Source organism: Bos taurus, chromosome 5, assembly GCF_002263795.3.
Source record: "Bos taurus isolate L1 Dominette 01449 registration number 42190680 breed Hereford chromosome 5, ARS-UCD2.0, whole genome shotgun sequence".
NCBI lineage: Eukaryota > Metazoa > Chordata > Mammalia > Artiodactyla > Bovidae > Bos > Bos taurus.
Window position 1 is genome coordinate 101,730,578 of NC_037332.1, and position 243,793 is coordinate 101,974,370.

A 243,793-nucleotide genomic window follows, 5' to 3' on the forward strand; every position below is an offset into this window, starting at 1 on the left:
TTGTTTTTGCTTTGGCTCCGTCTCTTCATACTTTCTGGAGTTATTTCTCCAGTGATCTCCAATAGCATATTGGGCAACTACCGACCTATGGAGTTCATGGTTCAGTGTCCTATCTTTTTGCCTTTTCATATTGTTCATGGGGTTCTCAAGGCAATACTACTGAAGTGGATTGCATTCCCATCTCAGTGGACCACATTTTGTCAGAACTCTCCACCATGACCCATCTGTCTTGGGTGGCCCTACAGGGCATGGCTCATAGTTTCATTTAATTAGACAAGGCTGTGGTCCATGTGATTAGATTAGTTAGTTTTCTGTGATTGTGGTTTTCAGTCTGTCTGCCCTTTGTTTTCAGTCTGCCTGCTGTGACATTAGGGGACAGGTCAGATTCAGAGTCAATCCCATTTTACTTAAAATGTATCAGATTTTGAGCAAAGATTGCCACCATATCCTGCTTGCCATGTCTGCCATACGCCATAAGGTGTCGCTCCAGGACCTTGCTTCAGACTCGTAAGTGCCACTCCCATCCTGCTGCTGCTACTGCTGCTAAATCGCTTCAGTTGTGTCTGACTCTGTGTGACCCCAGAGACGGCAGCCCACCAGGCTCCCCCGTCCCTGGGATTCTCCAGGCAAGAACATTGGAGCAGGTTGCCATTTCCTTCTCCAATGCATGAAAGTGAAAAGTGAAAATGAAGTCGCTCAGTCGTGTCTGACTCCTAGCGACTCCATGGACTGCAGCCTACCAGGCTCCTCCATCCATGGGATTTTCCAGGCAAGAGTACTGGAGTGGGGTGCCATTGCCACTCCCATCCACTAAACCGCTAATGTCTCTGTTGTTGACTCTGGGCTCTTTCATTGGTCTTAATACTGGGAAAGTGTAGGCCTTGTAGCCTCTGGGGTGCAGGCTGACAACTGGCAGGGCAGCTAGGAGACCCAGAAAACTCTGTGAGCGCAGAGATGTAGGGAAATATAGGACAGGGATGTAATGTTGTGGGAGCCGTCCTCTAGTATGTGGTGCCCAAAAGTTTTGAATATAATTGCCTTCCCAGGACAGGCCTTCCCCCGCATCCTCAGCTTTCACTCCTCTCTGAAGTACCTGGATTATAGTATTTGATGCAAATTTCCTGAGTTGTATTGTCAATGTGGAATCACCACCCCACCTCATCCGCCAAACGGAGGATGTTAACTACCTGATGGTCATAAGCACAACGCCCCAGGCCTCCTGGAGCCTGAGGACTGGTCAAGTTCACCCCTGTGACACCACCTGCTGTCTCACCATCAGCCCATTAGAGAACTGTGCACGAGCTCATCACCGACCCTGCAACCCCGCTCCCTCACCACCCTTTTAAAAATGCTTTGCCAAAAATCATTGAGAAGCTTGAGACCTTTTAGGGCATGAGGCCACCTGGTTTCCTTGCACACCCCTGCAATAAACCTATCTCGGCTCCAAACTCCCACGTTTCAGCTTATCTGGCCTCACTGTGTGTTGGGCACATGAACTTGTGTAAACATAATCCTGGGGTGACTGTCCATTAATACATGGGGCCCAAATGTTCCAGGAGTGATCCTAAAGGTTGTGGGGGAAATCCTGGGGTGGAGGTTGCTGGTAGCAGGGAGGGGGACATGCATCCGCCATTGTGTGTGTTGTGTGGCTGTCTTTGATTAATGGGGGCTTCCCAGAGATTTGGATAACAATGGCTTTTAATGGCTCTGCTGTTGTATCTCAGTGAGACTTTTGTCATTACTTAAGCTAAATTCCCAGAAGGAATCGGTGTTTCTCTTGTGCCTTTGAAATGTAAATGATCTACCTGAGCTCTCTGGAACTCACATGATCTCTAAGAGTCAAGGAGGAAAAAGAACTTTGAGGCAAATGCTACATAAATAACTGTTTCGGGAATGTCTCAAAAATCGTCTCCAGATTTTGGTAGCTTGAAAGTAAGTTAAACAGAGAGAATTCACTATCTGTGTCATTTCAAATAGGATAAAATATTGGAGCATTAATTGCTGGGTGGGTCTAAGTTTACCTACCCTAGCCTTCTTAGAAGAGGAAGACTAAGGCATACACTTTCATATCAGGAAATGTCTGTTTTGTGGTCTTTCAGACCTGCATTGTACATCTGTATTGTCCACTGAGGAAGTGAATGGATTTGAAAGTGAAAATGGAGTAGCTGTGTCTCAGACATCAAAGGTAAAATTAGGTGGCTGTTGCATATGTGATTTAAAAAAAAATTTTTTTTTTCTTTTTTGTCCCATGGGAATCTTACTTCCCACACCAAGGATTGAAGTCACACTCTAGGCAGTGAAAGAGTGCAGTCTTAGCCACTGGACCACCAGGAAATTTCCTATCTATATGATTTTAGACACGTTTCTTGTATTTTTCAGAAGTTGAGTTTTCTGAACTGCAGGCTAGGACGAAAACCACACGCAAGTATGGTATTTTCTCAGATGTGGTTACTGCTTGTATTTTGCTCAGTTGTTTCCATCTCTTGTGTTGTGCTTGTTAGATGTTTCACATTCCAGGACCTTGCCTCAGACGTGTAAGATCCCTCTCCCTATTAAACCCTTTGAAAGAGTCTTTTGGGCCTAGAAAAGAAAACAAAGTCTCAAAGGCCCTTGCTGAATCATCTAACTTCAGAGAAAACAAAGCTGAACTTTAGGTCCCGCCCTGATGCTTCAGGCTGGTTGCATCTATCTGGGACTTATCACCCCCTGTGCAGAAACCTTCCACCCCCTACACCTGCCCAGAAGACTTATCACCCCCTGCCCAACTACAAATGCCATCTCAACTAAAGACTATCCAAAACATCCCACCTGATTAATGTTTCCCTTATCGCTTCCACAAACCTCCCTATAAATATGGAGCCTCCCTGATCCCTCTCGGCGCTCAGCCCGGTCGTTAGGCCTACTGTCGCCCCTCCTTGCCTGAATAAAGGTAACATACTTCCGTTGAGGTCGTCTTTCCTGTTTCTGCCTTGGTCTAAACTATACCTCACACCACTGACGTCTCAAAAACTAACTAAATAAAATTTATCAGTTTTTGATTAAGGGTAAAAATATCTAAATATCCAAAATGTCCATTTATGAGCTAATATTGGGTCAATCTGCCCTAACCCAATATACTACAGTGCAATGAAATATGTTCTCCCTGAAAGAACTAAGAAGGGATTTAGTAATGAGAATAAATGCTACAAAGATAAACATAGATACAGGAACTAATTAAGATAGAAGTTTTTTTTTCTTTTTTTAAAAATTGATTTTTTTGAGGCATAGTTGCTAAACTAACAATATTTTGTTAGTTTCTACTGTGCAGCAAAGTGAATTAACTCTACTGGACTCCTCCCTTTTAGACTTCCTTCCCATTCAGGTCACCACAGAGCATTAGGTAGAGTACCCTGTGCTAATCAGTATGTTCTCATTAGTTATCTATTTTATATTATTTCTCTTTATGATATCAATCTGGCATGTCTGGACTCTCTAGGTAATTTGAAGACTTAGGTTCTCTCCACCTTAGAATTCCACCATCTCCTCTCAATTTGTTCTGGGAGAGAATTAATGCTCATTGCATTCATTTTGGGTCATTAATTGTCTCCTTTGCAGCTAAAGTTGTCCTAGCTATGTACTCCTTGGGAGAACTGAGAAAATGGTCATTCACATAATTTTCTGGAGGAAATTCTCTGGGAACCATATTGAGAAAAGCTGTCCTAGTGCATTTCTGTTGATCAAAGCTGGCTCAAAGTGCAAAGGCAGGTCATTGCTGTGTTCATGGTCCAATGTATAGGAAGGGAAAATAACAAAGTACAGGGCATGTAATTTCCGATTAAGAAAACAAGGCTAAAATTGTATTTGCATTTTCACTCAGGCTTCCCTGGTGGCTCAGATGGTAAAGAAACTGCCTGTAATGTAGAAGATCCGGATTTGATCCCTGAAGATCCCCAGAGGAGGAAATGGCAACCCACTCCAGTATTCTTGCCTGGAGAATTCCATGGATGGGCCATGGGCTACAGTCCACGGGCTTGCAGAGTCTGACATGGGGTTGCAGAATCTGCAATGCTGTACTTAAGCATTCCCCAGGTGGTGCTAGTGGTAAAGAATCTCCCTGTCAGTGCAGGAGATGTGAGAGTCGTGGGTTTGATCCCTGGGTCAGGAAGATCCCCTGGAGTAGAAAATGGCAATCTACTCCAGTATTAATATTTTTGACTGGGAAATTTCATGAACAGAGGAGCCTGGAGGGCTACAGTCCATGTGGTCGCAAAAGAGTCAGACATGACTGAGCACAAGCATCAAGGGAATCAGGAAATGAGGCCTCTGCTTAGGTGGCTGAGTGTTAAGAAGGAAAGGAGAATGTATCTGAGGATGCAACCAGCAGGCACATTGGCTTTGACTCCTTCCCAATGGAGTATCATCCCATCTTAATGAGAAATCATCAGAAAAGCCCATATTGAGGCACAATCTACAAATTAATTAACAGTTCAGTTCAGTTCAGTCACTCAGTCATGTCTGACTCTTTGCGACCCCATGAATCACAGCACGCCAGGCCTCCCTGTCCATCACCAACTCCTGGAGTTCACTCAGACTCACATCCATTGAGTCAGTGATGCCATCCAGCCATCTCATCCTCTGTCATCCCCTTCTCCTCCTGCCCCCAGTATCAGAGTCTTTTCCAATGAGTCAACTCTTCACATGAGGTGGCCAAAGTACTGGAGTTTCAGCTTTAGAATCATTCCTTCCAAAGAAATCCCAGGGCTGATCTCCTTCAGAATGGACTGGTTGGATCTCCTTGCAGTCCAAGGGACTCTCAAGAGTCTTCTCCAACACCACAGTTCAAAAGCATCAATTCTTCGGCGCTCAGCTTTCTTCACAGTCCAACTCTCACATCTATACGTGACCACAGGAAAAACCATAGCCTTGACTAGATGAACCTTTGTTGGCAAAGTAATGTCTCTGCTTTTCAATATGCTATCTAGGTTGGTCATAACTTTCCTTCTAAGGAGTAAGCGTCTTTTAATTTCATGGCTGCAGTCACCATCTGCAGTGATTTTGGAGCCCAAAAAAATAAAGGCTGACACTGTTTCCACTGTTTCCCCATCTATTTCCCATGAAGTGATGGGACCGGATGCCATTATCTTCGTTTTCTGAATGTTGAGCTTTAAGCCAACCTTTTCACTGTCCACTTTCACTTTCATCAAGAAGCTTTTTAGTTCCTCTTCACTTTCTGCCATAAGGGTGGTGTCATCTGCATATCTGAGGTTATTGATGTTTCTCCCGGCAGTCTTGATTCCAGCTTGTGCTTCTTCCAGTCCAGCATTTCTCATGATGTACTCTGCATATAAATTAAATAAGCAGGGTGACAATAGACAGCCTTGATGTACTCCTTTTCCTATTTGGAACCAGTCTGTTGTTCCATGTCCAGTTCTAACTGTTGCTTCCTGACCTGCATATAGGTTTCTCAAGAGGCAGGTCAGGTGGTCTGGTGTTCCCATCTCTTGAAGCATTTTCCACAGTTTTCCACAGACTGTGATCCACACAGTCAAAGGCTTTGGCATAGTCAATAAAGCAGAAATAGATGTTTTTCTGGAACTCTCTTGTTTTTTCCATGATCTAGCAGATGTTGGCAATTTGATTTCTGGTTCCTCTGCTTTTTCTAACACCAGCTTGAACATCTGGAAGTTCACGGTTCACGTATTGCTGAAGCCTGGCTTGGAGAATTTTGAGGATTACTTTACTAGCGTGTGAGATGAGTGCAATTGTGCGGTAGTTTGAGCATTCTTTGGCCTTGCCTTTCTTTGGGACTGGAATGAAAACTGACCTTTTCCAGTCCTGTGGCCATTGCTGAGTTTTCCAAATTTGCTGGCATATTGAGTGCAGCACTTTCACAGCAACATCTTCCAGGATTTGAAATAGCTCAACTGGAATTCTATCACCTCCATAAGCTTTGTTCGTAATGATGCTTTCTAAGGCCCACTTGACTTCACATTCCAGGATGTCTGGCTCTAGGTGAGTGATCACACCATCGTGATTATCTGAGTCGTGAAGATCTTTTTTGTACAGTTCTTCTGTGTATTCTTGCCATCTCTTCTTAATATCTTCTGCTTCTTTTAGGTCCATACCATTTCTGTCCTTTATCGAGCCCATCTGTGCATGAAATGTTCCCTTGGTATCTCTAATTTTCTTGAAGAGATCTCTGGTCTTTCCCATTCTGTTGATTTCCTCTATCTCTTTGCATTGGTTGCTGAGGAAGGCATTCTTATCTCTTCTTGCTATTCTTTGGAACTCTGCATTCAGATGCTTATATCTTCCCTTTTCTCCTTTGCTTTTCACTTCTCTTCTTTTCACAGCTATTTGTAAGGCCTCCTCAGGCAGCCATTTTGGTTTTTTGCATTTCTTTTTCTTGGGGATGGTCTTGATCCCTGTCTCCTATACAATGTCATGAACCTCCGTCCATAGTTCATCAGGCACTCTATCTATCAGATCTAGTCCCTTAAATTTATTTCTCACTTTCACTGTATAATCATAAGAGATTTGATTTAGGTCATACCTGAATGGTCTAGTGGTTTTCCCTATTTTCTTCAATTTCAGTCTGAATTTGGCAATAAGGAGTTCATGGTCTGAGCCACAGTCAGCTCCTGGTCTTGTTTTTGCTGACTCTATAGAGCTTCTCCATCTTTGGCTGCAAAGAATATAATCAATCTGATTTTGGTGTTGACCATCTGATGATGTCCATGTGTAGTCTTCTCTTGTGTTGTTGGAAGAGGGTGTTTGCTATGACCAGTGTATTTTCTTGGCAAAACTCAAAAGTGTGAAGTCATAAAGACAAGTAGGAACAGGGGAACCGTTACAAATTGGAAGAAACTAAAGAGGCCAAAACTACATACAATATGCAGTCTTGCATTGGATCCTGAAGTCGAGAGATGATGGAAAATCTGGTGAAATTTGAATAAGTTCTGTATTTAGTAAATAGTATTGTACTAATACTATTAAGTACCATGTTATGTACCATAATTTCTTACCTTTGATGAATATTTTGTGATTATAAAAGATGTTAACATTAGGAGAAGCTGGGTAAAGGGCATATGAGAACTCTATTATTTTCACAATTTTTTATAAGTCTAAAGTTATCTTTTTAAAAGCCCATCGAAACACACATGCAGATATTTGAATCATATATATATATGTCTGAATATTTATATATATATCTGAGTCACTCTGCTATATAGCAGAAGTTAACACAACATTGTATTACACTTCAATAAGGTTTTTTTAAAAAAAGAAAGAAAAAGCCTATTATGAAGGCTTTTAAGAATAAAATATTCTGGTAAGTCTGTAGTTTGATTTTTATTTTTACTGCTCTTAACTGAGCTCAGTTTCTTACATCAGTGAGCCTGCAAGGCTATCTTGTTTGCCTTAATTTGCCTGAGTAACTTTTGAAAAACTTTCCTAACTTATTCAGCCTCTTGGGCCAGGCAATGATCTTAAGTTCCAGGAGACTTGGTTTTGTTGACAGTCCAAAGAAGAGAGTCCAGTTTCACAGCTCAGAACTTTCCGGAAGTCTTAGGCTTAATGAGTACATCAACCAGACTCTGGAGGTTTGCAAGATTCCAAACGTAATTTCACCTGTTGCTCCTGGACTAATTAGAAGCAGGTGGTGAACCAGAAGCTATTAACTTCTCAAGGACTGTAATTTCAGGCTGAGAGTGAAAGAGGGGAGAGGTGACAGCAATGTTAATGAATGGACTCGAAGTTTTCATCCTAACAAAACCCCCTTTAGGAGGTACAGCTTTGACATCTGGGCTCAGTTTGGCCTCAGGAGAGTTGTTGCTCAGTACAATCACAAAGTTGCTAAAGTTTGTTACAGCGATACTTGCTCCCGGTCATGGTTCTATTTCTCCGTATCATATGCTTCACCCAATACCCTCAACCTCACCCATACTTGGCCAGCCCACCCTCTAGTTCCTCTATTGATCACCACAGTGAAATGTCAGAGAAAGAAGAAGTAAGTACACTTCACATATATGTGGAATCTAAAATATAAAAAATGAATAAATAGAAACAGATGCACAAATACAGAGAACAAATAGTAGCTGTGAATGTGGGTAGGGAGGGATTAAGAGGTACAAACTACTATGGGTAAAATAAATACGGTACATTGCGGGCCTGTGTGCTAAGTTGCTTCAGCCATGTCTGACTCTTTGTAACGCTATGGACTGTAGCCCACCGGGCTCTTCTGTCCATAGAATTCTCCAGGCAAGAATACTAGAGTGAGTTGCCATGCCCTCCTCCAGGGGATCTTCCAACACAGGGATTGAACCCACATCTCCTTTGTCTCTTACATTGCAGGTGAATTTTTTACCCACTGAGCCACCAAGAAAGCCTTGTACATACAGCATAGGGCCATAGCAAATCTTTATAATAACTTTAAATGGAGTAAAATCTGTAGTCAATAAAAATATTCAATCTCCATGTTGTACACCTCAAGCATATAGTATTGTAAACCAACTATACTTCATTCCCTCACCCCCCCACCCCCCCAAATCAATCTGACGGTTGGGTTTGGTGGAGCATGAACTGTGGATGAATTGAGAGATTATGGTAAAAAATGAGACTGGATTGGTAAACAGGCACTTAGGAAAATAGGGCTTTATAAATAGTATTACAAGAGGTAAACGTTTTTAAAAAATATTTATTTGGCTGTTCAGGGTCTAAGTTGTGGCATGAAGGGATCTTTAGTTGGGGCATGTGGGATCCAGTTCCTTCACTGGGGATCAGACCAGGCCCCCTGCACTGGGTGTGCAGTGGAGTCTTAGCCACCGGACCACCAGGGAAGTCCTAAGAGTTTACATTTTTTTTTTTTTTTTTCAAATGAGGAACCAGAGCATGGAAGTGGGAAAACAAGGTTTGCCACAGGAAACCTGTGGCCACAGTGTGGAGAATTAGAGGAGCTCAATATAAAGTCATTATTATTGACACCTAATCAGATATAATCTTGTCATAGTGAAATAGAGCAGGACAGTATGGTCCTTGTTCCCTGCAACCAAGGACCTTTAGTTCTTTCTCAAGGGCTGTAGATAATATTCTGAGCCATATCCAGTGAGCTGTCTTAGAGATACTAAAACACATTATATTTCCAAGTTTTATTTTTCTAAGATGCAAATTATCTATGTTCCCATATTCTGGGAACGTGAAATAGGGATAAAAATGTATTGCTTCAATATAAGACAACCCTAGGCCTCTTTGGCATGCATTTCATAACCGGTGATGATCATCAGGGCTGCGGTCGAGATTTTAGAGGGACATTGATTTCCTTAGACAGAGTTAAGTATGCATTGATAGTGTACAGGAAGAACATAATACAGAAGGTCATGATAACCACTGAGACTGTAGCCACAAGTATGATGGACATTATCTTTTCTTATGGCCACATCACCACTCATGTATAAGGCCCATGACACATGTGGGTACTGCACCAAATGGATTTTTAAATCAGTGGTAGGTGATAGTGAATAAGAATGACCAAGATCACCTGTACAGAAAACTGTGCAAAAAAAATAGACAAGATACATTGCCAACAGGGGCTTTTCCCTGGATAAGTAAAAAATTTTGTCTTATTTTGTCTTAACATAGTCTGCTTTGTGGTCAGAGTTTGTGGAGTTCTCTTCTGAAGATTATTTCTCACACATTTTGGTTTGCTTATGCACAGTCTGCAGGACAAAACACTCAATCACAAAAAAGAGGGAGGAAAAGGCAAAGCCAGCCAAATATCAAACCCCTAGGACAGGTCTAGTGAAGTGATTCTCATAATACTCTGCTACACAGATTTTAGAGATATTCCTGGGGCACTGGAGGTCTTTGACCAGATCAAGCCAGGTCATTTATACTACAGACACGACCAACATATATACAAAGATAATACTAAACTATAGTGGTCGTCCTGCAGTAGCCGTCTTGGACTCTAGGGAAGACAAAAGCAAAGCGACATCGTGAGGAAAAGATAGACCGTATTTTATCCCCTTTATATAGTCTCTTGCTTGCTTGCTTGCTAAGTCGCTTCAGTCTCATCCGACTCTTTGCGATCCCATGGACTGTAGCCCACCAGGCTCCTCTGTCCATGGGGATTCTCCAGGCAAGAATACTGGAGTGGGTAGCTCTTCCCTTCTCCAAGGATCTTCCCTACCCAGGGATCGAACTGGGGTTTCCTGAATTACACGTGAATTCTTTACCGTGTGAGTCACCGGGGAAGTCTGTCCAAAAGAAATACACTCATTTGATGATCCTTGTTATTCTTCCATTTACTGACCCCTTCTAATTTTTCCCCCATTAGTCTCTCTTCCTCACCCATTTCATTCCCCAAACTCTCCCCACAGTTTATTTATTAATCCTTCTGCATAGCTATCTATTCGATTTGCTCTCATCACACAGTCTCAAGTGCCATTTACTTCTTTGGGCTTCCCTGGTGCTCAGATGGTAAAGACTCCGCCTGGAATGTGGGAGACCTAGGTTGGATCCCTAGGTAGGGAAGATGCCCTGGAGAAGGGAAGGTTACCCACTCCAGTGTTCTGGCCTGGAGAATCCCGTGGACTGTATATGGAGTCGCAAAGAGTCGGACACGACTGAGCGAGTTTCACTTTCATAATTTATATGCCAACCTGTGTCAGTCATCCTACTCCAGCCAGCAGTATGGTTTCAGCTGCCATAGAACTCCCATGGTAATCTGGATATAAGTGCTTAAAGTTCAGTCTTCATCACTTCTCTCTGAGATGAGTTAACTGAACTGACGAGTGTCATTTTAGGCCCTTCCTGAAGCCCACTTTTCCAAAGCCCATCACCCATTTCAAAATCCGTTTCTGGAAGACGTCAGGCTTCAGCGGCCGGAGCGGTGGCCCGGCGCGGCGCTGCACTGCGCAGTCGGTTTGAGCCCTCACCGCAGGGAGGAGGTTTCCTCGGCCGGCCTTTGCGCCTTCTGCCGCCGTCGCCGGGCTGCGTCCCTCCAGCCGGGACGAGCCTGCGCGTTCCTCGCCGCTCCCCTCGCAGTCTGCCACACACACCATGACGAAGAAAGATGAAGACTTCTGTCCTTCAGCCAGAGCCTGGCCGAGTGGAAGCTTTTCATCTACAGCCGGACCACCGGAGAGATCCTGGGGCGCACCGCCAAGAATTGGGGTTTGATCTTGCTCTTCAACCTTGTCTTTTATGGGTTCCTGGCTGCAGTCTTTTCATTCACACTGCAGGCCATGCTTCAGACTCTGAACCATGATGAGGTTCCAAAATACCGTCACCGGATTCCTAGTCCAGGACTTAGGTTTTTCCAAAACCAGTGTTGGGGTTGGATTTTTGATTCAGCCTGTCTGATTCGGAATCCTATCAAGGGAACATTGATGACTTTAAGAAATTTCTAAAACCATATGGCTTAGAAAAACAGAAGAATCTCACAGATTGTACCAATGGAAACTTTTTTGAGCAGAAGGGTCCAGAATACACAGCATGCCAGGCTTCCTCTTACTTTAACCCTGCAGTGGTGTGGATGATCCCACGTTTGGCTACCAAGCAGGAAACCCTTGTATTCTTGTGAAAACGAGCAAAATAATTGGATTAAAGCATCACAGAGAACCAAGGATAGACTTTATTGCAAAGAGTGAAAGCACAGCAGTTCTATCAACTTATCCTCCCAATGAAAAGATAGATTTAAAATATTTTCCATATTGTGGAAAGAAACTTCATGGGAGCAACCTGCAGCCACTAGTTGCTGTCCAGCTCAGTTTTGGTAGTGATGGTGACATAAAAGAAGCAATGGTTGAGTGCAAGATTGATGGATCATCCAACCTAAAAATCCAAAATGACCATGACAGGTTTTCAGGATGAGTTGCGTTTAAGACCACAATGCATGCATAGTAGGAGTTAGGATGTTTCCATAGAGTAAATGTTGTGTTGTCTGTCTTCATTTTGTATCAGCTGGACCTGCCATTCCAGAATTATGAGACCGCCTTGGAGAAGGGTGGAGTGATACATCACTGGGATAACATAGTGTGCTTCCAGATAATAGTGGTCCATACCCTTCAAAGTAACTACCTGTTGCCTCTGCTGCCTTTTGAACCATGTACAGTCACCAGATAGGGACTGTGAACACCTGATTATGAACATGTAAGTTGGGGGTCTTGTCCAGTTTTTACGTGGTTTAATTGCCAAGCATCTAAAGCTTAATGTGCTGTGCTATGTAAATATTTTATAGATTTAACACTGGTTAACTGCCATATTTTGATGCCAGCGAAGTTTTAAGGGATAAAATGGTACCGACCAACATCAAATGACTTTATAGCTGCAAGAAATTCAGGGTGTGGAAAAATGCTGTATGTGAGGAGGAAAAAAGAAAATAAAAGTGGATTTGAAAGGTTGAAAAAATCCATTTCTGATTAATCAGTCAAGATGGGTGGATCAATATATAATTCTCTCCTACTGGGAGACCAGCTGAAGTTTCTTACTTGCGTCACATTCAAATTTGAAGTATTAATTGATTCACAGATATTTTCAGCATCGACACCATTTTGGGTATAGAGAAATGAATGAGGTAGTTCTTGTCTTTAATTACAAATCTGATGGCGTGAAGAGTACTTTTTTTCTACCAGTAAATGTATTGTGATCTTGTGGTTTCTGTAATTCACTTTCCTTCCTATGAATTACAAAGCCATTGTCAGGATAATTCATTATTACGATACTCTGATGGTCAACATTTCCTCTAGCCTTAACTACCCAGATGGCTGAGACTTTGGAGGGGGAGGCTGCATCACAGTTCAACTTCTTCCTTTATTCCATCCTGTTCTCCCACACCCCTGCCCCTCTGTTTCTTTTCAAAGGTATTGCATGCATGTATGCTCGGTTGCTTCAGTCATGTCTGATTCTGTGTGACACTATGGACTGTAGCCCACCAGGCTCCTCTGTCCATGGGATTCTCTTGACAAGAATACTGGAGTGGGTTGCCATGCCCTCCTCCAGGGGATCTTCCTGACCCAGGGATTGAACCTGTGTCTCCTGCATTGCAGGCAGATTCTTTACTTCTGAACTACCAGGTATTAATCCCTAGTAAATCTTTTACACCTTCAACTTTGTCTCCACATCTGCTTCTGGAAAAGCCTACCAGCAACACTGCTCTTCAGATCTTTGGAAGCCTGAGAGACAAGCCATACAGAGAGAAGGGTTCTCTCTTCACCCCTGTTGTCACAGTTAACAGAAAGCCAAGCCTCTAGAATACATTAATACTTAATCTTTGCCTTGGAGTTCTCTGGGAAAAACAAAACCCAAAACTCTTCTTTGACACAGAGACGTGACAGACTTGCATGAATTTTCCTTATGAGGATTCCTACAGAGCCTGAAGCCTTACTTGTGAGTCACGTAGTGGTGATTCTAGGTGCTGCTCAACTTAAAGAGAGGAGAATGCAGTGAAATTAAAATTGTAGAGGAGAAAGGATGCTTTTAGAATGAAATAGTCCCAACATCCCCTCCTAAATTTTTAGGTCACTTAAAATTATTTCTCTAATTTCATTTAGTAGATTTCCTTAAGGCACTTGGAATTTTTTTTTTAATATTCAGTTAAGTTCAGTTGCTCAGTCGTGTCTGACTCTGCTACCCCATGAACTGCAGCACACCAGGCTTCTCTGTCCATCACCAACTCCCAGAGCTTGCTCAAACTCATGTTCATTGAGTCAGTGATGCCATCCAACCATCTCATCCTCTGTCATCCCCTTCTCCTCCTTCCTTTGATCTTTCCCAGCATCAGGGTCTTTTCAAATGAATCAGCTCTTCGCATCAGGTGGCCAAAGTATTGGAGTTTCAGCTTCAGCATCAGTCCTTCCAAAGAATATTCAGGACCGATTTCCTTTAGGATGGACTGGTTGGGTCTCCTGCAGTCCAAGGGACTCTCAAGAGTTTTCTCCAACACCACAGTTCAAATCATCAGTTCTTCAGTGCTCAGCTTTCTTATAGTCTAACTCTCACATCCATTATGACTACTGGAAAAACCATAGCTTTGACTAGACAGACCTTTGCTGGAAAAATAATGTCTCTGCTTTTATATATGCTGTCTAGATTGGTCATAGCATTTCTTCCAAGGAGCAAGCATCTTTTAATTTCATGGCTGCAGTCACCAACTGCAGTGATTTTGGAGCTCAAAAAAATAAAGTCTCTCACTGTTTCCATTGTTTCCCCATCTATTTGCCATGAAGGGATGGGACTGGATGCCAGGATCTTAGTTTTCTGAATGTTAAGTTTTAAGCCAACTTCTGAAGTATAAATGCATACAAAAAAGTACACACAATACCCACGTCTCATTGTTCAGTTCCATACATTTCATAGAATGAACACGTTCAAGTAATTGTCTTTCAGATCCAGAAAAGAATATTGCCAACATCCCAAAATTCACATGTGTACATTTATGCAGTTACATTCTTTTTTTAATCTTTAAATTAAAAAAAAAAGTTTAATTGGAAGATAATTACATTACAATGTTGTGTTGGTTTCTGCCATATGACAATGTGAATCAGCCAGAAGTATACATATGTCCCCTCCCTCTTGAACCTCCTTTCCACCCCCCATTCCCATCCCATTCCTCTAGGTTGAATTACAGAGCACTAGCTTGAGCTCCCTGTGTTATACAGCAACTTCCAGCCAGCTATGTATTTTACATGGTAATGTATATGTCTGAATGCTACTCTCTCAATTCATTCCACCCTTTCCTTCCCTTGCCATATCTCCAAGTTTGTTCTCTATGTCTGTGTCTCTGTTCCTACCCTGCAAATGGGTTCATCAGTATCATTTTTCTGGATTCCATTATTATGCAATATTTGTTTTTCTCTTTCTGACTTTCTTCACTCTGTATAACAGGCTCTAGATGCATCCACCTCATTACAACTGACTCAAACCCATCCCTTTTTATGGCTGAGTAATATCCCATTGTATACGTGTACCATAACTTCTTTATCCATTCATCTGTTGATGGACATCTAGGTTGCTTCCATGTCCTACCTATTGTAAATAGTGCCACAATGAACATTGGTGTACACAGTTATATTCTTTATCACATAACCAATATCTGGACATCTAATAATACAACCTTCTTGCTTTGGTAATGTATATAAGTCATAATGTATACAAAGTATCACCTCATACCAGTCAGAATGGCCATCATAAAAAAATCTCAAACAATAAATGCTGGAAAAGGTGTGGAGAAAGTGAAACCTTCTTACACCTACTGGTGGGAATGTAAATTGGTATATCTACTGTGAAGAACAGTATGGAGGTTCCTTAAAAAACTGAAAATAGAACTACCATATGACCCAAATTTCCACTCCTGGGCATATACCCAGAGAAAACCATAATTCAAAAGGACACATGCATCTCAGTGTTCATTGCAGCACTATTTACAGTAACCAGGACATGGAAACAACCTAAATGTCCAAAGACAAATGAATGGATAAAGAAGATGTGGTTCCATACACAAAAATAAACTCAAAATGGATTAAAGATCTAAATGTAAGACTGGAAACTATAAAATTCCTAGAGGAAAACATAGGCAAAACACTCTCTAACATAAATCACAGCAGGATCCTCTATGACCAACCTCCCAGAGTAATGGAAATAAAAGCAAAAATAAACAAATGGGACCTAATTAAACTTAAAAGCTTCTGCACAACAAAGGAAACTATAAGAAAGGTTAAAAGTCAGCCTTCAGAATGTGAGAAAATAATAGCAAACGAAGCAACTGACAAAGAATCTCAAAAATATACAAGCAGCTCATGCAGCTCAGTACCAGAAAAATAAACAACCAATCAAAAAATGGGCCAAAGAACTAAACAGACATTTCTCCAAAGAAGACCTACAGATGGCTAACAAACACATGAAAAGATGCTCAACATCACTCATTATCAGAGAAATGCAAATCAAAACCACAATGAGGTACCATCTCACACCAGTCAGAGCGGCTGCTATCCAAAAGTCTACAAACAATAAATGCTGGAGAGGATGAGGAAAAAAGGGAACCCTCTTACACTGTTGGTGGGAATGCAAACTAGTGCAGCCACTATGGAGAACAGTGTGGAGATTCCTTAAAAAACTGGAAATAGAACTGTCTTATGACCCAGCAATCCCACTGCTGGGCATACACACCAAGGAAACCAGAATTGAAAGAGATTCGTGTACCCCAATGTTCATCGCAGTATTGTTTACGATAGGCAGGACATGGAAGCAACCTAGATGCCCATTGGCAGATGAATGGATAAGAAAGCTGTGGTCCATATACACAATGGAATATTACTCAGCTATTAAAAAGATTGCATTTGAATCAGTTCTAATGAGGTGGATGAAACTGGAGCCTATCATGCAGAGTGAGGTAAGTCAGAAAGTAAAACCCCAATATAGTATATTATTGATATATATGGAATTTAGAAAGATAGTAATGATGACCCTATATGCAAGACAGCAAAAAAGACACTGATATAAAGAACAGATTTTGGACTCTGTGGGAGAAGGCAAGGGTGGGATGATTTGAGAGAATAGCATTGAAACATGTATATTACCATATGTGAAATAGATCACCAGTCCAAGTTCGATGCATGAAACAGGGAATTCAAAACTGGTGCACTGGGACAACCCTGAGGGATGGGATGGGGAGGGACGTGGGAGGGGGTTCAGGATGGGGGACACATGTACACTCATGGCTGATTCATGTCAGTATATGGCAAAACCCACTACAGTATTGTAAAGTAATTAGCCTCCAATTAAAATAAATAAATTAATTAAAATAAAATAAGGTAAAAAAAAAGCTATTTGTCTTAAAAAAAAAAAAGATATAGTTCATATATACATTGGATATTACTCAGCCACTAAAAGGAACAAAATAGGGTAGTTTATCAATATAAAGGGCATCCCAGGTGGCCCTAGTGGTAAAAGCCCCACCTGTCAATTCAGGAGACCCAAGAGACACGGATTTGATTCCTGAGTCAGGAAGATGCCCTGGAGGAGGGCATGACAACCCACTGCAGTATTCTTGCCTGGAGAATTCCATAGACGAGGAGCCTGGTGGGCTATAGTCCCTGTGGTCGTAAAGAGTTGGATATGACTGAAGGGACAGCACACACAGATTAATATAAAACCAGGGGGAAAACAAAATAGTCATCAGAAGCTTTGATTGGCAGTCTCAATTCTTTGAACAGTTTCCAGATGTAAATCAATCAACAGAAGTAGAGCCAATTGATTAAAGAGAGGCTAGGTACTTTGATGAAGGACAATGAGTGTGACCACACATATTTGTGGGATACACTTTCAATTCTTTTTCAAATGAACTATACTTAGCTACTTGTACTTTGGCCAGCTGATGCGAAGAGCCAACTCATTGGAAAAGACCCTGATGCTGGGAAAGGTTGAAGGCAAAAGGAGAAGGGGGCGACAGAGGATGGGACAGTTAGAAAGCATCACTGACTCAATGGACATGAATTTGAGCAAACTATGGGAGATAATGATGGACAGGGAAGCCTGGCATGCGGCAGTCAGTGGGGTGTCTTAACAGTCGGACACCAGTTAGTGACTGAACAACAACAAAATACTTAGCTGCAGGCAGAACTCTACATTGATTGACTGATCTGTGGAATAAGAGTAATTATGGAAGAAAAAGGCAAGTGAAAATCAATAAATCTGCACCTGAGTTTCTATATACATCATTAAGCAGTTGTTAATAAGAAGTAATCCCTTTGGAGGAAAATTGCAGATATTAATAGAACCACTGAAGGCTTAAAAAAATTAAAGATGATGGTACTTTCTGTAATCTCATCTTCCCTTCTTTTTGTTTTTTTTTTTAAAGTCTTATTGAGATTTAATTTATATAACTTAAAATTCACCCACTTTTACAATTCAATGGTTTTTAGTATATTCATAGAGTTGACCAAGCATATCACACCTTATCTTAGAACATTTGGTTGCTCCCCAAAGAAACTCCGTATCCATTAGCTGTCCTTCTGTCTTCCCTCTTCATACACACCCCACCTTCAGCCCCACAAAACCAATAATCTATTTACTGTATCTGTGGGTGTGCTGATTTTGGACATTTTATATAAATGTAATCACACAGTGCATCATCTTTCATGACTGGCTTTTTTCATTAGAATAACATTTTCAAGTTTTATTGGACTTCCCTGGTGGCTCAAATGGTAAAGTGTCTGCCTACAGTGTGGGAGACCTGGGTTCGATCCCTGGGTCAGGAAGATCCTTTGGAGAAGGGAATGGCAACCCACTCCAATACTCTTACCTGGAAAATCCCATGGATGGAGGAGCGTAGTATGCTACAGTCCATGGGGTCGCAAAGAGTTGGACATGAATGAGCAACTTCACTTTCAAGTTTTATCAATGTTGTACTTCATTCAGTACTTCATCTATTATCATTATTGCCAAATAATTTTCTATTGTATGTATATACTACATTTTGTGTAGCCAATTGGTAGACATTTAGGTTATTCACTTTTGGACTATTATCAACAAAAATCATGTTCCCTAGTAGCTCAGACCGTGAAACATCTGCCTGCAATGTAGGAGACCTGAGTTTTATCCCTGGGTTGGGAAGTTGGGAAGATCCCCTGGAGAAGGAAATGGCAAGCCACCCCAGTATTCTTGCCTGGAAAATCCCATGGACAGAGGGGCCTGTCGGGCTACAGTCCATGGGGTTGCAAAGAGTCCAACACGACTGCACAACTAACATACACCCATGAAACTTTGTGTACAAGATTTTGTGTGGACATATGTTTCCACATCTCAGGTAAAAAGCTGGGAGTTAGAATTGCTAGATCACATATGCTAGGTCACAGATAAAAGAGAATAAAACATTAAAAATAAATATAGCTACTTCAATTTAGTGACAATTTGACAACATAAAAAGGATAATTTGTGATAACAAAAACCTTAAAGGGGAAGAATAAAATGATGGAACCTGTATAGGAAAATGAAGATAAGATGCTTTAAGATGCTATCAGCAGAAAAAAAGGACTATTTTTTTTTTTTTTAATCTATGAGACATTTAAACAAACCACATGATAACCACATGCACACACAAAAGAAACCAAGAGCAGAACACAAAACATAAAAAAGCAGGAAGTGGAGAGATACATCACAGAAAACCACCAGGCTAAAATGGCAAATGGAAACAAGGAAAAAGAAACAATGGAGATACAGAGCAACCAGAAAACAAAAGATAAATGGCAGAACTAAATCTTCATTTATCAACAATCAGTCGAAATGTAAATGGATGGAGCTCACCAATGAAAAGACACACAGTGGTGAGGTAGATTAAAAAACAAGATACAAGTCTATGCTGCCCCCAGGAGACTCATCTCTGCCCTAAGGATGGACACAGGCTCAAAGTGAAGGGATGGAAGACAATACTCCAAATGACAGCCAAAAGAGGGTGGGTGTAACCATACTTTGTCGGACATGATAGTCTTCAAGCTAAAAAGACTGCCACTGCACAGTGATGGAGGGAAACTAGATTTCTGGTGATGAGCATGGAATTGTGTATATAGAAGTCAAACTATAGTGTTGTGCACATGAAACTTACACACTGTTATAAAAAAATGTTACCTCAATAAAAATAGAAATCAAGTAAATTTAAAACTTAAGAAAATAATACAGTCGAATACATATTTTGTTTGACCAAATACTAAAGTAAAACTACAATGGAATATGATTTAGCCGTAAAAATGAATAAAGTTGTGATACATTCTGTAACATGCATGCATGAACATTGAAAGCATCATGCTAAGTGGTGTAAACTAGACACGGTGTTGTTGTTTAGTTGCTAAGACATCTCCAACTCTTTGGGAACCCCCTGGACCGTGGCATGCCAGGGCCTTCTGTTCTCCACTGTCTCCCAGAGTTTGCTCAAATTCAAAGACATAAATGGACAATGTAGTCCACATCATATGAGGTACTTGTGTGTGCTTAGTTGTGTCTGATTTTTTGTGACCCCAAGAACTGTAGCCCATCAGATTTCTCTCCATGGGAATTTTCAGACAAGATTACTAGAGTGGGTTGCCATTTCCTCCTCCAGGGGATCTTTTGGACCCAGGAATAGAACCCACATCTCCTCGGTGTCTCGCATTGCAGACAAGATTCTTTACCGCTGAGACACTGGGGAAGGTATTTCGGTCAGTTCAGTCGCTCGGTTGTGTCTGACTCTTTGTGACCCCATGAATCGCAGCACGCCAGGCCTCACTAACTCCCAGAGTTCACCCAAACCCATGTCCATTGAGTCAGTGATGCCATCCAACCATCTCATCCTCTGTTGTCCCCTTCTCCTCTTGCCCTCAATCTTTCCCAGCATCAGGGTCTTTTCAAATGAGTCAGCTCCTCGCATCAGGTGGCCAAAGTACTAGAGTTTCAGCTTCAACATCAGTCCTTCCAATGAACACCCAGGACTGATTTCCCTTATGATGGACTGGTTGAATCTCTTTGCAGTCCAAGGGACTCTCAAGAGTCTTCTCCAACACCACAGTTCAAAAGCATCAATTCTTCGGTGCTCAGCTTTCTTCACAGTCCAATTCTCACATCCATACATGACCACTGGAAAAACCATAGCCTTGACTAGACGGACCTTTGTTGACAAAGTAATGTCTCTGCTTTTTAATATGCTGTCTAGGTTGGTCATAATTTTCCTTCCAAGGAGTAAGCGTCTTTTAATTTCATGGCTGCAATCACCATCTGCAGTGATTTTGGAGCCCAGAAAAATAAAGTCAGCCACTGTTTCCACGCTTTCCCCATCATTTTGCCATAAAGTGATGGGACCAGATGCCATGATCTTAGTTTTCGGAATGTTGAGCTTCAAGTCAACTTTTTCACTCTTCTCTTTCACTTTCATCAAGAGGCTCTTTAGTTCTTCCTCACTTTCTGCCATAAGGGTGGTGTCATCTGCATATCTGAGGTTATTGATATTTCTTCTGGCAATCTTGATTCCAATTGTGCTTCCTCCAGCCCAGCACTTCTCATTATGTACTCTGCATATAAGTTAAGTAAGTAGGGTGACAATATACAGCCTTGATGTACTCCTTTTCCTATTTGGAACCAATCTGTTGTTCCATGTCCAGTTCTAACTGTTGCTTCCTGACCTGCATATAGGTTTCTCAAGAGGCAGGTCAGGTGGTCTGGTATTCCCATCTCTTTCAGAATTTTCCAGTTTATTGTGATCCACACAGTCAAAGGCTTTGGCATAGTCAATAAAGCAGAAATAGATGTTTTTCTGGAACTCGCTTGCTTTTTCGATGATCCAGTGCGTGTTGGCAATTTGATCTCTGGTTCCTCTGCCTTTTCTAAAACCAGCTTGAACATCTGGAGGTTCATGGTTCATATATTGCTGAAGCCTGGCTTGGAGAATTTTAAGCAATCCTTTACTAGCATATGAGATGAGTGCAATTGTGCAGTAGTTTGAGCATTCTTTGGCATTGCCTATCTTTGGCACTGCCTATCTTTGGGATTGGAATGAAAACTGACTCTTTCCAGTCCTATGGCCACTGATGAGTTTTCCAAATTTGCTGACATTTTGGGTGCAGCACTTTCACAGCGTCATCTTCCAGAATTTGAAATAGCTCAACTGGAATTCCATCACCTCCACTAGTTTTATTCCATAGTGATGCTTCCTAAGGCCCACTTGACTTCACATTCCAGGATGTCTGGCTCTAGGTGAGTGATCACACCATCGTGATTATCTGGGTCATGAAGATCTTTTTTGTACAGTTCTTTTGTGTATTCTTACCACCTCTTCTTAATATCTTCTGCTTCTGTTAGATCCCTACCATTTCCATCCTTTATTGAGCCCATCTTTGCATGAAATGTTCCCTTGGTATCTCTAATTTTCTTGAGGAGATCTCTAGTCTTTCCCATTCTATTGTTTTCCTCTATTTCTTTGCACTGATCACTGAGGAAAGCTTCCTTATCTCTCTTTGCTATTATTTGGAACTCTGCATTCAAATATGTCTTTCCTTTTCTCCTTTGCTTTTCACTTCCCTTCTTTTCACAGCTATTTATAAGGCCTCCTCAGACAGTCATTTCACTTTTTTGCATTTCTTTTTCTTGGGGATGATCTTGATTCCTGTCTCCTGTACAATGTCCTGAACCTCCATCCATAATTCATCAGGCACTCTGTCTATGAGATCTAGTCCCTTAAATCTATTTCTCACTTCCACTGTATAGTCATAAGGGATTTGATTTAGGTTATACCTGAATGGTCTAGTGGTTTTCCCCACTTTCTTCAATTTCAGTCTGAATTTGGCAATAAGGAATTCAAGAATTCAAGATCTGAGCCACAGTCAGTCCCTGGTCTTGTTTTTGTTGATTATATAGAGCTTCTCCATCTTTGGCTGCAAAAAATATAATCAATCTGATTTCAGTGTTGACCATCTGGTGATGTCCATGTGTAGAGTCTTCTCTTGTGTTGTTGGAAGAGGGTGTTTGCTATGATCAGTGAGTTCTCTTGGAAGAACTATATTAACCTTTGCCCTTCTTCATTCTGTACTCCAAGACCAAATTTGCCTGATACTGCAGGTTTTTCTTGACTTCCTACTTTTGGATTCCAGTCCCCTATAATGCAAAAGACATCTGTTTTGGGTGTTACTTCTAGAAGGTCTTGTAGATTTTCATAGAACTGTTTGACTTCGGCTTCTTCAGTGTTACTGGTCGGGGCATAGGCTTGGATTACTGTGATATTGAATGGTTTGCTTTGGAAACTGGAAACGAACGGAGTACTCCAAGTACTGCATTTTGGACTCTTTTGTTGACTATGATGGCTACTCCATTTCTTCTAAGGGATTCCTGCCCACGGTAGTAGATATAATGGTCATCTGAGTTAAATTCACCCATTTAGACTAGGCAAATTGACACAGACAGTAGAATAGAAATTACAAGGAACTGAGATAGGGGGCGCTGGTGAGTCATTCCTTAAGGAGTAGACTTTATTGTTTGCAGTGATTTTTTAAAAGTTCTTGAAAAGATGCTCAACATCACTCATTATCAGAGAAATGCAAATCAAAACCACTATAAGGTACCGTTTCAAGCCAGTCAGAATGGCTGAGATCCAAAATTCTACAAGCAATAAATGCTGGAGAGGGTGTGGAGAAAAGGGAACCCTCTTACCCTGTTGGTGGGAATGCAAACTAGTACAGCCACTATGGAGAACAGTGTGGAGATTCCTTAAAAAACTGGAAATAGAACTGCCTTATGACCCAGCAATCCCACTGCTGGGCATACACATTGAGGAAACCATAATTGAAAGAGACACATGTACCCCAATGTTCATTGCAGCACTGTTTATAATAGCCAGGACATGGAAGCAGCCTAGATGTCTATCAGCGGATGAATGGATAAGAAACGAGATGCCAGTCCAGGTTCAATGCACGATACTGGATGCTTGGGGCTGGTGCACTGGGACGACCCAGAGGGATGGTATGGGGAGGGAGGAGGGAGGAGAGTTCAGGATGGGGAACACATGTATACCTGTGGTGGATTCATTTTGATATTTGGCAAAACTAATACAATTATGTAAAGTTTAAAAATAAAATAAAATTAATTAAAAAAAAAAAAAGAAAGCTGTGGTACATATACACAATGGAGTATTACTCAGCCATTAAAAAGAATGCATTTGAATTAGTTCTAATGAGGTGGATGAAACTGGAGCCTACTCTACAGAGTGAAGTAAGCCAGAAAGAAAAACACCAATACAGTGTACTAGTACATATATATGGAATTTAGAAAGATGGTAACAATAACCCTGTATACGAGACAGCAAAAGAGACACTGATGTATAGAACAGTCTTTTGGACTCTGTGGGAGAGGGAGAGGGTGGGAAGATTTGGGAGAATGGCATTGAAACATGTATAATATCATATATGAAACGAGTCGCTAGTCCAGGTTCGATGCACAATACTGGATGCTTGGGGCTGGTGCACTGGGACGACCCAGAGGGATGGTATGGGGAGGGAGGAGGGAGGAGAGTTCAGGATGGGGAACACGTGTATACCTGTGGTGGATTCATGTTGATATATGGCAAAACCAATACAATATTATAAAATTAAAAAATAAAATTAAAAAAAAAAGTTCTTGAAACAGTGGTGGTGGTTAAACTAACACTACAAGTATTCTTAACGCCACTGAGTTGCACACTTAAAGGTCATTAAAATGGCAAACTTTGTATTCTGCGTATCTTACTGCCTTAAAATGAAGGAAAAAATTGTAAGAATCTAAAAGAATTATTAAAGGGATGGTGAGCAATAAAACCAGTTAAATATGAGGATTAAGTCTAAATAATGACTTTATCTAGGGTAATAAAATTATGTGAGTATAGGGACTTCCCTGGAAGTCCAGTGTTGAGACTCTGTGCTCCCAACACAGGGGACACAGTTTCAATCTTTGATCTGGAAAGCAATATTTTACAATGCTTCAGGGCACTTCAAAAAAAAAATTATGTGAGTATGAAAAATAGTTCTTTAAAGAGAAATGGATAATCCTAAGAAAGATTAGTGATTATAATAACAATAATAATAATTCCATGATTCTAAATCTTTATTTAGAAATTATGTAACACAGTGAGGAGAAAAGAGAAGAAACAAATATTCAAATTGCTTAAATTTTCAGAGTGTATTTTTCATTATTGACATTGAAAAAGTTATATCTGAACACTTCCCTTAGGGAATGAACATTATTTTTTTAACCTGACTGTTGTCATTCAGTTGCCCAGTTATGTCTGACTCTTTGTTACCCCATGGACTGCAGCACACCAGGCCTCCCTGTCCCTCATCATCTCCTGAAGTTTGCCCAAGTTCATGACCATAGCATCAGCGATGCCATCCAGCCATCTCATCCTCTGCCCTCCATCTTTCCCAGCATCAGGGACTTTTCCAATGAGTCAGCTCTTTGCATTATGTGACCAAAATACTGGAGCTTCAGCATCAGTCCTTCTAATGAGTATTCAGGGTTGGTTTCCTCTAAGATTGACTAGTTTGATCTCCTTGCAGTCCAAAGGACTTTCAGGGGTCTTCTCCAGCACTACAGTTTGACGGCATCAATTCTTTGGTGTTCTGCCTTCTTTATGGTCCAGGTCTCACAGTCATCCTGGAGCAGGGAATGGCAAACCACCCCAGTATACTTGCCATGAGAACCTCATGCACTATATAGCTTGACTATAGGTACTTAAACCCAATGGAAAAAAAAAATTGGGGTGAGTATTAATAGCATAAAACTCACGTGCAGCTCTGTCTCTGCCTGTTAGCTCCATGTCAAACAACCAGAGGCACATTTTAATGCTTGTCTAATCTTTCTCAGACAGTATAGTAAGCACTTTATAATCATTGCCTCATTTAATATTAACAGTATTTGTAGATGGCACGGATAATTTGAAGGATCACAAAGGTAGGACAAGGCATATTCATTGTCACCTGTCTCATTGAGACACAGACCTGGAACAGTATAAGGTTAGAGCAAAAGGAGTCAGGAAAGGAGCTACCTTCATTGCTAAGTCAAGGCTTTGTAAGTCTAGGAGACTGAAGAAAGAGGTAAACAGGCTGTAAAGAATACATTCAAGATATGTTATTAACTGACAGGAGTATGACATTTGAGAGAGAACAGACAGAGATGGCTCAGATGGTAAAGAATCCACCTGCAATGTTGGAGATCTGGGTTCGATCCCTGGGTTGGGAAGATCCCCTGGAGAAGGGAATTACAACCCACTTCAGTATTCTTGCCTGGAGAATCCCGTGGACAGAGGAGCCCGGTGGGTTAGAGTCCATAGTTTCGTAAAGAGTTTGACATGACTGAGCGACTAACACTTTCACTTTCTAAGAGGAGAGGGTGAATCAAATAAGAATATAAAGGCATAACCTAAGGGAAAGGATGAGGAAATCCTGGAGCAAGGCAAGTTATGAAACAGCTGAGGCTGTGTGAGTTTCACTGATGGGAATCAAGAAGAAATATACAGATTTGTACACAGACACAGTTCAGTTCAGTCCAGTTCAGTCGCTCAGTCGTGTCCGACTCTTTGTGACCCCACGAATAGCAGCATGCCAGGCCTCCCTGCCATCACCATCTCCCGGAGTTCACTCAAACTCATATCCATCGAGTTGGTGATGCCATCCAGCCATCTCATCCTCTGTCGTCTCCTTTTCCTCCTGCCCCCAATCCCTCCCAGCATCAGAGTCTTTTCAAATGAGTCAACTCTTCACATGAGGTGGCCAAAGTACTGGAGTTTCAGCTTTAGCATCATTCCTTCCAAAGAACACCCAGGGCACAACACACATACAAATTTTTCCATACAATTCTAATGGAAGAAAACTTTTTCATGTTTTAAATGAAAACAAAACTTTGAAGGATTAATTGTTAGGCAATAATCCATATTTTTTTTTTGAAATTCCTTATTCGTGTTGGAGTGTTCAGTATATTTTTTGTTTTGAATTATGTGTATGAAAGAGCACCATAGTGTCTCCAGATCTTGGAACAATCTGAAAGTCTTAATTTGGTCCTGTGTTCAACTCTTGCTTCCATCCCTTTTCTATCTCCCATGTTGGGTAAGAACCAGTAATTTTTCAAAAATATTTACTTATTTGGCTGTGCCAGGTCCTATTTGTGGCATGAGGACTCTTGGTTGCAGCATGTGAACCCTTGGTTTTGGCATACAAACTCTTGGTTGTAGCAGGTGGGATCTAGTTCCCTGACCAGGGATTGAACTCAGACCCCCTGCACTGGGAGCTCAGAATTTTAACCACTGGGCCACCAGGGAGTCCCAAGAACCAGTCATTTTTAACTCAAGTTAACTAAACAGGCTTGGGGCTTCCCTGGTGGCTCATTGGTAAAGAATCCACCTGCAATGCAGGAAACACGGGTTCGATCCCTGGGTGGGGAAGGAAATGGCAACCCACTGCAGTATTCTTGCCTGAGAAATCCCATGGACAGATGAGACTGGCGGGCTACAATCTATGGGGTCACAAAAGAGTCAGACACAGCTTAGCAACTAAACAACAACAACTTATGCTTAAACTCAAAACTGGCATGGAAGATTAATCGTCTGTACACCCCAAATCACAGCCCTCTTTTTAATTGTTATAACTCAGAATTGCACGTTTTTACTTCCTTTCTCTGTTTAGGAAGAGATCATAGCCCTTGCATTGACTCCATTTCCTCATTGCTTTCATACTGACTTCCTCTTCACCCCAACTTTCTCCTTCCTGGCTAACCCTAGAGACAGTAGCCAGGGAAGCAGGGCTGGGGAAGGAAGAAAAGCATGGCAAGAGGTGAAAAATTCAACCACAAATTCTCCTGAATAATAAACTCAGCACTTCCTCCCAAGCTGTTTTGCTGATTCCAGAAGGGCTTAGCCACTAGTCCTGCTGACATACATTTTCTTCTGTCCCCTTATGCTTTCCCCTGTTCTGCTTCCCATATCTTTCTTAATCAGTCACTTATGTTTCTTCTTTATAAAATAATCTTGGGCATTGTAAGTAGATGACATATTCTAAAATGTTACATAACTAAAACATTCTGCTGTCTTCATATGTGACAAATGGCTTGCTTGAGTAGAATTAATGGGATAGAAACATTTTCTTTCAACAAGTCCTTACTCTGTAGCTATTGTCATCTGTTGCAGAAGGTAAATCTGAGTCCAGTGTTGCTTTACTCCTTTAGACGATAGGTTAGCTATTTTTCTCCTCAGAATTTACATAGAATGCTGTCCTATGCATTTGTCTGATTTTTGGTGTATTCAACTTATAGGATACTTAGAAAATTACAATACACTCCCATCATTCAAAGGGATGTGGCCATACCCCAATTAATTTTCTACTCCTGATTAGTAATTAGAAGCATCATGATGGCAACTAATATTATTTCAGCTGAAATTCATATCTGAACAGTGGATCTTGACAAATATTCATGTGAGTAAATTTCTTTGACCATTAGTTCACATGTTATTAAATCCTTCCTTTATTCCTAGTTCATTTCACTGGCTGTCACCAGACAAATAGCAGAAATGTTATTAGGAGAAAAGGGAGGAAGCTGACTATGTCACTCTTACATGGATTAAGATGTTTGATCTTAGACATATTGTTCATGACTGTTTTTTATTCTTATGGGCTCTTGATAGCTTATAGGACTGGAAATATACTTACTGGTTCTGGATAGATCTGGTCAGTCCTAACATGAGATCATAAATGTATGGTGCTTATACAATGTTTTTTCTAGTTCTTTCAGACACCATCAAAATTAAGTCATTGTTAATTAAATACAAAAACATAAAATATGGAGTCAAAACTATACTGTATTGAGTTTGGTTGGATGAAGGGAAAAGCAAATTGTGAACATAAACCACTTTCTCACAAAGAACTCCTGACAGGGAAAAGCTGGAATTGTGAGTCTTTGCTGAAGAACACTGAAAAACAAATATCAATGCAATAGATATCAAGTGCTAAAGTGAAGTCTTAACTACCAGGGATAAAATTGGAGTCCAGATTTAAAGCAAAGAGTTTATATTACAGAAAATGTGGAGAAAGAGCAACAAAAGATTGAGAATAAGGATAACGCTCAGTGTTGGCTTATCCGTAAAGTATTCAATAGTTGTCGTGTACACAGAGTGTAGTTGTGTTTGACTAGCTTAAAGAGTGAACGAAAGGTTGATCAAATGATATTATAATTTTCAGGGGGACCATATACACGTAGGGGCACCCATGTATACTGTTCTTAGTCTCTCAGTCATGTCCAACTCTGACAGTATTGACTGTAGCCCGCCAGGCTCCTCTGTCCACGCGATACTCCAGGCAAGGATACTGGAATGGGTTTCCATGCCCTCCACCAGGGGATTTTCCCAACTCAGGGATCAAACCCAGGTCTCCCACATTGCAGGCAGTTTCTTTACCATCTGAGCTACCAGGGAAGTTTAGGGGCATCCAGAGAGTTACCATAAAGAAGGTTGAGCAATGAATTGACGCTTTCTAATTGTGGAGCTGGAGAAGACTCTTGAGAGTCCCTTCGGCTTCAAGGAGATCAAACCAGTCAATCCTAAAGGAAATCAATCCTAAATTTTCATTGGAAGAATGGATGCTGAAGCTCCAATATTTTAGACACCTGATGCAAAGAGCTGACTCCTTGGAAAAGACACTAATGTTGGGAAAGATCGAAGGCAAAAGGAGAAGGGGGTGGAAGGGGATGATATGGTTGGATGGCATCACCGAATCAACGGACATGAGTTTGAGTGAACTCTGGGAGATAGTGAAGGACAAGAGGGACTGGTATGATGCAGTCCGTGGGGTCACAAAGAGTTGGACACAACTTATCAACTGAACAGCAATAACAAGAGTAAAACAATTTATATTCAACATGGCAGCAATCTAGGCCAGCTGTAAAGTATGAAATTGTGATATTATATAGGTTGCTCATATGCATGCCCTTTGTGACACTATCAACTGTATCCCACCAGGCCCCTCTGTCCATGGAATTTTCCAAGCAAGAATACTGGAGTGAGTTGCTATTTCCTACTCCAGGGAATGTTTCTGACCCAGGAATAGAACCTGTCTCTCCTACATTGGCAGATGGACTCTTTACCAATGTGTCACCAGGGATTATGTAAGTTAACCATAACAATTGTTGGATACAGTAGAGATAAAGATACCCAGTCTCTGGCTGGTAGTAAAATGGTGCAAAGACAACATCTTGATTCTGTCTAAGAAATATCTGTTGGAAGGCAAGACCCCCAGTCCTGAAGCACTTGGTGATTTGAAGAAGTCAAGATAGTAAGTGAAGCGTAAGTGGATTATCTGAAACAAATTACTGGAATTGGTGCATGACAAAAACTTTCACAAGACATGAACAAAAGCAGAAGTCCAATTACTAAAATTAGGGGAAAAAAATCAAAGTATGATGAAATAAAAGCCGACTGTTGATCAATAAGTAGTCTGCAATGAACTATTTGTACACAATAGGCATCACATTATGCCAAGATCCACACTTTATATGTCCAGTGTAAATGATAAGCTTGCTAGTGTGAAGCTTAAAATTTGTACTCAGTATGCTAGAACATTCAGTTCTATGCCGAGTCATCTGATGTGAACTGTCGGCTCATTGGAAAAGTCCCTGATGCTGGGAAAGATTGAAGGCAGGAAGAGGAGGGGAAAGAGAGGCTGTGAAAAGTTGTTGTTGAATCACACGAATACACCAGGATTCTTGGCCCCCGGAGGAGAAGAATTCAATCCGGGGCCAGAGACGAGGCTTGATTGCTCAGAGCTTTTGTGTAATAAAGTTTTATTGAAGTATAAAGGAGATAAAGAAAGCTTCTGACATAGGTATCAGAACAGGGCAGAAAGAGTACCCCACTGCTAGTCTTTAGCTGGATGTTATATAGTCACTAGCAGTCTGTTAAATGAAAGAAAGGAATGTCTTAAAATTCAGAATGGCACCAGGCCCCTCACCCATAAGATGTATTTTGGGATAATCTTGGCGCCAAATGGTTATCCTGGGCCATAAAATGATTAACTTGAATCTTGAAGAAGGGCAGACCACCATACAAATAGTTTCATTTACATAGATTAGGGGAGCAATATCCATACTGGTTTGTCAAGTAGGTTCTGGGCCAAGAGGCGGAACCGACTTGGAGACAGAGTTTGGGGTAAAGGCATAGTACATTAGCATAGCTTAAGACAAACATTTCCATAAGAAAAAGGCATTGGTTATCTCTAGACTCGAGAATAGCTAACTTCAGGCAAAGCCGGGTGTCATTATGGCAACACAATATTTTAAGAGAAATCTCCCTTTAAATTTGTATAGAGAAGGAAAAAATATTGCTAGTTTGTTTCCTCCTGCCACTTAAGAGAGATAAAAATGTCTGACACTTGCAGGCTATTTCCTCTATTTGGAGACCCCTGGCCTTCCTGCCTGTTACCCTCTCAGTTGGATGGCACCACCGATGCAATGGACATGAACTTGGGCCAACTTTGGGAGGTGGTGAGGGACAGGGAGGCCTGGCGTGCTGCTGTCCACAGGGGTCACAAAGAGTTGAACATGACGGGGCTACTGAACAGCAACAATGCTAAAACATTAGGCAAGATAATCTGAGAAAAAGGACAATATTGAGTTAATCAAGATGTAGAGCACAAAGAAACAGAAGACATTGCACTCTGGGGTTTTGAGGGAAAAAAAATCAGATTTTAGGGACAAAGAGCTTCACAGAAAAGCTAAAAAGTAATAGTTGAAGAATATGAAACCAAGGGAGTCCTGGCAGTCTTTCACAAATGATAGTTAGGTCTCCATGAACTGCAGCAGAAGATGAGACAATTGATGTGAGCTCAGGCTGATTCACTACTAATAAAACCTTATATAGCTAGCCCTCTTTAAATAAGTTCTGACAAAAATTATGTTTTCTTAGTAAAGTTGCTTCAGTCATGTCTGACTCTTTGCAGCCCCATAGACTATAGCCCACCAGGCTTCTGTACATGGGATTTTCCGAGCAAGAATACTGGAGTGGATTGCCATTTCCTTTTCCAGGGGATGTTCTTGATCCAGAGATTGCACCCTCATCTTTTGCATTCCCTGTATTAGAGGTGGATTCTTTACCACTGGGCCACCTGGGAAGCCTAACATATACATACCATTATATATAAAATATATAATCAGCAAGGACCTGCTGTATAGCACAGGGAACTCTACTCAATACCTTGTAATAACCTATATGTGAAAAGAATCTGAAAAAGAATAGGTGCATATAATATATATAACTGAATCACCTTGCTGTACATGTGAAACTGATACAAAGTTTTAAATTATTATTACTAATTGGATTATAGTAATATTATCTATATCTTTTTATTTAATATTAACAGATAACTATTATCTATTACTTATCTATTATAGTTAATTTACAATGTTGTAAATATTTTACAAAATGATTACAAATAACTGTTTTACAAAATAACTACAAAAATAGAATACTCAAATAAAAATAAAGATTGCAGAACTACTTCAGATTAAAGGAAACATTGCAACTAAATAAAATGACACTGCATAATAGGCTCAGTGGTAGTTGGGTTGGGAGAAGAGGATATCTACATATTCTCAAAGCATCTTTTCACAAATTACTGAAGTTCCCTCATAGCTCAGTTGGTAAAGAATTCGCCTGCAATGCAGGAGACCCCAGTTTAGTTCCTGGGTCAGGAAGATCCCCTGGAGAAGGGAAAGGCTACCCACTCCAGTACTCTGGCCTGGAGAACTCCAAGGACTGTATAGTCCATGAGATTATAAGAGTCGGACAAGACTGAGCAATGTTCACTTTCAAAGTATTTTTTCACAAGTTACTAAAGTACGTAGTGGAGAAAGCTGGTAGACGTCACTTAACCAAGTAATCAAAGCAACACATGATCTGGGATTTTCTTTGTCTACAGAAGATATTGTAGAGAAAACCAGCAAAATGTGATTAAGATCTGTACATCAAATAAGAGTCTTGTTATTTGTACCCATGTTAATCTCCTGATTTTTAAAATTTCTCCTGATTTTCATAAATGCAGTGTGGTTGTGAAAGAGAATGCCATTATTTTTAGAAAACACTAACAATCAAAAATGGGAAATACTTTTGTTTTATGTAGATATTTAGGAGAAAATGGACATCATGTTTCCAACTAAACTTTCAGATGACTGAGAAATTAAATGTGTGAGAACTTATATAACCAATTGAAACCTGTACATTGATTCTTCATTTTATTTTATTTTTTTTGATATAAGGACAAGGCTCTTCCTTTTTGATTGGTTTCACTGGCTATAGTTCTGCCAGTGATTCAGTTATAGAACTCAAGAATAAGTTTCTTGAGTAATCTTACATCTATAGAGCATTATTTAAGGTAACCAATTTTAGATTCCCTCAAGTAGAGTCAGAACTTAAACACAAATTTTTGAGCAATCTTTACATAGGGTCTGTGTAAATTTTTAGCTGTTTGGCTAATCTTTTTCAATTCCTATTCACATTAAATCCAATAACATCTTTTTTACCCCTCACTTTTATTGGATGCTTCATCCTCACAGAAATAATTTTTTTTATTTACTTTATACTTTGTCCATCAGTGAAATGTTTATTAACTATGGAGAGTACAATTCCTACAAAGGCACAGGATCTAAATGTCTCAATAGTGATGACATCTCTAGATAAATACTTTAGAATGTCCAAAGAATATTACTAATAATGAAATTTAATAATGTTTCAAAAGTGGAGTACAGTGTTACATGGATCTCCCCAGCATTCCCAACCCAGTGTTAATACCAAGTAATCAAAGCAACACAGAAATATTGAGAAAATTAGCAAAACATAGTTAAAGTTTTTAGATTAAATGAGACAGTTGTTCTGTATAATGGCCATTGGAAGTTCTGTATAATGGGCAGACTATTATGAATGATACTAATTGGAATATTTATCACTAACCAATTAAGAAAAAAGTTATAATTGAATTTCAGCTATGCTCCCATATAAGATTAAAAGTTTAAATAAAGAAAAAGCTGCAGGTGAATCTTGTTAGTCAACTCAGAAAATGTACCAAGTAGTTTTCTTGTTTCTTTGTTGAAGTATGGTTGATTTAAAATTCTGTGTTAGATTAAGGTATGCTGCTAAGTCACTTCAGTCGTGTCCGACTCTGTGTGACCCCATAGACGGCAGCCCACTAGGCTCCTCTGTCCCTCGGATTCTCCAGGCAAGAATACTGGAGTGGGTTGCCATTTCCTTCTCCAATGCATGAAAGTGAAAAGTGAAAGTGAAGTCGCTCAGTCGTGCCCGACTCTTAGTGACCCCATGGATTGGAGCCTACCAGGCTCCTCTGTCCATGGGATTTTCCAGGCAAGAGTACTGGAGTGGGGTGCCATTGCCTTCTCCAGATTAAGGTATACAGCATAGTAATTCAGTTATACATGTTCTTTTTCAGATTCTTTTTCATTTTAGGTTATTACAAGATATTGAATAGTTTCCTGTGCTATACAGTAGGTCCTTGTTAATCTACTTATTACATAGTAGTAGTTCAATTCAGTTCAGTTCAGTTGCTCGGTTGTGTCTGACTCTTTATGACCTCATGGACCACAGCACACCAGGCCTCCCTGTCCATCAACAACTCCCAGAGTTCACTCAAACTCATGTCCATTGAGTCGGTAATGCCATCCAACCATTTCAACTTCTGTCATCCCCTTCTCCTATTGCCTTCAATCTTTCCCAGCATCAGTGTCTTTTCAAATGAATCAGCTCTTCGCATCAGGTGGCCAAAATATTGGAGTTTCAGCTTCAACATCAGTCCCTCCAATGAAGACTCAGGACTGATCTCCTTTAGGATGGACTGGTTGGATCTCCTTGCAGTCCAAGGGACTCTCAAGAGTCTTCTCCAACACCACAGTTCAAAAGCATCAATTCTTTGGCGCTGAGTTTTCTTTATAGTCCAATTCTCACATCCATACATGACCACTGGAAAAACCATAGCTTTGACTAGATGGACCTTTGTTGGCAAAGTAACGTCTCTGCTTTTGAATATGGTATCTAGGTTGGTCATAACTTTTCTTCCAAGGAGCAAGTGTCCTTTAATTTCATGGCTGCAGTCACCATCTGCAGTGATTTTGGAGCCCCCCAAAATAAAGTCTGACACTGTTTCCACTGTTTTCCCATCTATTTCCCATGAAGTGATGGGACCAGCTGCCATGATTTTCATTTTCTGAATGTTGAGTTTTAAGCCAACTTTTTCATTCTCCACTTTCACTTCCATCAAGAGGCTTTTTAGTTCCTCTTCACTTTCTGCCATAAGGGTGGTGTCATCTGCATATCTGAGGTTATTGATATTTCTCCTGACAATCTTGATTTCAGCTTGTGCTTCTTCCAGCCCAGGGTTTCTCATGATGTACTCTGCATATAAGTTAAATAAGCAGGGTGACAATATACAGCCTTGAGGTACTCCTTTTCCTATTTGGAACCAGTCTGTTGTTCCATGTCCAGTTCTAACTGTTGCTTCCTGACCTGCATATAGGTTTCTCAAGAGGCAGGTCAGGTAGTCTGGTATTCCCATCTCTTTCAGAATTTTCCAGTTTATTGTGATCCACACAGTCAAAGGCTTTGGCATAGTCAATAAAGCAGAAATAGATGTTTTTCTGGAACTCTCTTGCTTTTTTGATGATCCAGCGGATGTTGGCAACTTGGTCTCTGGTTCCTTTGCCTTTTCTAACACCAGCTTGAACATCTGGAAGTTCACGGTTCACATATTGCTGAAGCCTGGCTTGGAGAATTTTGAGTATTACTTTACTAGCGTGTGAGATGAGTGCAATTGTGCGGTAGTTTGAGCATTCTTTGGCATTGCCTTTCTTTGGGATTGGAATGAAAACTGACCTTTTCCAGTCCTGTGGCCACTGCTGAGTTTTCCAACTTTGCTGGCATATTGAGTGCAGCACTTTCACAGCATCATCTTTCAGGATTTGGAATAGCTCAACTGAAATTCCATCCCCTTCACTAGCTTTGTTTTTAATGATGCTTTCTAAGGCCCACTTGACTTCACATTCCAGGATGTCTGGCTCTAGGTGAGTGATCACACCATCGTGATTATCTGAGTCGTGAAGATCTTTTTTGTACAGTTCTTCTGTGTATTCTTGCCACCTCTTCTTAATATCTTCTGCTTCTGTTAGGTCCATACCATTTCTGTCCTTTATTGAGCCCATCTTTGCATGAAATGTTCCCTTGGCATCTCTAATTTTCTTGAAGAGATCTCTGGTCTTTCCCATTCTGTTGTTTTCCTCTATTTCTTTGCATTAATCACTGAGGAAGTCTTTCTTATCTCTTCTTGCTATTCTTTGGAACTCTGCATTCAGATGCTTATATCTTTCCTTTTCTCCTTTTCTTTTTGCTTCTCTTCTTTTCACAGCTATTTGTAAAGCATACCCAGACAGCCATTTTGCTTTTTTGCATTTCTTTTCCATGGGGATGGTCTAGATCCCTATCTCCTGTACAATGTCTTGAACCTCAGTCCATAGTTCATCAGGCACTCTATCTATCAGATCTAGTCCCTTAAATCTATTTCTCACTTCCAGTGTATAGTCATAAGGGATTTGATTTAGGTTATACCTGAATGGTCTAGTGGTCTTCCCTACTTTCTTCAATTTCAGTCTGAATTTGGCAAAAAGGAGTTCATGATCTGAGCCACAGTCAGCTCTTGGTCTTGTTTTTGCTGACAGTACAGATTTTCTCCATCTTTGGCTGCAAAGAATATAATCAATCTGATTTTGGTGTTGACCATCTGGTGATGTCCATATGTAGAGTCTTCTACATCTGGTGAAGATTAATGAGTAGGAAAAGAATAGAAGTAGATTCAGAGAAGTAAGAAAGGGGTGATGGAGGTGATGGTGGGAGCTAGTTAGTCCCCTTAGATCCTTTTAAGTAGTTCAACTTTTACTCTGAGTGAGTTAGAGGGCTTTTTGAAATTTTTGAATAGGTGAAGGACACGATCTGGTTTGGAATTTAAAAGATTTGTTATAATTATCTTTTTGAGAATAGATACTAGGGAGTAGTAGAGAGAGTCAGGAGGCTGAGGCAGGATTCTATGGATCAGATGCAATGCCAGGGTCATTGCAATATATGGAGACATGTTTTTAAAGTAATGCAAGCAGGATTTCTGAAAGAATTGGATATAAGATATGGGAGAAAGGAATCAATGACGACTCCAAAAATTTTGGTCAGAAGGACTGAAAGTAGGTGAATGAAAGTGAAAGGAAGTCGCTCAGTTGTGTCTGACTCTTTGTGACTCCATGGACTGTAGCCTGCCAGGCTCCTCTGTCTATGGAATTTTCCACGCAAGAATACTTGAGTGGGTAGCCATTCCCTTTTCAGGATATATTCCCCATCTTCAGGAGTCAAACCAGGGTCTCCTGCATTGCAGGCAGTTTCCTTCCAAGAAGAAACCCTGAAAGTAGGTGATACTGCTATCAAATACCTTTAATGTGATAGTGAAAACATATGAGCCATATGGGTAACCTATGGATTCTCCCTGCTTACCTCCTGTAATATCTAGTAACACTTTTCATTAGAGAATTCCACTGAAAAATTTTAATGTCTTTTTCAGATCACCTTCTTTATCTTCTTTATGGAGTTGACTGTTCATTAAGAATTAGAGCTGAGTTTGAATCTGAATTAGAATCAGTTCCCAGAAATATCCCATTCAGACTTACATAGCAGTCTTTGTTGGCTCATTTCTTACTGGCTGTTGCTACTGGTTCTCTAACAAATTTTTCCTAGAAGTTAAGTTCTTGATTAACATAACAGATGTCATTTCTCTTGATCATAAAAGCAGTCACAGAATAATTACAGTAAATCATTTTTCATTTGTTCGTAAAGTATCTTTAAACTTACCCACCACATTTTAACTTTTTATCAATTGACTTTTGGTGGTTACTATTTCGGCACTCATTTCTGTGTCTATTAATAAATTGATTTGATTGATAGATTATGATCTACATGAACGACCCTCTCTTTTTATCCATTTGTTGTTGTTCAGTCGCTCAGTTGTATCAGACTCTTTGCGACCCCATGGGTTGCATAACACCAGGCTTCCCTGTCCCTCACCATCTCCTGGAGCTTGCTCAAACTCATATCCATTGAGTTGGTGATGCCATCCAACCAATTCATCCTCTGTTGTCCCCTTCTGCTCCTGCCTCTAATCTTTCCCAGCAAGAGGGTCTTTTCTAATGAGTGGGCTCTTCTCATCAGGTGGCCAAAGTATTGGAGCTTCAGCTTTAGCACCAGTCCTTCCAATAAATATTCAGGGTTGATTTCCTTTAGGACTGACTGGCTTAATCTCCTTTCAGTTCAAGGGACTGTTAAGAGTCTTCACCAACACCACAGTTTGAAAGCATCAGTTCTTCAGTGCTCAGCCTTCTTTATGGTCCAACTCACATTCATGCTTTTTACCCATACTCTGAAGATTTTCAGGTACCAATAACTGTAGTTAGGTCTACTATCTCAAACTTTCTTCCCCTTTGATCTAGCTGATCAAAGGTTGGCAGAAAACCTAGACATCACCTCAGTTCAGTTCAGTCCCTTAGTCGTGTCCGACTCTTTGTGACACCACGGACTGCAGCACTCCAGGCCTCCCTGTCCATCACCAACTCCTGGAGCTTGCTCAAATTCATGTCCATCCAGTCGGTGATGCCATCCAACCATCTCATCCTCTGTCATCCCCTTCTCCTCCTGCCTTCAATCTTTCCCAGCATCAGGGTCTTTTCAAATGAGTCAGTTCTTCACATTAGGTGGCCAAAGTATTGGAGTTTCAGTTTCAGTATCAGTCCTTCCAAAGAAAATTCAGGGTTGATTTCCCCTAGGATTCACTGGTTGGATCTCCTTGCAGTCCAGGGGACTCTCAAGAGTCTTCTCCAACACCACGGTTCAAAAGCATCAATTCTTTGGTGCTCAGCTTTCCTTGTAGTCCAACTCTCACATCCATACGTGACTACTGGAAAAACCATAGCTTTGGCTAGATGGACCTTTGTTGGCAAAGTAATGTCTCTGCTTTTTAGTATGCTGTCTAAGTTGGTCATAGCTTCTCTTCCAAGGAGCAAGTGTCTTTTAGCTTCATGGCTGCAGTCACCATCTGCAGTGATCTTGGAGCTCAAGAAAATAAAGTCTCTCACTGTTTCCATTGTTTCCCCATCTATTTGCCATGAAGTAATGAGACTAGATGCCATGATCTTAGTTTTTTGAATGTTGAGCTTTAAGCCAACTTTTTCACTCTCCACTTTCACTTTCGTCAAGAGGCTCTTTAGTTCTTCACTTTCTGCCATAAGGGTGATGTCATCTGCATATCTGAGGTTATTGATATTTCTTCCAGCAATCTTCATTCCAGCTTGTGCTTCATTCAGCCTGGCATTTCGCATGATGTACTCTGCATATAAGTTAAATAAGCAGGGTGACAATATACAACCTTGACGTACTCCTTTCCCTATTTGGAACCAGTCTGTTGTTCCATGTTCAGTTCTAACTATTGCTCCTTGACCTGCATACAGATTTCTCAGGAGGCAGGTCAGGTAGTCTGGTATTCCCATCTCTTGAAGAAATTTCCACTGCTTGTTGTGATCCACCCAGTCAAAGGCTTTGGCATAATCATAATCATAATAATCATAACCATAATCAATAAAGCAGAAGTAGGTGTTTTTCTGGAACTCTCTTGCTTTTTTGATGATCCAACGGATGTTGGCAATTTGATCGTTGGTTCCTCTGCCTTTTCTAAATCCAGCTTGAACATCTTGAAGTTCATGGAGTAGTAGTCATCTACACCACTCCATTAGCACCCTAGTGTGTGCATGCCTGGGTGCTAAATGACTTCAGTTGGATTCAACTCTTTGAGACACTATGGACTCTACCCCACCAGGCTCCTCTGTCCATGGGATTCTCCAGGCAAGAATACTGGAGTGGGTTGCCACACTCTCCTCCAAGGGGTGTTCCCTACCCAGGGATCAAACCTTAAGTCTCCTGTTTTGGCAGATGGGTTCTTTAACACTAGTTCCACCTGGGAAGTCTGTTAATACCCTCATCCATCACCAAATCTATTTTCTTCTTTGTTCTAATATATGTTAGCTACAGTGTCCTCTCATTGTGCACCACTTCTGCTTTAACTCTCTCTTAACATTTCTTTCTCAAATTACTTGTGCAGCAAATACAGCAAAATTTACTGATTTCAGAGATGTCTATATTTTCTTCAACATTCTAGGAATTGCAGAAGTCATCTGTAGGGCTTATTTGTTTGACAAAACCCATCAATGAACCTCTTGATTATAAAAGCTAAAGACATAGCTGAAACTAGTAGGAAAAGCTCTGCAAATAAAACAAAATAATTATCCTCAATATGTGTCAAGATTATTTTGGTTAAATAAAGATAGATTGTCACTATTTTAATTTTTCTTGCTCTTGGAAGCTCTGCTGCTGCTAAGTCACTTCAGTTGTGTCCGACTCTGTGCGATTCCATAGACGACAGCCTACCAGGCTCCCCTGTCCCTGGGATTCTCCAGGCAATAACATTGGAGTGGGTTGCCATTTCCTTCTCCAATGCATGAAAGTGAAAAGTGAAAGTGAAGTCGCTCGGTCATGTCCGACCCTCAGCGACCCCATGGACTGCAGCCTTCCAGGCTCCTCCATCCATGGGATTTTCCAGGCAAGAGTACTGGAGTGGGGTGCTGGGACCTGGTAAAGAAGTGGTATTGGATACACATCTCTCATTTGAGTAGAAACAAGTTGCAGGAACATGACAGGATGTTAGGACTCCCATGTAGCTCAAACGGTAAAGAATCTGCCTACAATGCAGGAGACCAGGGTTCGATCCCTGGGTCGAGAAGATCCTCTAGAGAAGGGCATGACAATCTACTCCAGTATACTTTCCTGGAGAATCCCATAGACAGAGAAGACTAGCAGGATGTTAGGAGAAGCCCTGGGACAGGACAAGCTTAACAGACACAAAGGAAAGCATCTGATACTCAATTTTAAGTTTTCAGTTTTGTTTTCCTAATGATTTCTTGAAATCTTTGTTAAGAACAATTAACAGTAATATTAGGAAAAAACATGTACAAGAGAACAGAGGTATAGAAGAAGGAGAGGTAGATTGAGAAGTAATCAAAACATGTAAACATCCATTGAAGAGTTTGAGAAATTCATAGACTGAATTCCTAGATGGATCACAGGGTAGAGGCTCAAATTATAGAAGCTTGAGTACAGTGAGTATGAAAGAGCGCTTCCCAGGTGGTGCTGGTGGTAAAGATGCCTGGAAAATCCTATGGACAGAGGAACTTTCAGGCTATAGTCCATGGGGTTGCAAAGAGTTGGACACGACTGAAGCAACTTAGTACATTGAGTATGGAAAGGAAAGCTGACTTTAGATGTGTGGGTATTTTGTGCCCACTTGGAATACACAGCCTGCTTTCAATATTGTTCTTCATTCTCTTTGTGTGTGATCATTCTATCTTTCATATAAAGCTGTATTTCCCTGACTAAACTCTTTCATTAAATCCCCACCTTCTTCCATGCAAAGTCAAAACTGCTTGCTTGTCCTTTTCTCCTTAGCTTCCAGATGTAACTCCTTCCACACCTTTAGATAACTTGCATTTTATTCATCCAACTTCCAGGTTCCTTAGTGTCATATTTGCACATGACTCAAAGCCTTTGCACTAATTATACCTATTATACAAGTATTTCCTCCCTTTTCTAAATGACGATTATTGATGCAGTTTCAGATTTAGCCCAAGAAAGAGCTTTCTTGATCCCCTTTATGTCAAGTTCAGTTCAGTTCAATTCAGTCGCTCAGTTGTGTCCGACTCTTTGTGACCCCATGAACTGCAGCACGCCAGGCCTCCCTGTCCATCACCAACTCCCGGAGTTCACCCAAACCCATGTCCATCGAGTTGGTGATGCCATCCAGCCATCTCGTCCTCTGTTGTCCCCTTCTCCTCCTGCCCCCAATCCCTCCCAGAGTCAAGTTAGAACATACTTATCCATGAGAGTTGGACCATAAAGAAGGCTGAGTGCCAAAGGATTGATGCTTTTGAATTTGGTGTTGGTGAAGACTCCTAAGAGTCCCTTGGACAGCAAGGAGATTAAAACCAGTCAATCCTAAAGGAAATCAATTCTTAATATTCATTGGAAGGACTGATGCTGAAGCTGAAGCCCCAACACTTTGGCCACCTGACGCAAAAAGCCAACTCACTGGAAAAGACCCTGATGCTGGGAAAGATAGAAGGCAGGAGAATAAGAGGATGACAGAGGATGAACTGGTTAGATTGTATCACTGACTCAATGGACATGACTTTGAGCAAGTGCTGGGAGATGGTGAAGGACAGGGAAGCCTGGTGTGCTGCAGTTCATGGGGTCACAAAAAGTCAGATATGACTGAGTGACGAAAAACACCTACCTATGGTCTCAAAGTGCTCCTGTACACTGCCAACAAAATCCATGCCAGACTGTTGTAGCTGTTGATCTTCTTATTTATGGTGTTCATCTATGAATGCATACCATCTGTCCCAGATTATAGCTTGTACTGTGTGTTCAGTAAATATTTCTTAAGTAATCAAAAAAATAAGCTATAATGGTTTGGATTCACATAACACTATAAAAATACTCCTTTACTTAAAGAATTTAAATTTATTTGGCTGTGCCAGGTCTTACTTGCAGCTTGTGAATCTTGTAGTTGCAGCATGTAGGATCTAGTTCCCTGACCGGGGATCGAACCTGGGTCCCTTGTGTTGGGACCACTGAGTTTCAGCCACTGGACCACCATGGAAGTCCATACTCTTTTCTTTTAATATAAAAAGAAAATATTTTGTGTCAATCAGTCATAAATTAAAGACAATTCAATTTTATTGATTCAGAATTTTAAGTATATGCATAGATATACATATACAAACACAAATATTTGCAGATATTTGTAAAATGTTATCATATTGTATTGTATGAAATATTCCTGCTTCTCACTTATAGCCTGGGTCTTTCTAGTCAGTACACAGAAAGTGACATTATTATTTTTGAACAGTTGAATACTATTCCATTGAATGGATGTTCTAAATTTTATTGACATTTGTCTCTTATTAGACATACATTTATTTAAAAACTTTCACCATTCTAAATAACTATGCATGTTTATATTTGCATCCTTGTCCATTTGTTTCTTCTGGTTCTATGCCTATGAGTGAATTCTCAGATATCATGGACTTAGGGGTTTAAAACTAAACAAAAGAGGAAAGTCTGTACTGTGTACACTTTGTACCCTTCTTATGATTATAAAAGACTGAGGTTTTCTGCAAGTAACTGGGTGTGATGTTCCTGGTTTTCACAAACAGCTGTGGTCAAAAAGGGAAGAACATAGCACTTTTCTGAGAAGAATCCTTTTATGAAAGCATTCATCTCTCTGCTGACAATATATAAAGTAATTTCACAAGAATGAACAAGCAGTTCACAAACCACTTTTGGAAGCCAATAGGAAGAATCTGTTTGGTAGTCACCTAATTCTTACTACTCTTCTTTTTCCTATAAAGAATAAGATAAATGATTCTTTTTTTACTGTAAATGACAAAATCCTTACACAGGGAGCATTAACAACAAGAAAATATACAAATATCTCAGAAGTTCACCAAATTGGATTTGCGCATTTGTATCAGCACTTTTCTAAGGATTTAAGCTTTGCTTAAATTTCAAATGTTCCTTTCTTTCCAATTTCTTCATCTGAAATGCATGTTTCTGGTGCCTGGGATTATGTTCTTCATGATAGAAAGGCATTGTGTAATTTGCTTTCCCTTAACTTCTGGAATCTCTTTCTAACTCTAGATATACTTAAATGGAAAGGAAAATGGGCATGCAGCCAGAATGTCACAGTGTTGATCTTTGTTCTTCTTCATAATAAATCATGTTGGGTAAACCATTTAACTTATTTAAGCCTCGGCATTCTCATCTGCAAAATAAAAAATTATTCATTATTTCACAAGGTAGCAGGCAAGAGAAAATTAAAAATACAGCACATTACCTGGGTAAAGAATGAATTTTTGACTGTGGCTTTATTGACTACACCAAAGCCTTTGACTGTGTGGATCACAACAAGTTGTGGAAAAGTCTTAAAGAGATGGGAATACTAGGCTACTTTACCTGCCTCCTGAGAAATCTGTATGCAGGTCAAGAAGCAATAGTTAGAACTGACATGGAACAACAGACTGGTTCCAAATAGGGAAAGGAGTACGTCAAGGCTGTATAGTGTCACCCTGCTTATTTAACTTATATGCAGAGTACATCATGCAAAATGCTGGGCTGGATGAAGCACAAGCTGGAATGAAGATTGCCAGAAGAAATATCAATAACCTCAGATATGCAGGTGACACCATCCTTATGGAAGAAAGAGAAAAGGAACTAAAGAGCCTCTTGATGAAAGTGAAAGAGGAGAGTGAAAAAGTTAGCTTAAAGCTCAACATTCAGGAAACTAAGATCATGGCATCTGGTCCCATCACTTCATGGCATAGATGGGGAAACAATGGAAACAGTGAGAGACTTTATTTTCTTGAGCTCAAAAATCACTGCAGATGGTGACTGCAGCCATGAAATTAACAGACGCTTGCTCCTTGGAAGAAAAGCTATAACCAACCTAAATAGCATATTAAAAAGCAGACATTACTTTGCCATCAAAGGTCTGTCTAGTCAAATCTATGGTTTTTCCAGTAGTCATGTATGGATGTGAGAGTTGGACCATAAAGAAAGCTGAGTGCCAAAGAACTGATGCTTTTGAACTGTGGTGTTGGAGAAGACTCTTGAGAGTCCCTTGGACTGCAAGGAGATCAAACCAGTCAATTCTAAAGGAAATCAACCCTGAATATTCATTGGAAGGACTGATGCTGAAGCTGAAGCTCCAATACTTTGGCCACTTGATGTGAAGAACTGACTCATTTGAAAAGACCCTGATGCTGGGAAAGATTGAAGGCAGGAGGAGAAGGGGGCGACAGAGGATAAGCTGGTTGAATGGCATCACTGACTCAATGAACATGAGTTTGAATAAGCTCCGGGAATTGGTGAAGGACAGGGAAGCCTGGCGTGTTGCAATCCATGGGGTTGCAGAGTTGGCTACGACTGAGCGACTGAACTGAACTGAACTGAAGGAATGAGTCATCCGCAGTTGTTAGGAGATGAGATTGGCTTGCCTTTCTCCAAAGTCTTGGTTTCCTTCTCTTTGTTCTTTCCATGTCAGAATTCAGTATTTACTATTCCACTTTATCCCTGGGAACACATTTTCCTTCCTCATGTTCAATATCTGATTTTTAGAGTAACTGTTCCTTAATTTTATTTATTTTTATTGGAGTATAATTGCTTTACAACCTTGTGTTGGTCTCTGCTGTACAATGAAGTGAATCAGCCATATGTGTTACATATATCCTCTCCCTCTTGAGCCTCCATCCCACCCCCGCCCCACCTCCAATCCCATCCTCTAGGTCATCACAGAGCACCCAGCTGAGCTCCCTGGGCTTTATAGCAGATTCCTACTAGCTGTCTATGTTACACATGTTAGTGTATATATGTCAGTCCTAATCTCCCAATTCATCTTACCAAAAACAAAGTTTAATTCTTTCCAATGTTAATACCCATTTTCCAGACCGTACGATTCTGTGGCAAGGAAATATATGTTTTCTCTTCTGAATGTCTTAGCCTGTAACCTTCTTACACTGGGAGTCCTGCTATTTTGTGCACCAGCAAATCTTGATAAACCGAAGTAAGTACCCTCCCTCCTGCATTCTTGCCTAATGGCTACAGTGGGCTCTACTCCAGCCCCATAGCCTATGTTTTTGTTTTTACTACTCACGGATCACTTGCTAGGTCATATGTCTGAATCCTCTCTTGTTTGGTCAGTCATTAGACAATGCTATTTTTTGAGCCTAGTTTTAAGATGATCTATTTTTATATCCTGCTTTTAAATTCTTTTAATTATAAATCATATAAAATGAATTGAAAATTGAATTTATTATCATGAACAACTTGGCCATGAAATAATTCAGCTGTGAAAGCCAAGGTATTTAGCTCAAAAGATACCTTTAGAAATGCAGTGAAATGCTACCCTCTGGTAGGGTCTCTGGGAACAACTTCTAACACAATAATGCTTGCGTGCATGCTAAGTCCCTTTGGTCATGTCTGACTCTTTTTGTGACTCTATGGACCGTAGCTCACCAGGCTCCTCTGTCCAAGGGATTCTCCAGGCAAGAATACTGGAGTGGGTTGTCATACACTCCTCCAGGGGATCTTCCCAACCCAGGAAATGAGCCCGCATCTCTTACAGTCTCCTGCAGTGGCAGGCAGGTTCTTTAATTCAGATATATTAATAATTTTTCCCTAGGTCAAGTTGCTTTCTCTGCATGTATATTTTACTCTTATGTATGAAGAAGTAAAGTTTGACATGAATTTCAATAATCATTTGATCCAGATGGTTAAATTTTGTAAATGTCTTCTCACCCAAAGGTGAAATTTTCAATGCCTGAAACTAATTCTAGGAAAACTGTTGAAATTTATTTTTACATAGTCATAATTTGCAGGAAAGGCTTTGGCAAAAGTGACTAGAAGGTAAAAGTTCATGTTTGATTTGAGCACTTGTGAAAGGAGCTGAAATAAAAGAAAAAGCAAATAAAAATCTGTGGAACCATTTTCCTAAATAAATGGTTTTAAAAATAAAAGTAAATAGTCAAAACTTTCTAAACTGTATTTCTCACATACTGAGAACTAAGATTTAGAGTGTTGTGGTGCCACGTATAAGCCTCAAATATGCATGAAGATTTTAAAAAGGTGTTTTTTTTAGGATGCAAGAAACTTGAATGAGCTTTCAAGTACTGTAGCAGAATAGCAAGGCTCACATTTCTCTTCCCTCCTTTTAGCAGTTTAACCAAGAAAGTCCAAAATTCAAACTCATGTTCATGGTGATTCCATTTACTTCTCAGAAAAGGACATTGGTTAAATCCATATATCCTTTCCTGTTTCTTGGAGATACATATATATATAATAATTATATTAATTATATATAATATATATATAATGTCAATAGAGTACTGACATTAACACTACCATGTAGGAGCTTCCATCTGTTCTATGTTGCTATTTTTATCTTCACTTGCCTGGTGTCAAGTGTCATCCTTGTTTAATTCTAAGACGACACAAGTTGAACTTTTTGATGTTCCTTTAAGACACATATACCTCTTTCTGAAACTACTCACCCTTAACTTACTTTTCAGTCAAATTTTTACTGTATCTTTTCCCATAAAGTGCAGTGGCTGGTTGAAGATTAAGTGAATTATCATCTGTCATGTTTCTTTAGAATGTTTTCAAGGGGATAGAAGAAATCATTTATACAATAATCTAGTTTTAAAAAAAAGTAGGATGGAAATAATGAAAAGTGGCCCCTTGCTTGGTAGGATTGCAGTGTAGTTGCTTCTGAAATTAGTAAGGATGATGAATTGTTACACAACAGGTAGGGAACTTCTGAGTGAGTGACCCAGAGAGACATTGTCTTTGGATTTTGTTCTGATCTAGTTTATCTCCCTGGGCTGTGATCTCTGATGAAAAAATGGCTGATATTAACTGTTTTAAACTCTCTCAGTCGTCACTTGGGTCCTCAGTTCTGTCATTCAGCTCATTCTACCACAGTCTGTGCTATGACGCTTTTTCATATTTCAGAGAAGAAAAAAATTACTTCACTGAAGCTTTTCTCACCGAACTCATTATTATTTTTATTGCTTTAAGCCACTAGCTATTAAAGTTATTTATTATTCAACAAAATAGGTGTATATGGTAAACACATGCAGTGTCCTGGTTAAGGATCTACAATTAAGAAGTGAGGGATAGAGAGTGTTTTCCCATATGAACTATTGTTGGGATGATCAGGTCAGGGAAGGAGGACCTGGTCTCGTCTCGCCTATGGTCACAGACCATAGTTACTTAGAAAAAGATTGTCTATAGGATACATATTGAGGCAGAGTTATTTATGTTTCTTCTGGGGCATTCAGCACCCTTTTCACAGGTAATCTGGCCCCTGAAATAAGACTCAGACAGGGAGGTTTCACCAAACTCATTATTAACCTGGATCTACATCACAAGTCAAAAAACTCTTGCCAGTCCTTATCTTATTTGATATGCCAACATTATTTGACACATGGATTATTATCTTTTTGTTTGTTCCTAATACTTTATTTTCTTGACTATAATGTTTCATTTTCTAGGACTTTCTCATGTATGTCTGAGCATTTCTCCTCTCTCTTTTTTGGAGAACATTTTCTGTTTTATTTATTTAACCACTTCATAGGGTTTCTCAGATGTGTGTCATTACCCATGGTAAGTGATCTCCTTGATTTTTGGGTCTTCAATTTCCACCTGCCTTCTCCCAAACTTACATCTCCAGTTAAGATTTCTCTTCCATGATTCTTCACTGCATATGCATTTTTTGCTCATTGCATCCTCTTGGATGTTTCAAAGAGATTTTAAATGTCATGTGGCCTATTTTGAACTTACTACCTTTTATTCCAAATCTGCCTTTTCTCCATCCAGTGTCTTTATCATAGCTAATGATAACATTATCAGTTGTTCAAACCTAATCTTGAATTTTTTTGTCCTCTCACCATCAGTCTTGAAGTTTATATTCTAGGCTACCAGAATGTATTTAGCCCATATCCATTTGTTTTTTTTTTTTTTTTTCTTCCTCTATTCTTGGATCTCAACAGACATAAAAGAATCAGTGTTATCCTTTTGCCATGGCACATTGGCATTATTGGTGCATGTGCGCATCTTATTTAGTCAGGTGTTTACTTCTGGAAATAAATAAACACTGTTGAACCCACCACTACATCCCAACATCCATACCATATGTCATATATTACTGAGCTCCAATAAAGTCTCCTATCTTGCATTATTACATCTACTTTTGGCCTTTTGCAAGCTCTTTTTTATAATGTAGCCAGAATAAGCTATGGTTTTTCCAGTAGTCATGTACTACTTTAGAGTGTTGGATATGAGAGTTGGACTATAAAGAAGGCTAAAAGGTGAGGAATTGATGCTTTCAAATTGTGGTACTGGTGATGATTCTTGAGAGTCCCTTGGACTGCAAAGAGATCAAGCCAGTCAATCCTAAAGGAAGTCAACCCTGAATACTCATTGGAAGGACTGATGCTGAAGCTGAAGCTCCAATACGTTGTCCACCTGACTGCTCATTGGAAAAGACCCTGATGCTGGGAAAGCTTTTGTAGGCAAAAGAAAAGCCAGTAGCAGAGAATGAGATGGTTAGATAGCATTACTGACTCAATGGACACGAGTTTGAGCAAACTCTAGGAGATAGTGAAGGGGCTTCCCAGGTGGTGCTAGTGGTAAAGAACTTGCTTGCCAATGCAGGAGACATAAGAGACGGGTTTGATCCTTGGGTCAGGAAGATCCCCTGGAAGAGGACATGGCAACCCACTCCAGTATTCTTGCCTGGAGAATCCCTTGGACAAAGGAGACTGTCGGGCTATGGTCCATGAGGTTGCAAAGTGTCAGACACAACTGAAGTGACTTAACACGTATCCATTGGGAGATAGTGAAGAACAGAGGAGGCTGGCGTGCTGCAGTCCAATGGGTGGCAAAGATTTGGACATGGCTTAGCGAATGAATAACAATAGAGTAACTGTTGAAAAGAGAAATTTTACCATTTTACTGTCTTGTTGGCTACCACTCAGGATCTTCTATATGCCCTTAAGAAAAATTTTTTATCATGGCTTTGAGTGTTCTATGAGATCTCTTCCTGCCCTGCCTCCAAGCTCATCAAATGCCAATTTCATCCTCAGTTTCTGTGTTGCAATCATACTGGATTTGTGACTCTTTCAGTGTCACACTCTATTTCTTACCTGATGAACTAGAAACACACTTTCCCTTCTGCCTGGGGAATCTTTGACTCTCTTACCATAGCCAGCTAACTTATCCTTCAGAGCTCAGTTCATAGGACAATTTTGCCTGGATGTAATACAAACTCTCTAGACTTGGTTGTAAGAGATTAAGTCCACTTGCTCTGTTCTTGCCCTCTATATCACATAGAACACTTAATTTGCTTATGTTTATGTCTATTATTCCTACTAGAATATATGCTCAATGAAATTAGATGCCTGGAATGAATTAACTCCTGATATATCCTAAGAAACTAACAGAATATTTAATATAAAAGCAAAGTGAAGTCTCTTAGTCGTGTCCGACTCTTTGCAACCATGTGGACTGTGTCCATGGGATTTTCCAGGCAAGAATACTGGAGTGGGTTGCCATTTCCTTCTCCAAGGGATCTTCCTGACCCAGGGATTGAACCTGGGTCTCCCACATTGGAGGCAGACACTTTACCATCTGAGCCACCAGGGAAGTCATTTAATACAAGTAGACATTTAAATATATTTACTTAGTAAGTGCAAAAATATAAAATATGGAGTGGAAACCATATTGTATTGAGTTTAGTTGAGTGAAAGGAAAAGCAAATTGTGAACAAAAATTACATTCTCACAAAAAACTCTTAACAGGAAAAAGTTGGAATTACAAGTCTTTGCTGAAAAATATTGGGAAACTCAAATATCAAATGTTGAGGATGTCAAACACTAATGTGAAATCTCAGCTACCAGGAATAGATCAGAGTCTAGAGTTAAAGCAAAGAGCTTATATTACAGGAAATTTGGAGAAACAGCAAGAAATGATTGAGAAAAAGAATAAAGATTAGTGTTGAATTATCCATATTGTATTCAATATCTGTGTACAAAGAGTGTAGTTGTGTTGACTAGGTTAAAAAGAGCAAATGAAAGGCTAAACAAATGATAATTTTCAGGGGGACCATAAAATGTAGGCATCCATAATGTTACTCAGTAAAGGAAAACAATTTATATTCAATACGGGAGTAATCTAGGCTAGTTGTAAACCGTAAAATTGTGATTTTTATGTAGGGTGTGGTGGTGGTTTAATCGCTAAGTCATGTCCGACTCTTGCGGCCCCATGGACTGTAGCCCACCAGGCTCCTCCATCCATGGGATTCTCCAGGCAAGAATACTGGAGTGGGTAGCCATTTCCTTCTCCACTTATGTAGGTTAGCCATAGCAATTGTTGGATGGAGTAAAGAGAAAGATATCCAGTCTCTGGCTGGTAATCAAATGGTACAAAAACAACATCTTGCTTCAATCTCAGAAATATCTGTTGAAAGACAGGACCCCCAGTCCTGAAGCACTTGGTGATTTGGAGAAGAAGCCAAGATAGAAAGTGAAGCATAAGTGGATCATCTGGTACAAATTACTGGAATTGGTGCAAGACAAAATCTTTCACAAGGCATGAACAAAAGCAGAAGTCCAATTACTAGAGTTAAGGAAAAAATATCAGAGTATGATGGAATCAAAGCTGACTGTTGGTCAATATGCAGCCTGTAATGAACTATTAGTATTTGTACACAGCAAGCATCACATTATGCCAACAGCCACATTTTATATGTTTAATGTAAATGATGAGTTTGCTAGCATAAAGCTTAAATTTGTGCTCAACATGTCAGAATATTAGGAAAGGCAATCTTTTGGACAATAAAGGACAATATTGAGTTAATTAAGATACAGAGCACAATGAAGTCAGAAGACATTACAGTCTGGGGTTTTGAGGAAAAAATCAGATATGTGGGACAAAGAACTTTTCAGAAAAACTGAAAAATAGCAATTGAAGAGTTCAAAACCAAGAGAGTCCTGGCACTCTATCACAAAGGATAATAAGGTCTGGGTAATCATTCACCATGAACTGCAAACAAAGACTAGATAATCAATGGACTGTTTATTCAGTGATTGGTAGAACATAAAAAAAGAAAAAGTTGACCTTGCTCAGCATTGCAAAGAAACTGTAACTTAGGCAAATTAGAAAGAGAACACAGATATTCTCAACAGTAGGGTGGTAAAGGCTGAGTAAAGCATGAGTTTGTTCCATGACTTATATAATAATACTCTCTGCAATTTATATGTAGAGATTTTTTAAAAGAACAATACAGAAGTTTATTTAGTTATAGAAACACTAGGTGGTTCTAACAAAGCTAATGACTTCATTTAGAGAAGGAATACAATGAGAATATGTATTTCTCAGATACACAAGGACTTTGCTAACAAGACCAAAATCTTTTCCAAAATCCAAAATGAGTTCCAAAATCTGGTACTACTTCTGTCTCTATTCCTCTTCCTTCTTCTGTTTGCCATGCAGAAGCTCATATAAAATATCAAAGTTTTCCTATGAAATTATCTTCTAACTTTCAGGTCCATTTAAAGTTTTTCACATCTTCAGTTTGCCTCTCCTGGTTCCTATCAAGGATTCGCCTTGCACCATGTATTGTTGTAAACCTGAAAGATGGGCTAATGTCAGAGTTTTTCCTTTTCTTTATCTTACAGCAAAAAGTGTTCATCAAGATTTTCTAAACAGCTTTATTGAGATATAATTGATAGATACTAAGCTCACATACTTAAAGTGATCAGTTTTTTAGTTTTGATAAACAGGTGTGTACCTGTGAAACCATCAAAGCAATCAAGACAATGAACATATCAATTATCCTTTGAAAGTTTCATCATTTTTACCCCCAGTATAAAAATGACTTAAGCAACCACTCCTTCCAGTCACAAGATTAGTTTGTATTTCCCAGAATTCTAAATGAGTTCACAAAGTAGAAGACTGATTCCTGTTGTCACATGTATCAACAGTTCATTCCTTTGTGATGTTGAGTATTAATTCCACTGCTCGTTTTCCCATTCACCAGTTGAAGGACATTTTTTCGTTTGTTTGTTTCTAGTTTTTGTCCATTACAAGTAAAACTCACGTAAACATTCATGTACAGGTCACTAAATGAACATGTGTTACCAGTTCTCCTAACTAAAACCTTTGAGATGTTTAATATTTAAAAAATTTTAGGTTTTGTATTTATGTCTATGATCCCTTTTTGTATATGGTGTAAGGATTGAAATTCATCTTGCTGCAATATGAATAACCAACTGTTCAGCACCATTTGTTGAAAATATTATACTTTGTCAAAAATCAATCATTTATATATGTGTTGATTATGTTAATACAACATTGTCTTCATTATGGCAGTTTTATAAAAAAAAAATCTCAAAATAGGCTAGTGTTAATCTTCCAACATGTTCATCACTTCGAAATTTGTTATGTCTGTTTTGCTGCTGCTGCTGCTAAGTCACTTCAGTTGTGTCCGACTCTGTGCGACCCCATAGACAGCAGCCCATCAGGCTCTGCCGTCCCTGCGATTCTCCAGGCAAGAACACTGGAGTGGGTTGCCATTTCCTTCTCCAATGCATGAAAGTGAAAAGTGAAAGTGAAGTCGCTCAGTCGTGTCCGACTTTTAGAGACCCCAGGCACTGCAGCCTACCAGGTTCCTCCGTCCATGGGATTTTCCGACCCCTTGCATTTCTAAATAAAATTTAAAATCAATTTGCCAGTTATTATGAAAAAATGCCCACTAAGATATTGATTTTGGTTATATTGAATTTAGAATTCAAATTGTGAAGCACTGAAATCTTAACAATAAAGTCTTCTAACCGAAGAATTATTTAAATTAACCCAATTATTTAAATCTTCTTTAATTTCTTTCAAGAATTTTAATTCTTTAATTTCTAATATTAGATACTAGAAATAATATTATTATTTTAATATTACTATAACTAATATTATTTCTAATTTTAATTCTTTAATTTCTAATATTCTTTCAAGAATATTGTGTAGTTTGGAGTATATAGGACTTTCACATTTTTGGTCAAGTTTACTCAATATTTTGTATAATTTTGATACTACTACAAATGGAATTTACTTTTAAATTTTAACTTCTGATTTTTTTTTTGTTATGTGATTTTTGTATATTGATCATGTATCCTCCAACCTTGCTTAACTCAATGATTAATTCTAGTAGTTTTTTGTAAATTTTGTTATACATTCTACACAGATGATCATATCATCTGCCAAGAAAAAGACTGTTTTACTTCCTTTTCAACATGAATGTTTTTTATTTCTTTATCTTGCCTGATTGTCCTAGATAGTATCTCCAGTGCCATGTCAAATAGAAATGATTAAAATTAACATTTTGGTCTTTTGATCTTAAGGAGAAAGCATTCAGTCTTTGAGCATTAAATATGATTTTAGCTGTAGGCTTTTCATGGATACCCTTTACACACCTAGTTCACTAAGTTTTTATTGGGAACTGATGTTACATTTTGTGAAAGGCTTTTTTACATCTATCAAGTTGATTGAATAATTTTTCTGTTAAGAGTCTTATATAATGAGTTATATACAATTTTAATTTTTGAATGTTAAACTAACATTATATTTTTGGGATGAATCCTGTTTGGTTATGATATATTATTATTTTATATATTTCTAGATATTATTTACTAATATTTTGTCCAGAGTTTTGCATATATGTCTGTGAGAGATATTCCTATGTAATTTTCCTTCCTTATAATGTCTTTTTCTGGTTTTGATATGAAGTTATATTGACCTCATAGAACATGTTGGAAAGTAGTCACTACTCTTTGTTTTCTAGAAATGTTTGTTTAGAATTGGTATTATTTTTTTCCCTTAAATATTTGTTAGAATTTACCAGTGAAGCCAAAGGGGCTTAGAATATTCATTGTGGAAAGATTTTTAGGAAGTTTAATGCATATATATATATTGCCATACTGAGTGAAGTTAAGTCAGACACAAAAAGACAAATACATGATATCACTTATATGTAAACTCTATAAAAAATGGTACAAATGAACTTCTTTACAAAACAGAAAGAGAGTCCCAGATGTAGAAAACTAACTTATGGTTAGCAGGGTAGAAAGAGGAGGTGTAGGGAGAGAGAAATTGGTAAATTTGTGTTGACATATACACATTACTATATATAGAACAGATAATAATTAGGACCTGCTGTATAGCACAGGGAACTCTTCTCAATACTCTCCAATGACTTTTATGAGAAAAGAATCTAAAAAAGAGTGGGCATATATATATGTGTGTGTGTATAACTTTGCTGTACAGAAGAACTTAACATTATAAATCTGTACTCCAATAAATTTTTTTAAACAAGAAAAGAAATTCAAGTGCTGTCTATGGATAATCTGCACAAAATTATTCATGAGACACTTTTGATTATGGAAATAATAATAAAAGTGGCTATACAATCAAGCTTTAGTGATTTAATTATGTTTTGCCCATTTTATTTTGGTTTTTTAAAAAAATTCATTGCTAAGTGCTTATTTATTTATTTATTTTTGGCTCCACTGGGTCTTCATTGCTCTGTGCGGGCTTTCTCTGGTTGCATCAAGAGGAGGCTACTCTGTTGTGATGCGCCGGCTTCTCATTATGGTGGCTTCTCTTGTGGAGCACAGGCTTCAGTAGGTATGGCTCATGGGCTCTAGAACTCTGGCTCAGTATTTGGGGTACATGGGTTTCATTGTTCCGAGGCATGTGGTATCTTCCGTGACCAGGGATTGAACCTATGACCCCTGCATTGGCAGGCAGACTCTTAACTACTGAACCACCAGGGAAGTACCTTACCTTAATTTTTTTTGACATAATTTCATCTCAAAACAATTATTATTTTTGTTTCAAATATATTCATCCAAAACACAGTGCAAAAATTTTATGTTCAATGACAACCATACTTGAGTTAGTATTTCCCCTTTAATTTTTGTAAATCTGTAGTGAATGTTTCTCAGTTTTCTTTGTTTCATGGCCTAAATGGAAGAAAACATGAGGACAAAAAGGAACCTCTCTCTTTTAATTACTTCCCTTTTCTGGTTGACTCCACCTCCATTATGAAGGCCTTCTTTTTTTGTGTGTGTGTGTGGAAGTGAAATGATTTTTAGAATTCCTAGTGGTCCTCTTCTTCAAGGGACTATTCCAAGACCAATTCTTCAAAAGACCAATACAAGAAGATTTAAGCATCATAAAACTTTGGAGTGGACAAACTCAGAATGGTGCTACATGACAACTCTGGATCTGCTGGTAAAGCTTATCATTTGTTCTGTCTACTCTTTAATGGCGTATAGTAATATTCTGAAAGTCAGTGGATCTGATTTAATAATGATGCGCATCAGGAGGGTAAGTTATGGGAAAGAGCAAGAAGCCTATTAAGAAGTACCTGTATCTTCCATAGGTTCAAAATTGAAGGTATGAAATAAGGATTAGATTTGGCATCAATTCTGTAAAATCATTGAGGAACAACTATGTAAGGAACTAAAATTAACTGAATTGTATTGAGTATAAAACAAATAGTTGTTAGAAAGGATAGAACAAGTAAGAATGCATATTGATGAAAAGTTGATTCCCTAGAGGGCATTTAGAATGACACCCCTGAGTGTTAAAAATCTACTTCATGATTTATGTGGATGCATTAAATTCATTTAGCATTCTTACTTTTTTTTCAAGCTTTTAAACTTGAAACCTTACCACATGAAAACATAGGTAGTAAGCGCACAGTTCTGTGTCATAGCATTTTTACTTTAAAATTACTGTAGGATGAGAGTAAGAAGGAGAAGTGAGAGTGATAGAGCATTTTAGGCTATTTTTGGAGATTAGATCCAGTGGAATGTGTGTGTGTGCATGCTTGGTCGCTCCGTGGTGTCTGACTCTTTGCGACCCCATGGACTGTAGCCCTCCAGGCTTCTCTGTCCATGGGATTTTCCAGGCAGGAATACTGGAGTGGGTTGCCATTTCCTCCTCCAGGGGATCTTCCTGACCCAGGGATCAAACCTGTGTCTTCTGCACTGGCAGGTGGATCCTTTATAACTGGGTCACCTGTGAAGCCCACAAGGTCCGATAATGGGGACTTTCAAATATAATCTTTGTCACTGTTTCCTCCAGTTGCAGTGTTCAATTAGAATTTAGCAGGCACTGTGCCAGGCACTGGTGAAGCTGGTGAACATTATAGGTATAATTTATTTCCTCATGGAACTTGCCGTTGAATAATGTGGATCAGGTAGGCTTGGAGATGAGAATATCACAGGTTGAATATTGTTCTGTGCCCAATGGGAGAAGTGACCACTTCTAAGTTTCATCAATGTCTTTTCAATTTTCCAGGCGCTAAGACTCACTCTTGCAATTCCTTTTGCATTTCCAACTCTCTTCTTATCCCTCACTTCTTGGTTGCCTGTAACCATGGACATTTTCAAAGCTACTTCACTGTTGCTGTATGATCCTGGATATAAAATTTTCCTGCCTGCTTGCCTTGCCATTTAGGAGGAGGGTGTTCTGCCTTGGTTTGACTTTCTTTGTTAATTTCAAACCTCTGAAAGCACCTGCCTGCTCTAAAGCCTCTTTGGTTGGAAAGACTATACTTTTACCTTCTTTTATTGCTTTCCACAGGTTTTAAAAGGTGTTCTGTCCACTTCGGTCCCTTCACTCTTGCTGTGGTCTCAGTTCTCTATGCCTGTTTGATCACCAGTGCTCTTGGTGAGTACTTTGTCAAATTTACTCACAATCTTTGCCCACTGTGATGAGAATCACTGACAAGCAAATCATTCTCCTGAAGGCTAAATAGCATCTAAAAGCAAGCTTCATGGTGTTTTGAAGGATCAGGATATTAAAAGCACAAAATGAGTACTTAATGATGTGACCCTGCTTGCCCAAAATGTTAGTACAGCTTTTTTTTTTTTAATAAATGCTCACTGGAAAAATGCATATTCCTTAAAGATCTGAAGTAATGTCTAACTAAAATATAGGGAACAATGCAGAGGAGGAGAAACGTCAGAACTGTTGGGATGAGGGAATTTTAGGAACACTTTGAAAACTCAAATGCCAAAATTTATCTTAAAATGTGTTCAGGGAAGCCAGATATAGATCAAGAACCACAGGTTTCTATGTTAGCTAAAATAATCACAAGGCGGTAGCTAAGACCCTTGGAAGGAGTAGGGGAGAGGGGATTTTTTATGGTAGAAGATAATAGGAAAATATCTCCATTTCAGTTTCCGTTTGGGTAGCTAAGTTCAGTAGATTTCAACTAGCATTTTAAGAATTTATGATATTTCCATATGTAAAATAGATGACCAGTGCAAGTTAGATGCGTGAAGCAGGGCACTCAAAGCCAGTGCTCAGGGACAACCCAGAGGGATGGGGTGGGGAGGGAGGTGGGAAGGGGTTTCAGGATGGGGGTACACAAGTACACCCGTGGCAGATTCATATCGATGTATGGCAAAATGACCACAATAGTGTAAAGTAATTAGCCTCCAATTAAAATTAAAAAATTAATTTAAAAAATTCATGGTATTTTGCATACATGTGTGAAATAGTTACTGAATTCCCAATAATCAGTCTTTCATTTTCACTATTAGCCTTCTTTCCACTAACTTACATAGCTTATCCCTATAAAATTTTGTAATATCTTATTTTTATGGTAAACTATCCATAGGATTATATACATTGATTTTATAAAGAATCTCAGCCATAAAATAAAGACACCATTGGAGAAACTTACATAGCTTATCCCTATAAAATTTTGTAATATCTTATTTTTATGGTAAACTATCCATAGGATAATATACATCGATTTTATAAAGAATCTCAGCCATAAAATAAAGACACCATATGGTATTGAATTACCCAGCTTTACTGCTTCTGTGTCATGGCTTCATTTGAAGCCTGTGACACTGATGTTTGGTTTTGAATTCCTATGAAATGACAGTCTCCTACTGTAACACAGATAGGTTCAGAAATGTTTCTCAAAACTGGCTTTGAAAAATAAGTAATCTAAGGAATAATCATTTTACTTGCTTTTGGATCTTGACCAATTGCTGCCTTTACCTGTTCCAGGGGGAACAGACAAGGAACTGAGGCTGGTAGCTGGTCAAACCAAGTGTTCTGGGAGAGTGGAGGTGAAAGTCCAGGAAGAGTGGGGAACTGTGTGCAACACCGGCTGGGACTTGGCTGCCGTCTCTGTCGTTTGTAAGCAGCTGGGATGTCCGTCTGTCATCAAAGCCACAGGATGGACCAATTCCAGTGCAGGCACTGGGCGCATTTGGATGGATCATGTGTCTTGTCGAGGCAATGAATCAGCTCTCTGGGACTGCAAACATGAGGGGTGGGGAAAGCATAACTGTACTCACCAACAGGATGTAGGAGTCACCTGCTCAGGTAAGACTTGTGTAAGTCAAACCTTGACATGAAATGCTTGGTGGGAAAAAACCTTATAGATGGGTTAAAAATGAAAAGGCCAGTTTTCTGTAAGTAATCTAGGTATAAAATGATCCAGGTATGAAGAGGGCCCAATTCATTGTTACAGACCAGAAAATGTATGACAAGACCCATATTAAAAAAAAAAAAAATCAAAAGAGATTCTGAATATTACAGTCAATGAGGAAGTGCTTAGCTTCAATTTTATATTAAGTAATCCTACTGTAACATTCTGTGCTCAGTTGCTTAATCATGTATGACTCTTTGTGACCCCAGGGACTGCAGCCTGTCAGGCTCCACTGTCCATGGAATTTTCTAGGAAAGAATACTGGAGTGGGTTGCCATTTCCTAAATCATATCTAACTTGATTCCTTGTCCCCTTTCCCCATAAAATGCTGCTTTCGTGTATTGGCTCATAAATCATGACAGTTTGCCCATTAACTGATAATCAATTTACCAAGTCAAGAAGTAAATACTCCTAGCACTAATCTGTTTTGTTGGAGGAAGGATATTTTGCAAGGTAGAATTGCTTTTTCCACTGTGCAATGCTATTCATTCCATTTACATGGTAGTTTTAATTTATAAAATATTTCATAAGTTTCGTCTCACTTGCTATTATGATAACCCAGACCTTTCTGCAGACAAAACCCAAGGTCATGTTTCTGATCCAGTTCAGATTCCTGAGCTTCCAATTTCTCTTTGCTCATGTCATTGAACTTTAGGCAATCCTCTCACCGCCCAGCCTTTCTGTTAGAGACCATCTCCTCCATAGGACTGATTTCAGAAAGGATTAATCTCTATCCAGGCTTCCCTGACGGCTTAGTGGTAAAGAAGCTGCCTGCCAATGCAAGAGACATGGATTTGATCCCTCGGGAAGTTCCCCTGGAGAAGGAAATGGCAACGCACTACAGTATTCTTGCCTGGGAAATCCCAGGGACAGAGAAGTCGAGCGGGCTACAGTCCATGGGGTCACAAAGAGTCGGACACAACGTAGTGATTAAACAACAACAGCAATCTTTACCCAGGCTCTGCGGTTTCATGGGAGTAACTAGTATCTAGACAACTCCTCAACTACTCCTTAATGCTATTATTTTGAGTAAGTTGTAAATCTTTCTAAACTTCAGCTTCTGAATAGTCAATAATATAACACATGTAAAGCTACCGGTACACTGACATGTAGGTCATAGGTGCTAAACATTAGCATTGGTTTCCTCATGGCTCACTGCTTCTCATTATCTAGACAACTCATTTCTCTTTCTTCTTCCTTCTCTTTCTCTGTTCTCCTCTTCCTTTCTCTTCTTTCTTTTCTTGTTGTCTTTCATTGTTAATCATTTTGCAGGGAAAGATAAGAAGTAATAATTGTAAGAGCTACATCAAGCATCTACAGTGAAGTTAAAAATCATAATAAATCTTGCCAGGCTCTTACTATTAATTATTGCTGTTGATGGTATTGACCATTTAAGCTAAGACCTCACTGTAGTACTTTTACCTCCTGTGTTCTGTTTTTCATAACTTTGCATAAGGATCCTTTATATAAGGACGATGTCAATCAAATTTAGTTTTTGAACATTATACACCTAAAGCTTCAACTTGTGCATAATAATAGAAAGGAATGAGTAGTCAGGGACTCACGAGTTTCATGAGGTTTCCAAGTTCATATTTCTAAGGTTTCAGAGTCCATATTTCTGAGATTCTCCACCCTGATCAATGCTCAATTCTCAGAGCATCTACTTCTTGGAAATTCTGTTATCATCACATGCATAACAGTAAAGAGGGTAGACTTTTTTCTACTATTTATTTCTACATAGACATGTTTACTATGTCTTAGTAATAGAGGGAAACAAAGCAAAAAGTAAATTTTAATCCATAAAAGATTTTTTTGGGGGGTCAGTTGATACAGATGAAAGTCCTAATCATTAGTTAATTTTCAAAGATCAAAATCTTTCAACATGTGAACTGGAGCAGCATCCACAACGAGGCATCATTTTTAAGGACAGCAGCAAGTCTCAAGAGACCAGAGGAATACTATTCTCTAAGATCACTTCAGAATAAATATCACTTCTGAATTCTTGCCTTTTCTCTGCTCTAGATGGATCTGATTTGGAGATGAGGCTGATGAATGGAGGAAACCGGTGCTCAGGAAGAATAGAGATCAAATTCCAGGGCCAGTGGGGAACAGTGTGTGACGATAACTTCAACTTGGATCACGCTTCTGTGGTTTGTAAACAGCTTGGATGTGGAAGTGCTGTCAGTTTCTCTGGCTCAGCTAATTTTGGAGAAGGGTCTGGGCCAATCTGGTTTGATGATCTGGTATGCCATGGAAATGAGTCAGCTCTCTGGAACTGCAGACACGAAGGATGGGGAAAGCACAACTGTGATCACGCTGAAGATGCCGGAGTGATTTGCTTAGGTAAGGACTGCTCTGGGTTTGTTCCGTTCTCTCTGAGAGGACAAAAATGGGGGTAAAAGTCTCAAAGGTTTGAACTCTTAAAAACATAATGAAATGTGCTTCTTTTTTTTTTCTCTTATTATTAAAAAGAATTTTTTTTAATTGGAGTATAGTTGCTTTACAATGTTGTGTTATTTTTTTCCTGTACAACATGCAGATGACCAAGAAGTACATGAAAAGATACTCAATGTCACTAATTAGTAGAGAAATGCAAATGAAAACTACAATGAGGAAAGTCTTCTTTTATTGCCTCATTATTAACAATTTCAGGATGCAGTTCTGATACTTGTGGGTTTTTGTTGTTGTTGTTGTTGTTGTTATTGTTCAGTCACTTAGTTGTGTCTGACTCTTTTGTACCTCCATGCACTGTAGCCCACCAGGCTCCTCTATCTATGGAATTCTTCAGGCAAGAATACTGGAGTGGGTTCCCATTTCCATCTCCAGGGGATCTTCAAGCCTAGAGATGGAACCTGAGTCTCCCGCAAATTCTTTACCACTGAGCCATGGGGAAGCCCGTGAGGAATTTTTTTCTTTTTTTTTTAACCATTCACTGAAATTAGGATAAATAGTTTAGGGAGGGAGGATGAGCCATGAAATTGAGATCCAAGTTATGAGGATAGAAGGGAGTATTCAGAGAACAGGCTACTCCCTCACCCCTCCAAAAAAAGAAAGGAAAAGAAACCAGGTTAACTAGAAAATGTTACTTTCTGGATGTTTTAGAAGAAAGTCACCCCTATTATTATCCTCTACCTATAAAATCCTCCTCTTTAGCCACATTGACCCACCCTTCATCAAACTATTAGTTTAAATTCACAGAATCAAATGATTTAAAAAACTGGGTATCTATTAAAATCTAATTTACGCTAATACTACACTGTGAGCAGGCATTGTGTCTTTCTAGGGACTTTCACGTTCCATCCTTTATTAAGGTCTGGGACATGGTTTTGTGTGTACAAAAATGTCACTCTCCTTTCTTCAATTGAATGCCTCATTTGAAGACCTAGTAAGCCTTGGACCCCAGGGGATATTTAGGAAATTATAACCAGGGTAAAAATGTTCTTGTATTCACCAGGTTTTATTTTTTTTTTCAAATGAAGGAAATTCAATTCAAACTAGCTTTAAAATAAGGGAATACTGACTCAGAAAACTGGGAAATACAGGAGGTACAGTTAGCTCCATCCATGAATGGATTCAGCACTTAAACAATATCATCAAGGTTCTGGCTCTTCTTTTATTTCTTGAATTGCCCCCCCCTTTTTTTTTGAAACCATGCTGTTTATCTTGTGGGGATCTTAGTTCTCTGACCAAGTATAAAACCTAGGCCCCATGCAGTGGAAGCTCACAGTCCTAACCACTGGACTACCAGGGAATTCCCAAGTTGGCTTTTTTCTTGTTGAACAGTGTGATCATGTACAGTCTGAACCACAAAGAATAGGATTCCTACAGAAAAGATTGGTTTTTTTAGCTGAAGAAAGTGAAAGGGATTTGGGGTAGAAAAAATACAGTATGTACCTTCCGGTTTCCTTTACTCAGGTCTCCAGTCAGCATGTTTCTTCTCAGTGTGTTTGATACATGCTGAGGAATCACAATAAACAGCACTGTGACCAAAAAAAAAAAAAAAAAAAGAAAGAAACTAAAAGTGCCAGAGGAAAAACCCAATTTATTTATTATAGGATATTACTCAGAATCAAGTGCTAGTCTTTGAGGAGTGTTGATTGGGGGAAAGTGAAAGGAGTAATGATGAAGTCCCTTCTCTCTTTCACTGCTTTTAAACTATGGACATGGTCAGAAAGGGGTCAGGCATGGTAATACAAGCCAAATAGTCTGGGTAGGTAATGCAGTCAGAGCCAAAAGTGAGTGTTAAGTATTGCAGCAAATATATATATATATATATATATATATATATTTATATTTATATAAGCACCTAGGCATCTGTAAGTATGTATTTAACAGGGAAAAAAAAAAACCCAACAAAAACATCTGTGGTATTTAAACAAGCAGATTCTAGATAAATTTCAGTTCCTTGGCCTCCTGTTAGAAACTCTTCCTGTAATGCATGCTCTCCACAGTGAAAAGTTCTGTCTTCTTTTTTCTTAATTGATTGATTGACCTTTTCCATTATGATTTATTATAGGATACTGAATATAGTTCTCTGTGCTATACAATAAGACCTTGCTATTTATCCATTTGATATAAAATGGTTTGCATCTGCTAGTCCCAAACTCCTAATTCATAAAAAATCCTGTCTTCTTGTTTTTAAATTGGAGTATGATTGTTTTACAATCTTGTGCTAGTTTCTGCTGCACAACAAAGTGAATCAGCTGTACGTATACATATATCCCCTCCCTCTTGAGCCTCCCTCCCACTCTCATCTTCATCCCAGCCCTCCAGGTCATCACAGAGCACTGATTTGAGCTCCTGTGCTATACCCCAGGTTCACACTAACACTTTTTTCTTGCCTGATCTGCTCCTACTTCCATCTTTAATGATTTTCAGTGGGAATATATCATTATTTTCTCTGTCTCTGCTTATGTCCCCCCACCCCACCCCGCCCCCTGCCTTTTTCTTATCTCATCTCAGGTGGAGCTGTTTAGAGCATCTTCATGCTTGTTTCTTTATCACTGACTGGCTTTGTTTCCCTCTTACAGAGGGAGCTGACCTGAGCCTGAGACTGGTAGATGGAGTCACCAAGTGTTCAGGAAGATTAGAAGTGAGATTCCAAGGAGAATGGGGGACAGTGTGTGATGATGGCTGGGACAGTGATGATGCTGCTGTAGCCTGTCAGCAATTGGGATGTCCGACTGCCATCACTGCCGTCGGTAGAGTCAATGCCAGTGAGGGAACTGGACACATTTGGCTTGACAGTGTTTCCTGCCAAGGACATGAATCTGCTGTCTGGCAGTGCAGACATCACGAATGGGGAAAGCATTACTGCAATCATAACGAAGATGCTGGTGTGACCTGTTCTGGTAAGTTAAAACAAGAAAAACAGAGAAGGAAGGGTTTGTGTTCTTTAGGAGTAGGAATAGGTGTAAGAGGTGAGAGAGAGAGAGAACTAGCTAATGATTTCCTTGTTAGGAATTCTTTTCAGGTATGAGGAATCTTTAACACATTCTTTATTTGACTAGTTTGGAGGGTTGTCTGTCTCTATTTTCTATAAAAATTGTTTCAACTGCTATTAGGGACGACACTTCAAATTCTAAATCTACGAGTTTTGAAACTATAGCCCCATTTCTAACCAAATTCATGGTCTATGCTGCTCTTCTAAAAGCCAGGAAGTAGGTAAGCCAGAATTTCTAGTGTCTCAGTATCTGAGAAGGAACAAGATTGAAAAAAGTACCCTATGGTAGTTAACCGCCATATGTATCTATGGCCTAAGTTTATGTTTCTTTTGCAGATGGATCAGATCTCGAACTGAGACTCAAAGGTGGAGGTAGCCGCTGTGCTGGGACAGTGGAGGTGGAAATTCAGAAACTGATAGGGAAAGTGTGTGACAGAAGCTGGGGACTGAAAGAAGCTGACGTGGTTTGCAAGCAGCTGGGATGTGGATCTGCGCTCAGAACATCCTATCAAGTTTATTCTAAAATTCAGGCAACGAACACATGGCTGTTTTTAAACAACTGCAATGGAAATGAGACTTCTATCTGGGACTGCAAGAACTGGCAATGGGGTGGGCTTAGTTGTGAACACTATCATGAAGCCAAAGTTACTTGCTCAGGTAAGACTTTCAATCAACCTGTAAAGAAGTTGCATTCCAATTTCATTCTTTTATGTGGAGCTGTCCAGTTTTCCCAGCACTATTATTTAAGAGACTATCTTTTCTCCATTGTATATTGTTGTCTCCTTTGTGATAGATTAATTGGCAATAAATGTGTGGATTTATTTCTGGGCTTTCTATCCAGTTCCATTAATCTCTGTGTCTGCTTTTGTCGCAGTACCATGCTGTTTTGATGACTGTAACTTTGTAGTATAGTCTGAAGTTAGACAGCCTGATTCTTCCAGCTTTATTCTTCTTTCTCAAGATTATTTTGGCTATTTGGGATCTGTTGTGCTTCCATACAAATTTAAAATTTATTACTTAATTCTGTAAAAAATGCCATCAGTAATTTGATAGGGATTGCATTGAATCTGTAGATTGCCTTGGGACTATGGTCATTTTAACCATATTTAACCAAACTTATTCTTCCAGTCTAAGAACAAAATATATCTTTCCATTTCTTTCATCAGTGTCTTGTAGTTTTCCGAGTGCAGGGCTCTTGCCTTCTTAGGTAGGTTTATTCCTAGGTATGCTATTCTTTTTTAATGTATGTATGTATGTATATGCTCAGTTGTTCAGTCATGTCTGATTCTTTGCAGGCCCATGGACTGTACCCTTCCATGCTCCTATGTCCATGGAATTTTCCAGGCAAGAATACTGGAGTGGGTTGTCATTTCCTACTCCAGGGGATCTTCTTGATCCAAGATCAAAACTGTGCCTCTTGTGTCTCCTGCATTGGCAGGTGGATTCTTTTTGACTAACATCATCTGGGAAGCCCTTTAGATGTGATAGTAAATGGAACTGTTTCTTTAATTTCCCTTTCTGATAGCTCATTGTTAGTATATAGAAAGGCAACAGATTTCTGTATTTTCATTCTGTATCCTGCAACTTCACCAAATTCACTGATGAACTCTAGTAGTTTTTTGGTAGTGACTTTAGGATTTTCTAAGCACAGTGTCATCTTGTCTGCAAACAGAGACAGCATTACTTCTTCCGTTCTAGTTTGGATTCCTTCTATTTCTTCTCCTTGTCTAAATTGCTGTGGATAGAACTTTAGATATTATGTCAAATAAAAATGGCAAGAGTGGGCATCCTTGCCTTGTTCCTGATCTTAGAGAAAATGCATTCAGCTTTTTCACCATTGCATATGATATTAGGTAAATTGCCTATATACTATATATATAAAGATATTATAAAATCTATATAAACAATAGAATGGAAAGGACTAGAGATTTCTTCAAGAAAACTAGAGATACCAATGGAACATTTCATGCAAAGATGGGCACAATAAAGACAGAAATGGTATGGACCTAATAGAAGCAGAAGATATTAAGAAGAGGTGGCAAGAATACACAGAAAAACTATACAAAAAAGATCTTCATGATCCAGTTAACCATGATGATGTGATTGCTCACCTAGAGCCAGACATCCTGGAATGTGAAGTCAAGTGGGCCTTAGGAAGCATCACTACAAACAAAGCTAGTGGAGGTGATGGAATTCCAGTTGAGCTATTTCAAATTCTGAAAGATGATGCTGTGAAAGTGCTGCCCTCAATATGCCAGCAAAGTTGGAAAACTCAGCAGTGGCCACAGGACTGGAAAAGGTCAGTTTTCATTCCAATGCCAAAGAAGGGCAATGCCAAAGAGTGTTCAAACCACCACACAGTTGCACTCCTCTCACACACTAGCAAAGTAATGCTCAAAATTTTCCAAGCCAGGCTTCAACAGTACATGAACCACGAACTTGCCGATGTTCAAGCTGGGTTTAGAAAAGGTAGAGGAACCAGAGATCAAATTGCCAACATCTGCTGGATCATAGAAAAAGCAAGAGAATTCCAGAAAAATGTCTACTTCTGCTTTATTGATTATGCCAAATCATAATCATAAAAACTGTGTGGATCACAACACACTGGAAAATTCTTCAAGATATGGCAATACCAGAGCATCGTACCTGCCTCCTGAGAAAAATCTGTATGCAGGTCAAGAAGCAACAAGTAGAGCTGGACATGGAACAACAGACTTGTTCCGAATTGGGAAAGGAGTACATCAAGGCTGTATATTGTCACCCTGCTTATTTAACTTATATGCAGAGTACATCATGCAAAATGCTGGGCTGGATGAAGCACAAGCTGGAATCAAGATTGCTGGGAGAAATATCAATATTCTCAGATATGCAGATGACACCACCCTTATGGCAGAAAGTGAAGAGGAACTAAGAGCCTCTTGATGAAAGAGGAGAGTGAAAAGGCTGGCTTAAAACTCAACATTAAAAAAACTAAGACCATGGCATCCAGTCCCATCACTTCATGGCAAATAGATGGGGAAACAATGGAAACAGTGAGAGACTTTCCTTTCTTGGGCTCTAAAATCATTGCACATGGTGACTGCAGCCATGAAACTCCTTGGAAGAAAAGCTATGACCAACCTAGATAGCATATTCAAAAGCAGAGACATTACTTTGCCAACAAAGGTCTGTCTAGTCAAGGCTATGGTTTTTCCAGTAGTCATGTATGGATGTGAGAGTTGGACTATAAAGAAAGATGAGTGCCAAAGAATTGATGCTTTTCAACTGTGGTGTTGGGAGAAGACTCTTGAGAGTCCCTTGGACTGCAAGGAGATCCAACCAGTTCATCCTAAAGCAAATCAGTCCTGAATATTCATTGGAAAGACTGATGCTGAAGCTGAAACTCCAATATCTTGGCCACCTGATGCAAAGAGCTGACTCATTTGAAAAGACCCTGATGTTGGGAAAGATTGAAGGCAGGAGAAGAAGAGGATGACAGAAGATGAGCTGGTTGGATGGCATTACCGACTGAATGGACATGAGTTTGAGCAAGCTCCAAGAGTTGGTGATTGTCAGGGAAGCTTGATGTGCTGTAGTCCATGGGTTTGCAAAGAGTCGGACATGACTTAGTGGCTGAACTGAACTGAACTGAGATTGCCTATCTGCACTTCACTGTTCTTATTTTGGGGTTTTGTCTTGTTCCTTGTTTGGAACATTTTCCTCTGTTGCCTCATTTTGCCTGATTTGCTATTTTCAGTTCTATGTAGGTGGTAGGTTGGTGACATTTCCCAACCTTGGAGAAATTACCTTCTATGGGAAATGTTCTATGCTCCCAGCAGCATACTCCCCTCTGGTTACCAGAGCTATGTGCTCTAGTTTGCCCCATACGTTAACAGCACAAGTCCTTCTATTGTGGTTGGCTGACTACTGTTAGTGGTCTGGTAGGCATGGCTGGGCCCTAGTCTGGTTGTTTGCTAGACTCGGCCTTGTGCAAAAGCTGCCAGTCACTGCTTGGTGGGACTGGGTCATGGGGTAGCTGGTTGCAGACACCAGGAGTATTTCAGAGCTAGTGCTGTTCTACTTGTGGTTTGAACCAAGTTTTACAGTGAGTGTGGGGGAGACAGTGTTCCCAGATCTAGTGAAAGCCTGCTGGTGAGTAGAGCTGGTTCCTGGGGCAGCTGGCTGAGAGGTCCAACCTGTCTCAGAGTTGGTGTCCATCTGCTTGTTGGTAGGGCCAATGCCCAAAGGATTTTAGGGTTGGAGTTCACCTACTGGTGCATGAAGCCATGTCCTGGGGCTAGTGCCAGTCCAGTGGTAGACAGAGTCAGCTCCTGGGGTCCCCTGCTGCAGGGCCCAGGAATCCCAGAGCTGGTGTTGGCCTGCTGGTGGACAGGGCCAGGGCCCAGGGAATGCTGGTTGTAGGGTTGCACTGGTCCTGGGGCTGGGATCTCTGGGAGATAAGACTTGTCCCAGGGTTAGCACTAGCCCTGTTGGGTAGAGCTGGGTCCTGGGATTTCTGGCTGCAGAGCCCAGGGTCCTGGAGCCTAAATTGGTCAGCTGGTGGGCAGGGCCAATGCCCAGGGTGTCCCTAGGCTAATGTCAGCTCACCGGAGTATGGGGGTGGTGAAACTGGGGCTCTGGCTTCAGGTCCCAGGGGGTCCCTGTGCTAGTGCCGGTTTCCTGGTATGTGGGGCTGAGTCCTGGCCCTCTAGTGGGCACTGCCATGTCCCAGGGTGTCTGTGGGCTCAGGGAGTCTCAAGGCAGCTAACAGAGGACAGTGGTAGGGGTGTGCATCCCTGCCTGTTTAGTTTCTTGGCTTCTGGTACTGACAGGCTGGTGACTGGGTCTGGGTCTTGGTGCTAATAAGCTAAAGGGAGGATTCCAAAATGACTTCTTCTAATACCAGTGTCCTCGTGGTAGAAGGAGCTCCCCAAAATGGCTGCTGTCAGTATCTGGGTCCCCAGGTCCCCACGTGATGAGTTCCATCACATCCCACCTCTCCAGAAGACTTTCCAAGATCAGCAGGTGGGTCTGGCCCAGGCTTCTTTCAAATTGACTGCTTCTGCCCTGGGTCCCAGAGTGGGTGGGATTTTGTGTGTGTCCCTTAAGAGAGGAGTCTCTATTTCCCACAGCCCTCTGGCTCTCCCAAAAGTAAGCCCTGCTGGCTTTCAAAGTCAAACGTCCTGGGAGCTTATCTTCCTGGTGCAGCACCACTGGTTGGGGAATTCCTTGATCCTTGGGGAGAACCTCTGCAACTGCAATTATCTTCTTATTTGGTGGTCGCGTACCTGGGTCTATGGGCCTTGACTATACTGTGCCCTGCCCCTCCTGCTTGTCTTGTTGTGATTCTTTCTTTATACCTTTAGTTGTAGAAGATCTTCTCTGCTAGACTTTGGTCTTTCTCGTAAGCAGTTGTTACTTTGGTGTGCTCGTGTGAAGAGATGACTCAGGATCCTCCTCCTCTGTCATCTTGGCTGTGCCTTCTGAACATTTTTATGTATTTCATGCAACTTCTTTAAAAAACTCAAAAGTGGTCTGTGATTGGCTAGTCTTGTGGACAATCCCTAGCATTTTATGTTAATCACTTGTTGATAAATGATGCCTTTTTAACAACAAGGTGTTCACCAAGACACACCTAGAGCTGTTCTTCCAAAGTAATTATCATATCCTACTGGACAAGAGGGCTTTCCTGGTGGCTCAGTGGTAGGTAAAGAATCTGCCTACCAATGCAGGACACAGAGGTTCAATCTCCGGGTTGGGACAATCCCCTGGAGAAGGAAATGGCAACCCACTCTACTATTCTTGCCAGGGAAATCTCATGGACAAAGGAGCCTGGTGGCTACAGTCCATGGGGTTGCAAAGAATTGGATATGATTTAACGACTAAACAACAACTGGACAAGAACAATGAGTTGCCCTGTAGGTGAGGGAGTGTGGTGAGCCAATCTGATGGACCAGGTTCTGCCCTCTGAGAAGCTGCTGTCTGTGCTCTGTCCTTCATGTGCCCAGGTGCTCTTCTCAGAGCAGTACTTCCTAGTGCGTTGTTCCCATCATCAGCTCTGTGTTCAGTTTCGAGAGTATATCCATCCAGAGGCTGCACACCTTTCACAACCCACTTCATGCTGATGCTGATTTAGGGACCCTTGGGTTGCTTTAGGGTTGAGTATTCATTAACTGATATCAGTCACCCTCAAATTCAGCAAAATATTCTCTTCAGACTTAGTAGATTTCTTGCCTATTTGCTTTAACCCAATGTCATGTGAAAATAACCACCATCAAAGAATAAATTACATATTTTGATCTATCCTGTGATCAGACCCTTCCTCTCAATTTATTGGCCACTGCCCTAAGGTCATTTGAAACCATGGGTCTGAGAGGGAAGGCAAGACGTAAATCCTATCTTTGCTGGTAGGCTCATTGTCTTTATATGCAGAGCATCAATTTTATTTTCTGCTAAATCTGAAGTTTTATCACCATCTTAATTTAGGGGACAGGATACTAAGGTTTTTTTTTTTTTTTTTTTTCAATTCTGTAAGTTTCAAATTATAGGACTCTCAATTAACTATATCTAATAGCTGCAGGCAGCTTTCCTGGTGGCTCAGCAGTAAATAATCAGCTTCCAATGCAGGAGATGCAAGAAACTCAGGTGCTATCCCTGGGTCGAGAAGAGCCCCTAGAGGAGGGCACGGCAACTGTCTCCAGTATTTTTGCCTGGAGAATCCCATGGACAGAGGAGCTGGAGGGGCTATGTCCATGGGGTCATGGAGTCAGACACAACTGAATGCAGTAGCTGCAGGTAGAGGATGTCTCCCTCACAAAATTAGTATTTTTCCTTCCACTTCTTCTTGTAATCTACTGGCTTCTAGTCTCAGCCCATCTCTCTCCTAAATGTTAAAAGTGGCAAGGAGGATTTTTTTTCTTTTTTTATATACTTTCCCTTTTTTACACTTTTCCCAATATGTTATCCATTTTTCATCTTTAGTGAATATATAATTTTCTTTTCAGTGTGATATCTGTCCAGATATTTTACCATGGATAACAATACTTATTAGCTTTCCAGCCTACAATATCTATGTCATCAGTATATTATAGCCATGAATTCCATCCAACAACATCCAAAATTTAGGTTTTATTACTAGAGTACCTTATTTGTGATAACCCATTCTAAATTATATAGGATTCTATTGGTGGTTTAGTTGCTAGGTCGTGTCTGACTCTTGCGACTCAATGGACTGTAGCTTGCCAGGCTCCTCTGTCCATGGGCTTTCCCAGACAAGAATATTGGAGTGGGTTGCCATTTCCTTCTCCAGCAGATCTTCTTGATCCAGGGATCGAACCTAGGTCTCCTGCATTACAGGTAGATTCTTTACTGTCTGAGCCACCAGGGAAGCCCAGGATTCTATTTAGCTGCATATAATAAAAATCCCAAATAGCATAAATTTGCAACTTAACATGGGTTCCCTCCCTTTACAAAACCATATTTTTGTTTGCTATCTGCCATATGTGCACTTTGCTTTCTTTTGTAAACTCTCTTGTTATATTTCTGTAGCATTTGAAACCCTTCTACTAATTTTTGGGCCAAGACTTTAGCTCTGTCCTTGTTTTTCTAAAAATAGAGTTTGTAATTTTATTTTTTGATTTACTTGATTCTTTCAGAAGATTTTCAGGAAAAAAATGATGGAAATACCATCTCTGTGTCTGTCAAGTTCAAACTACGAATTCCATAGTCTGTTTAAATTCTTAGACTTTTATAAAGCATACGGCATTGTGGTTGATAGGGGCCAGAAAAACTCAGTAAAGCAGGAAGACTAGAAATACAAAGCAACCGTTTACCCCTGAATTGTAGTTTAGACAAGATAGCTACAAAGATGTCTAAGAGTTTTGGGCACGAAATTGCTCTGAATCCCAGACATTTTGTTTGTGATGACTGTATAGGTGCTGTAGAGCACTTTTGAATGTAATAACTTGTTCATTTGAATTTGTTTTATTTTACTAAAACCTGAAAGATAATTTTGAGATTAGAATGAGCTATACTTTTTCGGAGTCTGGAAAGGAATAAATGATGAAAACGCATTAGTGCTTCTTTAAACTGTATTGTATCTATTACCAAACAAGATGAAATACCTCTAATTATTTCTTATATTTGTTCTTCATTTCTTCAGAAAGAAATAAATATAGATTTAGTTACTGATGTTAGGAAAAGTTTAATTTATTGATTAAAAGGGCTAAATCCAGGCACAAAAATTCAGTTAATGGCTTTTATGTTAAAATGCAGTCATAGCACAGATGTGGAGACTGGACTTGTGGACACAGGGTGTGAAGGAGAGGGTGGGATGAATTGAGAGAGTAGCATTAACATGTATACACTACCATGTATAAAATAGATAGCTGGTGGGAAGCTGCTGTACAGTGCAGGGAGCTCAGCCCAGTGCTCTGTGTTGACCTGGAGGGGTGGGATGGGGGTTGGGGTGGGAGGAAGGTTTAAGGGGGAGGGGATATGTATGTGTATATATGTATATATATATACACACACACACACACACTTATAGCTGATTTATGTTGTGTACAGCAGAAACTAATACAACATTGTAAAACAATTATACTCCAATTTAAAAATACATTTCAAAAAATGCAGTCATAGGATTAACAGGAAAAAAAAATCCCTTAAAGAAGTAAATTATCAATATTCTAACCATGTACTCAGAGTAAATGGTATAAGGAAGCCATTCTGTGGTATAGACTAATGTGTTACTAGCAGACTTAATGAAATAAAGCTGAGGATGGAGTCTCCAAGTAATTTCTAGAAGAAGGATTTTTCTTTTGCCTTGGACTCAAATATTTTAGGACTAAGGAAATAGGAGGATATCTATTTGTTTTGCTTTTTTGAGGGGGAAGTTGTTTTTCACTGGTTGTATTTTATTTGTTCAAGATCAGTCTAGAGAGAGCAAGAGGTTAAAAGAAAAAATCTAAGAAACTGTTTTTATCCAAAGACTTAGGTCTGTCCAAAAGTGGAATAGGATCATATGAATAAGAGTTAATGATATCTTAGAGTAATTTCATTCTCAAATAATGATTCAACAAGATTAAACTCAACTCCAGTCACTGTGTTGTAGAGGTATTATTTGCTGTAAAGTCTTAGCTCTGTTTAAAAAGCAACGTGTTATTCAACTCAAATTTGGATGGAACTTGCTTCAAACATATTGAATGGATAAGTGGTGAAATTTTTGCACAGCTGAGTTATTCTGTATTGCTATGATAGAGAATATCATCAGATCTAGAACATTTTAGGAAATTGGCAAGGGCTGATGGTATATCTGTGTCATGCTGATAGTAATGTCAAGGGATCTTAAGAATTAGTGATATTTAAAAAAAGGAGTAGTCATGTTTGACAGCAGGCATCTCTAAAAGACTTACGCCTTTTAGAAAGTCCAATTCCATATGCCTCTTCTTTCTTTCCTCTCTTTTAAGATGAATTAAAGAAAATACTTTGTATCTTCTGTGTAACTTGAATTACCTCCTAGTTGCTGAGAGTTGGACACAACTTCGAGACTGAACAACAAATGTTAAAAGAAGCTCTTAATTATCTTGATGAGTGGCTTCAACCTAGTGAAGCATGCCCTTAAAGCCTGAGCTCCATTTTTTCAGCTGTATAGCCTGTGTGTCTTTTCTTTACCTTTTAAAATCCAGCCATACTAAATTATTCATAATCCCTCAATTAGACCATCCTGTCTCATGATTGTATTCTTTAAATGCCATATCACATATCATTTACTTGGCAAACTTCTCATCTTTTTTCAAAGCTCAGTTCAGATTTATGGTACTCTTTATAGTTTTCTCCGGAGAAGGCAATGGCACCCCACTCCAGTACTCTTGCTTGGAAAATCCCATGGATGGAGGAGCCTGTTAGGCTGCAATCCATGCGGTCGCTAAGAGTCGGACATGACTGAGCGACATCACTTTCACTTTTCACTTTCATGCATTGGAGAAGGAAATGGCAGCCCACTCCAGTGTTCTTGCCTGGAGAATCCCAGGAACGGGGGAGCCTGGTGGCCTGCCGTCTATGGGGTTGCACAGAGTTGGAAACGACTGAAGTGACTTAGCATAGCATAGCATAGCATAGTTTTCTCCAGGCAAGAACACTGGAGTGGGTTGCCATTTCCTTCTCCAATGCATGAAAGTGAAAAGTGAAAGGGAAGTCACTCAGTCGTTTCCAACTCTTAGCAACCGCATGGACTACAGCCTACCAGGCTCCTCCATCCATGGGATTTTCCAGGCAAGAGTACTGGAGTGGGGTGCCATTGCCTTCTCTGATAGTTTTCTTACAAAGGCCCAAATATAACTGATAACTCCTTCCTTAGTTTTGTATCTAAAACATGTATCTCGTTTTGGACTCATTACATGAACATGTATATCTTCTACTAAATTATGTGTTCTTGAAGGAGAGAGAAATCAGTGAAAAATTGAGCATCCTTGAAAGAAGTAACTTTGTCCCCCAAACATAAGTTTGGGAAATATAAGTAGAGCAAAAAGTGTCTGCAGAGACACAGAAGCTTGAAAAAGCATCTTTAGGCTGGGGTAACAAGTATGTTTGGCAGAGTAATAGATGTTAAGGCTTTTAAAGTGACATCATAGAGTTTTTTCGAGTATGCTAAAATAATGCTTATTATGTCTCCTTAATTTGAATAAATGAGTGCTATTGGGGAAGCTGCCAAAGTTTTCTGCTACAATTTCCTCAAAAAAAAAAAAAAAATGGTGGTAATAATATCTACTCCTTCGTGGGAATTGCACAGCAAGTGATCAATGTATGTTAGCTACTATGGTTATGATTATTATTAGTAGTACTAGAATTATCTATCCTTACTGATAGACTGAACTCTGTGATAGATTTTTTAGCCCATCCAAATGCCTAAAACATTGTAAGTGCTTAATAATATTTGTTGAAAAGATGAATTATTGTATACACAGTAAAGAAACATTGACTTCTCTTAGACAGAAATTATGTGAAAATATTTGAAATTTAATATTTGTGGTCATGACATAAATTTATTGGAAAGAGGACTTAAAGGCAAGGAGACCACTTTGGAAGCTATTGCAAAAGTCTACATGACGTATGGTGACAAATTACATCAAAGTAGTAGCAGTAAGTATGGAGAAAAAATATGCTGGAGAGTCAGTCAGCTGGTGCAGGTGGCTTTCACATGTGCAGTGTGTTGTGAGGGTCAAGAGTCTAGGCTCTATAGTATACTGCCTGGCTTCAAACCCTGTCCCTTCATTAACCTGCTGCGTGACCTTAGCAAATTACTTCACTTCTGTGCATTTTAGTTTCCTTGTCTTAATAATTATACCCTAAGGCAACAATAAGGATGAAATAGTGATTGCTAAATAAATACTAAGATGCCATATTTGTTGTTGTTTAGTTGCTAAGTTGTGTCTAACTCTTTATGACCCTAGGGACTGTAGCCTGCTAGACTCCTCTGTCCATGGGATTTCTCAGGCAGAATACTGGAGTGGCTTGCCATTTCTTTCTCCAGGGAATCTTCCCGACCCAGGGATTGAACCTGGGTCTGCTGCTGGGTCTCCAGGCAGATTCTTTACCACTGAGCCTCCAGGGAAGCCCAAAATGCCACATACAAATATACATATATAGTAGGTGTTCACTTAATCTTCATTGCTATCATTATTATCATTATTTCTGAGGAGATAAACACAGGGGTTCAATTTCAGATGGTTCTAATTTGGTCCTGGATACCATTAATTGAATAAAGACCATGGTGGCCTTGTCAGTGCATAATTCATTCAATTTGGAACACCTTAAGTTCGAGATGTCCAAATAGATCTGCTTATGACTATACATTTAAAGAGAAATGTATAGATGAAAACGTATTTACTGGCAGTTGAGAGAAAATGCCCACTGAGGAGATGAGAAAGCTGAGGACTGAACTTTGATTGGGGAACACATGACAGGTTCTGATAAAGCACCGACAGGCAGGAAGGAGGAGAAAACAGGGGGAAAAGAGTGTCTCATGTATCAAGTATGAGAGATATCAAAGAATAAGTCTGTTTTTCATTTTGGAAATAGGAAGTAGATATATTAAAAGTCTTTACCTAGAACCACTTGAAACGGTTGGGGCAGACTCCAGATTGCGGTGGGTGCATATAGTGATAAAATGTAGAGAGAATGAACACACATTATCTGTGGGCTACAAAGTGATGGATAATACAGGCAAAATACTGAAAGGATAGAGTAATCATGCTCCAGAAATTATGGGTTCTATGAAGCAAAGTTCCAGAATTATCTGATAGGGTAGTCCGGTGAAGGATGGGGAGGTCTGGAAATTGTTAAGCCCAACTCCAGGCAGAAAATCCAAGAGCAATGAATGGCTTCCTTTTCTCACTTTTGACTCCCTGACTCACTCCCAGCAGGAGGGAAGATCTTGGAATCATGTTCTTTCTCACAAAATATTCTTTTTCAGCCCACAGGGAACCCAGACTAGTTGGAGGGGACATTCCTTGCTCCGGTCGTGTTGAAGTGAAACATGGCGACACTTGGGGCACCATCTGTGATTCTGACTTCTCTCTGGAATCGGCCAGCGTGCTATGCAGGGAATTAGAGTGCGGCAGCGTTGTCTCCATCCTGGGGGGAGCTCACTTTGGAGAAGGAAATGGACAGATCTGGGCTGAAGAATTCCAGTGTGAAGGCAACGAGTCCCATCTTTCACTCTGCCCCGTTGCACCCCGCCTGGATGGGACGTGTAGCCACAGCAAGGACATTGGAGTAGTCTGCTCAAGTGAGACCCAGACAACATGTTCATTTTGTCCCCATATTGTGAGGAGGGTAGGGTTAGGTAGTCACAGACATCTTATTAAAGCCCTGTCTCCTTCCAGGATACACAGAAGTTCGCTTGGTGGGTGGCAATACCCCATGTGAAGGAAGAGTGGAGGTCAAGATTCTTGGGACCTGGGGACCTCTCTGCAACTCTCACTGGGACATGGAAGATGCTCATGTTTTGTGCCAGCAGCTTAAATGTGGAGTTGCTGCTTCTATCCCAGGAAGAGCACCTTTTGGGAAAGGAAGTGGGCAGCCCTGGAGACACATGTTCCACTGCACTGGGACAGAACAGCACATGGGTGATTGTCCTGTAACTGCTCTGGGTGCATCGCTGTGTCCTGAAGGGCAAGTGGCCTCTGTAATCTGCTCAGGTAAGAGAATAAAGGGCAGTCAACAAGGAGCCTCTGCCATGGTGGTGTGCCTTAAGAGTGGGTATTAGTGGGGCAGGGGCGGGGGGCAGGGAAGGAGAGTGGGATGAACTGAGAGAGCAGCATTGATGTATATACACTACCATGTGTAAAAGACATAGCTAGTGGGAAGATACTGTTTAACACAGAGAGTTCGGTTCGTTGCTCTGTGATGACCTAGAGGGGTGGGATGGGGGTTGTGGGAGGGAGACTCAAGAGGGAGGGGATATATGTATACTTACAGCTGATTCATGTTGTTGTATAGCAGAAACTAACACAACATTAAAAAACCAATTATACTCCAATAAAAATTATCCTATGATAAACCAAAGAGTATTAAAAAAGAATATATATATATGTATGTATGTATATATGTATAACCGAATCACTTTGCTGAATTAACAGGAATTAACAACATTGTTAATCAACTATACTTCCAAAAAGGAGTGGGTGTACCTATAGCAAAGAATGGGAGTAAAAGCAAATGATCCTCTTTGAGACATTATGAGAGGTGTACCAGAATATTAACTTCATTTGTCTTTTTAGTGGAAAGTAAACTTGATTTTCATGGACCTCATAGTTACATAGAGCTTATGTGTGTGGGTCAGTCACTCAGTCATGTCTGACTCTTTGCATCTCCATGGACTCTGCCCACCAGGCTCCTTTGTCCATGAGAATCTCCAGACAAGAATACTGGAGTGGGTAGCCATTCCCTTCTCCAGAGGATTTTCCTGATCCAGGGATTGAACCCAGGTCTCCTGCCTTGCAGGCAGATTCATTACCATGTGAGCCATCAGGGAAGCCCATTTAGGACTTACCATGTAACTTCTCAGGCTTCCCAGGTGCTGCCAGTGGTGAAGAACCCAGCTGCCATTGCAGGAGACATAAGAGACACAGGTTTTCCCTGGGTCAGGGAGATCCCCTGGAGGGAGGCATGGCAATCCACTCCACTGTTCTTGCCTGGAGAACCCCATGGATGAGGAGCCTAGTGGGCACAGGCCATGGGGTCGCAGAGAGTCACTCATGACTAAAGTAACTTAGCACAGATACACAGGTGCCTTCTCAGAGGATCTGATTCATTCTTAGCCTGGTTGACCCAGACACCTTTCTCTAAAGCTATGTTTGTCCTGAGTTCATCTATCTAGTATACCAGTTGACCTCCTCTCTTCATTCCATCCTTTTGTATCTCTTGTGATGGATAATGTTTGGTGCTTGCAGGAAATCGGAGTCAGACACTATATCCATGCAATTCATCATCTTCAGATCCGGAAAGCTCCGTTGTTTTGGAAGAGAATGGTGTTCCTTGCATAGGTGAGAATCGGTGACCGAACCATGAGAATAACTTCCAAATCCTCAGAAATGCATTTATCACTGTTTCATTTGCTCTTTCAGGGAGTGGACAGCTCCGCCTGGTAAATGGAGGTGGGCGTTGTGCTGGGAGAATAGAGGTCTATCATGAGGGCTCCTGGGGCACCATCTGTGATGACAGCTGGGACCTGGATGATGCCCACGTGGTGTGCAGGCAGCTGGGCTGCGGTGTGGCCATTAATGCCACAGGTTCTGCTCATTTTGGGGAAGGATCAGGGCCCATCTGGCTGGATGAGGTGAACTGTAATGGAAAAGAACCTCGCATTTCTCAGTGCCGTTCCCATGGCTGGGGGCGGCAGAACTGCAGGCATAAGGAGGATGCAGGAGTTATCTGCTCAGGTGAGTTCTGCAAAATTACAACTGGTTACAGTTTTGGAAAAAATGGCTGAGGTAGGGTGGTGGGTAGGGAGGATATTAATCTGAGCAAACTCCTTGAACTACAGGTTCAGAGGGAACAGTTGTGAGATTCAGGCTGCCAGAAGTGTGGATCTGATGCATTAGTGCTACCTCATGTGCAAAGTGGGCTTCTCTGGTGGCTCAGTCAGTAAAGATGCAAGAAACCTGGGTTTGATCCCTGGGTGGGGAAGTTTCCCTGGAGAAGGGAATGTCTACCCATTCCAATATTCTTGCCTGAAGAATCTCATGGACAGAGGAGCCTGGTGGGCTATAGTCCATGATTGCAGAGTCAGACATGACCGAGTAACTAAGCACACAGACACACACGTGCAAGGTAGTATGTAGTATGATATCAGAAAGAGGAAAACTCAGAAATGAGTTTGCACGTCATGAAAATGACAGTAAAACTAATAATGAGAAATTCTTTTATAAACATATAGGGTGCTGGATGTTGGTTAAGGATTCAGTGTACCACTGAATGATTACTGTATTAATAAAGTAGATTAAAAATGACAAGAAGAGGACTTCCCTGGTGGTCCAGTGGTTGAAAATATGCCTGCCAGTGTAGGAGACATGGGTTTGATCTCTTATCTGAAAAGATTCCACATCTACAGGGCAACTAAGCCCATGCACCACAACTACTGAGCCCACCCTCTAAAGCCCTTGCCCCTCAACAAGAGAAGCCACCAAAATTAGAAGCCCACACACTGCAACTAGAGAGTAGCCCCAGCTCATTGCAACCACACAAAGCCCATGTGCAGCAATAAAGACTCAGGATAGCCAAAAATAAATAAAACTTTTCTTTTTTTTAAAGGAAAAAAAGAAATACATTTGGTACCACGTTCTACAGATAAAAAGACCGCCATGCCCAAGTAATTTTTGATGACAGACAAAGAATCACAATGAGATACCGCTCTTGTTTTGTATACACGATAAGATATTGGAAAGCACTGTGAACTAGAAAAATGTACTCAGTTGTAATGTATTGGGGGAAAAATGGTGCTATGACTTAGCAAAATGAAAAATTCTAAATGCCAGATGTGATTTTGCTCTCACATTTAATATGACATAAATATGGTAGAGGATATACAAAACAAAACTAGCTCAGCTGGTGAAGAATCCATTTGCAGTGCAGGAGACCCCGGTTTGATTCTTGGGTCAGGAAGATTCCCTGGAGAAGGGATAGGTTACCCACTTCAGTATTCTGGTCTGTATAGTCTCTAAGGTCACACAGAGTCCGACACAACTGAGCAACTTTCACTTTCACTTTTCAAAGTGTCAGAAAGGGAACTATTGTATTTTAAGGTAATGCATGCAAAACATTGGTTTGAGTGTCTGAGTATCTCACTAAATTTTAACTGTCAAGGACAATTGTCCAAAAATGAACAGATCAGGGTTACAAAGTCAAAATTACCATAATTTAGAGAGAAAAAACCCAAACTGTGTAATTCATAAAAGGCTCTGAGTAAACTTTTGATTGAGGTTTAGATGTCAACTTAGAGTCACTGTTGGCATTTTAAAGGTCCCTAATTACAAAATCCAAGATTAGAAAACCTGAAAGTATTTATAGAACAAATATTTTAAGAAAATCTACAAAATCATCAGTTCAGTCCAGTTCAGTTGCTCAGTCATGTCCGACTCTTTGCGACCCCATAAATCGCAGAACACCAGGCCTCCCAGTCCATCACCAACTCCTGGAGTTCACTCAGAATCGAGTCGGTGGTGCCATCCAGCCATCTCATCCTCTGTCGTCCCCTTCTCCTCCTGCCCCCAATCCCTCCCAGCATCAGGGTCTTTTCCAATGAGAAAATTCTTCGCATGAGGTGGCCAAAGTATTGGAATTTCAGCCTCAGCATCAGTCCTTCCAATGAACACCCAGGACTGGTCTCCTTTAGGATGGACTGGTTGGATCTCCTTGCAGTCCAAGGGACTCTCAAGAGTCTTGTCCAACACCATAGTTCAAAAGCATCAATTCTTCAGTGCTCAGCTTTCTTCACAGTCCAACTCTCACATCCATACATGACCACTGGAAAAACCATAGCCTTGACTAAACAGACCTTTGTTGGCAAAGTAATGTCTCTGCTTTTGAATATGCTATCTAGGTTGGTCATAACTTTCCTTCCAGGGAGTAAGTGTCTTTTAATTTCATGGCTGCAATCACCATCTGCAGTGATTTTGGAGCCCCAAAAAATAAAGTCTGACACAGTTTCCACTGTTTCCCCATCTATTTCCCATGAAGTGATGGGACCAGATGCCATGATCTTCGTTTTCTGAATGTTGAGTTTTAAGCCAACTTTTTCACTCTCCTCTTTCACTTTCATCAAGAGGCTTTTTAGTTCCTTTTCACTTTCTGCCATAAGGGTGATGTCATCTGCATATCTGAGGTTATTGATATTTCTCCTGGCAATCTTGATTCCAGCTTGTGCTTCTTCCAGCCCAGTGTTTCTCATGATGTACTCTGCATATAAGTTGAATAAGCAGGGTGACAATATACAGCCTTGAAGTACTCCTTTTCCTATTTGGAACCAGTCTGTTGTTCCATGTCCAGTTCTAACTGTTGCTTCCTGACCTGCATATAGGTTTCCCAAGAGGCAGGTCAGGTGGTCTGGTATTCCCATCTCTTTCAGAATTTTCCACAGTTTATTGTGATCCACACAGTCAAAGGCTTTGGCATAGTCAATAAAGCAGAAATAGATGTGTTTCTGGAACTCCCTTGCTTTTTCAATGATCCAGCGGATGTTGGCAATTTGATCTCTGGTTCCTCTGCCTTTTCTAAAACCAGCTTGAACATCTGGAAGTTCACGGTTCACATATTGCTGAAGCCTGGCTTGGAGAATTTTGAGGATTACTTTACTAGCGTGTGAGATGAGTGCAACTGTGCGGTAGTTTGAGCATTCTTTGGCATTGCCTTTTTTTGGGGATTGGAATGAAAACTGACCTTTTCCAGTCCTGTGGCCACTGGTGAGTTTTCCAACTTTGCTGGCATATTGAGTGCAGCACTTTCACAGCATCATCTTTCAGAATTTGAAATAGCTCAACTGTAATACCATCACCTCCACTAGCTTTGTTCGTAGTGATGCTTTCTAAGGCCCACTTGACTTCACATTCCAGGATGTCTGGCTCTAGGTGAGTGATCACACCATTGTGATTATCTTGGTCACGAAGATTTTTTTTGTACAGTTCTTCTGTGTATTCCTGCCACCTCTTCTTAATATCTTCTGCTTCTGTTAGGTCCATAGCATTTCTGTCCTTTATTGAGCCCATCTTTGCATGAAATGTTCCCTTGGTATCTCTAATTTTCTTGAAGAGATCTCTAGTCTTTCCTATTCTTGTTGTTTTCCTCTATTTCTTTGCATTAATCACTGAGGAAGGCTTTCTTATCTCTGCTTGCTATTCTTTGGAACTCTGTATTCAGATGCTTATATCTTTCCTTTTCTCCTTTGCTTTTCACTTCTCTTCTTTCCACAGCTATTTGTAAGGCCTCCTCAGACAGCTATTTTGCTTTTTTGCATTTCTTTTCCATGGGAATGGTCTTGATCCCTGTCTCCTGTACAAGGTCATGAACTTCTGTCCATAGTTCATCAGGCACTCTATCAGATCTAGTCCCTTAAATCTATTTCTTACTTCCACTGTATAATCATAAGGGATTTGATTTAGGTCATACCTGAATGGTCTAGTGGTTTTCCCTACTTTCTTCAATTTCAGTCTGAATTTGGCAATAAGAAGTTCATGATCTGAGCCACAGTTCAGCTCTTGGTCTTGTTTTTGCTGACTGTACCAAATCATTAAGAAGTTACCAAATAATTTCTAATGATGGCATATCCTGTTAGATCATGTTAGTGTTACTTGCTCAGTCATGCCCACCTCTTTGCAACTCTATGGACTGTACCCAGCCAGGATCCTTTGTCCATGGAATTCTCAGGCAAAAATATTGGAGTAGGTAGCCATTGCCTTCTCCAGGGGATCTTCCCAATCCAGGGATTGAACCCCAGTCTCCTGCACTACAGGCAGATTCTTACCGTCTGAGCCACCAGGGAAGCACACTGACCTATTTTTTAAAACATGCACACATCAGAGTAAATGAAGAGAGTCCTCTAGATCTTCAGGAAAGAGGCAAAACTGCTATTTATTTCACCCCAGAGTTCATGTCTCTCAGACTCATCAGTGACAGCAGCAGCGAGACCTGTGCAGGGCGCCTGGAAGTTTTTTACAACGGAGCTTGGGGCAGCGTGGGCAAGAGCGACATGTCTGCAACCACGGTGGGGGTGGTATGCAGGCAGCTCGGCTGTACTGACAAAGGGAGTATCAGACCAGCACCTTCAGACAAGGTGGAGAACAGGTACATGTGGGTGGACAATGTCCGGTGTCCTAAGGGACCTGAAACCTTATGGCAGTGCCCATCATCTCCGTGGAAGAGGAGACTGGCCAGCCCCTCAGAGGAGACCTGGATCACATGTGCTGGTGAGTATCTGTGCGCCTGTATGACAATCTCATTCTGTTGCTCCACTCTCATCTCCTGATCTAACTCAGTAAGAATGAGTAAGGTTTGGTTAACTCTTATTCTACCTGGATGACGTAACTGATTTTATTTAATTTGGCCTTTGGATATTCAGGATCAGTGACCATTTTCTCAAAGATGATCATACTCTGATGGCCTTCTCAAAAGTTTTATTCAGTTGTGCTTTCTCTGTGAACAAATTAGGATCAGAGAATATATAATTCAGTATTTGACTATTGAGTTGCTCCATTTTTCTTTCAAATAATATCTTGTTACACTCAATGTAAGGAAAGAAGCAGTCAGAAAGATCAATCCTGAATTATTTCCCTGTTCTACACCTTTTTAAACCAGAAGAAGATTTCTATTTATCTGGCAGTTTGAGAGGATTTATACTGAGTTGGCCAAAAAGTTCATTTGTGTATAATTATGGAACAAAAGTTTTGACCAACCTAATACATTTACAATGCTAACTTTATCTCATTGACATTTACTAAGTCACACTAACGTTCTAACGTCCAGGATGAAATATTTAATATACCTAGTTTGTTGGAAGGACATGGACTTCCATGAAAGATGAATGTTGTAAAATTCCAAATGCACATTCAATAAGCAAACAGATTTTTAAAAAATCTTTTAAAACAGATTTTTAAAAAGAGTTTCAAATTTTTCTTTTCTCCTGTGACCTCCTGGGAGCTTTTATCGTCTCAGAAATGATCAAGATGTCTCTGATTTTTCAGATAAAATAAGGCTTCAGGAAGGAACCACTAATTGTTCTGGACGCGTGGAGGTCTGGCACGGAGGTTCCTGGGGCACAGTGTGTGATGACTCCTGGGACCTTAACGATGCCCAGGTGGTGTGTCGCCAGCTGGGCTGTGGCTTAGCTCTGGAGGCAGGAAAAGAGGCAGCGTTCGGCCAGGGAACTGGGCCCATATGGCTCAATGAAGTGAAGTGCAAGGGCAATGAGTCCTCCTTGTGGGATTGTCCTGCCAGATCCTGGGGACACAGTGACTGCGGGCACAAGGAGGATGCCTCTGTGAAGTGCTCAGGTGAGCGCAAGGGGTCTGGAATCTCCGGCGGCCGCAATGAGGAGAGGGTGGGCGGGGAAGTGCATTGTGTAAGGACCGGAAGTACCAACACAGCGACCTGGTGGGGAGAGAATCCTTCGTGTTGTTATACATTGGTCTTCAGACGGTAAAGAATCCGCCTTCAATGTCGGACACCTGGATTCTATCCCCGGGTTGGGAAGGGCAACCCACTCCAGTATTCCTGCCTGGAGAATTCCTTGGACAGAGGAACCTGGCGGTCTACAGTCCGTGGGGTCGTAGAGAGTCAGACACGCCTGAGCGACTTTCACTGAGGAAAAGCATTTAGCTTACATGTGTCCGTGTGCAGAGGGAGGAAAAACTAGGGGTCTCTAATTTTGGGTGGGAAGAAGTAGTTTACTTGATTGAGAGGCTAAATCCCCAGACAGGAAACAGATGTAACTGTTCCGTATGTAACTGCCAGAATTGAGTCTCTCCTCTTTTCTCCTACAGAAATTGCAGAGAGCAAAGGATCAGTAAAGGCCGCAGGTATATCAAGGGGTTTCTGAGGATGGGACCGGTTGTCTGCATTATTTAGAATCCCTCTTATTAAGATGTTCTGGGTCAGAAGCTCTAAGAAGCTGAAATTCATTTCAGCAATCCTGTAGTTGACCTAGAAAAGGGATAGTAACTGGGGACCCAGGTCTTTTAACTAAGGTGTTATTACCTCTTGTGGTGTTTCCCTGTGCTCAGGTCACTCATCCACTGTTGCACTTGGAATCCTTGGGGTCATTCTGTTGGCCTTTCTCATCGCAACCCTCTTGTGGATTCAGAGGCGAAGACAGAGACAGCGGCTTGCAGGTCTGAGCCAAATTATCGTGTCTCTAACATTTCTATGGCATAAAAAATTTCTTGGAATAATACAACAACAACAAAAATTAGATTCAAGTATCAAATGGCCACAAAGAGGAAACCTAGAAGAGATTTAAGCAGTTTCCCCAAAAGAAGAAACAAAAATTCAGAGAAGAAAAGGGGTACTGCTTGTATTGATGATTATTATAATGTAGCTATGGGCTTCCCTGGTGGCTCAGTGGTAAAGAATCCACCTGCCAATGCAGGAGATGAGGGTTCAGGCCCTGGGTCAGGAAGATCCCCTGGAGAGGGAAACGCAATCCACTCCAATATTCTTGCCTGGAAAATTCAATGGACAGAGGAGCCTAGCAGGCTATAGTCCGTGGAGTTGCAAGAGTCAGGTACAACCTAGCAACTAAAAACAACAGCAAATAGTCTATCTACATCTTTAATTGAATGTTACAGAATCGATCATTTAGAATGAGTATGCTTTTGTGATGCATGATGAATCCTTTATTGTCCAAACATTTGTTTGCTCTTACTCTATGCTGCTAAGTCACTTTAGTCCTGTCCGACTCTGTTCGACCCCATAGACGGCAGCCCAACAGGCTTCCCCGTCCCTGGGATTCTCCAGACAAGATCACTGGAGTGGGTTGCCATTTCCTTCCCCAATGCATGAAAGTGAAAAGTGAAAAGTGAAGTCACTCAGTCGTGTCCGACCCTCAGCGACCCCATGGACTGAAGCCCTCCAGGCTCCTCCATCCATGGGATTTTCCAGGCAAGAGTACTGGAGTGGGGCGCCATTGCCTTCTCCGATACTTATTACTAAATTTACTGTTCTGTTAAGCAACACGCTAAGTTCTGAAGATGACTCAGACATGGATATTCCAATGTTCTTGTCTTTGTGTAATTTCCAGTCTAGCGAAAGAGAAATATATGTAAACAAATAAGTTGCAATGTATTATTATATAGTAACATGAATAAAGAACAAAGGGGGCCCAGAAAATACATTAATTAACTGAAAAAGGAGTATTGGAGGCTTCTAGAAGATTTTGAGACAAATTTTGAAGATATAGAGCAAAGAACTTAGTGAGTGCATTTCAGGGAGAGAAAAAAATATTTATGAGTGTAGAGAAGCTTAAAGATGGCACATTTGGTGTTTTTGTCGGGGTAAGTAAAACGTGAGTTCAAAGACAGAAGTTCCTGATGAGGCTGAAGAAAGGGGAAGAAACAAGTAGTGAAGTTCTGTATTTTCCAGTAAGAAGATTAATAGTCATTAAAGAGTATGGTATAGTGGACAGAGTAGTCAGGCAGGCTCTTAGAAAGTTCTGTTTGGACATCTGAGGGGCTGAAAGAGAACTACATTATTGACAAAGATAGGATTTTGAAATAGTTGAGATGAAAGATGAAAAAGACTTTATAGTGAGAATGAGCAGGAAAGGATAAGTTTTATAAAGATTTTAGATGAATCTCCAGTGAATTATGGAAGAATGCTGGCTGCCTTGGGAGAAGAAACTGGGTAGTAATAAGATGGCAGTGGGATACCTGGTTTAGTTTCATTGCTATTGCATTTGTGTTTGTGGCTTCACAAGGGTGAAGCTTGGTAGTAGAATAGAATGGAAACAGGACAAGGGCTTAGGTGATGATTGGGTGTGCTTGCACTGCTGAGAAAAAGCACACAGAGGGAGGGAAAGTTTTATTATGCCCCCCTGACTCCTAACCTATGACCTCTTTTGTCAGTTTCCTCAAGAGGAGAGAACTCTGTCCACGAAATTCAATACCGGGAGATGAATTCTTGCCTAAAAGCAGATGATCTGGACCTATATAATTCCTCAGGTCTGTGGGTTCTTAGAGGGTCCATAGCCCTGGGGTTCAGACTGGTAACTGCAGCTGAGGCTGAGAGGCATTCTACTTGACATAGTAGTGAAAAGAAACCTCAAACATAATAAGAAGCCTGTGATGCACAAAAGGAAGAAAAGCAGGAAAGAACTAAGCATTATTCTTAGAAATATTCATTATTGAATATTTAATAATGACTAGGTATTCATTATTCCTAGAAATTGCAATCATGAAGACCTCTGGCTAAGAGGTCCATGATGATTTCTGACAGAGGAACTACATTGTAGGATATTATGACTTGCACATCTTTATATTAAAACAGAAACTAATCTTCGAAAGATTAAACATTCCATATCTCTTTCATAATTTCTTCCATTTCCACTTTCTGCTACGATCCTTTTTCTAACTTACATTTTTCTGAAAGTTTAAGCTTTCTGTGTCTTTGTCCCATCAGAAGCCATTCCTATTCATGGGACTAGCCTTATTTCCCATTACATTAAGCTTCTTTCTTTATTCTCTGATTTCTGTTTAGCACCAGAGCACCAATTCTGCCTCTAGGAGGCATAACTCTGCTGGGTTGTAAAAAATATCCCAAGGACTTCCCTGGTGGTCCAGTGGTTAAAACTGTATTTCCACAGCAGGGGGCATGTGTTCGATCCCAGAACTAATATCTTGCATGCCCTGTGGCTAAAAACTACAATGCAATACAATACAGTACAATAATAATAAACATCTTAAAAAAACCCAGTATCCACTTTATGAAGACTCAATGCCTTCTCAATATTCCTTACCATCTGAGAGGGATCTGCCTCACTTCTTCAGTGCAAAGGAATTGGTATTTGCCAAAACTCAAAGAAATATATATAAGACATGGGAAAGACTTTCTGTGCCTCTTAATTGACACTGTTTGCCTTCCTAATGGTGAACAGTGTTTTAAAATGTTCAAAGAGCTTCTGAGGCACATGAGGGGAGGTCTGATTTATTTCCCAGTAATTATTTTCTTCCTTTCAGAAAATTCCAATGGGTAAGATGGTTTTAATGATGCTGGACTAATTTCTGTATCTAAATCTCTTCCTATTTTTGGATGAAAAAGGAGATCACGTTGACGTACAATGAAAAAGAGAAAGGGAATTGTAACCTGGTGAGGTAAGAAGAATTTATTCATTGTTGTTCAAAGCAGTTACATTCCTTTTGAGAATGCCTCTGGTATTAAGAAGAAAGAAAGAATGTGTATACATATGCATGCCATATATGTTTATGTTAGTATGTATATCCATATTCAGAATATGCAACAGTTTTATAAGAAATTAATTTTATTTATTCATGTATTTTTGCTGTGCCGAGTCTTCAGTGCTTTGCGCGGGCTGTCTCTAGTTGCCGGAAGTGGGGGCTACTCTTCACTGCAGTACACAGCTTCTCACTGCGGCTTCTCTTGTTGCAGAGCTCAGGCTTTAGGATGGGCTTCAGTAGTTGCAGCATGCGGGCTCAGTGTTTGTGGCATGTGGGCTTAGCTGCTCCATGGCATGTGGGATCTTCCCAGATTAGGGATGGAACCCATGTCCCCTGCATGGACAGGTGGATTCTTATCCACTATGCCACCATGGAAGTCCCTGCAACAAATTTTTATAAATGACCCTTGTCCATCCCTTAGTTACATATATCTTAAGCAATAACAGTGGTTTATTATGTTGCTAAGGAGAAGCTGGGGAAGTAAATATGAATAACTCTTCTAAAGATATTATGAGTCATTTCAGAAAAGAGACAAGACGTGTCTGCAGGTGTATAATGCATGCTAGGATAAAGATAGTAAAAGATACTACAGGCGTATGGAAAGCTTGCCTAAGAGTTTGGAGAGATTGTGAAGATGTGATGATCAAGTTTAATATCGTGACTGAAAGATGGGCCATTCTAGGGAAAGAACATGGCATGTACAAAGTGTGGCATGGGGTGGGGAGCAGGGAAAGGAGGGTGGGATGAATTGGGAAATTGGAATTAACCTATATACACTATTGTTACCATGTATTAAGTGGATAATGAGAACTGACTGTATAGCACAGGGAACTCTGCTCAGTGCTCTGTGGTGACCTAAATGGGAAGGAAATCCCCCCCCAAAAAAGGGGGGGTGATATGTGTATACGTAAAGCTGATTCACTGTACAATAGAAACAAACACAACATTGTAAAACAACTATACTCCAATAAAAATAAATTTTAAAATGTGGCATAAAAGAGAATCACACCTTTGGGGAGTGGTAAGCTTTCATTCAAAAACATATTGAAAGTATGTTTGGTGTCAAGTGGTGTCCTGAGCACTGAAGATGCAGAGATAAAATATGCTATTGACAAAGACATGGCTATTTGATGAAAGAACTCACAGTTTCTGTGTGGGTGTACAGAGAGGCCATGTCAGGGGAGGGATGTGATGAGTGTCTAGACAGGAAAGGCTTCATAGAGCCCAATAACAAATGGTCTTATCTGTTGTATTTCCTGTTCATATTTTATTTCAGGGACTGTTGGGGAGGTGGTAGGCTTTGGAAGATTAAGTTCAGGCAAGATATAATCAGATTTGCTTTTATAATTTGTTTTCATAAGAAAAATGGAACAAAAGAAAAAAGTGAATAAGGCAAGAAATTTGTTGTTATAGATAAAAAAGAAAAGATGGTGAAATGAATTAGTGGGTACATTTTCTATTTTGTTAAACAATTTTGGGAGGACTATTCCTCTGGAATGATATATAGCAGAAGTATGGGTTTTTGTAGAGATATTTTATATGGCATATGAGAAATACAGAGACAAAGAATAAAAGTTAGACTTCTTAAAAGTATGTAAATGTAAAATGTTAATATCATGCTTATAGACACATAAACATAGAGTTGTCACAAACTGTATACAGGATGAAGTGTTAATATATGTATACTATATATATAGTATCATACTTTATATATAAAAGGCTTCTCAGGTGGCTCAGTAGTAGAGAATCCACCTGCTAAGCAGGAGACTTGAGTTAATCCCTGGGTCGGGAAGATCCCCTGGAGAAAGAAATGGCAACCCACTCCAGTATTCTTGCCTGGGAAATCCCATGGACAGAGGAGCATGGCAGGCTACAGTCCATGTGGTTGTGAAGAGTCGGACACGACCTAGCAACTAAGCAGCAGCATATATAAAAAGCAATTGTTAAGACAAAGCATGTAATAAATCATTTGGCAAAGATATGAAAAAAGTGGTTCTCACAAAGTGAATTATAAATCGCTTATTAAATAATTTTAAAATGCTCACAATATGGGTAATTCAAAGTATGATTAACAATGAGCTATTCTTTATATAAATCAGACCAACAAAAACTTAAAGCAGCGCCAGCATTTCTTGTTGGTGGGAATACAGAGGAAAATGTAACTTCAAATGTTGCTGTTGGAAACAAGACGTGTAGTAGCCTTATGAGAGAGAAACTTAGAAACTTTTATTAATTTGAAAAAAAAAAATGCTTCTAAGATCTTTTGACCCAACAATCTACCCCTAAAAATTTCTTTCATACAGATAAAGCTATTAATATATAAGAACAAATATACAAGAATTCCTTTTAGCAGTCTTTTTAGTACCGCCCCAAAGCTAGAAACAAAGTGAATGCCAATCAGTGGGGTAGTAGTGGCTGGAAAAATTGTGGTGCAGCCAGCTAAAAAAGAAAAAATCATGCTCAAAATTTAATAACATCATTCCATTTTTGTGTTCATGTTACTGAACATTTGTAAAACTGTCATGTGTGTACAAGTAAAAAAACAATTAAAAATTCTAACAGATTGTAAACTGAGGACTATGAATGACTTTTGGTTAGTAATGTCAAACATATGAGTATTATTCTGATAAATGATATTTATCTCATAGATAAATAATAACAAATAATAAATAAATAATAGATAACAAGCTACTTTTTCCTTAAAGAGTAATCACTACTAAGTCACTGCTTCAGAATCACACTAGGGTGCATTTCAAAATAGCCTTTCTGTACTGTAGTTCTCTGGAGTAGAAATAATTTTTAAGCACACTGAAGTTTGAAGATCATTGCATTTAAGTTTTCTGTTTAGGAAAGTAGTATGGTTTTTAATATATGTGAGTAAGTGAGCAAATGAGTGTGTGTATGTGAGAGAGAGACAGAGGTAATATAATACATTATATTAAATTATAATGTAATTCTTCTACATGTGTGCATGTGCATATGAAGAGAAAAGTAACATTATTCTATTTGTGTCTTTAGTTCAGCCAGCTTGAAGAAGACCTGGACTACTGAGTGAGCAAGGATCAACACTGAAGATCACAATACAGTCCTTTGTCTCCTGGTATTCAAAAGACTGCTGCTGAATTAAAAAAAAATTAATTTGGTGAATGTGATGACTAAAAAGTTGTAGATAAGATTTTCAAGGGTATTAAGTAAAAAAGAATATTGCTGATTTGAATTTGTCTTAACTCCTTATTTTTGATTCTAAGAATTTCTGAATGAGCTTTCTCACTTTTAGAGTTTCATAAATATAATATGATGTTTTTTCATCTGACAGTGTTCTTATTTCCATATATCTTTTTCTAGTTTGGTTTAAAAAGTAATTTTCTTCTTACTGTGCTGTGCGCTAAATCATTTCAGTTGTGTCCGACTCTTTGTGACCCTATGACTGTAAGCCCACCAGGCTCTCTGTCTGTGGGATTCTCCAGGCAAGAATACTGGAGTGGGTTGCCATTTCCTTCTCCAGGGGATCTTCCGGGCCCAGGGATTGAACCCGTCTCCTGTGTCTCCTGCACTGCAGGCAGATTCTTTACCACTGAGCCACCTGGGAAACTTTTCAGGGAAAGGAAAGAGAATGATTATTGAAGGGTTTGTTAATAACATATGGCTCTGTTTACAACACATGACTCTCATGAGTTCTTTCATTGCTTTCTGTGACTGTAATTCTGGTCACAAAAATTGCACAGGAAATCCTGGTAGGGGTACAAAAATCTCATGTTTTAGGGCAGCATAACTAAGCTGAAATGAATGCATCAATTATGTCATATATATATATATATATATATATATATATATATATATATATACACACCTTATAATGAAAGTTTGTATTTTACTAAAAATCACTTACAGATGTAACATATTAACATAAGGAAAGGATAACATGTAAAGAAAGACTTAGAGTGAATTGATGCTTTTGAACTGTTGTTTTGGAAAAGACACTTGAGAGTCCCTTGGACTGCAAGGAGATCCAACCAGTCAATCCTAAAGGAAATCAGTCCTGAATATTCATTGGAAGGGCTGATGCTGAAACTGAAACTCCAATACTTTGGTCACCTGATGTGAAGAACTGACTTATTGGAAAAGACCCTGATGCTGGGAAAGATTGAAGGCAGGAAGAGAAGGGGACGACAGAGGATAAGATGGTTGGATGGCATCACTGACTCGATGGACGTGAGTTGACAGGGAAGCCTGGCATGCTGCAGTCCATGGGGTCACAAAGAGTTGGACATGACTGAGTGAACTGAACTGAACTGATAGTGATTGAAGGCTGTTTAGAGTCTATTAACTTGTTGAATATCCAAGCGTTAGATGCAATATGATTTTGAGTACTGCATGCACCCTTTTCTAGCACTTAGGGCTTCAAAGCAACTATCTTGTAGAATCATGACATTTGGCTCATTTTCAATTTCTTTTGTATCTCTTGTCAATTTCAAAGGCAGATCTTCCTCAGCTTTCAATGGCCTTGAGTGTGTGTGTGTGTGTGTGTGTGCACGTGTGCTCAGTTGATCAGTAGTGTCTGACTCTATGAACCCACGGACTGAAGCTCACCAGGCTCCCCTGTACATGGAATTTTCCAGGCAATAATACTTGAGTGGGTGCCATTTCCTTATCCAGGGGATCTTCCAGACTCAGGGATCGAGCCCTTGTCTCCTGCATCTCCTGCACTGGCAGGTGGATTCTGTACCACTGAGCCACCTGGGAAGCCCTTCAATGTATTAACCTCCTGATAAACCCATTGGTAAATTGAAATTGTCCTGAATAGAAATGCATTTAATACTCCTAAACCTCTGAACATGGTGGTTTAGCCTAGCTTTCTTTAAATGTTCTCAGAACACTTACATGAGCCTACAGTTAGGTCAAATCATCTAACACAAAGTCTATTTTATAGTGTTGAAATTGGAGTGGTTGGCTGGGTGCAGAATGGTTGTCCACCTTTGTGGTGGTGTGACTGGCTGGAGGATGTGTTTCATTCCTGCCACTGCCCAGCACAATGAGAGTAACTGACAGCGTATCACCAGCCCAGGAAAAAATCAAAATCCCAAATTGGAAGTACAGTTTCTACTAAACGTGTATTGCTTATCTCATCTCTACAAATGCTTGGGTCCTTTCATCCATATTCCTATTTCAAAATCAAATTCATAACCACTGACCGGAAAAGATTCATGGTCCCTTTCCTTTTACTGTTTAGCATGTAATATGAAGATTTTATCAGAGTCAGTTGAAAGGCACTTTTAATAGAAAGAGGAACATCACAGAAACAGCAAAAAGGAGACACATTTCCATTTACAGGAACTCATGAGAGCTCAGAATGAACCATAAGCTTGATAAATGTTCTTCCCAAAGAGAAGGCTCAGGCTTAGCTGAGAGGAAGGGGAAGTCCCATGCATAACATGAGATAGTGGTCCCACTGGGGTTACCTTTGTGCATGATGTTTGATATTTTTAACTATCTAGGGCAGGGATTGTGGACCCGAAATTTAGGTCCCAGAGACTGGGTAAAAATGTGTATTTTTAAATAAATATATCAGGCATATTCCTTGCCAGGGAGCATCTTTGAAAAGCAATAACTTCCTGGGAATAAAATTAAGTCTAGAATGTTGGTGCCCCACACATGAAGATATGGAATTTTCAGTAACCAAAATTTGGAGAAAACAAATGGAAAACTATTGCAATTGTAGTATGTTTTAGAAAGATAAGATAAGAGGCTGGTTTCCATTGGAATTGTCTTCTAAAAGGATGAACTCTCAGCATAGTATGTGATGTGTTTAGCCCTCTTGCCCCAGCACTCTGAAGAATCCCTGTGAAGAAAAGAGATAGAAGTAGCTAGAGGAATCCTGTGCTGTGACTAGATTTTCTGCCAAAGGTAAGCAGAGAGCTCCCCTTTGCACTATATAGGCATCAGAGCTGCATTTCCTTTTATCAATTGCTTACTGTTTCTGGCTCTTTAGATGCTCTAAATGGCCAGGGCTGGAAAACTGAGAACTACATTTCCCATAAACCCTTACAGGAGGAAGCTGAGCTAAATTCCAATGATAGATTCTCCCATTTAGGGGAGATTTAGTTTTGCAGGAGTGTTTGCATTTGCCTGAAAATTGCTAGCCTTGGTGTTGCAGCATTCTTTAGAAGTGGTTTCCTGGGGTTTTTTTGAAGCTTCCTGATGAGGATTTTGTAAGCACATGATTTCCTGTAGTAGACCACTTCCTGCACTAAATACTTACAGGGCTATCTGATTTTAGAACCCTAGGTCTCTGGGAATTCACTTAACTCTTAGAAGAATTACATTTCAGGAGCAGGCAACCAGGTTTTAGAGTTGTATCCTCTCATTCCAAAATATTGAAACATGAATATTAAAACAAGGAATAAAATAAAACATTTGGAAGGAATTTGTTGGGCATATAGATCAACGAGAAAGAGAGAGAGAAAGAAATTAACCTAATGTTTAGTTGATATGTCAGGTATGACTCTTTTGTGACTTCACGAACTGTAGCCCTCCAGGCTCTTCTGTCCATGGGATTTCCCAGGCAAGAATACTAGAGTGGGTTGCCATTTCCTACTCCAGGGGATCTTCCCAACCCAGGGACCAAACCCTCGTTTCCTGAATTGGCAGATGGGTTCTTTACCACTGACCCATGAGGAAAGCCCAAAAGAAATTATACTAAAAAATTATCAGAAACTTTGGAAACAGAACTAGAAAAGACATGCACAGGCCTAGAGATAAAGAAAAAAAAAATTATTTAAAACTTTAAAAAACAAGCTATTAAAAAAATCAATCAAATTTAATAAATAACTTATTAAAAAGAAAATAAAAATAAAATAGAAAATAAAAAAAGAAGAAATGTGTTCCCAGAAACTGCAGAAGCACCTATGAAGAGAAAGAATATTCAGACATAGGAAGTGATACATACCCTCCAAAATACAGATGCAGACAGAAAAGACCAACATCCCACGGACATTTTGAATATCATCTTAATAGACATCCATACAGTTTTACAAACACCAAAGTGAATAGTGATTTCAGCAACTCCTTATCACAAATTATTGTAATTATTAGATAATAAAGGTACTTTTCCAGACTGTTTTAACTTTCCATTCAATGTAGAAATTTCTCACCTAACTGTTCTGAAAGGCAGCACCAGATTTTTCTTTAACATTTTTACTTATTTCATCTCATGAACAACATCTCATGCTTCTTTCATCTCAAAACAACTTTTTCCATATCTTCAGTTCAGATATCTCTCTCCTCTTCTCCCTTCCACTCCTCTATTCTTCCCTCCTTCAACTCCTCCCTCTTTCTCTGTTTCCTTCCTCCATCTCTTCCTCCTCCTCTTTCTTTTGTCCACCTCTCCCTCATCCTTTCCCTCCTTCCATGTCTCTCTGTCTCTGTCTCTCTCCACCCTTCTTGTCCCCACCCTCCTCCAGATCCTTATATGCTTTTCCAACTAGAGATTCCTAGTAGATGCCTTAATGACTCATTAGAACGAACATATTGCATTTGGTTAAGAACAGAGGGGTAAACATGATATGTAAAGATGAGGAAAATTATGTATAGGAACTTACATGAATACCTGATGTGGGAGAGGAGAGATAAAAATTAGTTTCACTTGATAATAATGAAGAAATGTTTGGGGGTCATAAAGCTTCTGGTAGAAAAAAGATCTATAGAAATTCCTTCTCTGCATCTCAGTGAAACTGTGTTCCACGCTCAGATGGGTGAGGAGCATACCAGTGATAAAAGAAAAAAATGCAACATGGACAGAACATTTCAGAAAGTTCAGATAAGTTTGCAGTGTGATCATCTTAGACGGAGAGAGAAAAGCCTCAGCTGTGCTCCTGAATTAAGTGACTGCTGAGTCTCACAGGGACCATGAGCTTTTCTGCCCTGTAAGAATTACTGTATATGTTGCTTTAGGAGAATAAGATAGTGTAAGTAATCTACCTAGGATTTTTGCCTGGAAACAGAAAATTTGCTTGAGATTTAAGTTGAATAAAAAGTGGTTGAGTACAAGAAGGAATAAGTTCAACAAGAAATTCCTGGTAGCACAGAACTTTTCTGAGAGTCTCACAATATTTATTATCTTTTTTCCCCAGTATAAACAGAGGCAATGAAGGTCTCTGAAGACTTCTCCCATCCAGGATATGATGTCATAGGACTCCTTACAGCCTTAGCCACTTTCATCAAACGGATGGTCCAGGGGAACAGATCTCAGTCTCGGAATCCCTGGGCTCTCTTGCTATCCTCACAAACAGTGGGGGATCTCCTCTCATCTCATTTTCCTTCCCTCCAAGAACTTCTGTCCTTGGTGACTCCAGGGGACAGCCTGAAACAATAAGAAAATTACTTGATGATGCCTGTGACCCAGAAGAATGATAACATCCATTTTAGACAGCAGGAACAATGGAAGAGATGCAGAATGTAAAAATTGCTGTACATCGTCAAACACTCAGAACCATTATGTCAGGACATAACTTTAGGTAGATAAATAAAGATTTTTTAGTTGGAGTTTCAATATCAAACTCTCAAAAGCTAATAGAATGAATATGCAGAGAAATAGAAAGATATAGTAGACCTGAAAAGCACTATGAACAATTCAGCATAATTAAGATTTATACAATTTTCACACAACAGAAGGATATAAATTCTATCCAAGTTCCCATAGACTATAAACTAAGAGACACTGGAAACATTTCCAGGGACAGAAAACAAGATGTAAAAATTTTATAGTCTAAAGGTATTGAAATCATATAGAATCTGTTCTCTTATCACTGTGGAATTATGTTAGAAATCAGTTATCAAAAGATATTTGAAAGTAGCCCACATATTTTTAAGTGCAATGTGACATTTACCAAGAGACATTTAGCCACTGAAACCCTCAGTAAAGTTAGAAGACTGAAAAAACACAGAGGGTGACTGTAGATAAGAAAGCATTTAACTGAGAAATTGATATCAGGACAGGACTTTATGACTCGACCCAGAGTCTGAGGAAAAGGTGTCACAAGAAAGGACTATTTCCCAAGGTGAATATACCAGAAATGGGAGAGAGGAAAGCATAGCTCTAAAACTGTCATTGTCATTCCAAAGTGACAGACTGACCATTTTCTTGTGACTTGTCCCAATTCCTAAAATATCTGTGCAGATAATCCCAAACTTTATAATAATTGTTATATAATAGGAGTTGCCACGTGAGCTATAAAACAGTCTTCACCAGAAGGCTCGCAACTCTTCACCTTACACAGCAAAAGCAATGACTTTCTAATCTGTTAATTAAAGATATTATAGGTGATATTTGCTACCTCAGTTCTCATAAGGTTCTATGAGCCTTCTAAAGAAATCTGCATTAATTTCTGCCCCATATAATCCAAGAAACTATATATTTGTAAGGGAGGTCAAACTAGTATATTAGGGGCAATGGTTATCATAAGGTAAGAAATGTCACAAAAATGTTCATATTGTGGCATCTCACTGATTTTCCATGCAGAAATAATGCAAAGATCCATAGATAGTCCACGAAACTAATATTCAAGTCTGAGAAATATGGTCATAAAAGCACATAAAAGCACAGCGTGCATGCATCAGTTACTGAGTATGGAGGTGGAAGGCGGGTATAACCACAGAACACAGGATCTACCCAGCCTTTATGAGGACACAGAAATAACAGAAATGTCTTGAAAAGGGCAGACTTGATGTATGAGAGAGATAGAAGCCCACTCAGATTTTCTAACATCAGAAAAGATAGCTGTACTTTCCTCAGGCCCTTAGAGAGCCTTAGCTGATAAACCTGTACCCCTCTATGAGAGAGACACTTCTTCACTCAGCAATGGAAAAGGAACCATGTCAGACAAAGCTGCTCATTCGACATCACTTAGGGAATTTTGTGTGCTGACTTTGGACTCTAAGGGCAGACAAGGGTTTCAAGGACAGTGGCAGTAGTGAAGTGGATCATGGATGAGGGAAGTGGAGACATTTGTACAGATGACTGTGTTACAGTGACTTAATGTGAAGTTTGGGGCAATTCATTTTAATTTTTCCAATTGTGTGTGTGCTCAGTATGGCTCAGTCATGTCTAACTCTTTGGGACCTCATGGACTGTAGCCTGCCAGGCTCATCTGTCTATGGAATTTTCGAGGGAAGAGTACTAGAGTGAGTTGCCATTTCCTCCTTCAGGGGAGCTTCCCAACCCAAGGATCAAACCCACTTCTCCTGTGTCTCCTGCATTGGCAGGTGGATTCTTTACCACTGAACCACCTGGGAAGCCCAAACATGTCCAACTACAATAATTAATTATATATTCTCGTTACATAATGGCAGTGTTGGGCTAGACATTCTGGTTGCTGACAATTAAAAACTATGATCTACTTTATTTTACCTCAAAGCAACTCAATAGCTTTTTACAGACTAGGCATTTAAATATTGTGTGAGGGAAACCTGGTCAGAGTATCTGTAGGACATGGGACATTAATATTGAGGGAGTGACATGGTGGATTCAGGGAACCCAAGAATCCAGGATGTCATCTCTCAATGATGTCACAAGGGAGCCATAAAACAGAAACCACCCTTTCCTGGAGAGGCAGGTCATTTGACATACACAAGCTGCAGGATTTATGGTCTATAGGTGGTCAGAATGTCTCCTAGAAAAATGGACTTTCAGTCTCCGCAGTGTGTTTGTATTATGATCTGTCTTATCACTTATCCTTACCACAAAGACAACTTTATAAGAAGTGCCTGGAGATGAGGCACTTTGTTTTTCATTGTATAGCATAAAAAACAAACAAACAAACAAATGCAGCTTAGTCACTGAGTCACTTGAGAGGGAACCTTGATAAGATGAGGAACATCCCAAATGTAGATGAGAAAAGAAATCTTTTCACCTACAGGAGCTCCTAAATAACAAGCCTATTTTGAACATGAGGTGACTGTCTCACTGAGGCCAGATTTGAGTTTGGTGTTCTCAGCTGTCTAGCACATGGACCATGGGAGTAACTAGACTGCCAGCCTATGGCCATATGAACCCAAAGGTGAAGGGCAAAGGTTCTCACCTGGACTTCCTAGATGGTCTATCTTCATGTCATCATTTTCTTTATCCTTATGGACAATATTGTGCAGAGTAAACCTGCATTTGAGCAAGACTAAGACAAAGCATGCTGGGTCAGACAACATCATCTGGAAATTCCATCATATATTCCCAGTTCCCCAGGGTTCCTTGTATCCTTAAACCTGGGCATTATGTAAGCTCAGGCACGGCCCCAGATACTTCCTAATCTTTCACAGGTATATCAGGAATGGACTGCTTAGCCTGGTCCTGACCCATGTTCTGCAAGTACTTCTATCACATAGAAGATTGTAATCCTAAGATCTTTAGCCCAGGGTCATTGAGGCCTTGGAGATTACAGAAGAGTAAATATTTCCCCTCATGTTCCCCACATTATAATATATAACTTCTCCTCTCTTCATACACACATTCTCTCACTATGATTTTCCTGTGCCCTAAAGCCCACTGTGACACTTACATTTCTTTACATGTTGGTCTATCTCAAGTAAAAAAGGAGAAAACATGACAAAGAGAAAAAAGACAAAAAGCATAGAAAACAGGGCATAGAGCCAAGGAACACCATTTGGGGATAAACTGGCCTCTGGTACAACTTCCTCCATCGAGGTCTGAGGACACGGAATCCTGTGCCTCAGTTCTCTCGCCTCCTAGGTGATGAAGGTGATGACGTCACAGCTTCAGGCACAATGGGAGATGAAAACATGGATGGGGATTGGCCAAGCCTCATCCCATAGCTGCTAGAAAGAAGCAGGCAACCTTAGGGAGCTTCACTTCCATCACAACTCCAGTGAATCAAAAATACTAGATGATCAGGTTAGACCAGTGAGGAGGTAGATTTTCATCACTCATATTCAGAATGTGCCTCTCACAGCATTGGCGACATATCCAATCACAAAATGAAGAAACTAATTTCTTTAGACTTTGCAGCTCTAGAGCCAGTCTTATTCAGCAGAATAATGTCTAACTTAAAAGACCAAATAAAAGACAGGTTTTCCCTGCCACAGGGAACATTGTCCCACCACTGCTCCCTCCCACTGCTCCCCCATACACACAATGATCTCAATTCCTGGTCTGAACTCAGACTTCTCTAGGGTGACCAATCAGTGCAGACCCCCTGGCAAGATGTTAATGTGGTTCAGTCTTTGCCAGCTCCCAAGACTGTAACATACCACCTCCAGGAGTCTTCACGCCTCACCTCCATCTGCCATGAATGTATGCTTTCTCTCAAGGGCCACAAACCCTTTATTTCTCAACCAGAACAGAAAAGACATCAACCACCTAAGAATACAAAAACAAAATATGTGGCCAGTGTTGGATTTGACAAGAAAAATGAGTTCTAAAATCAGCTGCTCATCCAACTGAGGAAATGAAACCCAGACAGAAAAGGCAAGGGTCATTATGGACTATGATAGTCAGGGAGTACTTTATGAACCATTAGAGAGAAAAAATAACAAGCAAATACAGTTGAAAGGAAATTATCTATTGAAAGTCATATTGACTTCCTGATTCTGAGGCATGTAAACAGGAAACCAAAATGCCTTTGTGCCTTTATTGGCTTAATTTTTGGCTGAGTATCAGATATTAAAATTCTCCAGCCTAAGTTTTTTAAAAAACTTATCAAGATAAGAATTTATGTTTAAAATCTGAAACAATGTTTGTTCATGTTTTTTCACTCTCATAATTCCTAAGACCTGGACTAGGATAAAGTCTACATGGTTGTGTTGTGTTGACATCTTCACACAGAAAGATTGATGATTTAGGCTAAAATAACATTTATCGACTCAAGCACAGATTTCTCTTCCTAATAAAGCTCTTTCCTCCTTATGCACAACTCTGCAGTTTTTCATTATTTTTCATATAAAGTCTGTTTAAAGCCCCTTGTGTAGGAAAAAATCAGGAAAAAGACAAGTTAAATTGTCATAAATGAGGAGGCTTTTTAAAAAACAGTATAGCATTTGCCTTATCCTTTTTACAAAGAGGGGTTTTTAAATCTGATGTTTTATTTAATGATTCAAAATATAAATATAAGTAATTAAAGGAGAACAATATAGGAACAAAGATGTTGAAATTGTATAGGAAAATAGTCTAGTACCAAAAATTGGCTCACTAAAATATCTTCATGTTTTATTTTCTTCAGAAATTTCCCCCCCAGATTTGTTGAGATACAATTAACATATGGCATTGTGTGAATTTAAGATATACAACATGATACTTTGGTACATATATATATATATATATATATATATATATTTTATTTACATACATTTATTTATTGCATCAGGTCAAGGCCAAAGTCAATGATCATTTTATATATGTTCTCCTCAAGAATTTTTACAATTTCAGGTCATACATTTGAGCCTTTAAACCATTTTTAGTTAATTTTAGTATAGGTGTATAGTAAAGGAATCTTGTTCTATTCATTTGCTTATGAATATCAAGTTTTACCAACACCATTTTTTAAAAGATTTTTTTGATGTGGACCATTTAAAAAATATTTATTGAATTTATTGCAATGCTGCTTCTGCTTTTTGTTTTGTTTTGTTTTTTGGCCTTGAGGCATGTGAGATCTTAGCTCCATGACCAGGGATTGAACCTGCACCCCTGCATTAACCACTGGACCACCGGAGAAGTCCCACCCACACCATTTATTGAACAGACAATTGCTTCCTAATTGAGTGTTCATAGTACCCTTGTCGAAGATTAGCTGAACACTTATAAGAAAACATATTTCTAATAGAATGAACATAAATGGCCCAACAATAGCATGCCAGTAGGTGTAGAAATTTGTAAGCCACTTAAAAAAATCACTTGCTGAGATTTGCAAACTATATACCTACTGTACCCTATAACCCAGAAGTTTCTGAGTATATTCCTAAACAAAGCTTTCATCAATTTTGAGTAATAGTGGCTGACAGTTTCACTGTTTCTTCTTGTGTTAATGGCAGAATTATATACATGTATGTATTTGATATAATTGTGGACTTACATATTTCTCTCTCACTTAGGACTGATACTTTTAGCTGTACATACAATTTCAGATTCAATGTTCTTATCCTTTTAAAAATTTTGCTTTATTGTCTTGTATGTGATGCTGCTACCGATAACTTCAGAGTCAATCTGATTCTTACTTCTGGGCAGATGATGCACTGTTTTTTTCTGAAAATTTTACTTTGCCACTTAAAAAAATTTCTATGTAGTGGGGTGGATATTTTCATTATTTCACTGTTAATCTACAAATCCTTTCAAAATGAGACCTTACCTATTTTTCAAAATTCTGTACAATTTATATCTATTAGTTTTTCAAATTCCTTTCTTCTCTCTAGTTTTATGTTTTTTTGATTTTTTTTCCCTGGAATCCTCTTAAGTATGTGTGCTGTCTCTTCAGTCACATCTGACTCTTTGTAGCCCCATGGACTGTAGACTGCCGGGCCCCTCTGTCCACGGGGTTCTCCAGGAAAGAATACTGGAGTAGGTTGCCATGCCCTCCTCCAGGGGACCTTCCCCACTCAGGAACTGAACCTGCATCTCTTTGTCTCCTGCATTGGCAGGCAGGTTCTTCACCACTGGTGCTGGCTGTGAAGCCCCCCTTAACTATACGGTGGTGCTTTACTCCTGTCCTCTGGATCACTTACAATTTTAGTTTTATTTTCTACTTCTTTATTTTTTTCTCTTGTCTTCTTGGAAAATCACTGAAATTGATATTCCAACTTACCCACTTGTTCTTCATCCAGGTTCATCCTACTGATTTCCTAATTGTATATTTTAACTTCCCAGCTGAGTAGCACTTTTGTGCTTGCCCGATATTCGTCATGGACACAGTGAGTAGCTTCAGTTGCTACTACAGATTTCTGTGGCTATAAAACAAGTGATAAAATGAACGGGGGGAAATGCAAGATCAGAGCTCCACATGCAGCTTTCTTTCCACACTGCAGCCATTCACCAGCCTCTGCCTAGTCCTCCTCTCTCCACTCATCAGTTCAGTCTGAGTTCAGTGTACACAGGGGATGCTTAATTCTTTTTTTTTTTGGCTACACTGAGTCTTTGTTGCAGCGTGGGTGTGTGGGCTCAGTAGTTGCAGCCACCAGGCTTAATTACCTCCACAGCTTACGGGATCTTAGTTCCCTGACAGGGGATTGAACCTCTGTCCCCTGATTGGAAAGCAGATTCTCAACCACTGGACCACCAGGGAAGTCCCTGATGTGGTCAGTTCTTTGGATACTTATTTCCCTTTTGTCTCTGTCATTTCTCCAGAATTGATTTTGGAAATCAGAGTTGATTTTGGAAGTTAGCAGCCTCTGTTAGTTGAGAATTTTGGCAGGAATAGGGTATTGTGGCCTATAAAAGAAATGATGCTACTGAAGAAGAAATATTTGAGAATACAATGCACATATGAGTCTTTTTTTTGAGCCAAACTAAATGGAATATGATCAGTAAGGTTTAGAGTTCAAATTTATAAAATCATAATTACCCATTTATCTCTATGAATGATCCATGGTAAGGCAGCCAGTTTAGGAGATTCTGTAGCTCTTTCAGAGCAATGATAGACATACAGAGAGTGCACCACACATGTCTGCCAAGTAGAGACCACCAGGGCTTCTCTCACTGCTGTTAATCAGATATTACTAAAGGTGCAGGATGTTTTTCTGTTCATCATTAGGCCAATTTGTGATTATAACCACAGTGGTATTTAACAGGAAGGAAAGTTTGCTGTATCAAAAGAAAAAACAGCAGTTGCTTTTGCATTCAGGAGAAGGAGGTGGGTTGTGGGTAACAGTATGTGTGTGAACTCAGTAGCATACGACTCTGCAACCCCAGGGACTGTAGCCTGCCAGGCTCTTCTGTCTATGAGATTTCCCAGGCAAGGATACTGGAGTGGGTAGCCATGTCCTTTTGCAGGGGATCTTTCCAACTCAGGGATCAAATGTGTGTCTCTTGCACCTCCTGCATTGGCAGGTGGATTTTTTTACCAGTATGCAACCTAGTAATAGTAAAAGTTAACACTCTATGTGTGTGTTTTATTATCCATTTATTTGTACATTGGTGTCAATATCCAAATACTATAATTGAAAGTACATTCCTTATAGCAAGTCTGCTCCATGGACAAGGTTCCTGGCTGTACCTCCTAACTAATATGTTTCTATTCTATTAATTAAATTCTGCCAGCTGCCTTTACAGAAAGGTAGACAGTCCTGCCAGACCAAAGCACAAAGCTGGCCTAACCTCCAGATAGGCAGAATATGCAAATGCTATTTAGTGGAATCAAACTGTGCTCAAAGATACCTTAAATATGAGAATCAGGGAACCAAAAGCTGGCCAGACAGTGACAGCTGAAAGGATAAACTGATTCTCTGATCTCCTGTCCAGGAATCAAGTATACAGTCTGAAGTGGACATAATTCTTCTTCTTTCTCTTTGTTGGAAGGAGGACTTTTGGGGTCTACTTTCCTAGTACCTCTGTTTACCTGAGGCAGGAGGGTCAATTTTCAAAACACTTCTGGGAAGCATTTCAAAACATGTAAGAAAAAGAAATTAGGAAAAGTCAAAAAAAGAGAGAGTGTGTACTAAGTAAGGGTGCTAAGTCGCTTCAGTAGTGTCCAGCTCTTTGCCACCCATTGGACTGTAGTCCCCCAGGCTCCTTTGTCCATGGGATTCTCCAGGCAAGAATACTGGAGTGGGTTGCCATGCCCTCCTCCAGGGGATCTTCCCAACTCAGGGATCAAACCCATGTCTTTTATGTCTCATGCACTGGTAGGCAGGCAGGTTCTTTACCACTAGCTCCAAGAAAAACGGAAACAAAAACCAAGAGAAATCCCTCCATCAGAGAGAATGGGGGAGAACAATGTTGGGATGTTAAGATTATTTATTTACATTTTGCACCAGGCTCTGTCCCCTACTCTCCCTCCTTTAACATTAAAATTTAGTAGACGTTGACCACATAAAGTAAGCTGCTTCTTTTTTTTAATTTATTCTTTTTTGGCTACACCTTATCACTTGCAGGATCTCAATTTCCCACCAGAGATAGAACCCGGGCCACAGCAGTGGAAGTCCAGAATCCTAACCACTAGGCAACCAGGGAACTCTAAAATAAGCTCTTCTTACCAATGTTTTGGATGAGAAAGAAGAAGCAAAATGTCTACACATTATGTGAAATGGGAAGAGAGAAGATTGGAGGCATAGAAGAAAAAAAAAAAGAAGAAAAAAAAAGATTTAGATTTTAACAGAAACACTTTCAGGAAGTCATGGTTAGAAGTATGATAGCTCAAAGACACTCAAGTGCTATTAGAAATACTAGTGCAACACTGCTTTTTAAAAAATCGATAATCAACAAGGACCTGCTTGCTGTATAGCATGGGGAATTCTGCTCAATGTTATGCGGCAGCCTGAGTGGGTGGAGAGTTTGGGGGAGAATGGATGCACATATATGTATGGCTGTGTCCCTTCACTGTTCACTTGAAACTATCACAGCATTTTTTGTTAATTGGCTATATCCCAGTACAAAAAGATTTTCTTTCTTTCTTCTTCTTCTTCTTTTTTTTTTTTTTAAAGAAGTATTAGGTACAGTATGCAAAGCTAATGATTCAAACCACTTTATTTCTTATTAGTCAAAGGACTTGAGAACTTGAACATGTTTTATGTAGATGGTATATTTGTCCTCAGCAGATGTGTGAACTCGAATGATTTTTCCAGGAAGCTCAGAAGATGAGCAAGTCTGACCCTATTCTGTATAGGATTACATATTCTACAGCAAGTGAGAAATTAAGGACCTTATTCTCTCCACTTTCCACTGATAGGTACACATTAGAATGGAATTTGGGGATGAAAGCAGGTACTTTTTTCTTGTAAGAGCTTATCTTTTGACTTATCTGTACTGCTAGCTTGAGGAACTGATGCTAAGGCTGAAGCTCCAATACTTAGGCCTCCTGATGAGAAGAGCTGACCCTGATGCTGGGAAAGATTGAAAGCAGGAGGAGAAGGGGATGACAGAGGACGAGATGGTTGGATGGCATCACTGACTTGACGGACATGAGTTTGAGCAAACTCCGGGAGTTAGTGAAGGACAGGGAAGTCTGGCATGCTGTAGTCCATGGGGTCACAAAGAGTCAGACATGACTGAGTGACTGAACAACAGCTTGAATCTAAAATATTAGTCACTCGGTTGTGTCCGACTCTTTGCGACCCCATGGACTGTGTAGCCCACCACTCTCCTCTGTCCTTGGGATTCTCCAGGCAAGAATACTGGAGTGGTTTGCCATGCCCTCCTCCAGGGAATCTTCCTGACCCAGGGACTGAACCCATATCTCATGTCTCCTGCACTGGCAGATGGGTTCTTTACCACTAGCGCCACCTGGGAAACCCATAGAGAGAGTACAGCTGCTTATAACAAGCTGCTTATAACTTACATTTCCCAAAGTGTCATGTACCAGTATCTTCTAGGATATGAGCTAAGAGCTGAAAAGACTATCCATGTTCACCATGACTATAACATTCTGAGGGAACAAGAATGGTCCAGTTCCTAGTGAATCATCACTAAACCTGATGGTAATCCAGCTCCCAGCTCCTTTCTTATCCACCAAGAGACTCATCATTTCTGATCTTTTCCTTTAGCTAGAGGAAGTGAGAACAAGGAACTGAAAGTTGTTTTCCCAACTAAAATCTAGCCATACTATGGGGTAACTTGAATTGATTTACATTGTAAAGGGTCACTATACTTGAGGACATGAGAAATAATCTTCATTTAAATCACTTATTAATACATACATATGGAATCTAAAAAACATGGTACAGATGCACCTATATTCAGGGCAGGAATAGAAATGCAGATGTACAGGACGGACTTGTGAACATAGCAGGGGATGGGGAGGGTGGGACGAATTGAGAGAGTATAATTGACATAAATACACTACCATGTATAAAATAGATAGATAGTGGGAAGCTGCTGTATAGCACAGGGAGCTCAGCTCTGTGATGACCTGGAGGGATGGGAAGAGGGGGTGGGAGGAAGACTTGACGGGGAGGGGATATATGTATACATATAGCTGATTCACGCTGTTGTACCACAGAAACCAGCACAACATTGTACAGTTCAGTCTCTCGGTCGTGTCTCACTGTTTGTGACCCCATGAACCACAGCACGCCAGGCATCTCTGTCCATCACCAACTCCCGGGGTGCACCCAAACCCATGTCCATTGAGTCAGTGATGCCATCCAACCATGTCATCCTCTCTTGTCCCCCTCTCCTCCTGCCCTCAGTCTTTCCCAGCATCAGGGTCTTTTCCAATGAGTCAGTTCTTCACATCAAGTGGCCAAAGTATTGGAGTTTCAGCTTCAACATCAGTCCTTCCAATGAACACCCAGGACTGATTTCCTTTAGGATGGACTGGTTGGATCTCCTTGCGGTCCAAGGGACTCTCTAGAGTTTTTTCCAACACCACAGTTCAAAAGCATCAATTCTTCTGAGCTCAGCTTTCTTTATAGTCCAATTCTCACATCCATACCTGACCACTGGAAAAACCATAGCCTTGACTAGACAGACCTTTGTGGACAAAGTAATGTCTCTGGTTTTTAACACGCTGTCTTGTATAGCAATTAACCAATTAAAAATAAATTTTAAAAATGCCAAAAAAGAAATACTCTTCATTTAAATTAACCAGGTAGCACACATTATGTCCTATAACTAGTAACTCAATCATAAAAAGACAAAATTGTGTTTGAAAAATAAAGCTGAAGCCTAAGAATCTTCACAACCAAAATTACAAAGTTAACATAAAAACATTCTAAATGACTTCTGTACTTTCCTATTTCAATTATGCTTCTGAGAAGTTTTTAGATTTAGTTTTACTAAGAAGATTCTGTCAAACCTACATCTGCCTCCATGAAATCAATTTTCCAGAGTCTATGTGGGGAGGGAACCCAACTTATGTAAGAAGAAATGATGTAATTAGGATAGAACATTTCTGGAATATTCAAGTGCTGTTACTATGAGGTCATCTTGGGAGAAGAAGAACCCTGACTCTGGATCTGGATTCAGCATCTCTTTCAGTCTGACCATGGATCACTCACCTAGGGCTTAACACCAGAGAAGAAAATATATATTTGGATGAAAGTGGTGAGGGGGTGAATATTGTAAAAGCTGTTTGTGTTAAAGTCTCTAGATATTCACAAAAATTTCTCAATAATGGAACTGATATAAAAGGACCGAAGTATTTATTATTGGACAATGTATGTAAAAATGGGACACAAGTCAGTGTTACCCTTTTATTGACATATGAAGTGATATTTTCTGTACGTCTAGTTTGGACCAAAATGTAACAGGAGTTTCAGTAGACACATATTTGTTCTTCAAATGGAATTCCACTGCTTCCAAGCGCAGCATCCTCATTTCCAAACTCACACTCTTCGGTCAGGAGTTTCTCCTCTCCCAGATCTTCTTTCTTTGAGGAACGTGAAAACCAGCCTGCAATAGCAAGTTTAGGGACTGGTTATGTTTATGACTTAGATGAAACAGAGCCCTCTAGAGGCATCAGAATGGAGGACAAAGTGAACACACAGCATGCCTGGTGACTCAGATTGAGATCATTTCTGCATGATATAAAACACATCAGGAAAAGCATTTTAGATACAGACTGTTGATCTCAGACCATGTCCAGGAAGTATCTGTAACAGAGACTTAAAAACTTCTGTGAACTCTAATTTTCAGTCTGTATAGATGGTTGGGACCTGAAACTGGAGAAAAGAATTCTGAGCATTCGACTTTTCTCAGTACTAAATCAGAGAAACTGGTAAGAAGAAGGTACAACTCCATTATTATCTATCCCATGAGGACACTTAGGGAACGGATCCCAACTTCCCAAGGGTCTACAAGGATAACCCTAGCCTTTTCTGAAAGTCTTCAATGGCTAAAGCTGCTTCAGCTTCCACAGTTTTTCTTCTCCCAAGGAACCCCACTGCCCTCACACTGCTATGGCAAAGACGGTTTATTGGGCCTTCCAGCTCTGAAATTCTGTGGATCTGGGCAAACTCACAATCATGCCACCTATGCTCAGAAGGGCCCTGGGCTTGGTTTAAAGCTCTACTGTCACCAACTTCAATGTCTTAATAATTTTTGAACATGGAAATCCACACTTTAATTTTGCATGGGAATCTGAAAATTGTGAAATTAGTCCTACCATGGTCTTAAAGAAAGATGAAGGGATTCACACCTTTCATCCAAAACTGCCTCCATGAAAACATAGTTATCAGAGTAATCTTGACATTTAGCAGCTATAGAGTATCGAAATATATCTTAATATCAACGTTTTGCCATTTTAACTGTATTTCTTACTTTGTCACATCTTGGATTAACCACCTAAATCTTTTGATAATTTATGAGATTGTTGTGATTAAGAAAATAAGGTCATAGCATCAAAAAATACATGCCTAGTTGTAACTGCAGGAAGGTACCCACTGTGAAATCTGATTTAATTCCATCCTTCCTAGCAATACACAGAATAACTGAATATGGGCTCACTCAAATTTTGTCTTTCCAGGAAGGATTGGCTTTTAAGGGTTCGAGCGCATCTTCCCAGGAAATAAGACTATAACTATAAGAGATCAATCAGACTTCTTTTTTCTTGCTTCTCAGGGAATATTTTCTGGGAAATAGAATTTTGGGGACCTTATTATCCAAAATGCAGATCTCCTTATACAAAAACTATTAAACATTTCAAGATGGCAACAGGAAAGTGATAAACCAAGTGCAAGGTCATTCTTAATGTGGCAGCCTGTGCCATTGCAGAGATCACATGAAGGTGGACACTGGGATGGTCATCTCATTCATTTCACATAAAGAGATCTCAGGAAGAATTTCAGGCATAGAAGCCCTTTACTTTTGTCATTGAATTTTAGACCACTTCTCTTCTGTCCTTGAATAACAGTCAAGAATCTTTGGTGGAAATCATGCAAGTGGAGTCTTGAGAGTCCCTGGGACTGCCAGGAGATCAAACCAGTCAATTCTAAAGGAAATCAACCCTGAATATTCATTGGGAGGACTGATGCTGAAACTGAAGCTCCACTTTTGCCACCTGATGTGTAGAGCTGACTCACTGGAAAAGACTCTGATGCTGGGAAAGACTGAAGGCAAAGGAGAAGGGTGGAGCAGATGATGGAGCTTCCCTGGTGACTCAGGGTAAAGAATGGTAAAGAATCTGCCTGCAATGCAGGAGACCTGGGTTTGATCCTTGGGTTGGGAAGATCCCCTGGAGCAGGGCATGGCAACCCACTCCAGTATTCTTGCCTGGGAGAATCCTCATGGACAGAGAAGCCTGGTGGGCTACAGTCTATATGGTTCAAAGAGTCAGATACGACTGAAGCAACTAAGCACTCACACTCGCAGCAGAAGATGCAATGGTTAGATAGTATCACCTACTTGATGAACATGAGTTAGAGAGAACTCCAGGAAACACTGGAGGAGAGAGGAACCTGGCGGGCTATAGTCCATGGGGTCACAAGGAGTCAGATACCACTTAGTGACTGAACAACAAATGTAAGTGGAATGAACCCATCCCTGGGAATCAGGATAGCGTCATCCTGGATCTAACGGTGACTTCTTATGTAACCTTGAGAAGTCACACATTATCTACTTTGTTACTTTATTTGTGGAGTAGTGTTTGACTATACAATCCTTATGATCCCTTCAAGAATGGATAATCCCAGAATCTACAATTAAAGGTATTCTGGATAGTTGGTGGATATATCAGCTTCAAAATCCTGTTAGCATTTTCCACATAAAACATCAAAATGTTCACCAAATGCAATATCTCTCCGTAATATCTTTCAATAATATTTCTCAATTGTCTCTTGTTCTGAACTTTTATGATATTTTATCAAACCAGACATCTTGGTTTGGGAAATGCATTCACATTATCCATACATGTCCACACATCAGAAATTATTTTTTTTAAAGATTTTTTTATGTGGACCATTTTTAAAGCCTTTAATGAATTTGTTACAATATGGCTTCTGTTTCACAGTTTGGCTTTTTGGCTGCAAGGCATGTGGGATCTTAGCTTCCCAATCAGGAATCGAAACCACACTCCCTGCATTGAAAAGCGAAATCTTAAGCACTGGACCTCCAGGGAAGTCCCAATATATTGGAAACTCTTAGAGCAACTATACAGACAGAGAACTCAGTCTATTTCTTCCTCTCTGAGGTCATGAGACAGTAACTGAGGTGCTAAAAAAAAAAAAAAGAGGAGTTTAAACCTGCTGGAGAAACAGTCATTCCTTTCCTCAGAGCATGGTCCTCAGGAAGACAGACCCTCCCTCTAGAGGACTGAGGTTTCCATCTCCCAAAACTCTTTTCAGTATCTCTTCTACACAAGACTTTCCTACCCTCATCCCCATTTCCAAGAGCAGAAAGCCCTGCCTTGTGTAGGACACGTCCAGAATCAACTTTGTTTTCATTCCTCGGCAGCTCTGCCACAGAATCATCTAACAGGTAAGAAACAATCCAAGAATAGACATGAAAAGAAAAATACACGAGTGTATAAACCAGGTAAGGGGTCAGAGTAGACCCCCAGCCTTGACTTATTTTCATCCCAGAGAGAAGACAGTATTCACTGGGGATGGGAGATATCTGGTGGTATCTTCAGAGCATGGAGAGAGCTATAGGTCCAAAGTGGGACACAGGAATCTCGTATGTGGATGCGTGACCACAGGTGATGCTATGAATCACCCCAGATGATAGTTTATGCCTAGAAGAATACACGAGGGACTTCTCCACCTGACTCCATCTGTCTTTCCTCCCCAGGCTCAGGCTCACTAGTATGCTCACAGGCAGCCTCCCATAGATAATATTTACATGAGGACAAGATTGATACAAAGATTCTGAGTCAGAAACTCACATCTTGAAACACCTTTATAGAGTGCTATCTTTGACATCTCTGGGACTGCACTCAGCTCATCAGAGTCATTAGCCTCATGTCTTAGGGGCATACCCAGAATTCCTGGCCCAGTCCTAACCTGTGTCCCTGTACTTGATACTAAATTTATTGCTGTGATGTACAACATCATGCTTCCTTGGCATGCCTATCTGAAGTTCACTGAGGCTGAGTCCAGAGAAACACAAGTATCATTTTCCAGAAAATGTAATGAGGACAAGATGCAGATTCAGTATCCAACATTACAGTGTCTCCCTTCTCACCCAAAGCCCACAAGCTCTTATCATCATCATCTCCATTTTAGAGCCTACCTTCACACTTTATTTTCTGTCTGCACTTTTGAATCGCCAGGAAAACGAAAAAAAGGAACATGCAGGGTCCCAAGACGCAACCAAGGATGCCTGTCACGAAGAAGATCCCAGGGCCAGGGTGGGAGCTTGAGTGGTTCCCTAAGAAAAACATGTTCTCAGGGTGGGAAGGGACATGGGAGAATCCTGCCCCTCACTAGCACCTGCTGAGTGCTCAGGGTGATGAAGTCACAGCTTCAGACACAATGAGAGATTGTGAGAGCCTGGTAGACTGACCCAGGCTCTGTCCTCTGGGGACCTCAGTCCCATCCTATACTATTCTGAGGAGTTACACAGGAGAATACTAAGGACGTCAGTTCCAATCCCCCCAATTCATCCCATCCCCCTTTCCCTCCTTGGTGTTCATGTTTGTTCTCTATATTGGTCTCTATTTCTGCTTTATAAATAGGTTTATCTGCACCATTTTTCTAGATTCCATGTATACATATTAATATATAATATCAGTTTTTCTTTCTGATTTATTTCACTCTGTGTGACACTCTCTAGGTCCATCCATGTCTCTGCAAATAGCAGTTTCATTCCTTTTCATGGCTGAGTAATATTCCATTGTATATATGTGCCACATCTTCTTTATCCATTTCTCTGTTGATGGACATTTAGGTTTCTTCCATGTCCTGGCTATTGTAAACAGTGTGGCAAACAGATAACTAATGAGAACCTACTGTGTAGCACAGCAGATACTATTCAGCTCTCTGTGGTGACCTAAATGGGGAAAAAATCCAAAATGGAGGTGATATATGTATATGTATGGCTGGTTCACTTTACTGTACAGCAGAGTAAAGCAACTGTATCCAATAAACAGTTTTAAAATGAGAGAATGCTAAGGAATATCAAGAAGCTTTCCAACAGTCACAGACTCATAGTTCAGAAGCACCACACCCAGTCCCTTTCCAGGGAGAGAGCTTGCCCATATCAGAGCAGAGAGAGAGAAATTTCAGGGCACTCTTGTTCAGGAAAAGAACATCCTCGAAGGGAGAGGCATCCATGTATATGGAGAGGGATCCATTTCCCCAACTTTCCTGCCTCAAGTGAAACCGAGGGAGGGAAAATTTCCCTAAGCAGAGACTGTTGATCCCTTTCTGAATGTCCCCTCAAGGCACATTCAGTCCCCTCTGAAATGTGTGCACCAGAAAGAATCTTGACTAACTCACCTGTCACATAAGACAGAAGGAATGGAAAATTGTAACTGTTAAAATACCACCAGGCAAATTTTTCCTATGGTCTGGACATCAAAGAATCTCAGAATGTCCAAACATCACCAGGATATGCACCCTGACTCCCTCACTCGGTATTCCCCGGAGACTCTAGGTATCCCTCCAAAAGTGCCTGGAGAAACCCAGCAGTTCAGGCCATAGTCCCACCCAGTGTAAGAACATTTACAGCCCACAGAAATACTTCTTAGTTACATTTTTTTTTTTTTTTAAATTTTGGTTGTCCTGGGTCTACCTTGCTGCTCGGGCATTTCTCTAGTTGTGGAGTTCACTGTCTACTCTTCCTTGCGGTGTGCAGGCTTCTCTTTGAGGGGGCTTCTCTTGTTGCAGAGCACAGGCTGTAGGGTGCTCAGGCTTCAGTAGTTGCAGCTCCCAGACTCTAGAGCACAGGCTCAGCAGTCGTGGCACATGGGCTTAGTTGCTCCACTGCAGGTGGGATCTTCCCAGACCAGGGATTGAACCCATGTTTCTTGCATTGAAAGGTGGATTCTTTACCACTGAGACACCAGGGAAGCCCGTGAAACAGTATTTGAAAAAAAAAAAAAACACAACAATTTCTTACATTGCTACCCTGTTTCCTAAAGCTACTGTGACAAATTAATAATTTTTAACAGAAATTTATTTTCTCACAGATTTGGAGGCTAGAAAACCAAAGTCAGGGTGTAAACAGGATTGTGCTACTTCTGGAGCTTTTAGGGGAGGGTCCTTCCTTGCCTCTTCCAGTCTTGATCAACAATCCTTGACAACAACCCTTTTATCAACAATCCTTGACATTCCTTGGTTTACAGATGCTCTGCTTCAATCTCTGCCTCCATCATCACATGGAGTGTTCTCCTGTGTCTCTTGTTTTCACATGGTGTCTTCTCTCTGTGTCTGTGTCTAAATGTCCCTTTTATTGTAAGGACAGTACCCACACCAATCCAGTAAAACCTCATCTGAACTTGATTTCATCTTGTTGTTCAGTCTCTACGTTGTCTCTAACTCTTTGCAATCCCATGGGCTACAGCACACTAGGCTTCCCTGTCCTTCACCATCTCCTGGAGTTTGCTCAAATGCATGTCCATTGAGTCGATGATGCCATACAACCATCTCATCCTCTTCACCCCATTCTCTTCCTGCCCTTAATCTTTTCCAGCATCAGGGTCTTTTCCAATGAGTTGGCACTTTGAATCAGGTGGTCAAAGTACTGGAGTTTCAGCATCAGACCTTCCAATGAATATTCAGGGTTGATTTCCTGAATTGGATTATTAGGATTGACTTGCTTGATCTCCTTTGTGATTACATCTATGAAGACACTATTTCTAAATAAGATCACATTCAAAAATTCTGGTTGGACATGAATGCGGATGGGGGAGCACTATTCAATCCAGTACATACCTCATCCTCCAAGCTTTCAAAATGAATTCTCCTGTATAGAGTTTCAAGCCAGAGCTCAGGCCTCTCCATTCCACTTCACTGTAGCATCCTTTTCTCCTTTGTTGTCTTCTTACAGTAACAAGTGCTGGCCTCTGGGGAGGACTCTCTGCCCTGGCACAGAAACCAAAGGAGGCATATTGAACAGAGGGAGAATTTGAACTATCCTGCAGTCACACGAAGGCTCAGTTAACCCCATGGTGAGCTGGAGTGGTCCTTTATATTTGTCCTAAGTGGAGGGAAAGGGATTGAATTTATATATTTGTGTACTAAAGAGTCATTGAATGAGGATGCTCCCCAAGAAAGGAACAGCCATCATCACCTATAGCTCCTGAGAAGCAAGCACTGCAGCCAGACAGAGGGTCATACCATGGCATCCATCCTTTCCTACTGCTCATTCATTTTTGTACCTTTAATTCATTTACTTCATTATTTAAGTATGTTGTGTGGGTGTACTCAGTAGTATCCGACTCTTTGCAACCCCCTGGACTGTAGCATGCCAGGCTCCTCTGTCCATGGAATTTCCCAAGCAAGAATACTGGAGTGGGTTGTCATTTCCTCCGGGGAATCTTCCCAACCCAGGGATCCAACCTGCATCTCCTGCATTGGCAGGTGGATTCTTTACCACTGCACCACCTGGGAAGCCCAAGTTAAGTATATATTTTACATTAAATTTTGAGAGTTTATTCTTGTTGGATTTTTATATGCTTCTTCTTTTTCTGGGGTAACTTGTAAGAGGAAGGTTAGTTAAGACAAGCTACAGACCCCACCACTGCAGCTGGGTGTTGCGTCCACAGCTATAAATCATCATTTCCCTCATTTACCACATTCTAGATTTCCTTCACCATCTTTTAGCACCTCTGCTGGTCTAGGCAGCTTACTTGGTGGAGTGGTCTACACCCTCACCCTGGGAGATCTGAAACCCTGGCCACTATACACTTCTCACGCTGTGGCTGGTGCACTCATATTTATTATCAAAATGGAGCAAGGGAGTGCCAAGAGATCCCAAATAGATTGCCTGGGTTTCAGGTAGGTTTTTGCCTACACCTGTTATGCAGCAATTCTCTTTCTGATGCCTAGGGTATTCTAGTGTTGAAAAAAGCTTATTGTTTACTTGCTTGTTGATAATTTGCCATGAAGATCCTAGGATGACTGGGAAGCAGTCATGGCTTAAAGTTTAAGGTGACACTTACTGTGTGTGTCCCCTGGTGAAGTCACTTTTCCTTCTGTGAACCAGAGATAAATCCATAAAGCCTAGACTTGGAATATGGGAAGCCCAAATTCCTCAAGTGGACCTTGAGAATAAAAGTAAGCCAGAAAGAAAAACACCAATACAGTATACTAACGCATATATATGGAATTTAGAAAGATGGTAACGATAACCCTGTATGCGAGACTGCAAAAGAGACACAGATGTATAGAACAGTCTTTTGGACTCTGTGGGAGAGGGAGAGGGTGGGATGATTTGGAAGAATGGCATTGAAACATGTATAATATCATATAAGTAATGAATCGCCAGTCCAGGTTTGATGCAGGATACAGGATGTTTGGGGTTGGTGTACTGGGATGACCCAGAGGGACGGTATGGGGAGGGACGTGGGAGGGGGGTTCAGGATGGGGAACACATGTACACCTGTGGCAGATTCATGTTGATGTATGGCAAAACCTATACAATATTGTAAAGTAATTAGCCTCCAATTTAAATAAATTTAAATGTAAAAAAGCATAATCATTCCAATTTCCACTGATTCTTGGATCTGTGTATTCTTACTGTTGGGTATATCATGGGTAACCATACAATGATAATTGATTTGTGTGATTGATTTAGGGTATATGCATTTTGCCATGGAAAGGAAGTCTCATCGTTGCAGAATATCATGTCCAAGCTGGTTTCAGTTACCAGGTCAACAGGCATCTCCATCACTCTGAGAGTATAGCAAATTCTGAAGAATCTTCATTCTGTTTTCCAAAGTGGCTGCACCAATTTACAATCCCACCAACAACGTATGAGGGTTGTCTTTTCTCCACATCCTTACCAATGCTTGCTACTTCTTGCATTTTTGATCAATAAAAAACAAGTTTAAAAAATTATATACTTAGAAATTCCATAAATAGTAGGAAATTTTAAAATACTTTAAAAAATTATCCAAAAGTAATGAATATATCACAAGCATTTTTAGGAAATATCTTGAATTAAGTGATAGTGAAAAGAAAATATATTAAAAATTGTGAGAGCCTGCTAAAGATTTGCTTAGAGGAAATTGCCTAGTTTTAAATACCTATATTGAAAACAAGAAAAGAGTCACTTCCATGGCTGTCCAGTGGTTAAGACCCCATGCTTTCACTGCAGAGGACATGAATTTGAGCCCTGGTAGGGGAACTAAAAGCCCGTATGCTGCATGGCACTGCCCAAAAAAGGAAATAAGAAAATATTAAAATATTAATGGTTAACCTCAGGAAGCTGTTGTTCTTCAGTCACTCAGTTGTGTCTGACTCTTTGTGACCCTATGGACTGCAGCACACCAGGCTTCCCTGTCCATCACCACCTCCCGGAGCTTGCTCAAACTCATGTCCATCGAGTTGGTGATGCCATCCAACCATCTCATCCTCTGTCACACCCTTCTCCTTCTGCCTTCAATCTTTCCCAGCATCAGGGTCTTTTCCAATGATCAGCTCTTTGCATCAGGTGGCCAAAGTACTGGAGTTTCAGCTTCAGCATCAGTCCTTCCAATGGATATTCAGGGTTGATTTCCTTTAGGATTGACTAGTTTGATCTTGCAGTCCAAGGAACTGTTAAGAGTCCTCTCCAGCACCACGGTTAAGCAAACTGAAACTAAAACAAGTAGAAATAAATGAAAAAATAAGGTAAATGTCTAGAAGAATAAAAGCAAACATTAGCAAAGTAAAAGTTGGGTTTTCAAAAATTAGTAAAATTGACCAAATCATAGGAAAAATAATTTTTAAAAAGGAAACAGAAGATCAATATCAAAAGTGAAAGTAATCATTCAGATACAACAGACCTTATAATGATAATGAAAATATACTATGAACAATTATATGCTAATAAACTTAACAGTTTAGATAAAGTAGATAAATTTCTTAAAAAAACACACACACAATATCAAAACAAAATCAAGAAGAAAAATAGCCCTACATTTACTGAAGAAATTTTGTCTTAGGAGCAGGGCAAGCTTTGTCAGGCTTCAAGAAGATAGTTGTAAGAAGGCCTTTTGGGGTAACTGGGGGCTGAAGTTGATTGATTCTTTAGGATGAAATGAGGTCACAACTGATTCAATGCAGAGAAGAGAAGACTATCCTTTAGATGGAGAATAGGAAAGGCATACTGGTTTTCAGGAAAAGGGCAGGCCTGCTCAGGAGTCTCTGGAGCCCTGGATCTTTACCAGGCTTCCAATCACCAAGGGGAAATGGAAGTGGGGGAAGACTCACCCTATGAAGCCAGTAATCTGGTCCCCTTGATGTTCATCTCACCTTTTTTTCATTTAATTAAGAATTTTTCACCTTTCTTATCCTGATTTTGTGCTCATATGACCTTTTGTTCTCTCCATTAGTTACTTAGTTTCTTTGCAGCCACAACAGGTCAGTCACTTGACACTGCAGACCTCCACCCAATGAAACAAAACTCATCTTTCCCAGGGTTCGTGAGGAGTTGGAGGCGGTAGAACTGACCCAGAAAGTGTTTCTGGCTGATCCCACCAGCTGAGCTGAACCAGCCATTGAGCGGGACACCTGGCATGGAGAAAAAGAAAGCCACATATATATATTTTTTTAACATAGCTTTTCTGCATCAGCTTAACGGACAGAATGACACCTGACGTCAGATAACCTTGCATCTCATATAAGGAGATATTCAAGATTCAGCATCTAATTGGTGTTTGAACTTCAGAAAGTTTCCTTTTATATAGTGTCTGATGGCAGAGAAGATGTTAAAAAGCGTTTCTATTGGCTCGGAAGATGGCAGTGTCAGGGGATGGGATTATATGAACCCCTTTCTGCTGTAAGAGCCTCCATTAAGGGCCCAGAGGACTCCTCATGTAGTTTGGGGAAACTGAAGCTGTTACCCAAAGACAAGAGGATCAGAGAACCATGAACGGACACTACTTTCTCCAGGGACTTGTCTCTCTGCTCTTTAGCGTCCTATCGCGTGCTCAAGGTAAGTGTTCTTAAATTCAGTAGACACACTGGATTAGCTATAAGATTGTGGGACTGTAAGGACAATACCTTTCTATTTGTTGACCATTTGGTTTTGACCAAATGTGATCCTTAGTGACAGTGAGTGCTGATTTTTCTCCCTCGGGGCTCAGTTTTTCAAGTTAAGCAGTAATATGCTGCAGACATATAAATTCTATTCACAGACCTAACTGTGTTTTTAGCCCTCCCCAAGTACACGTAACAGCTCAGAAAATGTCTGACCACTTCTCAGTTTTCCTCTAATGGATTATGGCTGAGGGACTGCCTCTGTCTGGGTCTCTGATCTGTCCTTCCCATACTTTATATTACATCTCTCCCCACCAGTTCAGTATTTTGGATCTTTTAGACTGTGGACATGTGTGTGTGTGCACATGTGTGTTTATGTATGTATGCTTTAAGTGTATGCACATATGTGTGGACTTCCCGGTGGCTCAGTGATAAAGAATCTGCCTGGCAATGCAGGAGATGCAGGTTCGATCCCTGGGGTGGTAAGATCCCCTAAAGAAGGGAACAGCTGTTCACTCTAGTGTTCTTGCCTAGGAAATACCGTGGATAGAGGAGCCTGGTGGGTGTTCATGAGGTCACAAAGATTCAGACACGACTTAATAAATAAACAACAACATACATATGTGTGTGCATGTGTATGTGTCTGTATATGTGAGATAAGGGAATGGGTAACGGTGAATTAGAAGAGTACGTATAGGCTAAATGTGTGAACAGAAATAAATCTGCCCAGTGGAAGTTGATTTTTTAGATAGGAGTCCATAGAACTTCCCTGGTGGCACAGATGGTAAAGAATCTGCCCACAGTGCAGTAACTTGGATTTGATCCCTGTGATGGGAAGATCCCCTGGAGTATGAAATGGCAACCCACTCCAGTATTTTTGACTGGAGAATTCCATGGACAGAGGAACCTGGTGGGCTACAGTCCATGGGGTTGCAAAGAGTTGGACATGACTAAATGACTAACACTTTCACTTTACTTTCCATAGAACTCATACTCTCTAAGCCAGACTGCTGGATTTGGTGGTAGCAATGGTAATGGTGGTGATGATATGTGTGTATGTATGTATGGTGAGGGCAAATATGGAAATCTTCCTTTCTGTGAGGAAAGCCCTCTCAGTAGAAATTGTAATCACACCTCTGGATAACGCTGCATTTGCATTCGAACTCTGAGTTTCTTTTTCTTCCCCCACAAACAACCCACAGCTCAGTCGTTTTTCTGCTTTTCTGTAGTCTTTCCCTAGCATAGGATTCGGCAGGACTCTGTCTTCCTGCCTGTAATATTTTCCCTTCCTACCTCTTGGATCAGTGGTTCTCTAACCCCGCTGTGCAAAGGAAAAAAACTAACACCAAATGCAGGTGCCATCAATGGACTGATGCATTGAAGGCAGAAGAGGGATTTAGTCTTAGAGACTTGATGATCCCCACTGAGGCAGGTCAGTTTTTCCCTGTCTCAGTGGAGAGCACAAGCTTGTTCTGTGACATCTTAATGGGTCAGATATTTAGCAGGAACTCTGTGTTTGTGAACGTCCCTGTGGTGAATATTCTCACTTGTTGTTCGCACAGATGCTGTATGAAATTTGGTCTTCACTGTGCCCTTAAATCAGGAGAGTCCCAGATACCTGCTTTGAGTTCCTGAAATTAGAATGAGCTAGTCACATGCCTGGAAAGTCAACTTTTCCAGGTTAGCCCTTGCTCCTCTCTGCTTTAGCAAAGCTCATCTCTCCATCCCTTCCTGATCCCACATTCCCTCCTTATTTCAAGCCCCACCCCCTCCTCCGCCCACCCTGTCAGAAGTCTCTGTCTCTCTTCTTTGGGAAACTCCACTCCTCCCCAAAGGAGCAAGAAGTTCTGCTCTTCATTCCCTTGTTATATTTCTTTCAACTTCTAGTTGGGGACTTCCCTGGCGTTAGATTTCGTCTTCCTAGGGGTTAAGATTTCATCTTCCAATGCAAGGGGTGCAGGTTCGATACCCAGTTGGGGAGTTAAGATCTCACATACCTCACAGCACCTGCCTTCCCCGAAAAAAAACCAGAACAACAGGAATATTGTAATAGATCCACATCAAAAAAAAAAAAATCTTAAAAAAACCTGCAAAACGAAACTTCCAGTTCCTTGGGTTTGGGACATATTATAATGGTGGTTGTCATTTTTTCAGGCTTTGCAGGCTGTTAAGAATAGAGGTAGACTCTCTGAATGAAATATAAAATTGGCTCTCTGATTCCCCTTTGGCCTCTCCAGATACAACAACAATGAAGGAATTTCTCATTAGGCTAAGGAGAAATCACAGTTAACTCAAACAAGCATGTTTCCTCATACAGAATGCTCTGTAGCATCATATTATTAAAGCACATATTCACACACTAAGGAACTCAGTTCACATGAGTTTGCCCCCATATACTTTGGTATGGGGGGCATAACTTTGGTATGATCATTCCAAAGAGCATTAAATATTTTCTGAGCTTGCACTTGTCTCTAAAGTACAAGGCAGGATATACCAGCTCCCTTTATATTCTTTCTGAACACAATCTCTGTATTAAATCTCAGTCCCTACACACACACACACACACACACACACACACACACACACTCGATTGGATCATCAGTTCAGTTCAGTCGCTCAGTCATGTCTGAATCTTTGCGACCCCATGGACTGCAGAACGCCAAGCTTCCCTGTCCATCACCAGCTCCCGGAGCTTACTCAAACTCATGTCCATAGAGTTAGTGATGCCATCCAGCCATCTCATCCTCTGTCATCTGCTTCTCCTCCCACCTTCAATCTTTCCCAGCATCAGGGTCTTTTCCAATTGGTCAGATTTTCTTATCATGTGGCCAAAGTATTGGAGCTTCAGCTTCAGCATCAGTCCTTTCAATGAATATTCAGAACTGATTTCCTTTAGGATGGAATGGTTGGATCTCCTTGCAGTCCAAGGGTCTCTCAAGAGTTTTCTCCAACACCACAGTTCAAAAGCATCAATTCTTCAGCACTCAGGTTTCTTCACAGTCCAACTCTCACATCCATACATGGCCACTGGAAAAACCATAGCCTTGACTAGACAGACCTTTGTTGGCAAAGTAATGTCTCTGCTTTTGAATATGCTCTCTAGGTTGGTCATAGCTTTTCTTCCAATATCATTTTATATCCACTTTCAAAATAATATATTTTAAATTTCTTTTTGTTCATTAAAATGTCTTCTATGCCATTTGGATGGTTGCCAGTATTTCAGTTATCCCATTCATTGAATCATAACTTATTTATCTAATCCTATTTATTGTACATTAATATTTTCAAATACAATGCTGTGATAAAGTTCTTATGAACATCTACATTGACTTAATAGAAAAGCCATTATTTTTTCCTCAAGATAGCCAATTTAAAGGCCTCCCTCTATATGTATTGCCTAATTGTCCAGCACAGTAGTTTTCAATATTCTCAGCAACATTAATGGAATTAAAAGAGTATTATTTTGGGGACTTCCTTGGTGGTCTAGTGGCTAAGACTGTATGCTCCCAATGCAGGGGACCTGGGTTCTAACCCTGGTCAGATAACTAGATCCTACAAGTAAGAATTTGCGTGCTGCAACTGAGACCCAGCACAATCAAATAAATAATTAATTAAAAAAAAAGAGTATTATTTTCTTCATAGTCTTGACATAAGAGCATTCATCATTGTTTTTATCCACATAAACACTATATACAAAAGTTATCTTCTTTCCTATATTACTCTTTCAACGAATCTTACATATCAATATTTTTCTCTAGAATGTTTTAAAACTTCTTATTTATTTATTTATAGGAACTCTCTATAAACAAACAACACTTCTTGTTTTTCTTACTTATTTTTGTAAATATTTCCCCCAGTTTTTGCATATATTTTTAAGGTTGTATACGTGTATAGGGGGTTATGTGATCAAATCTATAATGTTTTACTTTTTTCATTTCTGCCTTTAATGCAGTGTTTCAAATGCCATTCTTCATCTCAAAGTAACATCATCACCAGATAGGAATTACATTTTAGATATATGATATCTTAGCCCCATCACAAAATAAAAACACATTGTTTCATGATTTCATGGATATGATATCAAAAGTACAGGCAACAAAGCAAAAATAGACAAGTGGGGATATATCAAACTGAGAAGCTTCTGCAAACCAGAGGAAACATCAACAGAGTGAAAAGGCAAGCTAGCAAAAATGATATAAGGTTTTAATTTCCAAAAAATTAAGGAACTCCTGCAACTCAAGAAAAAAACCCCCAAACCTAATACCTCAATTAAAAAATTGACCAAGGGCTTGAATAGACATTTCTCTAAAGACATACAGATGGCCAATGGGTATATGAAAAAATGCTTGACATTGTCAATCATCAGAGAAATGTAAATCAAAACCACAAAGAGATACCATCTCGCACATGTCAGAATGTGGGGAAGGAAATGGCAACCCACTCCAGTGTTCTTGCCTGGAGAATTCCAGGGACGGAGGAGCCTGGTGGGCTGCCGCCTATGGGGTCGCACAGAGTCGGACATGACTGAAGCAACTTAGCAGCAGCAGCAGCATGTCAGAATGACTTTTTTTTTTTTTTTAAAGACACTTAAGTGTTGGCAAGATTGTGGAGAAATTGACACTTTCTGTGTACTTATCCATGTTAAAGGTATAAATTGTATTAATAAAACTATGCAATCCTGGGATTAAATCTCTGGGCTTTCACTGTGATGGGTCCGGATTCAACCCTGACCTGGGAACTACGAGCCACAGCACAGCCAAAAATCAAACAAACAACAGCACAAAAACTATGACCAAAAAATCTGTATGATTCATAGTGATGTCCCTTTTCATTCTTGGAATTGTTAACTTTATTTTCTCTCTGCTCTTCTTAAGCGTTGCTCATTGTTCATCAATTTTCAATGAGCCATGTTTAAAGAGCTTTCTTCTATGTTTTCTAACTTATGCTTACCTTCTTTTCCATTAATTTTTATTCCTTTTAAAATTAACCCCAACATTCTACATCCTTTAGACTTTCTCATCTCCTAGTTTTTTAATTGGAAGCTTACATTTTTTTCACTTTTCACAGTCTTTCCTCTTCTCTAAATCTGGTATATAAATTTCCCTTAGGCACTACTTGGATTTCATTAGAAGAATTTATTATCATATCATTATTTTGTGTTTATTATCATTATTATCAATCTTTATTATCATTATTTCACAATATTTTGTAAGTTTTAAATTTATTCCCAGATTCAGGGGTTTTTTTGGAAGGGTGTTGCTGAATTTCCCCAAATAGGGATGGGTAACAATATTTTCTTATTAATTCTTAATTCTATTCCACTGTGGTCAGAGTAAATACTCTGTATGAATTCAAAGAGTAAAAGATTTTGTCCTATTATATGGTCATTTTGGTAAATGTTCCTAATGCATTTACAGTAATGTGAACTCTTGCATTGTTGGGTGCATTGCTCCATATGTTACTTAGTTAAATGTGCTGATTATGTTGTTGTACATCTACTGTATTCTTTGTTTTTTGTATGTTTGGTCTGTATGCTACTGAAAAAGATACAGTAATAATCCCAAATTTTGATTGTGATTTTGTCTATTTCTTCTTTTCAACCTGTCAAGTATATTTCAAAGCTATGTTCTGTTACCTTTCTTGAATTTTGTTGTCTATAATATCTTTTTTAAGGGTGCATCTCATTATAATCATGAAAATTCCTTCTTTAATTCAATTAGTATATCTTGGCTTAAAGTCTACTTTCTGGGACATTGATATAGCTACTCCCGTTTTCTTACAGTTAGTACATTTTTTCCATCATTTTACTTTCAACCTTTCTTTGCTATCATAATATAAGGTGAGCATTATGTAATATCTGTGTCAATTTTGTTTTATCTTTATTTACTGTAAATGCAATTACTGATATTGATGTGTTGGTATCTACCATTTGCTTTTTAAAAAAATAATTTATTTATTTTAATTGGAGGCTGATTACTTTACAATATTGTAGTGGTTTTGTCATATATTGACATGAATCAGCCATGGGTGTACATGTGTCCCCATCCGGAACCCCCCTCCCACCTCCCTCCCCAACCCCTCCCTCAGGGTTGTCCCAGTGCACCAGCTTTGAGTGCCCTGTTTCATGCATCAAACTTGAACTGGTGATCTATTTCACATACAGTAATATACATGTTTCATTGCTATTATCTTAAATCATCCAACCCTCACCTTCTCCCACAGGGTCCAAAAGTCTGTTCTTTATATCTGTGTCTCTTTTGCTGTCTTACATATAGGGTCATCATTACCATCTTTCTAAGTTCCATATATATGCCTTAATATACTGTATTGGTTTTTTTCTGTCTGACTTACTTCACTTTGTAAGTTTCATCCACCTAGTTAGAATTGATTCAAATGTATTCTTTTTAATGGCTGAGTAATATTCCAATGTGTATGTGTACCACAGCTTTCTTATCCATTTGTCTGCCAGTGGAGTGGACATCTAGGTTACTTCCATGTCCTGGGTGTTGTAAACAGTGCTATGATGAACATTGGGGTACATGTGTCTTTCAGTTCTGGTTTCCTTGGTGTGTATGCACAGCAGTGGGATTGCTGTGTCATACGGCAGTTCTATTTCCAGTTTTTTAAGAAATCTCCACATTGTTCTCCATAGTGGCTGTACTAGTTTGCATTCCCACCAACAGGGTAAGAGGGTTCCCTTTTCTCCATACATTCTCCAGCATTTATTGTTTGTAGACTTTTGGACAGCAGCCATTCTGACTGATGTGAGATGGTACCTCATTGTGGTTTTGATTTGTATTTCTCTGATAATGAGTGATGTGAGCATTTTTTCATGTGTTTGTTAGCCATCTGTATGTCTTCTTTGGAAAAATGTCTGTTTAGTTCTTTGGCTCATTTTTTGATTGGGTTGTTTACTTTTCTGGTATTGAGCTGCATGAGCTGCTTATATATTTTTGAGAGTAATTCTTTGTCAGTTGCTTCATTTGCTATTATTTCCCCCCATTCTGAAGGCTGTCTTTTCACCTTACTTATCATTTCCTTTGTTGTGTAAAAGCTTTTACGTTTAATTAGGTCCCATTTGTTTACTTTTCCTTTTATTTCCATTACTTAGGGAGGTGGGTCATAGAGGATCCTGCTGTGATTTATGTCGGAGAGTGTTTTGCCTATGTTTTCCTCTAGGAGTTTTACAGTTTCTGGTCTTATATTTAGGTCTTTAATCCATCATGAGTTTATTTTTGTGTATGGTGTTATAAAGTGTTCTAGTTTCATTGTTTTAGAGTTGGTTGACGAGTTTTCCCAGCACCACTTGTTAAAGAGATTGTCTTTTCTCCATTGTATATTCTTGCCTCCCTTGTCAAAGACAAGGTGTCCATAGGTGCATGGATTTATCTCTGGGCTTTCTACTTTGTTCCATTGATCTATATTTCTGTCTTTGTGCCAGTACCATACTGTCTTGATGACTGTACGTTTTTTCAGTTCGGTTCATTCACTCAGTCGTGTCCAACACTTTGCGACCCCCTGAACCACAGCACGCCAGGCCTCCCTGTCCATCACCAACTCCCGGAGTTTACTCAAATTCATGTCCATTGAGTCAGTGATACCATCCAACCATCTCATCCTCTGTTGTCCCCTTCTCCTACTGCCCTCAATCTTTCTCAGCATCAGGATCTTTTCAAATGAGTCAGTTCTTTGAATCAGGTGGCCAAATATTGGAGTTTCAGCTTCAACATCAGTCCTTCCAATGAACACCTAAGACTCATCTCCTTTAGGATGGACTGGTTGGGTCTCCTTGCAGTCCAAGGGACTCTCAAGAGTTTTCTCCAACACCACAGTTCATTCTTCTGTGCTCAGCTTTCTTTTTTTTTTTTATATTGAAAGTTGCTTTTATTTCTGTTCTTCTCTTGATGAACATTTTTGTTGTTTACAATTTCGGATATTACAAAACAAAAAGCTGACATGAAGTTTCATAACAAGTGTTAGGGTGAAAATATGTTTACATGCCTCAGATGAATAAGTAGTCTAATGGTTGTATTATATTATAGTTGTCCACTTTAATTATTTAACTTTTTAAAAAATTTTTATTTTATTTTTAAACTTTACATAATTGTATTAGTTTTGCCAAATATCAAAATGAATCTGCCACCGGTATACATGTGTTCCCCATCCTGAACCCTCCTCCCTCCTCCCTCCCCATACCATCCCTCTGGGTCGTCCCAGTGCACTAGCCCCAAGCATCCAGTATCGCGCATCGAACCTGGACTGGCATCTCATTTCATACATGATATTTTACATGTTTCAATACCATTCTCCCAAATCTTCCCACCTTCTCCCTCTCCCACAGAGTCCATATCAGCTTTCTTTATAGTCCAACTCTCACATCCATACATGGCTACTGGAAAAACCATAGCCTTGACTAGACATACCTTTGTTGACAAAGTAATGTCTCTGCTTTTTAATATGCTGTCTAGGTTGGTCATAACTTTCCTTCCAAGGAGTAAGCGTCTTTAATTTCATGGCTGCAATCATCATCCGTGGTGATTTTGGAACCCAAAAAAATAAAGTCTGACACTGTTTCCACTGTTTCCCCATCTATTTCACATGAAGTGATGGGACCAGATAGCATGATCTTAGTTTTCTGAATGTTGAATTTTAAGCCAACTTTTTCACTCTCCTCTTTCACTTTCATCAAGAGGCTCTTTAGTTCTTTACTTTCTGCCATAAGGGTGGTGTCATCTGCATATCTGAGGTTATTGATATTTCTCCCAGCAATCTTGATTCCAGCTTGTGCTTCTTCCAGCCCAGTGTTCCTCATGATGTACTCTTCATATAAGTTAAATAAGCAAGGGGAGAATATACAGCCTTGACATACTCCTTTTCCTATTTGGAACCAGTCTGTTGTTTCATGTCCAGTTCTAACTGTTGCTTCCTGACCTGCATACAGGTTTCTCAGGAGGCAGGTCAGGTGGTCTGGTATTCCCATCTCTTTCAGAATTTTCCACAGTTTATTGTGATCTACACAGTCAAAGGCTTTGGCATAGTCAATAAAGCAGAAATAGATGTTTTTCTGGAACTCTCTTGCTTTTTTGATGATCCAGCAGATGTTGGGAATTTGATCTCTGGTTCCTCTGCCTTTTTTAAATGCGGCTTGAACATCTGAAATTTCATAGTCCATGTACTGTTGAAGCCTGGCTTGGAGAATTTTGGGCATTACCTTACTAGTGTGTGAGATGAGTCAATCGTGTGGTAGTTTGAGCATTCTTTGGCATTGAATTTCTTTGGGATTGGAATGAAAATCGACTCTTTCCAGTCCTGTGGCCACTGCTGAGTTTTCCAAATTTGTTGACATATTGAATGCAGCACTTTCACAGCTCCATCTTTTAGGATTTGAAAGAGCTCAACTGGAACTCCATCACCTCCACTAGCTTTGTTCATAGTGATGCTTCCTAAGGCCCACTTGACTTCACATTCCAGGATGTTTGGCTCTAGGTGAGTGATCACACCATCGTGATTATCTGGGTCGTGAAGATCTTTTTGTACCATTCTTCTGAGTATTCTTGCCATCTCTTCTTAATATCTTCTGCTTCTGTTAGGTCCCTACCATTTCTGTGTTTTATTGAGCCCATCTTTGCATGAAATGTTCCCTTGGTATCTCTAATTTTCTTGAAGAGATCTCTAGGCTTTTCCAGTCTGTTGTTTCCTCTATTTCTTTGCATTGATCACTGAGGGAGGCTTTCTTATCTCTCCTTGCTATTCTTTGGAACTCTGCATTCAAATGGGTATATCTTCCTTTTCTCCTTTGCTTTTTGCTTCTCTTCTTTTCACAGCTATTTGTAAGGTCTTCTCAGACAGCCATTTTGGTTTTTTGCATTTCTTTTTCTTGGGGATGGTCTTGATCCCTGTCTCCTGTACAGTGTCATGAACCTCTGTCCATAGCTTTGTGGTATATTCTAAAGTCAGGCAGATTGATTCCTCCAGTTCCATTCTTCTTTCTCAAGAATGCTTTGGATATTCAAGGTTTTTTTTTTTTGTATTTCCATATAAATTGTGAAATTATTTGTTCTACCAATACCATTGGTAGGTTGATAGGGATTGCATTGAATATATAGATTGCTTTGGGTAGTATACTCATTTTCACTATATTGATTCTTCTGATCAATGAACATGGTATATTTCTCTATCTATTTGTGTCATCTTTGATTTCTTTCATCATTATTTTATAGTTTTCTATATATAGGTCTTTTGTTTCTTTAGGTAGATTTATTCTGAAGTATTTTATTATTTTCATTGCAATGGTGAATGGATTTTTTTCCTTAATTTCCCTGTTTTCTTAATTGATCAACCTGCTTTATGTTCCCTTTTCTCTCCTTTTATTTCTTCCTTTAGTATTAAATAAATCTGTTATTATTTCAGATTTTCCTTTTTCCTTTTGATTTTCAGCAGCTTCACTAGGAGTGGGCGTTTTCATACTCGTCCATTTATTTTTTTTGGAAAATTATCTATCATTATGTCTTCAAATATGACTTCTGTAGTTCTGTCTCTAGATCTCTTTTCCCTCTTCTCCTCCTCTTTCTTCTGTTTCTCATCTCTCATCTTTAGGACTCCTCCGAAAGAGGTGAAAGTGAAGTCACTCAGTCGTCTCTGCCTCTTTGTGACCCCATGGATTGTAGCCTACCAGGCTTCTCCATCCATGGGATTTTTTAGGCAAGAGTACTGGAGTGGGTTGCCATTTCCTTCTCCAGGGAATCTTCCTGACCCAAGGATTGAACCCGGGTCTCCTGCATTGCAGGCAGACGCTTTTACCATCTGAGCTATCAGGGAACACGTTAGGACTCCTCTGGCAGAAAGTGAAGAGGAACTGAAAAGCCCCTTGATGAAAGTGAAAGAGGAGAGTGAAAAAGTTGGCTTAAAGCTCAACATTCAGAAAACGAAGATCATGGCATCTGGTCCCATCACTTCATGGCAAATAGATGGGGAAACAGTGGGAACAGTGTCAGACTTTATCTTTTTGGGCTCCAAAATCACTGCAGATGGTGACTGCAGCCATGAAATTAAAGACGCTTACTTCTTGGAAGAAAAGTTATGACCAACCTAGATAGCATATTCAAAAGCAGAGACATTACTTTGCCAACAAAGCTCCGTTTAGTCAAGGCTATGGTTTTTCCAGTGGTCATGTATGGATGCAAGAGTTGGACTGTGAAGAAAGCTGAGCGGTGAAGAATTGATGCTTTTGAATTGTGGTGTTGGAGAAGACTCTTGAGAGTCCCTTGGACTGCAAGGAGATTCAACCAGTCCATTCTAAAGGAGATCAGTGCTGGGTGTTCTTTGGAAGGAATGATGCTAAAGCTGAAACTCCAGTACTTTGGCCACCTCATGCGAAGTGTTGACTCATTGGAAAAGATTCTGATGCTGGGAAGGATTGTGGGCAAGAGGAAAAGGGGACGACAGAGGATGAGATGCCTGGATGGCATCACCGACCCGATGGACGTGAGTCTGAGTGAACTCCGGGAGCTGGTGATGGACAGGGAGGCCTGGCATGCTGTAATTCATGGGGTCGCAAAGAGTCGGACACGACTGAGTGAATGAACTGAAATGAACTGAAGTCACTATATCTGGGTTCTATCTAAAATTCTTTTAACTTATTCATTCACTTTTTAAGGTTGGCACTGGTTCCCTTGATATTTTTATTTATTAATGATTATTTGGTATTTTTTCATCTTTTCATTCTGTCCTCTCTTTTCCCCTAAATACATTGATCATAGTTAAAATCTTTATCTGCCAAGTCCAACATTTCTATCATGTGTGTCTTTGCATTTTCTTATCTTCTTTTTTTCACTTTTATAATTTGTTGTGTTATCCTAGCTTGTCAAATATCATTTTATTTTTTATTGAGTGCTATAAATTATATATGAAAAAGTAAGCTATTCCCGATACATTTTCTAACACCTGTAAAGATTTACCCTTTGTTTTGCTAGACAGGTAGGGAGAAGGGCTATATGTCACTCAAACATCTAAATATAACCTAAAACTGAGCTGTAACAAGTGTGGGTTGCAGTTTTGGTAGCACTCAGTCCACTTCTGATTTCTCTGTCCCTGTGACATGGACTTTTCAGAGATTTCAGTTCAGAGACTGGATTCTTTGGTAGCTCAGTATCCAAGAGAATGAGAAAGACTCTGCTTCCCAAGTCTTTTTATGTAGTTCTTTAGCTTCCTGCCCTTCACAGCTTATATACTGGGAAGATATTTGAGGATAAAACGTGCTGTGTGAGAGAGGCTCTCAAGACTCTAGTTTTGTTACTCCAGCACCAGGTAACTCCCAAATTATGCTGGCTTCCTGTCACAACAGTAGTCCTCTGCTTGCCCAAGCCCAGATTCTGAATCATTAAATTATGCAATGAAATGACAAATTCCCACAGATAAAAAGAAGCTATAGATCCTGGACTAACATTGAAATAATCTCCACTCTTTAGAATTTTAGCATATTTAGTCCATGTTGTGTTAACAAATGTCAAATACATTTATGGTTTTGTAAAAAACATTTCCCAGCTTTTCAAGTTGTATCCAGCAAGACCCAGCAAGACACATTGGCCAGCTGTGAACTCCCCCATTCTCTCTGGCAGTGGAAAATTTTAGGGTTAATTCTCTACTTCATTATTTACTTAAAGTGCAGCACTGATAGACATTATTTAACCTTTCTTTACATCACTTTTATATATAAAAGGAGAGAAGAATACACTGAGTCTGTTAATGTTATTTGTTCAAGGGCTTTCAGAACAGGAATATAACTTATTTCTGCTCAGTGATAGAACCAGAAGGGCTTCACCAGTGGCTCAGTGGTAAAGAATCCACCTGCAATGCAGGAGACTCTGGTTAGATTGCTGGGTCAGGATGATCCCCTGGAGGAGGGCATGGCAACCCACTCCAGTATTCTTGCCTGGAGAATCCTATAGAGAGAGGAGCCTGGCAGGCTACAGTTCATAGTGTCTTAAAGAGTCAGACATGACTGAACCGACTAAGCACACATACACACTATTTCCCCCTCAAGATCACATAACTCCAAAATTTGAATAACAGAGATTCTTGACACAAAGTCTAAGAAAGGGTTGTATGGTTAGGGGAGCAGAAGAACATTCTCTGATTCCCAATGGAATCTGGCCAATGTCAATCAATGTTACCTGACATCATCTCTCATGCAAATTGTTCAATCCACTCAAAAGATCACATTTTTTGAAGCTAAGTATCCAGATCTGAAGTCTGAAGCTTAGAACCAAAAGTGAAATATTCTGGGGGTAAGCCAAGACATCTCAGAATCCATTTGTTTTTCAGTTCTGAATGACTATACCAAGGAGAAGGATTGTAATGGTAGATGATTCATAACTGCTTTCTGAGGCATCTGATGAGGCCAGTTCCTGACTCCACTCCCTTTAATCAACCCCTTTAACTCTTAGGTCAATGGCGTCAAAGTGTTTGTGGTTTGTAAGGAATCCATCCAGCTGCCAACTCGTTCCTGTGACTCTGAACTCATTTAACTGCTCTGGGAAGAGAGACCAACATTTCCTGTAAATCTTTCTCAGATGCTGTGCAGAACTCTACAGATCAGAATGTTAACTCTGATATGACCTTGTAACACCTTCTGTTTCAGACTACTCTCTAGAGTGTTTTCAACTTAATATTTCCTGTTTTATTTTCCTCCTATTTTTCAACCTTATTAATTCTCTTGCCACTGTTATAAGAAACCAGACCCAGCTGCTGCCCCAGTGCAATGACTCCAGTTCAGAATCAGCAGGGTCTGCAGCCTCAGAGGAGAGCGCCCCTTACTGTTCAGGTGAGGGTCCCACAGGACAGAAGACACTTCTCATTCTCCAGGTCAACGCCCAATTGTCCCATTTCTCTCTCCTCAGGCAGCAGACAGCTCCGCCTGGTGGACGGGGGCAGTCCTTGCGCCGGGAGAGTGGAGATCCTTGACCGGAGCTCCTGGGGCACCATCTGTGATGACGGCTGGGACCTGGATGATGCCCGCGTGGTGTGCAGACAGCTGGGCTGTGGAGAAGCCCTCGATGCCACTGTCTCTTCTTCCTTTGGGTCGGGATCAGGGCCCATTTGGCTGGACAACGTAAGGTGCACAGGAAAGGAGTCCCACGTGTGGAGGTGCCCTTCCCGGGGCTGGGGGAAGCACTACTGTGATCATAGTGAGGATGCAGGAGTCATCTGCTCAGGTATGTGCCAGGGTCCAGCCCTGGCTGATACAGGGTATTTGAAGGAGAGACGGCTTAGGCGACCTATTTATTTATTTATTCATCAAAGATATAAAGAGTAATAGAATGAGGATAGCTCAGTAGGAAAATTCAGTGGAGAAAAGAAGCGGAATAGCTTGGTTTACACGGAAGATCAATATAACCTGTGACACCAGGTTAGCTCTGACCACGGAGGCCGCAGGTGCCCTCTCGAATAGCGGAAGGTGCTCCACCTTAGACACCTTCTCAAGTGGGTCTTAGAAGCCCAGGCGAATAAATGGTCGCAGAGGATATTCACGCTCCAGATGGAGACTCAGCTGGAAATTGAGGGGAAGAATGACATGGGGAGACCAAGCTTTGGTGAGCAAGGCCCGTAGCTTTATTTTCAGCAGGGGCTTATATACCCTAAGTTACACATAGAGGATAATAGGGGATGCAAAGTCAGCAGTCTTTGATCCTTATCAAAAACCAGGGTTTCATTCCTGCAAATTTATCGTATACAAATGGTTTAGGTGATTTACATCATCTTCTGGCCAGAAGGCCTATTAACATTTTATGACTCTTGACAAAGACTTATCAACAAAGACTTATTTTCTCTAAGAGTAATTATTTTAAGGTTTGGTGCCATCTTCTGAAGATAAAATTACATTCCTATAGGGCTGATGTGTAATGGGTTTACAACAAAGGAAAGAATTTATTACCTTAAGGGTCTAAAGTTACTAACACCAAGGCCACTACTTATTTTTTCTACATACCAACTATATTAATTAATACACATTCAAGGATACAATTCAGGGGATGTGGAAACTTGGCAACAAACATTGGCTCATCAATGAAGTCTTTTACTAGTTTTATTCTGACAGTTTCTAACTCTCTGAGAGGCTCTAAGCTATTTGAATATCTCTGTGCCTCTCGAGGGTGGGAGACTGTAAACAATCATATACATAGCTGTAGGTGTGCGGGTAAACTTGTCAGGCGAGTTAGAGAGCCATCTGAGGGGTTTGGATTTAAACACTCCTAGTTGCCCAGGAACTTTATTAATTGGAGCTGTAAGTTAACTCTTTGACAGAGAGAGTGAGATGGTGGTGGGGGACAGCCCGCAGTAAAGTCAGAGGTGAGAGCACAAAGCAATAAAGTAGGCAGACTCTGGTTTTTTGGGGGTAGATGCTCGAGAATATCGTGTGGGGGGGGGACTCCCGAGGCTCGATCCCACCTTTGCGAATGCTGAGCCTCCTTCCTCATGACCTTTGTCACGAGTGGAATGTCTCTCACTGGCTCCCGGCAGGTATGATCAGTTTATTGCCCACCAGCTGGGAGAATGGAAAGTTCCAAGAAAGCTGGTGTCTGATCAGAGGGACAATAAGGGATGGGTGGGCTAGAGAGGACTGAGACAACTACCCATCTTCCCTGAGTGCCCTGTAGCTGTGAGCAATGAGCTTCATACACTTTCCTTTTACAAGTCTCTGCTATTCTTTTCTTTTCCAGTGGTCTTACCTGACACTAAAATAGCTTTATTTATTATCCCAGTTAAAATAAATCCTCATAATTTTTTTTTTCATAATTCACTTTTTGTAAGAGTGAAACATTTACTAACAGCCACATACACACTCTCTTTGCACAGGAAGGCTAGAAGAGGCAGGGACAAAAATTAGGATGTACTTTCCTGGGTGGAGTTGTTTCTATACAAACAGTGTGAGACATTATTTTGCACTAGGTTAGTAAGAGTGGGGGCTACTCCTACTATAGGAGGATATCATTTACATGTATAGAGGGTATCCCTACAAGGGTTATCATTTAACAGATCAGAGATTCTTATGGATTTGTGCCAGATTTCAAGTTTCCTTTGCAAATTTAGACATAAATGTTCATAGTTCTTTGATGGTAGAGAACTGTTGATGAAATGCTCTGACTCATATATTCTTCCATTGTTACTAGAAAGGTCTCTCTCTCCAATTTTTCCTTTAAAATATCTGTATAAATGAAACTTTTGAGGAACACTTAGCCATGTACTGACAGGTCAAAGGTGGAGGCAATAAAACTTGAATTTCTGTTTTATGATAAGAGATTATATAGTTTATACTTGATGACTTCAATGATATAAGAGAATTGCATTTGGGGGCTTATTTGGAAAAAGTGGACAAATATAATTTTTGAAGAAGGTGGAAAAGGTTTTATAGTAGCTGGGAGGAAGGAGAATGGCAATGGGAGCTGATGAAGGTAACTGTGAGGTTCTCTGAGCAGCACTGAGGCACCAGGTGTGGTGTGAAGAATGCTGCATGTGCCTAAGGACACAGGATGTGTACACAGAAAGAGACTAGACAAGGATATATCTTTATTATATTTAATATCTTTACTCACATCAGACTTCTATTTAATAGTTTTCTTGGAATAGTCCCACACTTATTCTTCCATGTAAATTTTAAAATCAAGTATAAAATAAAAATGACACATTATATCTCAGAAGTCTCTATCTTGATATGTATAAGACTTTATTGATTATTCAGCATATGTTTGAATATTTCACATGTATCAGGGTATATAAAACAGAATACAAGAAGTACTCCTTTCTTATTCTTTCTAAATTTTTAATCTCATAGAATTAATAAAACAATATCAATAACCTCATATATGCAGATGACACCACCCTAATGGCAGAAAGTAAAGAGGAACAGAGGAGAGCCTCTTGATGAAAGTGGAAGAGAAGAGTGAAAAAGCTGGCTTGAAACTCCACATTCAAAAAACTAATATCATGGCATCCAGTCCCATCACTTCATGGCAAAAAGATAAGGAAAAAATGAAAACAGAGACAGACTTTATTTTCTTGGGCTCCAAAATCACTGCAGATAGTGACTGCAGTCATGAAATTAAAAGATGCTTGCTCCTTGGAAGGAAAGTTATGACAAACCTAGATAGCATATTAAAAGCAGAGACATTAATTTGTGACAAAGGTCCATACCATATAGTCAAGTTATGTTTTTTTCCAGTAGTTATGTGTGGACATGAGAGTTGGATCATAAAGAAGGCTGAGCGCTGAAGAATTGATGCTTTTGAATGGTGGTGTTGGAGAAGACTCTTGAGAGTCCCTTGGACAGCAAGGAGATCAAATCAGTCAATCCTAAAGGAAATCAACCGTGAATAATTTATTGGAAGGATGGATGCTAAAGCTGAAGCTCCAATACTTTGGCCACAAGAAGTTCCTCCACAAGAAGAACTGACTCACTGGAAAAGACCCTGAGGCTGGGAAAGGTGGAAGATGGGAGGAGAAGGGGACTACAGAGGATGAGATGGTTGGATGGCATCACTGACTCAATGGGCATGAGTTTGAGTAAACTCCGGGAGATAGTGAAGGACAGGGAAGCCTGGTGTGCTGCAGTCCATGGAGTCACGAAGAGTCTGACACAACTGAGTGACTGAGCAACAAAAACAACCAGTTAAATAAAAATGCTTTAATTAGAATGTGTAGCCTGTGACCAAACTCCCAGCCAGAGGACTAAGGGTCCTAACCTGGGCCTCTCTGTTCAGTTCAGTCACTCAGTTGTGTCCGACTCTTTGCAACCCCATGAATTGTAGCACACCAGGCCTCCCTGTCCATCACCAAAATCCATACCCCACGTCCAAGGTAAGAGAAACCCAAGTAAGACGGTAGGTGTTGCGAGAGGCATCAGAGGGCAGACACACAAACCATAATCACAGAAAGCTAGTCAATCTAATCACATGGACCACAGCCTTGTCTAACTCAATGAAACTAAGCCATGCCATGTGGGGCCACCCAGAAGGGCGGGTCATGGTGAAGAGGTCTGACATAATGTGATCCACTGGAGAAGGGAATCGCAAACCACTTCAGTATTCTTGCCTTGAGAACCCCATGAACAGTATGAAAAGGCAAAATGATAGGATACTGAAAGAGGAACTCCCCAGGTCAATAGGTGCCCAATATGCTACTGGAGATCAGTGGAGAAATAACTCTAGAAAGAATGAAGGGATGGAGCCAAAGCAAAAACAGTACCTAGTTGTGGATGTGACTGGTGATAGAAGCAAGGTCTGATGCTGTAAAGAGCAATATTGTATAGGAACCCAGAATGTTAGGTCCATGAATCAAGGCAAATTGGAAGTGGTCAAACAGGAGATGGCAAGATTGAACATCGATATTCTAGGAATCAGCAAACTAAAATGGACTGGGATGGGTGAATTTAACTCAGATGACCATTATATATACTACTGTGGGCAGGAATCCCTTAGAAGAAATGGAGTAGCCATCATGGTCAACAAAAGAGTCCGAAAAGCAGTACTTGGATGCAATCTCAAAAACGACAGAATGATCTCTGTTCATTTCCAAGGCAAACCGTTCAATATCACGGTGATGCAAGCCTATGCCCCAACCAGTAATGCTGAAGAAGCTGAAGTTGAATGGTTCTATAAGACCGCCAAGACCTTTTAGAACTAACACCCCAAAAGGATGTCCTTTTCACTATAGGGACTGGAATGCAAAAGTAGGAAGTCAAGAAACACCTGGGGTAATAGGCAAATTTGGCCTTGGAATACGGAATGAAGCAGGTCAAAGGCTAATAGAGTTTTGCCAAGAGAATGCACTGGTCATAGCAAACACCCTCTTCCAACAACACAAGAGAAGACTCTACACATGGACATCAGCAGATGGTCAACACCGAAATCAGACTGATTATATTCTTTGTAGCCAAAGATGGAGAAGCTCTATACAGTCAGCAAAAACAAAACTGGGAGCTGACTGTGGCTCAGATCATGAACTCCTTATTGCCAAATTCAGACTTGAATTGAAGAAAGTACCAAAACCACTAGACCATTCAGGTATGACCTAAATAAAATCCCTTATGATTATACAGTGGAAGTGAGAAATAGATTTAAGGGACTAGATCTAATAGACAGAGTACCTGATGAACTATGGACGGAGGTTCGTGACATTGTACAGGAGACAGGGATCGAGACCATCCCCATGGAAAACAATGCAAAAAAGCAAAATGGATATCTAGGGAGGCCTTACAAATAGCTGTGAAAAGAAGAGAAGTGAAAAGCAAAGGAGAAAAGGAAAGATATAAGCATCTGAATGCAGAGTTCCAAAGAATAGGAAGGAGAAATAAGAAAGCCTTCCTCAGCCATCAATGCAAAGAAATAGAGGAAAACAACAGCATGGGAAAGACTAGAGACCTTTTCAAGAAAATTAGAGATACCAAGGGAACACTTAATGCAAAGATGGGCTTGAAAAGGACAGAAATGGTATGGGCCTAACAGAAGCAGAAAATGTTAAGAAGAGGTGGCAAGAATACACAGAACTATACAAAAAAGATCTTCATGACCAAGATAATCACGATGGTGTGATCATTCACCTAGAGCCAGACATCCTGGAATGTGAAGTCAAGTGGGCCTTAGGAAGCATCACTACCAACAAAGCTAGTGGAGGTGATGGAATTCCAATTGAGCTAGTTCAAATCCTGAAAGATGATGCTGTGAAAGTGCTGCACTCAATATGCCAGCAAATTTGGAAAATCAGCAGTGGCCACAGGACTGGAAAGAGTCAGTTTTCATTCCAATCCCAAAGAAAGGCAATGCCAAAGAATGCTCAAACTACCGCACAATTGCACTCATCTCACACACTAGTAAAGTAATGCTCAAAATTCTCCAAGCCAGGCTTCAGCAATATGTGAATCATGAACTTCCAGATGTTCAAGCTGGTTTTAGAAAAGGCAGAGGAACCAGAGATCAAATTGCCAACATCTGCTGGATCAAGGAAAAAGGAAGAGAGTTCCAGAAAAACATCTATTTCTGCTTTATTGACTATGCCAAAGCCTTTGACTGTGTGGATCACAATAAACTGTGGGCCTCTCTGGGGAGATGGAAATGGATAAATAATAAAAGGCAAAGAGATCATCCTCTCTCTCATCATTCATTCTTATATCAGTGGTCAAGCTAATCCTTCAATTCTTTAATTTCTGTGGTATCTTTTCTGTTCTCTCCTGATCTCTACAGCACATTTGTATTCTGTTACATCATTCTTTTTGAGACTTCAAAGTTCACATACTTATGCAATCAGAGTCCTTGGCAAGGACAAACTCCACCATGTACATAAATAACCATGAGCACACTCAGAAACCATGCAAATTATTTAAAAAATTGTTCTTTATGACGTGCAGGGATTGTTTCCCATTGGATTACCATTTCTGTATCTAAATAGGGTCGCTAAAGGATGAAATCATGATCAAGAGTCTTTTCCTTGGTCTCTCTCTCATACTCCATCCACTCCCCATTTAACTCACCCCACCTCTCCCTACAGAAGTTCTTCCCTTTTGGAGTGTCCTTTCTATCTATTTGTAGCTCTTAAGATTGTTTATTCTTTTGTGCATTGAGGGAAATGGGAAAGGGTAGCACTGTTAGGTGGAAAATGGGAGGAGCACAGGGGATAAAAGGTGTTAAAATCTTGCTGGCCAGGTATTTGGTTTCCAAATCTATATTTCATCCCTATTGAGTCTTTTGCAATTTAGAAATCACTAAAATATATATGGCTTGTTTGCTCTCTGCTCTCTTCCTCTCACTCTCCTTTTTTATAGCTTGCTGGCTTCTTATCTCAGAAATCCAAATAGGAAAGGCATGTGCAGTTTGCATATAGTTAGGGTTAGAATACAATTATCATCACGCCTTCACATTTGCTAAGTATCTCATGTCTAGTATGAAGTAATCAACTAACTCAGTTGTCTTGCATAATCCCACTGAGACTTCACTTTCTCTCAGGGGTGTTTATAAATCCTAGGTTTTTAAGAAAGATGGCTAGGACCATTCCTTCCCTCTCCTATGACTCTCTGAGCTTTCATCATTTCCAAACTTTTAAGTGAACAACTTCTTTCACAATTAAATTACCTAATTGTGACCTAATGCCTGTACTCATATCCAGCCCTCATGATGTTTCCTGTCCTCAGTGACTTGAACATTGGCTCCGAGAGAAAACTGGCCAGAATTCTAGCCCCAGAAATCTCAGGATGACCTTCTAAACTTTTCTGGCTCTTAGGCCTCTAACCTCTTGAATCCCATGGTCTTTTTTCACTCTCAGTTAGTTCAGCTCTGCACCCGTTTGAATGTCTACCACTGTGCAGTTTCTTTGGGCACTGTAGTTTCCAGGCCCCTAGATAGGAATTAACATTCCTAACCAATATATATTCTTGGGATTCAGCCATTCCAAACTGACCCTGCAATCCTTCTGGATATCTCTTCAGAAACTTGCTCATGAAAATGCAATTTGACAATGACAGGCAAATTCTCTCTTCTTATCCCCTCTTTTTCCACTGCTGGAAAGAAAAGCTTTCCCACCATTGCCTGTGAGGTGTTGTTTCCATTTGTTAAGCCAGTTTCATGAACAGTCAGTGGGTTTGTTCTTTGTTTCTCTTAGGATTTGTGCGTCTGGCTGGAGGGGATGGGCCCTGCTCAGGGCGAGTTGAAGTGCATTCTGGAGAAGCCTGGATCCCAGTGTCTGATGGAAACTTCAAACTCTCCACTGCTCAGGTCATCTGTGCAGAGCTGGGGTGTGGCAAGGCTGTGTCTGTCCTGGGACATATGCCCTTCAGAGAGTCCAATGGCCGGGTCTGGGCTGAAGAGTTCAGGTGTGAGGGGGAGGAGCCTAAGCTCTGGTCCTGCCCCAGAGTGCCCTGTCCAGGGGGCACTTGTCACCACAGTGGAGCTGCTCAGGTTGTCTGTTCAGGTGAGATTCATGGCAAGACTTAACTTCCATGTAAAGTCAGTTCAGCTAAAAATAAATAAATAAATAAGACTTTGCTGAAATCCTGTCTTTTTCTATCAGTGTACACAGACATCCGGCTCATGAAAAATGGCACCTCTAGTTGTGAGGGGCAGGTGGAGATGAACATTTCTGGACAATGGAGAGCACTCTGTGCCTCCCACTGGAGTCTCGCCAATGCCAATGTTGTCTGTCATCAGCTCAGCTGTGGAGTCGCCATCTCCACCCCAAACAGAGCAGAAGGAAGTGATCAACTCTGGAAAGCCTGGTTTCACTGCTCAGGGACTGAGTCCTTCCTGTGGAAATGCCCTGTGACTGCCCTGGGTGTTCCTGACTGTTCCCATGGCAACACAGCCTCTGTGATCTGCTCAGGTAAGAGAGGGAAGGGCTACTATACCTTGGATGCTCCTGGAGTGAAATGTCCCCAAAGCAGAAAGTAAGGGAAAACAGGCTTAAAAAGGAAGATATTCTGTAGTGAAATGTTTATTCTTGTTACTGAACTTAGGTTTTAGCTGCTCATTACTCAAGAATCCAATACTGAGAGAAAAGTGCGGGGTAAAATTAAAGACAGCTTTATTGAGGAAATCAGCAGTTCTGGGGAGACAGAGGATTAATGTACCAAGAACCAGCTCCTTCTTGATGATCAGAGGCAAGAGTTTTTTAATTGAAATTTCAGGAGTGCACAGGTGGAGGTTTTGTCAGGTCTGACAAAATGTGGTCCACTAGAGAAGGGAATCGCAAACCACTTCAGTATTCTTGCCTTGAGAACCCCAAGAACAGTATGAAAAGGCAAAAAGACAGGACACTGAAACATGAACTCCCCAGGTCGGCAGATATTTGCCCAATATGCTACTGGAGATCAGTGGAGAAATAACTCCAGAAAGAATGAAGAGTTGGAGCCAAAGCAAAAACAACACACAGTAGTGGATGTGACTGGTGATAGAAGCAAAGTTTGATGCTGTAAAGAGCAATATTGCATAGGAAACCAGAATGTTAGGTTCATGAATCAAGGCAAATTGCAAGTGGTTAAACAGGAGATGGCAAGAGTGAACGTCGACATTTAGGAATCAGTGAACTAAAATGGACAGGAATGGGTGAATTTAACTCAGATGACCATTATATCTACTACTGTGGGCAAGAATCCCTTAGAAGAAACAGAGTAGCCATCATAGTTAACAAGAGTCCTAAACGTGGTACTTGGATGTAATCTCAAAAATGACAGAATAATCTCTGTTTGTTTCCAAGGCAAACCATTCAATATCACAGTAATCCAAGTCTATGCCCCAACCAGTAATGCTGAAGAAGCTGAAGTTGAAAGGTTCTATGAAGCACCTACAAGACCCTCTAGAACTAACAACAACAACAAAAGATGTCCTTTTCATTATAGGGGGCTGGAATGCAAAAGTAGGAAGTCAAGAGATACGTGGAGTAGCAGGTAAGTTTGGAGTACAAAATGGAGTGCAAAATGAAGCAGGACAAAGGCTAAAAGAGTTTTGCCAAGAGAATGCACTGGTCATAGCAAACACCCTCTTCCAACAACACAGGAGAAGACTCTACAAATGGACATCACCAGATGGTCAACACTGAAATCAAACTGATTATATTCTTTGCAGCCAAAGATGGAGAAGCTCTATACAGTCAGCAAAAACAAGACCGGGAGCTGACTGTGGCTCAGATCATGAACTCCTTATTGGCAAATTCAGACTTAAATTGAAGAAAGTAGGCAAAACCACTAGACCATTCAAGTATGACCTAGATAAAATCCCTTATGATTATACAGTGGAGGTGAGAAATAGCTTTAAGGGACTAGATCTGATAGACAGAGTGCCTGATGAACTATAGGTGGAGGTTCGTGACATTGTACAGAAAGCAGTGAGAAAGACCATCCCCAAGAAAAGGAAATGCCAAAAAGCAAAATGGCTGTCTCAGGAGGCCTTACAAATAGCTGAGAAAAGAAGAGAAGCAAAAAGCAAAGGAGAAAAGGAAAGAAATACTCATTTGAATGTAGAGTTCCAAAGAATAGCAAGGAGAGATAAGAAAGCCTTCTTCAGTGATTGATGCAAAGAAACAGAGGAAAACAATATAATGGGAAAATCTAGAGATCTCTTCAAGAAAATTAGAGGTATCAAGGGAAATCTTCAAAGATGGGTACAATAAATGAAAGAAATGGTAGGGATCTACCAGAAGCAGAAGATATTAAGGAGAGGTGGCAATAATACACAGAAGAAATATACAAAAAGATCCTCATGACCCAGATAACTAATATGGTGTGTTCACTCACCTAGAGCCAGACATCCTGGAATGCAAAGTCAAATGGGCCTTAGGAAGCATCACTACAAATAAAGTTAGTGGAGGTGATGGAATTCCAGTTGAGCTCTTTCAAATCCTAAAAGATGATGCTGTGAAAGTGCTGCACACAATATGTCAGCAAATTTGGAAAACTCAACAGTGGCCACAGAACTGGAAAAGGTCAGTTTTCATTCCAATATCAAAGAAAGGCAATGCCAAAGAACACTCAAACTACAGCACAGTTTGTGTAGTTGTAGTGTGTGACAACTACTCATGTCACATGCTAGTAAAGTAATGCTCAAAATTCTCCAATCCAGGCTTCAACAGTACATGGGCCATGAGATTTCAGATGTTCAAGCTGGATTTAGAAAAGGCAGAGGAACCAGAGATCAAATTGCCAGCATCCATTGGATTATCAAGAAAGCAAGAGAGTTCCAGAAAAATATCTACTGCTTTATTGACTATGCCAAAGCCTTTGACTGTGTGGATCACAACAAACTTTGGAAAATTCTTCAAGAGATGGGAATACCAGACCACCTTATCTGCCTCTTGAGAAATCTGTATGCAGGTCAAGAAGAAGCAACAGTTAGAGCTGGACATGGAACAAGAGACAGTTTCCAAATAGGGAAAGGAGTATGTCAAGACTGTATATTGTCACCTTGCTTATTTAACTTATACTCAGAGTACATCAAGCTACACGTAGGGTTGGATCAAGCACAAGCTAGAATTCTGGTGTCTGAGACTGTAAAGCATCTGTCTGCAATGCAGGAGACCTGGGTTCCATCCCTGGGTCGGGAAGATCCCCTGGGGAAGGAAATGACAGCCCACTCCAGTACTCTTGCCTGGAAAATCCCATGGACGGAGGAGCCTGGTAGGCTGCAGCACATGGGGTTGCAAAGAGTCGGACACGACTGAGCGATGTCATTTTCACTTTCAAACTATTATTATTTTGTCCTATTTGACTGTTTTCCTTCGTTTCTGATTTTTGTTCATTTCTGTGATTAAATTTATTCTTTGGCTAGGCTTTTCTACAAACAGAGGCACGTGGAGGACACAAGGGTAGGCTGTCCTGAGAAGGCTCCGTAAGGTCCTGCTCCATAACATTCTCATTGTTCACTCATTTTTTCAGGGGAAATAAGTGCTAAGAAATGCTAAGAAGTGCTATGTCAGGGAAAGAAATGCCTAGATGAATAATATTTTTTATGAAACATTATTATTTAAGGATAATAATAGAGAACAAAGTACAAACAATAAGTGTACACCTAGGTCATATTTCCCAACCCAGATCTACAAAGAGAACATTCACAGCACCACAGAATCACTATTGCCTCCCAATAGCTGTGTCCTCCTCCTCTCCAGGGAAGACTGCTTACCTAAGACTTGTACTGCCATAGAATATTTTGACAGTTTGTGAACTTTATGTAAAACCATACAGTATGTTTTATTTTGAGTCTAATGTCTTTGACTCAAAACTGTGTTTGAGATTCACTCATGATGTTGTTTATGGCAACATTTTTATTCATTTTTATTGTTATATAGTATTCCTTTGAATGATCACATGACCATACACTGATCCATTCAAGTGATGGCAGAGATTTGAGTTTATTTCCAGTTCTTGACTATTACAATGGTGCAAATTACCATGACGATGACTTTTGGCAGAAATATTTTTTATAATTTTTGTGTGTTTAATTTTTGGTCTTATATTTTTATTTTCTTAATGGTATGCTGTACTTCAATGAGCCAAGTTGCTAATCTTAAGTTTGACTTATCAACTTTTTCTCTGTACATGTAGTGCTCCTTCAGTCAGTCAGTTCAGTTCAGTCACTCAGTCATGTCCGACACTTTGCGACCCCATGGACTACAGCACACCAAGCTTCCTTGCCCTTCATGATCTCCTGGAGCTTGCTCAAGCTCATATCTATTGAGTCAGTGATAACATCCAATCATCTCATCCTCTGTCATCCCCTTCTCCTCCTGCCTTCAATCTTTCCCAGCATCAGAGTCTTTACCAACGGGTCAGTTCTTCTTATCATGTGGCCAAAGAATTGGAGCTTCAGCTTCAGCATCAGTCTTTCCAATGAATATTCAGGATTGATTTCCTTTAAGATTGACTGTTTGATCTCCTTGCGGTCCAGAGGACTCTCAAGAGTCTTCTCCAACATCACAGTTCAAAAGCATCAATTCTTCAGCACTCAGCTTTCTTTATGGTCCAACTCTCACATCCATACTTGACTATTGGAAAAACCAAAGGTTTGTTGGACCTTCGTTGGCAAAGTAATGTCTCTACTTTTTAATATGCTATGTAGGTTGGTCATAGCTTTTCTTACAAGGAGCAAGCGTCTTTTAATTTCATGGCTGCAGTCACCATCTGCAGTGATTTTGGAGCCCAGGAAAAGAAAGTCTGTCACTGTTACCACTGTTTCTGCATATATTTGCATGAAGGGATGGGAACAAATGCCATGATCTTTGTTTTTTGAATGTTGAGTTTTAAGCCAACATTTTCATTCACCTCTTTCACTTACATCAAGAGGCTCTTTAATTCCTCTTCACTTTCTGCCATAAGGGTGGTGTCATCTGCATATCTGAGATTACTGATATTTCTGTCAGCAATCTTGACTCCAGGTTATGCTTCATCCAGCCTGGCATTTCACATGATGTACTCTGCATATAAGTTAAATAAGTAGAGTGACAATATACAACCTTGAAGTACTCCTTCTCAGTTTTGAACCAGTCCATTGTTCCAGTCCACAGAGGTCCTTATATCCTTCTGAAAAGAACTTTGTCTACTCCAAAATCACAAAAATGTTCTCTGAGAATATCTCACAGAAGTGTAATTATTTATCTTTTGCATATAATTGTACACTGCTTCTAGGATTATATCTGTGTAGGATAGGGTCAAGTGTCGTGTTTTCATATGGGCATCCAGTTGACTCAGAATCTTTTTTCTGAAAAGACTATTCCCCACTGCAGTGTCAGCTTTGTGATAAGTGAAAGGGCACATATGTCTGAGCACTTCTTTTAGACTCTCTATTCTGTTCCACTGTATCATTTGTCTATCCTTGCACCTGTACCACATTTTCTCAATTATTGTAACTTCAATAAGTCTTGAACCTTCTCTGGTGGCTCAGATGGTAAAGAATTTGCCTGCATTGTGGAAGACCTGGATTTGATCCCTGGGTTGGGAAGATCCCCTCGAGAAGGGCATGGCAACCCACTTCAGTATTCTTGCCTGGAGAACCCTCATGGACAGAGGAGCCTGGTGGGCTACACTCTGTTTGGTCACAAAGAGTTTGACATGACTGAGTGACTAAGCACACACAGTAAGTCTCAGTTCAGTTCAGCCGCTCAGTCATGTTTGACCTTTTGCAACCCCATGGACTGCAGCATGCCAGCCCTCCCTGTCCGTCACCAACTCCAGCAGTTTACTTAAACTCCTGTCCATTGAGTTGATGATGGCATCCAACCACCTCATCCTCTGTCGTTCCCTTCTCCTCCTGCCTTCAGTCTTCCCCAGCATCAGAGTCTTTCCCAATAAGTCAGTTCTTTGCATCAGGTGGCCAAAGTATGGGAGTTTCAGCTTCATTATCAGTCCTTCCAATGAATACTGAGGACTGATTTCATTTAGGATTGACTGGGTGGATCTCCTTGCAGTCCAAGGAACTCTCAAGAGTCTTCTCCAACACTACAGTTCAGTTGAATCTTTCCCAAATTACTGACCCAGGAAATCATGAGCAAAATTAAAAAAAAAAAAAAAAAAGTCCTTCAACTGCTAAGTTTGGGGGAAATTTTGTTATACAGTATTATTAAACAGGCACTTACCATATTACTAGCATTTCTAAATAGAGGAATATTTATCCTCTGATCTTGCATTTTACTGTTTCTACTTTATGCTGATCTGATGTGCTGATACACGCCTTCTCTAGTTCTTAATTCAGTTATTAACTTTTACAGCTGTAGAATTTTCATTTGATTTTGTTGTCATTTCTCTGCCAAGATACACATTGTGTTAATTCTTTGAGAACTTTAATCATGGCTATTTAAATTCTCTGTCAGACTATAAAACTCCTAGAGGAAAACATAGGTAGAACACTGTTTGACATTAATTGCAACAAGGTCTTTTTTGACCAACCTCCTAGAGTAAGGAAAATAAAAACAAAAATAAACAAGTAGGGCCTAATTAAACTTAAGAGCTTTTGCATAGAAAAGGAAACCATAAACAAAACAAAAAGACAACTCTCAGAATGGGAGAAAATATTTGCAAATGAAACAACTGACAAGGGATTAATTTTCAAAATACACAAACAACTCAATATCAGCAAACCAAGCAACCCAATGAAAAAATGGGAAAAAGACCTAAATAGACATTTTTCCAGATATACAGATGGGTAACAAATACATGAAAAGATGTTCAACATCACTAATTATTAGAGAGATGCAAGTCAAAATTACAGTCAGGTATTACTTCACACCAGTTACAATGTCTATCATTAAAAAAATCTACAAACAATAAATGCTGGAGAGAATGCACAGAAAAGGGAATCCTCCTACATATGGGTATGTAAATTGGCACAACTACTATGGAGAACAGTATGGAGGGTTCCTGAAAAAACTAAAAATAGAACCATTGTAGGACTCAGCAATCCCACTCCTGGCCATATACCTGGAGAAAATCATCATTCAAAAAAATGCATTCATCCTGATGTTCACTGAAGTGCTATTTACAACAGTCAGGACACAGAAGCAACCTAAATGTCCCTCACAAGAGGAATGGATAGAGAAGATGTGATACATATATAAAATGGAATATTACTCAGCCATAAAAAGGAAAAAAAGTTGTGTCATTTGCAGAGACATGGATAGACTTGGAGATTGTCATGTAGAGTGAAGTAAATCAGAAAGAGAAAAACAAATATTGTATAACATCACTTATATGTGGAATCTAGAAAAATGGTAGAGATGAACTTAATGCAAAGCAGAAATAGAAACACCACATAGATAACAAATATATGGATACTAAGAAGGAAAATGAAGAGTGGGATGAATTGGGACATTGAGACTGGCGTATACATTCTATTGGTGTGCTGTGCTTTGTGCTTAGTCCCTCAGTCGTGTCCAACTCTTTGTGACTCCGTGGACTGTAGCTCTCCAGGCTCCTCTGTCCATGGGGATTCTCCAGGATAGAATAGTGGAGTGGGTTGCCATGCCCTTCTCCAGGGGATCTTCCCAACCCAAGGATCAAACCCAGGTCTCCTGCATTGCAGGTGGATTCTTTACTGTATGAGCCACCAGACTCAAAAGCCCTACACTATTGATACTAAGTATAAAATAGATATCGCCTGGAGAATCTCGTAGACATGGAGCCTGACGGGCTACAATCCATAGTGTCACAGAGTCGGACACGATTGAAGTGATTTAGCATGCACACACACATAATAACCTATTGTATAGCACAGGGAACGCTACTCAGTGTTCTGTGGTGACCTAAATAGGAAGTAAATCCAAGAAAGAGGGGATATACATACATACATACATATATATATGTGTGTGTGTGTGTGTGTATGTTGTTGCTATTGTTTAGTTGCTGAGTTGTGTCCAACTCTTTTGTGACCTCTTGGACTGCAGCCTGCCATGTTCCTTTGTCCATAGTACTTCCCAGGCAAGAACACTGGAGTGGCTTGCCATTTTTTTCTCCAGGGGATCTTCCCAACCCAGGGGTGGAACCGCAGTCTCCTGTTTGGCAGGCAGATTCTTTACCTTTGAGTCATCTAGGAAGCCCATATGTATAACTTACTAAATTTGCTGTACAGCAGAAGCTACCACAATATTGTAAAGCAATTATACTCAAATAAAAATTAATAAAAATAAATAAAATAAATTATCTGTTAGGTAACTCTAAGAGCCAAATACCCTGGGAAATTTTCTAATGTTTCTTTTTCCTCTTGGTTTTCCATGAAATCTCTTTTATATACATATTTTTAAAAACACAAACACTGTAGATGAGAAATTGTACAAATCCTTCAGAAAGGATCTTGTTTTGCTTCTTCTGTTTAAGGGATAGATTTAAGGACAGACCAACTTATTTAAACCCATTCTTAAGGCAAAGCTTGGCTTAAAACAGGAATTGTGGCCTTGTCAGTATCAGGGCTCTTCATAGAGAAAGGAAGTACTAAAATTATGATAACTTTACTGGTATGTTGCAGCTTTCATCTCAGCTCCATCATTGGGTCATTATTAATATTATTTTTTTTTTTTTGAAATTTTTTACTTTATATTGGGGTATAGCCGATTAACAGTGTTACTATAGTTTCAGGTGTACAGCCAGGGACTCAGCCATACATATACATGTATCCATTTTCCCCCAAATTCCCCTCCCCTCCCAAAAATTATTTAGTTTAACTGAGTTTCCTGTTGTTCAACCCTTGCAACCGTCTAATCATTGCTGTTTCTTCAGGAAATCAGACCCAGGTGCTGCCCCAGTGCAACGACTCCGTGTCTGAACCGGCAGGGTCTGCAGCCTCAGAGGAGAGTGCTCCCAACTGCTCAGGTGAGGGTCCCACAGGACAGAAGACCCTTCTCATTCCCCAGGTCGACGCCCCATTGTCCCATTTCTCTCTCCTCAGACAGCAGACAGCTCCGCCTGGTGGACGGGGGCGGTCCCTGCGCCGGGAGAGTGGAGATCCTTGACCAGGGCTCCTGGGGCACCATCTGTGATGACGGCTGGGACCTGGACGATGCCCGCGTGGTGTGCAGGCAGCTGGGCTGTGGAGAAGCCCTTAATGCCACGAGGTCTGCTCACTTTGGGGCAGGATCAGGGCCCATCTGGCTGGACGACCTGAACTGCACAGGAAATGAGTTCCATGTGTGGAGGTGCCCTTCCCGGGGCTGGGGGCGGCATGACTGCAGACACAAGGAGGACGCGGGGGTCATCTGCTCAGGTCTGCGCTGCACACTGTCCACTGGCAGGGGGAGGGATGGCGCCCTGGAGGACGGGGATCTGAGCCCCAAGGGAGAGATGCTGAAAGGACCAGAGAAGGAGGCTTCCTTCCATGGAGCCTGTCTTTCCAGCAGACAAGAAGATGAGGTGCTTTTATTTCCTCCTGCAGCAGCTGACAATCTGGTCCTTTCTTCTCCATAGTGTTTCCTGGCAGCCTTTTCTCACAGTTTTTCTGTGAGAGCCTTTTCTCACAGTTTTTCTTGAAATCAGGGCTCACCCTTCTGGTACATATGGTAGAGAAGTCTTAAAGCCACGGTGCTAATTTTTGTTTGTTCTGTAACAAATTGCCACATAGTTAATGGTTTAAAACAACGTATTTATTTCCTTACACTTCTGTAGCTTAGATGTCCAGCAGGGATCTCACTGGACTGGGATCAAGGTATCAGCAGGGCCACAACACTTCTGAGCCTCTGGGAGTCTGTTTCCTGTCAAGCTTCTAGAAACTGCCTGCCTTCCTTCACTCATAACCCCATTCTGTTCATCATCAGACGACCAACGCTCCACCTCTCTAACCATTATCCATATTCACATCTCCCTCTAGCCAGACTGAAGAAAAGTATTCTCCTTTAAAGGACAGTGAGTCTAAGAATGTGATTAGGCTGTGCTCAGGTGGTTAATCCACCATATTTCAGGTTAATCTCACCATCCCAAGGTCCTTACCTTAATCAAAAGTCCCTTTTGCCAGATAAGGAAACAGTCACAGATCCATTATTCCATCTGCCTCCACACTGTCCACATCACATCCCTTTCATACACTCTTTTAGATGTTTTGTCAGGAAGCAGGAGTCAGCTCCCTCTCCCTGCAGGTGTCCAGGTTGGTCTTCCTCTCAGTTCATATCCACTACATCATGGTGGTAGAAATATTTAGAAAGACAGACACAAATTGACAAAGTCAGATAGAAAAGAGACAAGTTTCACTCTGGTCATCTAATGGATTTGCTTCCTCAGCTGGGTCACAGATAAATGTTCACAATTTGGGGGAGAGAGGAAAACCCAGAGCACTGAGTGGAGTGCTCACTGTGTCTGTCTCCTCTCTTTCAATCTTAGAGTTCCTGGCCCTCAGGATGGTGAGCGAGGACCAGCTGTGTGCTGGGTGGCTGGAAGTTTTCTACAACGGGACCTGGGGCAGTGTCTGCCGCAGCCCCATGGACGATGTCACCGTGTCCATCATCTGCAGACAGCTTGGCTGTGGGGACAGTGGAAGTCTCAACTCTTCTGTTGGTCTCAGGGAAGGTTCTAGACCCCGGTGGGTAGATCTAATCCAATGTCGGAAGACGGATACCTCTCTCTGGCAGTGTCCTTCTGACCCTTGGAAATACAGTTCATGCTCTCCAAAGGAGGAAGCCTACATCTCATGTGCAGGTGACTTATGTCTGTTTCTGTGTCTGTCCCAACCCTGTAGGATGTTATTAGTGAGATTTCATATTTTAAAATCTAAGTGATGGGTTTAAGTTGAGTTTATAAAATGAATTTTGGATGGAGCTAATTTGATCCACATGTTTCAAACTTTCTTTATTAAAAAATTTTGATATAATTGACATAACTATTGTTTGCCATTGCAACATAGTGGTTATGAATTTTTGTATATTGATAAATGATCACTGCAGTAAGTCTAGTTATATCCATCACCATATATGTAGCTAAATATTTTTCCTATATGATAAGAATGTTTAAGGTGTATTTTCTCACCATCTTTCAAATAGACAATATGGTATTCATTATGGTCACCATGCTCTCTTCACTTATTAATTTTATAACTCACGTTTATACCTTTTGACTACCTTTGCCCACACCAAATCCTCTACCTCTGGCAGCCACGAACTACTCAGCATCTATGAACTTGCTTTTTGCTTTAAGATTACACATATAAATGAGATCATATGTTGTTTTCTTTCTCTGATTTGTTTCACTTAGCATAATGCCCTCAATGTCCATTCATGTTGTTGAAACTGGCAAGATTTTCTTATTTTTTATGGGTGGATATATATCTGCATTACATTTTCTTTATTCATTCATCGATCAGTGAAGACTTATATTGTTTGGCTCTTGTAAATATTGCTATAAAATACTAAAGATGATGTTGTTAAAGTGCTGCAACCAATATGTCAGCAAATTTGGAAAATTCAGCAGTGGCCACAGGACTGGAGAAGGTCAGTTTTCATCCCAATCTCAAAGAAGGGCAATGTCAAAGTATGTTCAAACTACCCCACAATTGTGCTCATTTCACATGCTAGCAAGGTTATACTCAAAGTCTTTCAAGCTAGGCTTCAGCAGTAAGTGAACCGGGAACTTCGAAGATGTACAAGCTGGGTTTCAAAAAGGCAGAGGAACCAGATATCAAATTGCCAACATTTCCTGGATCATAGAGTAAGCAAGAGAATTCCAGAAAAACATCTGCTTCACTGACTACACTAAAGTCTTTGACCATGTGGATCTCAACGAACTGTGGAAAATTCTTAGAGATGAGAATATCATAGCACCATACCTGCCTCCTGAGAAACCTGTATGCAGGTCAAGAAGCAGCAGTTAGAACTGGACATGAAACAACCGACTCGTTCCAAATTGGGAAAGGAGTATGTCAAGGCTGTATATTGTCACCCTGTTTATTTAACTTATATGCAGAGTACATCATGGGAAATACCTGGCTGGAAGAATCACAAACTGGAATCAAGATTGCTGTGAGAAATATCAACAACCTCAGATACGCAGATGATACCACTCTAATGGCAGAAAGTGAAGAGGAATTGAAGAGCCTCTTGTTGAGGGTGAAAGAGGAGAGTGAAAAAGCTGGCTTAAAGCTCAACATTCTAAAAACTAAGATCATGGCATCTGGCCCCATGGCAAGGAAAAGTGGAAACAGTGACAGATTTTCTTTTCTTGGGCTCCAAAATCACTGCCAATGCTGTTTTCAGCCATGAGATTAAAAGAGGCTTGCTCCTTGGAAGGAAAGCTATGACAAACCTAGACAGAATATTAAAAAGTAGAGACATCACTTTGCTGACAAAGATCCATATAGTCAAAGCTATGGTTTTTCCATTAGTCATGTATGGATGTGAGAGTTGGATTATAAAGAAGCTGAATTCTAAAGAGTTGATGATTTTGAATTGTGATGCTTGGACACCACAATTGAATTGAGAGTCCTTTGGGCAGCAAGGAGATCAAACCAATCAACCCTAAAGGAAATCAACCCTGAACATTCTTTGGAAGGACTGATGCTGAAGCTGAAGCTCCAGTACTTTCGCCACTTGATGAGAAGAGCTGACTCATTGGGAAAGACCCTGCTGCTGGGAAAGACTGAAGGCAAAAGGAGAAGGGAGCCACAGAGGATGAGATAGTTAGATAGCATCACCAGTTCAGTGGACATGAATTTGAGCAAACTTTGGGAGTTAGTGAAGGACAGAGGAGCCTGGCATGCTGCAGTCCATGGGGTTGCGAAGAGTCAGACACAACCTAGCAACTGAACATATGTTGCTGCAGTGAACATTGGGTTTTCAAGTTAGTGTTTTTGTTTTCTTCAGATAAATATCCCAAAGTGAAATTCCTAAATCATATGGCAGTTCTATTTTTAATTTTTGATGCACCCTCAATACTGTTTCCATTGGGGCTGCATCAACTTACATTCCCTCTAACTGTGCAAAAGCTTTCCTGTCTCTTCACATTCTCCTCAACTCCTGTTATTTCTTCTTTTTGATAAAAGCCTTTCTAGAGGATATGAGGTGATATCTCGTTGTGGTTTTGATTTGTATCTTCTGATGATTAGTAGTGTTGAGCACGTTTTTATGTACCTATTGGCTAGTTGTATGTATTCTTTAAGAAAATGTCTGTTCAGGTTCTCTGCCCATTTTTTAAAAATCAGATTTTTGTTTGCTACTGAGTTGTTTGAGTTCCTTGTGTACTTTGCATAATAATCCTTAACAGAAATATAATATGCAAATATTTTCTCCAGTTCCATAGGTTGCTTTTTCACTTTGTTGATGGTGTCCTCAATTGGGCAGAAGCTTTTTAGCCTTATGTCATCACAACTGCTTGTTTTTACTCTCGCTCCCTTTGCTTTTGGTGTCAGATCCAAAAAATATCACAAAGAATGACAACAAGGACTTTATTTTCTGTTTTTTTTTTTTTTTTTTTCTGTAGAAATTTTATGGCTTCAGGACTTGTGATCAAGTCTTTAATCTATTTTGAGTTAATTTTTGTGAATGGTATAAGATAGTGGTCCAGTGTCATTCTTTTGCATGTGACTGTCCAGTATTCCCAATGCCATTTACTGAAAACACTGTCCTTTCCCCACTGTATATTCTTGGCTTCCATGTCAAAAGTTAATTGACCATAGAAATGTGGGTTTATTTCTTGGCTCTCTATTCTGTTCCATTGATCTCTGTGTCCATTTTTATACCAACAACATACTGTTTTGATTAATATAGCTTTGTAATGTAGTGTGAAATCAGGAAGCATGACTCCTCTAGCTTTGTTATTCGTTCTCAAGATTGCTTTGGTATTCAGCATCTTTTGTGATTCCATGCAAATTTTAGGATTGTTTGTTGTGTATCTGTGAAAATTTCCATTGGAATTTTGAAATGGATTGCAGTGAGTCTGTAGATTGCTTTGGGTAGTATGGGCATGTTAATAATATTAGATCTTCCAATCCACGAGCACAGAATATCTTTCCATTCATTTGAGTCATCTTCAGTATCTTTCATCAACATCTTATAGTTTTCAGTGTACAGGTCTTTCACAATCTTGGTTAAATTTATTACTAGATTTTTTTATCCATTTTTGATGCAAATGTAAATAGAATTGTTTTCTCCTTATGGCAGTTTGTTGTTAGTGTGTAGAAATGCAACTGATTTTTGTATATAGATTTTTCATTCTACAACTTTACTGATTGTATTAGTTCTCATATTTTTGGTGAAGTCTTTAGTGTTTGGGTGTTTCTTTCCTCATGACTTGGATGGTAAAGAATCTGTCTGCAATGCAAGAGACCTGGGTCCAGTTCCTGGGTTGGGAAGATCCCCTGGAGGAGGAAATGGCAACCCACTCCAGTATTCTTGCCTGGAGAAACCCATGGACAGAGGAGCCTGGTGGGCTATAGTCCTTGGGGTCACAAAGAGACAAGACATGACTGAGTGACTAACACTTTCATTTTTCAATCTGGAAATAGTGTCAATTTTGCCTCTTCCTTTCAGATTTGGATATCTTGATTTTCTTTTTATTGCCTGATGGATCTGGATAGGACTACCAAAACTAAGTTGAATAAAAGTGGTGAAAATAGACATTTTTGTCTTGTGTCTGATTTCAGAGGAAAAGCTTTTGTTTTTTTACAGTCAAGTATGATATTAGCTGTGAATTTCTCACATGGCCTTAATTATGCTGAGATGAAATCCTTCTATACCTACTTTGTAAAAGAATTTTTACCATAAATGGATGTTGAATTTGTCACTTTTTCTTCATCCTTTAAGGATACGATTTTTATCTTCATTTTGTTTATTTGGTGTATCACATTGATTAATTTGTGAATGTTGAACTATCCTTGCATCCTTGGAACAAATATCACTAGATCATGGTGTATGATTCTTTTAACACATTGTCAAATTAATTCAGTTTTCTAATATTTTGTTGAGGATTTTTGCACTTATATTTATCAGAGTATTAGCCCATAATTTCCTTTTCTCATGGTGTCCTTATCTGGCTTTGGTATCAGAATAATGTTGGCCTCATAAAGTGAATTTGGAGGTGTTCCTTTCTTTTGTTTTTGGAAGAGTTTGAGAAGGCTCTACCACTAAATACTGTTATATTGGGAATTGAGATTTTGATAGTAAATGTTGAATGAAATAAATAAATGTTGGGGAGGGCGACAAATAGTCAAACCAAAGCACTTTATTCCTTCTACATTTCTCTCTCTGTTTCTCTCCTTCCCTCCCCCTCCACATACACAAACCCACAGCTAAGAATGTGGCGAGAGATACTTCAAAAGCAGAGGCTCATTCCCTTCCTTGCCTCTCTTTTTTCATCTCTTTGTCTTTTCCATTTGAGGCCAAAGAGGCATTAAACTGTTAGACCTTTTATTGATGATGTTTTCCCTACAATTAAACCCCATAAACTGGGAGGTGGTAAAGTCTTTGACCATGAAAATGAGCAACCCCCTCACAGAGGTCCTGCCATCATTTTCTCAGAGGTTCTCTGCATAGAGTGGGTAGGAGGTTTGATAGGATGATCTGGAAAGAATATACAAGTTTTGATATTTTATGACAGGTTCTATTTACCCTCATTGTGTGTGTGTGTGTGTTGTTTTGAATTTGTATTTATTTCTATCAGCTTCAATTCTTATGTATATGTATTTTCAGTCTTTTGTTCATTGTTTGCAGGAAGAAGACCCAAGAGCTGTCCAACTGCTGCCCCCTGCACAGGTATGTCGGCCTTGCCCCCTCCCCATGGCTCCCAGGGGCTCCTTCCTCAGACCAGGGCAGTCACAGGAGGGGCTGCTGCCTTTTCAGACAGAGAGAAGCTCCGGCTGAGGGGAGGAGACAGCGAGTGCTCAGGGCGGGTAGAGGTCTGGCACAGCGGCTCCTGGGGCACCGTGTGCGATGACTCCTGGAGCCTGGCAGAGGCTGAGGTGGTGTGTCAGCAGCTGGGCTGTGGCAGGGCCCTGGAAGCCCTGCGGGCCGCGGCATTTGGCCCTGGAAATGGGAGCATCTGGCTGGACGAGGTGCGGTGTTGGGGCCGGGAGTCCTCCCTGTGGGACTGTGCTGCAGAGCCCTGGGGGCAGAGCGACTGCAAGCATGAGCAGGATGCTGGTGTGAGGTGCTCTGGTGAGTGAGGGGCTCGGGGTCCACCCTGGGTGAGCTGGGGCAGCATGGGGTAACAGGCTGAGCTGGGTGTGGTTGGGAGTTTGTATCCAGACAGCATCTTGGTGCTGAGGCTCTGATCTAGGACAGGGGAGCTTGGAGGACTGGACACTGATGTTGTGGAGACTGAGGGGTGATTTCAGGCTCAGAAGGGAAAAATGGGCTGCCCTGCATTCTGGCCAATCACCATGCTCCAAACTGCTCTTTTTCTCTTTAGGTGCAAGGACAACATTGCCCCTGGCTACAGCAGGTACTGTGGTCCATCCACGGACAGGGGAGAATACTCAGATTCTGAGGACCTGTTCTGTGGGCTGTCTGACAACTCAGGAGAAGAAAGAGCCTGAGGAGCTCGTGGCTGTTGGGGAGGAGCCAGGGCATTACTTTGGGGAAATCCCCTGCCTTGGTTCCCAGGGTCAAATGTTCTCATGCCTGGGGGTCCAAGTGAGTCTGGTTTCCATGTTGCAGAATCGAAGTATCTCCCACCTGCCCCTGTGTGTTGCTCTTCATCAGTGAGGTGCGGGTCCCAGGACTGTTTGATGTTCTGTCTCCTGAAGCCCAAGGAGAAGGGATGAGCTGGGTCCTCAGAGGCTGTCTCAGCAGGGCAGCTCCCTGACAATCCCCATCTCTGCCTTGGGGCCACACTGGCCAGAGTGGAGTTGACTTGTCTCAGGACGAGACCCAGAGGAGCCCAGTCTGTTAGTGTACTTGTGTCTGAGGCTGGGATGCCATCATCCAGAGCTCCCTGGAAATGCTGGCAGGGGTTTCTCTGTGTGACCTTCTCCAACCCTCTTCCCTTGTTCTCCTTAGGGACAAAAACAACCTCAAATCCTCTCCCTGGCATCTTCTCCCTGCCTGGGGTCCTCTGCCTCTTCCTGGGGGCCCTTCTCTTCCTGGTCCTCGTCATCCTGGTGACTCAGCTGCTCAGATGGAGAGCAGAGCGCAGAGGTGGACTGCAGGGGGAACTGGGGACCAGGGAGAGTGTGTGGAGGCAGGAGATGGGGCAGGTGTGAGGAGGGGAACCTGGGCCAGGTCTCTGTTCTGAGTCTGTAGAGCTCCACGTGCTCCATGCTGAGCTCTAAGGGCTGAATAGACAGAAGTTCTTAGGACTGGGGTGTGAACTCTCATAAGTCATGTCCTCTCCTTTGAGACCAGACAAGTTGGGGCTGAGCTGTGGATTCAGATCAGATGAAGGGAGAAGGTGCTGACATGGTGAACGGGGTGGGAGGTTAAGCCGAGGTCCTGGCAGCCCCCATGTGAGCACTGGGGAGGTGAAGGTGGGTGGCTGGATTAGGGTGTCTGGGGCAGCATCTCTGACCTGCTGGGGGATTTCTCAGCTTTATCCAGCTATGAAGAATCTCTTGCTGAAGCCGTGTATGAGGAGCTTGATGACTTTGTGACTCGGAAGGAGGGTCTTCTTGGTAGCCCAGGTGGGTGTCTCTGTCTGCATTCCTGGGACCTCTGGTTGTCACCACTTAATGGGTGTGCGGGTCTTCTCAGCATCCACAGACCCCACATGTGCCCCAGGCTCACAGAGGTGGCTCTCCAAAGTGGCAGGGTGGCCTCTCGAGCCCCATGAGCCCCCAGCCTCTGTCTACATGGCAGGAGCTAGGCCTGTCCCTTCCCAACCTTAACATAGGTCCCGTGGGTGTGGGGAGGGTCATTCTGTGTGTTGTGTGATATTTATCTCCACGTTAGGCTTCCTGTCAGATGACTCAGTGATTAAACTGCCATATTACACCAGGGACGGTGAGGAGTACAGTGACTACAGATCTGAACCAGGTAATAGAGGTGAACCCACCTCGGCTGGGCTTTGGGGAGGAGAGTTTCCCTCCTCATAGTGACGAGATGCAAGGGGAACAGTCTTCCTTTGATGGACCAGAGGCAACCCTGTGTCCAGATGGGGTCCATCCTTCTCCTTCTCTGGCTGTTTTGTGATGTCTCACATTGGGGCCGGGCTCTCTGTGTCCAGAATCACAACAGGCACACAGTGTTTTAAAAAATAACATCTGTAAAGCACAATTTGTTGAAGTACTTTAGTAGTGTTCAGTGGCATAAGAGTAGCTTTGAGATATGTAGCTTCCTTCAGGAAATGTTAAGATATATAAAATCATGTTTTGGTTTATGGGTACATCAAAATGAAACATGGTCTTAGAGAAAAAGTCTTTTAAATCAAGAAGTGACTGGTGCCTCTATTTAGCAATTCAGAAACTCTTGATCATAGGGGATCTTAGATATTTCCCAGACCAACCCACTTACTGTGGTTTCATCAAATCCCCTTGTCTCTCTTGGAACCCCCAGATCAGAGGACTGATGTCCCTGCTGAAAATTATGATGATGCTGAAGAGGTATCAGTGCCTGGGACTCTTCCTGCCTCTCAGGGGAGTGAGGAGAAAGTACCCCCAGAGAAGGAGGATGGGGTGAGGTCCTCCCAGAAAGGTGAGTGGGGTCAGCTGATTTACTATTTTTCTATGTGGAAAGGGTGAATTTGTGCTCCTCAATTCCCGGCCTCCCTAGAGATTCAAAATATAGGTAAACTCATACATTTGATAGCATCATCTTGACCATATGCCATCTTTAATGCTGTTAGATTCCTTGCAAGGAGTGAGGAATCACTCTACTTTTGGCATTTATGTCTCCCTAATGTGACATAAACTTATCATTTTATATGTGATATACTTGCATTAAGATTTATAGGTTACAGAATTTCCTGGTGGTCCAGTGGTTAGGAGTCTGTGCTTTTACTGCTAGGGCCCAGGTCCAATCCTGGTCAAGGAACTAAGATCCCACAAGCATTGTGTCATGGCCAAAAGAGAAATTTATTGATTAATTGAGCATATTTATATGGAAAGCTAAGTGCCAAAGAATTGATGCTTTGGAACTGTGGTGTTGGAGAACACTCTTGAGAGTCCCTTGGACTGCAAGGATATCAAACCAGTAAATCCTAATGGAAATCGGTTCTGAATATTCATTGGAAGGGCTGATGTTGAAGCTGAAGCTTCAATACTTTGGCCATCTGATGTGAAGAACTAACTCATTGAAAAAGAACCTGATGCTGGAAAAGATTGAAGGCAGGAGGAGAAGGGGACGACAGAGGATGAGATGGCTGGATGGCATCACAGACTTGAAGCACATGAGTTTGAGTGAACTCCAGGAGCTGGTGATGGACAGGGAGGCCTGGCATGCTGCGATTCATGGGGTCGCAAAGAGTCGGACACAACTGAGCGACTGAACTGAACTGAAGGTCTAATTTGCTCCAGTTATTTCAGTAGCCAGGAGAAGACACTCATTCACTAGAAAAGAATATTTCTCCATTTGAGGGCCTGTGTAGTCTCTGGGGAGGGGCCATCTGTGGCTGCACCTGTGATACTATTTGTGAACATTGTCAACTAAGAGCAGACTTGGGTTGTGAGTGAGGAATTCAGATTTTTCCTGTCTCCAGTCTCCCTCTTATTGTGAATTTGCACCTATGACCTGTGAAAGGAGAAGATTTAAATTCCTTTTTATGATTCTTACTATTGTTGGGCATCTCCTTGGTACTGTGTAGCCTGGAAACAGGTCTTCCCAGGGCTCCTGTGTGAGCACAGATTTCCTGTGATGTAGGATTTCCACATGAGCTGAGGCCCCAGAAACCACATGAACTGGATCTGAGAGGCCAGCTGGGATCCATCCTCACTGTAACTGATGTGAAATAGCCTGAGCCTCCCTGCCCACACCTGGGTCCCAGGGATGCTTTGTCATAACCACTTGCTTGACTCCCTTCCACCGTAGGGCTCTGTCCTGTCCCCATGTCTCAGTTCTAATCAAACTTCTCTTTACTATTTTAGGCTCTTCTCTGAACTTCTCCAGAGAGGTGGCTGATCCTGGGGAAGGAGAAGAGAGCCCCTGGCTGCTCCAGGGGAAGGATGGGGACCCTGAGTATGATGACGTTGAACTAAGCACCCTGGGAACACCCCCAGTAGCTTTCCCATGATCTTGTATTAAATATGAGATGAAGCCTCAGATATTCTAATTGCCTGTATTTCAGTAGAGTAGTGCTGACCTGTAACTGTTTTATATGGAAATTGTCCAAAATGAAATATTCTGAATAAAGTAACTTTTTGCTGTGTTGGTAATTTAGCAAGTTCCATGTCAAATGCTTTTAGAGGATTGGTCCTCAAACACCATTTTCCTTACAGGAAATACAAGATGAATGAGCTGACCTGCTCTCTCACCTGTCTTAGAGGCTAATGAGAGCATGATTTTACCCTGGATCACAAATGCTCCAGGTCACTCTTATTTAGAAAAGGATGTAAACTTGGTCCACATTCACACACTCCTTCCTAACAAGATGAACTCATGGGAAAAAACCCAATCCTGAACTTTCCTGGGTGCTCTCCCTGAGACGTCACATCACCTGTTTGTAACCTGTTATCGGGCACCAGACTGGGTGTGAGTTTCAAAGTGGAAGGTTGGCTGGTAGGAGAGAATGGATACAACTTTCCTTATCCTGCCTAAATGTGCACAGGCCAGTTTAAAATCTAACTGTACACAGCCACATCTTCCTTTTTCATCTCTCATTTATTCCTTAAGTGGATACAGACACCTCTTTGCTCTTCTCCCTCGTCTAGTTGATTATCCAATCTTTATAAATCCTTCATTTCCTCTCCATCCCTTCCTACTATTTCTTCAGGATGCTGCTATTTCTTCAGGTATGCTGTTGTCTCTCCAATATCTCTCCTTCTAAGTGAATTATATCAGCTCATATATATCTTCAAGTTGATGGAGGGCAAATTGATGCTCACCCACACCCTGTATTCAGGTGGGACAAGAGGGCAAAAGTGGAGACCTAGGCAGAGGGGATCTAGAAGAATGGATGTAGACAGAAAGATCAGGAACAGTTGGTTATTTATGTTTCAGAAATGTGGATGGAGGGGTCTGATATAACTGATCTCTTAGAGGAAGAATTTCAGACCAATGGGCTTCTTTGAAAACATCTATTTTCAGATGTTTCAAGATTGTTTCAAGGTTGTTTTAATCTGTTTACTACTGAAAGTGTAATCGTGATCCTGCCATGATTCCTCAGGGTAAAGAGAGCTGTCATGTAGGAGTGGCCAAGTAAAGATTACGTTTACACCACACCCCAACCCCTACCAACACCAATTCCATTGTGGAGATCATGGAGAAGCTGCTGAACTAATATAAGACCTGAGAGTGCTGGGCTGGTTGTGAGCTGGACCCACCCGGTTACTTGGTTGATGACTCTGGAAGACTCCAAACTACACTCATGCTTGCAGGTTCATAGTTTTAGGCTGTGCCTGGGGATGGGAAGATGCCCAGGGCTTCTTCCAGGGCAGCTTACATGGCTATTCACCATTGGGAAATGGTGAAATAAATGACATATGATGAAATAAAGCATACACACCAAGGAGCTCACTGAACTCCAAGAAAACTCAGATAAACTACAAAACAAGTTCAGGAAGAAAATATATGAACAAAATAAGATTAAAAAATATTTCTCATCATCATTATTATTCTTTCTAATTTTTGGTTGCATTGGGTCTTTGTTGCTGCATATGGGCTTTCTCTAGTTGCAGCAAGCAGGCACCACTCTTATTTGTGGAGAGCAGGCTTCTCTATGCACAGGCTTCTCTTATTGTGGAGAATAGGCTCTAGGTACCTGGGCTTCAGGGGTTGCAGCAGGCTGCCTCCTATTTGTGGTTTGCAGGTCCTAGAGCTCAGGCTCAGTAATTGTTGAGCTAGGGTGAGTTACTCTGCAGAATAAATTCAGATTTTTTTTTTTTTTTTTTTTTTACGGAGATAGAAATCATAAAAAAGGAAGTAAACAGGGAGTTTGTTGATGGTTTGGTGGTTAGGATTTGATGTATTTACTGCTGTGGTCTGGATTTAATCCCAGTAAGGAACTGAGATCCCTCAAGCTTTGCAGTGAGGCAAAGAGAATAACAGAAGGAACCAAACAGAAAAATGAACCAAACAAAATTTAGTTGCTTAAGATTCAGTTCAGTTCAGTCCAGTGGCTCAGTCGTGTCTGACTTTTTGTGACCCCATGGACTGCAGCATACCAGGCTACCCTGTCCTTCACCAACTCCTGGAGCTTGCTCAAACTCATGTCCATTCAGTCAGTGATGCCATCCAACCATCTCATCCTCTGTCATCCCCTTCTTCTCCTGCCCTCAATCTTTACCAGCATCAGGGTCTTTTCCAATGAGTCAGTTCTTTGGATTAGGTGGTCAAAGTATTGGAGTTTCAGCTTCAGCTTCAGCATCAGTCCTTCCAATGAATATTCAGGACTGATTTCCTTTAGGATTGACTGGTTGGATCAGTTGCTTAAGATTACAATGATTGAAATGCAGCAAAATGAAAAATGCTACAGAGAACATCAACAACAGCAGAAGACTTTGTAACTTAAAAGGCAGGACTATTGAGGTTATCTAGCCAGGGGACAAAGAAGAAAATTATTGAACAAGTGTGAAAGAACCTGTGTGAATGATGGGGTAACATTTATAGAAACAACCCGTACATTATTGGAGTCCCGGAAGGAGAAGAGAGGGAGAAAGGGACAGAGACTGTACTTAAAGAAGCAATAGCAGATAAGTCCCAAATCTGATGAGATTTAGACATCCAAGTTCATGTAGCTAATAGCTCACTCCTCAGAGTTCATTCAAAATGATCATCCCCAAGACACATTGCTTGTAATCAAGAAAAAGAGAGAATTTTATAAGCAGCAAGAGAAAAGTAAATGCTCACAAAATAGAAATTCCCTTAAAAATGTCAGTGAACTTTTTAGAAGAAACCCGACAGGCCAAGAGAGAAAGGCATGATATATTCAAATTTATGAAAAAAAAAAGCCTACCAACCAAGAATACGTTTTCTCAGGAAGGCTGTTTTTCATAAATGAAGATGATATAAAGACTTTCCCAATTGCAGGAATTCACCAACATTAGGCTTGGCTTACAAAATTCTGAGGGGAGTTCTTCAAACTAAATGAAGGATGCTAATTTTTATATGAAAGAAGTGAAAATATATAACAGACTTGTAAATGTAAATATTGAATCCAATTCAGCATACTCTAAATTGTAGTATGGTAGTGTGCTAACCAGTTAGCTCTAGTCTAAAGGAAGTATTAAAACAGCTATAGAGAAAAATATTTTGTTAGTGGATATACAATATAAAGAGAGGTAAATTCTGACATCAAAAACAAAAAGTGTAGAAAGGGATAAAAAGGTAGAGCTTTTGTATGTCATGGAAATTAATTTGTTATCAGTGTGGTATATACTGTTGTCTCTGTAAGATGTCTTATGTGACCCATGTGGCAACAAAAATGTAAAAACCTACAGTAGATTCACAAAAAGTAAAGAGAAGGGAATCAAAGTGCAACATTATCCAAAATTATCAGTTCACAATTCTAACTGTTGTGTAGAACAGTTGAGCTGTCCTGGTCTCCACATCATCTTTCAAGATTAGCCCCAGAGGAGAATCCTGCAAAGATTCTCCTTTGCAAAGTGAAAGACTAATTAAGCTGTTTGTTATTTTAAGCCAAAGAACTCTTTCTGCACCTCATCTCCTTTCTTATATCATATAGTTGGTGTAACTGTACATTTTTAACCCCCAATTTTCTTTCTGTGATATTGCTGTGTGATTTTAATGAAAAAACTGTCAATAATAAATCATATGAATGAATATCCTGTTTCCTCAATCGCATTTGATTAAGACTTAGTAAGAATCCACATGTTAGTATGTTGTGGTTTATCTCGTGTATCCTTAGAGATAGAGATTTGCGGTGTTAGTTGTGACGTATTTGTTGGTGATAAGCTGCTTGCTTTTGAAAATCAAATTTTGCCTTGCTAATTGCCAGAAACATTTGCCTTTAAAACAAAAATATTAGCTAAATGATGTTTTCAGAAACATTTCTTTATATTTAAGACAATTTCTCTTCAACATTTAGTACAATGCCACTCAGCCATTCAATAAATATTAGCTGAGCATCTATTAAGTTACAGAGAGGGGAAATACAGAGCTTATACACAGGTATAGGCCTCACTCCAATCCTGGGCCCTGGCAGGCCTCAGAAGATGCCTGCAGACTGCAGGAGCCTTGGTTAGCATGCCCAGATTGGGAAGAATTTGATGATAAGGAAGAGAATCTGTTCACAGAGTCTTTGATGTTAAAGGAGGAACACATTTTGCTGTATTTCCAGTGTTCTTAGGCTGGTCTCGGACAGGACTCAGCTGCACCAAAGCTCCATGTGCAATAGAGTCTCAGTTCATAGACTTTGAGCAATCACTCAGGCTTTGAACTCTGAGTGCCACCCCAGAGGCACTAACCTTCAGTTGCAGTGGTTTAAGAATCACCCCCCACAAGAACTCAATAGCTCTGCAGTTGGTAATTACATCATCTCTGAGCAGAGGTGGGTTAATCATGAAGTTAATGAAACATGTTTTTCAGAGCCTCTCCTTGCACCAGCCCCTTCCAAGTCCCGAGGGGGTCCCTAGGGTTGTGGTTGAAGCAGAGAGGACTCTATAATTCTTGTCCCCTCACCGTGTCTTCTGCCTGCCTTTTGCCTGTGGAAAACTTTAGTCAAAGAATATGTTTAATTGGAGAAGCGAGAAATGTGGAAACAAAGGAAAACAGTCAGAGGAGACTAAATAATAATGTAGTCATTAAGCACAGTCAAGAACCTTTAGTTCTTTCTCAAGGGTTATAGATGATATTCTGAGTCATGTCCTGTGAGCTGTCTTATAGATACAAAACACCAGGCGGAGCAGTGAACTACATGATGACCACACTGTACCCAGGACTTGAGCATCCACAATTCTGAGAACTGACCACAAGGACATGGGAACAAGTACACCCAAGCAAAAAAGATCAACTGTACCTAAAACAACCAGTGGATGCTTTGGATGGCATCACCAGCTTGATGGACATGATTATGAGCAAGCTCTGGGAGTTGGTGATGGACAGGGAAGCCTGGCGTGCTGCAGCCCATGGGGTCGCAAAGAGTCAGACTTGACTGAGCGACTGAAATGAACTGAAAACAGCCAAGATGATGCTAATCAGACCACTGATGACCAATTTGAAGATGACTGTTAGAGATGACTGTGCTGTTTCTGCATATAACCTCCCCCCACTCCAGCTCTGTCTATAGAAGTTCTCACCCTCTTCTTGTCATGGGGTGGGTGGAATCGGCCCTTGTATAGATGTCCACCACCGTCCCCGCCAGTTGCTGGCATCTGAAATAAACCAAACTTTCCTTTCCACCAACTTGCCCTGTATACTGGCTTTTGAGCGGTTACTAGCCGGACCCCTCACACATACCTTTCGATTACATGGTCACAAGGAGAGAGGTTTTGAATGTGCCATTTGCTTCAGTTGAGGGAAAAAAAAATTCGGCAAAATTATTTCTTATCCAAAGGTGAGGAATTTAATTAACTACATGGAGAACTAAATCCAGGAATCAGATTTGTTCCAGAAATCAAGAAGAAACAGAAGAGGTTTGGAAAGTACATGCTGCTTTTTCATTAGTACAGGATTGGTGGAATATGGTGGAATGTAAAAATAAGATCAAAGATGAACTGACTAACTCAGAGCAAAGGAGAGCTGTTTAAGGATGAAGGTCCTGATGCTCAGAGACAAAAATGGGGAAATGGAAGCACAAGTGTCAGCACAGACTGATGCAAAGGGAGGAGGAGCTGCACCAGGTGTGGATGCTCTTAAGCAGAAGCTTGGATCCAGTTGTTGGTCAATCAGTGATAGTGACTAGGAATCAACCAAGCCCCAGAGAGGAATCAAGTTGAGACCTGAGGGAGCAGCTTGGGATGAAGACACAGAAGGAAGAGGAGATCCAGAAAAGTACCTGCTTCATGTGGCAGATTTTGTCTTCCTTTCATATCTTCAGAATAGGCTCTGTTCTGATGCTGGAACAACTGACTCCCAAATCTCAGAAGGAACACACACATGCATACACACATTCATTACCAACCTGCAAACGTGCTGTGGTCAGTGAGGCTCCACTAGCTTACACGTGTACCAAGTGGAACACGCAGCTTCTGGGGCAGGAAAGAGAGAAACCAGAGAGTCGCATGGGGTTTTCATGCCTCTACTCAGAAGTGACACAGGTGACAACACCCACGTTTCATTGGCCAGAATGAGTCACTGGGAGACAGAAAAACAGCTATTTGATGAATATTACTATTGATGCCACGTCCTTGGTAGCAATGCTGTCAGTTTTTTTTTTCTTGCCTTGGTGAAGTTTCTGAGGTACAATTTTGTGTGGAAATTAAATGTCATTAGACTGTCCCCAGAATGGGATTTGAAGAAGACTTTCTGTATCTGGTTCCCTCATCTGGTGTGTCTCTGGCTCCTTACTCCGCTTCTGTCTGTGCTGAGTGGGAGTAGTCAGATTCGTGTCTCCCCTGCCCCCACCACCCTCCCCACCCAGTATCACTAAGTGCAGGGTGATTTTCAGCATTTGTTTATGCATTCATTTCTTTATCCGCTATTTGTTCAGCTCTCTCTATGTGTCTTTACTTGACTTCAAAGAGATATTGAAGAGTAAGACACAATACTTCCTCTCAAGAAGCCCCCACTTTAGAGACAGTGAGCAAGGTTTTACAGATTAAATAAACACAGCAGTAATTTTGAGCTGAAGGAATTAGAAAGAGTTCACAGACGTGACAACTTTGTGCTTTTAAAAACAAGAGAAGATTTATGAATTTTCTTTCTGTAATGGGCTTAAAAGTGTGTCCTCTAGAATTGAAATATACATAAATGTAATATTCTCTATTTTTATCACCGATTTCATCTTGTGCACTAGCAAGGGATGTTTGTGTGGACTGAAATTTCCATGAAGTTCACACAGACTCTCCCATTTAAAATTTATCCCTCAACTTAGCTCGGGTTCATGGTAATAACTGTCTTGTCATTTCTAGTTCAAGCTCCCTGCTGAGACTGGTTTTCCTCTCTTTCAGGAGGCATCTTCTTGTCTCTCCTCCCACAGGTGGTGCCTGGGGTGGGAGGGCTTCTTTCCAACAGCAGCAGGGAATACCCTTGGTCTGCATGCTCTCCACTTAGAATATGCTTGTCTTTGATTTCTTAGCTTTGATCTGCTCTTGTCTCTGGGTATCTGATGTTGCACTATGGAGGAGTGAATGAGGCCAATTCAGTGCCACACTCTTTGTTTGATGGGTACAGACTGTAAAGGGCTGAATAGAGGTGATGGGCTGGACCTCAGCCAGCTCATGACCTTGCTCTCTCCTTCATGCTCTTGTGATGAACTGGTCTTTGGTAAAGGAGTCTTTACTAACCTTGGTCCTGTCCATGCAAGGAACGCAGATGGTGAAGGGGGTCTCCAATGCTTTGGTGTAACAACTCAGTTAATCATTTTCCTTTAGAGTTGTATACCTCTTTTTTAATTAAAAAATATTTTGTATTTTAGTCTGTCTTATTGGTCCTGAGGAAATTTTCCTCAAGCAAGCAGGTTTAATTATTAATTTGCCTAGCAAAGAGATTACTGAACCTCTGACCACCATTTTCTCATGGTGATTTGGGAATAATAATGCTACATATTGTATTGCTTTAGAATCCATAAGGATAAATAGTTAGCCTAAGTAAAAGAACAAGATTCTTTCTGCTCTTTTCTTCTGTACTTCTAATTCAACATGGAAGATGTTTAAATCTTTTTATAACCAAATTTCTTCCTGTTACAGTTGTGTGTGGTTTGAATTGAAAATATGCCAAATGATAAATACATAAACATCCTGACCACTTGGCCATATCTGATTAAGACCAGAACAGGAAGCTTCATGGTCTTCACCTGTCAGTGTTCTGTGGTTTGTCTTCTTTATCTTCAGATATACGAAGAAATTTGCAGCATTTTTACGTGTTTAGAACTGGCTGTCTCAGCACTGCTCTTGTACTGGGGCTAGGTTGTTTCTAGTTATTGAAATTTACTGCATTCATTGCAGAAAGGTGTTGAAGTGAACCATATATAGCTCATACCATTTAACAGTATTGAAATATCATTAAAACAAATGATACAGCTTGCATTGTGCTGTTACATCCTCACAAGTTAAATTATTTCTCAAAGGATTTCTTTTTGATTGAAATGATTTGTGTAAAATACCAGGTTGACATTCATTCATTCAGGTATACAAGAGACATCATTACGATTTTTAGTTAGCCAAGCACTGGGGATATGGAGGTGAATTAGACACAAAATGTTTTACCAAGTATATTTGAGTTTATAAAGTAAAATGATTAAGTAAACAACTTAATTCACAAAAGCTCACCAATGGTAAGGTCGAGGTTCTTGAGCAGTTACATGGGGCACAGAGAGAAGGAGTGATGTGTGGAAGACTCACAACTCTGATTGGTACCAATGACAATCACAGCATGTGGTTCCTGGGAGAGTTCTGACAGCCTCAGTCAAGGCTCCAGGTCACAGAATTGAATTCCTGCTCTAGAGTCCTGGGATTCCTTGGATGAGATGGTGGGAGATGCCCTAACACTGCTTCTCTACTACTACTACGTGTGTAAGTATGTGTGCGTGTTAGTCGCTCAGCTGTGACCAACTCATTGTGACTCCGTGGACTGTAGCCCCTCCAGGCTCCTCTGTCCATTGGATTTCCCAGGAAAGAATACCAAAGTGGGTTGTCATTTCCTTCTCCAGAGAATCTTCCTGACCCAGGGATCGAACTCAGATCTCCTGCATTGAAGGCAGACTCTTTATCATCTGAGCCATCAGGAAAGCAAGTTAACAGTAGTACATAATACTACGACTATGCACTACTGCTGTTGCCTGGAAAGTTCCATGGACAGAGGAACCTGGCATGGGTTCGCAAGGTGCTGGCCACGACTGAGCACATCAGCATCAGCACACGTACTACTGTTAACTGGTGTTGTAATATCACACGCTAATGCCAACTCACCTAATCCTCACCAAAATCAGTCATCTTGGTGGGATCATAACCCTCCTTTTACTAATCAGAGAGTGTAAGAACCCTGTTCAAGGCCCACACTTGACGTGTGGCTAAACTGTGAGTCAAGACCAGGCAGTCTGGCTCTCGAGCCTGTTTTCCTGACCCTGTACTGCACTCTCTCATGTTCATTGTGGACACAGGTGGGTTAGTGTCCTCCCTAAAACTTTCCTCCTTCAAATCTTTGATGAGATTGGATACTGAGATTTCTTTATGTGTCAGAAAGATGTAGCTTCATCCAAGGGTGAGTTGGTCCATGTTGATCCTGCACCCCCAGCTCTGGGGTAGAGGGTGCTGTGGGGACAGGCTGCCAGCCCTGAGTTTGCCGCTCCTTATAGCCCATCCCTTTCTATAAAGGGTCTGGAGCTGCTAACAGCATCTTACCTGTGAGATCTCCATCCCAAGTTGAGACCATGTGTACCTGGTTCACTAAACGCATCCCTGTGTCACCCTGTGGGAGGGATGACTGGACCTCAGGAAGCACGTCCTGTGTTCTCGGTGTCTGGCTGGTGGTTTCTGGTGATGGTGTGGACTCCACAACTGGGTAAGGAATGATGACTCTGGGCCCAGAGGGAGTAGAGCATCAATTCTAAGTGACTGAGCAGATCCTGGTCTTACTTCAGCAACTGAGTGTAAATTTTGGTTTTGATATTTATAGTAAGTTTTTATCATTAACATGTTAAAGGTCCAGATATAGAAGGAGATGGGGTCAGGTACAGTCATGGGGCTTGAGAGTGACAGGACCAGATGACAAGGAAGTGATTCTTCTATAAATAATGGATATATATTAGCACATTTAGAGGAAGAAAAGCATGTGTTCAACTGTCTTTTCTCCCGTCTCAAGTAGGAAGAACAGGCATGGCGGGACAGAGAAGTTGTGTCTGCTGACTGGGATGAGGGGTCCCTCTGGTGTGGGATGTGGCAGGGCTGTGGACTAACCTGCAGCTGCCCTCAGTGTTGGCCCTACTGAGCCCTTAAGGTGGGCCGTGGGTGGCTCTTGAAGCTGTCTCTGAGCTCCAGTGGGGACCCTGGGGCCTGTGTGTCACAGATGCTTCCTTCCACGTCTGTGCTGAAAAGATGGAGTCAGGGTGAGGGGGCATCAGGGTGGGCTTGTGTGGACCGCAGGGCTTCATCATGGGAATCTTGAGCCCGAGGGGGGCATGAGGAAAGGGGGCAGCACTTTAGTGACCTTGAATTTCGATGGGGGAGCTCTATCTTGCATCACTTATGGCCCTTCTCAGTCTCTCTATTCATCCCTGGGGTACCTTCTAGGGGAGCTTCTGGGAGCTTCTGTGATGAGTGGAAACAGAACAAGGCAGCAATGACTACATCGGACATCATCCTTTCTGCTTGGATCTGTCCCCTTAACCCACTGGGATTCCATTCTTGCCACCAACTTTCCTCTTAAATGCAGAACAGAGGAAGTGGGTTCATTGGTGGTTTCAGGCAGCATGAACCCCTTTCTCTTATCTGCTTCTCTCACCCCTTCTTTGCCCCCTGCCTGCAGCTATCATGTAGCAGACTTTCTATTTCCCCATCTCTCTGGATCTCCTCCCTTAAATTATATTTTGTGTCTTCTTTAGTTATGGTTTTATAATACAAATGTATTCTGAGTCTTATCAAACCATACTCTCAGCATATAAAGGAGGTACATGTGAAGTTTAGAAAACTTTAGTCTTTCTAAAGTATCATTTTCTTCTTGTTTTCATTGTTTAGTCACTTAGTCTTGCCCAACTCATTTCGACAAATGGACTGTAGCTGCCCAGGCCATTCTGTCCACGGAATTCTCCAGGCAAGAATACTGAAGTGGGTTGCCATTTCCTTCTCCAGGGGATCTTCCTGACACAGGGATCGAATCCACATCTCTTGCTTTGTGCGCGGATCCTTTGTACTGAGCCATCAGTGAAGCCCCATGTTTTCTTCTAGAGATCCCTGCTCCTATTTTGGTGGGCTAGAGTTGAATGAGGACTCCTACTTTCTCTTTGTTTCCTTTAATAGCAATCTCTTTCTTTCTATCAGCATCATTTAGTGACTAGCTGAAAGAGATACTTTACATAAAATGAAATGCAGTAAAGGGAAAGTTATTTAACACATCTGAATGTCCCTATAGGGAACCCACTTGCCAATGCAGGAGAAGCAGATTTGATCCTTGAGTCATAAAGATCCCTTTAGAAGGAAATGGCAACCCCCTCCAGTATTCTTGCCTGGGAAATCCATTGGACAGAGGAGGCTGGCGAGCTACAGTCCATGGGTTGCAAAGAGTCAGACACGACTGAGCATGCAGGCACTTGCTTCAGGACCAAGTCTCCAGTTCATTCTGAGAAGGCGGAAAACCCTGTAATCTCATCCTCCCAACTTGATGGGTCTCACTTCATGCTTTCACAGTCACCTGTGAATTCCTGTACTCCTGGTCCTCATTTTATACTGACCTGATAAATACTCTTGTATTTCGAGACTTCTTGTAATTCTCTGCTTTCACCCTGAGCTCAGTGCCTGGGAAGATCAATGCTCGATTCTACAAAAGTTATTCTCCACGGGTCAACAGATCCCACACCCAGACCCTGTGAGATCTCACAGTCTGCAGATATTGACCAGGGTGATCAGGGGAGAGAAAGGCACTCATGATTTTTGATGAACCGTTTCTACCCCAGTCCCAGTGGTGGGACCCAGCTCTCAGGACTACGGAAGCAGGAGCTCAAAGGACCGTGTTGCTCATATAAGAACATTTTGAAGATTCAGAAGCTCATTGGTGTCTGAGCTTCAGAAAGGGGCAGATGCAGCCTCCAATAGTGCCTGAAATGGTGAAATGTGTTGCTATTGGCTCTCAGGAGGAGAGGGTGTAAAGGGTGGTCTATATAGACCCCGGTCGGCACTCTGATGCCTCCTCACAGGCTGATCCTGCATCTGGGACTGTGACCTTGAGGACGTAGGGTCAGGATGGCTCTGGGCAGACACCTCTCCCTGCGGGGACTCTGTGTCCTCCTCCTCGGCACCGTGGTGGGTGGTCAAGGTAAGAGCTGCCCCTCTGTCCTGGGTCCAAACCAGGCAGTGCATGCCTTGGTGAAGGGAAAGGTGTCTGGAGTTCTGGAGCAGAGCCTCAGTGTTTTTGACCAAAAAAGAACCATGCTGATGTGAATACTGGTCCATCTCCTATGGGGGGTCCATTGGTCATAGTGGCAGATTTTACAGAGCAGTGAGGTTTGGTCTGGACCAAGCTGGGTCAGCCTGAGTCCCCTCCACGGTCTCCCTTGTTTTCAGGGAGCTTCTAGGAGTCCCAGTGGCTCCCAGTGTATGGAAGTTCCAGTGACTGACCTCAGCTGGGACTCTGGGCTGTTCCCACACGCTCCACGTGCCTGGTGTGTGAGCACTGCCCCTGGGTCCCTGTGTTTCCTGTGTCTTCGCTCCTGCAGGCTCTGTGATTATGTGTGTGTTATGTGTGTGTATGTGTGTAGGTGAGGAGTGTGTAAGGGTGTGTGTATGTGAGGGTATGAAGAGTATGTGTGTGTGAGTGTGTGAGCGTGTGTATGTATGAGGGTGTATGTGGGTATGAAGAGTGTATGTGTTTGTGGAGTGTGTGAGGAGTGTGCAAATGATGTATTAAGTTGTGTGAGGAGTATATGTGGGTGAGTGAGGAGTGTGTGAGGAGTGTGGGAGGGTGTGTGAGGCTGTGTGAGCCTGTGTGTGTGTGTGTGTGTGGGGGGAGGTGGAACCTGCCTGTGTGAGAGGAACAGAGCTGCTGAGCAGGGAGTGAGTCCGTTGGTCTGTAAAGCACACGGGGTGTCCACAGGGCTGGTTGTCATGGCCGCTGCATGTAACTGGATCAGAGATAATCATACACCCACCGGCCTCTCTCTGGCTCCTCTCCCCCATCTCTCGGGCTCCCCTCTGCTTGTTGCCATGTCTGTCAAGCACTGGGCTCTGTGAGAGGCTCTGCCTGCTGGTCTTACCTGTTCCCACCAGGTGTCCATTAGGGAGCAGAGAAGCCTGCATCCAGGAGAGGGGACCTCTTGTCTGTTCAGTTCAGTTCAGTTCAGTTGCTCACTGATGTCTGACTCTTTGCGATCCCATGGACCGCAGCATGCCAGGCCTTCCTGTCCACCACCAACTCCCAGAGTCTACCCAAACTCATGTCCATTGAGTCAGTGATGCCATCCAACCATCTCATCGTCTGTTGTCCCCTTCTCCTCCCACCTTCTCTCTTTCCCAGCTTCAGAGTCTTTTCAGATGTGTCAGCTCTTCACATCAGGTGGCCAAAGTATTGGAGTTTCAGCTTCCACATCAGTCCTTCCAATGAACTTGTCCATCTGTTTGTAAAGATCAGTTGATGTGCAGCCCCATGTGTATAAGTTCCCAAGTCCCTGCCCCAGTCCCCGTGACTCATTTCCTGATGTGCTGGGGGCCTGGGATGGTCCTTTCCCCTCCCAGGATCTGCTGTGACTCTGTAGGGAGCACTTTCTCTCATGCCCTCTCTTGTCCCTCCCTGGGGGCTGCTTTCCACTGAGTGAGGGTAGAGTATGTTACCAGTCGTTCTGTTGTGGTCTGCAAGGTTTCTTTGGACAAATCCGCTGATCTCCTTATGGGAGTTCTCTTGGGTGACAGAATTTTTTTCTTCTCTTTAGACTTTTAGAATTCTCTCTTTCTCTTTGCATTTGAACAATTTACTCTGTGAGTCTTGGAGAAGGTTGTTTTGGGTTGAAATTTTGGGGTGACTTATTAGCTTCGTGAACTTAGGTGTCCAGATCTTTCCCCAGGTTTGGAAATTCGCAGCTTGTCTTTCTTTCTAATTATTTATTTTTGGCTGTGCTAGGTCTCCTTGCTGCATGTGGGCTTTCTCTAGCTGTGGTAAGCAGGGGCTACTCCTCGCTGCAGTGCATGGGCATCTCACTGCAGTGGCTTCTCTTGCTGGAGACCACAGGCTCTAGGTGCACAGGTTTCAGCAGCTGTGGCACACTGGCTTAGTTGCTCTGCGGCATGTGGAATCTTCCTGGACCAGGGATTGAACCCATGTCCCCTACATTGGCAGGTGGATTCTTAACCACTACACCACCAGGGAAGTCCTCCTAAGTCCTCCTCAGCCCTTAATTCTTTTCTCCTTCACTTCTTCTGTTATGACTCCAGTCCATACATTGTTTCTCTTTATGGTGTCCACTGGCTTTCTATATTCCTTTCATTCTCTTTTGGCTCCTCTATTTGGATGCTTTCAACTAATCTTTCTTCTAACACATTGATTCCTTTTTCTTTTTATTTCCCTTGGTAAAGTCAGTTGTTGAATCTCTGTGTTGAATTCTTCAGTTTACTCGTTGTATTGTGCATATTAAGTTGCCTCAGTCATGTCTGACTCTTTGGGACCCTATGGACTGTAGCCCACCAGGCTCCTCTGTCCATAGGATTCTCCAGGCAAGAATACTGAAGTGGGTTGCCATGCACTCCTCCAGGGGATCTTCTGGACCCAGGGATCAAACCCAAGTCTCTTACATTTCCTGCACTTGCAGACAGGTTCTTTACCACTAGTGCCACCTGGGAAGCCCATTCATTTATTATTCATCTTCAAAATATCTGGTTGAAGAATTGAAGAAGTGTAAGTCACTCAGTCATGTTTGACTCTTTGTGACCCCATGGGTACACAGTCCATGGAATTCTCTAGGCCTTACTGGAGTGGGTAGTCTTTCTCTTCTCCAGGGGGTCTTCCCAATCCAAGGATCAAACCCAGGTCTCCAGCATTGCAGACTGATTCTTTACCAGCTGAGCCACAAGAGAAGACTGGAGTGGGTAGCCTATTCCTTCTCCAGCAGATATTCCTGATGCAGGAATTGAACCAGAGTCTCCTTCATTGCAGATGGGTTCTTTACCAACTGAGTTATCAGAGAATTGCAAAATATCTGGTTAGTTCTTTTTTTTTTTTTTTTTCCCTAAATAGTCTTCTGATGCTGGGAAAGATTGAAGGTGGTAGGAGAAGGGGACGACAGAGGATGAGATGCTTGCATGGCATCACTGACTGAATGGATATGAGTCTGAGTAAACTTTGGGAGTTGGTGATGGACAGGGAGGCCTGGCATACTGTACTCCATGGGGTCTCAAAGAATCAGACATGACTGAGTGACTGAACTGAACTGAACTGAACACTGGGAATGTCTCCATCTATGATGTTCCTACTAATGAACTTCTTTTTATGTGCAGAAACCAGATTCATCTTATGACTTAATTGCTAAAGTGACATCTGATCACTTTCATCAAATTCCATTTGTTAGATGCGTGTTACAGGTATATTGGAGTGTGGAATTACACAAAGACATGAACACCAGATGGCAGGAATAACCAGGACATTTTAGAGCCTGTTACCCCAGTCCTCTGTTCCTGAGCTGGATTAGATACTTCCTATACACAGGGAAGGAGAGGGAGGATTCCTCCCTGGATCCTGGGCCATGAGCTGCAACTGAGATGGAGAAGCTGGGCCCTAGTAGCCTTGGGCACATCTACAGGGAGGGCAGCATCCAGAGTCTCTGAAGACCTGTCCTCGATGGTGTCCCTGGAGCTGGCTCTACAGGCTCCTGAAAAATACCTGGTGTCTCCCTTCCTGCTCCGTATTCAGTGATGGCACACTGGGGGCTTAGAGTTAGCCACGCTGGGAATGCTTATACCACAGAGGTCAGGAAATACTATATCCCATGCACTGTTTTGCTCCTCAGAGAGCTAATGTTTTAAATATTATACCACTCTAAGTCTCCTAAAATCTTTCCTGTCGTGTGTCTCTTTTGCAGTACTGGAGCTGAGGCTGAAGGATGGAGCCCACCACTGTGAGGGGAGAGTGGAAGTGAAGCACCAAGGAGAATGGGGCACAGTGGATGATCTGGAATGGACCTTGAAGGATGCATCTGTAGTGTGCAGACAGCTGGGGTGTGGAGCTGCCATTGGTTTTCCTGGAGGGGCTTATTTTGGACCAGGACTTGGCCCCATTTGGCTTTCGTATACTTCATGTGAAGGGGTAGAGTCATCTGTCAGTGACTGTAGGCATTCTAATATTAAAGACTATCGTAATGCTAGCTATTCGCACGACGAGGATGCTGGAGTAGTCTGCTCAGGTAAGTCCTGTCTGGTTTGTGTGGGGATCTCTAGCAGGAAAAGCCTCTGTCTTATTACCAAAGTTATTTGAGATTATGGATACAATCTTTAGAAGATACTTGGGTGAAGGGTCTTTGTGATGTGTCACAGGAGGCAGCTAAGTTGCTTCAGTCGTGTCTGACTCTGTGCGACCCCACAGACAGCAGCCCACCAGGCTCCACCACCCCTGGGATTCTTCAGGCAAGAACACTGAAGGGGGTTGCCATTTCCTTCTCCAATGCATGAAAGTGAAAAGTGAAAAGTGAAAGTGAAGTCGCTCAGTCGTGTCCAACTCTTCGAGACCTCATGGACTGCAGCCCACCAGGCTCCTCCATCCATGGGATTTTCCAGGCTAGAGTACTGGAGGGGGTGCCATTTTCTTCTCCAATGCATGAAAGTGAAAAGTGAAAGTGAAGTCACTCAGTCGTGTCCGACTCTTCGCGACCTCATGGACTGCAGCCCACCAGGCTCCTCCGTCCGTGGGATTTTCCAGGCCAGAGTACTGGAGTGGGGTGCCATCGCCTTCTCTGACAGGAGGCAGAGGTGATGTCAAAGTTTCATACAGATTTAGCTTCTGGATTTGACCTCTGTGACACAGTCTCAGCATGGTAATTGTTCTGTATTCTTTGACATAATGGTCAGTAGGGTGTGGCTACATTGATGGGAGGGTGGTGTCATAGGAGAGTTGTAGGCAACAAGGTTTATTATCCTCATTGGTCCTAAAAGTCAGAGTCACCATACTCCATCAGGTTGATATGTGGGTGATGTGCCAATAGAACAGGCTCAACCAAGCAATGGTGACCCCAAAAGGGCATGTGAAGACCCATGGACAAGTCACCATACCCGAAGTCATGGTGCAGTTACACAAGGAAAAGGTGTGAGAGAAATTCAGTGGTGCATTTAAATGTCCCTAGGTCACAGTCAGAGGAGGCCAGAAGTGGGACTTGTGGCAGGGAAAATCTCATCACAATGGTGTACCTGATGAATTGAGTAGGGAGCTCACACCACATTTGCAGGGATGTTGAGGGAGCAGGAAAATCAAGTCTTTTAGTTTACTACACAGTAGCTGAAGCACACCACATATAAGAGGCAGTGAAGCTAAGAGTTCATGGGGTTCTCAAGGCAAGAATACTGAAGTGGTTTGCCTTTCCTTCTCCAGTGGACCACATCTTGTCAGAACTGTCCACTAAGACCCGTCTGTCTTGGATGGCCCTACATGGCATCGCTCATAGTTTCATTGAGTTAGACAAGGCTGTGGCCCATGAACTGTGAACTTCCAGATGTTCAAGCTGGATTTAGAAAAAACAGGAACCAGAGGTCAAATTGCCAACATCTGTTTGATCACTGAAAATGCAAGACAGTTCAGGAAAAACATCTACTTCTACTTTACTGACTATGACAAAGCCTTTAACTGTGTGGATCACAACAAACTGGAAAATTCTTCAAGAGATGGGAATACCAGACCATCTGACCTGCATCCTGAGAAATCTGTATGTAGGTCAAGAAGCAACAGTTAGAACTGGACATGGAACAAAAGACTGGTTCCAAATTGGGGAAGGAGTATGTCAAGGCTGTATATTGTCACCCTGCTTATTTAACTTATATGCAGAGTACATCATGGGAAATGTTGGACTGGATGAAGCACAAGTTGGAATCAAGATTGTCAGGAGAAATATCAATAACCTTAGATGCAGATTACATCACACTTATGGCCGAAAGCAAAGAACTAAAGACCCTCTTGATGATAGTGAAAGATGAGAGTGAAAAAGTTGGCTTAAAACTCAACATTCAGAAACTAAGATCATAGCATCTGGTCCCATCATTTCCTGGCAAATGGGGAAACAGTGGAAATGGTGAAAGACTTTTTTTTTTTGGCTCCAAAATCACTGCAGATGTGACTGCAGCCATGAAATTAAATGATGCTTGCTCCTTGTAAGAAAAGCTATGACCAACCTAGACAGCATATTAAAAAGCAGAGACATTTCTTTGCCAAAAAAGACTGGTCTAGTCAAAGCTATGGTTTTTCCAGTAGTCTTATATAGATGTGAGAGTTGGACTCTAAAGAAAGCTGAGCACTGAAGAATTGATGCTTTTGAACTGTGGTGTTGGAGAAGACTCTTGAGAGTCCCTTGGACTGCAAGGAGATCCAACCAGTCCATCCTAAAGGAAACCAGTCCTGGGTGTTCATTGGAAGGACTGATGCTGAAGCTGAACCTCCAGTACTTTGGCCACCTCATGCGAAGAACCGACTCATTGGAAAAGACCCTGATGCTGGGAAAGATTGAAGGTGGGAGGATAAAGGGATGACAGAGGATGAGGTGGTTGGATGGCATCACCGACTGAATGGACATGAAATAGAGTAAACCCCAGGAGTTGGTGATGGACAGGGAAACCTGGCATGCTGCAGTCCATGGTGTTGCAAAGAGTCAGACATGACTGAGGAACTGAACTGAACTGAATTGAAGCTAAGAGGACCTGATGTGACTCCTAAGAAGTACTCAGTGCTATCTAAGTGTGTTTGACCTATGCCAAGGTGGATGCAGGAAAGAAGTGAAGCCAGGGCATGAATGGGTGCTCACAGTATTTGGCAGAGATGCTTCTAGTTGTTATCACAATTGCAGATTGGATGTCCAGGTTATTAATCACATCAGAACAACTGGACTGGAGGAAGATATTGTCAGTTATCACAGTGAATTCCCTAAGGTAGAAGGCTGGTCTTAGGATAGTACCACCCCATCTAATGGGATGGTGGGACAGGGGAGCCCTGAAGACATCTGCAGTAGGTCCTTAACAGCCACAGCCAATTAGCTGTTGGGTATTTATGTACAGGAAGATCATTGGAAAAGTGATCTTTTCTAATCTCACCTTCAGCAGATTTTTGATGATTCTAGTTGATGCCCTTAAGGAAACAATTCTTTTCCTTTTTAAAAAGTACTTTATTGAGGTATGTCTGACATACAAAACTGCTTGATAAGTATGCATTTGTGAAACCACTACAGCACTTATGTCATAAATCTATTCATCTCTTCAAAATGTTTTCTTCCATTTTCTTTATCATTCTCATTAAAAATAATTATTTTTAAGGTGAATTTGAATTTTAGTTAGAAACTTTTGTTTTAAACAAACCTGTTTTCTGGCATCTCAAGCAACCTTCCTCATTGTCACAATGTCATAATCATGGTTCCAACTGAAGATAAATTTGTGGAAATACTATAGGTGTCGCTATCATATTTTGATAAATCAGCATCTGAGTGAAAATAGAGTGTGTGATGTTCAAACTTTGTGTTAAATTAGAACTCCCAATGTTATCCTAAGAAAACTGATGTCTTGTTATTAATTCCAGTTAAGATATACTTAGAAGTAGAGAATTGGAAGTGCTCTGATATTTAACAAAGGTCTGTCTAGTTAAGGCTATGGTTTTCCAGTGGTTATGTATGGATGCGAGAGTTGGACTGTGAAGAAAGCTGAGCACCAAAGAATTGATGCTTTTGAACTGTGGTGTTAGAGAAGACTCTTGAGAGTCCCTTGGAGATCCAACCAGTCCATTCTGAAGGAGATCAGTCCTGGGTGTTCATTGGAAGGACTGATGCTAAAGCTGAAACTCCAATACTTTGGTCACCTCATGTGAAGAGTTGACTCATGGGAAAAGACTCTGATGCTGGGAGGGATTGGGAGCAGGAGGAGAAGGGGATGACAGAGGATGAGATGGCTGGATGGCATGACCGACTTGATGGACATGAGTTTGAATGAACTCCGGGAGTTGGTGATGGACAGGGAGGCCTGGCGTGCTGCGATTCATGGGGTCACAAGGAGTCGGACATGACTGAGCAACTGAACTGAACTGAACTAATATTTAAACCCTGATTGTGGTTTGTACACCCTGACTACCATTGCTCTAACTTAGACTCTCACATTTTTATGAATGGTTCCGGGTTCCTTCTATTTCTCTTTTTGTCACTAGTTTCCTCCTCCTGGTCTGTTTTTTCTGTATTTTCAGACATATTTTAATGATGTGAAGATAAGTCAAAATGGTGGTGATATAGCAGAAATAAGATTAGAATAGCATGTGTTTTGATTATCTTAATCAAAACTCTTGGAGTTTCTTCTGCTCAACCTTAGCAGTCAGGTATGGAAGAGAAATTCCAGCTTCAGTAGTGGATTGCTGGAAGTGAAGTACCGTGTTTAGGAGAAATCTAGAGTGGAAACAAAGACCAGAGGAGAATGTAGAGAAGCTTGTTTGGAAAAATGAGATTTCATGGAGTTCAGGTGGAAGATCTGGGAGGGAACACACAAATTGTGAAGGACTGTGGTGCAAGCGTTCCAAGTTCCTTCAGTCCTGTCCTACTCTTTGTGACCCGATGGACCATAGGATTCTCCAGGCACAAATACTGGAGTGGGTGGCCATTTCCTTCTCCAGGGGATCTTCCTCACCCAGGGATCAAACCTGGGTCTCCCACATTGGAGGCAGAGTCTTGATTATCTTCTAAACCACCAGGGACTACAGTACTGAAGTGCAAAATGGTGAGGGGATGAAGATGCAAGGATTGCAGGAGGGGAGGGTTGGAAAGATGCAGGTCAATTCGTACATTCACCACAGCCTCTGTGCTACACTTCCTTCCTGCCCTCATTCCTTCCCTCCTTCTCTTCCTTTATCCTGTTGTGGGAGTCATTTCTCAGCTCTGTGGAAGTACTAGCATTTGTAGCTGGCAGTTTTCTTAGTGGAAAAAATTTTTTAATATGGATTCTGTTTATTTAACAAATAAGTTTACTCATATTTTTCTCTTTTTTTGTATCAGATTTTGGTGAGTTGTGTTTCACAAGTAATGTGTTTTAAAGGACTTGGCCCATTTTACAAAAAATTTTCAAATTAGTGACACTGGTTCATATCTCATATCTTTACACATTGGGAAGATCTACAATGATATTTCTCCTTTTGCTACTGGTGCTGTTAATGTGTTCCTCTTTTTTCTTAATTGGTTTGCTAGAAGATTATCAGTGTTAATGTTCTTTTTAAGAGAATCACTAATGGACTGTATTGATTTTCTTGATCGTGTATTTGCTTTCTTCTTAATTGATTTCTATGCTCAGTTGTCATTCCTCTTTTTCAGTTATGATTGTGGTTGCTTTTGTAGATTCTTAAGGTGGAGTCTTGGATCATTTTCTTCTGTTTCTATTTTTATTCTAATGTAATCATCAAAGAAGCATCAAGGTTCTAAATTTTCTTCTAAGCATCACTTTATTTTTAACCCACCAGTTTCAATACTATATAATTTCTTTTGTATTTTATTATCATAAAATGTTTCTTTTTCTCTGAATGAATTCTTTGTCTTATAGTCTGACTTTGTATGATATTAATTTAGATATTATATAGAGTTTTCTCTGATTTGTGTTTGCATGGTATGTAATTTTTACCTCTTTAATATGTTTCTGTGTTTATATTTAAACACATATAAGTTTGTAGACAGTATATTGTTTTGTCTTATTTTATGTGGTCTGATTATCTTGTTTTTTATTTGGAGTACTTAAGTTATTTATTTAACGTAATTATTGATATAATTGGGTTTAAGTGTACTTGCCTGCTATTTGTCAGAGAAGGCAATGGCAACCCACTCCAGTACTCTTGCCTGGAAAATCCCATGGACGGAGGAGCCTGCTAGGCTGCAGTCCATCGGGTCGCTAAGAGTCGGACACGACTGAGCGACTTCACTTTCACTTTTCACTTTTATACATTGGAGAAGGAAATGGCAACCCACTCCAGTGTTCTTGCCTTGAGAATTCCAGGGACAGGGGAGCCTGGTGGGCTGCCGTCTATGGGGTCTCACAGAGTCGGACATGACTGAAGTGACTTTGCAGCAGTAGCAGCAGCAGCTGCTGCTATATTTTATATCTTTGTTCTTATTTTAATCTTCGAGTATATTTTATCATTTTAATTTAAATACTGTATTGGTTTATTAATTGTATAAGAGTTTTAGGTGATTATAATGTTTAATTTTATTAATTTTTGAAGTAATTTTTATTTTTTGCTGGCTGGGTCTTCATTGCTGCATGGGCTTTTCTCTAGTTGTGGAGATCAGAGGCTACTCTTTAGTTGCAGGCATGAGTTTCTCATTGCGGTGGCCTCTCTTGCTGTAGTGCACAGGCTCTATGGTGCACAAGCTTCAGTAGTCGTGGCCCCTGGGCTCTAGAGTGCAGGCTCACTAGTTGTGGTGCACAGGCTTAGTGGCTCCGTGGTCTGTGGGATTTTCCTAGACCACGGATTGAACCCACGTCTCCTGCATTGTCAGGTGGAGTCTTCACCACTGAACCACCGGGAAAGCCCAATGTTGAATTATTAATCTTCAATTACATTTTACCTTGAAATGATATTATGTCACAACATGCAATGTCAGTCACTATACTTTTCTTCCATTTTCCTGTTCCTGTCTTTGGTGCTGTCATTGTCATACATTCTATTTATAAATTTATTATGAATCTTATAGTTTGTTGCTAATATTTTTGCCTTAAATCTTCTAATAGAGGATCAACATTTACCACAGTCTCTATAGCTTTGAGAGGATCCATGTTTTCATCTGCTGTCATCTCCCTATAGCTTGAAGAACTTTCTGAGGCAGTTTTGTGTAGTGTGTGTCTGGTGGCCTCCAATTCTGTCATCTCTCATTTACTTGAAATCATTTTAATTTTCATTCAGTTTTGAAAAGTATTTTCATAGCTGATTCAATTTTAGTGTAACAAATGCCCAATCCCAATACTTTAAATATGTATTACATTGTCATCTGACTTTCATTGCCTTCAACAAAATGTCAGTAAATAATACTTATCCTTTTGTTCCCTGTATATAATGTGTCAAACTTCCCTGGCTGCTCTTAACATATTTTTGTTTGTTTGTTTACCAATGAATTTCAGTAATTACATTGTCAAGTTTTCTGAGAATGGTTTCATTATCTTATTTGGGGTTTGTTTAGTTTTTTTGATCAATGGGTTTACAGTTTTCAATAACTTTGGGAAAATGTCATTTATCTTTTCTTAATATTTTTCTGCACATCCATTATTCTGAATCTCCAAATACACATATTTTATATATTTTGATATTATCCCACATGCCATTGAGTTTCCATTCTTATTTTTCTGCCTTTTTACTCTCTTTGGTTCAATTTAAATAGTTTCTACTACTGTGTTTTACTTCCCAGTTCTTTTATTCTGCAATGTCTAGTCTCTTGTGTAATTAATCTAGATGATTGTTCATTCCAATACTATATTTTTCAGTTTCAGAAGTCTCATTTGTTTATTTTTCCTAGTTTTCCTCCCTGTTTATTTTTACTGTTCATTAAGCATATTTATATTAGGGGTTTAAGGAGCTCTTCAGCCAATTCAATCATTTCTGTAATTTCTGAACCTGCTTTAAATGATTGTTTTTAAAAAATGTGTTATGGGTTACGTTTCTCTCTTTTGGAAATTCTAATAATTTTTTGGTTGGATGTTGGGCATCACTAAGCAATCCTTTACCAGGAAGATCTTCAGAAGTAAATAATCAGAACACACCCAGAAATCAGGGAATTATACTTGATGAATTAAATAAAATTTTTTCATTGGGTTATCTTCATTCAGTTCAAAATGTGTTCCTTTGATGACAAAATGATGAACTTTTATTTTGGTTTTCCTCCTTTAGTTTCAAAACTTCCTTGATCCCACCTTGCCTGCCATATGCCCCAGCTACATCTTACTTCTTCAGCAGTAGCTACCCTTTCTGATTTTCTTTTCCATCCATCTGTATCTTTTAAAATGGTGTTTGCTTGTCTGAAGTGGGAGAAATGAGAAAGGATAACAGTTTACGTGGTAGATGGGAGGAGCAAGGGGTGATGTAGTATGCTAACAACCTATTCAAGGAGTGTTTCCTACAAATATTTGCATATTTATCCATATTGAGGCTTTTTCAACTTGGAACTCTCCAAATTATGGCTTGTTTGCTCATTTCCTCCTCCTTCTCCTTCTTCTTCCTTTTTTATGGCAATATGCCATCTTCTTTTAGAATTGTAAAACATTCATGAAAGAAATTAAAGATAATATCATCAATGGAAAGTCATTCTGTGTTTCTGGCCTGAAAGAATTAGTATTGTTAAAATGCCTGTACTTCTCAAAGTGATCTATAGATTTAATGCAATTCCTATCTAAATAGCATTCTTTATAGAAATAGGAAAACAATGTTAAAATATGAATGTGTGTTTTAATTTTTATATATTCATGAATTCCTGTTTTGTGATCATTATTGAATTTTAGTTTCATTCTATTATGGTCATGTAAGATACTTGGAATTATTTTAATATTTTTGAATGTGTTAAGGCTTATTTGTAACCTAGCCTGGAGACTATTCCATGTGTGCTTGAGAAGAATGCATATATTTCTATGGTTAGAATTTTACAATGATAGTATTAAAATAAATTCTTATCAGCCCTTAGCATTTTCTATGAGTCCTGTTTGAGAAGAAAAACCTTTAATAGGAGATGATGTGGAAACTCAGCTGTCTGGTAAACTCCCACTGAGAGCACACTCTCCCCCAGATTCTTTGACAAATCCTAGGATTTCAAGAGAGATGGCTGAGACTCTCTCTCTATGACTCTCTGAGTTTTCTTAACTCATTTTCCTTCCCACTGAGGTCACTGAAGGAATTCATGGAATTTTTTGGCATCAAAAAGTATCAGAAAGACAAGATGTGATCACATAAATGTGAATTAATGATAGTGTCCATATTTCTTCTCTGGAGCCATCACCCATCTACAGGTTGGCTATGCCCTCATCAATCCAGCCTCAGGATTTTCCTTAACCTAAGTCACTTGAGGACTAGCTTCAGGGAGAGAAAACTGGTCAGAATATTAGCCCCACAAGTCCCATGAAAGCTTCTAAGCTTGTCTAGATGCTAGGTCTCTAATCTCATAGCCTATGTCCCTTTGGGTGGCTTCTGGTCTGCATATCTCTATGTTCAAGTTTAAGTGCCTGAATATTATACAGTGTCCTTGGACCTGTATATAGGTCCTAGGCTGCTAAATGAGAAATTCACTTCTCCAACCAATGCTAAAAGATGTGTTTCCAGTATTCAGCCATTCCAATGATCTGAATTGGGCTCTGTAGTTTCCAGGCTCCTAGACCAAGGAATTCACATTTTTTAAAAAAAATTTTATTTTATTTTTAAACTTTACAATATTGTATTAGTTTTGCCAAATATTGAAATGAATTCACATTTTTAACCAGTCCCAAAGTGTATGTTCTTGGGATTCAATCATTCCAAACTGACCTTGTAATCCTCCTGGATTTCTCTTTAGAAACCTGCTCATGAAAATTCAATTATGACACTAACTGTCAAAGACTCTCTACATGCTCCACTCCTAAAACGAAAAACTTTCACTCCACTGCCTGTGACGTGTGGTTTCCAGTAGCCAAGTCAGTACCATGAACACTCACTGATCTTGTTGTTGTTTCCTCTTAGGATTTGTGCGTCTGGCTGGAGGGGATGGACCCTGCTCAGGGCGAGTAGAAGTGTATTCTGGAGAAGCCTGGATCCCAGTGTCTGATGGGAATTTCACACTCCTCACTGCCGAGGTCATCTGTGCAGAGCTGGGGTGTGGCAAGGCTGTGTCTGTCCAGGGACATGAGCTCTTCAGAGAGTCCAGTGCCTGGGTCTGGGCTGAAGAGTTCAGGTGTGAGGGGGAGGAGCCTGAGCTCTGGGTCTGCCTCAGAGTGCCCTGTCCAGGGGGCACCTGTCACCACAGTGGATCTGCTCAGGTTGTCTGTTCAGGTGAGATGCAGGTCAGGCCTTTCACCTCTGTGAACACCCTGGTCAGGTGAGAAAGTCATGTAATTTTGCTGAAACTTCTTCTTCTACCAGCATACTCAGAAGTCCGGCTCATGACAAATGGCTCCTCTCAGTGTGAGGGGCAGGTGGAGATGAACATTTCTGGACGATGGAGAGCGCTCTGTGCCTCCCACTGGAGTCTGGCCAATGCCAATGTTGTCTGTCGTCAGCTCGGCTGTGGAGTTGCCATCTCCACCCCCGGAGGACCACACTTGGTGGAAGGAGGTGATCAGATCCTAACAGCCCTATTTCACTGCTCGGGGGCAGAGTCCTTCCTGTGGAGTTGTCCTGTGACTGCCCTGGGTGGGCCTGACTGTTCCCATGGCAACACAGCCTCTGTGATCTGCTCAGGTAAGAGAGAGGGACAAGGGCTACTGGTATACAGGATGCTCCTGGAGTGAAATGTCTCCAAGAGCAGAGAGTGAGGTTAAACGGGCTTCAAAGTCAGAGATTTTGTGGTGAAATATGGATCTTCTCATTGTTCATTCATTTTTCAAATCAGGGCAGGAAGTGTGAAGGGGAATAATGTATTTTTAAGCAGCATCATTGCTTACATAAAATCATAGAAAACAATATAGGAGCAGTAAATATAGACCTAAGTATGAACCCCAACCCAGAGCAACAAAGAGAATGTCCCCAGCACCACAGTCACTGTCATCCCCAGTATCTGTGTCTTCCCTCCTCGATGGGGAAAAGCACTTACCTAACTTCTACTAACATAGAGAGTTTTATCAATGTTTGAACTTTATATAAAATGATGCAGTATGTTTCATCTTTTTATCTAAGTTTGTAGACTGAAATTTATGTTTGGGATTCACACATGATGTTGTATATTTTAGCACTTTATTTTTTTTTATTACAGTAGAGTATGCTTTGAATGATCACATGGCCATGTACTGATCCATTCTACTGACAGTATAAATCTGAGTTATTTCCAGTTCTTGACTATTACAAATATGATATTACAACTTACCATGACAATGTCTTTGGGTGCAAATATGTGTTACTTATTTTCCATGTTTAACCCTTGGTCTTTTATTTTCATTTTCTTAATCAAATGGTGCCCTTTGATGAACTCATTTCTTAATCTTATGTAAATATACCTTACCAACATTTTTCTGTACATTTAACGCTTCTTATATCCTTTAAAAAAGAATTTTGCCTACTCGAAGATTGTAAAAACATTCTCTAAGAGTATCTTATGGAAATTTTATTATATTTCTCTTGCATATTATTGTGCATTTCTTTTGGGATTGATATCTGTGTAAGATAAGGGTCAGGTTTCGTATGGACATTCAACTGACTTAGAATCTTTTTCTGAAAAGACTCTTCCCCACTGCAGTGCTGCCTTCGTCATAAGCAGTAGGGCAATTATGTCTGTCTTATCTGAGATTCTCTATTCTGTTCCATGTTATCATTTGTCTATCCTTGCACCAATACTGTATTTTCTTAATTATCATAACTTCGTAGTTGTTGTTGTTCAATCACTAGGTCATATCTGACTCTTTGTGACCCCATGGACTACAGCACACAGGCTTCCCTGTCCTTCACTATCTCCCTGAATTTCAAACTTTGTAGTTAGTCTGAATACTTTTAATTTACAAGAGTTACTTTATATTAACTCCTCTAATATCATTGCTTTTCTTACCAACTGTGCTGTTCATTCTTGGTTGCTTGTATTTTGTATGAATTTTGAAGTCAGTTTGTCATTTTCACCAAAAGAAAAGCTTAAGGGTATCATTGAGTTTAGATTTAAAAATTTGAGAGTAAACAAAAATTTGAGGATGATTCACATCGACAATGTTTTGTTTTCCAAATCATTGACATAATACATCCCTCCATTCAGTTAGATCCTGAATTTCAGAGGTTTTGCCCATCTTCTACTAGGATTTCTCCTAGGTATTTTATTTTTGATGTTATGAGTATTTTTGTGAAAATGTCCTGGCAATGAATTCCCTTTGACTTGTTTTCATCTTTTAATTCTTTCAGTTTTGATGTATGTTGAGACATAAAAGTGTTGGGAAAATAATATAAAAATTCCTTTATGACCTTTACCTGGGTTTCTAAATGTTAGTATCAATATTTTGCTTTAATCTGTGTGTGTGTGAGAGTCAGTTCCTAGGCAGGTTGATAGGGAGTCTAGGGGTCCCCAAGGAGAGAGGGGTCTGGAATTCTCAAGAAGGAAGAAAGGACAAACTTTTTTTCTTTCTCCACATTCCTTAGGATTATATAACAATAATGTATCCTGCCTAAGGACAGTCTTTGGATTCAACCTTCTGTTATCTTAAAATGTTAATTATGGGAGTAGACCTGGTCTTTACAAGGCTGTATCTTGCCTGAGGACAGTGTTACCTTAAAATGTAAATTATGGGAGTAGGTCTGATGAGGACTTTACAACCTCCAGACATTCTTTGGATTATATAACCTCATTGTTAACACTAGCAAGCGGGTACTCTTTCTGCCCCCTTCTGATGCCTATGTCAGAAGCTTTCTCTATCTCCTTTATACTTTAATAAAACTTTATTACACAAAAGCTCTGAGCGATCAAGCCTCGTCTCTGGCCCCAGATCGAATTCTTCTCCTCCGGGGGCCAAGAATCCCGGTGTCTTCGTGTGATTCAACAACAACCTTTCATGTGTGTGTCCTTCCTTCTCTGTTCCCCTTCTGCCCCATTTCTGAATGGGGGCATTCTGAATATGTAAATTCTTTCTGAATTCAGTTGAAGACATGATGTTCCTTTATCCTTAGAACAGTTCTGGGAATTTCCTTACAGAACCAGAGTTCAGTCAAGTCTTTAAATGACTTCAGCCCCAGGTGACATCTAATTGCAGCACTGAAAGACCCCACTGAAAGACTGCCAAACTGAGTTTTTTCTGATTAATGACCCAAAGTCATAAGCAAAATTAAGTACATATTTTTTTCTTCAGCTACTAAGTTTTACCTTTTCATATTGATCAAATTGCCAACATCCGTTGGATCACAGAAAAAGCAAGAGAATTCCAGAAAAACCTCTACTTCCACTTTATTGACTATGCCAAAGCCTTTGACTTTGTGGATCACAACAATGTGTGGAAAATTCTTAAAGAAATGGAAATACTAGACCACCTACCTTCCTTCTGATAAATCTGTGTGCAGGTCAAGAAGCAACAATTAATTGGACATGGAACTGAAAGGTTGTTGTTGAATCACGCTAATACACTGGGATTCTTGGCCCCCGGAGGAGAAGAATTCAATCCGGGGCCAGAGACGAGGCTTGATCGCTCAGAGCTTTTGTGTAATAAAGTTTTATTGAAGTATAAAGGAGATAGAGAAAGCTTCTGACATAGGCATCAGAAGGGGCAGAAAGAGTACCCCACTGCTAGTCTTTAGCTGGATGTTATATAGTCACTAGCAGTCTGTTAATGAAAGAAAGGAATGTCTTAAAATTCAGAATGGCACCAGGCCCCTCACCCATAAGATGCATTTTGGGATAGTCTTGGCGCCAAATGGTTTATCCTGGGCCATAAAATGATTAACTTGAATCTTGAAGAAGGACAGATCACCATACAAATAGTTTCATTTACATAGATTAGGAGAACAATATCCATACTGGTTTGTCAAGTAGGTTCTGGGCCAAGAGGCAGAACCAACTTGGAGACAGAGTTTGGGGTAAAGGCATAGTACATTAGCATAGCTTAAGACAAACATTTCCATAAGAAAAAGGCATTGGTTATCTCTAGGCTCAAGAATAGCTAACTTCAGGCGAAACCAGGTGTCATTATGGCCACACAGTATTTTAAGAGAAACCTCCCTTTAAATTTGTATAGAGAAGGAAAAAATATTGCTAGTTTGTTTCCTCCTGCCGCTTAAGAGAGATAAAAATGTCTGACACTTGCAGGCTATTTCCTCCATTTGGAGAACCCTGGCCTTCCTGCCTGTTACCCTCTCATTCCCCCCTTTTCTTTTAGGAGAATTATGTTGCCTAGGGAAAAGGGGCGTCGTTCTCATTCCATAACTACTTCCGAGCTGACAAGGGGCGTTGTCCCTAAATTGGTGAGGCAACATATTCTCCTAATCCTCATATTGAGGATATCTGATCCAGGGGCCCCAAATAGTAGCTGGAGGAAGCTACAGCAGTAGCAGGAGTTTGAGCAACCATTTGTAACTTAAAAGCTTTCATGCGGCTAGAAACAAATCCAGTTGTACAATTACAGATGCAGGGAGCAAACAGCAAGAACAAAACAACCAGAATTATTGTAATTAAGATAGTTGTCCACCATGGGGAACTAGTTAACGTTTCCCAAAGTGAAGCAATTGAGGCTTCGGGAGTATCCATGGCCCTAATCATCTTGTTCATGTGGTTAGTAAAATGAGTAACATTCATGCTCATATCAGGTATATATGTACAGCATTGGGTATGAATAATGGCACAAGTTCCTCCTTGTGCAGCTGTCAGAATATCTAGAGCCAATCTGTTTTGTAAAACCATCTTTCTAATTTGTGCTTGTTCAGCATTAAGAGCTGAAATAGCCTTTTGAGAATCTTGTAATGCCTGTTGAGTAAAATTAGTCAAAGCATCCACTCGTAACATAACATCTGTAGTTCCCAAAGAGGGAACAAATGCTGCAGCCAAATAATCATACCAATAAAATACAGACCTTGCCCACCGAGTTTTAAGGTGGGGTAAATTAGCAGGCTTTTCTGGAAGCTCTGAAAATATAAAGCCATGAGTAAAGGCTAGACCCAGGGTGCATCTCCCTATCCAACCAGGGGGAAGCCATGCCCATAGGTAAGAGCCACATATCCAATAAGTCCCGTTTGGAGCAAGCCAGCGTGACTGAGATATCCAGTCCCAATTCGTGCCTGGCCAGACAAAGGGAGAACCTGAACTGGGATTGGAAAACACGGGAATGATTACATTGCATGTTTCCTGAGACAAATATCCCACTTGTTTCCAATCATTGTAATTAAGTTGTTGGCTAACTTTTGGGGACGGCTCTGTTTGTTCCCAGCATATAGAGGCAGTAGATATTAAACGTCCTTTTTCAGGAGTTAGCCATGTAACCTCATCCCATATTTGATAAACGTCAGGTAAAAAACCATTAGATCTAGACCTATTTACCTTATATGTAGCAAAATAGTCATTGAACCGAGACAATCTATAATCAAAATTAAAAGTCACATTATGTCCATAGTTAGAGTACAAAGTGTTGCACCAGTCCATTTTAGGGTTGGTAGATGTCATCAGATGAAGAAGAGGCATCGCATGTGATTGTTGTCGAAGGTATTCACAGACTTGGAGAAAGTCTTTTCCTTGAAGTGGGGATGTCCACCACGGGAAGCCTTCCACTGACGAAGAGGGGAGTGCTCCGCAGACCCAGCAGTTAGACGATTGTGGAATACAGCATAAGAGTGAGCCCAGGACAGGAAGACATTGTCTTGAGGATCCAACGGCAGACTCAGGATATTTGGAGTCAGCAGAAGTAAGCTCACATAGGTTATCAGGCCCATCTAAAAGGTACAAAGTCCGAGCATAGAAAGTAAAGACATAAAATGAAGTCACTTAATTTTGGTCAGGGTGCCACCTCTTAACTCGAGTATGATGTACCCACGAATCAATTCCTGGCACTTTGACAGCTGTGGGAGAAGAAAGAATAACCTGGTAAGGACCTTCCCAGAGAGGCTCGAGGGATGGGCCCCCAGATCCCAATGTTTTTATGAGGACCTCGGTTCCTGGCTCAAATAGAGGCTTGCTTGTCTCAGAGGCTGGGTCAGGAGTCATCTCCCGGAGTTCTGTTAATGCCTGTTGAAAAGCTGAGAGCTGAGTTACATAATTAGTTAATTCCAAGTCTTCAGGGTCTATAACAATGTCTGTGCGTAAGAAAGGCCTTCCATAAATACATTCAAAGGGGGACAGTCCCTCCTTTTTGGGGGTAGTTCGAGCCCTCATTAAAGCTATGGGTAGGACTTTAATCCATTTGTCCTGCGTCTCCTGGGTTAATTTGCGCAGATGTCTTTTGATAATGTCATTAGCTTTTTCAACTTTTCCGGAGGATTGGGGTCTCCAGGAACAGTATAAGTGATATTCTATTCCTAGAGCTTTAGATACCCCCTGAGTTACAGCAGCTTTAAAGGCGGAGCCATTGTCACTCTGAAGGCTCCGTGGCAGCCCAAACCTGGGGATAATTTCATGGATTAAAATCTTTATAACCTCCTTAGCCTGTTCACTACGACAGGGAAAAGCCTCAATCCATCCAGTAAAGGTATCTACCCAAACTTGTAAGCAAGAATATCCATTAGCTTTTGGCATATGAGTAAAATCAATTTCCCAATCCTCTCCAGGATACTTCCCACTTCGTTGTAATCCAGATTTTGCTAGCTTTTCAGTCTTTGGGTTATTTTTTGACAAATCTCACACCTTTTGATAATATTCTTTAAAGTTTTCATTACATTTTTACCTTCAAACAAACGAGAAACCATTTGGTAAGTACTCTCGGCACCCAAATGAAAACTCTGATGTAAACCCTTAAGAATTTTCCACTGAGCATTTTCAGGAATTATTAATTGTCCCTCCTCAGACTGTAACCATCCTTTATCAGTAATCTTTGCTCCTCGTTTCTCATATCTTTCTAATTCTTCCTCAGTATATTGTGGTCTTTCCTGTTCCACCGGACCTGTCCAGATCAAAGGCGTCTGTAGTGAAGGGGTTTCGTAAAGTGCAGCTTTTCTGGCTTGACAGTCAGCCATATGATTACCTTCGGCTATTTTACTCCCATCCCTGCTGTGCCCTTTGCAGTGCATAACAGCTACTTCTTTAGGACAATGTATAGCAGTTAAAAGTCTCTAGATCTCTCTTTCCATATTGCAGCATGAGCATGTAAAGTCAAATAAGCATACTTAGAATCTGTGTAGATATTTACCCGCTGCGGTTTGCTTAACTCTAGAGCTCGGGTCAGGGCCACAAGCTCCGCTAACTGAGCACTGGTTTCCTGGGGGAGAGATTTTGCTTCCAAAACCTGTTCAGCAGTCACCACGGCGTAACCTGCTTTACGCTTTCCATCCTGAACAAAAGAACTGCCATCTGTAAATATTTCCATGTCAGGATTGGCTAATGGGGTATCCTTTAGATCCTCCCGAGCTGCATAGTTCAAAGTTAGGGAATTGAGAACAATCGTGATCAGGTGTTTCATTTTCCTTCTCAGGAAGGAAAGTGGCAGGATTTAAATTTCCACAAACTTTAAGCTTAGTTACTGGTCCTTCTAACAACAATGACTGATACTTAAGAAGCCTACTGTCTGTCATCCAAATATTAACCTTAGAATTTAAGATTCCACTCACATCATGAGAAGTCAGTACAGTAAGGTTTCATCCATTAATTATTTTTAAAGCTTCAGGTGCTAATAAAGCCGCTGCCCCAATTACTCTTAGGCAGTGGGGCCACCCACGTGAAACTACATCTAATTCTCTGCTTAGATAAGTAATAGGTTGCTGGTGAGGCCCTCGGGGTTGTGTCAAAACTCCCAATGCCACACCTTTTCTTTCAGTGACAAACAAATTAAATTCTGACCCTGTGGGCAAGCTCAGAGCTGGAGCTTGCAGGAGAGCAGTCTGAAGAACCTTAAAAGCCTTTTGAGTTTCTGGAGACCAAACCAGTTTGTCGGTTTGGGCCTGCTGAGTTTCAGCTATAAGTTTATATAAAGGCTGGGCAAGTTCCCCGTAACCCGGAATCCAAATCCAAATCACAGTAACCTGTGATTCCCAAAAATCCTCTCAATTGTCTTAAAGTCATAGGTAGGGGGTGATTTAGTATAGGTTTAATTCTCTCAGGGCCTATGGCCCTAGTCCCTTCTGATATGATTAGGCCCAGATATCTAACCGATTGTTGACAAAGCTGAGCCTTTTCTCTTGATGCCTTGTAACCACAGTCTGCCAGAAAGTTTAAGAAATCTTCTGAGGCTCGCGAACAAGCTTCCTCTGTCTCAGCACAGAGCAAAATATCATCTACATATTGTAACACCACTGCTTCAGAGCTATTAAAGTTTTGTAGATCCCGTGACAAACTTTGTCCAAATAAGTGAGGACTGTCATGAAATCCCTGGGGCAAAACTGTCCAGGTTAACTGAGAAGCTGGCTGCGTAGGGTCTTCAAAGGCAAATAGGAATTGACTTTCTTCCGCCAAAGGCACTGAATAGAAGGCATCCTTTAAATCAATTACTGAGAAATATTTGGCCCGTTCAGGAATTTCAGACAATAGAGTATAAGGATTAGGCACCACGGGGTGTAAAGGAACTACAGCCTCATTTATTATTCGTAAATCTTGAACTAGTCTCCATTTACCATTCGATTTCTTTATACCCAAAATAGGAGTGTTGCAAGGACTGTTACAGGGAATTAATAGTCCCTGCTCCTTTAAATTTTCGATGATGGGTTTTAACCCTTCCTTAACTTCAGGTTTCAGTGGATACTGCTTCTTATGTGGAAATACGTGTGGGTCTTTGAGCTTAACAACTACAGGAATAGCATTTTGTGCTCGACCCACAGATTTTCCATCAGCCCATACTCTAGTATTTACATTTTGTTCAACTAAAGTGAGAGAAAGGGAGGGCTCCATGTTCATGAAAACAGAGGCATGGACCTTGCTCAGTATATCCCTTCCCAAAAAGGGTGAGGGAGATTCTGGCACGATCAGAAACTCGTGTGAAAAGAGCACAGAATCCCAGTTGCAAGATAAAGAATAACTGAAATAATACCTTTTGGCTCGTCCAGACAGTCCCATTATGGAAGCAGATTGGGAAGAAAGTGGGCCAGGGGCTTCAGTAAGCACAGAATAAGTTGCCCCAGTATCTAAAAGGAAATTGACGGATTGGCCCCCCACAACTATTAATACCCAGGGTTCCTCAGGTGTAATTAGGACGGGAGCTTGTGTGGGGACCCCTGGGCACCTTCAGTCCTGATTGTCTTGAGAGTCCGACCCGGGAGACCTACGCCTCTGGGGGCAGTCTCTCTTCCAGTATGGTCCTTTGCAGACCGGACATGGAGCCGGGGGCAGCTTAGATGCCTGAGCGCAATCCCGCTTGAGGTGCCCCTCCTTTCCACAGTAATAGCAAGCCCATCCCTTTTCACCTGGGCCCCTCTGGGCATTTTTCTCAGGCTGTTTAAGAACGTTTTTCATAGCCATGGCGAAGGCTTCCGCCTTTTCCTTTGTCTTTTTTTGCCTTTCTTTCTTTTCCTCATATTCCCTACCATAATAGACTGTCTGAGCCAGTTGTAACAGAGTATCTAAAGACTGATTTGGTCCATACGCCTGCTTTAATAGCTTACGGCAGATATCTGGAGCCAACTGAGTGAGAAATCTATCCTTTAAGATCACTTTTCCCTCTTCACTTTCGGGATCAATCTCAGTGAATCTGCGAAGGCCTTCTCTCAGTCTATCTAGGAATTTACCAGGAGCTTCTTTTTCCTCCTGTTCTATATCTGCCAATTTGCCATAGTTTAAAGGCTTAGAACGCGCCCGCCTAAGTCCCTCAAGAATACATCTAACAAAATGACTCTGATCCCATCTTCCTTTAGCTGTGTTGTAGTCCCAGTCTGGTTCTATAGTTGGGACAGCCTGATTCCCAGTACGGAGGGTCGCTATCTCGTTCTCCCTCTTCCCTACTGATTCATTCATTACCAAGCCATTCATCTCCACAAGCAACCGCTTTCCCCAAAACTCGATTCTTTGACTTGGGAGTCAGCGTTTGTCCCAAGATATACATCACATCCTTCCAAGTGAGGTCATAAAGCAGAGTAACACCTTTAAAGGCTCTAATATATTTTTCTGGGTCCTCTAAATAGTCCCCCAGATCCTCCTTGATTCTTTGTATTTCTTGATAAGAGAAAGGCTTATTAACTCTAATAGATTGATTATTTCTCCCTGTGGGTGTTTCATAAAGAGGCAACAGCTTGTGTGGCTGTTCCTCAGTCTCTCTGGCTGCTCTGTGCATATGATCCCAGGGATAGATTGGAGAAACCTGTTTTTCCTCTTCTCTTTGTCTCCTGTCCTCCATCTCATCTCTTACTTCGATGGTCTGAGTTTCTACTGAAACCAGAGTAGTCTGAGGTCGTACTGAGACAGGAGTTGTTTGGACCTCCATGTGGGCAGTTTGAATCCCAGTTTGGAGTCCCAGGATGGGGGCAAAGTAAGAGGATAGGAGGGAGCTGAAGTTTTCACGCCCAAATCTATACCCTTAGGACATAAATCTGGCATATTTCGCAGAGAGAAAAAGGGCAACACATATGCTACTTCTACCCATTTCCCTTGTTCCTTACAGAACCAGTCTAATTGTAGAACAGTATTATACTTAAGAGACCCTCCAACTGGCCACCGTTCGCCATCCTCCAATGGATACCGTGGCCATGCAGTATCACATAGGAAGACCAGGTGTGTCTTCTTTGAGCCCTGGGGATCAAATCTATCCCAGTTTTTCAGGATACAGTTCAAAGGAGTGAGGCTGGAATTGTTAGCTCCCATCTTAAGAGAGAAAAAAAGCGACCAGCGCCATTTTTTCTACTGGAGGCGTCCCTCCCTGCTCTAGATGGGGGTGTAGACAGACCTTACACCAAAAGCTTTTCCTTCCTGGTTGGACTTAGTCTGTCCCTTACCGACGCAGGCGCCGTACTCGTCCCTCCCAGTTCTACCACCGAGATGGGGTGGGGATGTACCAGGGGTAGACTTGATAGCATCCCTACTTGACGTCCAGCTCTTCACCCTTAACCTTGCTTGCCTCTGATGTCACCCGGGGTGAATCAGAGTACCTTCCGGAATGCCTCCCAAGCTAAGACTACCGGGGAAACATTCGTCACCTGAGTGCCTGTGCACGACCCTGAGTATTTCCTGACCACAATAAGACCGACGTGAACATAAAACTGAGATGTTCTTTCCAAGCATCACCACACCAGTATAACAGCCTCCTCTGATCCACTAAGAGCCGGCGTTACCAAAGAAAAAAAAACCCATCACAGTCCCAATCTGAGTAACCTTTAACCTCAGAGATGTTCTGGGAACTAGAGCTCCGTCTAGCTTCCGAACTTTCAGTTCCTAGCGAGGCTAGGCGCTTTCTTGACTACCAATTCAAGTTTGGGACCTAAGCCACAGTACACAATAACAGTATAGATCACAAGTCCCTTGAAAGTCTATGATCCGATAGATTAGGTTAGTACTTCTAAATCCCAAGGAGTTATGAAATGGTCAAAAAGACCGAAAAGTTTGACCGAGAAAGGAGAGTTTGGTCCATACGCTTTGCCCATTTCTGGCCGGTTCCTGAAGGAGACATTGGGTGCCTCTTGGCATTGGCAGGTTGGTATAACGCCCTGACAGGTTTCTGCCATAAGCCGTATGAGATCACCGTGGAACTGCAGAGCAGGGCCCCTTGCTTCACGCAGAGCATGCCATTCATTCACACAAGCACACCGTAGAGTTAGTAAAGCACGGCAGAAAACGTGTTCGCTAAGAGAACTAAGAACTAAAGCTCCAAGCATCCTTACCTTGTCCTGAAGGATCCCGGACGAGCCCCCAAGATGAAAGGTTGTTGTTGAATCACGTGAATACACCGGGATTCTTGGCCCCCAGAGGAGAAGAATTCAATCCGGGGCCAGAGACGAGGCTTGATCGCTCAGAGCTTTTGTGTAATAAAGTTTTATTAAAGTATAAAGGAGATAGAGAAAGCTTCTGACATAGGCATCAGAAGGGGGCAGAAAGAGTACTCCCCTGCTAGTCTTCAGCTGGATGTTATATAGTCACTAGCAGTCTGTTAATGAAAGAAAGGAATGTCTTAAAATTCAGAATGGCACCAGGCCCCTCACCCATAAGATGCATTTTGGGATAGTCTTGGCGCCAAATGGTTTATCCTGGGCCATAAAATGATTAACTTGAATCTTGAAGAAGGACAGATCACCATACAAATAGTTTCATTTACATAGATTAGGAGAACAATATCCATACTGGTTTGTCAAGTAGGTTCTGGGCCAAGAGGCAGAACCAACTTGGAGACAGAGTTTGGGGTAAAGGCATAGTACATTAGCATAGCTTAAGACAAACATTTCCATAAGAAAAAGGCATTGGTTATCTCTAGGCTCAAGAATAGCTAACTTCAGGCGAAACCAGGTGTCATTATGGCCACACAGTATTTTAAGAGAAACCTCCCTTTAAATTTGTATAGAGAAGGAAAAAATATTGCTAGTTTGTTTCCTCCTGCCGCTTAAGAGAGATAAAAATGTCTGACACTTGCAGGCTATTTCCTCCATTTGGAGAACCCTGGCCTTCCTGCCTGTTACCCTCTCAGAACAACAGACTATTTCCAAATTGGGAAAGGAGTACGTCAAAACTATATATAGTCACCCTGCTTATTTAACTTATATGCAGAGTACACCACGTGAAATGCTGGGCTGGATGAAGCACAAGCTGAAATCAAGATTGTCAGGAGAAATATGAATAATCTCAGATATGCAGATGACACCACCCTTATTGCAGAAAGCGAACAGGAACTGAAGAGCCTCTTGATGAAAGTGAAAGAGGAGAGTGAAAACTCTTAGAATGTTGGCTTAAAACTCAACATTTAAAAAAACAAAGATCATGGTATCTGGTCCCATCATTTCATGGCAAATAGATGAGGAAACAATGGAAACAGTGACAGACTATTTTCTTGGGCTCCAAAATCACTGCAGATGTGACTGCAGCCATGAAATTAAATGATGCTTGCTCCTTGGAAGAAAAGCTATGACCAACCTAGACAGCATATTAAAAAGCAGACACATTACTTTGCTGACAAAGGTCCATCTAGTCAAAGCTGTGATTTTTCCAGTAGTTATGTATGGATGTAAGAGTTGTACCATAACGAAAGTTGAGCACTGAAGAACTGATGCTTTTGAACTGTGGTGTTGATGACTCTTGAGAGTCCCCTGGACTGCAAGGAGATCAAACCAGTGGATCCTAATGGAAATTAGTCCTGAATATTCATTGGAAGGACTGGTACTAAAGCTGAATCTTCAATGCTTTGGCCACCTGATGAGAAGAGCTGACTCATTGGAAAAGACCCTGATGCTGGGAAAGATTGAGGGCAGGAGGAAAAGGGGATGACAGAGGATAAGATGGTTGGATGGCATCACCAACTTGATGGACATGAGTTTGAGCAAGCTCCAGAAGTTGGTGACAAACAGGGAAGCCTGGCAAGCTGCAGTTAATTGGGTCACAAAGAGTTGGACATGACTGAGGGACTGAACTGAAGTGAACCAAGTTTTTTTGAAAAACTGCCATACAACAATATAACCAGAACTCTTGCTATGTGACCTGAATTAATTGAAGAATATCTTCTGATTTTGCATTTTGATGTTTCTAGTTTATGCTGAGCTAATGTGTGGCTACACTTATTCTTTAGTTCTTATTTGCAGCTAACAAGTTTTTCAGCTTTAGAAGTATTTGGTTTTTGTTATCATTTCTCTGCAAAGATACACATTTTGTCAATTAATTCCATAAGCACTTTAACCATGGCTATATATATTCTCATCAGGTAACTCTAGCGGCTGAAAACCCTTGGAAATTTTTTCTAATGTCTCCTTTTTCCTTTCCTTTTTTCATGAGATCTATTTTATATAAGTGTTTGTTTTAAAGATACACATTGAAGAAATTGTAGAAATCCTTCAGAAAGAATTTTGTTTTGCTTTTGCTTAGGGATAGATTTGGGCTTCCCTGGTGGCTCAGATGGTAAAAAATCCGCCTGCAGTGCGGGAGACCTGGGTTTGATCCCTGGGTTGGGAAGATCCCCTGGAGGAGGGCTTGGCAACCCATTCCAATATTCTTGCCTGAAAAATGTTATGGGCAGAGGATACTTGTGGGCTACAGTCCAAGGGGTTACAAAGAGTCGGACGTGACTGAGAGACTGAGCACAGCACAGGGATAAATTTAGGGATACAATTTACTTAACTCATTCTTACAGCAACACTTGGGTTAATACAGAAATTGTGGGACTGTCAGAAGCAGAACTCTTCAGGGAGAAGGTGAACACTAAGAGTATGATAACTTTACTGCTGGGTCACAGCTTTCATCTTAGGTTCCATCAGTAGGTCATTATTTTCCTTAATTCAGTTTCCTGTTCTTCAACCCCTCCAGACTTCTGGGTTGATCATTGTTGTTTCTTCAGGAAACCAGACCCAGGTGCTGCCCCAGTGCAATGACTCTATGGCAGAACCAGCTGGCTCTTGGGCCTCAGAGGAGAGCGCCCCCTACTGCTCAGGTAAGGGTCCCAGAGGACTGAAGACCCTTCTCAACCCCTGGGGTCACTGCCCCATTGTCCCATTTTTCTCTCTTCAGACAACAGATAGCTCTGCCTGGTGGAAGGAGCTGGTCCCTGTGCCGGGAGAGTGGAGATCCTTGACCAGGGCTCCTGGGGCACCATCTGTGATGACGGCTGGGACCTGGACGATGCCCACGTGGTGTGCAGGCAGCTGGGCTGTGGAGAAGCCCTCAATGCCACAGGGTCTGCTCACTTCGGAGCAGGATCAGGGCCCATCTGGCTGGACGACCTGAACTGCACAGGAAAGGAGTCCCACGTGTGGAGGTGCCCTTCCCGGGGCTGGGGGCAGCACAACTGCAGACACAAGCAGGATGTGGGGGTCATCTGCTCAGGTCCGTGCTGCACACTGTCCACAGGCTGGAGGAGGGGTGGGGCCCTGGAGGACGGGGGTCTGAGTCCTGAGGGAGAGATGCTGAAAGGACCAGAGAAGGCTTCCTCCCATGAAGCCTGTTTTTCCAGCAGACTTGAAGACGAGGTACTTTCACTTCCTTATGCAGCAGCTGAGGTTCTGGTCCTTTCTTCTCAGCAGTGTTTCCTGGAAGCGCCATTTCTTACAGTTTTTCTTGAAAGCAGGGCTCTCTCTCCAGTTACATACAAAAAATTTGAACCCATGGTACTAGTTTCTGTTTGCTTCCCTAACAATTTACCAATTAGTGGTTTAAAACAGCATATATTTATTTCCTTACTCTTCTGTAGCTTTGATGTCCAGCAGGGATCTCACTGGGCTGGGATCAAGGCTTCAGCAGGGCCGCATCACTTTTGTGGCTCTAGGGGAGAATCTGTTTCTTGCCTTTTCAAACTTCTTGAAACCACCTACATTCCTTCCTTCACAGCACCCTTCATCCATTATCAGACCAGCTATGCTGCAGGCCTCCAACCATTATCTAGAGTCACATCTCTCTTTCTAGCTGGAGCTAAGAAAAGTATTCCACGTTTAAGGATAGTGGGTCTAAGGATGTGATTAGACTGGGCTCATATTATTAATACATCATCTCACCATCCTGAGGTCCTTATCTTAATCACATCTGCAAATCCCTTTTGTCAGGTATGGTAACATATTCTCAGGTTGCAGAGATTGGGATGTGGACATTTTGGGGTTACTTATTCTGCCTGTCTCTCTAATATCCACATCACATCCCTTAACATACTCTGCAAAGATTTCGTTAGGAAGCAGAATTTAGCTGCCCCTCCCTGACTAGCGCCCACACAGTTTGGTCTTCGTCTCAGTTCATATCCACTACACCATTGTGGTAGAAATAGAAAGACAGACACAAATGGACAAAGTCAGTTAAAAGGGAGGCGATGTTAGTCTTATCATCTAGTGGGTATCTCTTGAACAAGGTCAGAGATGAATGTTCACCATTTCTAGAAGAAAGGAAAACCTGGAACATCCAGCAAAATTTTCACTGTGTCCTGTCTCCTCCCCTTTCAACCTTAGAGTTCCTGGCCCTCAGGATGGTGAGTGAGGACCAGCAGTGTGCTGGGTGGCTGGAAGTTTTCTACAACGGGACCTGGGGCAGTGTCTGCTGCAACCCCATGGAAGACATCACTGTGTCCATCATCTGCAGACAGCTTGGCTGTGGGGACAGTGCAACCCTCAACTCTTCTGTTGATCTCAGGGAAGGTTCTAGACCCCAGTGGGTGGATAGAATCCACTGTTGGAAAACTGACACCTCTCTCTGGCCGTGTCCTTCTGACCCTTGGAATTACACTTCGTGCTCTCCAAAGGAGGAAGCCTATATCTCGTGTGCAGGTGACTTACTATTTCTGTGTGTCTGTCCCAACCCTGTAGGATGCAGTGAGATTTGATATTTTAAAATCTAAGTGATGACTTTAATTTGGGTTCACAAAATGATATAAAGTGAAAATGTTAGTTGCTCAGTTGTGCTGTTTGTAACTACATGGACTGTAGTCAGCCAGGCTCCTCTGTCCATGGGATATTCCAGGCAAGAAAGCTGGAATGGGTTACCATTCCTTTCTCCAGGGGATCATCCTGACCCAGGTATGAAATCGGGTCTCCTACACTGCAGTCAGATTCTTTACTGTCTGAGCCACCAGAGAAGCTTAAATGAGGTAAGAATGAAACTAATTTAATCCACATATACCAACCTTGTTTGTTAAAATTTTTAATTGAGTCGTAATTCTCGTAACATTATATTAGTTCTAAGTGTAAAGCATGGTGTTTATGTATTTGTACATATTGGTAAATCACCACACATACAGTAATATCCATCACCACATGCAGTTACAATTTTTTTCTCTTACGATCCACAAGTAAGAATTTGCATGCTGCAACTAAGATCCAGCACAACCAAATAAATACTTAATTTTAAAAGAGAGTATTATTTTCTTCATAGCATCATGGTTTTTTATCCACATAAGAGCTTCCCTGGTAGGTCAACTGGTAAAGAATCTGCCTGCTATGCAGGAGACCCTGGTTTGATTCCTGAGTCTGGAAAATCTGCTGGAGAAGGATAGGCTACTCACTACAGTATTCTTGGGTTTCCCTTGTGACTCAGCTGGTAAAGAATCTGCCTGCAATGTGGGAGACCTGGGTTTGATCCCTGGGTTGGGAAGACCCCCTGGAGAAGGGAATGGCTACCCACTCCAGTATTCTCGCCTGGAGAATTCCATGGACTCCGTACTCCATGGGGCCACAAAAAGTTGGACATGACTGAGTGACTTTCACAAACACTATATACAAAAATATCTTCTTTCCCATATTACTGTCTTAAGATATCTTTCATGACAATATTTTTTCTCTAGAATGTTTTAAAATTTCTTATTTATTCATAGGAACTCTTTATAAACAAACATCACTTACTGTTTCTCTTAAATATTTTTGTAAGATTTTCCCCATATTTTACATATATTTTTAAGGTTGTATATGTGTATGGGTGGGTTATGTGATCAAATCTGTAATGTTTTACTTTTTTGACTTCTGCCTTTAGTGCAATGTTTCAAACACCATTCTTCATCTCAAAATAACATTGAATCAAGTTTTATTTTCTGCAGACAATTTAATAGTTCCACTAAAGAATATTCAAAACCTAATTTAAAATTTATGTATTTATCTGAATTTATTTTACTATGTGTGATGGCAAAACATCATCACCAGATAGGAATTACATTTTAGATATGTGATATCTTAGCTCCATCACAAAATAAAAGCACATTGTCTCATGAGTTCATGGATATGACATCAAAAGTACAGGCAACAAAGCAAAAATAGACAAGTGGGAATATAGCAAACTAAAAAGCTTCTGCAAACCAAATGAAATATCAACAGAGTGAAAAAGCAAGCTAGTGCAAATTATATAAGGTATTAATTTCCAAAAATAATAAGGAAGTCCTATAACTTAAGAGAAAAAAACCCCAACAAACTTAAAACCTAATAACTCAATTAAAAAATTGGCCAGGGGCTTGAATAGACATTTCTCTAAAGAAGACATACAAATGGCAATAGGTATATAAAAAAATGCTTGACATTGTCAATCATCAGGGAAATGTAAATTAAAACCACAAAGAGAGATCATCTCACACATGTCAGAATGACTGTTTTTTGTTTTTTTTAAAAGACACTTAGTGTTGGCAAGGCTGTGGAGAAACTGACACTTTATGTGCACTTATCCACATTAAATGTATAAATTATACTAATAAAGCTATGTAATCCAGGGGTTAAATCTCTGGGCTTTCACTGTCATGGGTCCAGGTTCAATCCCTGACCTGGGAACTATGATCCCATGAGCAACAGCACAGCCAAAAAACAAACAAACACCAGCACAAAAACTATGACGAAAATATCTGTATGATCTATACTGATGTCTCTTTTCATTCTTGGTATTGTCAACTTCATTTTCTCTCTGCTCTGCATTAGTATTGCTCAGTGTTCATCAATTTTCAATGAGCCACATTTAAAGGGTTTTCTTCTATATTTTCTACCTTATGCTTAGCTTCTTTTCCATTAATTTTTATTCCTTTTAAAATTAACCCCAACATTCTACATTCTTGACTTTCTCATCTAGTTTCTTAATTGGAAGCTTACTTTTTTTCACTTTCAGTCTTTCCTCTTCTCTAAATCTAGGGTATAAATTTCCCTTAGGCACTACTTGAGTTTCATTAGAAGAATTTATCATACCATTATTTTGTGTTTATTATCATTATTTCACAGTATTTTCTAAGTTTTAAATTTATTCCCAGACTCAGGTGGTTTTTGGAAGGATCTTGCTGAGTTTCCCCAAATAGAGGTGGCTATAAATATTTTCTTATTAGTTCTTAATTTTATTCCACTGTGGCCAGAGTAAATACTCTGTATGAATTCAAAGAGTGAAAGATTTTGTCCTATTATGTGGTCATTTTGATAAAAGTTCCCAGTGCATTTACAGTAATGTGAACTCTTCCATTGTTGGGTGCATTGCTCTCTGTTACTTAGTTAAATGTGCTGATTATGTTGTTGTACATCTACTGTATTCTTCTTTGTTTTTTGTATGTTTGGTGTGCATGCTATTGAAAAAGATATGGTAATAATCCCCCATTTTGATTGTGATTTTGTCTATTTCTTCTTTTCACTCTGTCAAGTATATTTCAAAGTTATGGTCTGTTACCTTTCTTGAATTTTGTTGTCTAAAATATCTTTATTAAGGGTGCATCTCATTATAATCATGAAAATTCCCTCTTTAATTCAATTAGTGTATTTTGGCTTAATGTCTACTTTCTGGGACATTGATATAGCTACTCCAGTTTTGTTACAGTTAGTACACTTTTTCCATCATTTTATTTTCAACCATTCTTTGCTTTCATAATATAAGGTGGGCATTTTGCAAGTAACATTTGTGTCAATTTTGTTTTATCTTAATCTGTTTACTGTAAATGCAATTACTGATATTGATGTGTTGGTATCTGCCATTTGTTTTTAATTGATCCACCTGCTTTATGTTCCTTTTTGTCTCCTTTTTTTCCCTCCTTCAGTATTAAATAAATCTGTTATTATTCCAGATTTTCCTTTTTCCTTTTGATTTTCTGCAGCTTTACTAGGAGTGAGGGTTTTCATACTTCTCCATTTATTTTTTTAAAAAATTCTCTATTGTTATATCTTCAGATATTACTTCTGCAGTTCTGTCTCTCTATCTCTTCTCCCTCTCCTCCTCCTCTTTCTTCTTTTTCTCATCTCTCATCTTTCAGTTCAGTTCAGTCGCTCAAGTCGTGTCCCACTCTTTGCGACCCCATGAATCACAGCACACCAGGCCTCCCTGTCCATCACCAACTCCCAGAGTTCACTCAGAATCACATCCATCGAGTCAGTGATGCCATACAGCCATCTCATCCTCTGTTGTCCCCTTCTCCTCCTGCCCCCAATCCCTCCCAGCATCAGAGTCTTTTCCAATGAGTCAACTCTTTGCATGAGGTGGCCAAAGTACTGGAGTTTCAGCTTTAGCATCATTCCTTCCAAAGAAATCCCAGGGTTGATCTCCTTCAGAATGGACTGGTTGGATCTCCTTGCAGACCAAGGGACTCTCAAGAGTCTTCTCCAACACCAGGTTCAAAAGCATCAATTCTTTGGCGCTCAGCTTTCTTCACAGTCCAACTCTCACATCTGTACATGACTATTGGAAAAACCATAGCCTCTCTCATTTTTAGGACTCCTCTAAATAACTATATTCTAAGTTCTATATAAAATTATTTTAACTTATTCATTCACTTTTTAAACCTAGACATTTTATTTTAGGTTGGCAATAGTTCCTTAGATATTTTTATTTATTTATGATTATTTGTTTCATCTTTTTACCTGTTTATTCTCTTCTTCTCTCTTTTCCCCTAAATACATTGATTATAGTTAAAATCCTTATCTGCTAAGTCCACCATTTCTATCATAGGTGTCTCTGCATTCTCTTATCTTTTTTCACTTTGGTCATTTGTCATGTTATCCTAGCTTGTCAAATGTCATGTCATTTTTTATTGAATGCTATAAATTATATATGAAAAAGTAAGATACTCCTGATACATTTTCTAACACCTGAAAGGATTTACCCTTTGTTTTCCTAGGCAGAAGGGGGAAGGGATGTGTCTCACTCACACATCTAAATATAACCTAAAACTGAGCTATTAACAGTATGGGTTGCAGTTTTGGTAGCACTCAGTCCACCTCTGATTTCTCTGTCCCTATGACATAGGCTTTCAGAGATTTCAGTTCAGAGCCTAGATTCTTTGGTAGCTAAGTACCCAAAATAATGAAAAAGACTCTGCTTTCCAAGTCTTTTTATATAGTTCTCTAGCTTCTTGCCCTTCACAGCTTATATACTGGGCAAATATTTGAGGGGAAAACCTGCTGTGTGAGAGAGGCTCTCAAGACTCTAATTTTGTCTCTCCAGCACCAGGTAACCCCCAAATTATGCTGGCTTCCTGTCACAACAGTAGTCCTCTGCTTGTCCGAGCCCAGATTCTGAATCATTAAATTATGCAATGAATTGGCAAATTCCCACAGAGAAAAAGAAACTATAGATCCTGGACTAACACTGAAATAATCTCCACTCTTTAGAATTTTAGCATATTTAGTCCATGTTGTGTTAACAAATGTCGAATACATTTACTGTTTCTTAAAAAAACATTTTCCAGCTTTTAAAGTTGTATCCAGAAAGACCCAGCAAGACACATTGGCCTGCTGTGAACTCCTCCATTTCCCCTGGAAGTGGAAAATTTTAGGTTTAATTCTCTACTTCATTATTTACTTAAAGTGCAGCACTGATAGACATTATTTACCCTTTCTTTACCTACTTTTTTTTTTTTAACCTTTCCTCCTACTTTTCAACCTTATTAATTCTCTTGCCACTGCTATAAGAAACCAGACCCAGCTGCTGCCCCAGTGCAATGCTGCTGCTGCTGCTAAGTCGCTTCAGTCGTGTTCGACTCTTAGTGACCCCATGCACTGCAGCCTACCAAGCTCCTCCGACCATGGGATTGTCCAGGCAAGAGTACTGGAGTGGGTTGCCATTGCCTTCTGCACGATTGCAAAGACTCTATATCAGAACCAGCAGGGTCTGCAGCCTCAGAAGAGAGCGCCTCCTACTGCTCAGGTGAGGGTCCCACAGGCCAGAAGACCCTTCTCATTCTCCAGGTCAATGCCCCGTGTCCCATTTCTCTCTCCTCAGGTAGCAGACAGCTCCGCCTGGTGGACGGGGGCGGTCCCTGTGCCGGGAGAGTGGAGATCCTTAATCAGGGCTCCTGGGGCACCATCTGTGATTACAGCTGGAGCATGAAAGATGCCCGCGTGGTGTGCAGACAGTTGGGCTGTGGAAAAGCCCTCTATGCCACTCTCTCTTCTTCCTTTGGGGCGGGATCAGGGCCCATTTGGCTGGACAACATGAAGTGCACAGGAAAGGAGTCCCAGTGTGGAGGTGCCCTTCCCGGGGCTGGGGGAAGCACTACTGCGATCATAGTGAGGATGCAGGAGTCATCTGCTCAGGTATGGTCAGTTCATTGCCCACCAGCTGAGAGAATGGAAAGTTCCAAGAAAGCTGGTGTCTAATCAGAGGGACAGTAGGGGACGGGTGGGCTAGAGAGGGCTGAGACAACTACCCATCCTCCGTGAGTGCCCTGTAGCTGTGAGCAATGAGCTTCATATACTTTCCTCTTACAAGTCTCTGCTATTTTTTCTTCTCCAGTGGTCTTACCTGACACTAAAATAGCTTTATTTATTCTCCCAGTTAAAATAAATCCTCATAATTTTTTTTCATAATTCACTTTTTGTAAAAGTGAAACATTTGCTAACAGCCACATACACACTCCCTTTGCATAGGAAGGCTATGAGAGGGAGGGACAAAAAATGAGAATGTACTTTCCTGGGTGGAGCTGTTTCTATACAAACAGTGTGAGACATTATTTTGCACTAGGTTAGTATGAGTGGAGGCTACTCCTACTATAGGAGGATATCATTTACATGTATAGAGGGTATCCCTACAAGGGTTATCATTTAACAGATCAGATTCATATGGATTTGTGCCAGATTTCAAGTTTCCTTTGCAAATTTAGACATAAATGTTTATAGTTCTTTGATGGTAGAGAATTGTTGATGAAATGCTCTGAGTCATATATTCTTCCATTGTTACTAGAAAAGTCTCTCTCTCCAATTTTTCCTTTAAAATATCTATATAAATGCAAACTTTGGAGGAACAATTAGCCATGCACTAACAAGTCAAAGGTGGAGGTAATAAAACTTAAATTTCTGTGTTTTATGTTAAGAGATTATAAAGTTTATATCTGATGGCTTCAAAAATATAATAGAACTGCATTTGGGGGCTTATTTGGGGTAAGTGAACAAATTTAATTTTTGAAGAAGGTGGAAAAGGTTTTATAGTAGCTGGGAGAAAGGCGAATGGCAATGGGAGCTGATGAAGGTAACTGTGAGGTTCTCTGAGCAGCACTGAGGGGCCAGGTGTGGTGTGAAGGATGCTACGTATGTCTAAGGACACAGGATGTGTACACAGCAAGAGGCCAGACAAGGATATGTCTTTGCTATATTTAATATCTTTACTCACATCAGCCTTCTATTTAATAATTTTCTTGGAATTATCACACACTTATTCTTCCATGTAAATTTTAAAATCAAGTAGAAAATAAAAAAGATATACTATATCTCAGAAGTCTCTATCTTGATATGTATAACTTTATTGAGTATTTAGCATATATTTGAATATTTCACATGTATCAGGGTATATAAAACAGAATACAAGAAATACTTTTTTCTTGTTCTTTCTAAGGTTTTAATCTCATAGAATTAATATAACAATATCAATAACCTCATATATGCAGATGACACCACCCTAATGGTAGAAAGTAAAGAGGAACAGGGGAGAGCATTTTGATGAAAGTGGAAGAGAAGAGTGAAAAAGCTGGCTTGAAACTCCGCATTCCAAAAGCTAATATCATGGCGTCCAGTCCCATCACTTCATGGCTAACAGATGAGGAAAAAATGGAAACAGCAACAGACTTTATTTTCTTGGGCTCCAAAATCACTGCAGACTGTGACTGCAGCCATGAAATTAAAAGATGCTTGCTCCTTGGAAGAAAAGCTATGACAAACCTGGACAGCATATTAAAAAGCAGAGACATTACTTTGTGACAAATGTCCATATAGTCAAAGTTATGTTTTTTTTTTTTTTTTCTGGTAGTTATGTATGGACGTGAGAGTTGGATCACAAAGAAGGCTGAGCGCTGAAGAATTGATGCTTTTGAACTGTGGTGCTGGAGAAGACTCTGGAGAGTCCCTTGGACAGCAAGGAGATCAAATCAGTCAATCCTAAAGGAAATCAGCCCTGAATAACTCATTGGAAGGATGTATGCTGAAGCTGAAGCTCCAATACTTTGGCCACGTGATAAAAAGAAATGACTCATTGGAAAAGACCCTGAGGCTGGGAAAGATTGAAGACTGGAGAAGAAGGGGACAACAGAGGATGAGATGGCAGGCATCACTGACTCAATGGACATGAGTTTGAGTAGACTTAGGGAGATAGTGAAGGACAGGGAAGCCTGGAGTGCTGCAGTCCATGGGGTCACAAAGAGTCAGACACGACTGAGTGACTGAGCAACAAAAACAACCAGTTAAATAAAAATGCTTTAATTAGAATGTGTAGCCTGTGACCCAGAGAGGGCGATGGCACCCTACTCCAGTACTCTTGCCTGGAAAACCCCATGGACAGAGGAGCTTGGTAGGCTGCAGTCCATGGGGTCACGAAGAGTCAGACGCGACTGAGCGACTTCACTTTCACTTTTCACTTTCATGCATTGGAGAAGGAAATGGCAACCCACTCCAGTGTTCTTGCCTGGAGAATCCCAAGGACGGGGGAGCCTGGTGGGCTGCTGTGTCTGGGGTCGCACAGAGTCAGACATGACTGAAGCGACTTAGCAGCAGCAGCAGCAGCCTGTGACCAAACTCCCAGCCAGAGGAGGCTAGGGGTCCTAACTTGGGCCTCTCTGGGGAGATGGATGTAGATAAATAATAAAAGGCAAGCAGATCATCCTCTCCCTCATCATTCATTCTTATATCAGTGGTCAAGCTAATCCTTCAATTCTTTAATTTCTGTGGTGTCTTTTCTATTCTCTCCTGCTCTGTATAGTAGATTTTTATTCTGTTACATCATTCTTTCTGAGACTTCAAAGTTCACATACTTATGCAATCAGAGTCCTTTACCAGGACAAATTCCACCATTACGTACATAACCTTGAGCACACTCAGAAACCAGGCAAATTATTTTATTTTATTTTATTTAAGGCAAATTATTTTAAAACTTGTTCTTTATGATTTGCAGGGTTTTTTCCCATTGGAGTACCTTTTCTCTGTCCAAATATGGTCCCTGAAGGATGAAATCATGATCATGAGTCTTTTCTTTGGTCTCTGTCTCATACTCCATCCACTCCCCATTTAACCTACCACTCACCCCACCTCACTCCCTACAGAAGTTCTTCCCTTTTGGAGTGTCCTTTGCATCTATTTGTAGCTCTTAAGACCATTTCTTCTTTTCTGCACTGGGGGAATTGGGAAAGGGTAGCAGTGTTAGGTGGCAAATGGGAGCAGCCCAGGGGATAAAAGCTGTTAAAATCTTGTTGAACAAGTATTTGGTTTCCAAATCTATGTTTCATCACTATTGAGGCTTTTGCAATTTAGAAATCTCTAAAATATATATGGCTTGCTTGCTCTCTGCTATCTTCCTCTCACTCTCCTTTTTCGTAGCTTGTTGGCTTCTTATCTCAGAAATCCAAATAGGAAAGGAATATGCAGTAGGCATATAGATAGGGTTAGAATACATTAAATTCTCATCACTCCTTCACATTTGCTAAGAATCTCATGTCTAGGATGAAGTAATCAACTAACTCAGTTGTCTTGCATAATCCCACTGAGACTTCACTTTCTCTCAGGTGTGTTCATAGATCCTAGGTTTTTAAGAAAGATGGCTAGGATCATTCCCTCCCTCTCCTATGACTCTCTGAGCTTTCATCATTTCCAAACTTATCCGTGAACAACTTCTTTCACAATTAGGTTACCTAATTGTGACCTAATGCCTGCACTCAGATCCAGCCCACATGATGTTCTCATCCCCAGTGACTTGAATACTGGCTCAGAGAAAAGTGCCCAAAATTCTAGCCCCAGAAATTTCAGGATGACCTAAACTTCTCTGACTCTTAGGCCTCTGACCTCTCGAATCCCATGATCCTCTTTCACTCTCAGTTAGTTCAGCATTGCACTCAAGTTTGAATGTCTACCACTGTGCAGTTTCTTTGGGCCTTTGTAGTTTCTAGGCCCCCAGATAAGAATTAACATTCCTGACCAATATACATTCTCAGGATTCAGCCATTCCAAACTGACCCTGCAATCCTTCTGGATATCTCTTCAGAAACTTGCTCATGAAAATGTAGTTTGACAATGACAGTCAAATTCTCTCTTCTTATCCCCTCTTATTCCACTGCTGGAAAGAAAAGCTTTCCCACCATTGCCTGTGAGATATTGTCTGCAATTGTCAAGCCAGATTCATGAACACTCACTGGATTTGTTCTTTGTTTCTCTTAGGATTTGTGGGTCTGGCTGGAGGGGATGGACCCTGCTCAGGGCGAGTAGAAGTGCATTCTGGAGAAGCCTGGATCCCAGTGTCTGATGGAAACTTCACACTCCCCACTGCCCAGGTCATCTGTGCAGAGCTAGGGTGTGGCAAGGCTGTGTCTGTCCTGGGACATGTGCCCTTCAGAGAGTCCGATGGCCGGGTCTGGGCTGAAGAGTTCAGGTGTGAGGGGGAGGAGCCTAAGCTCTGGTGGTGCCCCAGAGTGCCCTGTCCAGGGGGGACATGTCACTACAGTGGAGCTGCTCAGGTTGTCTGTTCAGGTGAGATGCACATCAGGATTTAGCCTCTGTGTACACTCAGTTCAAGCTAAAAAAGAAATAAGATTTTTCTGAAATCTTGTCTGTTTCTATCAGTGTACACAGATGTCTGGCTCATGACAAATGGCTCCTCACTGTGTGAGGGGCAGGTGGAGATGAACATTTCTGGACAATGGAGAGCGCTCTGTGCCCCCCACTGGAATCTGGCCAATGCCAATGTTGTCTGTTATCAGCTCGGCTGTGGAGTCGCCATTTCCACCCCAAATGGAGCAGAAGGAAGTGATCAACTCTGGAAAGCCCGATTTCACTGCTCAGGGACTGAGTCTTTCCTGTGGAAATGCCCTGTGACTGCCCTGGGTGTTCCTGACTGTTCCCATGACAATACGGCTTCTGTGATCTTCGCAGGTAAGAGAGGGAAGGGCTACTATACTTACAATGCTCTTGGAGTGAAATTTCCCCAGAGTAGAGAGTAAAGGAAAACAGGCTTAAAAAGAAAGATATTCTGTATTGAAATGTTTAATCTTGTTACTGAACTCAGATTTCAGCTGCTCATTACTCAAGAATCCAACACTAAGAGACAAGTGTGGGGTAAAATTAAAGACAGCTTTATTGAGGAAACCAGCAGTTCTGGGGAGACAGAGGACTATGTACCAAAGAACCAGCTCCTCCTTGCTAATCAGGAGTGCACAGGTGGAAGCAGGGGACAGGTTACCTGCAGAGTAGCACAGCTAGCTCTGACAATCATCTTGAAATAGGTCTGGTCAGTGTCACCTTTATTGTTTGAATTACAGTTAATCATCAGTCCTAGTGTTGGTTTGTTCCCATTTCCTTGAGGCCAATCTTGGAATTGTGTAAGATGAAAATTACGAACTTCCTTGTTGACTCAGATGGTAAAGAATCTGCCTGCAATGCAAGAGTCTCGGGTTTGATCCCTGGGTTGGGAAGATCCCCTGGAGAAGGAAATGGCAACCCACTAGTCTGGTCATCATATAATTTATTGCTACCACCTGTTTGCAGTATCTGCAAAATAGCTCAAAAGATATAGCTCAGAATGTTATCTATAGCCCATAAGAAGGGACTAAAGGTCCTTGAATTTGTTTAGGGCTAAACTATTATTATTTTGTCCTATTTGACTGTTTTCCTTTGTTTCTGATTTTTTTTTTTCGTTTCTGTGATCAAATTTATTCTTTAGCTAGGTTTTTCTACAAACAGAGGCAGGTGGAGGACATGAGGGTGGTCTGTCCTGAGAAGGCTCTGTAAGGTCCTGCTCCATAGCATTCTCATTGTTCACTCATTTTTTTTTTCAGGGGAAAGAAGTGCTAAGAAATGCTAAGAAGTGCTATGTCAGGGAAAGAAACACCTAGATGAATAATATTTTTTATGAAACATTATTATTTAAGGATAATAATAGAGAACAAAGTACAAACAATAAGTGTATACCTAGGTCATGTTCTCCAACCCAGATCCACAAAGAGAACATTCACAGCACCACAGAATCACTATTGCCTCCTGATAGCTGTGTCCTCCTCCTCTCCAGGGAAGACTGCTTACCTAAGACTTGTACTGCCATAGAATATTTTCTCAGTTTTTGAACTTTATGTAAAATCATACAGTATGTTTTCTTTTGTGTCTAATTTATTTGACTCCAAACTGTGTTTGAGATTCATTCATGATGTTGTTTATGGCAACATTTCATTCACTTTTATTATTATAGAGTATTCCTTTGAATGAGCACATGACCCTGCATTGAACCATTCAACTAATGGCAGAGATTTGAGTTTATTTCCAGTTCTTGACTATTACAAATACAATGGTGCAAATTACCATGATGATGACTTTTGGCAAAAGTATTTATTATGATTTTTGTGTGTTTAATTCTTGGTCTTATATTTTTATTTTCTTGATGGTATGCTGTACTTCAATGAGCCAAGTTACTCATCTTAGGTTTGACTTATCAACTTCTTTTCTGTACATGTAGTGCTCTTGCAGTCAGTCAGTTCAGTTCAATCGCTCAGTCATGTCTGACTCTCTGCAACCCCATGGACTGCAGCATGCCAAGCTTTCCTGTCCTTCACCATCTCCTGGAGCTTGCTCAAGCTCATATGCATTGAGTCGGTGAAACCATCCAGTCATCTGATTCTCTGTCGTCCCCTTCTCCTCCTGCCTTCAATCTTTCTCAGCTTCAGGGTCTTTTCCAATGAGTCAGTTCTTCCCATCATGTGACCAAAGTATTGGAGCTTCAGCATCAGTTTTTCCAATAAATATTCAGGACTGATTTCCTTTAGGATTGACTGATTGGACCTCCTTGCCATTCAAGGGACTGTCAAGAGTCTTCTCCAACACCACAGTTCAAAAGTATCAATTATTCAGCATTCAGCTTTCTTTATGGTCCAACTCTCACATCCATACATGATTACTGGAAAAGTCATAGCTTAGACTAGATGGGTCTTTGTCAGTAATGTCTCTGCTTTTTAATATGTTGACTAGGTTGGTCATAGCTTTTCTTCCAAGCAACAAGCATCTTTTAATTTCATGGCTGTAGACATAATCTGCAGTGATTTTGGAGCCCAAGAAAATAAAGTCTGTCCCTGTTTCCCCATCTTTTTGCCATAAAATGATGGGACCAGATGCCATGATATTAGTTTTTTGAATGTTGAGTTTTAAGCCAACATTTTCACTCTCCTCTTTCAATTTCATCAAGAGGCTCTTTAATTTCTCCTCACTTTCTGCCATAAAGGTAGTGTCATTTGCATATCTGAGGTTATTGATATTTCTCCCAGCAATCTTGACTCCAGTTTGTGCTTCATCCAGCCCAGCATTTTGCATGATGTACTCTGCATATAAATTAAATAAGCAGAGTGACAATATACAGCCTTGATGTACTTCTATCTCAGTTTTGAACTAGTCCATTGATCCAGTCCCTAGAACTCCTTATATTCTTCTTAAATGAACTTTGTCTATTCCAAAATTACAAAAATGTTCTCTGAGAGTACCTCACAGAAGTGTAATTACTTTTTTCCCCCCCATATAATTGTACATTGCTTCTAGGATTGACATCTGTGTAGCATAATGGTCAATTGTCCTGTTTTCATGTGGGTATCCAGTTGACTCAAAATCTTTTTCTGAAAAGACTATTCCCCACTGCAATGCCACCTTTGTGATAAGCGAAAGGGCACATATGTCTGAATACATTTTTATACTCTCTATTCTGTTCCACTGTATCCTTTGTCTCTCCTTGCACCTGTACCACATTTTCTTAATTATTGTAATTTTATAGTAAGTCTTGACCTTCCCTGGTGTCTCAGAGAGTAAAGAATCTGCCTGCAAGGCTGGAGACCTGGGTTTGATCCCTGGGTTGGGAAGATCCCCTGGAGAAGGGCATGACAACCCACTCCAGTATTCTTGCCTAGAGAATCCCCGTGGACAGAGGAGCCTGGCGGGCTGTAGTCTATTGGGTCACAGAGAGTTCGACATGACTGATTGACTAAGCACACATAGTAAGTCTGGGTAACTTTAATTTAAAGAAGTTATGTTGTTGCTTTTCTTGCCAACTGCTTTTGTCAGTCTTGGTTTTTGTATTTTGTGTATATTTTTGAGCTGAAGCTCCAATACTTTGGCCACCTGATGCGAAGAGCTACTCATTAGAAAAGACCCTGATGCTAGGAAAGACTGAAGACAGGAGGAGAAGGGGATGACACAGGATGAGATGGTTGGATGGCATCACTGACTAAAAGGACATGAGTTTGAGCAAGCTCCAGGAGTTGGTGATGGACAGGGAAGCCTGGTGTGCTGCAGTCCTTGGGGTCACAAAGAGTCAGACACGACTAAATGACTGAACAACAGCAACAGAAATTTGGAATCAGCTTGTCATGTTTCAGACAAACAAAAGCACAAGGGAATTTGATTGAGGTTAGATTTAATCTGTATATAAATTTGAGAATGACTGACTTTGACAACATTGAGTTTCCCAATTCACTGACAAAATATATCCCTTCATTGAGTTAGGTCTTGAATTTCTCTCAGATGTTTTGCACATCTTTAACTAGGTTTTCTCCTAGGCATTTTATGGGTTTGATGTTATTAGTATTTCCTTTAGTGAAGGTTTTCTAGGAATGAATTCTCTCTGAATTTTACCTGGATTCCCCAAATGTTAGATTAGTATTTTGCTTTAATCCTTGCTCTAGCTTTCCCTTTCTCTCCTTATTTGTTCCCCTCCTGCCCTGTTTTTCCCCGAGTGTGTAAAATCCTTCTGGATTAGGTTGCAGACATGATGCTCCTTTATCCTCCATCCCAACAACAACAAAAGTACTTCTGGGAATTTCCTTACACAACCACAGTTCAGTCAAACCTTTAGAGATGTCAGTCCCAGATGACATCTAAATGCAACCACATGAGAAACCCCAAAGATAGAACTGCCAAGTTGAGTCTTTCCCAAATTACTGACCCAGGAAATCATGAACAAAATTAAAAAATAAATTCCTTCAACTACTAAGTTTGGGGGAAATTTTGTTATATAGCATTATTAACCAGGCACTTACCATAGGACCAGCATTTCTGAATAGAGGAATATTTATCCTCTGATTTTCCATTTTACTATTTTTACTTTATGTTGATCTAATGTGCTGATACACTCATTCTCTAGTTTTTAATTTCAGCTGTTAACTTTTTCAGCTGTAGAATTTTCATTTGTTTTTGTTATCATTTCTCTGCCAAGTTACACATCATGTTAATTAATGGAAAAGGCAATGGCACCCCACTCCAGTACTCTTGCCTGGAAAATCCCATGGACGGAGGAGCCTGGTAGGCTGCAGTCCATGGGGTCGCTAAGAGTCAGACACGACCGAGTGACTTCACTTTGACTTTTCACTTTCATGCATTGGAGGAGGAAATGGCAACCCACTCCAGTGTTCTTGCCTAGAGAATCCCATGGACAGAGGAGCCTGGTGGGCTGCCATCTATGGGGTCGCACAGAGTCAGACACGACTGAAGTGACTTAGCAGCAGCAGCAGCAGCACTTTAATCATGGCTATTTAAATTCTCTGTCAGACTATAAAACTCCTAGAGGAAAACATAGGCAGAACATTCTTTGATATAAGTTGCAACAAGAACTTTTTTGATCAACCTCCTAAAGAAAATAAAAACAAAAATAAAAAAAATAGGACTTAATTAAACTTAAAAGCTTTTCCATATCAAAGGAAACCATAAACAGAACAAAAAGACAACTCTCAGAATGGGAGAAAATATTTGCAAATGAAGTATTTAACAAGGAATTAATCTTCAAAACACACAAACAGCTCAGTATCAACAAACCAAACAATCCAATGAAAATATGGGAAAAAGACCTAAATAGACATTTTTTCCAGACATACAGATGGCTAACAAATACAACATCACTAACTATTAGAGAGATGCAAGTCAAAACTACAGGCAGGTAATACTTCACACCAGTTAGATTGTCTATCATTTAAAAAATCCACAAATAAATCCTGGAGAGGATGTGCAGAAAAGGGAATGCTCCTACATATAAGTATGTAAATTGGTACAACTACTGTGGGTTGCCATGCCCTCCTGCAGGGGACATTCCAATCCAAGGATCAAAGCCAGGTCTCCTGCATGGATTCTTTACTGTCTGAGCCACCAGACTCAGAAGCCCTACACTATTGATACTAAGTACAAAATAGATATTGCTTGGAGAATCTCATAGACATGGAGCCTGATGGGCTACAATCCAGAGTCAGACACTACTGACAGAGTCAGACACTACTGAGGTGTCTTAGCACGCATGCACACATAAATAGATACATAATAACTTTTTATAGCACAGGGAACTCTACTCAGTGTTCTGTGGTGACCTAAATAGGAAGTAAATCCAAGAAAGAGGGGCTATGATAGATAGATAGATAGATAGATAGAGTTGTTGCTGTTTAGTCACTGAGTTGTGTCTGACTCTTTTGTGACCTCATGGACTGCCATGCTCCTTTGTCCATAGGATTTCTCAGGCAAGAATACTGGAGTGGATTGCCATTTTTTTCTCCAAAGGCTCTTCCCAACCCAGGGATGGAACCCCAGTCTCCTGTTTGGCAGGCAGATTCTTTACCACTGAGTCACCTGGTAAGCCCATATGTATATGTATAACTTACTAAATTTGCTGTACTCAGAAGCTACCACAACATTGTAAAGCAATTATACTCAAAAATTAATAAATGAAATAAAATAAATTCTTTGTCAGGTAACTTTAGAGCCAAATACCCTGGGAAATTTTTTAATGTTTCTTTTTGCTCTGGTTTTCCATGAGATCTCTTTTATATAAGTATTTCTGAAATCACAAACATTGTAGATAAATAATTGTACAACTCCTTCAGAAAGGCTTTTGTTTTGCTTCTTCTATTTAGGGGTAGATTAAGCTCAACATTCATAAAACGAAGATCATGGCATCTGGTCCCATCACTTCATGGGAAATAGATGTGGAAACAGTGGAAACAGTGTCAGAGTTTATTTTTGGGGGCTCAAAAAAATAAATCACCAAGGCAGATGGTGATTACAGCCATGAAATTAAAAGACGCTTACTCCTTGGAAGGAGGGTTATGACCAACCTAGACAGCATATTCAAAAGCAGAGACATTACTTTGCCAAAAAAGGTTCATCTAGTCAAGACTATGGTTTTTCCAGTAGTCATGTATGGGTGTGAGAGTTGGACTGTGAAGAAAACTGAGCGCTAAAGAATTGATGCTTTTGAACTGTGGTGTTGGAGAAGACTCTTGAGAGTCCCTTGGACTGCAAGGAGATCCAACCAGTCCATTCTTAAGGAGATCAGTTCTGGGTGTTCTTTGGAAGGAATGATGCTAAAGCTGAAACTCCAATACTTTGGCCACCTCATGCAAAGAGTTGACTCATTGGAAAAGACTCTGATGCTGGGAGGGATTGGGGGCAGGAGGAAAAGGGGACGACAGAGGATGAGATGGCTGGATGGCATCACTGACTCGATGGACGTGAGTTTGAGTGAACTCCGGGAGTTGGTGATGGACAGGGAGGCCTGGCGTGCTGCAATTCATGGGGTCTCAAAGAGTCGGACATGACTGAGCGACTGAACTGAACTGAACTGAAGGATAGAACAACTTGTTTAACTCAGTCTTAAGGCAAAGCTTGGCTTAAAACAGGAATCATGCCATTGTCAGGACCAGGGCTCTTCAGGGAGAAAGGGAACACGAAGATTATGGTAACTTTACCAGTATGTTCCAGCTTTCATCTCAGTTCCATCACTAGGTCATTATTTATTTTTTTTCTTGTGAACTTTTTACTTTGTATTGGGGTATAGCCGACAAACAAAGTTGTTATAATTTCAGGTGAACAGCCAGGGACTGGGCCATACACATACATGTATCCTTTTTCCCCCAAACTTCCCTCCCCTCTTAAAAATTATTTAGTTTAACTGACTTTTCTGTGCTTTAACCCTCCCAACCCTCTAATCATCGCTGTTTCTTCAGGAAACCAGACCCAGGTGCTGCCCCAGTGCGACCACTTTGTGTCTGAACCAGCAGGATCTGCGGCCTCAGAGGACAGCGCCCCCTACTGCTCAGGTAAGGGTCCCACAGGACCGAAGACCCTTCTCATTCCCCAGGTCAACGCTGCATTGTCCCGTTTCTCTCTCCTCAGACAGCAGACAGCTCCGCCTGGTGGACGGGGGCGGTCCCTGCGCCGGGAGAGTGGAGATCCTTGACCAGGGCTCTTGGGGCACCATCTGTGATGACGGCTGGGATCTGGACGATGCCCGCGTGGTGTGCAGACAGCTGGGCTGTGGAGTAGCCCTTAATGCCACGGGGTCTGCTCACTTTGCGGCAGGATCAGGGCCCATCTGGCTGGACGACCTGAACTGCACAGGAAAGGAGTCCCACGTGTGGACGTGCCCTTCCCGGGGCTGGGGGCGGCACGATTGCAGACACAAGGAGGACGCCGGGGTCATCTGCTCAGATCTGCGCTGCACACTGTCCACAGGCTAGGGGAAGGGAGGGCCCAGGAGGACGGGGGTCTTGAGCCCTGAGGGAGAGATGCTGAAAGGACCAGAGAAGGAGGCTTCCTCCCATGAAGCCAGTGTTTCCAGCAGATGTGAAGAGGAGGTGCTTTCACTGCCTCCTGCAGCAGCTATGATTCTGGTCCTTTCTTCTCATTAGTGTTTCCTGGCAGAGCCTTTTCTCACAGTTTTTCTTGAAATCAGGGCTCACCCTTCTGGTACATATAGTAGAGAAGTCTTAAAGCCACTGTGCTAGTTTTTGTTTGTTCTGTAACAAATTGCTACATTGTTAATGGTTTAAAACAACATATTAATTTCCTTACACTTCTGTAGCTTAGATGTCCAGCAGGATCTCACTGGATTGTGATAAAAGTTTCAGCAGGGCCACATCAATTCTGAGCCTCTGGGAAACAATCTGTTTCCTGTCTTTTCAAGCTTCTAGAAACCGCCTGCCTTCGTTCACTCATAACCCCCTTCTGTTCATCATCAGACCAGCAATGTTCCGCCTCTCTAACCATTATCCATATTCACATCTCCCTCTAACCAGACCAAGGAAAAGGATTCCACTTTAAAGGATAGTGAGTCTAAGAATGTGATTAGACCATGCTCAGGTGGTTAATCCACCATATTTCAGGTTACTCTTACCATCCCAAGGACCATACCTTAATCACACATGTAAAGTCCCTTTTGCCAGATAAGGAAACATAGACACAGGTTCCATGCAGACATCTGTGGGTCCATTATTCCATCTGCCTCCACACTGTCCACATCACATCCCTTTCATACACTCTTTTAGATGTTTTGTCAGGAAGCAGGAGTCAGCTCCCTCTCCCTGCAGGTGTCCAGGTTGGTCTTCCTCTCAGTTCATATCCACTACATCATGGTGGTAGAAATATTTAGAAAGACAGACACAAATGGACAAAGTCAAGTGAAAAGGAGACAAGTTTCACTCTGGTCATCTAATGGATTTGCTTCCTCAGCTGGGTCACAGATAAATGTTCACAATTTTGGGGAGAGAGGAAAACCCAGAGCACTGAGTGGGGTGCTCACTGTGTCCTGTCTCCTCTCTTTCGACTTTAGAGTTCCTGGCCCTCAGGATGGTGAGCGAGGACCAGCCGTGTGCTGGGTGGCTGGAAGTTTTCTACAACGGGACCTGGGGCAGTGTCTGCCGCAGCCCCATGGATGATGTCACCGTGTCCATCATCTGCAGACAGCTTGGCTGTGGGGACAGTGGAAGTCTCAACACCTCTGTTGGTCTCAGGGAAGGTTCTAGACCCCGGTGGGTAGATTTAATTCAGTGTCGGAAAATGGATACCTCTCTCTGGCACTGTCCTTCTGGCCCATGGAAATACAGTTCATGCTCTCCAAAGGAGGAAGCCTACGTCTCATGTGCAGGTGACTTATGTCTGTTTCTGTGTCTTTCCCAACCCTGTAGGATGTTGTTAGTGAGATTTGATATATTAAAATCTAAGTGATGGGTTTAAGTTGAGTTTATAAAATGAAGTTTGGATGGAGCTAATTTAATCTACGTGTTCCAAACTTGCTTTATTAAAATTTTTTAATTGATACAACATTATATTTTTCCTGTGTACAACATAATGCTTATATGTTTGTGTGTATTGATAAATGATCACTACAGTAAGTCTAGTTATATCTGTATATATGGATCCATATATATAGATCCATATATATAGTTAAAAATTTTTCTTACATGATGAGAATGTTTAAGATGTATTTTCTTGCCATCTTTCAAATAGACAATGCAGTATTCACTATAGCACCATGCTGTATGTTATATCTCTTCACCTATTAATTTTATAATTCAAATTTATACCTTTTGATTACCTTTGCCCACACCAAATCCCCCACCTCTGGCAACCACCAACTACTCAGCATCTCTGAACTTGCTTTTTGTTTTATTACACATATAAATGAGATTATATGGTATTTTTCTTTCTCTGTCTGATTTGTTTCACTTAGCATAATGCCCTCGAGGTCCATCCATGTTGTTGAAACTGGCAAGATTTTCTTCTTTTTTTATGGGTGGATATAAGTCTATATTACATTTTCTTTATCCATTCATCAGTGAAGACTTACATTGTTTGACTCATATATATTGCTATAAAATACTAAAAGGTAATACTGTTAAAGTGTTGCAGTCAATACATCAGCAAATTTGGAAGATTCATCAGTGGCCACAGGACTGGAGAAGGTCAGTTTTCATTTCAATCTCAAAGAAGGGCAATGTCAATGAATGGTCAAACTACCTCACAATTGTGCTCATTTCACATGCTAGCAAGGTTATGCTCAAAGTCTTTCAAGCTAGGCTTCAGCAGTAAGTGGACTGAGAACTTCTGAGATGTGCAAGCTGGGTTTAGAAAAGGCAGAGAAACCAGAGATCAAATTGCCAACATTTGTTGGATCATAGAGTAAGCCAGAGAATTCCAGAAAAACATCTGCTTCATTGACTACATAAAGCCTTTGACCATGTTGATCACAATGAACTGTGGAAAATTCTTAAAGAGATGAGAATACTAGGGCACCTTACCTGCCTCCTGAGAAACCTGTATGCAGATCAAAAAGCAGCAGTTGAAACTGGACATGAAACAACCGACTGGTTCCAAATTGGGAAAAGAGTTCATGAAGGCTGTATATTGTCACTCTGTTTATTTAACTTATATGCAGAGAACATCATAGGAAATGCCAGGCTGGATGAATCACAAGCTGGAATAAAGATTGCTGTGAGAAATATCAACAACTTCAGATACGCCGATGATACCACTCTAATGCAGGAAGCGAAGAGGAACTAAAGAACCTTTCACTGAGGGTGAAAGAGGAGAGTGAAAACATTGGCTTACAGCTCAACATTCTAAAACCTAAGATCATCAGCACTTCATGGCAAATAAAAGGGGAGAAAGTGGTAACAGTGACAGATTTTCTTTTCTTGGACTCCCAAATCACTGCTGATGGTGACTGCAGCCATGGATTAAAAGAGGCTTGCTCCTCTGTGACAAACCTAGACAGAGTATTAAAAAGCAGAGACATCACTTTGCTGACAAAGGTCCATATGGTCAAAGCTATGTTTTTTTCAGTAGTCAAATCTGGACGTGAGAGCTGGCTTATAGAAGAAGCTAAAAAGAGTCAATTCTTTTGAATTGTGGTGCTTGGATGCCACAGTTGAATTGAAAGTCCTTTGGGCAGCAAGGAGATCAAACCAATCAATCCTAAAGGAAATCAACCCTGAATAGTCATTGGAAGGACTGATGCTGAAGCTGAAGCTCCAATACTTTGGCCATGTGATGAGAAAAGCTGACTCACTGGAAAAGACCCTGATGCTGGGAAAGACTGAAGGCAAAAGAAGAAGGGGGCCACAGAGGATGAGATAGTTAGATAGCATCACCAGTTCAGGGGACATGAATTTGAGCAAACTTTGGGAGTTAGTGAAGGACAGAGGAGCTTGGCATGCTGCAGTCCATGGGGTTGCAAAGAGTCAGACACAACCTAGCAACTGAACATATGTTGCTGCAGTAAACACTGGGTTTTCAAGTTAGTGTTTTTGTTTCCTTCAGATAAATACCCCAAAGTGAAATTCCTAAATTATATGGCAGTCCTATTTTTAATTTTTGATGCACCTCAATACTGTTTCCATAGAGGCTGCATCAACTTACATTCCCTCTAACTGTGCAAAAGCTTTCCTGTCTCTTCACATTCTCCTGAACTCCTGTTATTTCTTCTTTTTGATAAAAGCCTTTCTAGAGGATATGAGGTGATATCTCATTGTGATTTTGATTTGTATTTTCTGATGATTAATAGTGTTGAGCACGTTTTCATGTACCTATTGGCAAGTTGCATGTATTCTTTAAAAAAATGTCTATTCAGGTTCTCTGCCCATTTAAAAAAAATCAAATTGTTTTTTGATACTGAATTGTATGAGTTCCTTGTGTATTTTGGATAATAATCCTTACCAGAAATATAATATGCAAATATTTTCTCCAATTCCACAGGTTGCTTTTTCACTTTGTTGATGGTGTCCTCAATTGGGCAGAAGCTTTTTAGCCTTATGTCATCACAACTGCTTGTTTTTACTCTTGTTCCCTTTGCTTTTGGTGTCAAATCCAAAAAGTCATCACAAAGGCTGGTGTCAAGGATTTTATTTTCTGTTTTTTCCTGTAGAAATTTTATAGCTTCAGGACTTGTGATCAAGTCTTTAATCTATTTTGACTTAATTTTTGTGAATGGTGTAAGACAGTGGTCCAGTTTCATTTTTTTGCATGTGGCTGTCCAGTTTTCCCAATGCATTTACTGAAAAAAACTGTCCTTTTCCCACTGTATATTCTTGGCTTCTTTGTCAAAAATTAATTGACCATAGAAATGTGGGCTTATTTATGGACTCTCTATTCTGTTCCATTGATCTCTGCGTTCATTTTTATACCAACGACATACTGTTTTGATTAATTTAGCTTTGTAACATAGTTTGAAATCAGGAAGCATGACACCTCTAGCTTTGTTATTCTTTCTCAAGATTGCTTTGGTATTGAGCATCTTTTGTGGTTCCATGCAAATTTTAGGATTGTTTCTTCTGTATCTGTGAAAATTTCCATTGGAATTTTGATAAGGATTGCAGTGAATCTGTAGATTCTTTGGGTAGTATGGGCATATTAATAATATTAGATCTTCCAGTCCATGAGCACAGAATATCTTTCCACTTATCTGAGTCATCTTCAGTATCTTTCATCAATGTCTTTTAGTTTTCAGTGTACATGTCTTTCACCTCCTTGGTTAAATTTATTCTTAGACATTTTATTCATTTTCATGCAAATGTAAATAGAATTGTTTTCTCAGTTTCTCTTATAGCAGTTTGTTGTTAGTGTAAAGAAATGCATATGATTTTTGTATACAGATTTTTCTTCTACAACTTCACTGAGTGTATTAGTTCTCATATTTTTGCTGAAGTCTTTAGTGTTTTCTACATATAATATCATGTAAGGGGGTTTCTTTCCTCATGACTCTGATGGTAAAGAATCTGTCTGCAATGCAAGAGACCTGGGTTCAGTCCCTGAGTCAGGAAGATCCCCTGGAGGAGGGAATGGCAGGCCACTCCAGTATTCTTGCCTGGAGAATCCCAATGGACAGAGGAGCCTGGCAGGCTGCAGTCCTTGGGGTTGTAAAGAGTCAGACACAACTGAGTGACTAACACTTTCACTTTTCAATCTGCAAATAGTGTCAGTTTTGCCTCTTCCTTTCAGATTTGGATATCTTGAGTTTCTTTTTATTGCCTGATGGATCTGGATAGGACTACCAAAACTAAGTTGAATAAAAGCTTTTGGTTTTTTACAGTCAAGTATGATGTTAGCTGTGTACTTTTCATATGGTCTTAATTATGTTGAGATGCAATCCTTCTATACCTACTTTGTAAAAGAGTTTTTACTGTAAGTGGATGTTGAGTTTGTCAAACACTTTTTCTGCATCCTTTGAGGATATGATTTTTACCTTCATTTTGTTTATTTGGTGTATCACATTGATTAATTTGTGAATGTCAAACTATCCTTGTATCCTTGGAACAAATATCACTTGGTCATGGTGTATGATTCTTTTAGTGTATTGTCAAATTCAGTTTTCTAATATTTTGTTGACGATTTTTGCACCTGTATTTATCAGAGTATTAGCCCGTAATTTTCTTTTCTCATGGTGTCCTTATCTGGCTTTGGTATCAGACTAATGTTGGCTTCATGAAATGAATTTGGAAATGTTCTTTTCTTCTGTTTTTGGAAGAGTTTGAGAAGACTCCACCACTAAATACTGTTACACTGGGAACTGAGATTTCAGCAATAAATTTTGAATGAGATAAATAAATGTTGGTGAAGGCGACAAATAGTCAAACCATAGCACATTATTCCTTCAACATTTCTCTCTCTGTTTCTCTTTCTCCTTCCCTCCCCCTCCACATACACACACACACACACCCCATTCAGGTGCACCTTGAAGGGTATGCTGGATGTTGCCTGAAACCCATAGCTAAGAGAATGTGGGATCAGATACTTCAAAAGCAGAGGCTCACTCCCTTCCTTGCCTCTCTTTGCTCATCTGTCTTTTTCATTGGAAGACCAAAGAGGTATTAAACTATGAGACCTTTTATTGATGATATTTTTCCTACAATTAAACCCTGTGAATTGAGAGGTGGTAAAGTCTTTGACCATCAAAATGAGCAATCTGCTCACAGAGGTCCTGCCATCGTTTTCTCAGAGGATCTCTGCATAGAGTGGGTAGGAGTTTTGATAGGATGATCTGGAAAGAATATATAAATATTGATACTTTATGACAGGTACTATTTACCCTTCTGTTTTTTTGAATTTATATTTCTCTCAACTTCAATTCTTTTATATATATTTTCAGTCTTTTGTTTATTATTTCTGCATTTTCTCAATACAAATTTTTCTCAGTAGGCTTTTCTTCTGTCCCCCATCACTTTTCCCCTGTAGTTTTTTTTTTTCAAGATGATAATATATTTTTATTTTTTAAGATATAAATTTATTTATTTTAATCGGAGGTTAAGTACTTTACAATATTGTATTGGTTTTGCCATACATCAACATGAATCTGCCACAGGTATATCAGTAGGCTTTTTTTAACCAATGCAAAAATTTCTGGCTTACTTAGTGTGTACATATATGTGTCCATATATCTTCTCAGAATTCTACTAAGTCTTTCCTGTATACGTCCTTTTTAAGAAATTCCTAACCAACACTATGGGCTTTTCTGGTGGCTCAGACAGCAAAGAAACTGCCTGCAGTGCAGGAGACCTGGATTTGATCCCCCACTCCAGTACTCTTGCCTGGAAAATCGCATGGACGGAGGAGCCTGGTAGGCTGCAGTCCGTGGGGCCGCTAAGAGTTGGACATGACTGAACGACTTCACTTTCACTTTTCACTTTCATGCACTGGAGAAGGAAATGGCAACCCACTCCAGTGTTCTTTCCTGGAGAATCCCAGGGATGGGGCAACCTGGTGGGCTGCCGTCTATGGGGTCACACAGAGTCGGACACGACTGAGGTGACTTAGCAGCAGCAGCAGCAGCAGCAGCAGGGAGGATCCAGTGGAGAAGTGAATAGCAATCCACTCCAGTATGTTTGTCTGGAAAATCCTATGGACAGAGGAGCCTGGTGGGCTGCAGTCCTTAGGGTCACAAAGAGTTGGACATGACTGAGCGACTAACACACACACACACACATAACCAACACTACATTGTGGAGCAATTATCTTCCAATTAAAAATAAATTTAGAAAAGAGAGTTTCCTTATACAACAGTAGTCTTCACTTGCCCACTGTCACACTGAATAATAGGTAAGAGTAGTTTATAATCTATCTAATAACTTTCCATTAAAATTATGTATATGAGATTTTGAATATAAATTGACTCTGTGCTTCTGGACTGATTATTTTTAATATGAACTATTATCATAGACTGTTACCATTAATTTATATTTGGTTTACTATTTCACTGATTAGTATGAATTAAAAAAAAAGAAATTTTATTTCACTGAATTTGTCTATTCATTCATTTAATATATATTTATCAAGCCCCTATCTAGGTATTTAGAAATGGTTTTCCATAGATATTTGTTGAATGAATGCATACAATGTGCAGGCACTGTCCTAATAGAAGAAACACAGCACATATAAGATATACAAGGTCCTTCTTCTAATGGAACTTTCATTCAGAGGGGTGTGTGTACATTCGTAGATGTCTGTGTTTATATTTGCTGTGGGGTGTGAAGACTGATAAACAAGTAAATATTTAAAGTAATTTCAGCTGGTGATCAGATGCAGTGAATGTTTCAGCCCAGTATATAATGAGCCTGTGTTTTCACATGTCATTTGCACTGAGCCATGGACCTTAGATAATCTTATGTGGGGACAGGAACACCCTCAGCTGTTCCTGATCCACTATTTCCCTGTTGTGTGCAGGAAGAAGACCCAAGAGCTGTCCAACTGCTGCCTCCTGCACAGGTACGTCAGCCCCGCCCCCTCCCCTGTGGCTCCCAGGGGCTCCTTCCTCCCACCAGGGGAGTCACAGGAGGGGCTGCTGCCTTTTCAGACAGAGAGAAGCTTCGGCTCAGGGGAGGAGACAGCGAGTGCTCAGGGCGGGTGGAGGTCTGGCACAGCGGCTCCTGGGGCACCGTGTGTGATGACTCCTGGAGCCTGGCAGAGGCCGAGGTGGTGTGTCAGCAGCTGGGCTGTGGCCAGGCCCTAGAAGCCGTGCAGGCTGCGGGGTTTGGCCCTGGAAATGGGAGCATCTGGCTGGACGAGGTGTGGTGCAGGGGCCGGGAGTCCTCCCTGTGGGACTGTGCTGAGGAGCCCTGGGAGCAGAGCGACTGCAAGCATGAGGAGGATGCTGGTGTGAGGTGCTCTGGTGAGTGAGGGGCTCGGGGTCCACCCTGGGTGAGCTGGGGCAGCGCAGGGGCAGTGGGCTGGGCCGTGCGTGGTGGGGAGTGTGTGTTCAGACATCCCGGGTGCTGGGGATCTGATCTAGGATGAGGGAGCTGGGAGGACTGGACACTGATGTTGTGGAGACTGAGGGGTGATTTCAGGCTCAGGAGGGAAAAGGTTTGCCCTGCATTCTGGCCAATTCTTCTTCCCCACACTACTGTTTTTCTCTTTATGTGAAAGGACATTGCCCACGACCACAGCAGGTAGTGTGATCCATCCACAGGCAGGAGAGAATACTCAAATACTGGGGACCTGTTCTGTGGGCTCTCTGACAACTCAGAAGAGGAAAGAGTTGAGGAGCCATGGCTGTTGGGGAGCAGCCAGGGCATTACACTGGGGAAATCCCCTGCCTTGATGTCCAGGGTCAAATGTTCTCATGCCTGGGGTGGAAGAAAGTCTGGTTTCCATGTTGTAGAATCTAAGGATCTCCCACCTGACCTTGAGTGTTGCTCCTCATCAGAGAGGTGCAAGTCCCTGGACTGTTTGATGCTCTTTCTCCTGAAGCCCAAGGAGAAGGGATGAGCTGGGTCCTCAGAGGCTGTCTCGGCAGGGCAGCTCCCTGACAATCCCCATCTCTGCCTCGGGGCCACACTGGCCAGAGTGGAGTTGACTTGTCTCAGGATGAGACCCGGGGGAGCCCTGACACTGTCTGAGGCTGAGCTGCCATTGTCCGGAGCTCCTGAAAATGCTGACACAGGAGATTTCTCTATGCCCAAGACTATCTCCAGCCCTTTTTCCTGTTCTCCTTAGGGACCAGAACAACCTCAAATTCTCTCCCTGGCATCTTCTCCCTGCCTGGGGTCCTCTGCCTTATCCTGGGGTCCCTTCTCTTCCTGGTCCTCATCATCCTGGTGACTCAGCTACTCAGATGGAGAGCAGAGCACAGAGGTGGGCTGCAGGGGGAACTGGGGACCAGGGAGAGTGTGTGGAGGCAGGAGATGGGGCAGGTGTGAGGAGGGGAACCTGGGCCAGGTACTGTTCTGAGTTGCAGACTCCATGTGCTCCATGCTGAGCTCTAAGGGCTGAGTAGACAGAGGTTCTTAGGACTGGGGTGTGAACTCTCATAAGTCATGGCCTCTTCTGTGAGACCAGACAGAGTTGGCGCTGAGCTGTAATCAGGGTTAGACGAGGGGAGAAGGTGCTAACATGGTGCACGGGGTAGGAGATGATGCTGAGGTCCTGGCAGCCCCCATGTGAGCACCAGGGTGATGAAGGTGGGCTGGCTGGATTGGGGTATCTGGGGAAGTGTCTCTGACCTGCTGGGGGATCTCTCAGCCTTATCCAGCTATGAAGATGCTCTTGCTGAAGCTGTGTATGAGGAGCTTGATTACCTTCTGACACAGAAGGAAGGTCTGGGCAGCCCAGGTGAGTGTCTCTGTCTGCCCTCCTGGGATCTCTGGTTGTCACCACCCACTGGCTGTGCACATCTTCTCAGCATCTGCAGACCCCATGTGTACCCCAGGCTCACAGAGACGGCTCCTCCAAAGAGGCAGGATGGCCTCTCAGAGCCCCGTGACCTCCCATCCTCTGTCTACACTGCAGAAGCCAGGCCTGTCCCTTCTCAGCCTTAACACAGGTCCCGTGGGTGTGGGGAGGAAAAATTCTGTGTGTTGTGTGATGTTTGTCTCCACATGAGGCTTCCCGTCAGATTTCTCACTGACTAAACTGCCGTATTATACCAGGGATGGTGAGGACAACAGTGATTACAGATCTGCTCCAGGAAATAGAGGTGGACCTGCCTTGGCTGGGCTCTGGGGAGGAGAGTTTCCCTCATAGAGAGGAGATTTAAGGGGAATGGTTTTCCGTTGATGGACCAGAGGCATCCCTTGTGTCCAGATGGGGCTCGTCCTTCTCTGGCTGTTCTGTGATGTGTCACGTTGGGACTGGTCTCTGTGTCCAGAATCACAACAGGCACACAATGTTTTTTAAAAAAATAACATCTGTAAAGCACAATTTGTCAAAGTACTTTTGCAATGCTCAATGGTGGAAGTGCTGCTTTGAGATAGGTAGTTTCCACCAGAAAATATTGAGATATGTAATATCATGTTTTGGCTTATGGACACATCAAAATGAAACATGGTCTTAGAGAAAAAAGTCTTTTGAAACAAGGAGTGACTGCTGCCTCTATTCAGAAACTCAGAAACTCTGGGTCAGAAGGTATCTTAGGTATTCTCCAGACCAACCCACTTACTGTGGTTTCATACACTCCCTTGTCTGCTCTTGGAACCCCCAGATCAGAGGACTGATGTCCCTGCTGAAAATTACGATAATGCTGAAGAAGTACCAGTGCCTGGAACTCCTTCTGCCTCTCAGGGGAATGAGGAGGAAGTGCCCCCAGAGAAGGAGGATGGGGTGAGGTCCTCTCAGACAGGTGAGTGGGGTCAGTTGATCTCCTGCAATCTTTCTATCTGAAAAGAGTGAATTTGTGCTCCTCAACGCCCAGCCTCCCTAGAGATTCAAAATATAGGTAATCTCATATATTTGGTAGCATCATCTTGACCATATGCCATATTTAATGCTATCAGACTCCTTGCAAGGAGTGAGGAATCACTCTGCTTTTGGCATTTATGTCTCCATAATGTGACATAAACTTATCACTTTGTATGTGATATACTTGCATAAAAGTTTATAGATTATGGAATTTCCTGGTGGTCCAGAGGTTTGGATTCCTCACTTTCACTGCTAGGGCCTAGGTTCAACCCTGGTCAAGGAACTAAGATCCCACAAGCATTGTGTCATGGCCGAAAGAGAAACTTATCGATTAATTGAGCATATGTAAAAGAAAGCTAAGCGCTGAAGAATTGATGTTTTTGAACTGTAGTGTTGGAGAAGACTCTTTAGAGACCCTTGGATGGCAAGGAGATCAACCCAGTCAATGTAAAGGAAATCAATCTTGAATATTCATTGGTAGGACTGAGCTGAAGTAGAAGCTCCAATACCTTGGCCACCTGATGTGAAGAACTGACTCCTTAGAAAAGACCCTGATGCTGGGAAAGATTGAAGGCAGGAGGAGAAGGAGATGACAGAGGATGAGGTGGTTGGATGGTATCACCAACTCGATGGATATGAGTTTGAGCAAGCTCTGGGAGTTGGTGATAGACAGGGAAGCCTGGTGTGCTGCAGTCCATGGTTCACAGAGAGTCAGGCATGACTGAGTGACTGAACTGAACTAAACCAAATTCAAAGGTGGAACAAGTGTTTTAATAATATCTTTGCATGGTCACATACATGAAGGCAAACCATTCAATATCACAGTAATCCAGGTCTATGCCAAATCAGTAATGCTGAAGAAGCTGAAGTTGCCGTTCTATGAAGACCTACATGACCTTTGGGAACTATCAGCTAAAAAAGAGGTCCTTTCTATTCAAGTGACTGGAATGCAAAAGTAGGAAGTCAAGAGATACCTGGAGTAACAGCCAAATTTGGCCATGGAGTACAAAATGAGGCAAGGCAAAGGCTAATAGAGTTTTGCCAAGAGAACACACTGGTCATAACAAACACCCTCTTCCAACAACACAAGAGAGGACTCTACACGTGGACATCATCAGATGGTCAATACTGAAATCAGATTAATTATATTCTTTGCAGCCAAAGATGGAGATGCTCTATACAGTCAGCAAAAACAAGACTGGGAGCTGACTGTAGCTCAGATCATGAACTCCTTATTGTCAAATTCAGACTTAAATTGAAGAAAGTAGAGAAACCCACTAGACCATTCAGGTATGACCTAAATCAAATTCCTTATGATTATACAGTGGAAGTGAGAAATAGATTCAGGGGATTACGTCTGATAGGCAGAGTGCGTGATGAATTATGGTCGGAGGTTTGTGACATTTTACAGGAGGCAGGGATCAAGACCATCCCCAAGAAAAAGAAATGCAAAAAGGCAAAATGGTTGTCTGAGGAGGCCTTACAAATAGCTAAGAAAAGACGAAAAGTGAAAGCAAAGGAGAAAAGGAAAGATATATCCATTTGAATACAGAGTCCAAAGAATAGCAAGGAGATATAAGAAAGCCTTCCTCACTGATCAATGCAAAGAAACAGAGGAAAACAATGGAATGGGAAAGACTAGAGACCTGGTCAAGAAAATTACAGATACCAAGGGAATATTTGATGCAAAGATGGATACAATAAAGGACAGAAATATTATGGACCTAACAGAGGCAGAAGATATTAAGAAGAGGTGGCAAGAAGACACAGAAGAACTATACAAAAAAAATCTTCATGACCCAGATAATCAGATGGTGTGATCACTCATCTAGAGCCAGATATTTTGGAATGTGAAGTCAAGTGGGCCATAGGAAGCATCACTATGAACAAAGCTAGTGGAGGTGATGGAATACCAGTTGAGTTCTTTCAAATCCTAAAAGATGATGCTGTGAAAGTGCTGCACACAATATGCCAACAAATTTGGAAAACTTAGCAGTTTTAATAATATCTTTCCAGGCCATAAGACTGGAAAAGGTCAGTCAATGCCAAAGAATGTTCAAACTACCGCAAATTGCACTCATCTCACACTCTAGCAAGATCAGATCAGATCAGTTGCTCAGTCGTGTCCGACTCTTTGTGACCCCATGAATCGCAGCATGCCAGGCCTCCCTGTCCATCACCAACTCCCAGAGTTGACTGAGACAAACGTCCATTGAGTCAGTGATGCCATCCAGCCATCTCATCCTCTGTCGTCCCCTTCTCCTCTTGCCCCCAATCCCTCCCAGCATCAGAGTCTTTTCCTATGAGACAACTCTTCACATGAGTTGGCCAAAGTACTGGAGTTTCAGCTTTAGCATCATTCCTTCCAAAGAAATCCCAGGGCTGATCTCCTTCAGAATGGACTGGTTGGATCTCCTTGCAGTCCAAGGGACTCTCAAGAGTCTTCTCCAACACCACAGTTCAAAAGCATCAATTCTTCAGCGCTCAGCCTTCTTGACAATCCAACTCTCACATCCATACATGACCACAGGAAAAACCATAGTCTTGACTAGAAGAACCTTTGTTGGCAAAGTAATGTCTCTGCTTTTGAATATGCTATCTAGGTTGGTCATAACTTTCCTTCCAAGGATTAAGCGTCTTTTAATTTCATGGCTGCAGTCACCATCTGCAGTGATTTTGGAGCCCAGAAAAAGAAAGCCTGACACTCTAGCAAAGTAATGCTCAAAATTCTCCAGGCCAGGCTTCAACAGGGCATGAACCATGAAATTCTCAATGTTCAAGCTGGACTTATAAAAGGCAAAGAACCAGAGATCAAATTGCCAAAATTCGCTGAATCATCAAAAAAGCAAGAGAGTTCCAGAGAAGCATCTATTTCTGCTTTAATAACTATGCCAAAGCCTTTGACTGTGTGTATCACAATAAACTGATATTTCAGTAGCTGCAAGAAGACCCTCATTCTCTAGAAAAGAGTATTTCTCCATCTGAGGGCCTGTGTAGTTTCTGGGGAGGAGATATCTGTGGGTACACCTGTGATACTATTTGTGGACATTTGGGAACAGGAGTCAAGTCAACTAACAGCAGACATGGGTTGTGAGTGAGGAATTCAGATTTTTCCTGTCTCCAGTCTCCCTCTTTTTGTGAATTTGCATCTATCACCTGTGAAAGGAGAACATTTAAATTCCTTTTTATGATTCTTACCGTTGCTGGGCATCTCCTTGGTATTGTGTTGCCTGGAAGCAGGTCTCCCAGAGCTCCTGAGCACAGGTCTCCTGTGATGCAGGATTTCCCCATGCACTGAGGCCCAGGAGACGACATGCACTGGATCTGAGAGGACAGCTGGGATCCATCCTCACTGGAACTCATGTGAAATAGTCTGAGCCTCCCTCCCCACATCTGGGCCCCAGGGATGCTTTGTTATAACCACGTGCTTGTCTCCCTCCCACCAGAGGCTTCTGTCCCATCCTCGTGTCTCAGTTCTAATCAAACTTCTTTTTTCTACTTCAGGCTCTTGTCTGAACTTCTCCAGAGAGGCAGCTGATCCTGGGGAAGGAGAAGAGAGCTTCTGGCTGCTCCAGGGGAAGAAAGGGGATCCTGGGTATGATGATGTTGAACTCAGTGCCCTGGGAACATCCCCAGTGACTTTCTCGTGATGCTGTATTAACTAGGAGATGAAGCCTCAGATATTCTAATTGCCTGTATTTCAATAGAGTAATGCTGACCTGTAATTTTGTCATATGAAAATTGCTCAAAATGAAATATTCTGAATAAATTAACTTTTTGCTGTGCTATTAATTTACCAAGCTCCATGTCAAATGCTTTTAGGGGATTGGTCCTCAAATAACATCTTTCTCAAAGGAAATGAAAGGTGAGTGAGCTGACCTGCTTTCTCACGTCTTAGAGGCTAATGAGGGCATGCTCACAAGTGCTCCAGGTCACTCTTAAGGATATAAACTTGATCTATATTCACACACTCCTTCCTAACAAGATGAACTCATGGAAAAACAAAACAAAACAAAATAGTTCTAAACACCTCTGAGATGTCACATCACCAGTTTGTAACTTGTTCTTGGACACCAGACTGGGTATGAGTTTCAAAGTGGAAGGTTGGCTGGTGGGAGAGAATGGATACAGCTTTCCTTATCCTGCCTCAATATTCACAGGCCAATTAAAACTCTAACTGTACATAACTACCTCTTCCTTTTTCATCTCTCATTTATTCCTTTAGTGGATACAAACACGTCTTTGCTCATCTCCCATGTGTATTTGATTTTCCAATCCTTATAAATCCATTCTTTCTTTTCCATCTCTTCCTACCATTTCTTTAGGATGCTGCTATTTCTTGTCTCTCCAAGGATCTCTCCTTCTAAATGAATTATATCAGTTCATATATATCTTCAAGTTGATGGAAGGCAAATTGGTGCTCACCCACACCCTGTATTCAGATGGGACAAGAGGGCAAGAAAGTGGAGACCTAGGCAGAGGGGATCCAGAAGAATAGATGTAGATATAAAGATCAAGAACATTTGGCTATTTATGTTTCAGAAATATGGATGGAGGCATCTGACATGATTGATCTCTTAGAGGAAGAATTTCAGACCAAGGGGCTTCTCTGAAAACATCTATTTTTCAGATGTTTCAAGATTGTTTAAAGATTGCTTAAATAGTGTCAGACTTTATTTTTTGGGGCTCCAAAATCACTGCAGGTGGTGACTGCAGCCATGAAATTAAAAGACGCTTACTCCTTGGAAGGAAAGTTATAACCAACCTAGACAGCATATTCAAAAGCAGAGACATTACTTTGCCAACAAAGGACCATCTAGTCAAGGCTATGGTTTTGAACTGTGGTGTTGGAGAAGACTCTTGAGAGTCCCTTGGACTGCAAGGAGATCCAACCAGTCCATCGTAAGGAGATCAGTCCTGGGTGTTCATTGGAAGGACTGATGCTGAAGCTGAAACTCCAATATTTTGGCCACCTCATGGGAAGAGTTGACTCACTGGGAAAGATCCTGATGCTGGGATTGATTGGGGGCAGGAGGAGAAGGGGACAACAGAGAATGAGATGGCTGGATGACATCACCGACTTGATGGACATGAGTTTGGGTGAACTCCAGGAATTGATGATGGACAGGGAGGCCTGGCGTGCTGTGATTCATGGGGTCACAAAGAGTGGGACACGACTGAGCAACTGAACTGAACTGAACTGAATTGAAAATGTAATTGTGATCCTGCTGTGACTCCTCAGTGTAGAGAGAGCTGTCATGAAGAAGTGACAAAGTAAAGATTACGTTTACACAGCACTACCCCTGCAACCCTCCCTGCCCCCCACCCCCACCCCTGGCCAATTCCATTGTGGACATGTGGAGAAGCTGCTGAACTAATATAAAACCTGAGAGTGCTGGCCTGCTTGTGAGCTGGACCCACCCAGTTACTTGGTTAATGACTCTGGATGGTTTCTAGGACTCCAATCTACACTCACGCTTGCAGTCTTCATAGTTCTAGGCTGTGCTTGGGGATGGGAAGATGCCCAGGGCTTCTTCCAGGGCAGCTCACATGGCTATTCACTTGGGAAGTGATGAAATAGAAGACATATGATGAAATAAGGCAGACACACAAAGAAGCTCAGTGAACTCCAAAAAACACAGATAAACAATTAAATTCAGGAAGACAATATATGAAGAAAATAAGATTTAAAAAAATTTCTCATCATTATTATTGTTTTTAATTTTCGGTTGCATGAGTCTTTGTTGCTGCACATGGGCTTTCTCCAAATGCAGCAAGCAGGCACTACTCTTTTTTGTGGGCAGCAGGTTTCTCTATGCGTGGGCTTCTCTTATTGTGAACAGGTTCTAGGCACCCAGGCTTCAGGGGTTGCAGCATCACCTCCTATTTGTGATTTGTGGGTCCTAGAGCTCAGGCTCAGTAATTATTGAGCTAGGGCTCAGTAATTGTTGAGCTAGGGTGTTACTTCACATAATAAATTCAGACTTTTTTTAATAGAGATAGAAATCATAAAAAAAGGAAGTAAACAGGGAGTTTGCTGATGGTTTAGTGGTTAGGATTTGATGCATTTGCTGCTGTTGTCTGGATTCAATCCCAGTAGGGGAACTGAGGTCCCTCAAGCTTTGCAGTGAGGCAAAGAGAATAACAGAAGGAACAAAACAGAAAAATGAACCAAACAGAGAATCAGTTGCTTAAGATTCAGTTCAGTTCAGTGGTTCAGTCATGTCCGACTCTTTGCGACCCCATGGACCGCAGCATGCCAGGCTTCCCTGTCCATCACCAACTCCTAGAGCTTGCCCAAACTCATGTCCATTGAGTCGGTGATGCTATCATCAAACTGTTTCATCTCCTGTCGTTCCCTTTTCCTCCTGCCCCCAATCTTTCACAACCTTAGGATCTTTCCTAATGAGTCAGTTCTTCGCATCAGGTTGTCAAAATATTGGAGTTTCAGCTTAAGCATCAGTCCTTCCAATGAATATTCAGGACTGTTTTCCTTTAGGATGGACTGGTTAGATCAGTTGCTTAAGACTACAATGAATGAAATGCAACAAAATGAAAAATGCTACCTAGAGCATCAACAACAGCAGAAGACTCTGTAACTTAGAACGCATGACCATTGAGATTACCCAGCCAGGGGACAAAGAAAAAGAGGAATGAAAAAGAGTGAAAGAACCTGTGTGAACTATGGGGTAACTTTCACAGAAACAACCTGCACATTATTGGAGTCCCAGAAGGAGAAGAGAGGGAGAAAGGGACACAGATTATACTTAAAGAAATAATACCAGATAAGTCCCAAATCTGATGAGATTTAGACATCCAAGTTCATGTAGCTAATAGCTCACTCCTCAGAGTTCATTCAAAATGATTACCCCCAAGACACATTGCTTGTAATCAAGAAGAAGAGAGAATTTTATAAGCAGCAAGAGAAAAGTAAATGCTCACAAAAAAGAAATTCCCTTAAAAATATCAGTGGACTTTTTAGTAGAAACCTGACTGTCCAGGAGAGAAAGGATGATATATTCAAACTTTAGAAAGAAAAAAAAAAAAGCCTACCAACCACGAATACTTTTCTCAGCAAGGTTGTTTTTCATAAATGAAAACGATATAAAGACTTCCTAAACAAACAACAGTTGAGGGAATTCACCAACATTAGGCTTGTCTTACAAGATTGCTGAGGGGAGTTCCTCAAACTAAATGAAGGATGCTAATTTTTATATGAAAGAAGTGAAAATATGCAACAGACTTGTAAGTGTAAATACTGAATCCAATTCAGCATACTCTGACACTGTCATATGGTAGTGTGCTAATCAGGTAGCTTTAGTCTAAAGAAAGTATTAAAATAGCTATAGAGAGAAATATTTTGTTAGTGGATATACAATATAGAGAGAGGTAAATTGTGACATCCAAAACAAAATGCGTAGAAGGGGATAAAAAGGTAGAGCTTTTGCATGTCATTGGAATTAATTTGTCATCAGTGTAGTATTTACTGTTGTCCCTCTAAGATGTTTTATGTAAGCCACGTGGCAACAAAAATGCAAAAACCTACAGTAGATTCACAAAAAGTAACAAGAAGGGACTCAAAGAGCAACATTATCCAAAATTATCAGTTCACAGTTCTAACTGTTGTGCAGAACAGTTGAGTTGTCCTGGTCTCCACATCATCTTTCAAGATCAGCCGAAGAGGACTCTCCTTCTAAAGTGAAAGACTAATTGAGCTGTCTGTTATTTTAAGCCAAAGATATCTTTTGGCACCTCATCTCCTTCCTTATGTCATATTGATGGTGCAGCTGTACTTTTTTAATCGCAAATTTTCTTCTTGTGATATTGCTGTGTGGTTTTAATGAAAAAAAAACTGCCAATGATAAATCATATGAATATCCTGTCTCCTCAGTTGGGTTTGATTAAGACTTATTAAGAAGCCACATGTAGGTATTTTGTGGTTTGTCTTGAGTATCCTTAGAGATAGAGATTTGCAGTATTCGTTGTGACATATTTGTTGGTGATAGCTGCTTGTTTTTGAAAATCAAATTTTGCCTTGCTAATTGCCAGAAACATTTGCCTTTAAAACAAAAATATTAGCTAAATGATGTTCTCAGAAACATTTCTTTATATTTAAGATAATTTATCTTCAATATTTAGTACAGTGCCATTCAGCCATTCAATAAATGTTAGCTGAGCATCTGTGAGTTACAGAGAGGGGAAATATAGAGCTTTACACAGGCACAGGCCTCACTCCAATCCTGGGCCCTGGCAAGGCCTCAGACAATGCCTGCAGACTGCAGGAGCCTTGGTTAGCATGCCCAGATTGGGAAGCACTCGATGACAAGGAAAAGAGATCTGTTCACAGAGTCTTTGATGTTAAAGGAGGAACACATTTTGCTGTATTTCCAGTGTTCTGAGGCTGGTCTGCAGGCAGGACTCAGCTGCACCAAAGCTCCATGTGCAATAGAGCCTCAGTTCATAGACTTTGAGTCTGAGCAATCACTCAGGCTTTGAACTCTGAGTGCCACCCCAGAGGCACTAACCTTCAGTTGCAGTGGTTTAAGAATCACCACCCACAAGAACTCAATAGCTCTGCAGTTGGTAATTACATCATCTCTGAGCAGAGGTGGGTTAATCATGAAGTTAATGAAACATGTTTTTCAGAGCCTCTCCTTGCACCAGCCCCTTCCAAGTCCCAAGGGGGTCCCTAGGGTTGTGGTTGAAGCAGAGAGGACTCTATGATTCTTGTCCCCTCACCGTGTCTTCTGCCTGCCTTTTGCCTGTGGAAAACTTTAGTCAAAGAATATGTTTAATTGGAGAAGCGAGAAACGTGGAAACAAAGGAAAACAGTCTGAGGAGACTAAATAATAATAATGTAGTCATTAAGCACAGTCAGGGACCTTTAGTTCTTTCTTAAGGGTTATAGATGATATTCTGAGCCATGTCCTGTGAGCTGTCTTATAGATACAAAACACCAGGCGAAGCAGTGAACTACATGATGACCACACTGTACCCAGGACTTGAGCATCCACAATTCTGAGTACTGACCACAAAGACATGGGGACAAGTATACCCGAGCACTAAAGATTAACTGTACTTAAAACAACCAATGGATGTTTTGGATGGCATCACCGACTCAATGGACATGAGTTTGAGCAAGCTCCAGGAGTTGGTGATGGACAAGTAAGCCTGGCGTGCTGTAGTCCATGGGGTAGCGAAGAGTTTGACATGACTGAGCGACTGAACTGAATTGAAAGTAACCAAGATGACACTAGTTAGACCACTCATGACCAATTTGAAGATGACTGTACTATTTCTGCATGTAACCCCTCTCCCACTTTGTCTATAAAACTCTCACCACCTGCTTGTCATGGGGGGTGAACGTTGGCCTTTGAACAGATGTCTGCCACTGCCCATGCCAGTTGCCAGCATATGAAATAAAGCAAACTTTCTTTTCCACCAGTCTGCCCTGTATACTGGCTTTTAAGCAGTGAGCAGCCAGGCCCCACACACCTACCTTTCAGTAACATGGTCACAAGGAGATAGGCTTTGAATGTGCCATTTTCTTCAGTTGAGGGGGAAAAAATTCAGCAAAATTATTTCTTACCCAAAGATGAATAAATTAATTAACTACATAGAGCACTCCATCCAGGAATCAGATTTGTTCAGGAAATCAAGAAGAAACTGAAGAGGTTTAGAAAGTACATGCTGTCTTTTCATTAGTACAGGATTGGTGGAAAGTAAAAATATGATGAACTGACTAACTCAGAGCAAAGGAGAGCTGTTTAAGGATGAAGGTCGAGATGCTAAGAGACAAATTTGGGAAACTGAGCCTATCAGCACAGAGTGATGTAAAGGGAGCAGGAGATGCACCAGGGGTGGGTGCTCTTAAACAGGACTTAGATCTAGTTGTTGGTCAATCAGAAATGGTGACTGAGAACCAACCAGGCCCAACAGAGGATGCAAGCTGACCACCTGAGGGAGTAGCTTGGAATGAAGACCCAGAAGGAAGAGGAGATCCAGGAAAGTACCTGATTCATGTGACAGATTCTGTCTTTTTTTCGTCTTCCTTCCCCTTTGGATCTGTCAGAATAGACTCTGTTCTGCTACTGGAACAACTGACCCCCAAATCTCAGAGGCAACACATACATGCATACACAATTCATTACCAACCTACAAATGTACTGTGGTCAGTGAAGCATCTTCAGCTCACATGTGCACCATTTGGAACACACAACTTCTGGGGCAGAAAAGAGAGAGACTAGAGAGTCACATGGGATTTTCATGTCTCCACTTGGAAGAGACACATGTGACACCACCCACATTTCATTGGCCAGAATGAGTCACTGGGAGCTAGAAAAACAGCTATTTGATGAGTATTATTGTCGATGCCACATCCTTGATAGCAATGCTGACAGTTTTTTTCTTGCCTTGGTAAAGTTTCTGAGCTATAGCTTTGTGCAGAAATTAAATGTGATTGGACTCTCCCCAGAGTGAGATTTGAAAAAGGCATTTTCTATCTGGTTCCTTTGTCTGGTGTGTCTCTGACTCCTTACTCCACTTCAGTCTATGCCAAGTGGGATTAGTCAGATTTGTGTCTCCCCTATCCTTTTCTCACTCAGTATCATTAACTCTGGGTGATTTTCAGCATTTGTTCATGCATTCATTTCTTTATCCACTATTTGTTAAGCTCTCTCTATGTGTCTTTACTTGACTTTAAAGAGATATTGAAGAGTAAGACACAATACTTCCTCTCAAGAAGCCCCCACTTTAAAGACAGTGGGCAAGATTTTATAGATTAAATAGACACAGTGGTAATTTTGAGCTGGAGAAATTAGAAAGAGTTCACAGAGGTG

General features: G+C 41.0%; 3 protein-coding genes, 2 long non-coding RNA genes and 1 pseudogene across 11 annotated transcripts; 4 read left to right on the top strand and 2 right to left on the bottom strand.

The window, feature by feature from the left end:
- The first annotated feature begins 11,063 nt into the window (after positions 1–11,063).
- On the top strand, positions 11,064–12,083 carry LOC786242 (sodium/potassium-transporting ATPase subunit beta-3-like; annotated as a pseudogene).
- Positions 12,084–55,375: 43,292 nt separating this feature from the next.
- Positions 55,376–91,839, top strand: CD163 (CD163 molecule). 3 transcript variants are annotated; one of them, XM_010805535.2, is made up of 17 exons: positions 55,376–55,531; positions 56,891–56,977; positions 58,334–58,654; positions 60,783–61,103; positions 63,791–64,111; positions 64,540–64,860; positions 76,655–76,969; positions 77,067–77,381; positions 78,636–78,728; positions 78,810–79,124; positions 83,322–83,642; positions 84,417–84,725; positions 85,215–85,250; positions 85,455–85,562; positions 87,294–87,389; positions 88,486–88,538; positions 91,641–91,839. In XM_010805535.2, the coding sequence occupies exons 1-16, from the start codon at positions 55,501–55,503 to the stop codon at positions 88,506–88,508; spliced, it is 3,333 nt and encodes a 1,110-aa protein (XP_010803837.1). In that variant the 5' UTR covers positions 55,376–55,500; the 3' UTR covers positions 88,509–88,538; positions 91,641–91,839.
- Positions 91,840–96,709: 4,870 nt separating this feature from the next.
- On the bottom strand, positions 96,710–101,141 carry LOC101908561 (uncharacterized). 2 transcript variants are annotated; one of them, XR_003034837.2, is made up of 4 exons: positions 100,904–101,141; positions 100,169–100,442; positions 99,698–99,787; positions 96,710–96,981 (listed from the first exon to the last, which is right to left on the bottom strand). It is a non-coding gene; the product is annotated as an uncharacterized lncRNA (long non-coding RNA). The 2 variants fall into 2 exon arrangements; XR_003034834.2 differs by lacking the exon at positions 100,904–101,141 and having other exon boundaries at positions 100,169–100,463.
- A 7,807-nt stretch (positions 101,142–108,948) lies between these two features.
- Positions 108,949–113,385, bottom strand: LOC112446754 (uncharacterized). The gene is made up of 2 exons (XR_003034842.2): positions 112,936–113,385; positions 108,949–109,161 (listed from the first exon to the last, which is right to left on the bottom strand). It is a non-coding gene; the product is annotated as an uncharacterized lncRNA (long non-coding RNA).
- A 6,103-nt stretch (positions 113,386–119,488) lies between these two features.
- Positions 119,489–162,062, top strand: LOC751811 (WC1 isolate CH211). Of its 4 annotated transcripts, XM_015471297.3 has the most exons (15): positions 119,489–119,787; positions 133,730–134,044; positions 141,474–141,782; positions 141,882–142,190; positions 150,562–150,654; positions 150,731–151,045; positions 152,152–152,466; positions 157,467–157,508; positions 157,596–157,910; positions 158,164–158,196; positions 158,754–158,891; positions 159,281–159,373; positions 159,642–159,725; positions 160,245–160,382; positions 161,771–162,062. In XM_015471297.3, exons 1-15 carry the CDS (start codon positions 119,721–119,723, stop codon positions 161,914–161,916), a joined length of 2,712 nt encoding a protein of 903 aa, XP_015326783.1. In that variant the 5' UTR covers positions 119,489–119,720; the 3' UTR covers positions 161,917–162,062. The 4 variants fall into 4 exon arrangements, with proteins under 4 accessions (XP_015326783.1, XP_059743238.1, XP_024848439.1 ...); XM_059887255.1 differs by having other exon boundaries at positions 157,467–157,910; XM_024992671.2 differs by lacking the exon at positions 158,754–158,891.
- An 11,704-nt stretch (positions 162,063–173,766) lies between these two features.
- LOC101907335 (antigen WC1.1-like) lies at positions 173,767–236,735 on the top strand. Its single transcript, XM_024992684.2, is given in 20 exon segments — positions 173,767–173,927; positions 177,676–177,996; positions 187,494–187,802; positions 187,893–188,210; positions 202,016–202,108; positions 202,186–202,500; positions 203,607–203,921; positions 209,314–209,550; positions 209,553–209,627; positions 213,726–214,034; positions 214,128–214,436; positions 221,516–221,608; positions 221,685–221,997; positions 223,118–223,434; positions 230,004–230,045; positions 230,134–230,448; positions 231,276–231,413; positions 231,801–231,890; positions 232,759–232,896; positions 236,460–236,735. Coding segments are annotated over 20 exon segments (4,266 nt in total). The 5' UTR covers positions 173,767–173,854; the 3' UTR covers positions 236,606–236,735.
- Positions 236,736–243,793: the final 7,058 nt, after the last annotated feature.

Bases quoted from the DNA above. Each gene is read 5' to 3' on its own strand.
- CD163 (XM_010805535.2), top strand. From the start codon at position 55,501: ATGGTGCTACATGACAACTCTGGATCTGCTG. The intron at 56,978-58,333 runs GTGAGTACTTTG...TACCTGTTCCAG, and splicing joins TTTGATCACCAGTGCTCTTG to GGGGAACAGACAAGGAACTG. The intron at 64,112-64,539 runs GTAAGTTAAAAC...TTTCTTTTGCAG, and splicing joins TGCTGGTGTGACCTGTTCTG to ATGGATCAGATCTCGAACTG.
- LOC751811 (XM_059887255.1), top strand. From the start codon at position 119,721: ATGAACGGACACTACTTTCTCCAGGGACTTGTCTCTCTGCTCTTTAGC. The intron at 151,046-152,151 runs GTCTGCGCTGCA...TTTCAATCTTAG, and splicing joins CGCGGGGGTCATCTGCTCAG to AGTTCCTGGCCCTCAGGATG. The intron at 159,374-159,641 runs GTGGGTGTCTCT...TCTCCACGTTAG, and splicing joins GGGTCTTCTTGGTAGCCCAG to GCTTCCTGTCAGATGACTCA.